This window comes from Gallinula chloropus (assembly GCF_964237585.1).
Source record: "Gallinula chloropus genome assembly, chromosome: 17".
NCBI lineage: Eukaryota > Metazoa > Chordata > Aves > Gruiformes > Rallidae > Gallinula > Gallinula chloropus.
Genome location: NC_140102.1, coordinates 3,184,256 through 3,472,613, shown reverse-complemented (window position 1 = coordinate 3,472,613; position 288,358 = coordinate 3,184,256). Strand labels below are relative to the sequence as shown.

Genomic DNA, 288,358 nt, shown 5'->3' with positions numbered 1-288,358 from the left:
TCTGCATGAAGTAAGGTGATGGTTTTCTATCATATAAAAATACCATGCACTGCAGTTAAGAAAGCAGAAGTATTCAATATATAATAGAATGAGAAGTTCTTTATTAACAGATTACTACTCGTATCTCAGGCATATTGGCACCTCTTGGGAAAATGGTATTTCTGGTGGTTTAAATCGTCATGGGAGATTTAATTGCCCTGAGATTGAAACATCTCATCCAAAAAACTAGGAACTCCAGCACTAATAAGCTCTTAAAATGTATGGAGATACTCTTTAAAAAATGATTTAGAGCATTACTCAATAAAAAGAAATTAAATTATACAGTGCCATTAAATGTAGAACATTGGTGTAAATGTCTTGATTCCAGCCACTTGCTCCTATGATGAGAACAACAGAAGATAATTAATTTTCCTTTGTAGTGATGATTCCAAATGAGTTTCTTCTATGAAATTAAAAAATGAAATCCAAGCAGGCACAAAGAAACATGCTATCAATCATGTGAACCATCACAGGTGCCTGGAATTGTCTTTCAGACAAAGTTGTTGAGGCAAAAACATCGGGGTCATTAAAAATCATGATAGCATCTTGTGGCTAATGGAGTACTACAGAAAAAGGAAATGAGCCTTGAGAAGCTGAATGCCCTTTACTCAATCCCCAAACATTATTTCTTCTTGTCCTTATGTTCTAAATTAATATCTTGTTTTCCAACCAGTGTAGCATTTCCATTACAATCACATGCCACTTTGGTTTAGCAGAATCATTAACCAAGCTATTTACATCAATTACCAGGCAACCCATTGTCCCAGTACCGTTACTAATTCCCTTGTTTGAAAGGTCTTGCTATAAGGAAACAGCATGTCAGCAATACCCAGAATGTGTTATTTATACTATTGATGCCTAACCACTAATCAGGGTACCCCAAGAGTTGCAAATGATAATGATCTGTGGTTATAGACTTGTATCAACTCTGTGATGTTCAACTAACCACATACAAGTACTTGGAGCAATAGAGCACAGAGATACGCTCTATAAAGAACAGAAATGAAAGTCAGCTCTGAGATGGAATGAGACAAGAAGTTGGCAGGGTCTCTACAGTCCTACAGATACCTGCATATATCAGCACGTGCTGAAATAGTATATTCCTCAGCCAAATAGTAGCTGACATTTAGGCGGTGACGGCAGAGTGGTTATAGCAGAACTCAGCTGAAACACAGATTTTTCCCAAGTGTCTTTCCCAGAAGTCACAGGTTTTTTTCCCCCAAATAAACGAGAAGACAGTCATTGAAATTACACTGAAGCTAAAGACTCAGACTCCAACACACATAGCAATACAGTGGTTTTCAGAACAGAAAATCACACAGGGTATAACCTGGTTCTATGGCAATTTCAGAAGAATTTGACAGGAGATACAAGCACCATTAGAAAACATTCATCAGCTTCTAGCACTGTGTACACTGCTAGTAGCAATCATAGATTGTTCTGAAAAGTATTTAGTCTCCAAGTTTCCAAGGGCTCCTTGTTCTTCGTAGAAGGCTGGAGTGGCGTGGGAAGAGAAGTAGTAGACAAAATGTATTGTATTTGAGCTACAAAACTGGGGTATGACCTTTGTTAAGTTCTGTTTTCAGATGTTACAAACTAAAACAATGTAAGATTTATTTATACAGCCAATTTTTAAATAGAACCAATGTTTCAGCTACATATTAAATATTATTCAGACAAAATTATAAAAATGGGGACAGAATTAACTTGTAATTCTTCCCAGAATTCTGATTCCTCAATCTGGTTGCCTATCTCCATCTAAACACTCAAAATTAAACTTCTCAAAATATAAATACATTTTATAAATACATTTTTATCATTTGGAATTCGGTGTTTTATCTTTGTCAGGGATTGATCTATCTCACTGCATAAAGGCCAGAATGTCTGGCAAATGTATTGTGCAAGAACTCAAAGTCATCTGTTTCCAAAGAAAAGAAGAAGAGACTGAATTGTTTTTTACCAAATGAAAAATGGATGCTGCCTATCCCTGAGAAAAAGGGCTGGTCAGAAGTTGTGAGACTGCTCTGATAATGTGCCAGGAATGCAGAGCAGAGACCACACGAACAGTCAAGTCAGTCTGCTGACTTCCTCTCAGGCTGAACTCCCTTGGATCTCTAGGTGATGGGTTTCCCATCTCCAAAACTACCAGGGAGTCTTGGCATCTGCACCCAGTTACATATGCTGACAGCAGAAATAGAAATTTCTCTTTCAAACTGATGGCAGTGGAATTATTCAAAATGTTTCAATACAGTTAAATATCAAAACAAAAAATAAAAATATTATCCATGTAAATAGGAGCTGGGCTGCTTTGGTTTTAAAAAAAGAGACTGCTCCTCTGTAAGTAAATACCATTTTTAGTACTACATATACTATATATTATCTATGGTTTTTATATTACATAGTTATAGTATTGTTACTCACACCATGTGTGTGTCAAGCTATAATGTCAAGTGATAATGAATTATCACATCAGGGTGACTTCCTAGTTCACTATCCTGCTTTTAGCATAAATTAACATCCAAAGCTCAGTGTTCCAGCCCTTCTAGATTTTGACTGACTTCTCTTCTGGCCTGTCTCTAGACCACATTTGTTGCCTATGAAACTGCACAAAAAATAAATAATTTAATAGTTAATGCTTCCTTCCACCAATTATCTGTATTTCATACAAACCAGTACAGGTTTACACAATAGAAGGGCAGAGAGTAAAAGACTGTCTGCAGACTTTTGAGAGTCCACCCCAGACTTAAACCTTGCCATATCTAGACTCTGATAATCTGATCTGGTCAAAGGGGGTGGTTGTAGCTGAAGAGAGAAAAGAATAGCCTGAAGCTATGGCAGAACAGAAAACACTGCCCAGAGCTATGCAGGGTGTGTTGATATCCAATCACAAAACCCAGCTTTGATCCTCATTGAAGAGCATGAATGTTACAGATAGGTAAGGAGTAACCAAAAAAGCTACCTTTTTCAGGAGCTCACAAAGTATGTAACAAATGGTGACAATTACCAACATAGCCAAGAAGTTGATGACTTAAGAGTCATGTGAATTTACACTTCTTTGCTGCACAGGGACTATTGGAATTGTATGAACTTCCCAGTGTGCAGCCTGAAGTTCAGGAGTACGTTGTTTGAAGAAGGAAAAGAAGACTACAGGGCCTCAGAAGGGCTGCTATTTTTATTCACACAGACAGAATTTTAACATATTTTCACAGATAAGAAAGCTTGAAGAAACCAGTGTGACTATTTATTTAGTTAAAAATAGAATGCAGTCTGCAGGGCTTCCCTTAGGGTGTTTTGTTTGATTTCAGGTTGTTTGTTTGTGTGGCTTTTGTACTATATCAGGTCTTCTACCAAAAAAAACCCCTCCCTCCCCCCCAAATCTGAAACCAGCTTCATTTGACTCGTGGAGAATGAACCACAATCCTTGGTGAATTCTTTTAATGACTTTCAGGGGGAAAGGGGATAGCTAGCTTCATCATTCAAACATGTAAAACACTGTAAAAAAAGTACTGAATTAATTTAGTGAGATCTACTTTCAGCAAACCTTTGTTCAGTGACATTAATTACACTCATTTAACTTATTAGTCATACTAATAATATTAATAAAATATTATACAGGTTCCATTATTTTTCTCTCAGTATCAGAAAGAGAAACAGAACCTCATTCTGCTGTCACCCTTAACTTATTAAATACTGACGTGGTTTTAGTTTGCTTTCATTTCTCTAAACATTTCCTGGTATTTTAAGGGTTTCTGAAAATCAATAGTAATGCCCCAGAGTTTCTTTACCAGCCTCTTAGAAGTCCAGGATGCAGTCTAACCTGATTTGCCAATTTAAGTATGACAATTTAGTGCTTTCTGTTTAGCATCTGCCATAATTATCACAATTATAGGAAAATATTTTATCATTATATGAGAATTCCTCATCTGTGGCAAGATTTCTGCAGAGCATCTAGTAAAACATTCTTACACAGGCTCCAATTATTCAAATATTTCAGTCTTAATTCTTTCCCTAAATCAATGTGACTCATAATTATTTTAAGATTTATGAAATTAGCTCTTTCAGAAGCACTGCTACACATCCATGACAGATTTGGACTGTGTTCTGTTTGCATATTACAAACATAATCCAGCTATAACCATCTACTCCTAAAATACAATAATTTTTCAGTCCTTTAATATATCAGTCCTTTTTCCCCAACATCCTAATTTTGTTCAAAATGAGCACTTGCTTTTCACCATTTTCACTTTCTTTGTTATCAAGTGTGCTATCCTAGTATCAAGCTAGTGTTGCCCACTAGCCAGCCAAATGTCTAGCACACCTTATCCCTTGGCTACAAGGATTCAGCACACTCCCTACTGCAGTTTGGGGTTTATTTTAATTTCTAAGTGTACAGTTCATAACAAGAATCATGTCCTTTCTCTGTTTATGTTTTCCCATATTTCTGGTTAAGGTTCACACTGAGGATCACCCATGTTTGTTGGATAGGGTGGAAAACTCAATTGAAATGTATTTGATTTTCTTAGCAGTTAAGTCACATTGCTTGGCCATGTCTAATTTCTTTAGATCTCAGAGGCAAATACTGAATCTTTCATATGAGACACATGGATCCTACAGACTGACGTGGAGCTCCCTTAGTAGTATTTAAGAGAAAGAAGAGTTCTCTAAGAGGATACCTTGAATTTTGTATTTCACCTTCACATCTGACAAGCGTAGTACAAATTATGTGGCTTTTGTGCACATAAAGGTAAGTAGAATTTGAAGCAGAAGAGTAAAATGCATACCTAGGAAATATCCCAGGTTAAACCAGTGATGAATGTGCTTTGCCATTTTGGGAGAACCTATAAGCACCATGCATTAAGAACAGAAATGTGTTGATTTTAATCTGAACAATGCTGCACAAAGTAGATATGATAGTCCTCAAAAAGTGACAATTTCTTCTGCTCCAATTGGGTGAGCACAGCAAACAATGGTTCAATGTTCCCTGAGAGAAAATGTAGTTTCTCTCAAGCCAAAAGAGATCCATCAAAAGAGTGTATTACATCAACACTAATGTGTTCTCAAGAAGAGGGAAATATAATTATATAGCATACTTTTTAGCATATTTTTTGAAGTACATGGCTTGTTAGCACATTTAAGTATTTGTGGATTCAAATTTATGCCAAAATTTGTTTGGAGGTATATGCCAACAAACAAAAAGGAAGAGAGATTAAGCTAGAAGCCTGCAAGAGAGGAAGGAAGCTGGCCACAATTTAGTACCTGTTATGAACTGACAGATTTGTCAGACAAATATAAAGATAATGGGAAAGAAACCCAACTTGATAATTTTGTGCAATACAAAATTTGCATGCAGACCTCACTTAACACTGCTCCTTCAATCACAAGGGCATGTAACCAACAGTGTGGACAAGAAGCTATTAAAACCACAAGTAAATAAAAATCTGCATCCCTTGACATTTTGAAAAAACCCACAGATGTCATGTCTATGTAATTATTGTGCTTCAAAATGGACCATGCTGCAAATGGAAATGAGAAATGGCATTTACTTACTCATCGTTTTAATAACATATGCAGATACTGTATAATGTGTGTCAAATGCCATTTGGCTCAGCAGAATCTAATTAATCTTAGTTCTTTCCACCATATCTTCTGTTTTGCATATTCAGTAATACGCGTATGCTGGGGAAAATGTTTTGTAGCTGTCATAGGTGACTTGCAGAATCTTTAATTTCCACTGCTTTGACAACCCTAGTTATTATAAGGCCTCATTCAAGGTGACCATCAACAGGCATCTCTAAGCATTTATCAAAACTTCAGTTACCAATGTGAAAGGAGGATAGGCCAGAACTACCATTGCCTTCAGACACCAGGTGAAGTGCTCAGAATCTCATGCAACCAGGCTCTAATGGAAGAAATTTGATATTCTTTTCCATGGCTGTTCTACAAATAAAGAGCTCAGCTACCTCAAACGAAGTTACAGATACACATGACATGATTTCATTCACCAGCACAGAGGTGAACGCTAGAATCTTGCTGGAATCTTGGGGCAAGTCAAGACAGCAGGGATGCATTTGTCTTGTGTAACCTTCTGTGAGTTACTTTACTAGTTCTTTGTCATCTACATAAATAAAAAAGCTATAACCTTCAAAAGCTTATGTTGACTTAGTCCACACCTTAACTGAAAGTCAATGCTACTGGGGGCTCATACCTCATCATACCACATTTCTAAGATGTATCCCAATGTAACTTACCATTCTTTCTAAGGATCTTTGACTGCTATGGACCATGGGTACTATGGAAGAGTTAAATATATATCAAACTCTACAGTAAGTTGCTAGAAATGTGACAGTTTTAAATAATCAGTAAAAAGGAACTTCTGAATTTGTCACTCCATCTTTATTAACTCATCCTATTGTATGAAACTATTGAAAAAGATCTTAGAGCAGAGCACAATCCAATGCACTGTAATGTATTGTGAAATGAATGCTTACAATGAGGTGAAGAAGTAGCAGGGGCCAGTCTTTGAATCTCCCTCCTTTTGTCAGTTCAAGTCAAATCGTGAGAGTTGTTTTATTTTTTAATGTATCTTTTCAATTCTTTTCCACCAGGGGATTTTTTTTGAACTGAGATGCAAAATGAAAAACCTATTACCATCATTCTGTATTCAAAACCTGCATACACAATGCTGTAACTATCCAACTGACATATAAGGAGCTTAACAGCTGTTTCATATTTTCTCATCATTACTTTCCTTCATTTTAAGGACTTTAAATCAGGTCTAAATATATAGATATATGTATATGTAATGAAACCAGCAAAGCAGGTCAACAACAATAACTTCTCTTGCTATCTTCATGGGCTGTCATGAATTTTGTTTTATAATCTAACAGGAACCCCAAAATATTTTCACCTATAAATTCTACTGTGTGACAGAGAGATCAAAGATGTGGCAAAGCAAAGCATATTCAGGTTGGGAGGTGTGATAGAAGTGCTCAATGTTGACTTGTATTTTTGAGACAGGAGTTATGTTAAGCTGGTATTCTACTTCAGGACATAGAAGGTCTTTGGGAATTTCTCATTTGTCTTCCAGTGATGCATGAGAACCTTGAAACCATAACACCTTAGCAAGAAAGACTGGGTCTGTAAAAGTAAAAAAGATCTGGAAGAGAAGTGGTTTTCCAGGCACTTCTACTCGGCACCAAAAAAGTTCAGATACGAATCAACTTTGATAAATTTTAGAGCAATAAATCACGCTATGGTTAATTTACTTGGGATTTTCTCCAGGTAATTTTTGTATTATACTTAAGGTAAACTGAAGCATTTATTTGCAAGGCTTAAGAATGTCATATCATACAATTTTTGCTGCGACCTTCTTCTAAAAGAAATAGCAGTGTTTCACTTGTATTAAATTGCATTGAAGGAAAAAAGATAAGGTGCAATAGTTATTTTTGTGAAAAAACATGCTAGTGATAGACATAAGCATGGTATTTTGTCTTGATATTTGGAGCTGTCACCACACCCAAACTGCTCTGAGGTCTGCATCCTCCACAGCAATTAGCTGATACTAATTTGCCCATCCAACAAATTGAAATCAAGAGTGGAGCACAGTCATATCCAGCCACACAGGTAACACTATAGAGGTTTTGTACACCACAACAGCTCTTTAGAGACAAAGCAGCCCAGGTAAATTTTTTTATGAATGTCTAAACTTCTGAATGTTACTCAAAACCCAGTACAAACTATCAAAGGCATCCATTCACTCCTAAGCATTGCAGATGACAGACATATCCAGCTCCTATGAAAAAATGTCACAGAAACATTCGGAGCTGTGACTAGTCAGGGATTTCAACTTTAACTCACATGAATGTCTAACAGCAGTCATCAAAACACAACTCAGTATTATTTCTAGGATGCAAAGGAAAAAAAATAAAATTAAAATTGTCTTTAGAAGTGAAAACCATCTGCTTCAGTCATGGCCTGCCAGAATCTATTCGACCAAGCTCAATGGCTGGGAAGTCTCTTTCATTTATGCTCCCTTTGCCATACCAATTGATGTCAAGTGTGAACCATGAGAAAGTTTAGAAAGCCAGCAAACAAGCTGTAAACAAGTGACTGAGGTAGAGGTAAATGTTTTATTGCTGGCATCTTGCATCAAGTTCCAAGTCTGGTGTTTTAAACTGCATTGCACAGTTACACTGTGCATTGATTTATAGTGTTTATGGCAACCAGTATTAGATGAGTGTACAGTGTAAAAGAATGTCAGCCCTGCATTACAATCACTGTGTCTTACTCCATCTGTGTGATTTACAGGAAAACACATTCTGTCATCAAGCTTTCTTATTTTTTTTCTTTTTAGGAAATCTGACATCACTTCTGTGTTAAATGATGATCGCTCACAAACTGGAAAGGGTGAACAATTGTGAGTGCAACAGAAGCTGAAGCCCTCAGGGCCTTTTAATTTTATTTTTAGTATGAAACAATTCCACTTTTAGATGGATGTGCACAACTGCTGGGAGGAGAAGGAAACAAGGAACATGAAGGATGGAATAGCTCAGATACCATAGGATCCAATATTCTGTGCTTTACAGTTGATCAAAACATAAAGATGAATAATCTGGAATCAGGAGGGAATGTTAATTTGCAGCAGACAATGTTATTAATGTAGCTATACATGTTGCTGAAGAGGAGACACTCCTGATGATAAACTGCAGGTAAATCACAAAGACAGAACTGTTTTGATTATGAATTGGATGCAATTTTTTTTGGTCTTTCCATCCCAGTGGTCTTATGCTCATTTTAATAATGCTTATCCAAGATCCTCTTTGAAGTATTATGAAGGGTATTGTCTGAATTTTAGAGTGACCCTAAATTCAAGTACATCCTTGTTTATTAACAGGGAAAGTAAGGTCTCTCTAGTCTTTTCATATTTTTCTAGCAAGAACAAAAGAGCTCCACTTAAAAATGGAACCAGAAAAACAACTTGGAACCACTCCTTAGTCGACAGGCAAATTGCCTGTGAGCAGGGAGAGCTGAATTCTTCACCAATTACCTCTCTTTGGCTGTTTCAGAGACATTCAGGAAGAGGAGAGAATATCATGCAATTTGCATCTGTGAGCCAACCTGCAAATAGTTACAATCTGACCTATGTAAAAATCACAGACAAGGTTTCTTACACCTTTCTATTTTTTTTTATGCAAGCACACATGGCCTGGGATGATCTGACCCTCCAAATCCTCCCAGGGAATACACAGTCCATTTTCACATGGGCAGCCCTGCAGCTTCCACACAGAGCTGGGTTTCTTGGGAAACAGAAATAAAATAGAGGATAACCTGTCACTGCAAATCCTAAAATAACACTGCATTTGCACAATAAACAGCAGTTGGGAGCTGCTTCCCAAGTAAATATTCAAAATTATTTAATTGACAAATACCTCTCTTAGAGGAGAGAGAGAAGCATCACTCCTGCTACAAGGTGAAACCAATTAAAGTTTCTACTGTTAGTATCAGAAAAGAAACAAAATGCAGCAACAAGACTAAGTAGCAATTATAGGCATTTTATGACAAAGGAAACACTTGATGAAAAGCAAAAATAGTCTAAATTTTTTTATGAAAAAGTACTTCAGTTTCCTTAGCAGGGAGAGTTTGAATTATGACTGGAACTTACAGGTCTTGTTAGTGAAATTGTTCTTTTGTAACTGTGTTTTTATAGAAGACAGTAGTAAGAAAGAGCAAATAGGCATTTATGGATATTAACAAAGGGAACATATGGTAAGAACACACATGGTCACTACAAATAACGAATTATATGGGAAATGGTTTTGTCTCTTTAGAAGTGTCTGTCTGGATAATGGGTTAGATGGACCACTGTCTGATTCTATGTTCCTATACAGTTCCATTTGCTTTTAAGCATCTCAAAATACTAAAAAAAAATGTATTAGAGTGGCTTTTTTGTTTGTTTGTTTTAGTTTTATAACATTTCAATTTGAAGAAAAGTCTTGTGGTTTTGTTTTCTTGGTTGGTTTTACCTTAGATACTTATTTGTAAAAGGAAGGTTCTCTTCGTGGATTCAGCAGTGTTCAGCTAGTTATAAGTACAAACTTGAGCAGGCTGTTGAGCCTACAGGTGGTACAGCTCATCAGGACGACAGGAATCAAAGAGTAAGTCTACTAAGTTAAGGTGGAGTAGTGAAGAGCAGTGCCCCATTTCATTGCTCGCACCCACATTCATTTCCATCACCGAGTATCCCTGCTTATCAAACTGCATTTCCAAGGCAAGATCCTACTGTTTGGGATGCTCTGCTGCTCTTAAAAAGCAAAAAGTAGACAGAAAATAAGGTCAGGATACAACATGTAAAAATGTATATTCTTCCAGTTACTACTTTTGGTTTTTTTTCATTTTACATTGGTGGGAAGTGTGACAGTATCAGCCTTGAGAGCTGATCTCCTGTGTTTGTCCTCCCTGCATGCAAAGTTTCCTGCCCTGATCATCAGCACACCCCTCAGGAGCAGAGGTTGGCTTTCTTGCCCTTTCCTTGTTCTGGCACTGACAAGAACACCACAGTTTTGGTAAGTTTGAACACTTGTATGAGAGTTGGTTATTTCCAGCTGAGATCAGGGAGGATGAAAACTTACATTAACTACAAACAGGAACAGGATTCAACACAGTTGAAAGTACCTGTTTCCCAGTACCAGACTGTGCTGGTAACTGTTTTACAGGTTATTCCTTTCAATGTACAGACCTATTTTTATTTTTTTTTAAAACAAATGCTTCATGGTGTTTCAGTTTCTACTTATATTTTTCAGTGAGACCCGAAGACATTTTTGATCAATATCCACTCATTTTTAGCATTACCTCCCTGCAGCTTTCAGGCTACATTAGCGTAAATGAAAACTGAATTTGCACCTAAATAACTTCTGTAAGGAAAAATAACTTGCTGTAGGAAAGCAAAGCAGTACTGCAGTAAGATAGAGTCCCAGCAACGTGAGATCTCTTCTCACCCATACTGGAACTGGTCCTTCAGTGGTACAAAGCCTGCTGATGTCTAAAGACTATGCCCATAGACTATCTAGTCTTGACTTAGCTGACCCATGCTCCACACACCAAACTAATTATATCACCAGCCTAGCTCTAATTTCACATAGCATTTGGGACATTTTCTTGTTTCTACAATTTGATTTCTGTAGATTAACACAGAATCTTCAGGTATTTCATATTATGGATGACTGGCATAGAGTGCAACACCTTCATTTTTATGAAGTAGAGTGTTGTGTTGGCTTAACTGTTTATTTATTTCACATTTCATTGGATTTGAAAAAAAAATCACACACTCCTATCAATCCAGCTGAATTAGTTGTATTTTAGGAACACAGTGGACAAGAACTATCACAAAGAGATGAAATTATAAAAGCAAACAAGCTGCTTTAGCCTGAAAACTCAAAAATCCATTCAGCATCTTTTGTGGATCTGTTATTATTGAAGATGACAAATAAGCCATACACTGCATTTGTAAAGGATGAATGACTGCATCACTGATTTTACTCAGACAATTACTGTGTTTCCTGAGGAGCCATGGGCCCCTTCTGTTAAAGGGGACAGCAAAAGTACACATACTCCAGTACCTTTATAAATGAAGAAGCTGCAAAAGCCAATGTACTCAAAGACAGCTCATTACTAGTCAGAGGGGTACCACTGACCCTGAATTCAATAATGACTTCATGCTTTGGATAACTCTAATACCTCTAATTATCTGCCATACTGTGGGCAAAAGCAGTTTAAGGTAATATTTCAGTGAAGGCATGAAAAAAAAATAGTTATTCCTTTGTCCTTCAGGTCTCCTTTATAAAAGTACTACCCTTATTTTCCACAAAGATCTAGTGTTTTGCACAAAAGAAGGGAAAGATTGCTGGAGTTATGGTTCCAATTTGAACCTGCAAGTATAATAAAAATAATATTTAGAAATCTATGTTTCTTCCTATACTATATGCTATTTGCTCCTGTTTCTCATGTGTAATTGGTAACAGACATGACATGATTACCTAGAAATAGATAAAGAAAGTAGCCACAATTTAAATTCATGTCACTTTAACTTTCCCCATTTTCCCACAGTCTGTTTCTTTAAATAGTTTCCCTCGGAGATTTTTCTAAACTTGAGAAAAAGGGCACCTGTCTCTTAGCTTACACTGAAAAACCCCTCCCTGAAAAAACGAGGAACAAAAATAAACAGAGAAATATCTCCTGCTCTACCAGTGCAACATGAGAAAGAAAATCATCTGCATCACTTATTGGTTAGTAACTCCTTCCTCTTCTTAAATCATTTGCCACAAATCTTGGCGACAGGTGGAAAAATGAAGTATTTTCAATTATTGTTGCTAAAAGCAAAGGAAAAAAAGGGACCAACTTGTACGAGCTGTAAAACCCACTAGAAATAGAAAGTGTAGCTGGTGCATTTTATAAATGCTTATGAAGCTGCTCTTTAAAAATCTTCCAAACAAATAAGCAGTACCTTGAAGTCAGCAAACCCTCACCTTTGAAAGACATCTCTGTCTCCCTAGTAGAGCTTGACATTAACAATGAATTATTTCTTCAAGCAGGAGAACAAAGAGTTTCTCAAAGACGAGTTCCTCATTAGAAAACTATTTTTCCCCGTCTTTTGAGAAAATACTTTCATTGCATTTATATCCATGCTGCAAACATTAGATATGGCTAAAGATTTGATTCCTAGAAGGCTGTTCTATAAACCTATCAAGATAAATTTGCAAGTAATGTTTTCCTGGATAGACACTGAACAACTGCTATTTATATTGTGGCAGAATTAAGAGTCTCTCCGTTGGAGATTCATCATACTTGATGTATTAAGTAAACAATAAGATCTCCAGTGGATTTTGTGGTTTACATTGGGAAAAAAAAAAAGAATCTTAAGCAGCTGATGCACAACAGGACAATGTGAGGAGAGGGGAAGGTATTTGGCAGGAGACTGCCTAAATCTCCAGCCCATCAGATAAAATTGCAGAAATGAAAGAAAAATAGCCAAGATTTGATTAATTCTGACAATGGTTACCTTAGCATGTTTGGATTTTTTTAGCAGATTCCCTGTTACTGAAGGTAGAGCAGGTGATTTGACAGCAACCTGGAGGGGACAACTCGAAAAGCTTCAGTAAGCTCTTCATTAGGCTCAGGACTTTCCTGAGTAACAAGCAAGGAGACAGGCAAACACTTAGAACATTAAAGCCTTTAAAGGGCAGGAAAAGCTTAATGACCTTTTTATAAGTCTAGTGTGCTTATTCTGTTGGGTGGGTATGTTGGTTAGATTATTTTTTTAACAAATAGAAGCTAAACAGCAAATGGTGCATGTTGAGGCTGAGTTTCCAAGTCAATCTCCAAAACTGCCTTAGAAGCAGTGGTATATCAACATCTCCTGAAGTTAATTGAATGAGCCTCTGAGCAGGCTGGAAGTATGAACAAACCCTGCTTTCCTGGCTTGGTTTGTTAGGAAAGGACGGGCTTGAAACACGAAAGGGCAATGTAATGGAATTTGTCTGCTGCTGGTAAGATCAAAGGAAGCTTGTACTATCCTGCCCTGCAATAGAGCTACGTGTTGTTACCAGGAGGCGGTTTTTGCTTTACTTTGGCAGTGTGTGAGACTGATTTATAGAGGCTAGGCAGCATCAACTTTGTCCACTGGGTTGGTTTAGTAATTTTGCAATCTATTTTAGTCATCTATGTCTACAATGGACAGTGGCAAGGTAACTGATACAAGTTGGTCCTATAATTCAGGGAAGAATACACAGATAGATCCAATTCCCATTATGCTAACAGCTGGACTGATATTAGCCAACCCTTAAGTGACCATACACAAGTACCTACAGTATTAAGGCAGCTTGTAGTTCACACCCTGCACCACCCTTGCATTCACATATTAGACATGTTCAGCATTTCAGCTAGCAGCTATTTTCTAGCAGTGCACCTAGGAAGGACCTTGAAGTAGAAAGCAGAAATCTCCAGTTCAGGTCTCCAGTAATAATCCAGACAGAAGTGTATACAGTCAAATTAATTGTCCATATACTGCTTCTTAAATTAAATGTTTGAAGAAAAAAGCTGACAGGTAGACATGTGATTTCTTTTTTAATGCTTTGAGTAATTCAGCCAGAGATCAAGGTCAGAGAATGCTAAGACAGGGGATCAGTGTTTTCTCGGTGCACTGTCTAATTAGTTTCCAACTCCCTGAGATACTTGAAAATATTGTAGACACAAAGTTTTTCAAGGTAATAATTCCATATTACCTGGAAACTTTCCAACTCCTTTCAAAGTTGGATTATGCCAATCTGTTCTGTGCATTTCCTTCTGATATGAATTTTATAGACTGCAATCATTATTAGACACATAGCTGTTAAGAGACAGTGACTGACTTGCACACTTACTGGTTGTCCTTGCTTTAAGGGAGGGAAAGAGACGATGACAAAGTGTAAGGCTGATTGCTTAGACAATCTAACAGGATCCAATCAGTTGCTGCTTTTAAATCAAAATTATTTTAAATAGCACATAGATGAAGTAGGAATTTTAATTCACTTCAGCTAGAATCTTTTGCTAAAGGAAACATGGATATTCAGCATCGTTTGGAAGAACAAGAAAGCAGACTGATCTTGCCATGGCTAATTCTCAGAAGTATTCCTTACAGAGGGAAAGGAATTCATTGATTTTGGTGACTCCCTCTGCTAGACCAGGTTACCAAAAGCTATATCTAACCTTGCCTTGAACACCACTATGGAATGGGTTTCCACATCTTTTCTGGGCAGCAAAACAGAGTTTCACATGTACTGAAAACAGAGGACATAATTTTGTACATTACAGTAAACTGATCAGAAATACCCTACATTTCCCCAAATATGCTAAGCAGCCAGGATGAGTTCCAGAGCTCCTTTCATTCCTTCGACTCATGAAATGATCAGTAGACTTTACACCTGCTTATCTCAATTCAACAGGTATGTAAGCCCCAACCACCTGTTCAGAAAATATCCTATTTCAGCTTTTTTTGTAGATAAAGCAACATTATATAGTTGGTTAGTGTCACCATGTACAGATATGACTGGACTATTTTAGAAACAGGTGTCTATTTTTTTTCTACATGGTATCTTCCACCCCCCTCTTTAAAATCCATAACACTTGTTACACTCCACTGTACTGAGTCATCACAACCCTGCCAACAGAAATAGAAGCCTTAGCTATTGTCAAGTAATCCCACTGAGTGTGACTGCTCCCAGTTGCTAGCACTCAGCCTGCCAACCTAATGTCACCTTTGTTTTCACTTAGCAATTGTAGTTTCTGTTGGTCTAACCTGTACTTACAGAATCAGAGGAATACTCTCATGCAGTTTTCCTTCAGGCAGGGCACCTTCCTGTATTTTACTGCAATTTAGTTACATATTGGTACTGCAACCACAGCCACTACCAGTTTTAATTCTTTGCAATGGTTCAGAGAGAATGTGGGTTTTTCATCCAGAAACCAGTGGGACTACTCACTTTGGGAGTGCTGGCAATGTATAAAATTAAGCAGGTCACTAAATCTTTGCAGGGATGATAGTTATAGGAGCTTTTCTCTAAAGAAACCCACATCATTATTCAGGCATTATAAATTACACCACTTTAAGGGTAAAAGGAAAGTAACCATTTGACATGGCACTCTATATGACAAGGAATGAATATTTGACTGAGGGCTCTAAAGCAAACCTCCACCTTGATGGAAAGTGTTATGGAATCTGTAATATCTACACAAAACCAGCAGGACCTTAGTTTAATAAGGTCTCATCCAAATGACTTGCACACTAAAACGCATGGAATTCAATTTCTCTACCTCTGAAAGATGAAGGGCGAGTTGATCCTGCCAGGGGTTTAAATTTATGACTTCATGGCCTCAAAACGTGAAATGTGTACCATAAAATAAGCCTGCTCAGTGGCTAGATGATATCACATGGTTTTCTAAGCTGTTATTAAAAAAAAAAAAGAAAAAAAAAAAAGGAGGTGGGAATATAATCAAAAAAGGATGTAAAGGCTAGATAATTAGTGCTGCCTGTTGCATACACAGGCATGGAAATGCACAGATGAGAAAAATTTTGACAGAATATACTTTTTCAAAATAAAAAAGGTGATAAAATCAGCATAGTGATAGAAGACAAGTGAAAGTGATAGAAGATGACTTCTTTCTATACTCAGTTGTCCTGTGTGCCTCACTTCTGTAAATAATGGAGTTTCTCTTCAGTAATCTCTGGCCAAAGCTGGGAGCGATGGAAAGCTGTAAGTGACTCCATTTAGAGATACTGTGCCAATTCACAGCAGGTCAGGACACAGCTCCATCAGCTTTTTTCTTGTCAGAAACACAATGAAGTTCTTCATCTTCCACAGGCAAAATTCACCAGGGCAGCAGTCTTAAAAGAGAGCCAGATACACTGGTTGCATTTATCCAGAAATTTTACTTCTCCACTGCAGACCTTGGATTAGACCCTATCCACATGCAAGGAAACCAGCTAACTTCCCCTAGTTTTCACCCACCGTGTAAGCGAAGCAGAAAACAATTCTGTTCACATAGTGTGGTAGTTTTGTCTTCCAGGCTAATTAAGTGGAGAGCATTTGCTGGGATTTGCAGCCTCAGTTCAAAATGGGAGGCTGAAATGAGTAGGTATCTCTGCAATTTCCACGGCAGACCATTTTTCTGCATGTAATCCATTACTGCAAATCCGAACAATAATTTAGAACAGTGATAATCCTCCATAGCATTGACCCTAAAGATCTTTACAGCAGCACAAATGAGATCAAAGGACAAATGAAAGTCTCTTAATCCCTCTAAGTGTGAGTTCAACCTAATCTTACATTTCTGTCTTTTAATTCTCTCTAAATCTGTTTTTAACTTTGCTTAACATTCATTATCCTTTTCATGCCCTAATTCTGCAGAAAAAACCCCCACATGTCTAGGAGTACATTCAACCATTTCTCCACAGGGATGGTATTTTTAATGTGAAACACTTGTTTCTTTGCCAGCTATTAGAGTGGGAAGTAGGTGGAGGGAAGTGGATGTAGGGTATGCAATGAAATATTAAGATTGATTAATGTGATGCAAAAACACTCCTTAGTGATAACTATGTCACCTGTAGGAGCACAAAATCTAAACATTAACTTTTCAAAATAAGATTGTCAGAGATGGTAATTTTGTTTTCCAGAATAACTTAGCTTGAATTGAAAAAAATATATGTATCAACTGCATTGTTAAATGTGCAAGAAGAAAGAAGAAAAATAGCCCAGATATATATTCTGTGACCTTAATTTTTGAAATACCTTCTTTTAATCAGTGCAAAATACTATTTTTGCTTCTGCCAAAGTATTAGCTCTAAGCACTTGTCAGGTGCATTATTTAAACAGCTTTATAGCACTGTTTAATATGGACTTTTAATACAGACCAAAGCTTGGTGAGTCAGCAGCAAAACTCCTGTTGACTTCAGTGACCTATGGACATGACCTATCTGTACCACACCAAACACCGCAGGGATCAGTGAATGAAATTGAACCCAAATGTAGTATTTATAGAACAAAAAGGCTTCAGGGGCAGCCACAAAGGCACCACAGTTGGAAGGCATATGTAGAATTTGCAGAGTGTGGTGCTGCACAATTGCTGAGTATCCATTGCACTGTGACACTAATTGTACTCTCTTCTTCAGAAGGGTGAAGAATCTAATTGCATTTTTCTAATTAAGCACAGAATAAAGCACTTCTATGCAGAAGGATGACATCTTTTGTAAAATGTGCCTTTTACTCCAACATTTTCAAACTGGGAAATAAAGAAGTCATGAGAGCCAGGCATGAAAACACCAAACTATACCAGTGAACAATTCAGAAGGGTAGGATATCTGAATCATTCACTTCTTTCACATTCTTTTTGTAAGTGCTAATTTGTTCCAGGAATAGGAGAGGTAGGTATAAAGGTAGAAATGTGGTGTTTTTTCAGATAACTACCTTATTTTTATTTTTTTTTAATACTAACATGCTGATTTCAGCTACTTATTACAAATAGCTTATAGGGAACAGATTAGAGAAAGCCCAGAAGCAAAAACCTCAAGCAGCAAGCCTGTTTGTGAGGAAACACCATAAAGATATGCTTATTGGAAAAAATATAAGATATGCTTAAGCTGATTCATTCCCTTGTTTGAGATCTATGGATGGTGAGTTTCCATTCTATCAAAAATATCAGTCTGGGGCTCCCCAGTTCCTGTTATATACTGCTCAGATGAACCAAGAATATAAAATTGATTATATATCACTACAGGACAATAGCAAATTACCATTTTCTTAGTATAAGAGGTATTACTGTGTATCCAAGAGCTAAATCAGTAATTAGGCAGCACATCCACCTCCCCAAGCTCCATTCTTTGCAGAAGGCTGAGCAGCTAATCGGCTTTTCATGAATAGAAAAATAGATCCTGATTAATGCAAGTGCCCAAATTTGGCCTGTTCAGCATTACCTGAGTTTTCCACTTGTCAACTCTTTTGAGCAGTGGTCCCTTCCAACCTCAAATATTATGTATGGTTCTGTAACTTATAAGCGACCATGCTTGCTAAAATGAGATCTGTGTGTAATACAGCATGTGCATACATATGGACACATGTGCACACAATTAGACATCTAGTTGCTAATTTTTCCTGAAGAAAAAGTTAATATTCCCCTAAGACTATCACACTGAATCTAATTGTTCCAGAAGTATAAAGTATCAATCTTTATTTGAACCAACACATGTAATGATGGAGGAATGTATGAAATTCTCTTTTCCCCAAATATTACATCTCACAAACCTCACCAGGTGCATATGGAAAATTTTGAAGTAGTTAAAATAAAACAGAGAATAAATATAATAAGTACTACTGTATTCCTGTTTTAAGTGGATGATGGGTGAGGCCTTACATGGCAATGAAGAATCATTGCTTCACATAAAGTTCAACTTTTACCATCTCTAAAAAATGACTTCTGGAAAACTGAATTGAGAAGACGACTGTTCCTAGTGTCTTCTTCCCCTGGAGTCATCTCCTGTTTGCTGTTGGGTATAGTATAAGTTAGGCTTAGATACTCTTTCCAAAACAAGTGGTTCATTTCAAACAGAGAACTGCAAACAAACCTTCTCCCTCAGCAGTAAGCAGAGCGGTCTGTTAATGGAGATGTACATGTCAGGGTGTATTAAAAAAAATCCCCATGAATTTTAGAAAAAGTAAGAATAGAAATCAACATTACTGAAGTTATCTGGCATTATTTGATCACAATCAGCTATTCCTTCCACCTTGCCAACCTGATGTCATAAAAGATCTCATAGGTTCTGTTTCATTAATGAGGTCCTGTATAAATTTTGTAATGCAGCTATCACTCAGTGATATTTTGAAACCATGCCAACATTTTTATGCTACGCAGATTTGTGTATTTTGGGATACTGAAGGCTTTTTTCATTAAGCATTATTCTTTGCTAATGTGCAGTTAATAACCTAATGGAAAAGCTTTTAAACTGCTCTGAGGATTAAACCACTCATACTTGTTTAACTGCTTGATTTCCTAATGGATATAGTGTAGGATTTAATATTCTGCTCATTTACATTACTTACCAGAAGAAAAGAGAGAGACCTTTAACTGCTTGTTCTAAAAACAACAGTAAATCATGTTTAAGTTGATTGATTTCTGCATGTGTATTAACAGAGACTAATGAAAGGCACAATGTCTTCATAATACATGCCATCATGTTCAGCTACAGCTGAATATTTAGATTTTTACATTATTTTATTATTTTTTGCTTAGACAGAAAGAGCAGCATCCCTATTGCTTGATTGAATTTGACTTATTACAGCTGGATTCAGTCCCTTGTACAAAATGTGGTGCTAAGTTAAAATAAAATTCCATTGCATGAATAATTAACAGAAATACACTGATTTACATAAACTACTACTCTATCCCTATATATCCAATATCATAATTGGAAGTCTGTGTTTAAGTACATCAGGCATAGAAAAACCTTCAAGGATTAGAGTATGTCCATTTGATTCACTCTCAGAAACACTTTAGTCCCTAACATATTAACTGAAGAAGACATCACAACAATGTTTAGGAACTGCATGCACCACACAAGCAATTCTTGAGCATGTTCTCTTCCATTTCAATCCTGACTTCTCTGTCCCACAGATATTCCAGTAGCTGCATCATAGTGGTGATGCTATGACACAGGTTAAGAACTTAGTACCCCAGTTTGACACATCTCCAGTCACTCTCAATTAAGATGTAAAAGTTAATTGAAGCCCAAGTGTCCATATATATCATCTCAGGAACACCACCCCAGAGACATTCATCCATGCAAGTCCTGCCATCAAACCAACAAATACAAGGCATCCATCTGCCAGGCACAGGCATTTTGCGTTAAAAAAAATACCAAAACAGAAATGTCTAAGAAAGAGAACTAAGGCAGTTCTCTAGGTAATTTGTAATGCTGATTGATTAATTGCCTGCAAGCCTGACTGCTCTGCAGCCACAGTGTAAATAATGTCTTACTCCTCAAGAAGTCCCACTGATATTCTTTGGAAGTATCCAGAGATGATAGCACTGCACAGCATCAGCAGGCAATGAAGGTATTAGGGTCACACTCATAGCTGGACACAAAGAACAAAGATCTCTACAACTATTCTCAACATAACCCTCTGTAAATCCAGGGGATGTCCAAAATCCTGAGTATCACAAAGGTAGAACAGATATTCCAAGAACTGTCCTGCCTGTTATAGAAATGGCCACATTAGAACAGTAACCCAGGCATGTTTTCCTGAGGATGTTGTGAAAAATTAATGTCATGTTTGCTAAAATAATCATATTCAAAGTGATTAAAAATTACTGTCACGAATGCTAGAATAATCAAATCCATAAAGTGCATCACAAAACCTATTAGCTACTTCAGGCCACATATCCAGTTTTGAAAATGATGTTCCTGTTGTCTGAATGGCAGCTGTGGTTCAACAAGACAATCACAAACTGAGCACTTTCATTAGCTGAATGGCTAATACAAATGGCATTAACAGTAAGAACTGGCATTTCACACAAGTCTGTTGGGTAAACAAAATCAGAAAAGGTCAGAAAAACATCAAGGAGAATTAAATAGGATATGGGTAGTCCTCTTTGGTTGTTAATAAATCTTCATCTTTTTTTCTGATGAAGCTATATCTTTTAACAGGACTGCTCAGGAATTTAAAAAAAATTCTGAGAACAATTTCAGTGTAAAACTCTCAAACACTAAATCAGTTATTTGTCAGATTATACAGAACCCTGAAATCCAGATGCACGTTACTTTCCTCCTTGCCCTGGACTTCTTTGAACAGGGAGCCATGCATACAGACAGAAGGCTGTGGTGTACTCCATTAAGGTTGCAACAACTCTGGAACCAGGATGCAAGAGACATCCAGAGCACCTTGCCTTGCAGTAAGTATACAGGCAGGATGCATACATGTGGACCACGACTCTTAAGTATGCCACACAGTAATCAGACCACAGCAATGAAGATTAAATTCAGAGAATTAATGAATTAATGCTCCCCATTAAACTGAATGGACAGGTGTTAATGTTGGATATCAATGTGGTAGATTTGTATTCCAATGATTAACATTACCCTGATCTCCTGGATATGCAGTATAACAGGGGGAAGAACATCCAACACTTCAGAATTTCCTGTGAGTTTGGGACAGTGCTGTACCATCTTTGGCACCCACCAGCAGCTTCCAGTTTGGTTTGATTGAAACTGTTAATTCTACACTTTGGCATCTGAAAGTCAAGTTTATGTGAATAAGTTGCTGTCCTCAGGAACATCTGTCTAGCTCTACTGCCACCAAATAATCTGAATCTTCTTCCAGCCCTTAGAGTTCTCAGTGGCTGAACACTGCTTTCGGCAGCCACTACATTTGGTTAACAAATCTGTTAACAAAACTGAATCCAGCTTGTTCTGCCAAAGGGCAGGAAAACTAACCAAGACATCCTGAAGAAAATATTTTGTTAAAAAAGAAAAAATAATCAAGAAATTAAGTATATATGTGAGTTAACAGAACCTAGCCTTTAAGCTGATACACATATGGCTCTGTAAAACATTATACCAACAAAATAAAACTTCTAAGTGCAAGTTCCCCCTAAAGTCACAGAAGGGAAGGATGGTCTTAAATCATGTGAATAAGCTATTGAAAGAGAATAAACAAATCCATCTGAGCCTGAAGTTAATTATGACACTGTAGCTGTCAAAAGATTCATCTGAAGTACTTGCTGCTTAAATTGAAGGCTGGACATCCAAATTGAAATGTCCTTTTTATTAGTCTCTGACACTTAGAGAAATAGCCTCTTCTCTTCCAGTAGGCTATACCCATTAACTCCCATTAGTGCTAATGGAGTTATGCACATACATCACATGCACATACATCACTGAGCACCTTTGTAACACTCATAATGTCACGGTAGATAACAGTGGGTTTATTGCAGTACGGTAGGGAAGATTCCAGCACAGCATGCTTCACAGCATCCTCTGAAGTTAACCACTGGTCACTTCAACATTTTGAACTGATGTATAACCCAAGATACCAAGCTGGATCATCACACAGATCTAGAACAGCTCAAATGATTTGATTACATATGATGTGAGTTGATTCATTTAATAGAGTTACACTGTATATAAATCACAGCAGATGTGGTGCAGAGCAGGGCTTTTATAGGATCCATGAAAGATTGCAACACAAGCAGCATTCTCACCCTCTACCATGCAGTCCCACAAGACCTGGACAGGGCACACAGAATCAGGAGTGGGTAACACAGCCCCTCAACAGCTCCACATGTAGAAAGAGTCTATCCAGGGTGTCCAACAAGAAGCAGCAGGAGGCTGGGCCAGAGAAAAGACTAAAGACAGAACTACAACAAAGCTCTAAATCCCAGATAAGAAAGAAAAGCAGACAGGATTGTAGACAGGTACAACACAGGTCACAGAAAGATTGAAGACTTGCACCTGAGCTTAAATGGAGCTTCTGGCCCATAGGCAGTGGGTGTGGGTGGAAGGACATGGGCAGTCTGGTCAGGACAATTAACACCTATGTTAGTGCAGTCAGCACACCAAAATCTGGAGCAAAATTCAATTATTAAACAGATACTTCAAAGAGACTTAAATTGAGAGATGCAAAGCCAAAAGGGATCATATCTTAAATTTTTCCTGTTACATATATTATTTCAGAATTTTTGCCACCTTTCCTACAGATGTTCTGTTGACTTGTTCTCTCTGCATACCTGTCACTGGGATTCTGTTTGTACCAATTCTTTTTGGGATGGACTGTATAACCTCCAAGCCACCTCAGCTGTGGTAGACAATTACAGTTATTTGCCTAGGCATACTTGCATTTCCAATTTTAAGGTAATTGTCCTCGTGACCGTCTGTTGAAGTGCAGAAATACAATCATTCTGATTTTACTGATGGGCAGTTCATGCTTAGAGAATTAGCTGAATTACCCACACTAATTTAGGAAATCTGCAGCAGAGCCAAGCCCAGAATTAGGATTATATATATGACCCCTAACATGGAACCAGCCTTCCTCTTGGAAAAAAATAAGAATTTGGCCTTTCTTAAGAGTAACTCTTGGACATGAAAAGTGCCTGTTTCAGTGCATTAACATGTAAGGCAGAAAAGGTGGCATTTTTAACTGTTGGGCAACTGCTAACAGTGGCTCATGAAATGCTTTTTGGATATGCTTGTTAGAAAAACTAGAAATATTTTTTGTTTTCTCTGTTATTTGGATTTCAGAATCACTACCCTCACACCTACCATGCTTTTTTAGAAACTTGAAATGTAGGTTATAAAAATAAACCATTCCAGAGACTGAAGTGCTGCAAATAATTATTAACAAGGAAAACCTGATCCAAAAAACCTTCTGGCCTCATCAGGTTTTGGTGTTTCTGTCAATGGTGTGGAACTTTCTCTGAAGGGACAATACTGGACATCAGCCAGCAAATTAACTCTTTGGAGTATATATAATAATACACATTGGACTTCAGGACATCATTGCACCCAGCATTGTGTTGCATGTTAGACACAGACCTGTTAATTAAATGGTATTGCTTCTGACAATCTTTAGTTGAATGCCAGCAGTATAAACCCCAGTGCTCTCTTTGGGCCAGGGTGATTCTGTCTTCCCTTTTGTTTGGATGCCTGAATACTATCATGCTAGAAATAAGTAATGAGAATGCTACTATTTGCTTCATGCCCGGTTGAAATGCCTTGTTTTGTATAGCTTTTAAACTAACTGAGGTACACAGGAAACTTGAGGTTTTTTCTGGGTGATCTGAATGAATTCTTTTCTCTCTAGCTGTGCTATCTGGAGGAGCAAGTGTCTATGCTGTCAGTCAGCACAAGCTATTCTGCCTTTGGCTGCGTACAAACAGGATGTCACATCTCAGAAGACCAAGTCCCCAGAGGGGGATTACACCAAACCCCACAGTGCCGCTTGCGTTCATTAAGCGCCGTGCCTCTTCTTATAATCCCATAATGCTTTCCATTATTGATTTGGCATTCCTGGCAGCGATCTATCAATAGGAAATTGAGTTGAATCTTTTCAGCTGAAAAGAAGGGTGACTAATTGCCTGACATCTTCAAATAGCTCTTGCACTGAATTAATTCTTGCACTTAGATACCATGTTTTATTAATGTTGCGATCCAATCTACCATAAAGGCAGCGTGTAAGGAGAGTGAAAACATTTACCAATAGCAGCTCCTGACAGCTCTGTGGTACTTCTCAAATACCAGCTAAGGTATCCTGGTAAGCAGTGCACAGTTCCAAGCAGTAGCAGCTCTATGCATATTGTAGCATCCACCTTAGTCATCTCAGTTCCTCTTGTTGGGAGAACAGATGGCTATGAGAACTGATTTTAAGTAGTTATGTATAATCCCTGCTAAGTGGTTGTCAGAATTTACTGCAGTTACTATGTACTGTAGATACACCAAATGGTAATTTTCAAAAGACTTCTATAAATGCCACTTTAGAATGCTTTCACCTCTGGAGCAGTTTGAAATGTGGAACACTCATGGTCAGATAGGTTCCTACAAAATAAGAGGAAGAAAAGCACTCACTGAGCTTTGAGGATTCATCAGTTTTAGGACCTAAGTGGGAGGTGGAAAGGATCTCTTATGTATGACAAAACAACCTGCCTTTAAGAGTTCACTGGGTGAGAGTTGCTTATCCCTATTTCCAGCTGGTTTGAAGACTGGTCTCGTGTACTTGGATTGCAAATATATTTTGTATTTTTTGGTGCTATAACATGCAATATTGCTGCCCCTAAACCTGCAGAATGTAAGGAAGGTAAGAAAACCACTTTAAAGCTAAACAATAGAAGATCAACAGTAATCATTCTCATCCTTAGCCCAGCCTCAATATGCTGTATAGACTCCTTTAAAGCACATACTCTGCCCTGTAAATGGGAATCACATTAACTTGCCTGTGTTATCTGCTCTCCTGGAGAGTACATGCTTATATCACTATCCTCTGGGGCCTGGAAAATAAATATCCAGCAGTGTGTGCCCTTACATCACTGCCAGCAGAAATTCAGATGAACCTCAAGTGCTTTCCCTCTCCAGCCAGATGTGAAGCCTGTTCTGATGGGACGCTCTGAAGGTCTACAGTGCACAGGACAGGTTAGTGGATGAGGAGAGTGCTACAAAACATTCTAGTTTTGTGGTAGTACTGCAGTTCTCTTATTAATGCTCCTACCTGCTAAATGTTCTATGTTTAACTGACCTGCCTTTCACCCAGGCTTTTACAACATGTGTTAATTGCTAGAGCCGACTGACTGAGAAAGAATCAGCAGCTTGCCATACAAACATGTTAGTAAATCATTTTAGAGTTGAAAGAAGCTTTTATATTAATGAAATGGCTTTGTATTACAAACCTAATCTGGATAACCTACTTAATCCCTTGTCAATTTAATTCATGAATTTATATTAGGAATTCTCAAAGGTCTGGTACACTTGCCTGAAATTTACAATTCCTTTCTAAGTGTAGCAAAATCACACATCTGTATTTTGTCAGAAATGAGAATACAATGTACCAAATATTTCTTAAACAAATGGAACTTGAAAGTAAATATATCTGTAAAAATATGATGATTGTAAATGTTCAATATATCATGGAAGTCTACAAGTTGGTTAAAGTGAATTATATTTTATAGCAATTCACATGTAGATCTTTCTCAAAGGGAATATGAAAACAGATAATCCTCACAACATGTTAATGAATGTTATTTAAGTGTCATAATGTTCTTAAAAGGCAGTTCAGAATGCTTTTCTCTTTCAATGGAAATACCTTGCTGGTGGCAAGCAAATCTGGGAATCAACAGAAGACATACAATAAGGCCTATTATCTACAGACTGCACTGCCTACAGCTCCAAATTCCCCCAGTCTTTCCACTTGTGTACCTGTAATACAGTAATAGCCTACTCAAAACTGGTTTTGCTGTTCCAGAATCGATACTGCAGCTGTAAGGTTCAACCTACCTTCAACCTTAGTCACAGTGAATTCAAAACCATCTAGAGATAGTTTCTCTTCCCTTGCAGTGAAAAGGTTTTCAAAGGAACAATATTGACCCTTTCAATTCCCCCAGAAAAAATATACTTTGGCATAATGAAAAGGATGCTCCCTTATTTTGAATGGTAATCATTCTAAGGTTATAGTGTTTCACTGTGTTCTCTGTTTCTTTGCCATAAGGGGATGTTGTCATGCACCACTAAAGTTATCACAGCTTGCAAATGCAATTTTAATTTTTTTCTATTCTTGCTATAGTGCTTCTACAGACAATACTTCAAGAGTTTCCTCAGCCAGCACCAACACAGAACTGGCTCACTTAAACTGGCTTTGAACTGTATCAATTTTGGCTGCAAGGCTGGATTCTTCATAGCATAACACAGGACATGTTTACCATGGAGTTCTATTTCTTTCCAGTTCTATCTTGCATCTGTACATCAACTTGCCATTTGGATTACTACCAAATACATCACATGCCAGTTTCAGCCCCATATCTTCTGGGATCCTGCTGTATTTTCAGGTGCAAACTACCTAATGTTTTACTGATGGCAGTAACATCCACAAGGTCTATGACAGACTTGGCAATGTGAAGACCAGGGTAACCAGCCTAGTTGCACAGTGTGAGACATCATAAAGACTACTCTTTAAAGTGTAAGAACCAAGAGTAACCAACAGACTGGTGTGACAGAGCAGAAATCTAAGAGCTAATGCAGCACAGAGTAAAATGAATGGAAATGCTTAGACTGGACACCCTCTGACAGTAACAGTCCAAAGGAAATTGACTCCTCCTTCTCAAGCAGAGCTGCTAACCAATTTATTATCTGGCCAAACATTGGCAGCAGCTCCAATAAGATACCACAATATTTTTCAATCCCCCTTTTATCATCTCTAATGGCAAATTCCAGCAGTGTGTAAACACTTGCTATATCACACTTTGTTCTGTCTGAAGATGAAAGGAGTGTATCAAAGCTGGAGGTGAGGGTAATGGCTGGTTTGTTTTGGGTTTTTTTTTATAACACCAGTCAATAAATCACCAACATTACCAACACAGAACTCCCAAGAGGTATTTGCAATTATTATGCTTTGTCACACATGTTTATACAATCACTTTGTGGCTTCAGGTAAGACAGGGGATGCAAGGCAAGTCAGATCCTTTGCTGATAATCAGCTTGCATAACCTCTGGTTCATTTTCAAGCAAATGAAGATCTGGACCACAATTTTCACAGTGCTTTTGAGAAGAGCCAGGCTAAACTCCAAATTATCCTGACAGGACTATTGTTCTACCATTCTCTAGTTGCTTAAGTATCCTCTCTGTTTTCATTTCTCTCCTACATGAAAATTATGATCCATGTATCAAACCCAAGACAGTGGTGCTTGACAAAACCCAGGTGTAATTTTCACATCAATATCATATGGGATTTACCAGATATAAATTCTTTATTCCATCAATGGCAAAACTAAAGCAGTTGACCTGCCACATGATTTATTACAGGATATTTCATTCCTTATCTGCTCTGCAGCATCTCAGACTTCTCCAGTATTCCCCACATTCCTATGCTTCATCCTGACTTTTCTTCAGGATTAGTGAGTCACATTCACAGTGACTTTGCACCCTGGGCAGCCAAGTGAGTTAAAGACACACAGATTCGCTCTCTTGCCTGTTGAATACCTGCTTATTGCTCCTCTGGATTTTCTAAAAGGTCCTTCCCAGTTGGAGATACAGGGGTCTACTGACTCCCTGTCCTTTTTATTATCCTTGTTTGGGCACATACAAAAATAGCAATAAGACAAATCATTTTGTCTTGGGTTTGAAGCAGTTTTGGAAAAGGGCCTGTCACACCTAAATTTACATCTTATAATCTCTTATGATTCTACCTTGCCAGATATTGCTACAGATGTCAGTTCTGCATTTCTTCTCAGGGTAAGAAAAGTGAATTTGAACTCAAGGCAGGTATAAATTTCCCATTTCTCAAATTGGGTTGTCAGATTTATCCACACAACTAACCCTCCTCTCCTCTGGGACCCGGAAATGGGTACAGCACTAAGAAATAATCAAGAACAGTTGAAGCAAGTTGAAGGAAATGCTTCCATGAAATTAAATGGCACTTTGATATTCAGTTCTGCTGGGACCTCTGACCAGCTAAAAACCTGACAACAATCTCTTTCACTCCATTTAAATGTTATTTTAATGTTGTCTCAAGCTTCCTTCACAATCATAAAACATTTTTCACATTGTTTTCCCACAGTATCAGGAGAGGCAAGTTTGCAAATTGCTGCAATGTATGAAATTTGAACTATAGGGAATAAGCAGTTCATGATGCTAAATGTTATGACTTTAATTGAACTTCTAGGAGGCAGATTATTCCGCTTTTCAAAATTGTTCTCCCAAGATGTTTTGGTCTAAAAATATTTCTGATATTATAGTCACTGTGCTTGTCAGAGTTTTAAATTCATCATTTAGTTTCATTCCAAAAATATCCTTATGCATACAACCCATTTGACTTCAATAACCTGTCCTCCAGATACTTCTGATACATTCCTTTGAAGTTAATGAGTGAACTTCCCACTCCTTGTTACTCTTGAGGATGATAGGAGGACCAGTTGCCATCTCTCTTACACTCACTGCACTCTCTTTTTCCATGACAAGGTAGTCTACAAGTTTCACTACTAACTGTCACAGAGGAGACCTGGCTTTTCTTTTGGTGAGATAAGATCCATTCATGAATTCTCAGAATGGATAAACTCATATTCATGGAGCCACAGATTCCACAGGCCAATGATACCCTATAGTATTGATATTAAAGAAAGACATGATGTTTTAAAACACAGAGAATGCACTAAATCTGCACCTATCACTAGGCCCATCACAATTTTTACTTTCTCAGATGAAATTTCTAGCTAAAACAGAGACAGACATGAGTCCAACATGACTAAAAGCTCAAGGAAGGACATAAGTCTAACATAGGGGAGATGAATGTATTAGCTTGATTTATGTGACATTAATCACATCACAATATTATCTCTCATCTCACCCCCCGAGTCTGTTCAGTAGCTACACTGTTATTCTGGGATGTGTCTCTCATGTTACAGAAGCAGCCTAAATATGAAGATAAAAAAGCCAACTGTCCACTTCAAATTGTGATGACAACTTTAAGTTCTTATGACAAAGGCAAATATCTTGAGAATGGTGAGTGGCTCATAATACCCTCTTATTCCCTGCATAGATAACAAGATTTCCGTTTGTATAAGAGAAGGGGCACAAGAACTGATAGAGCCAGTCCAACCTGTTATTTGAAAAACATCTCTAATGCTATCAAATGCTATCAAGAATAAAGCTCAGTCCCTTGGCAAACAGACATATGCTAGAGAAGGGAGTGACATTTAAGGCAAGTGGAATTATTTATTTTACCATAATTTATATTTCTGTACCAGAGCAGTAAAAATGTCAAAGATTTCCAGACTGAAATAAGTCAAATACTGAAAGGTATGCACAAGATCCCTTCTGTACAAAAAGGAGGCTGTTCAGAGAATACTTGAAACCTCTGAAGAGCTTCTCCTCTGTGTAAGAATGCCAGGGGAATTTATCAATGATATTGTAATAAGATGCTATTGATGTTAAGAAGGGACATTTTTTAATACCTCAGTGTCTGGAGTCCCTGATCCAGGAATGAAACAAGCTGCTTTCTGAGCCAGACTTTCATACCTCCAGTGAAACCTAGGAATATTCAGTATCTCCCAAGGAAAGCTGACAGTCATGCAGAGCTAGGCATTAACTAGACTGAGGAAGAGAAAATGACAGTGTTGATCACCAATTACTTTTGTCTTCCCCATTCCTCTCTACTTTTTCTTCCTCTCCTTCCTCCACTAATTCACTTTATAAAGAAAGCCTGGAACTCTGACAAACAGAATTGCTGTCCTGAATTTCTCTTGAAGGCTGTGATGCATGCAGCTCCACAGAATCAGCTATTAGTAAGTGCATTTAAAAACCTGCCATCTGCCATTGTCACCCTGTCTTCCAGGACCTGCACTGCCACACTCAGCTCAGGTGGCAGATCCCCCTCCATCCCATGCAAGCAATCCCTGCTGGTCCAGAGGAGCTGGCACTTCACCATCCTAGAACTGCTTGACTTCAGCTTAGCAGCAGATTTTGGCTCTTAGAGCATCCTCTCTGCTCAGCTATTGAGGAAACTGTTCAATGTTCCTTCTAAGTCCCACTGGATGATGAAGAGTGGTATGAAACTCAGCTAAGGCAATAGCTGGGAGAGAAAACATCAAATCACAGATGAAATATTGTCCCATCATCCATATATTTCAATTTCTTTTCTTGTTTCTTTTATAAGTGTCACTGTGTCAGGTGACAGCTTTTCTCAAACGTAAACTGATTAGGTTTAGCAGATTTTATGAGAAACATGCATGAGAACAGCTTTTGTCTCCAAACCTCTAACATAATGACACCAATCTTGCACAAAAATCTTCTAATATAAATTCAAGCCATCAAGATATCAGTCATGTAATATAATACAAATACTGTAATGCAGATGTGTGTAAAATAATCACTTAATTACAAAGCTGTAGCTCTAGCAGTATTTTGCTACACTATAAAATGACACAGCATGTAAAGGAGAAAAGCAGTTCAATATATAGATTACTTATTTTGTGGTGCCTGCCTTTGCAGCAAACCATGCTACCTTCTCATTCAAGTAGCATGGCACTCATTTAAAATGCAAGACACTTGCTTTTCCCAGAGCACAAAGTGGGCTGTTTAAATCTGACAAGGCTTTTGCTTTCCTTTTCTCCTGCCACCCTCCACATATAACCATATAACAGAGTTTAGATTATTTTTTTCAAAGTAGCCTTCTAATTTCTTTCCTTTTCTTTTTTTTAGGGTGGGGAGGGGGTGTGGGGGTGTGTGTAGTTTATGAAGGGACCAAGATCTGCCACAGACCACAACCTAAGCTAAACATGGTACTTATGCACATCCTTTGTCAGCCTCATCTCTGGGAGATTTCCTGCTCCTAAGCCATTGTGCAAATAGCCTTTGCTTCCTAGCAGTAGAAATCACCTTTGTCAACATTAACATTTTGTGTTTGGATTTATTACATATCCTTAAAATAATTATCATGTTTCCCTTCTATAAAGACACCTACACATTATGTATTTTTTTCACTGACACTCACTTCACCAAGGGGATTACTAACATTTCCCATTTTTCATGTGGGGAAACTGAGGCAAGGTGGCATTATCACAGTCACCATCGTCTCAGGTGTGAACAGAACCCCTGTTTTCCTAATGATGGTCTTCTGCTCCAACAAGTGATCATGCTGTACCAAGTTCAGTTCCCTCAATACAAGCAGCACCTTTTAAAGAGCAGTTTAACAGTTAGATATTGTTAATTTGTCCTGTTGAGAATTAATATTAATTGATCACACTTCCTCTCCTTAATCTTCTTACACACATCAGATAGTAACTTACTCCATAAAAAGTCCTTCTGATCACACAGTGCTGTGGAAAGCAGGGTAAAGTAAACAGAAAATGGTCTCTATACTTCAGCCTTTGACCATAATAAACAAACCTTCTTGCCTCATTGGTGTTTACCCTTTCAAATTTCAGATTATTTCCTCTGGGAATGAATGCTAACAGGCCATGGCCAATATCTACTTACAGTTTTTTCTCCATTTTCCAATATATACCATAAAAATTGTGGTCCACTTTACCACTCATGGTGTAATTTTCTTTCCTTCCATTTGCTGTTTTGTAACTTCAGCCTACTGTAAATCACATTAAAAGGACTTACTTTCTAATAGTTTTTTTATTGACTAATACATTTTATTTGGCACCTATTACCTTGGTAGAGATTTCTTCTTCAATAATTTACTGTATGTGACATAGTCCTCTAAGCACTAGTCAAAAGGAACCAACACAGTTGGTAACTCTACACTCCTTGGACTCTAGGTTAAAAAGAAAAGGAATATGTTCCTGTTATGAAAATCTATTAGTGTCCTCTGTTGTGCAAAGAGAGGACTTGCCACCCTGCTTACTTACCACAGAAGTGGTTGACATGATGTATTGTCTTATAAAAGTCACTTAGGCATGCTGTGCCCATTTATCTATTTAAAATATGAAATAACTCTTATCTAATACAGAAGTGTTTAGTGAGACTTAATGAGCTGCTAATGTTTATTACAGAGATTTCTAAGAAGGATATGGCATAATATTACTTTATAAATTAAAAATTATTAAAACAACTTATGAACTATCCATTTGTAAGTAAAAAAGGTTCCAGCTATGAAACCACATTTGCTATTACACTCTGGAGGACGTGCTATAATGCTTATATTTCTTAAGAATATTTCTTTAATTTTAGTACAATGTTTCTCTATCACCACAGTTTACCAGCAATAAGGAATCCAGCACCCCAGTTCCCTATGAGAATCAGTTAGTTTTCACATGTTCTGTCTGTTGAGCAGCATTTGCTCACTATGTGAATCAAGGGCAGTCAACTGTATTAACATCTTTGCTTTGTTGAGAGCTGGTCCCTTTTGTGTGTTAGCCTTTGATGAATATGTGCCAGACATATGTATCAAAACTGCCCTCCACCTCCCGACACCTGAAGCAAGAGTTTAGAAAATTACTCCGTTACGCTCTGAAACTTCTAAAGACTTCCAAATAGTCCCATGGGTCTTGGTGCTGTAAAGGGAGGTTGTGAGAAGAAAGAAATGTAGACCAGAAACAAAGTAAAGAAGTCAACCAATAAAGGAAAGTCTGTGATGATGAGAGGGAAGTTTCCTAACTTTGTGGCTGGCTGCTATACTCTATTATGCATCCCAACACTCTCTCGGCAATGTAAACGGCAGCCTGCCCGTATGGCACATGGATCAGCAGGTGGCACACATACAGCTGGACAAGTCTGGCAGACAGAGTGTTGGAGTTTCTCCTTGCCAGCTAACCAGATTTTTGGAGCCAATCTCAGAATTATTTCACAAAGAGAAAGGATCACTGATCTCCCTTCTCTCTCTTCGCTTTCTTCCCCAAAAGACTTAACTAGGGGAATGTATCCTGTACTTGAATAGGGGCAATATATCCTTCACACCCCTCTGAGCTGCCAGGGAGCCTTAGGGTCCTTGGAGGGGACCCAGAACATGTAATGAGCACAGACTAGTTGAAGAACAATGCTTCATTTTCTGCAGCTTTTTAAAGGTCACATGCCAGACATTATGAAGATATGATGGTTAAAAAAAATCAGAAATGCTCTGACATGCCTTTGACCTGCAACCCATTGTGGACAGCAAGCCTTTCACACAGAAAAACAGTCCATATCAGGAGCAGGGTACTCACATAAACTATGTGATCCAGCAGCCACACTACACCTAGAAGTACTGACATTGTGTCTTCTTCCTCAGGGAAAAGTGCCAGTTTAGCTGGAATTGGGTTTTTAAACACATTTAGTTACGCCAGTCCAAAAGGTCAGGCCCTTCAGCTTAGCTCATATCAATTTAGAATTGCACTAAAAGAAACTAGGTTAAAATCACTGCAATTGCAGGGGTTAGGCAGAGCCTAAGCATTTTATGTCCTCTCTTTGAAAACATGAGCACAAATAGTACTGAAGCATGTGAAATTGCAGGGGGCAGTGAGTAAATGTCTACCTATGGAGAGTAAGACTAAAACAACAAACCCACTTTGACACCTTCTAATTTTACCAACAAGGTTTTTCCCCCATGGGACAAGTAGACAAAATCTCTAGATCTCCCTATAAACTGACCATAAAGTCAATTAATTCATGCTTCTTTATGTTTCTTATATATGAAAAGCTTTTCATAATGACAATCTATTATATTACAATACAAGAAAGTTTATAAAAAGGGGAGAAAGAAAATTTTGTGTCTAATTAGCTTCTCTACTGTGTAAAGGAACATTTCATATGTCGTCTTTGAATGTTTCCTTAAATCTACCTCTGTATGTCTCTGTCACAAACCAGGTATCAAAGAAAAGTCTTCATTTTCTCCATGAGCAGTGAGAACTAAGCGCATTTGAAATAAAGGTAAAATGTTGTGAACTAACAAACATGTATATGTATACATAAGGAGAACTTCCCTAAGAAGTCACTGTCAATGTGGAGGATATAAGCTATTGCCTTGTGTAAGGAATGCAATTTCCATGCCCAGAATCCCAAATCCTGATCTGTGGCTTGATTGTTAAAACCAGCAGCTGATTCTTGTGTTCTTTGTTTTTCAAATATTGGTAAAGTATAGAGACTTCAACATTTTATCAGAGAAATTTCTCTTAATTGAAAATCAGTTACCTTCACAAATCATTGGAGAGCATAATTATTCCTGTCTCTAATTCCTGTTCTGAACCAGTAAGCACTCCTGCTCACAGTTCAGGCAGTCCACATTGCTGTGACACTTTGAAAATGATAACTGCCATCTACAAAAGGTGTAGGAACTTCCCTGAAAATGAGTAGGAAACTTTCTTTCCGGTACTTTGCTCCAGCTGGCAGCTGGATACTTTTCTAACTCTAAGATGAAACAGTTTAAAATAAAGTAATTAGTAAGATTCTTCATGACTTTGAGTTGTGTGGATTCCAGTGGCACAATCCAAAGCTGCCTAGCAAGCAGAATAAGTACCACAATAAAACATATTCTGCAGGAGATTTTAATGCCAATATTTACCCTTTGGTATTTCATTGGCAGGAGAGAGACCGCTCCATGGCTTGGCAAAGCCTGTAAATTTAGCATGGTAATGAAAAGCGTTTGAAAAGATAGACTACTCCAGATGTTTCTCCAAAGCTGCCTACCTAGCTGAACTTCTCCATCTATAAAATCAGACCAGACATCTTATGAGACACATTATTATGAATACAATGGCGATGGGAAACTTTGTGGCTAAGACAGAAATACCACCTCCTCCAGCATACTCTGAGATTTTTATTAGTTGTCCTGATCATGATCTCTGAAGTCAAGAATGGCAAGTAGAAATAAAGGGAGAAAAATGAGCTCACCAAAAAAGAGACTTTTATTACATCCATGCAGGAATGTTATTAAAGTGAAAGAAACCTGAGGGAACAAGAGCTTTGAGCTATGATATTCTTTTCTGTATGGCTGATGAAAAGAGACTATGAAAGGTCAAACAATTCTAATTCTCCTCCCTGAAGTTACTCATTCTTCCTGTTGTCAATGTTACTCTGTAGTCTACTTAGCAAAGGCAAGATTGCATCAGTTCATGGCTATAGCAAGCAAGAATGAATTAAAAGGAGGAATGGATGCATTTGTGCATTTCCACTTCCATTTTCCATTTCCCTGAAATGCTGACAGTCTGAAAACCAAAGCTCACGCCCAGGTCAGATATCCCTTGACGAACCAAATCCTGAATGTGGGAGTCAAGTTTCATAGCTTGTACATCCAAAACTTCACTGTGGAGTGGGTGACTGCTCTCAACTATTGATTCTTCTATGTTACCTCAGCTGTCATCCCCCCCTTCCTTTGTATCTACTCTCACATACTTCATACAACACTCAAGAAGATTCAGGAAAAGACACAGGGCAGACGACTAAGACACCTCTGCTCAGTGAGAAACCCTGGGGAGTTAGCACCTTCACTCCAGGAAGCTAAGGATGCCACTCAAAGCATCAACCCTGCACATATAGGAATGAATAGGAATTTTAGGTATAATTTCTAGGACTTTGTGATGACCTAAACCAGCTAGGTACCAAGGGTTACAAACAAGTATTTAGGCAGGGGAGAAATGTATTTTAATATTTTTAATGAGGTCCATGTCTCCTGAAGATAAAATTGATTTCAGACATTTCAATGTCATGGACATGCTGCTGAGTTTCCTTTTTATGGAACATGAAATTGTGGCTAGACAGTTGGAGAAGGAAACACAATCTTGGTTCCTTTCCATATTCATGATAATATTTGTCATAATAATTTCATTTTGTTTCAGTAACAGGAATGTTGGTGTTTTTCCATTTCCCCAATGCATTTCCATTTTCACACTTCCCCATCTAGCATCAAATATATTGAAAATGGTGCCAAAATATTCAACAACATCGAAAGAGCAGAGGAGAAATAAAATTATAGTCACAGATTTCATTTCACTCCTTTTTCTAAATTAATCAATATTTCATTTTCTAGTTCTTATCTAGAGAATTAGCAATATGCCCCAATGAACATCCACTCTCAAATATGAAAATCTTACAAGATGAACTTGAAAATTTGGTTTAGCAAATAGACTCTCTTGAAAATGAAACCATGATTAATACAAGCAGCAATCACCCACACAAGAACAAAAGAAAGAAAAACACATTTTGTCACTTGATCTGACCATTAAAACGTGTCCAGAGTGAAAGATTTAACAAATCATTTCAGGCCACTGAAATGCTATTGAGAACACAGGGTTACTGGCTCCAGGTAGAGGTGTGGCAAAACCAGAGGCATAATCATGATTCGGGCTTGTTTTATTTTCCTTTCCCTGCTCCAGAATTCACATTCTCATCTCTGCTGCTGCATAGCAAAGGCCATAGTGACACTTGCTGGTGCAGCAAGGAGTCTGAAACAAAATGCAAAAGGAAGCAGAGCCAATTACTGTTGGGGTTTTTATTCATATCTTCCCTTGGGGATAAATGCTCTGAGGATTCTGTTTCCTGCCTGGCAGATCAAGACTTACAACATGTAGAGGTAATTATTCTTCTCCTGATCTACCCTTCTAAGTGTTGAAGTAGCAACCTTGGCTATCACAGGAGCAGTGTGCCACTTTGCTAAACTTAGTTGAGTCAATCTCATCTTTTTTCCCCTTTTTTAGAGATATCTGAAGCAAAAAGGTTCTCCAAGATATACTCTCTCTCTTTGCTCTCCACCTTTGTTATCTGCCTCTTTAAATACCCCTGTACTCAATTAACACCCCTGTATCATAATAATCTCTCCTTTTCTCCTTTCAGTGAAAAAGGATTGGAATTGCAAAGTGTTCTCTTCTCCTGTGGCTGGCATGTATGGGGCACCTCAGTACTGCTCATGGCTCTGTCCAGCTTTCAGAAGAGCAGTAATTCTACAATGAGAGCCTGAACCTCAGGATGCATTTCCAGTCATGAGAGCTTGAGCAAATGCCCTGTATTCCTTCTCTCAGCAGGTTCTCCACTGCAAAGAGCTGGAAGACACAGATGTGATTTTATACAGCAATATTAAAACCCTGCATTGGCTAGAGATGCCACATGAGGTTAAAACCCTTTACAACCGCTCCAATCCACATCTAAAATAGGAATTACCCTGAAACCTCTCTTAAATGGAAGTTGGAATGAATGCTCGCTTAGATGAGAAGAGTTATGGGACCCTCAGGTCTCTGATTTGATACTTGCAAAATGAAAGATGATTTCCCTTGCAGGCTGTAACTGCAGCAACACCCAAACAAACCAAACAAAAAAAACCTCAAACAACAAAAAAAAAGCCAGCAAAGGAAAATATTTGCTATTTGTGGATTATGATGACACATAATTATTCTACACAAGCAATTGCATATTCTAGATGATATTTCATTCAATTTTTGTCCTGAGTGAGGCAACATGGTTGCTTTCACCTGAGGTTGAATTCATTGGTACAGCAGAGGCACTGGGAAGTACATAACCTACCAAGTTGTCAATATTTAAGTCTAAAGGGCTTAAGTGTATAAAATAAGTGTAGGAGGTACAGTAAAGATGTGGTAGGTAAGCTTGGATTTACACCTTGCTCCCATTATAAAACAACATGAAAGAAAATTCCAGGTTGTTCAACATCTTTCAAAGGAGAAAAGTATTTTACTTTATTTTCCACATATTTTCTTATGACCTTTCCACATTTTTACCTGTTCTAAGGAGCCAGGACTGCCACTCCCAACCATACAGTTTTTCATAGGTGACAGAGAGGGGAAATAAAGGGCTGCACCTCCTCCCCCGCAATGCATTTCAGCAATATCTATAGTGTGTTATGTGATTCAACTAAATGAGCTTTTCTGTTTGCTCCTTGCCCTTTTCTGACATTCCTCTCCTGTTGTCCATAAATCACATCTTCTCAGTGTCTCCATTTCAGCATTTACCTTGTCCATTTAGACTGCAAGTATCTCAAAACAGGGACTTTCCCTTCGACATACTAAGTTATGTACAGTAGTATTTGGGAATTCCATGAAAGATTTTAGACAGATTTTTGAAACCCTCAGCTCCTGCTAAGTGTAGAGTAAGCTCCACATGCATGTCTTTACAACTCAGTCAGACAAGTTTTGTGAATAACTTGGTTTAGTTTGGTTCTTGTTCCCCTGCCTGAATAGATACACTCCAAAAATCCATCACCGTCCCCATTAAAATAATCTCCTGGTGCAGCATTATCCAGTTTTAAAAAGCATTCAGATGCATCCAGAAGAAAAGAAAAATGTTGATTAAAAATGTGGGGAAACATATAAATCTGTTTTGTTTCAAAACTTTCTAAATGAAAGTGATTTGACTTGATTCTTTTAGCTGAGACATTTTGACAAACTCAGCATAAATCATGTCAATCAAATTAAATGTGAATTTACACTGAAAAATGACGTTATTGATCAATTCTAGCTCTAACACTAGTATTATGGATCAGTCCTCATTTTTGAACAGGTAATCAGTTAACATTTTGGTCTTTGATCACTCAGTGCTTACCTGAGCACAAATAACTGGTAAATACTTAGCACAGGGTGGACCAATCTCTCTGGTAACTTCTCTTTGTCTTTCTATAGCTAACCCACTACTCAAAACTTCCATCCCTGGGGTAACTGAGAATCTGCTGCTCATCTATATGAGCTCATCCCTCTCCTTCAAAGCTTATATTGTATTAGATCATTTTTGGAGAGAGGATGGATAATTTCTTTGGCAGTAAAATATGCAATTTTGAAGCTTATTGAAGCCAGCACATGTATAACATAAACCAGAAATTCCAGTCACTACTGACTGATTTGCACTGATTGAGAAGGCTGTCAGGTATGATCTCTCTGCCAGCTCTATGGTCACTCAACTCAGAGTTTGTTGTGCTCCAAAGGAGTCTAGTATGCTAAACAACTTTCATCTAGAACAAATGGAAGAGTGAAGTGGACCCAGGCCATTGCAGCTGCAGCACAAACAAAGCCAAGAGCCCCTGTCATGAGCAGTGTTCCCATTTGCATGAGTAAAAGATTTTAAAGTACAAGGAGACACCATATCAAAAGATTAGATACTGTAAACAAATTAGCTGTTTGGAAGTAGACTACAATCAGAATTGTTGAAAACAAATGGAGAATCCCTAGTGGTATCCTTTCAGTGTTACTCTGAGGAAAAAAGTGCAATGGCTAGATCTACCAATGAGCTAGAATCAAGAAGTTAATTATAGGGGATAATAAGGGTCAAAAATACAAACTTCAAGGCTACTAGAACTAGGACAGAAAAAAAAATTACTCCTGAACAGTAAGAGGTTTTGGTATTATTCAGTTTTTAAATCACTTGGTCTGCAAGTGAATATACTATTAATAATCCCCACTTTTGCAACTTAATTAAAATATTTCACCTGGGAAAACTCATATTTGCCTGAAAGTAGGAGCAAGTGTTATTCCTAAAGTCCTCTGTGAGAGAAACATAGGATGGGAGACTTAAGTAGCAGCAAGCAATGAAAGAGTGAGAGAAAATGATACTTCATGAAAAAAACTTTCTCCAGATATTGTCATTTTTCTTCTGGGAAAAGCGTAAAAAAGAAAACCTGAGCTTCTTCAGGATTTTTAGGAGATACTTCAGAAACTCAATGGAGTCCCGATAGAATTTATCAAATTGCTGTCAAGTTATTGAGAAGAAAAAGAAAAATGACTTAAGCAAAAGTCATCACTATAACAACCTTCCATTTAACCACTCCAGTGTTTTGGTCTCAGTACTTTGAACAAAATCTTAAGGAGAATCCCCATTTGCCTTGGTTCAGGAGAGCTGATTTTGATTATTTTTTAAACAATCAAGCCTGTTAGACATGAAAGAATGATTCCCTAAATCTTAATGCACAGGTGCCCTGGAATACAGCACTCAAGCCAGACCACCACATACTGGAAACTGTTGCTCCCATCAGTTAAGTTCTAGACCCTGCATGTCCATTTAACCAAGCATTTCACAGAAAACTGATCAAAACCCATTTAAATATAATGACAAAATCAACATTGTTAGTGTTTTGATGCTTAGCTGACCAACTCTAGTATCCTGAACACAGCACTGACATTTAGAAAGTCCTACCTACCTGATTATGGATGACCCAGTTTCAGAAAGCTTAATGTAAAATTCACTGGGGCCATTTGAAAACGTTGTCAAGTATTTTCTCTCACAGCACTGTGTTCATACTAATCTCTCTGAGAGCACATTTCAAGATCTTCATGGCCAGGACCTGTACATAATCAAACTGTTTGTATGGAGGCATGCTGCTCTGCTGTGCCAGATGTCTTGCAGGTGGCATAGCCACTGGCAGACACCAACCAGTTAGCAGGCTAAGTCTCCAGACCATTTCCCATAATGCTTGCCCTCAATTTCATGGCCCAGCCTATTGAACGTGATTGTCTTACTGAACCCAGCAGCTTCACCAGTATGACATGACAGTTCACACACACTCTGTTTAGCAGAAAGCAATAGCTTTTTCTTACAGACACCACAGCTCTTTTACATATGCACTTTCAGTAAGAGATAATCAATATGGACTTTGAACCACATTTCAGTTTCAGTTATCCTCCAGCCTAGACCTCTCTGGACTGGGTACATGGGGACCCTGGTTTGGCCCACTTTTAGATTACTACTCATCGCTATGTAGGCTGCTGCTCCATACTCCAGTGTGCTTCTCTGCACTGTTTGTATTCCCCTCTTGTGGCAGGCCATAATCTCTGGAGAGACGCTAGTGCACTTACACTAACATACCATTGTAACCACAGTTTCCAGTTAGATCTCCTCTTTTTAGTTTGAAATTAAACTCAATAATTACATTTCTGTCTGTCACTTGTTTCTCCCCTGTGCACTAGCACATTGCACTCCCTGAGTGTTTGAAGTTACTTATGGGTGCAAGCTGGTTAACAGTTCCCTTCACCTTTCAGTAACCCTTTGAGCCCTGGCCTATCCATGAGTATCCATTCATAAAACAAAAATGTCTTCCTTGCACCTTTTATTTCCATAGTCAATTAAAGCCCAAAGCACTGACATTCTAGATTTGGAGGCACATGGAATTGTGCTTGAAACACACAATTTGTCTTTATTAAAGGATCATATGGTCTTGTAGGGGCAAGTGTCCTATATCCACTGTTCTTGGTCTGTAAGTTTCTCACAACTGGCACCAGCACCAGAGGCTTAAAGATAGCAGCCTGAAAACATGGACATTTCAGTTAACCCTGAAGTTGCTGTCACATCATTTGCTTATTTCCATACATTATGCAGTAGGAATCTTGAACTGTGACATTCTGATAGAGCAACAGGACTTGTAACAGGATATGAAAAGTGTCTCTCAAATACAGGGGAACATTCTTCACCTTTAGAATTCAATGGTTAAAGAAAAAGAAGAGAAAGCAACCTTATAACTCACCAGAAGGAGACTGCTCCTCCCCTGCTCCTCCTCGCTCTGTCGGAGATGAACTCTGTCACCATTGCCTTTGTCCAAAGGAATGATTCAGGATGGTGGTTGATGCCTGGGAAATGAAGAAATCTTTGAGAGCAAGAAATTTGAGGAAAAGCATAATGTCTATGTCAAGGCAGCAGGTCTTTTTCTGGATATAATTATGTCTATAATTACGTCTTTATTTCCATCCATGATCCCCCTGGAAATACTGAATACCAACATCTAGGATGAGCTTAGTCTGTAGTACATTCCTACTGGTAATACCTGAAATATAGACTTCTAGAAAAACAGAAAAGGGATCCTGGCCTGCAAAATATTTATGAAGACAACACTGATCTTGGGATTACATGTTAGGGAATTACGATTAAATTATATTCTTTATCTAATGACATTGAAGCTGTATAGAGTAGGAATAGAGATGAATTTGACGAGAGTTTAAACAATTTGCTCAAGATCACATTGCAGTTGTGTGTCAGCTCTGAGATTAGAAGCCAGGAACTATTGAATTCTCTTTCTTCTTCTCAAACTCCTAGACTAGGGGATAAAAATCCTTGTAGGGATGAATATCTAAAATAAATAAATTAAAAGACTTACTCAATGCAGGCCCTAAAGTAAGACTCTGACACATGTAGTATCACCAATGCTTCTCTATCCCTCATGTATCCTCCTTGACCTCCTCTGACTGACAGAAATACTGACAACTTCTCAAGAGCAATCTGATCAAAACTGATGATTATAGCTTCTGGGGGTTGGGAGAAGGGGAATTAAGTGTGGCTCCACAACTCTCGGTGTAAGAAATAACTCCACCCCCTGCACAGAAGATGTTCTTAGTGAGCTGCCCCTGTTAGCAGCTGGTGTTAGATACACTGACAGCTTGAAAAAGGCAATAGCAGAAAAGGGGTTCTTTCCAATCATTAGATGAAATGTAGAATATAGGCTACCAAATCCTAAAGTGCTCCAACCTCCCACTTAGCAGCAATGAGAGGCGGAAGGCTGTGACGTGTTTCAGTCTAGTCCTTTACTATTGCATTTAGCTGTCAACACTTCAGAGCAAATACTGCTAAGATTTTCCCCAGCCTTTGACTGCATCATGATTTACTATTATAATGCTCTCCTTCATGAACAGAACATGCTAGTATATGATGTCCTCCCTCACTTTCTAAGACCTTTCCATGAATTCCATGGAGACTCAATGTCACTAGAAGCTTCAGGACCCTTGTCCTGCCTTCTCCGTGCCTTCCCACTACCTCCAGTACTCATTACTCCATACAGCCCAGTAGCACCAAGAATACCACAAAAGAAGCTATGACTGTCACAGAGGATTCAGGAATTAAGAGACCAACATCTGTTATCCTTATCAGTCTGAAACTACATGAAGCCTTGTAGAATAAGGATGTTTCTTGGACTATGCTTGAGCAGTTCTTGCCCAACCACGTTACAGATTTGTCCATTTACTGAGAGCCCGGTATTACAGCACAAGACTAAAAGTATTAATCATTCTGTTTTCTCAGCATTATATTCCATAAGCATTATATGCTTAAGTGCTGTAAATGTAAATGAGTGATATATTAAAGTATTAAAATCTAAAAAAAATCAAATCTGAGGTTAAATAAGATAAAATAAGATGGCAACAGAAACCTACTTATTCCAGGACTAAGCTGACCAATCCCTGTGGATGGGAAGAAGATTTAATCAGGCTAAAATACTAAATATCCTTACATACCTTTCAACATCTGACATTAATTACCACAGCACCTCTTACTACAGCATCTGATGACTGTGGTGCTCTTCTTGGTCATATTTATGTAGAACTACAGCCAGATGTTGGACTAGATTCTCTGCTACTGAAATGAGCATAACTACACCCCCTGATAACAGTATTCAGTGATGCTTATAGTTTGTCTGTTTTCAAACAATAGGTTTGGATCTGTCCTGGTGTAAATGAATTGAGCAATTTCCCTTACTCATATCAGCACTTTGGCTGGCTATGGGAAATCAGACTAGACAGGCTCACAATTTGTCTGGAATGTTAATGCTCAGGGTCCTACACAATGCACAGAATTTTTCCCTTCAAATGAGCTTTCTCAGAAATCATTAGGTTCAAGTGTATTCATTAAATAAGCCAATTATTAAGTTAATATTACTATTAGCTTTTAAGCAGGCAAAAAGTCTAAATATATATGGTATTTACAACAGTATGATCACATTGTCTCTCACCAGGTCATTTATTCTGCCATAAAATGTCAATAAAAAACACTGACCATGCTTAGAGAATGTCTAACCTTCCTAATATAAAGCTGGTCTCAGTTCTTTGGATTTATGGGGGTTTTTTCTGACAAATGAGGAACAGCTGAGCAACAAATGTATTGTTCTTTTTATAGCAGAACTTCTTTTTTTCTCATACCGTAATGACAGAAAAACCCAACCAAAATCTAAAAAAATAAAATTATTTTGGAAACAAGCCCCGAAAGTTAAAATGAAGTTGTCACTGAAAAGTAATTAATATAAAGCAGCAATTAGTAGGAGGAATAAATACTTTTTAGACCTAAAATTACCAGTGCAATAGCATACTGAGAGGCTATTTTTAGTCCTACTTTTAACAAGTATGCCTTACTAAGTTTAATAATAGCAAATTAGATCTCCAGGGCAAGATATTGAGAAAAAATGTTTATGGCATGCACTTCCAGATCTGAAAAACCTAACAGATTTTTAAGCTGTTATTAAGCTTTTTCTGGCTTTTTTAAGAAATGGCTTTAAAATATTTTTCCATTATATGCATTCATTATTTGTTATAGCAAGTGAGTTTGCTTTGTAATCCAAAATCATTACAGCATAGGCAATTTCAGTGTCTGAGTCTCCATGAAAGCCAGTTTTCTTGAATGTAAGTGTGAAACAAGCAAACACAGAAAAATGTTTCTCATGTAAGGAAAAAAGTGCATTTTAAAATTAATTCAGGGTTCAATTAAAAATCTCTCATCTCTCTTTTGTAATAAATAGCTCTTTATGACCAAATAGATTTCAAGTATTAAATCTTCTGAGCTTATTTTAAAAATCAATATCCAATTCTTAAAAATCTATATCCAATTCTAAATACATTAGAGCACTGAAGCTTTGTCCTGACTTAACCAGAAAGAGGAAAAAGTCTCATCTGCTGAGCTGTAAGAGCTTTTAGCTTTTTCTCTTTGGCAATTAGATGAAGCTGGATATACTTTTAAGGGCCTTAAAATATTCCTTTGCAGTTGTTAATAAAAACCAAAACTCTACACAGTGAAATTCACCCCACTGTGAGTACTACATATTTATGTCCTATGGTAACTTCCAAAATGGAGTAAAAAAACCCATCTCGTGCATCTGTAGAGACACACAGGAATTCTTCTACCTGTATCCCAAACTGACATGAAATCAGGCAAAGCATGTTCCTCCAATCCAATGTGACTTGGGGGACTAAACCCAAGCCCTTTTCATTTTGTTACACAGCCCTGTGATGGTTACACTACCAGAAGACCTTTGGTGCTGAAGTATGGACATGAGGAGGTACACACTACCCTTTAACTGCATGGCACCCAGCCTCTTTTGGCCTTTTCACTTCTTCAGCAAGCCTAAAGATGAAAAGAAGCCATGACTTTGCCTACAAAAACACAGAATCTATAGAATGGATAATTTGGGGGAGAAATGCACAGATAGTAGTGTCAGATCTGCAGACTGTATGCTGGATGGATTACCATTCTGCCTAAACTCATACATCCAGCCTCTCAACATTGCTCATCAGCCAGGAACAGCACTGCACAAACATCATTCTACAGCTTCCAGACGAGAGCTGACACTCCTATCTGCACCTCTTGAGGATCAAAGGGATGATTTCAGTACCATAATCTCATCTGAATTCACTTGGAAGATGTCATATTCCATTCAGGAAAGTGCTGAATTCTGTTGCTCCCAGAAAGAGCACATTCTTTTACAAAGCTCCATGCAGTTTAAATATATGACTGCTTAAGCATGCGTCCATGTACTGCAACAAAAATGGATTTATACTGGCCGTAGTTACAAACACTCATTCAAATAAAACATCCTTGTTTATTGACTGAAGACCAATAAAGGGAAGTGGACACATAAGATAATTGAATAATCTTCTGGAAAGAAATTTTTGACCTAGTCAACTACATAGTGTTTACCAAAGGCTAAAATTACCTCTTAACTTGAAGGACACATGTCAGAAAACTCATTAGTATTCAGAAAGATACATGCATGCTGGAGGCACTGTTTTCTAAGAAATGCTGAACATATTAGGCATCTTAGAATAAAAAATAAGATATAAATTCTCTGTGAAGGACAGTGGAATGCTAGCAAACAAGAGATTGAATATGGATATTGCCCAAGACCAGTAGCAGTAATGGAGTATAGCACCCAAAATACTTGTTCAAAGTTATTTAACAAGCCTAAATATGTGCTAAGCCTATTTCCCTAGGAGGAATATTGATATTAGTCACCCAATTTAGTAAGAAATGTATGTAATTATAAGATGCCTAGCATGCCTTCTAAAAACTTAAATCAAACCTTATAGCTGTCCATTTACAAGGAAACATTAAATATTCTGTCCTTTTTACTGATGGGAAAACTATGGCACAGAGAAATGAAATGAGCTGTTCCGTATGATATGCAAGAAATTTCCTTCGGTCAAACTATTTCTTCTGCAGTTTGCTTTACAGTATCTTCTACTCTAGTAAAAACTCAAATTGGAATGATGATAGAGAAAAATTAAATACATTTCTATGATTAAAACATATTTTTAATAATACATTTGTAATGGAGAGAAAATCTAAGAAGATAATAAGGAAACTAAATGGAAGCTTCACCCAACCTGGCCTTGAACACTGCCAGGGATGGGGCACAACCCCTCTGGGCAAGCTGTTCCAGTGTTTCTCTGTCTTTGATTGATTAGTTAAAATTTCTGGTTTGTCTGCAGAAAAGGGAAAAACATTAAAAAAAAGAAGAATTTTGGGCACAAATTCCTCAGTAATGAATCACTATTGCCAAAAGTTCTGAAACTGAGGCTTTCAAAGACAATGAAGAAACGCATTAAATAAACTAATATTTGCAATACGTAGTTACACACCATTTAAATCTGACTGATATCCTATGAATTCTGGGGTTATTTTGGTTGCTCAATTTTAGTATCATATTAGGAGTAGACTCCCATGAAAAATTATTTTCTTCTCAGCTCTCACCCTCATGCTTCACAGTAGTGATGTAGTTGAACTGGCCAGTACTTTGGATTTGAGGTCAAATCCAGCTTTTACTTTTGTGACTGTGGACATTTTCTGAAAAAGGATTCATTGACTGTGTGTAAGAGGGCAAGTAAGTAAAAGAGAGTGGAGCAGGGCTGGATGAAGGCAGAGGCAGAGATCCATTGATTGTGAGATTGCTGCTGGCTAGTTCAAGTACTGCACAGTAACCACAGAAAGGCTGGCTCTACAGTCTTTCCCCCAGTGCTGCATCCAAACTGCAACACCAGCGTGAAGCACCAGGTCATTTCTGAACTGATTTTTAGTTCCAACAGCTGTCACTGTGTCAAGTTGTTATATGGGAATAAGTTCTGTGTCCTTTCTGCTGGAGAAGTGGTGCCTTCTTGGAAAAAGGATCTCTGTAAAAGATGGGAAGATACAGAGAGGAAATTGTATACTTAATAAAAGTTTTGGATGTGTCATTTTTGCTTACCAAAGAAAATTGCACAGAAAAAAACTGGTTGCTTAATGGATTGTTCAAATGCTCATTAGCTTCAAGCAGATTTATTTGAACAGATAATTATGCCCATATTGTGCTTTCATCATTGGAATTGTTTATGTTAAACTGTCAAGCAGCCGTTTTCAAATTTTATTCCTTGATGTGTTGAAGTTCCTTTTATGGTTAGAAAAACAAAAAAAGGATTTAATTTTTTCCCCCCTCGGCTTCATTTTAACCCTATTTAAACTCCTTCCTGAGACTTTTAAGTTTACAGGAAGATTTTGTCATTTTCATTTCAGATGTTATGAAGAAATGAACGCATAGGTCCTCCCATGAGAAGCACAGTGCTATTGTTCCACTTTCAGTCATTCCATTAGCTGGAAGGCACATGTGTCTGTGTGCACAAGAGAGAAGGGGCAACTTACAAGTGGCAACTTCTCTCCTTCCAGGAGCTGATTTTGAAGCTGACAATCCCTCAACATTCACTTTGGCTGTTGCCATCGCTATGTTTAGCAAATCAGTCTATTTGCAGTTACAAGTGATTAGAGCCCTATGTGAGATAGATAGCAAATTGCTATGCTTAATCAAGACAAGCCAGCCCATGCCTTTAGGCTACTCTTAACGCACTTATCTGTTGCTAAAGAAAGAGGTTTGACAATATGTGTCCTTTTAATTTTCTCTGTCTGTCAGTCACCTTTATATTCTACATACTGCTCTTCCACAGTAGAAGTCAATTTTGATAGCCAGTATCAACAGGAGTTTTCTTCAATGGCAAATGACTTTAAAGGCATCTCCCAGGAAGATGTGCAAGTATTCCTATAGAGAACTGCTTCCAAAAAAGGCCCCATTTAGTATTGACTCACAAGCTAAATAATACTAAATAAAGCAAATACGTCCTAACTGGCCATTTCTTTAACTCTGGCTATGTTCATTCCTACATAACAATGGCAAAGTTATAATTTTGATCTATAACTCACAGTTAATAAGTAGTAAAGAACCATCTGCGCTTTCATGCAAGTCAGCCTGAGTATTTAATAACCAACAGGGAAATAGGTGTTGACCAAATTTTGCTCTGCAAGCGAGGAAGAAGGAGGAAGAGCTCCTGTGTGCTCCCTTTTATCCTCATAAATCCCCTATTAGGCATTTTCCAGTAAATCTTCAGTCTTGGATTTGAACTCCCTTGAGTTTTGGACACTTATCCCTGTGAATTTTAGCGTCTATGCAGCTGTCCAGCATCCAGGTTTTAACATCTGTTGCTTGCTGTGAAAATAGTACCTTATGTTAATGATAAAGGCTTTTTATTTTAGAGCAGAAATCAAAACCTGTTGAGGAAATATGCAATGTTACTCTCATGTTTTGTGAAGGAGCACATGGACATTGGCATTTTATCATTTTGTATCCTGAACAAGAAATCTTTACAGCTCTGAGAGATGACAGTAGCTGTTGGCCCAAGCACAATTAATACTGGCACCAGCCATCAGACGGGGATGTAGCCACACACAAAGGCTGGCCTGTTGCGTGGGGATGTAACTTCAGCTCTGCTCAAAGGTCAATCACAGGAAGCTGCTATCCCCAGGGGAAATAAATCAGGTAGTTTAACTCTATGGAGGAGAATAACTCGCTTTATTAACTGTTGTTTTTGAGACTGCACAGGCAACACTTGAAAAATGAAGTGAGGATGCCGTCTGTGTTTTGCATTATAATTCAATTTAGCAATACCACACACACACAAAGCTTTATTGCTAATGGATGCACCAAGCAGACCTGACTGCTCTACATCAACAACAAAACAAAGAACTACACATCAACAGTAGGCTATCATTAGCCGTAATGTTATTCCAAAGCGTGGCATATCTGTCAGGCAAATGTAACTGCATCTGACATCTACCACAGTTCTATATGCGTGGCTGAGATGGTACATTTCAAATTGAAGAACATCTGTTTCAGGCAAGTGATGAATCATCAACTATATGTCCTATTTCCTGCTATCCTTTGAGATCAGAGAGCGGAAAGAAGTTACATAACACTATGATTGTGTTGTTTTTCAGTACTTCGGAAATTTTAAATTTTTTCTAACTAGTGTCTTATTTCAGGGTTTAGAAACAAAAAAAGTTCCCAGAGAGAGGATATTTCCATTGCTAGAATAGGAAGAAATTGAAATAAAACCATATGCTATGGAGATTCTTCCTTTCCCATTAATAGTAAATTAGCTGAAATGGGTCATGTCTAAAGGTATCAGTTGTAAAGAGGTACAAAGTGATACTTTCACCAGTGTCCTCTTCACCTGATAATTATCTCACTGAATGTACTAGAATTCTATCTGAGACAGTAAGGAAGAAACAAGGAGTTTACTGGATCCATCAAAAACTGGAAGAATCCACACCATGTCACAAGCAGAAGAGAATACTGTGAGGCCTTTGGTCATAGAGGAGTTTGCAATCAAAAATAAGACCCTCTGATTGAAACGTAAAATTTCACACATCAAAAGAGGGATTAATATTCAGGCAATGGGACCTGACAGCATAGCAGCACAGCACACGTAGAAAATTTAATGTAGAAAATTTAATGTAGAACTAGTGTTCATGTCTTCTGCATTTAAAACTAAAATTGAGAGCTATTGAGAAGAATAAGGCTGAGTGGTGATATGAGCACTTTCATGCCTGACAAAGCACAATTTGCCATCACTCAGAAGAGCATCACTATGTATTTAACTTGTACACTAGTTGATAGAAAAACATTTATTTCTCAGTGGGTAGCACTTATTGTATTCCAGTGATGTGCAGCCTGACAGCAGCACACAGATCATACCTGCAGTCACAAACAGCTCAAATGCTTTGCATGTTGACTTTAAAATGATGTTTTGTGTAATGTCTTCACAATCCTAAACAATAAAAGCACTTAAACTACTTGCTTAACTAGTAGAAGGAAACCACTGTTTCAGCTTTTGGAATTCATTTTGGTTTCTGGACATACTACATTATCCAGAATCATACCAGGTGGTATATTTCTGGCTAGGCAGAAGAGTCTCTTTCAGGAAGCTTCAGATCCAAACATGGTTCTCAGCTTCCCTTGAATTCAGTGGAATCTGAAGTCAGCAATTTCATTTGGAATCCTGGGCCATTGCTACAGTTAAGAACTGTTTTGTCACAGATTGTCACAACTATTGTTGGTAGTATATTCAGCTTCCAAAATGAATTCATCACAGCTGACCATAAGCATCTCTCCAAAAGCAAACTGCCATATCAGCAGGTCATCAAACATAGCAAGAGCATTTACAATAGCACCATCTGGTGTCGCTCAGTGATTTTATAGTTATGGTAAATGTAGCAGATTAAAGAAGTTAGCACACAGAAATTAACACGGTATGAAACGGTCATGTCCTGTCATTTCTGCTACTCTGTCCCAACTTTTCACAATGAGCAAATGATGCCATTTGCTTCTTTCCCTGTGATCTCATAGTTGTCCACATCTGATGAATTTAGTTTGCTTTGTTTTAAAAAGGAGGCTGATTTATATCTTTTTTGCCTGCAATCAATACTGGGCTGCATGAGAAAAATCAGGAAACTACCTGTGCAAATCACTCTTAATGTTAAGCAGGTTTTTGATCAGCCTGTACCAAGTACATCTGGAATAGTTTCCTGTCACCCACTCTCATGCTTGGCTCTTTCCCAGAGGTACACCTGCAGTCCTTGCACTCTCAGAATATAAAGAAGTATTTTCCTTGAAGGATGCACATCTGAAATGCAGCAGATCTTAGTGAACCAGACATCAGACAACGCTAAGGAAATAATTCTTCAGTTCCCAAGGAGATCAATGACCTTGGAAAAGTGAGTTCAGGACTTTGTTTCCACTTGCTATACTATTCTGCTTTACGAACTGTGTGTAGTATCCCATCTAATGGGGACCAGACTTTATAAATATGAACAACTTCTTCTAAATAAGCGTCTCCTGTGACTGAACTCTTAGGGAACACTATTCTTGAAATTAATCTTGAATGCTCTAATTAGAATAGTAGCAGTTGCAGAATTCTCTAATGGCTACTTTGAAGAAACAATTACTATCTTTATTATGATAACCCTCCAGATAAGATACAATGGTTGACAAAAGGCTTTTAAACAAGTTATTATTCAGTCACTGACTCACTCAGCCAGTAGCCTGCACATGTAGTGATGCAGGCTTACGTGACAGCTATTTGAAGTGATGTAATGCAGTGGCCAACTTTTTAGTATTTTTTGGACATTATGATATTGAATAGATTGTTAGGGCTATTTTTAGTAAATCAATGGTAATTTTACCATAACTAGGTCTTCTTAAAATTGTATATGGTGTGATTAGCATAGAGTTATCAATGTTTACTTTCATTTATGGTAGAAATTAGCATAGAATGTTAGAACCTGAGACTTTAATTCCCAGAGCAAAGAATTGATTTAATACAGTTTGTATACTTGTTGGTCAATCAGAAATGTGACTTTAGGATAACCAATGTTAAGTCTGTGCTGAAGTCTGAGAAAAAAAATTCATTCTTGTAAAACACAATGCATAAGTGAACACCAGAGTATTCTATATAGCCTGGGCCAAGCAGCTGCACATTAAAATTTCCCCCCCTGTAAAAGTGAGACATTTGTCTCCCTCACACCATCTCTTGAAGTCTAACTTACAGGTCCCCATTGCTTTGCTCCTGATTCGCATGGTTTCTCTACAAGAACATCCCTGAGGTTAGAGGGGGTCAGGCTAGTAGAGCTGTTGCAAGACCTTCAAGTTGTGGGTACTGTGCTACAATAAAGTCTTCTAGATGAGACAGAGAACAAAACCCTTATCATTTATGGTCAAGAAATACTTCATAGCATTTTCTTAAGAAAGATGTTGAAACCCTACTGCTTTGTCCAATTTCCCTACCTTCTCTGTTTAACACCCACCTCAAGTTCACAAAATAAAGATGATCTTTTCTCCCTGTCCTTTTTTAGTGTTGCTTGTTGCTCTGAATGTAGTGGTTTTTGGGCTAAAATATTTTTTTATTTCAACAACCCTTGGGTTTTACCTCTTTTAAAATATCTTAGCAAGAAAAGCATTTCAGGAATATAAAGATATTATCATAAGACTACCTATAACCAGTTTGCTCAATTTGTCTCTCTAGAGATAGCTATTTGAGTAAGTGAGTAGTCATTGAAATTTGGATTTAGTTTTGTGTATTATAACTTCACTAGATAGTTCATTTTCCTCTGCTATGGATAACACAAAGATACTTTCTAAAAAGACAGTGCACCAAGTTTTCTAATCAGATTCTTATACCCTGGTGACTCTACAGACCATTTTCTAATAGACTTGAGGCATCAGCTATGGAGCTGAAATAGAATCAGCTATTAAAAATGTTATCTTTATGGAAGCTTATAATAACAATACTAAAAAAATTCCATGATAAAGAAGAACCCACTTAGGAAAAAGACAATTTAAGTCAGTCACTGTCACTCATGAAAAGCTTCCTGTTAGAGAGAGGCATCTAGAGAAGGAAAGTCTTGTACCCAGGAAAACAGATGCTTCTATAATGGTGTAATTCAGTAGATTCAACAGCAACTTTAAAAAAATCATGTGATAATGACTAAATTGCTGATGTTTGTTTTATCTGATCTCAGATTGGCTGTATAATTGTAATAGTCATACTTGGGAATTTTCTAAGTAGGTTACTTATGAGCAAAGTCTAAAAGCACACAAGTAATAACATAACAAGCCTAAAAAGTAATTTTCTGCATTTTGATGTCCTTCAATGCTCATTTGTTTCACTTGAGCCAAGTGCTGTGTTGGCAAGTCTCCATCCAAGTGCTGGTTTGTATCAACAGACTAGTGGATTCTCAAAAAGTGAACATAGAGAGAGCAGCTGCATATTTCATCTGGCCTTGTCATGGCATTATTGCATTTCCGCATACTAAGAATGTAGTTCAGTATGTGTTGCTGTCAATTCTAAACTGGAAAGAACATTTTTGATTCTCTATATGGTATGATGGTAGCACAAAGTGAGGGATTCTGTTTACCACATGGAGTTCTTCAAAGTGCCCCAGTGCTTCTCTGTAGCCTGATGAAATAAACAGTTCTCTAGAGAGTTTCCTTCTCTTCAAATAACACCATTTACCTCTTTCTAGTTGTAAATATTTGTGAAATTAATTTGACAATGCTTTGCCAAAATAGCCCATTAAATATTCACCTCATCCTTCCATGGTCATCATCTAGAGTTTGGAGAGAAGCTCACGATAATCTTTTATCTTCACCTATGTCTTAGTTACTTTAAAAGACACAGTGAATGCAAGACAAAAATCCCCATGAAAAATGCTAGTATCTTGAATGAATTAAATGCATGTGCCTCTCACAATACATACCTGCACATCAATGTTGGGTCATCACCAGCCCTTCCTATAGAACTGTTGCTCATTCATAGAACACCTGCTTAGAAATTCATAGCACATTTCAGTCCACTGCTGTTACAACGCCTCATGGTTATTGAATGTTGTCCCTTTTCAAGGTTATGTCCTTACACTAGTGTCAGGCACAGGGTACTTAGTTTCCTAAGCAGAAATTTGGCAGGATGCCCTTTTGTGGCTGGGTAACAGTTCCTGGATAACCATCAGGATTACTTCAATATGTTCAAGTGGGGGTTTAGTTACTGAAGGAGTTTTACTAGAGCAGCTAATTAGATAGACTTATTTAATAGCAAAATATTATTTGGTCACTAAGTCACAGAAACAAAGATTGTAGGTCCTGGTTTTAATACAAAAAAATAATGGTTTTCTTTATGTGCATCTTTCCAGTCCAAACTTCCACTCTCTATAATTTACATAAATCCAGATTAGTTTCCCCACTCAGGAGGAACAGCCTACATTGCTTGCAGCACATTCTTTCTGTCTGTGAGTCTTCCCAGCCTGTCAGCTCCGTAATTGACACATTCTGGGAAACCTCACTTGGCTCACCCAAAGCTCCCTCCCTTTTCTAGTTCTTTGAGGTTTTAGGCTTCTTTGATCCCCCACTTAGCCTTGGGAAGAGTAGCCATTCTAGCCTGGATGGAGCCAGTTCATTAGCTTTTCTACAAGTGATGACCCAGCCATCATTATCTTCACTACTTTGAAGCCATGTATCTGAAGCTATTCTTATCTGTGTCATTGTTTTACATTTCCTCTTTGGTCCTTTAACAACCACTTTATAGTCTGCTTTGATTTAACTCTCTCCTTGCAGGCAGGAAGCAATATTGCATTGAATAGGGCCAGTTTAGCCCACAAAATGTATTCCTGATGAGGAAAATATTTTCTTTTATTCCAACACCTGTTTCACCTATGAAATCAGATAGGTAAATGGGAATGCTTAATAACCTCCATTGGACAAGGTCTGAGAATAGACAGATGCATGTATATGAGCTAGAACATCAGAGTAAGACCTTTCTGTTTCCTTTTCTCTGCATACCCATATGTATGGTCAAACTCTGTGGTCCTTCTTAAAACATTGTAAGGTTCTCATAAAGCCATAATCATATATAAATCAATTAGTAGATTTCCTCACAAAATTCCAACATTTCTGTTCAACCGGGATCAGGAATTCTACTGGGTCCTTTTCTTGGATTCAGCTGTTAAGATTGTACATAAAATAGTCCTTTCTCAAGCAATCTTGTACTGATAAACCACCAGAAGGAACACCTATTTGACTCAGAAGGGACAAGGATAATATCTGAGGCTTAAAAGATCTGAGCATCACCTGCCTTCACTCCACTTCGCTTAAAAACAACTATAAAACTCCTAGCAAGTCCATGGAAGAATATGCTGAAAACATCATCCAAAATCACTAAGCAACTACAGAATTTGCAGTGTTATCTTCAGATGTGAAGAAGGCATTAGTATGTCTGTAACAAGATCTGATACTTTGTCACTGTTGTTCTTCTAGATGATTTAATTACAAGAGATGAGTTATTTTAACAGATTCAGTCTAATTAAAATTAAATATGAGCCAGATGGTTTGTAAACATTTTGAAAGGATAGGTTATTGACTTTAAAAAGTGCAAAAGTCATGGGTGGGCAGTGCTCCATATCTAATGAAGTTTGAGACAGGATACTGTGAAAGCTTTGTAATGAAGAGTTCTTTGTACAAAAGTTTAAATGAACAATGCTTTATGATGAAGACTAGCAGTGCAGTTTATCTGCTGGGCTCCTACATGTGTCAAACTGGTGTTCAGTACAGTGCTTTGATCAACAGATCATTCAAGAAAAAGTAGCATGTCTAAAGCTCATAAAAGAGACTGAAAAGATACTTTACTGATATTTGGGGAGATAAGAAAGATAAAGTGTAATAAAATAGGAAGGTAAGTAAAATAATATCATTTTTGGACACTGGTCTTGAGCAAGTTATTTCAACTATCAGACTAAAACTTCACTTGGTAAACAATTTAAGGATGTAGGGATGGAAAAGGGAAAATATATATGTTAACTCTAAAGATGCAATACCAATTTGTATGCAAAATCACCAGAGAAACTTTCCTCTGTGTGCTTTTAATATTACATATTAAACTGCATATTAATCCACATAAAGGTGAGGGACCAAGAGAAACAAGTGAGAGGAGGCAAAAGAAAATAGATCTAAACAAAGTATTCCTAAGCAAACCACACAGGCTTACAAGATTGTAGCAGAACTTATTCTGAAGTCTAAGTTGTACATTGCTGAGACTAGTTTATTTCTTTGGTCATACTGAGGAAAAATTCCTGGAGTTAACAGGAACTGAGGGATTCCAACTGAATTCAATTCTTCCCTTCTGTCTTTTGCACTGACAAACAGCTGTAGAGAAGCTATTTCAGCAGCTAAAACTAACAGAGGAAAGCAATGAAATGTCTGAAGAACCTAGGTCAGTGCACTATAATAAATTTCAACAAAATATTTATGAACATGGACTGTTGACTGATTTTTTTTTTCTCATGTGGTTAATTCCTGCAGTTAAACAGAGACTTTGATTTTTGAAAGGCAACCCTAACAAACACAAAAGCAGGATAAGGGAAATTCTTCAATCTTTTTATCTAATATATATCCTGAATTCTCACAAGAAAATCTGCAAATTCACAATGAGCAGAGATGCCTAAATACTTTTTTTCATTTATATTTTTTGTTTGAATAGTAACAGTCTTATAATGCAAGGAGATTTAGCCCTTTTGTACTCTTCCCCACACCTCAAGAGTATTTTACCTGTGGGAAAATGAGGCATTGAGTCTTTGTGAATATTTGCAATCATAAAAGACAAATGATTTCTTAGCCAAGAGAATAGACACAGAGAGACATAATGCCAAAAGAAAAACGGAGAAATTAAAATTTGTGTTAAACCCATATAGATAAATATTTCCCACTGTATTATGCATTGCACTAAATGTGAAATACTTACAGGGTTATTGTTGCAGAAGTGAAGCAGGATGCAATGTGTGTGGCAATAATTGCAGAAACATTTGCATTAAGTTAGAAGCAATTTTTGGTTTTAATATTTGAATTGCATCAAGACAAGTTTTAACATGTTCGTGTAGGAAGTGTTTTTAAAAGGTTTCCTATGTTATTCTGTCAGCAGGCACCAGCTTCAAAGGAATTAGCAATTTACTTGTAAAACTACTGCCTTTATGTTTTTCCTAAAGTCGTTGAAACAAAGAGGATTTGTGAGCTGTTTACTTGGCAGTAAAAATCCAGTCACCCAACAACCTGTTGCAGACTTCAGGTTCTCCCTTTCCCTATTTCTCATTCCAGTGATTAACTCAGGAGTGAAAACCTTGATAGGCTGCTGCTTTTTTTTTTTTTTTTTTGATGCAGCTGATATACTGCTGTGACACAGTAGCTAAAAGGTCTACATAATATAATGAAATACCTGTGTCATCACTACATAGAAGGTAGTCTTCTATTGTCTCCAAATCAAGCAGTTCTGTTTGTACTTCACAGTTTTAGCAACAGACATGGCTTCGTTCCTGCAGAAAAAGAGATGGAATTGTATCACTGCTTGTGCAAGGGATTTCCCATCTAGAAAATAAGACCAATTTTTAGCAGTTTTTCTCATGCATTGTAGGGTCATATGCATTGATGCTAGGAATAGGCATAAATGTTTTCTCCTTTACAATCAAATATTAAATACTGTTTAACTTTCATGCAAGGTAATTTTGCCAGTAGCTTCAACAAACTCAGGATCAGACCCAGACCCCTTTTCTGGGAAACATTTTATGTCCTTTTTTTACCGCCACTTTTATTGCACATTGAGGTCCATTGACTTTTTCTGGCTACCACTGTGTAAAAGGAATTATTCATTAATTGTTATATGGGTGAGTGTGACTAGGTTGCACTCTAATGTTAAAACATTAGACCAAGTAAAGAGTGGAACATAGCATGAATTGATTAAACATGCTCCTCCTTTGATGAATGTGTCCTTCCTTGTACATCAAGCTCGGCCAGAGGGCTGAGTGAATGGCAAATTACTGTCATCATCATGGTGGCTAGTCATGAAGAAAATGGCTTTCTGATTTCACTAATTTACTTTTCACTCTGTCCCCAAATGACAGTTTTAGTTTATCACACCACCTTAGTTCTGACATGTTTTCTTCCCTCTATGGATTAAACACATTAGTTATGCAACAACTGTCTGAAACTTCTACAGTGGTTGAGTTCAAGATTCGAGATGCTCTCTGGGGCTAGGTAAGGAAGACAGAATATCAACTACTCTTATAGAGAAAGTTTCAGAAAAATAATTTTTTTTAAAAAGTAATGTATTTTACTGTCTAAGAAATAGGAAATCACCAGGATTTTAACCAGTCAACTCTCACAATTGTATAGAGCATTCTTAATTCATCCTGGGCCTCATGCCGCTCCACAAAAGGATAAATAATTGCAAACTTTCTTCTTTCTTCTCTAAAATAGCTGGTCACTTCTGTTCCACCTACACCTAACTGAAATGTCTTCTCGGCAGTACTTCCACCTAATGTAACGTTTTTGTTCTGAGACTCTATCAGAAACCCATGAGGAATGAGCAAATCACAGGACCAAACTTCCTTACAGTATGTAGATAAAATGTCTCAACTCATTGATTTCACTAGGCACCTAAATAACTTTTGCTATTCTCTCCTCCTGTTTTGGGGGAAATGTGAATTTTGTTTACATAACAGATTTCCAATTACAGGTTATATCTACAGATAGCTTTACATTCATGGTATGTTTATACATTCCTGGGTCCAGAAATGGACCCTGGCTTATATCAGCTGATATAACCCAACACTTTTTTCATAGATCTGCATGGTCCATGACTAGAAGGTAAAAGGACTGGACTAGTTTACATGTGACATTCAGTTATTTCACTTGATCCTCTGTAAGGATATACCTAACTATTGTAATTGTGGTATTTATATAAGGCCCTACAAAAAAAGAAAAATAGACCACAAGCCATCCAACCATTTCCAAAGTGCAAACATTTCAACAGTACTTTCTGTTCAGTTTGTTGTGTTTGCCTCCTTGTTTCAGTTAACAGTTCTCCCACATTTAATTAGCTGCTCCAACTGAATATGGTATCATGTAGTATGTGATGTATGATCTGTATAGAATGTTAGCTCTACCTCCAGCAAATATATGGTTGTTTTATTTATGGAAAATACTGTTGCATTAATAGAAGAATGTACAGTCCCTAGGAAATAGTCTTTTTCATAATTCAGGATGGAATTTTAAACACAAAGACAGAAATACCCAGTATCCAACCCCCTAGTTTTAAATGACTAAAAGGTTCCTGTGAAATGCCTATGGGAACGAAGTAATATTTGCAACTCACTTAAAACTATTTTCTCCAATGTTTCCTCCAATGTGTTAATGGTTCAGGCAACTTAATTTACATGCAAAAGTACAAAGTGGAAAGCAGTTTCCTTTGAACACATGTAGAGCTTTTTATGGATATATGAGGGTAAATTGCAAGTGCTTCAAATGAAGATATATGAGGAACACACTAGTAAGAGTTCATTATATTCTTTTGCTAAACACCAAACAATCGTGTTTAACTTGAAGTTTTTCATGTTCAAAGAGATCCTACTTTCATCTTCTAAGCCTCTAAGTCTCTAAAGAAGGCTGCGGGAGAAAAGGCTCAAGTAATGTACCTTTCCTTTTCTTTAACTTGAAGGACAGTAAAAATCCTTCTAGACAGAGCTTCTTTCCCTTCTTTCTTCTACAGAAAGAATATATGTATTTCATCACATTTTCTTCTTAAACTCTTTCACATCTACCAAGAGATGTCTGTGCTCCATTAATGTGTGATCTACTAACTGACAAATGCTCACTATATCCAATTTCCACAGTAAAGAAAATAAATACTGATTTGGGACCATTGATGTCCAAGCATTTCATGTTTGCAATTGTATTTCCATTGTTCTGCACATTAAGTTGTTTTGCAGAAGACACAGCTATTTACTTCCATCACCTATATAGGAAATTTGACCATTTTATTTGAGGAAAGAAATAGAATTTCTGAGAGACTACTTGATGTACCACACAGGCTCCTACGTGTCAGTGGACAACACTGATCGGCTAAGACAATGCAACTGAAATGATACTGATCACTTCTGATACCTGAATTCTGATCTAAGGATGAATAATTTCAGGCTGAGGATTTTAGCACCACAGGAGGTACACCTATTGCTACTGAATTAATAAGAGCAGGAAGTCTCATTCCTCTGGACAGATCTGGGTATCTCAGTGCTCTTACCCAGAGGATGTAAATAAAATAGCCATGACATTAATATTTTCTTTTACTCTTTGCAGTTGCTATCACAGAAGGTTTTATATCTTCTTATGATAGACTCAGTCTCCATAGTTCATTCACTGAGATTACTGTAAGAGTAGTACAAGATAATGCTGTTGGATTTAAATAAGAGTCCAGAGAAACTGACAGACAGGTGAACATTTTGAAAATGGCCTATTCACCTCTTCATCAGCCTTTTCTTATTTAGAATGACATAAAGACACAGTAAATAAAAAACCCCAACACACAGTGATTCTCTGAAGTGGTTAAACTAGTTACACTAGTAGTTGTATTGTTGACATGACAGCTCACTTTAGTTTAAGAAATAGTAATAGTAAAAATTCTAGGAGCAGAGTGTGAGTTCTTCAACTCACCTGTTGCTCACACTCCCATTAAAAGAAGTTTTGAAACAATATGAGCACCTACTTTTTCTTTGATATTTTAATATATTAATATTTACAAATAGAATACTCAAACTGATTGAGAAAAAGCTTTAAATCTCATATCAACGTCTGAATGTTTTAGGAGCTGGTGCTAGAAAACAGTATCGATCTATTAATAAATATCAAGGACATTTTTTCACAGCTCTGCTAGATGCTAAATGCTAAATGCTCCCATTAGCTGAAAGCGTATTATTTTGCAGTCAGAAGGGTGTTAACCTTTTAGTCCTATGGGAATAACAATAGATCCATCCTCTTCTAGCATGTTTTATCAGATAATGAACATACTTTAATAAATAACAATGAGCTCTTTATTCAACAGTACATGGAACATAACTAGAATTTTGTTTAATGACTCATAACAGTAATTTCTTATTTTGCTCCTTTTTTTTTTGTTTTAAATTCCATGCCCTCTTGTCCCTGGTATCCATAAGATACTTATGTGTAATCCTTAAAAAGTGAGATTTATCATCATGTCTTTGAAGTACAAAGGCTCACAAGCCGCTTTCCTGATAGCTAAGATATATTTTTCAAGTCAGTGCACAAATTTTAAGTGTTTCTTTTCTTGTTCACATGCCACCAATGTCATTGTACTCTGCACACAATAATTTACCAGTGCTCACCATCTGTGGACAGCTGTAGGATAGGATCAGAAGGCAAGAGAGGTCTTTAAGCTTGTACTTTCAGTGATTTCCCTGAGCTGCTAGCTTGTGAGCTCTCAGTATGCTACGAACTAAATAACACTGTGCACCGATGACAGTGCTGTCTCAGGCATTATCCATGTCTCGGGCAATTACTGACTTTTTTAAAAAGTAATTTGTGTTTTACAGAATTAGATGTCTTTTCTGAAGCGACTAGAAGCTTCAGGTAATACCAGTTTTGCGTACCTGCAAAGCATTTCTTGGTGTGAAACCACTTGCAGAAAGGTGTCCAGAGATAATGCACAGATAATACAGAGGTCAGAAACATTTTCTGTCTGTCTGGAGGTATCTGGGAGTATCAGTTTTCCAGGAAACTGATCCAAGTTCCATGTACATAATGGAAGAAACCAAATTTTTTTTACTGTGATATGTTTTGGGCAAATATTGTTGACCTATAAAGTGTCCACCTCAGAAAAATCACATTTAGGAACTGATAATAAAAGTCACAGGCTTAAAAAGAAAGAACTGCAGGAAGAATGGATTTGCTTGTTCCGTCCTGTTTCTAGAAAAGCTGACATATTGATAAAAGCACAGAGGATTAGTTCTGCCAACTATGCTGCTGTACCAATGTGAAGTGGACCAACTTCCCACACCCAGTATTGAAACTTTGAAAGAAGAGGACTAGCAGTGGCTGCAGGCAAGTGAAGGGGTATTTCTACATATTTGTTCTCAAAAAAAATCTTGCAAAATGTGAAAAGTTGTTCATAATTTTTTTGCTAGTCCCACTTTCTCTGGAAATGGGGAGATGAATCCAATCCAAGCTTACTGCTGCTCTTCCTGGTGGAAGATACAAGGGAAGAAAATTAGTAAAATGGGCATCCACAGTGATGTTTTAGAAATCACTGTTCTTATGTTATCTGATTGCTGAATTCTTCTGGCCTCTCTGCAGCTGTAGTTCTGTATAAAAACATCTAAACTGCAGTCTTATGAGCAAAGGTTTAACAAATAATAGCTTAGAATCTATTTATTTCCATCTGCAAATTTATACATCTTGCTATTCAGATTTGCATAATGAAAAGTGTATTAGAATCCAGATGCACATCAATTTAGATATGCATTCACTCTATTGAAGGGACAAATTTTGATGCCTCAGTTACAGATCTGATCTACTGGTTCTGAAAGTCAATGAAATGTCTTCCATCCATTAAATGAACTCTGTCCCAACCTTTTAGGGTTTTTCAGTCCTTATCAAACTAAATTCCACAATTTGAAGCCTTTTTTCTTCAACAGCCACTTCTTTTCCAAACAAACAGCAGTGAAGAGAGCAGCATACAAAAAGCCATTTTGAGTCCAAAACTAGTGAGTAATCATAATCTCACATTCCCCAAGAACAATGCTATGTATTTCCAGACTTCCACTCATCTTAGCTCCAAGGATGCAAGACAGGCTTTTGGCTGCACCCTTGCAGATACAGGATCAGGTTTCTCACCAGTTCTATCTGACATACTGTGTGATCTCTTAGGAGGTATTTTACTTCTCTGTTTCTCCTTTGCTTTTTACATTTTTAATTTGGTTGTAAACCAAATTTGCCAACTGCCAGCTAAAGAGGGACCTCAGTCTTGATCAGGACCAATAATCATAGTACAAAAAACCCAGAGATGTTAGTAAAATTTAATAGCACTTCTACCATACCCGCTCACACAGTATAGATCCCAACCTATTAGTAAACTCATTTTCTTAGACCCTCAAACCAACACCTTTAAAAGCGGAAATGTATCAGTACTAAGATTTAAAATAATTTGTTAATGCAATGATTAAATTATTTTTGTCCTTTTCCCACTATCTGAAGACTGTAAGGATTCACTTCATTTTTTATGAAGTCTAACATACCATATCAAATATATATATTAAATTTTGTGATGGAAAATTGATTTTTCCCAAAGTAGAAGAATATCAACACCAGTTTTTTCAGATCATCTGGCACACTCGCATTGCCAGAGCTCATTCAACACAATGTTAACTATTTGTTCTTGTTGACCTCCAGTTACATTTCTTTTTCCTAATGCACCTTTACAAACTTTATCAGGTTGCAAGATGATGTCAGTATTTACTAAGGTCACACAGCTTTTTCTGTTGCCAGATGCATATGGAAGTTTTCTGTGCTGCTTTAATACAAATTCACAGAGATGACAGAATGATGACACTAAAGGCATTAGAGCTAAGCCTGTGGATGAAATTACACACAGTGAATCAGACAGAGGGGTGTTGAGTGCATCAAAATAAAGCATCACAGTTAGGAGATAAACTGCAAACATGCTAACATAAACAGGAAATCTGGAATGTGGCAGCTATCTATAGAAGGAAAGGAAGATCTGGAAGAGAAATCCAAATGAAAAATTTCTGGGTTTGCAACAAAAAGGAAGAAAAAGAGAGAATCACATATTAATGATGCTCATTTATTCAGGAGCAATCAGCTCTTAGAACTCTACACACTACCTTGGAATTCAGTTGCATGTACCAAGGGGTAACTGGGACAGTATGAGGTCATATCCCAGGTGTTCAGGCTAAAAATACACCCAGAACCTCTAAAGTCTGGATCAGAGCAAGTCTAAACAGTTATCCTGGGTAAGTAGGAGAAGCATTAACTCTTCAGCTAGCTCCTTTCCTCACATCTCCTTTTTTCCTTTCCCTTCTCCATAAAAACAGTACACATCAACCCCAAGTTCATTTTCTTGGCCAAATCTTGAAGAAGTATGAACAATGTCTGTGATGGTCTGAAGAGGAATTTCACTGGCCTGCAGTGCACTCTCATAATCCAGGTTATGGTTCAGACATTTTACACATCTACTTACTACTTCCTTCTGCCCTTTTTTGAGTCCTTTACTTTTTAATTTGCAAAACCTACAGATAAAGATTTGCTAAAATACAACAGCTCTTTGTGATTAAACAAAAATGGCCTTTGAACATGATTTAGTTGTAGCGTGAGCATCATAGAATGGAAATTTTGGGAACAAATGTTCCAAAATAACCCTTGAGCCATCAGATCTGGACCCCTTTAGTGGCTTTGTATTTTTCCAGTTAATACTTGAAAGCTTTATAAAACTGCAGTCTTGGAACAGAAGTCAGAAGTTGTTTCAGAGACAACATTTGATAAATTAGTCCATATGTTTGCACAGCTCTTTTTATAACTAATTTGCGAGCTGCTCCAGCCCACTTTTGATTTGCCACTGTCATCCAAACCCCTTATCCTTCTTGTATCTTTATACCGCGGGGTAGGGTGGAATATCAGCACTGTTCCGATTTCGTAACACACTATGTATATTCTGCAGGGATGCTAAAAAAATCACATGAATTATTAGAGAAGTCATTCCTAGTTCGGATTCCCTCAGCCAGAAAATATTATTTGTTCAAGAGAGTAATGAATTTTAATATAATAAAACTGCACTTGCTCATCATTTTACTAATGGCTGGTGTTTCCAACATGACAGAAAACAACTGCATATGGACAAATACAAGCAAGGCTCCAGTTGCCTAAAACAACTATCTCAGCATCAGAAAAATGAATTGAGCTTTATAAAATAACACTCTTTATCTGCAGCTATACTACAGGGCCCTCTGCCGTGCGATCCCTGGTAATAATGGAATAAACATAGCAGGTCAGGAAAATTATCCTCCTATTAATTCTAGCAGTGTAAGCTGTATAATTGACACGTTAGGTCTTTTCTATTGTTTAAAAAGCTTTTTAGGAGCAAGTGGCAAGTGGGCATTATTTACCACTCACTCTGGGTTCCTAACAAGGTCAGACAGATCGCCTAACCTTGTCAGGTGGCAAAGCCATCTGGCTGGATCTGAGTCTGATCTGATTTCTGTTTCATAAACTAAACTCTCCAGTCCCTTGAAAGAGAGACAATAGCCTTTTCAATGGCCTGAGCCCTTTCACCCTTTGTTTCTCTGTTTAAATAATATATGTCTCTTTGGTCTTTTGGCAAGAATGCTTGACCTTGTAAATGTGACCATTCACAGTGCTCTGTAGTGCTGGAATGTGCTTTCATAATACTCGAAGGCTTCTTTATATTATCTAAGGCAAATGTTTGTTTATGAAAGCTGAAGTAAAACATTCTCTTGATCAAAAGAGAAATGATCAGGCACCTGGAATGCACAGTAAAAAGATCCCTCCTAAGAGGAAAATTCTTTCAGCTACTGTTCTGAATCCAATTAGGATAGATGAAAACATTTCTCTCCCCTAACTCTGAAATTAGAAAAAGAACCAGAACTAAGAAAAAAATTGACAATTAATATTCTAACTAATTTACTCTCCTTCTGTATTTGTGAACTGCTGATACACTACTGCCAAGGGTTATATTAGTTCATTAGAAGAGCTGTAGAAAGGACTCTTCTGACCTTTCCTTGTGCCCTGGGGTACAGTTCCGTGGTACTGCTGAGGCAGCCTTAACAACTCTCTGTACCTGAAAGGGACAGACCTGTTTCTTCTTCCTTTCTTCACTGCTCCTGCCTTCTCATCTGCCTGATCACAGCTGTGTCTCCCTTGCACTGGGTATGGTGCTTTTTTGGAATCTTCACTGAACAGATTTAATTTCTCAGCCAAGCATAAAAGTATTTGCTTTTTTCTTTTATCAGCTTTTTCTTTTTTTTTTTCCTTCCTGCCCACATGAGCAGAATTATTTTAGTCAAGGGCCACTGAACACCAACCTGTGTGGAAGGGAACCAGCAGGGACATGCAGCGAGGAGGTAAAGAGGAGAAGTCAAGTTGGTACAGAAATACAGTGGGAATGAAAGCCACGGAGTCTAAGACTTGCTGTTCTGCACAATGTGAGGAGACAGCGACTGTTGCAGCTGCAAGGAGGGGCCAGCCTTTCTGCCTGCTTTCCTGGGACTAGCTCCCAGCACTCACCCAGCCTGAGCTCTCTCCTTGCTGCAGCAACAGCTATATGGCATAACCCAAGCAGGTGGTGGTGCCGAGGCCTTTTGCTGTACCTCCAGCAATCTGTTACTAGAGGTAGTTGCTTGGTCTATGGCTCTAGGCAGTTGCTTAGAGCCAGCTGTGTTCAGCATCTTCAGAGTGTCTCAAGGGTTTCAAAGAGGAAAGGTTTAGTACTGTACACATTAACAGCATCAAATGCAACTAAAGACAATCTTTGGCTGAGCATCCTTTGCCTTAGATAATGCAGTAATTCTATAGGTCTGAAATTCAGGACACTGTCATCATCTTCCTGCTATGACAGGAAGGCTTCTTGCTGCGGCCTTAATTAGTCTTCCCTTTGTTCACACAGCTTGTATACAGCTGAGATACTTGTTGCCCTAGAGATACCTCACCACCTACTATAATCTCCAGTGTAAACCCATGTTTTTTCTTTTCCACTTTAAAAAATTGCTCTGTCTGGTTGATGAACCAAAATTCTTCCTCTCTCTTTATACTCTTCTTCCTTTTTTTTTCCACAGCTAGAGCCAATTAGAAGTCTGACCTAGAAGAAAGTACTTAACTACCATTGAGTCTGAATAGCTTCTCACTTTGAATTGCCATTAAGCTTCTTAATAAGGCACTGTAGGTAATATTAACCCCAGTCAGAATGCCTTAAAAGGTATAGGTGCTTGTCACTATCATAAATTAAACTAAATAAAATTTCCTTTCTCTCATCTGGCTACTTTATGGGATTAGTGTTATTTACACTAAGCAAATATCTAAAAACTCAACCTATATACTGATAGCTTAGACAGTGGACATATTTTGTCTTCTGTTAATATCAAATACATTCAATTTGTTCACTGAAATACAGTTCTGATATTCCTAGCACTTCAGATTCAATTAACATTAAATAAAATTCTTAGCAATGACTAAATTGTAGTCTTGGAACAACACATGCAAAATTTTGCAATTACTCTCTTTGGTGTTGACAATTACTAAGGCTGAGAAAGAAAACTGGAAGAAGATGGAAGGTAATTGTGCTCTCTTCCCACTGTTTCTTCATCTGAAATGTATAACTAGCCCTAAATGGTACAGTACCTGCAAGCTTCACAACAGAATCTCTACAGCACCTGATAGGATAAGGAAAAGCTATTACTTCCTATAATGTACAGGACTGATTCACAGAGAAACTGAAGTCCAGATTCTTATAATTTGGCATCTGAATGGAACTGAGATGCTGAAATATCTTTTGAAGCTTTCTTTTTATCAAGCCTTTCCAACTGACAGAAGTAGGGACGCTAAGAATGGTGGACAACGCAATAAACCAAGATCAATGTCTGGTTTGGTTTGCTCATCCAAGCAGTGAGCATAGGGAATTCAGCAGAACATGATGTTTAAATGATTGTCACCCACCAGAAGGAAAGAACACTGTAACCTTTTGTGAATTAAATGATAAATTTCTGCTATATGATATTCTAGAGGACAGTAAACACTTCAGACCTGCTACTGTCCTTGTAAGTCACAGGGTGGATTTTATAGACTCTTTGGAGAACAAGGTTGAGACTACTACCCTCTAGGAAAAAAGAAAGGAACATTAAAATTTCTACTGCCTCTTCTAGCAAGCAAAAATATCCCACAGAAGAGAGAGAAACGTCCTGCATGAAAGATACGGGCATGTTATTCATAGACAGGTTACAAGTATATAGATGATTTTTCTTCCTCTGGATGAGAGTTACTCGTTTTTGGAAAATAAAATGCAACTAACGTTTGAAATAAGAACACTGCTTGAGTGTTTTGAAAGTACAAAGTGTACTTTCATAGCAGATTAGACAAGTCCAAGCCCAATGCTGCTGATTGCAAACTTCTTTGTCCAAGACTTAACAAATACAGTGTTGTACCCCATCTAGGACAAACAGGGCATGAAAACCTGTAGGTGACAATACAATACAGCGATTTCATAATAAACCACTACTAAATATTATGTAATAACATATAATATATACTATAAATAAAATTGATTAAAAATACACATTTAATAATTAAAATGCTTGTTATTTGCCAAAAAATACAGCTCCTTATTCTTTTTGTTAAAAGGTGCAGGGCAACTTTTCATCTGGGCAACTTTAAAACTGCTCTCTTGCAATTGTACTGAATATCTCTTTGGATATTTTTACCTTTACGTTACTGGTCATCATTTATTGCATTTTATCATCTTTACTACAAAACATAATTAACTGTTAACAGCTCTTACCCTGTAGCTGCTTCTGACTCTAGTGTAGTCAAAGTGTAAGGTTCTCTCCTTGCAGAATTTGAATTTACACTAATGCATGTTGTTTGAATGTAGTTCTAGAAATTTGGACAACGCCTACTTCGTGAAGTGGGGGTCAGGGGTGGGAAGGCAAAGGGAACCACGCTCGGTAAATCATTATGTCAGCCTTAAGTCTCGATTGTTGACCGGACAGTATAATCAAAGAAGCTTAAAAAGCTCATCCATTAGTCTTTATAAAGTTGATTTTTGGTTAGCAGACAAAAAATATTTCATGTATAACCTATTCCTGGCATTAAATGTGTGTGCCATAGTTTATTGAAAAGACAATTCTTAGCCTAAAATGACAAAATTCCACCTTAGTACTACAGATAAAATTACTGTTCAGATATTGTGATTTATCTCTGACATTCAAAGTTTAAACAAGTGTGTCTGCTTTGCACATGGGCTCTATTAAACTATCAGTTAGAAGTCTTACAATTTGCTGAATGGATGCAGCCTAGAACATCAAAGATTAGCCATAGAGATAGAGTCTACTTCTCTTCAAGCATCTTGAAGTTTCCTTTCTTCTAACTCCTGTTGGCAAAGATGCACAAAAAAGCAGTAGGCACTGACAGAAAAGTTATGTCAAGAGCTTTCTGCTTTGATCTGCCCAATCTAAATAAAACACATCACTTCAGGAAATTGAGCTGCTTTTCCTAACCACAAAGTGATGTATCTGCTGCTAAAGAGGGAAGTGCAGGCAGACTTACACACTCCCCCCAGAGTTCCTATTGATCTCAGGGGATGTTATGAAGTGTACATCCTAACTCCGTGGATGTCAGAGGCTGCTGAACTGTGGTCTTCAGACCACAAATATCTAATGAGAACATAATAAATAGTCTGTGGCTCATCTGTAGAGTTATATTGCCTATTGGTTTTAATTAAAAGTCTCATCACAATAACAATGATTGTGGTTTCTGCAAGAAATGTAGAGGGCTGATTGCAGTCCATTGATTGAGCAACCTGCTTCTCTACAGCTTCTTGGGCTAAGATCTCCCCTCACCTGAATCTCCTACCCTCAGTGCCAGGGATATCTATGGGATTGGTGATATAAATAAAAATACCACCAGGTTCCTTCTGTTTCTGCCCTGAAGTTCACGTAAATGAGACTGAAGACACATTTATTGAGAGCTCAGCATTGACAGTTATAGCTCTTTTGCTTATCATTAAAGTAAACAAGGTGATTTTCAAGTTCACATAAATAATGAGATAGAATCATAGAGTAGTTTATATTGAAGAAGACTTCTGGAGGCTATCTAACACAGGTTCCTGAGGTGTAAGAGCCATACCAGAGGTGATTTTAGTGTTTCTGTGCAGAACTAGAACACTCTGGCAGAAGAACTTTGTAGCCTGTTTCATTCATACTACTTAATTAATGTATAATAAAAACACTGAACAATAAAAATTGTCTAGTGAAATGAATTTTTAAAAGTTTTCATTTTCTAGAGACAGTCATACTGTATGGCTTAGTTCTACAAATGTTTCATTTTATTATACAATTGGGGCACTGGGAGAAAGTTTTTGAAAGTAAATATGCAAACCAAAATATATGCAAAACAAAATTCCTTTGTTCTGGGGTTTTTTGGGGGTTTTTTTTGTTAGGTTGTTTGGGGCTTTTTAATATGTCCTAGTATAGGCAAGAGTCAGCGCTCTTATTATTTAAAAGACGTCAATATGTAAAATGTCATTAAAAATCTATTTTGTGTCAGTTCTGTTGTTTTGATCAGGGAAAAAAAGAGAGAGGCAGAAGTAACATCTGAAAGTTCCTGCTCCTCTCTAGATTATTATTAATTTTTAACTAGGACTATTTAATTGCATCTTCCCCAATTTACAACAGTTATTGGCCACAGTAATCAAACAGTTCCTAAAGCAATTTGAAGTATTATGCTCCCGTAATTCTGTATTTGTTTTGCAATGTTTTCTTTATAAATAATATGCATTAGGTTGAAACATTATCCTCATTAGCCTAGGGGACTGTTGAAAAGCAGTAGTTATATGAAAGACTGAATTTCAGCATTTCAGGTCCTATTATGCTAAGTAATTAAATGAGAACCTCTGCTAATTGTACTGCATCAAAGACTGACAATGGCTAGGAAGAAATGGCATGTTCCATTCATTAAGCAAGGATAATACGCTTGTTATGACCAAATAATCTATCGTGATCAGAGAATGATCCGAATAGTGTTTATCTGCACGCCACATTAATGAGACTTGGCGCTTTCATATTGCTCTGGAGTAGCAGATGCGCTGGAAAAACGAGCAAGCCTACCTTCTGCTCCTGCTGCTGCCCCGGCGCGACGCGATGCAGGCAGCCCCGGCTGATGCACCAGGGGGCACTGCTCGCACTGCAAAGACAACCGAGTGCCAAGCTGGGAAGCTCCAAAACCTCACAACTAAACTGCCTTAAATATACCTTAAAAGATGATTGTCTTCACTGCTGGTCAGATGCTGTCACCTCAATTATGACTGTCCGAGAACATGGTGTTAATACTCCCATGTACAGTCACAACAGAGCCGGTCTGTTAAATACAGCTTCAGAGCCCAGTAATTGTTACCATGTGTTTAAAGTAATGGTTGAACTCAAGCTAAGTGCCAAAGGCTTCACCTGGATTAGCAATTTATCTTGGGCACAGCACTTTGAAGGAGCTATCCTTTTCCAGAATGCAACCTACAGCAGATGTGTCTTGAGTATTTCAAAGCCTGAATGTCAAGCAAATCAAAATATGCTCCAGTAAAGTGACAGGCATCTTTGAAATATACCTAACAGAACATTTGTTTCTTAAATTAGTAGGTACATATTAAGACACCTATTTTACTTTGCAGAAAACATACTAGAGTGATTCATGGTTAAAGCTCATCAAGATATCTTGATATTTTACTGTATGCATACAAGCATAAGAGAAGGAATAAGAGGGTTCAGAAACCCTCGTGGATTAATTGTTCTAAAGATTATTCATATAAATGCTACAATACATGTATGCGTGAAAAATGCTATATAACACCTAAGCATTACTAGTTTATAAACTTCTTTAGCAATACTGTCTAGAGATCATGATTAGCCCATCATGGTGCTCCCTAAGAGTATGTAGTCTCAGGTTATAATACTTGAACAAATCACAGAAACAAAGAGAAGAAACATTAAAGATGAAAAAAAGAAATGCTGCCAGGGATTTCATTAAGTGTTTAAGTCTTGTCTCTGAATTCTGCTCACATTTGCTTTCCACAACTGATGAAGTTCTATTTACATTTTATGTCTCTGGAAGCTAGTAGTCCCAAATGTTACTGGTAATCTGAATATTTACTACAAATATAGACATCTTGAAAATCTGACCCTAATAATATAATGATCACAGGTCTGGAATAAAAAAAAAACAACCAACCAAACAAAAAACAATTAGGGAACATGACATAACTATTTACATATAACCCCTCTCCCCCCGCTTTTGGCCTTATATTAGATATAACATTTGTGGACACTCAAAAATGTAGATAGGTTCAAAAACAATTCAAAAAAATCAGGGGAGAGAAATCCATCAAAGACAAAGACAGAATTGTTGGCTCAGGAATCCTCTGAGCTTCAAAGCTTTAGAGCCTGGGAAAGGGCTGTCACTGCACACTTGCTCTCTTGTGCTCTTCCCAATGCACCTGGTTTTGGCCACTGTCAGAAAGAAGCTAGGTGAACCTTTGCTCTGTCTCAGTGCAGTGAGTATTATTCTAGAGATTCTTAGCACACTGGGGAAAAAAAGATCAGATTCTTCAAAAGCTTTGGCTACTGAAAATTTTGGAAAAGCTTTTGCACCAATGTATTTTTTTATATCAGTGCACAGACTTAAATTTGCATCTAGCTAATGGCATGATTTTTCTAAAGCTGGTTTGTCAGATGAAGCTGAAGAGATTCACAGATCCCTATACGCTTTCTGTCAAATGCCCCATTTTAAATGATGCACCCTTCTACCTTGTGAGGGGTGCTCCTGAGCTGTTTCCATGAAGCTTCTCTGTGATAAATTTGACAAAGGGAGGAGTGATGCAAAAGTCTCAGTGAATAGTACTATACAATAAATACCTAAAACAACTGTTAGCCAGGCGGCATTTTATCTCCATTGTTACCAAAATTTACCTCATTTTGGTAGCAGTGGTGAATGGTAGGAGGGAAGGCTAGATATTATCCCCTTCGATATCAGTGATTTGAATATCTACTGGGGTTTTATATATTCAGTTTTATTTGGACTGGTCTTCTGGTGACAAAAGCCATATCTTCAGACCTAAAACTGAAGGGTACACACCCATAGCATCCCAAATTTTTGATCCAGGCAATAGGTACAAATTGTGTGTGTTGTTTACAGTCACAACTAGTAAAGATCACAGTGACTAGGTGAGCTGGTTCCTTTTGCAAATAATGGTATCTTGTGATCCTTAATCCTTGTTAAAAACATTTGTCTACAAAAAAAAAGATGACAATGCCAGGCATTATGGTAGGAAAATGCGTTTCAGATGTACTGACTATAAACCCCATGCTATGCTGTCTGCATGTAGCACAAATGAATAGCTGTGAGAGACACAAATTATATCTCTATTTCAAGGATAAATGCTGACACCGAAGTATAATAAAATAACTTTAAATGGCAATAATACTAACTGCAAAACAAAGCACTGAAGACAGAACAGGGATGATAGTGCACCCAGTACAAGGATGGAATAAAACTCAATGCTGAACACTTTTTTTACTCTATTCTTTCATGTGACTTCAGCTCTTTGGCACAAATTTGGGGTGCAGCACACTCTTTCTGTTGGAACTTTATATACATGGAACAATACAGAATGCAGTTTCCATGTGGATGCTTGCAGTGAACTGGGCAAGGTCTCACTCCAATGATATAAAATTCTATATATAAAGAAAACAAGAAAAGTATAATTCTGAATAGCTACAAGTAAGTGAGCAGAAAAGCATACATTAAATGAGAATTATATTTCCTCACCTAATCCTGCTAATTTCAAAGAATGATAGAATCACAGAGTATTATGTGTATATAGAATATATATGTAGCTTCTTTCCTCTATGTTCCCATGCACTTGATGAAACTCTTTGGTGTCATTATTCCATTATATATATATAAGAACACAGAGGGACAGAGTTGGTGACTTGTTTCAGGTCATTCTGAAAGACAGAGTCGTTTGTATGATATAGTGCCAAGGATAACAATACATGGCAAGCTAAAACAGAGAACAAGTTAAATGGGCCTTCGACCAGTAGACTGTTCACATTCAAAACCACTCACGTGTATCAAGGACAACCTATGATTTTGGCTAAATCATCCAGCAATGGTCAAAGACCAGTTTTCACTACAGAATTATTAAAATCAAGATTAAATCTGGCAGTATCTATTATGTTTACTTATGTAATGGTTGCTAAACTGCTGGCAACATAACAACCCAAACATCTGTTTTCTAAAGTTCCTTCAAATTCTTCCATCTGAAATACTTTTGCTTTTGGTTGGTTGACAGGTTTCTGATTTTCCTTTGTTATTTAAAGTCTACATAGCAGAAGGTTTGGCATTTTTTTCCTTAAAAAAACCCACATTTTTGCATTAAGAAAAATGTAAAATCTTGTCGGTCAACTCTTTTCCATTTTATGATGAATGTTATACATCCCCATGCTCAGTGCAGGAAAATTTAATAGCCTTCTCATTCTCTAACAAAAAATAGCACTTTGGATAGCTGTAAGTACTTATGTAGCACTCAATCACAATGCTACTCCTCAAAGCATATGATTATATTTTCACCTGAGAAAGGTTGGTGAGATAATTGCTGTACAGAATTTCTTCATGGATGCAAGAGATGCATTAAGAAAATACAAGTTGTACAAAATACCTCAGTGCCTGCATACAGGCTGGAAAGTTCTGCTACCGCACATGGCAGTAGGTGCTTTGATTCAATGGATTTTTTTCTGCTTTCACTTTTTAACATTGGATCAGTGAATTGGCATGTGAATTCAACAGTACAGCTGGTGAAATATAAGAAGGGGGTTGTGAGAGACCTCAGTGCAACCTGCATTTTCAACCTAAACTACACTGCATAGTACTCTTGAAGATTTCAGGATGACTGACCCAATGTCACTTTGGCCCACTGTCACTCTATTTGTTTGAGCATGTTCCTTATTTCCTTAAACTTATTGCAGGGAATAAGCTACACGTAAGAATGAAAGTGTCAGGTTTGCCTATTGGAAGTCACAAGAGCTTATAAAGAAATTCAGAACTTATATGGCTATGATTCCTTCAGAGAAACAAAGTCATGGAACTACAAAAAAAGTATCTGTTGATGAAATATTTACTGCAAGCAGAAAGCAACAAAAAAAAAAAGAGTTACAAAATCTATGCAAAGTTAAGTTACATACTATTCAAAATGAAGTCGATAGTATTAATTCCCTATATTCAAGACAAACGCCTTGATACTTATAGTAATGAAGTATAGGACTAAGCTAGTGATAAAAACCACCAGAAACAAAAGTACCCAATTCTCCTTATTCACTTGATTAATCCTTTGACAAGTTAAGACCTAGACTTGGCAATAAAATGTCCACAAACAGAACAGAATTGGACTGCTAGGATTAAACTCATGTCATATAGTTTCTGCAAACCGACCTGCTTGACTTCAACAGGATAATCTGAAGGAGCAGCATATTAATCAAGACAAATAAAATGTCAGAATCTTAAACATACAGAAACACTCTAGAGCAATGAAACCAACAGAAAAAACCCAAAAAGCAGAATAGATTCATGATTCTAATTTAACATACAGAGACTGCCTTTGCTTACATGCCCAGAGACATGATTTGGATGGTATCAAAGGTGTGTAATGACATTTTCTATATTTTTTAATCTCAATGTTATGGTTTCCTTTTTCAGGACTTCATATACACATACTCTCCCTTGCTTGTGAACACACCATTGCCTGTTTTTGTGCTCAGTATTAATTGCACTGTTGTTATAAATTGTTCACAGCAACCCATATTTTCATTATAAATCCATCAAGAAAGAAATTAAACCAGATTTTTTGAATTGTAGTGTGTGATCTGCCTATTTAACTACTTTGGTTTCCTTAGAAAATGCTAGTCTAAACAAATCATCTTAGGCAGAGCTTCAGCTGAAAATTCTGGTACTGAAATCTTATATCTATAATGACAAGAAATCAAATTTAAAAGGAATAAGAATGGTTACAGTAAAACCTATTCCATCCAGACTTCTTTACCATATTTATCACCTTGTTATCTGGCTTCTACCTGTACTCATGGAAGTCTCTGCCAATGGGGTCTATGTGTAACTTCCAAAACTTACTTAAGAGCAGATTATGCAACATATTTACTCCAGTTTAGCTTCAATGAGTAGAACATATCCTATTTGTCAGTATTTCCAAACAATATCAGGTCCCATCTAATTTACCTCATATTAAATTGTCTTCAAAATTCAAAGAAGATGAGCGTTGGTAGTTTATGAATGATTACAGGATTTGGATTTGGTTCCTTAGTAAAAGTTGTCTTGGAAAGAAGAAACATTTGTTTTCACTGTATCTGTTTCTCTTGTTGATCAGAAAGACTGTATGCACACATTATCTACAAATTCAAGTGCAGGACATAAATGCTTGCTAGCTGCTGTGTTTTACTGTTGACTGATAAGTTCTTTTATTTAAACTCATTTAACAAGTATTTCTAACATCTAGCAAAATTTACATTCAAGCAGATGATGCTAAAGACGTCAGAGATTTTGTAGTGAATTTTGCACTAGGAAACACTTCTTCACATTCTTGCTAGAAAAGAAAATACGATAAAATTGCATCCACATGATATCACCTTCCTGCTTTTTCCCCATTTGAATTAGCTGCTACCGACAGTCAAAACACATAAACCACAACAGAACAAAGCACAAACCTGAGAAAGTTCTCTGCAGCTCCCCCCCAGAAACCTCTGTGCTCAGGTAATCTTTCTTGACCTGGTTTATCAAATTGAGGATAATGCCCTGCATAAATAGTAAGCGTTTTAGAATCAACCAAAATACGTGTGACTCATTTTACTTAGGGTAGTATCTCCAGATGAACTTTGACACCTGTTTCAGTAATTGACCACCGGTGGCGAGAGCCTCACTGTTTAGGCAGCCACAGAGGACCAGCTGACAGTATTTACCTGAAGGATCAGAAGAATTTGCCTAATTTCTCAGGATAAAAGCAGCAGGTTGGAAAAGAAGCCACTATTTTAAGATGTGTTTTCTTCCTTAGGTGGTGTCCACCCTCAGTACTTCTTATATTACTTCAAATTCTTAATTATTCTTACCAAACTGCACTTTGCTTTCTGTATGCTGCAGCTGTAGCATGTTATTCAGCTGCAGCTGAAGATTATTAAAAGTACCTTTGTTGTTGGGCCACACTTTTTTTTTTCTAGAAGAGACACAAGCTGAAGATATCCAGGATGCATAAGTAAAAGCATCAAACTAAACAAAGAGGAATAAAAATATGTTCTGTGAATTATTTAGAAGGGGAAACTAAAGTATGCAGAAGGAAAATGAAGAGGATGAGGAGGCAGTAACAGGGCTGGAGCTGGGTGAGATCCAGGTGGGTCAAGCTGTTCCCTTGGATTTAGGGCTTGTTCTGGGCTTCCCTCTCTTTGTAGGGTGTTGTAAGATTATAATGAAGTCCCGTGCTTTGAGAGACTCTGGGGTTTTGGTTTTCTATTTTGAATAGATGTTGATCTACTGTAGGAATTGAGAAAGCAGGAGTCTGGAGCGTGGCAGTGAGGTAAGTAATGGTGCCTCCTGTGGGAGAGGCGTTTCTCCCCTCCTCAGGGACTCGTTCCCGACCTCCCACCCGCGGCCTTCAACCTGTCTGACTCGCACCTCAGGGCAGGACTCCCTTCTCCTGCCGTGTCGGTTTGGCAAAAGTCCATCCTCCCTTCACGGCCCGGGCGCTCGGAGTGGGCGTTTCACCTCGTCAGCCTCCTCCCGTGGGGGCGGCTTAGCACCAGGGGACGGGGTCCTGCTCTCCCGCGCTGCCGGACACCCCCCTCCCCTCAGTCACCGGCCGAGGGTCTCTCATTCCCTCAGCGCTTCCCGCCCTGCGCGCGGCTGTAGCTCGCGCTCCCCCCTTCCCGCCGTGAGCGCCAACGGCCGCCGGCTCGAGCTGAGCGGCCCCCCTCCCTTTCTCCTCCCTCCTCTGAGGGGAAAGTGTGTGTGTGTGCGCGCCCGCGTCTGCCGCCGGCCCCGAGATAAAGGCACGGGAAGCGGAGCCGTCTGGAGCCGCAGCGGAGGGCGCTGGGGTGTAACGGGGTGCGAGTCAGCCGGGGCACAGCCCAGCCCTGCCGGTTCTCGGACCTTCCCCGCCTTTTGCTTCCCCCTCGTCTTGAAAAGTTTTGCCCGGGGAGCGCGGCGGTGCCGGAGCGCCCGTCAGCCGAAGCCCGCCATGGGTGCTGCCCTGCCGGCCCGCCCCCGTTAGGGCAGGGCGTGGAGAGGAGAGGGAAGGCGCGGGCGTGCGGGGCCGAGGGAGGGAGCGGAACCGGCATGGGCAGGAGCCCGCCGCGGGGCTGAGCGGCGCTCCCGAGCGAGGTGTGCGTGTGAGGCTCGGCGATGGCGCGCCCGCAGAGGGCGGCGGGCAAGCGGAGCTAGCGGCGGCGGCGGAGCCCCCCGGAGCCGCGCCCGGGACGTGTCCCCCGTCTCCTCGGCATGGCGGGGGCCGCCCGCGGCGGCGGGCCCCACTGCCCGGCTGTCAGCCTGCTCCTCGGAGCCCTGCTCTGCGGAGGTAAGCGGGGAGGCACTTGTCGCCGGGCGCTGGCGGAGCTGCGGGGGGGAGCGGGCTGGTGCTGCGCTGGGGCGAGGAGCGGAGTCACCAGTTGATCGCGTACAGGCTGCGCTGGGCTGTTTTGCAGCCACTCAGACTTGAACTCCTTGCTAAGCGAGCGTCTTGTTTTCCACGGTAGCGGCGTGTGAACGACTCTTTCCTCCTCCTCCTCCTTTCCCCTTGCTTTTTCCTTTAAGCCCTGCCTCGGTCCCTCTCCGCTGCGTTACAGTTTCGCTTCCTTCTCGCCCTTTTTCCTCCTTGTTTATCTGAACGGTAGGAAGCCTCGCCGCTTTGCCTTTGACTGAAATGAGAGACAGGGAAAGTTTTCTTTCTTCCTGCCTCGGCGATGATGATATTTAGAAACGCGTCTTAATCGCTGCGCTATGTTAGAGGGAACCTCTCCGTGGGAGAGTGTCCGCGTCCCGGCTTGGAACGGAACAGGGGGACTGGTGGGAGCTGCAAAGGGGCACCAGCAGCACGCTGACGGTGTTTAGGAACAGTTCTCTCCAAATTATCTTGGAGTTGTGTGGTGGTAGCTCTAGGGACTGACTAGAAGAAGCCCTGTCACCTGGACTGGGCAAGGTGCTTGTTCTCCTGATTAAAGGGATAGCTGAGAAACAGGTTTGCCTTAGAGGGGTCATGTGAATGATCTGTTGGATGGGGTTCCCCCCCCCCCCCCCCCCGCTCTGAACTCCTGTGATCACAGAGTCCCTTTGACAAAGGCAAATCTTCAGGGATGCAAATCGTGCTTGATCCAGTCGGGTTTCTGTGCAGGATAGTAGGTGACTGCCGTGTCTCAACACTTACTGTTTCCTTGATCAGACCATGGGAGTTGTTGATTTTGTCCTAAAAACACACCCTTAGGAGGGAATGGGAACTTGTTAAGCTCTGTGCGATTCCTGCTGCTGTTGCCAACCCTAGGAATTTTTAGAAAAAACCCTTGCCTCTTACCCGGTTGGTGTTAGTGGTGCTGCTTGACTGACATAAGAAGATTACTAATAAAAGACTCTTCATTGTTTAGTTTGGTTCAGTCCTGCCAACCTCTCTCCCCGGGTAGTTGATTGTAGAGGCAGCCATGAGATATACAGAAGTATCTCGAGAGCAAAGCAAGAGCAGAATTGGTAGTAATTCATAAAGGGTCTTTTCCCACCCTGATTAGTAGGGGAAAAAAAAGTATTTGGCAGAAAAATGCATGGCCTCTTAATGCTGGTCATTTTGATATAGGACATTAAAATTAATGGACATCCCAGTGACTCGACATGCTCTGGAAGTGCTGATGTGAATAATCTAAATACAGGTTTCTGTTTTGATTGCTGCAGCGTGGAGGTGAGAATTATATTAGCCTCGTGCTCACCTTCAGAGACTTGTAAAGAGGGTCTGGCATTTTTCTGGGGCAGTGTGTCTCTTCTGCCATGTACCTTTGGCAGTCAAATGCATCTTCCCCAATAAGCGTTTGCATTAGACTCAACATACTGAGCTAGGCACCAATATATGGGCATTTTCTGTCTGAGAACGTTTTTATAAGAGAAATATATAGGTTATTCATTTTCTTAAGGGCGGGAGAAAGTGCTACAGTGAGAGGTTATAAACAACCCAACCTTGCTAAGCCATTTCTCTCTGCTGGAGCCTGGGTCAGCGTTGACTCAGCCATGCTGTTAAAAAGTCAGTAGTGGTGCCACTGCTAGCGGCAGCTGCTGGGGGCTTCTGGGCTGTGCTCCTTGAGAATAAAAGAGAAAATATTACTCTCCTTCAGGGAAGAAAAGCGGAACTTCTGAGCAGGAAATTTGCCTCTCAGCATTGCTGGGCACAGTATGATTTAGAAAGGAACCGGTTAATTAAACTTATTAAATAAGGTGTTTGCATGGATTCCTTGTGAGGCCTTAACAAGCATTTCATTTGCCCTCCCCTTGTGTATTTGCACTCTTTTTGTTGGCGTGTTAGGATAGTGATTGTTCTTGAGAGCTAAAGTCCAACTAAATGAAAGTCACTTTATAGCTCGCAAGCGAAAACATTTGTAAATGTGCTGAGAAACTTACTATTATAGACAAGTTGTCATTTGCTATTTAAAGAGCTATATTTACTTCTCTGAACTCATTAGCATCTCCTATCAGGCCTGAATTTCTAAGAAAATTCTCCTGAAATGTTGCCTTAGGCTTCAGAGTGCCATTATGCTGTGGTTATTATCTGGCTAATAATGTTAATTCATTCAATCTCAAGAAAGAAGCTTGGCATTTAATTTAAGCCATGCCTCTAGTCAGGCCAGGACGTATAAAAAGTCAGCGTGCAAAAGTGCTCTTGCATTTAGGTACAAGCACACGTTTTACATACCAATTATTGGATGCCTGTTCCCTGGGTGGAGAGTATGTGTGTGAAATCATATTTACATAAGTAAATCCCGAGTGGATATATATTCCTTTCAGGAAATGACCTCTTTTCAGCGAAGTGCTAATGCATGTGCTTAAGCCTCTTTATAGCCAATAGGAGGTATTCATGAGCTTGAAAGTAAGACTTGCTTAATTTTTATTTCTAAATTGTTTTCTTGAGTCTGAGCATAAATGTGGGCACGAGTACACAGATTTACTGTAGGCATGGTTAACTGGGAATCCTCTGTTCCTTGCAATAAGCAAGAATCATAGCAACTGGAAATAATCTATTGGATCCTCAAAAAGACGTTTAGGATGCACAGTTAGAGGATTGTTTTGTTTGCACAAGAAGCACATATGTGTAAAAATCTGGACCTGAGCAGATGCTAAGGTGCGTGGAGTTAGGTACTTAAGTACTGTTTGAGCACAAATGCCATCACACTTGTGTACCCATGAGTTGGTATAGCACCTGCTTTGGTTTATCCTGCAGTCACATGTAAGGTCCTTGTCTTACAGTGATGTAGAAACTGATAGAGGCTCTCTGTCTTTAATGTTACTTCATTCTGATTTTAAATTGTTCAAGCAATAAGGCTTTTTATATCTTATTTTGAAAGTTCCATAGCACAGCATACCCTAATGCTATGGAAAACTTTGTAAATTTTCTTAATTTCATCATGTTAGTGCTAGCTAAGAACCCAGCAGGGATTTACATTACGTTAAATTATAACTGCATAGAGTTTAAGTGGGTAATCTCTCTTTTGGATGTAACACTTTCAAAATGAAGATAGTGTTGTTAATATTCTAATTTGCTTTGTTTTCATATTTCATATCATGTAGTAGATGTTAAAGTTTATTAGACACTTTACTTACCTAGTAAAATACCCAGCAGTTGTATTACAAATGTCTGTTGAAGTATGCTTCTAAATGCATGACTGCATGATATAAAACATCATACCTGTAATCACTTTCCTAATGCATAAATATGTGTCTGGCTCTTGAATTGGGGAGCTAAGTGCTTGCATGACATAGCACACCTTTATGTTTTCTTAAATGGCTAAACATGAGTAAGTATTGGTATACTTGTGTGTTGACATCAAAGGATAGGGATTTTAATTCAGATTTAGTTCAGTGTTTTTCTTCTTAAGCTCCACTGACAAAGCAGTATTTTATCACCACTGGAAAGGTGGCTGGTGAGGAAACTCTATAAAAGAATGCCAAATTTGTTAGAAGTGTTGGTCTACAAATGTTCCTGGGTAGAGTTTTCAAGTTGGTGCCCTTCTGCAGTGCATCTCTGAGCTGCTGTACCTAACTGTGATTAGGGCTGTGCTTATGCAAGTTAGGCAGCATTGAAGAGGTGTCAGAGGGGTCTTTTTTTGTCCTGAATTCCGATTTTCAAGGCTTTGGTGAAGTCTTTGATTTCCTCATGTGCTGCATGCCAGTTTGTGCCGCTACACTGAGATTTTTGGCAGTAGTTCACATCTGGCAGGCTCTGCTAGATGTGTCCTAGCTATTCTGAGAGAGACAAAAAGCATATCGTGATAAAAGATGCAAAAGGAAAATGGCAACAAGTTGCAAGAACTTAAGTGTGTCAACACAGGAACGGAAAATCCGCTAATAGTTAAAAAAAACTAAACTGGGGATGTGAGAGAGAGCAAATGCATGTTATGGGTCACTTCAAACTGATGGACAAGTAACATTTTAAGGTAGATCTGATACCAAAGAGGAAGGTGGATTTGGAAAGGAAAGCTGTGTAGACAGACCTTGCTTTGCTGTCAGAATTACCACTGTCCTGCTGTCTTCAGCACTCGTATTCTTCTTTCTCTCTCTGTCTCGTCCACTGTGATTGTCATTTTGTTGATGAATGGCTTGATCCTGGTTTGGGCACTTTGTCCAGTGGTACCTTTTCAGTTAGCTTAGTATGTAAACACTTTAGTGATACAGGTAATATTTTGTGATGCTCTAAGGTGTTAACTGAATTGTTTGGCTGAAATTTGAGTGCTTTGTCCTTCATAGTGATATGCAATTGCTTTCGAGACAGAAAACTTGCTTTTGTCTAGTTCAAGCTCTTATCCTGACTTGCTCTTACAGGCCTGAGTCCTTTATATTTTATTCACTCTTCCTTACAGACTCAGTACCCTAGCAAAACAGTTTCACAGTGTTCAGCTCTTCAAGCAGTTGTACTGTTTTGTGTTCTGTGGACTGGCTCAGGCTCTAGTGACAGATGTGACCCCTTTGAAACAGGGACGGACAAATGGTGCATTGAAAGTTCATAGCTTCTGCAGTCTCCTCACTTAGAGGTATCTGGTAAAAGCCTGCGGATGCATCTAGCTTTGGAAATAATTTCAGGCCAGTAGTGCCTATGTCTGTTTTAGTTAGCAAATGGAAATACTCTCTCTCTATCTATTTGTTCACATTTTTTGGGGTCAATACACAGCCTCAGGTCACCATTTTTCTTTTCAACTGTATCTAGTGAAATGACCCGGTGAGTCTACTTTTCTATTTTCTTTGCTATTCTAAAGCATATTAATCTGTTGAGCCTGAATTCCATAAACAAAGTGTCATCCCCATCACTAAAATTACAGGCATCTTTGCAGCACTGGTCAATTAGGCGGACTTTTCTTTAGGGAAGTACATTTTGACTAAGTGGTTCTTTGCCACTACACTTAAGAAATGTGCTAATGTCTTACTATTGCATCACTGACATCTTGGGTCAGTAACTTTTGTGCTTGGAGACAACCTTTTCTGGCACTGCTCTTGCCTGAGTAACACAGATCATACTAATCATAGTTCCCCTGTCATTATCTAAAGCGTTCTCTTACAAGTGTGCATTTCTAGCAGCTTGACAGATGTAAACAGCCAGAAAAGTCTCCTTAAGTGGACACTTCTTTTATTATATACTGCAGTAAGAATTTAATCTGATTTTGCCATCCTCTAGTGTTACAAATGTCATGTGTAAGGTCAAACACTTTTTGTTAACAGCTTATTCTCACATATTTTTCCATTTTCTTCTGAAGTATTATAAAGCTTCTACCATTTCTTGGAAGGACGGTGTGAAATTTAAAATATTTTTATAATAAATGCAATAATGTCTGTTGGTACTGGAATTTCATCATTTGGTGCTGTTAATTGTATGTTCCCCTTTAAGATGAGGAAACACAAACCTGCTGCAAGGGGAGACGATAAGTGAATTGCCCTTTTCAGGGCTATGAAGCAAACACTAAGCCCCAAAACAGTGGTGTAGGAATTTGACATTTACATGAAAACTTTGAAGATAAATAAGACTGTAAAAGGGGGGGGGGGGGGAGGGAGCTTGCTTAATTATCAAAAAAGGCTTTGAAAAAAGTTTATACTTTTGGATGGGAAAAAAAAAAGACTTAATTGTCTCCTAAGTATGTCTAAAAGTCAGTTTCTGTTTGGAGAGGAAATATTAAGTAAATAAAAGGTAAACTGATACTGCACCAGATTCCGTTCATTAACTGCAACATGCAATCACAGAGTATAGATGGTGAAATAGATCCACCTATACATCTAATATATATTTACTGTATTTTTCTGCCTGGTAAATTTCTTCAACTGAGCAGTTCTTCATTCAAAAATATTTTTGAAACTGATACAACCTATAAAATTTACTTCTAAAACTGTGCTTGCTCCTAAAACTAGGGTAATTTAATATTTTTTGTGAAGTAAACTATTTTACATAAAATTATCATTTCGGCTTCTTCAGATACAAACTAGTAATAGCATAGTTACTCTATTAAACACTTCATTAGTATTTTTCCTATAATTTGCTATTACAAATATGAACCAGCACTTTATAGGCTATGAAGAGATTTCTTATTCTAAATTACTTTAGAAAAGCATTTTAACTTAATTTTTTTCTTCTGATCAAGGAGGAAAGTAAACTTCAAAATGTTAGTTTCTGTCCTTGTGAAATTCTGTTTTCCAGCCAGTTGTATTGCCTGAGGGTGCAGTTCCTCACCAGCCTGAGCCAATGTAAATTGATACTGCCAGGTTTCTGCCCTCTCCCTAACTGAGCAACCCTCTTTCTGTGCCAAGGCTGGCATGCCTCTAATTCCTCTGTAAGCTGCTTCAGAGAGATAAAGCACATAAAATACCTTTTTTCTTTTTTTTTTTTTTTTTAATAAAGGGTTAGTCTGTATCACCTTGGGATCAATTTACTACTTGTATAAGCAAAAAGAGGACTGATCCAAGTGAGAGGAGGATAGTTTAAAGGGTAGAGTACTGCAGCCTAGCACTTGCAGTGGTATGGCTTTAATTTGGTCATGGGACACTATAGTAAAATGAGATTGTTACAAGGAGTTGCTTACATTATATATCTGATGCAGGATATTAAACACTGAGAGGTTAGAGAACATGAGGCACTTTGTAAACTGCACAGCTTTGATTTCTCTGTTGTGTGTCTTCTCGTTTTGCTGATTCTGTATAATTGTGAACAAATCAGTCATGCTGATACATACTAATGTATCATAATTTCCTCATGCAGGTATAATACACTTTTTGATGCTTAAGATAAAACTCTTTTCCTTATCTCAAAGGAAACCATCACCCCATCTCCAACAAAGAAGCACTCCAAACTCCAACTTCCTTTCACTATCATTACAAACAGGACTGGTAGCACTGCTTATTAGACTTGCTATTAAAAGAGTTTAGGTTTAGTTTTTATTAATTCCTCAATGATTAACTGTCAGCTAAAATACTCCATGCCAAGCATATGCCTCAGATTAATTTTTTTTTTTCCTTCTTTTTCAAAACTTCAGCACAGAGTTCAGGGGTTTATAAGGACAGAGCTAACGGAGGGAGGGAAACTGGGTTTTCTGTTCCTTAGAAATAGTGGCTGACCTCTTCTTTGAGAAGCATCGATACCCCAATGAAACTTGCCAGGAGGAGACTTGTGAGATTGCTGGGAAAACAGTCCCTGGTTGATTTGATGGGCTGTCAAGTTAGCAACATTTGAATGAATGAATTTGCTTATGACATGGAAAGACTTGATGTGTCCTTACAGCTAAATATCATGAAAACTGCTGTGGCATGTACCATTTCAGGGTGAGCTCTACATTCACTCTAATTACAGGTTGTCTTTGCAGAAGTCTGACCTGGACAAAGCATAAGAGCTATGGACAGTGGTAGGGACAGTGTCCACCCTCATGTTCCATCCCTTCCCTAGCTGCAGGGGAGGCTTCTGGAAGAGGAAAATGTCTAATTTGGAATAAAGAAAGGATAAAGCTGGAGCTTAAAGTGGAGAGTGAAATGGGGAAAAGGAGAATGGGGTGGGAAAGTGTTGTTTGAGCATTGGTAAGGACAAGAATCAGTTTGGGGGCAGGTGAGGGGCATAGTTGGGCTTTCTGGGTGAAGATGAGGAAGACTAGTGGGGGAAGAGCTTGGCTGTGGAAGGTGGTGTGAAGGAAAAGTGAGAACGAGGACTTGTAGAAAGACAAGGACCTTGGGAGGTAAGCACTGAGGGAGGATCAAGGTTATGTAAGGGAAATGTCTTGGGAAGCTGGAGCTAGAACTGCTGTAATGAAACGAGCAGAAGCATATTGAGCATGTAAAGGTTTGGTTCATGTGCTGGTGGACAAAAGGACTTGGGTCTGAACAAAACAGGTATACTGCTTGTCACAGTTTTGTGTAGCTGGATACTGGTAGAGATTTATAGGATGATCTCTGTCTGTCCTTATGTCTGCTCCTAAGCCTCTCAATGCATATTTTCTCCCCTGTCCAACTGAAAATGGGAGTGATAGACCAACTTTGGTGGGCATCTGGCCTCCAGCCAGGCTTAAACCATCACGTAGCTGCTAGAGGATGTTTTTGGTGTGTTCTGTTTTGGGTTTTTTGCTATAGTCTGGGATGCAGAATGTATTCCTGAGGTGTAGTGATGTGTTGTAGATGAAGGAGAAAGAGTTGGACAGATGAGGTCCAGGCCCACAGCGGTGCCTTCTGCTCCAGTACCCATTGCAAACAGGTAGAACCTTCCTGTTATCATCAATGGGCATGGAATCAGGCCAACTGTTTCTGTTTAAATTGATGATTTTAATTCTTGTCTGCAGCTGAATTGCTCTGTCAATCATTGTACAATGACACTGGATGTGTGTGGAGACAGTGAAACCTAGCTGAGCAGTGGCCTGCGTTTACTGGGCTGTTACAGTATGTTTGTTACATAGACTCGCCCAGCATTCACTTGGTTGGTGGTGTGCATGTGGTGGTGGAGAGAGTAATTACCCAGAATCTGGTTTTATTCCTTTAAAACCGAAACATTTCTGCAAGAGTTGATGTGGTAGGGGTTTTCTTTTTAATTTCATATCTCTCCAGAGAGAGCCAGAATGTTTGTTTCTGCTCTGTAAAATCAAATGACTTGTCACTCTACTGGCATGAAATAAATAGTAGGAAATATAATAAATAACTACTGTGGAGAAGGTAATACAGTATTGACTTCTCAGTACCTGTTAATTTTTACTGATCAGCATGTCAGGGAAGAAGGAGATTGAATTTGGCTGCCCCTTAGTGGGGTGGATACCTCTTTGTCAACAGTATTAGTCTGAAAACTCATGAGGTATTCAGTTTTGCAATAGATTTATGTAAAAATTTGTAGAGGATCAATTTGTATTACACTTCTGTCATGCTGCCTAGTAACTTCAGGTTGTCATTCTTCACACTTCCACATTTTTAATAATGAGTTTAATTTAGTGTTTCTCTGTTGCTGCTTTGCTCTTCTGGTGGATACTCTGGAACTTGATGGTGTGTTTCACAGCTCCAGGTGTGCAGTATTGAACTGTTGAGATGGAAAAGATGCTTCTCCATGTGTGTAGCTGTAATTTGGAATTTGGATTTGATTTATACAGAGTATGGGTAGCTGTTCAGTGAATTTCTGTGACGTGCTTTGGCACTAGTAGCCAAAGGGAGCTATATGTGCCTAACGTGAGTGTGAAGCCTGTGCCTCTTGCAAAAGTAGATGTGAAGTGTAGTTGTCTTTAATGTGTATTATTTAATGAATATTTTTATATTATTATTTATATTCATTATTTAATGAATCTTAGTCTTGACAAAGCCTACTATTAAAAAAAGAAAGAGGTTTATTTGGCAGAGTGACTACTCATTATATTTTCTTTTATGTTCCAAAAGACATCTTTTAAGAGATACTATTGAGCTAAACTGTTTTAAATGCCTTTTTGTTGTCCATAATCATTTCGTTAACAATTTCAAAAGGAAATCTATTAAAAGAATTCAGAACAAGGAACTATCTTCCCATATATTTGTTTAGCATGCCCTCTTGTTCCATCTCAGGGAGAAAAGGGTTTGTGGGATTTTTTAAATGGGAAAAAGCAAGAAATTGTAAGTAGAGTTACCTGTTTTCTTTAACTCTCCTTCCAGCTGTACATGTAAACATCAATGCTTAGGTAACCTCTAAGATTTAACTTTTTCATCTACAAAATGGGAGTGACTATTACACTTAATTCTTTTATCACAGCGCAGATAGAAAAATATTTTCTTTGTTATAAAATTGCAAGTTCTTTTTACAATAATATCTGTAACTGGTTAGAGAGTGATGTGAATTATTGCTGTTTCTTTTTTACCCAGGGGAAAAAAGCAGTCTGATACAAGATCATTATCACCTGATGGTACTCAGTGATTCACTGGATATGCTTTTTAGCTTATGGAATCAATACGGAAATATAACTAATGTGTTGTGCTTTGGAATTTCAGCAAACTAGTAGAAGGAATTTTTCCAATTGTGTGTGGGACAATGGAATTAGTGGATTTTCTTTTTCCTTTGGAGTGCCACAAGCAGTCTGGAGATGAAAAGAGTGTGATGACTGGTCTTGAAAGACAAATGCTGGTCTGGAAACACCTACAGTGCAATGTCTATCTGGAAGGTCTTTATTGCATTACACAGCTATTCAAAGAACCATAGCTTCATGGTGTTGCCGTGGCTATTTCACGGATTAAAGTTGCATATCACTGTATTTCAGGCTCAAAGCTTCACAAGTCCTCAAAGCTTCAGGCTTCCATTGAACTTTAGTCTTGGTTTTGAAAATTCATTTAGAATTAAATTAGCTGTAGTGACGAAACTGTGGCACTTAAATGTCATCTGATGATTCCTATTAAACCATGATCCTGTAGTGCAGTAATGTCAGAACTGGTTTGAAGTGAAAATCATGCCTTTAGGCAATATTGTTAAGGGAAGTCGTGAAATGCAAACAATTTATTTGAATATTGTATTGATTTGTTTTTTTTGGAGAGAGGAAAAGGATCCACTTTATCAGTGGCACAGATGTATAAAGTGGGATCTACCATTCTGAGTGCCTGTAAAATACCGGATCGTGACATAGACCCTGCAACCCATCTTACCTTTGTATGTTGAACCAAATTAACAGTGGTCCAAGCCCACTTAAACTTTAGGAATTTTCTGACCTTTTTTGGACTTCTGTGGTTCTTGGCCGTTCTCTCATCACTTATCTTTTAGAAGTAGGCCAAATTGAAGCCTTGGGTCTCCAGTGCTTATGAGTTTCTTTTGACTCTTTGTATTTCATTGTTTGGTAATAGTGGACTCTTCTGAAATTAAAAACTGGATTTAGTGTTAGAAAGCATACATGAATAACTTCCAAGGAATTGGCAGAAGCTGTTTGTTGATTGAGGTCTGGTTCTTCTGTAACAAAGCAAATTCTGCTCTGTGGGCACTCTGTTATGCTTTGTGTATGGCAAGTAGAATCCTGTCCTCCTTATTTTAGCAGGAGTCTTGCTGTTCATCAAGACTTCAACCCGTATGTATGCTGCTCTGTGTCTAACACTCATAATGCTATTCACAAACAAAGAATAGTGTTGTATGAATTCTGGTTTTACAGCACTTTACATATTGCTTTACTGGAAGAGGAGAGCTAGTTCAGAATGCCAGGTAGAATTTGACACTGTTGTCAGACCCTGTCAGAGTTCATGTTATTTTGGAAGTCTCTTTCTGCTACTTAGCCTGTGTTATAGGTGGTGTTGAAATACCTGTATACAAACAATTGTATGGGAGGATGTTTAAAAGTCTAAATCCACATGTTGAAATTATTTGAAGTACATTCACTTCAGATGATTTGGCTATTACAAGTAGAGGCATTTTAAGTTTCAATTTTCAATTATTCTGCCCCATGTCTTGCAGTAGTCCCACACAGCTACTGGAAGCAGAGAAGCTCAGATGTTTCTGTGGAAGGATTTTCAACATAGCAGTTGTTCATTTCATTTATGGCTTTATTGAGTAAGTTTGCACCATGCTTTCTGTCTTTACCTAATGCTGAGTGCTCCTGAATGTTGGTATTCCTTCCACTTGATGTAGCTGAGCAATATGGAAGAGAGGGGTGGAGGTGGAAAGAAAGGACAGTATTTTCATTAGTACACTATAGAGCTTGGATGTTTTAGTTCTTAATGGTGGTTGAAGCTCTGGAGTGTCAATATCATTGCTGCAGTTACCATTACTGACATGTACTTAGTCATCTTTGGTGTTCAGGAGGGTGATTAAGCTGACCAAATGTCTGCTCTAGAGTTGAGGTGATTTGCTCTCTGGGTTCCAGCTGAAAGTCTTGTCTGTATCTTTGACTGTGGTGGAAGTAGTATTTATGTGTAGATTTTAATACTCTAGTGTTGTAAGTACAGATGAGATGAATTCAACTTAAATAGACTGACAAAGACTCTATGGGCTTGTAGATTCTGTGAAGTGGTCAGCTTTTTTTGGAAATCTACCCCCTTCACCCAGATTCAAACAAGCTTAGGTATTTAAGTTGAGATAAAAAAAAAGCCTGTGTTCCTATGATCACAGAAGAGTAAGAAAGGCTTTCAGAGTGTCGTTCACATTGATTTGATATTTTGAATCCAAAAGGGCCTTTATTCTTCCATCAACAAAGTCTTGGGCAAGTAAGGTCCACTGTTAGATGCCTCAGTTATGTAGGATGAATCTGGATGTGTGTGACTGGAGGTGGGCACACACAAGAGAAAATGCCTAATATTTAAAAAGTTATGAATTGTACCCGTTAGTATTTCTGTGCATTAAATGGTGAAGGACAAAACTGGAAAGCTTCCTTTTCTGGTACCTATGCTGTCTTTTGGGGATTTGGTTATCCAAAGCTATTACTCTAATTTACCTCTACCAACCTTCTACCCTCTTAGAAAGTGAGTTGTGGGTTGCCAGCCTGTGATTTTGTTAATTTCTAAGCTGCTTTAAAGAAGTATTCTTGGGTTTATATAGAGATTTAAATTCTGTACTAACATGGCACAAAAGCAAATAGCACTCTGCATAACACAGGGTGAATATGAACCCCTCACCCTCCAACTTGTAATTTTGAATTTGTCTCTCACATTTCAGACTTTAGGTCCTCTTAACTGAAAATGAAATGAAACAGTTTGAGCTTTAGAGAAACTGTTTTGAAGAAAGAAAATGCAAACCACATGGTGTACTCACAATGTGAAGACTTAGAGCAGAAATCTTTCTTCATTGGAAAAATGAACTCTAGTGGGTTTACTAAGCAACATTTCAAAGCAATTTGAGATGAAAGGGCTGTGGTCTAATTCATTGCATATGTGATATTTCCTACTGGATCAATGTTATGCAGTGGTTTGGGATTTTTTGTTTGTATGAATTGATAGTTTAAAAATGAGTTTAATCATAATTTTCCATCTAAAAAGTGGCAGAAATTTGTGTGTCATAACAATTGCATTCAGACTAGCTGTTTAACACTTCTCACTGTAATACCCTTTGAAAATGTGACTTTCCCAAGTCTAACAGTTGGAGCTGAAGTTTTCCATGCTGCATATTTTCTGACTCATTTGGGAAAGTTTCTGTGAAGTGGTTCAGTTGTTTCTGAGAACAAAGCCAGCCAGGAATCCTGAGTTCCAGCCAGCTAGAATCATTTCCATGAGCAGCACTAGGTGGGTTAAATCCTGTGATTTTTCGCTGTTAGAGGCAGAGATAGATGGTGTTTGCTGTAATCTACCTTTCTGAAGAGATGATGATGATAGTGTTCATATTTACTGAGTAAGATTTGTGACTGCAGATAACTTCTGCAAGCATGTCCCTGCATAAAAAAAAGACCAGATAAAAAGGGGATTAAAAAATATATCTGAAGCTGTCTAGTTTTTGGTCTAATTCCATGAAAAATCTATTCAAAGTTGCCAGATTTCTAAGTCTGAAAATTGGGTTTAGTCCATTCTGAATGTGGAATTGAGAGGGTGGTAGCAGTGTTATTCTAAGCATCTTGTCTTTGTGGATCACCCTGCATCTCAGATACCTGAGCTGTGTATGGGTTTTCTTGGTGGTGGTCCTCTTTAACTGCCATGAGCCATCATGGGCACAGTTTCCAGAGTAAAAACTGCAGAGCCCCAGAGGCTCTCAGAATGCTTCCTTCTGCTATTCAGTTTGCTTCTTCCTCCTTTCCTGTATCAATCTTAGGGCATGGCAAGAGTTAAGGAACAGGTGGTTATCTACAGGACTGCTGGCTCGTCTGGGGTAGCTTCCTGGGAGAGAAAAATCCCAGTTTTTGTGCTGAAGGAAGTTACTGTCTGTGGAGTTCTGCTGTGTTTGTTACAGAGGCAGGAAGGTGTGTAGATGTGTCAGGGTCAGTGTGTGTTTAATTTCTGAATCTATACCGTGAGGAACTTGGGGATTTCTGAGTATAAACAGTCCCTGTGGCTGTCACTCTTCATACTTGGTGTTGGGGACAGCATCCCAGAACATATTTTTAATAACCTTTCAAAGACCACAAGTGTCATAATGAGCCAAATGCAACCTACAGAAGGAAGATAGGTAGAGCATACCTGCTCCTGTGCCTCTTACATTGCCTCTCACAATCTTCTGTTGGAGCTTGACTCCCTTTTCTGAATAATTCCTTCACTGGTACTAGCTGTAGCCAGGCATGTTGGATAAATGTGCAGGTTAACTTCTATCTCATGGAAGGAGTGAAGATTGTAGAAAGATAAAAAGGACCACAGTAACACTGGGGGGGTTACATTCTGTTCTTGTTGTTGCCACTGTGTTAACACTGTGCTTGGGGGGGAGCAGATTTTTTGTTACACAGGTTTTCTAAATTAGACATTTGTATTAGCAGATACTTCTGAGAGTGGTTACTAATTTTGCTGTGGTTCACCCTTTTAAAATATTAGAAAAATAAGAAAAAAGTGTTATGTAAATGTATTAATATTTCTCTGTCCTGTAATCTATCATGAGAAATGTGTAAGAAGTGCATCAGATTTTAATAATTCAATGCAGAACTTAAATATTGTCTTGCATTAATTCATAGGATTATACATAATGATAAAGAAATAGTGAGCAGCTGTCCATTCTCTCAGCCTTGGGCAGAAGTTCTCTGGAAGAAATAATATGTCATTAAAGGCTGTATCTTAATGCATATGTATGCAGGGATGAATTAAGTTTAAGTCTGGATTTCCTTATTACTTTTTTTTAGTGCTTTCCTTGGCAAACTTCACATTCTTTTTTTGTGAAGGAACCTTCTGGCTCATTGTAGGCTATTCCTGCTGCTTTTAATATCCTTTGAGATTGATTCATGAAGTGCCAACATCTTGAGCTGTGGAAAAAGAGTAAAAATCCTAAAGAAAGACCCTGGATACATGGGAATGATTTGAACTCGGACGCTTTCTGTGCCACTTCGATCTGAAAGAGGCATCTTGTGATTCGAAGAACCTCTAGTATTAATGAAGGCCATTAATTCAATCAGTTCCATTTTGATTAAAACCTGATAGCATTAGGAAAGCATATAAAGATCTGAATCAGGTTTACTGGAATGATATTTTAGGAAACAAGAGGTGTCTCAGGTAACTTTTGAACATGTCAGTGATAACGACTTAGAGGGAAAAAAATCTCTGTGGGTAGACAAACTCCATAACATTTTTATATTAGTGACTAATGTCTTGGAGCAGGATAGGTCAATGTGTGCTTCCATTTCACTAGCTGATAGTTCATCACAGGAGAATGAAGTTATGAGGAAACAAAAGAAAATGGATATGAAGAGTTCAGTGCAAGGGTGTTAGAATACCAGGCACATCTGTAGGGGATGGTGGTGGCCCCACAATGTTTCCACAGTGCATATTTTGAAAATTTACTGCAGAGATCATGGAATGAACCTATGACTCTCTTGCTTCTTTTCAGGAGATCTTTGAACAGAGAAAAAAAAGAAAATGGAAGTGATGTTTCTTTCCTTTGCAAACTAGTCAAGGGGCCACATTTGAGTTGCTGCATTTGAGTTGTTTGAGAAGTATCTCTCTTTTAGGAACGCTTTTATGAGATGGATCTCAGTAGATTTCAGCTGAAATAGAGCAGCAGAAATTGTACACAAATAATGTTTTCCTTGTCTCCTACCTGTGCAAGAATAATGCTAATGGTTTCTCATGAGCATAGCCTGAGAAGACAGGATTGACTGGAAACGGACTCTGTGGCAACCCAGGTGTCAAAGCCAGAGGTCAGGGCTTGATCTTGCTACGGTCAGTGATCTTGATATTGGTCTTACAGCAAATGCAGTGTAATGGTTGGGATTTGCTAACTTTTAAGTTCGATTAATATTACTTTTCTGTAATAACTCTTGTTAATTTTTGAGCAGGCCAATTAGTGAATTCTTTCCAGTTGATTGTAGTTACTGAAGTGTGTTATTTAGGAGTCACTTTCTTTTAGGAGAAGAGGACAAAGTTCTATGCCAGAAAGACAATGCTTGGATAGTGATTGAGGCCATTTGAGATCCAATTCCTGATTTTTCTGGGAAACATCCTTGTTTGTTCTTTGATTATACAAAGTGATGAAGGAGAACCTAAACTAAAAGCACATATTTAGTGGAATTAACCTGTGCAGGTGATCATCTTTTCCTGCTTCTATTGCATTCCATTGTCTCACACAGCATGCAGAAGAAATACTTTTTTCCCCACTGGATTTCAGATGCTATAGAACACCTTAAAAGTTCTTTGCAGCTCTCAGGAAATGAGGATTCAACACATTGCAGAGAAGGCTGAGCATGTTCAAGGTCAAGAATGGTACTGACCTGCGTGATTGAGAAGAATACTAAAAAAACCTCTCCCAGTTAACTCTGATACATAGAGGTTTTTAGATCTTTGCTTAAACTTTTATCCAGGCTCCTACATAAAGCAGTCAGACTTCCTTTAAAACCTTTGTAAATAAACCTGTAATAGTAAATGCTTTGAGAATTACATTCAAAGACCAAAGTTTTAATTTGTAAGTTATGACTGTCAGGAACTTTTTCATACAAGAGAAAGACAAATCCAGCAGTTAGCAGAAATAGAGTAATAAATCTGTCTACTAATTTAGGTTTTGTTAGGATTTTTCCCCCAAAATAGAGGGAAACAGTAAGTGTTTAGAGAGAGAAACAGAAGTGTCTCTTTTTTGTTTGTTTTTTTTTTTAACTTGGAAGTCTGTTCAGTGGTTATGTCAGTGCTTTACATGATTATGTCTTCAACTGTATACTTATGTATCAGCAGCAAACTCCAGTGCAGTAGAATCTTCAGCTGATAAATCAGGCTTTTGTTGTTATAGTCTTTCTTGAGGATTTACTTGAAAGAAAAATAAATAATTTGTAGGCTCTTTCATTTTCACTGTGTAAACATAAACCAGTTATTTGTAGTTCTGATGGCTTGTTTCTGGAACCTGTTTGAGTTTTCTTGAGGAAACTTACCTTACGCTCACTCTTTTTGCCTTAAATGTCATGTGTTAAAAACCAAAACACACCTAAGGAGATGGTGGTGTTCAAATAATTGTAACTGAGAACAGAAATCTTTGATTTAAGCAGCACAGCAGTACAGCCTGTGTTTCAGGAGCACAAGCTTTCCTTTAATAAGCAAAAGTGACCTGGAGGGTTTCTTGTAAGTTCAGTGAGTGGTGTGATAGCACAGAGATTGGATGCATCATGGTATATTATAAAACCCAGATGGAAATTTAGAGTTTTAATGCAGACACTGAACCCAGAAGCTTTGCTTCGTTCAAGTCTGGAGGGTGATCTGTGGAGTACATGGCACTCTGGCTGGTGTGTTTGTAGAACAACTCAAAATATAAACAAAGCAACATCAGAGAACCAAATTTGCTGCAATTCTTATTCAGATGGGCTGCTCACACTGAGATTATAAGCAGATACATCTGCAAACATTCTGTGCTGCTCACCAGTCGCTAGAGGTGTTCTCAGGTGCTGTGTAGATACAGCCAGAGAGAACTCTGTTAGGTATGAAGGTAAGTCCACCAATGCCATCCTGTGGGTACCAGCTGCAGATTTGGGTTCTGTCCAGGTTGTCCTTCACAGGACAGAGTTTATTGGTTCTGGTTTAATACTTTGCTTGTGTTCTAAACGTGGCCATTATGTTGGCCAAGTTCCTATAGTAAATGATTTTTATGTACCTAATTCATTCTCAATGAAACAGACCAATCCATTAAGGATTCTGCACTAAAAACTGTAGCTCATTATGTGTTCTTGTGGTGTATGACATCAGTAGAATGCCACAAGTTAATTACATTCTTAATTACAGCTTTGTATTGAATTAGGGATCTATTATACATAGAATAATTGAAAACCTGCTGAGATCACGTCTGGTAATATCTAATTGTATCCCATGACTTTTTTTTTCCTTAAGCTTTAAATAAAAACTGGTATTTCATTTAGCATGGTTTTAATTAATTGACATGAGAAATGTAATTAGAGCTGAGGCAACGGACCAACTGTCTAAAAACAATCACTCAGAAATTAATCACATTTTGGGGAGCAATTAGCAGTTTCCAGAGCATTTCTGGAAAAAACTTTGAGCAGGCACAGTTGAAGCAAGGACTGGCTGCTCTTAGAGAAGAACAGTCCCAATGTTTGGAGACAGTCAGAGTGCTCTTTCAACCTAAGGAAACCTGATGATATTGTGGCGTCAGGCATCAGAACCCGAAGAATAGCACAGGAAGAGGACAGAGATCTAAGGATTTTCCCAGGATTGGGGAAGGATGGGATGTGGCTTTATTGTACCAGGAGTGGAAGAGGTTGCTGGTGGCCTGAATGGCTGAGAAGTGCTTTCCTTGACTACAGTGGAATTGCCTGCTACCTGCCAAAAGCAGAAGAGTTTCACCTCTGTCAGTGAAAGCCAGTTGGGCAACTTGAATGTTCTGCCTCTGCTTTCCAAGTCCCACCTGTCTATATGGATGTGGCAGAATTTTTTGGAAGCTGTTTTGCTATCCACCATCTGAGGAACACTACTGAGGTAAAAGGAAAAAAAATCTTTCCTCTTTTCTTTCTTCCTGAACATGTTTGGTAACTCTTGCCCTTAATATCCGTTAATATCAAGAATGAGTAGTTAGCCAAATTAGGCAGGATGTGATAGTGATAATGGTGATGAGTTAGTAGACCAACACATTTGGCATATATCTCCTTTTGTTTGACAAATATCTTGTCTGTGATCTTAGACAGAACTCACTGGGCTTTAAAGATGTTATCTTAGAAGGAAATACTACTGAACAGTATTTTCAGTGACAGAATTTGAGGCTGACATCAAGCAGAAGATTTGGGTCTGTCCCTTTTTTTTTGTCATGTTTGTTTTTGTAGGAGATTTTAATTTTGGTGGGGTTTTTTAAATGGAAATTGTTATTAGATTTTTCTGTTGCTATATTTCCATAGGGACAAAGTCTTTCAATTAAACTAACCCGCAATGAAGCTTTAATTCCAAGGTGAAGAATAATGTCCATTTGCTGTTTGCAGAAAGATTTGTTTCAGAGTATATGTTTGTTGTATTTCCTGTGTATATTCAGAGGATTGGCTGTTTTCCAGTTTGATATCTCTAAAATGATATGTGCACGTATCTAGACATGCCTATACATGCATAAATACGCATATGCTTTGTTTATAAATTGAGAGCATATGCAAGGATAGAAGTGCTGTGTGAGAGCAGGTTTAAGAGATCTCGCTGTGCTTGGACACAAGCAGAGAAACCCTGGGTACATCATCTGAAAACTGGCTGGCAGCCATAGCACAGAGAATGGAGGGAATGTTTGCCTAAAAGACTAGATTGTGTCAGGCGTGACTAAGCAGGAATTTTAGCTAAAATGCGTTAGCAAATTGAATGCTTAGAGGAAAAGGAGAACTTTCATAGTCTTATCTTTGTTCACTTGAGACTAGGTTTTATTTTTAATATGAAAATCAATGGATTGGTGGGGGAAGTAAATTCTGCAGTGTTTCCTGAGGTTTAGGAATGCTGATATAGGTGGCTGCTGGATATTTTTTCCTATGGTTCTTTGCATCCCTTCTGGAATATGCATTGCTTTAACAGCCTTGTAGCTCATGGAGTGCTGGGCTGTCAGTCAGGTGGTAAAATACTTTAATTGCTCCCATGCACTTGGCAGATCCAGTGAGAGAAAGGGTAGGACTGGGTAAAAGGAGTGCACTGCAAGCTTGCTTTCTGTCTGTCAAAAGAATGATAAAGCATAAGTCCTGGCTGTTATCCTTCCTTTTTCCATGAAAAGCATTCCTGATGGAAAGAGGTGTTGGGGTATACATACTTTGCAGGTCCTGCTCTCTTTTGAATCTCTGAGGACATGGGAATGGCCACTGCAAAGTGATAGCTTCATGGAATAAGTTATCCAGCAGGTCAGATAATTTAGAGCTGAGAGTGGAAGAGATTTCCTCCCCTTGCATTTTCCTCCCCATGTATTTATGACAGACTAAGATGATATTTTTCTTAATCTCTTTTCCTCTATTTAAACTTTTTATTTCTTCAGAAGTGTGTGATTTTTACTTTTCATGTTTGTCCTGACATCAAAAATAATTTTTCCCAGGTAGATGTTTTCAGCAGTTAAACTGTGCTCATGTTGATTAAATGACACCCCTTGTTGCTATAAGGTTTCTGAAAAGCTGTCTCTCTGCATTAATAAACAAGTGGGAAACTGCTGAAACACACGACCCTGCACACTGAATCTTTCAGTCACTTATTTTATAGCATTCTGTGTTCTTATTCATTGCTCTTCTCGTATTATCCTTATTGGATGTCTGTGCAAATTGATGAAGAAATCACTGTATTCATGTTTCTGTTGTCTAGCTAAGCTTAGCATGTGAAACACTGATGGTCTGGCAGGGTTCTGGGAACTTCTAGGATGTGGAAAACAGGGCTGTTGGAGCATCACAAGCTACTTAAATGAATATTTTACTATTTCTTATTTTCTGCATCTCTGGAAACATAGAGGGAAAAGATTTAACGATTGAGGAGATATCACAGAATCGTAGGGGTTGGAAGGGACCTCAAGAGGTCATCAGGTCCAACCCCCCTGCCAAAGCAGCTCCCCAGCTCATATTGCACAGGTCGGTGTCCAGATGGGTCTGGAATCTCTCCAGAGAAGGAGACTCCACATCCCCTGGGCAGCCTGTCCCAGGGCTCCCTCACCCTCACTGGGGAAAAGTTCTTCCACATGTTGGTGTGGAACTTCCTGTGCTCCAATTTGAGGCCATTGCCCCTTGTCCTGTCCCCACAGACACTGAAAAGGGGCTGACCATGTCCCCCTGCATCCCATACTTAAGATATTGATGAACGTTAATTAGGTCTTCTTTTCTCCAGGCTGAACAACCCCAGCTCACTCAGCCTTTCCTCATAGGGGAGATGCTCCAGGCCTTTAATCATCTTCATAGCCCTTCTTTGGACTCTCGAGGAGGTCCCTATCTTTTTTATACCAGGTAGCCCAGAACTGGACACAATACTCCAGGTGGACCCTGACCAGGGCAGAGTAGAGGGGGTTAAGAAAGTGCTGTGATTAGGCAAGCTTCTATCTCTAATAGCTTCTTTTTATTACCTGTACTGAGCTAGTGCAGTTAGCCTAGCCTAGAGTGAACAGTTAGCATCGTATCACTGGATGGAGCTGGAACAGAGCCCAGTAACTTCTTTCTGTGCTAGGAACAGCATTGAAGTGGTATTGCAGGAGCCAGTTGGTGGGAAGCAATGTTAGGAACCTTATGCAAAGCCTACACATGGGACTCTCATTTCCTGAAAATGCTCATCTTGTTTTCTGAAATGAGGAAATACGTTGTAGTGATGTTAGTTATGCACTAAGCATTTATTACAGACCCATAAAATTTAGTATTGACATGAAATTAGTATCCAGGATACTTGTACAGAATTGATGCAATAAACTGTTGGGGACCAAAAAAAGAGGGATCAGTAGCTTGAACTGGTGAATTTAGCAAACTTAATTTTTCTTGACAAGTGATTTCTGGAGGTTTAGGCTTGATAAGCTTAACGGTCTTTTCCGACCAAAACAATTCTATGACTTCTGTCTCCTGGAGGCTGCAGGAGTGGGCACGTAGAATGAACTGACAGTAATGGGCAGTCATCTGTCTTCTCATCTCCCTCCAGTTTTGCTCAGGCTTTCCGTTTTTCACTGATAATACTAAATGAAGTACGAGTCTGGACAGCAGCCAGGTGTCAGCACATGGCAGAAGGTTTTAATTCTGCTTTTAGAAACCAGATAAGTGGTGTCCTAATATAAGCTAATACAAGCACAACCTCCCTCCTCAGTTGGACAGCTTGAGTGTGAAGATGATCATGACACTGCCATGTCGCAGTGTTTTGTATTAGAGCTTGTTAAAGCTCTAATTATTACAGCTGTCTCTGTAACATGCTGTCTCAGTATTATAACATCTATTTGATTATATGCAATGACAGAGCAACTAGGTAGCGTTAATTCCCTGGGAAGTTTTTTGTCTCTTGATTATGTATGGGTTTCTCCCTGCTGTGTTCATACTCTGTCACTTCTCAGGATTCATAACTGCTGTTGTCCTTTTCCATCCCCCTTACCAGTTTCAATACTGAAAGCTGTGTTTGAGGTATCAAGAGGTTATTCCTTTAGCTGCTTCCTCTCTGAGATTCTCTAATTTTTTCAGATGAATTGTAGCCAAGGCATATGCTGTAGTTTGTGCCTAACACAAGCTGATTTACACAGTCATGTAGGCATTCTGATGTGAAGACATCTCTTGGTTTCAGTTAAGAAATTCAAATGAGAATGCTTCTGAATGCACAAGTGGACTGAAATCTCTGTTTTTAACATCAATTGCAGTAGGGCTTTTTATCCTCCTTTCTCACTCTACACATTTTTAACCCCTTCAACTCTTCAACAAATCTGTACTTGAATTTGTGTAATCTTTTGTAGGATAGGGAAAAGGCTGCTTTGTTTTATGGCTTCTACATTTTTTTAGTGTGAGATTACTGTAGTTTTTCTAGAGAGATCAGTGTAAAGAAAATGCCCATCTTTCCTTCTGTGAGACACCTTCTGTTCTGGAACATGGGGATTTCTCCACTATGATGGAGAAATCTGCAGTCTGAATTCGCACAGGATAGAGTTGTTTTGAATGGATCCAGAAATTTGGCTTCAAAGGTCTGCCTATTGCAGTTCTGGATGAATGCATATCAAAACTGTGCTTCTCACAGTTAATAATTGAGCTAATAATACAGGACAAAGCAGTGACAGTATACTCAGAAGCAGTCTTGATGAGTCCTTTGCCAGGTTGCTGTTTGCCAGCAAATTTAGTACTTTTGTTGCCCTGATCAATTAATAGATTTTCCTCAGATCCTCTTTTCATTTCTTAGTTTTCTCCTCCAGCTTTTTTTTCTATGGAAGATGAAATTTGTCACAGGGGCTTAGATTTATTAACTGCTGCCTGAGTTGTTGTGTGTGATGCCAGGGCAGAAGAGAAACCAATTGTATCCTTAGAACTAGCTTAACAGAAAGGCTTTGGATAACTCCATAGATTTTTAGGTTGTTGGGTTGGCTTAAATGATTAGTGTGAAAGCTTCAAAGACTAAATGTTTAAGGCTCTATTCTGCCCTTACACGTCCCATGCATATGTCTGGATTTTCACATTTGAATAAGTAATTTGGCATGCCTTGCTCCCTCCCTCTTTCTCCTCTCCCCCAGTTGGATTGCACAGAGTTTGTATTCTCTTTTTCAGCAGTTGGTGAGCATCTAGGGAATACTGCCAGGTACGTGGGGAGGGGGGAGGAGTGATTCCAAGCAGAGTGTAGCACGTAATTCTCTGTTCATCACCAGTGTTTTTATGGATACCCTTGAAGTATCAGATCCCTTCACTCAGCTCAGAATTAAAGCTTCGCTACTCCCCTTGATCTTGCTGTTAGACCTCCCCACTAGTGGAAATAAGCCCTCTCTACAGCTCTGTTCCTCTCCTGGCAGAATCTGTAATCTCCTCTTCTATCTCCCTGTATGAGCTGCCATTTGAAACTCTATTTTTTGTTGAGGGTGCCTGTAGTAACCTCATGTGCTGAGAGAGCACTTTGTCATGGGCAGTGAACCTTCCTGTAGCTGAGCATGGGGCAGCTTTGCATGGAGCAAGGAGATGAAGACTGGAGAAACAAACAGGGGAGCCTGATCCCAGGCTGACAAGGTGAACCTGCTAGTAGCTGAAAATTGACATCTCCATAAATTATAGAAATATCCATGTAGGTGACGAGCTTTTCTGCTTGCATGTGACACAATAACAACTGTATGGGAAATGGATGTTTTTGTCTTTGTCTACCTACTGGTGATTCTCAAACCTGGCTTCTAACCAGTCATGCAAGCACTTGACCATCTGCCAGTTCCTCCTAATTCTACGCTAGGTGCATGATGTATGGAACAAACTGGAAGAGGAGAGTTAGTGTGCTGTTTGTAAGGCCTCAAAGTGTAGCATTGATACTTTCTGGCAATTGTTTCCATTTGGTTGGGCTATATTGTGTGTGCCTCTTACAAAGGTATCACACTTCCTGGTTCAAGCCTGTTTCCATGCTGTGTCTTTAAAAATGCCTGCTGAATACTATTCTTACTGTGATCCTGTTTGCCATCTGTGACAGTGGTGTAACTAGGAACTACTCAGTCAAAGTGAGAAGCTTGCTCAGCCTGGAGTTTACTTTTTACAGTCAGTTCCAGGTGTAATGCATTGGTTAGTGAAGTCTGAATTCAGTGTGGGAATGACTGGCTTGACCTACTCTTCCTTTAGAGTATTTCATTAGTAAGTGCTTTGCAGTTACATGTATAGCTAAACTGTGGACTTCATCTATGCTAAGTGGATTCCAGTTATTCCCCTGACCTTCAACTCTTCTTTCAGAAGTTTATGCATCAAGGAATGTGCTTTGATGCACTTCTAAGGAAGGTCTATATTCCTTGGTTTCCAATACCCTGACTAATATCTTCATTCATTAAAGGTGTCTCGGCAGCTCACCCGTGTGACTGGACTGGGTAACACCACTGGCAAATCCCCTGTGTATGCTCCAGATGAGTTATCAGTCATTGTCAGTGGAGGTTAATTCATCACTAGATGCATTTTTTCTTCTCTGTCTTTCCATGTGGTGACTCAGGGAGGTGAGGAGGATGGGTGAATTGCTTCAGGCTAATTGCAGTAGCAACAGCAAAACACTACAGCTTTTGCCTCTTGGCCAGGCCTTCCTGACAGGTGTGCTCATGCTGTGTGAGCCAGGGTTTTGTAAACTGCTGCTAGGTTTGAAGGTGTCTTCTAGAGGAAGACCAAGCATCCCCTTCTCTCCAAATTGCTGAGTACAGAAAGCCCTTCAAGCTGCACTCTCAATTGTTTAGAAAGGCTAAACTCCTAGTTAGTGTAGAGATGCTTTCATCGAGAACTGGCTGTTCAGATACATTCAGCTGTGGAACTGATGTGTTGTGTAATGTGGCCAGATACATGATGCTGGATGTTGTCCAGGAAGATTCTCAAGTGTCACTTGCAAGAAGATTTATCTAATAGCTGTATTTCTGAGACAGGATATAAGCTAACCATCTAGTTTGCAACGTATTTTGTTATGACCTATGTCCAGCCACATCAGGCAAACAAGGACATTAGTGTGCAGTGGATAATGGAATATGTTGATTGTTGTGGGAGGGAAGCGGAGGGATTTCTACCTCCAAAAAGCTTAGAGGACTTGCTGTAGCAGCTTTGAAGGGCACAGCATTTGCTGTGATGATTCACTGCTTTTTCCAGTTTGTAGTTGAAAGGTGGGCTCTCTTCCTTCAAATGGATTGATGGTTCTGAAGAAAGCAAATTTAAGGGGGGTTTTAATCCTTTTTCCTTAAGTAAGAGCATTGCATTTCTCCCAGCTGTGCAGAAAGTGAATCTGATTGCTTTCAATTGTTCCTTTGTGGAATTCATTTATGTTCCCTCACAGTAACTGAGGAAGTGGCTGACTTTTTCATTATACTTTTGTTAGTACAGATTGACATATAAGGTCCCTCTTGATCTTTTATGAAATTGAATCATGTTATTCAGGAGGAGGAGGGAAGAGGGAAAATCTTTTAAGACTTCTCCCTCCCCCTGCCAGACTTTAAATCTTTTTTTCAGTCATACTTGTGCAATTAAATATTTGCTACAGATTAACAAAATAACTTGGAATATATCACCAAGCTGACAAATGGTAGAGCTTGTGAAACTGATAATGAGTCTGTAGAGCTTTTGACTTGATACTGAAAGGTAGTGAGCTCTGAGGTGGTGGTCTGACCTCGGGAATCTGGGATCCAGAGATGGTCAGAATGGCACTTGGGCCTATGGAATATATCCAACTGACCCTTTGGAGTAAGATTTATGACAAGCTGGCTGTTTCCCCGTCTGGTACTTGAAAACAAAGTAAATTCCAAACAGCTAATTGAGTAAGCATCCTTTTAAGTATTGCATTGGAGTAGGTAAATTTGCTATAGAAGTCATTATTCTCTCCCTTTTGTGAAAGGATTAGGTCAGAGAAACCAGTACATTAACTGTTTACTTTGGCATTTTTATGCTAACAGTACATATGTACTGTGTTCCTGACCCTTCCCTCTGCTCCTTCCCTTTCTGCAAGAAAATTCTTTGTATGTATTAAACTTATATGTGTGTAAATATAAATGTAAAAACGTTTTGGTGAACTGCTTTTATGTCTAACGTTTGCTCTGCACAAGTTTGGATGTTGAAGGGTGACGGGGCTGTTACTTCAGGTTTATTTGCTTAATGATGCACTGGCTTATAACCAGTAGGGATGAGGAATCGGTAGGTTGCTTTTAAACTCCATGACAGATTGCCAGGGGAACGGGGGCTATAAAGCCATTCATTTGGCTATCCTCTGGGGAGAGTCAGCCATGCATCCAGCTGAGTCAGCTATAGCAGGAAGGCAGGAGAAACCTTCCAGCTAGCCAGCCATTTAGAAAATGTGCTAGCAGCTTCTGGGGATTAATTTAGTTAATCAGATTAGTTTAGCAAGTGTCAAAAAGAGAACTGACCAAGTGGCTTCTACATAAAGTCGCCCATGTAAAAGAGAAACAACCACAAGAAGTATAACTACTAGTATTTTTCTATGATTTGTAATTTCAAATTATTTCTTTATTTCAGTGTGGTTACACCTTCATGTTATTACCTATATGTGGATAAATTTGGAAGGTTTAAGATGTGTATTGGCCTTGAGTTCAGCCCTTCCCAGCTCTTTCTTTCATATTGTTCTCTGTACTGTCAACCATCGTTCATCAATTAACCCCTTCTCAACTTCTTTAAAGGTTCATCAGCTGATACTGTCGCATGTGAATCATGGAAACACCTGCATTTGTATCCCTTAGCAATGGTTTTGATTTTTTTAATACTGCTTTTGTCAGTGAGGATTGAGGCCAGCTCACATTACAGTCAACAGGGAGCGGGAGGTGGGTGAGAATTTGCAGATGAAGGACAGTGGAATTCAAAAATGGGTTCATGAGCTCCCCAGAAACTAAATTGCAAAACCTGGGTTCCTAGTGGTATCAGACCCATGATTTCTTTCTTTTTTTTCAGAAGGAAATGGAAAACAAGATATATAAAGTACTTAAACAGGACCTAATTTATCTGTATCTTCTGTAAAACCCTGTGGGTAATGAAAAGGCCACGGAAATGTAGCGGGTGGAAAAAAATGATATTTCAGTTAATACTGAAAGAGCCTTTTGATCCATGCCAATTGAGAATCTGATGTTGCATAAAGGACTACGGAAGATGCTTAAAAGCTGTGTATTTTTAATGTATGCTTTTAGAGGAAGAAGTCTTTTTTTCGTTGCTAGTACTTAAATATTGTAATCAGCTATAAATAGGGCTTAAGAAAATGGTGATATTCATGGAGTTATGTTTTCTGCTCTGGGTGACTGAAACCTATTTTAAGTAAAAGCTCTTCAAATGCCTCCTAATTTGTTAAATGAAGTTGCAGTGTTCTTCATTATACTGAACAGCATATTCTATCATGAGGGTTTCAGTAGGAATCAATACAGAATACTGTACTTGTTAGAAGAATCTTGAAAGTGTTCTATCAATACTAAGGAAGCTCTGCTTTTCCCCCAGGGTTGCTTTACTTTCAAACATTCACTTCTTTTACAACATCTTTGTTACTTTCTTTCTATAGGAGACTAATTGCACAAGCTCATATATTTTGCCTATTGAGGAATTAGCCAGTAAATAGCAACAACTTAAACCCTTCCTTGATTGATTACATGTAACTGTCTGAATTGCAACAGTAATTCAATGCAACAGTCCTAGCTAAGAGGTGAAAAAGTAGTTTATCCTTCTAATAAAACATCATTGTACACTTGCAAAGAGGAAAATACTGAATTCATTCTTGTTACTCTGTGTTTTTATATCTTAATTCTGACCAAATTTCTGTTGTTATATTTAAAATCAAATCACACCATCTCATGAAGATGACTTTGAAATCCTTTGCAGTGGAAAAAAAAAATCAAGACAAAGAACTACCAAACAGAAGTCGTATTCTGTGAATGTAAATAGGTTCTGCACCCTAATTAGTGATTTTTCTAGGGCTGGACTGGAGGCCCTGTATTTTCATGGGAAAATCCATTTGTGTACCATCCCTAATTTCTGCAGTACTGAATAACCAGGCTCTAATTCTGTTGTAATGAACCATGTGTTAATGCTACAGCCTTCTGTCCAGCCAGAAGCCAAAACACCATGTCTGACTTTGTAATGAATCTTGCAGCCGTCTTGTTGACTCCATGGGTAGGCTTTTGTTCCAAATCTGTCCTCAAATATTGCTAGTTTTCATTGAGATGTACAATGCATTCTATGTTTGTGCTTTAGCTCAATTTGCTAACTTTCCTGGAAAGCGTGAATGCTTCATACCCTTTAGGGAATCCTTTTTGTTTGTTTCCTTGTTCGTTTTGGAACAGTGGGATTCAGAACAGTGGAACTGACTGGAGCTGTTTATATTTTACATTTTAGTGGTGTTCTTTTCATTATTTTCTTAAGCTGTGAGTCACATGAAACTAGCACAGAGGTGAGGGTTTGCTGTTTATCTCTAGGTGGAAAGGTTTATTTCTGCAGCCACTGGTTTCTTGGTAGATCACTTAATAATGACCATGAGTACTTGTTTCTGTGTTCTGATCAGTAACTTTTGCATATGAGGTGTTTTCCTCCTCAGATTTATTTTCTGCATCCAAGGGGTTTGACTTTTTGTCTTTATTTTAGCTTTGGTTTAAAACTTCCAAACAGAACAGAGTTTTACATGGGTACAGTTAGACCAGAAAGACACATGTTTCAGAGACTGTTTGAGATCAAGTGACTTTTATTCAAATCCTAATCAAATGTCCCGAGCTGAAGTAAATGGAATCCTCCTCCCCTGCATTAAAAGCAGATGTGAGACCAAATTTGCTGCTCTTATGCTGCAGTGAGTCCTGCAATGGCAATGGCAAGCACGCTGCTTCAATCAGCAGGTCTGCACACTGTATTTTGATGGAGTGGTGCCTGTGTTGTAGTCCCACTGACATGAGCATCCTTAAGCCTGGGAGAGACCTTGTATGTGCCCACATCTGGAGCTTTGGGAATGTACTTTATAGGTTACAAACTGATGCCATGATAGTTATCAGTTGCGCAGGAGTGTTATTGGTGGCTCCCATAGGATGTAGATAAAGAATATGTGGGTATAAACTACTGTCCGTTGTAAATATGGGTCTGTGAGGTAGGTTTCTTCGGAGTTTTGTTGATTTTCAGGCATGTGTTGGTTTACATATAGAGAATCTAACCCAATTCAAGTGAGCACTTGTATTCTTTGTCTGCACAGCTTCTCCCCATTAGCATAGTTGTTACTCCTGAGAGTATGTGTTCATTCATTGCATCTCAGTGTGGCAGTCAAAGAATTAATTACTCTGAGAAGGGACAGGCCTCTTCTAAAGAGTTTCACAACTTCAGCTTTTAATGGATCTCTGTCCCCTGCTGAGGCTGCACCGCAGCTTGTCAAAGCATTCGCAGCGGCTCCACGGGTCAGTGGCTCCCAATGGAGAGGCAGTGTTAGAGGGACGGTGACACTGGTTCCTGAGGCTGATTTACTCCGAGTTGGGGAGGAGAGGGGGGGGGAGCGAGGGAAATAGGGAGAAGGGAAATTGTAAGCCCTTGAGTCATTGTTCACAGGAAACAGACTTTGAAATTCTCATTAAAAAAAGAAAAAAGAGGGGGGAAAAAAGGAAAAGTAGTACTTTATTTCAGCATGTTAGTGCATGCTCAAGCACTATCCTCACTGGCTGCTCCTGAAACTGCCTAAATGCTCTGCCTGCAATGCCGCTGGATGTTTGTTTCATTATCTAATGTCACTTATTGATTTTCATTAAAAACATGTCAGCATTGATTTTTCTAAAGCACCCTCGGAAATGCATTCTGACCCTTTTTTATGTTGAATCCACTGCAGAGTCTCCCACTGAATCGGTCTAAAGCAGGATTATTTTCTGACTAAGAAATGTTGATTAAATATTTTGATGTATGAGTGGTTAAGACTGCTTTAAGAACAAAGCATGCCACGGGGAAATGAACTGAGACAAGGGGAGAGCTGACAGGGAGGATGCTATAAAACAGGCACTTTGTCCATTCATGTATTGTTGTTTCAAGTTAGCAATGTAAATCAGTTGAGGATCTGGTCCTGTGTGTTAGCATCAGTTTGCACATCAGATTGTATTGACACGATGCTGATATGAGAAGGGAGAGATTATTTTTAAAAAGAGTTAATTCTGTATGACAAGCATTGTTTCTTCTCTTCCCTCATTGCCATGAGTTTTCAGGGAACCTGACCTGTTTGTTCCTTAAGTTAAAAGATGTTGACAGTCACAGAACTGGAACTAATCAGCTGTTTTTGTCATATGTGGCTCATGCTTATTTCTCATATGTATCAAGTCAGTCGTTAGCCATGTACAGTGATGTGCAGTGCCATGCAAATGATGTTCTGCAGACCTTTAGAGTAACTAGTGTATATCAAGTAATTCATCTCTTACAATTTGCACTGCAAATAAATTGTAGAAGAATGTATTACTTGAATACTAGTGATGTGGCCAAACCTGGTAAGGTAGGGGAGAGTGCAATCCCAGCTGGTGGAAACAACTCTTGTGTTCCTAGAATATAACCCAGGCTTTTGCTTAGTCAGCAAGGTGCTTCAAGATAACTGATGATTTTTGTTCCCACAAGTGTATGATTGACAGAAAGTAACATTCAAGAAGTCAGTATGGATGGACAACTCGATCCTTGGAAGTTTCTGACTCCAAGAGATCCTTCCCCTGTACTTATACTCTACCTTTTTAAGAAGACAGTGTGGGGGAAAAGTTGCAATTGGAGTCTCTTGGTGGAGGGTATTTGCTTTTTGAAAAGTAATGCTGATCACATGTGGCTTGTGCTATACATCTTGGTGATGACATAAAGCTCATGACTCTCCTTCTGGGGGTGAGGCAGTTGTACCATAGTGTCTGTTGTGGCAGTCCTTGACCTTTTGATCACAGATATATGTACCCTGAGGGGAAAAATCTTTGAGAGCTTCTCCACATGCACCTCAATGGATGGCTCTAAAACCTCCCTGCACTGAGATCACTTGTGCCTCATCTTTTCTCCCTGTTCTCTGTGCACTGTATTTTTTCTTCTCCTGTTGCATCCTCTTTCCTTAATGCATGTTCTTATGCTGTCTGCCTCTTCTTTCTTCTTTTAATCTGCATTCATTACATTCATTGTACTCTTACTGCTATTAAAGCTTACTGTTCTGCAGCACAGTAGATTTTTATGATAGACATTCTTTCAAATACGTGCTGGATTCCCCAAGGGTTTAAGAAAGCATCTCTTTAAGTAGGACCAGCTGATACATATAGTGCTGTTCAAACCCCACTTACATCCTCCACCTCTGGCAGGTACATAGGTTTCTAAAGGCAGCTAGGCTGCTGCAGCACTCCCTTGCATAATATAATAGCCAGCTTCTACAATAGCACCAACTTTTGCATCTTCGTGGTACTGCCTTGATGTAAACTTGTCTATTGTTCTGCAAAGCTGGGCTGGAGGGATAGACAAGTGGTGCATCAAATACGGTGTCTGAGCTCTAGAGGTGGCCTTTTTCAAATGCCTCAGAGGAATGTAGAAGAAACCCCCTAACGTGCCTAACCAATTGTGCAACTCTATATGATCAGGCTGGAGGGAGGGGACTGGATTTCTTCCTGACCCCCACCTGTCAGTCAGCTTAGCCCTGAAGGATAAGCTGATCTTTTGAAGTCAAGGCTTAAAATTGTTGAGACTGGAGGGCATTTCTAATAGGTTACTGGGTTAGCAAGGGAAAGCAATGGTGCTCTGTGTGGTATCAGCTTTGCATTGATCAGATACTGTAGTGTTGTGTGCACACAGGCACGTGAATTCAATAGCTGCTACTTAACACTCACCTTCTCTGTCCATGTTACGGAGTCAGAAAGAGATGTGTCTGATGCAGCCCTTGTGCACACAGATCTGGGAGGTTTTCTGGAGGTGGTGACTGATGACACAGTTCTTGTTGCTTATAAAACAGTGAAGGGGAGTAATGCACGAGCTCTGACTTTCACTCTGTGTGTGTAGGGTGCTATGAGGCTGTCCTGATTTGGAGGTTACAGTACTATTGAAATACACGTAACAAAAGCAGAAACTGGCCCAAACCTACTCAGAGCAATGCACTGAAAAGTCTGGTTCCTGAAAGGGGAAACACCTTCTTCACCCCTCAAATGACCATACCATAAATTTTCTCCCTCTTTTGGTTTTAGTGCTGTTGTAAAAAGCCCAGGCCTGCTTTAAAAACCTGAAACTTGCTCTTACAATGGCCAGGGCTGAGCTTTGAGACACTGCCACAACTCATTGTCTGGGGAAGAACCCTTGCTGGGAAGGCTGTGATTTATATCAGCCTGCCTGTCATAGGGTGAAAGGAATGCCCGGTTTTTCATTTTGATCAAATGTTAGGTTTGAAAACCACCCACTGCTGTAAACTCAGTTGGAGTGGAGAGATGAGATGGAGCACATTGCATGCTTTGTTGCTGAGATAGTGTTTTAAGGCTGGCTGAATCTGTTTCCCATTGCTGAGTGCAGGGAGGAGAGACGTGGGTTTTAAAAAGGGGAAAATAAACTGAGTAGTTGAGGGGTGGGGTTTTTCCTCCTTTCAGTAAAATAGAAAATGGGGTGAGGGTAGTTCAAACAGATATACTGTCTTAACTGAAGACACTAAAGATGACAAAAATCTTTGTTGCAATTCATTTGGAGCCTGAGTTGATGAACCTGTAGGGTGGGGGGTGGAATTCTCCAAGGGGACTAACAGAGATAATCACCAAGCTCCCACTAAAAACCCATGGACCTGCCCTTATGCCTAAAACTGGGGGGTGGGGGGATATGTGTATGTGATCTGGCACTACAACAATTTTGTTCTGTAATTGGATTTATTGTCTTTTATCAGATTTCTTCAGCTCCCCCATCTGCTCTATTTTTGTCTTGTTTGCAGCTTTCACATGGGCTTTTCTTTCCAAAAGGATGGATGCTGAGACAGTTCTAGGTCCATGATATTCTTTATATTTAAAACGCACACTAGTTTCTGTGGCTTTTTCTTCCCTTGGCTGTGTTGGCAGCAGCACATAGGACTTGCTCTGGTTTCACACTTCATCACAAATTTCCAACTTGGACTGCCCTTAAGGTATGAAGGCATCTGATCTGAGTTTGTGGCTTTCAATTTACATGACATTACATTTCTGATCTTTCTTAGGCTAGTTCTCATTTTGGCTGAGTTTCATGATGTAGAAGAATATTTTTTCCTTCATTAATACTGCTTTTTCCTAAAAGGAGCAAATAAAAATTGGAATCTGAGATTCTAATTGCAGAGTTGGGAGCAGTCCTTCCTAAAATTATATTAAACAAAAACTATAATAAATACCTATGGACTCACATGTGCTGTTGAGCCTGGCTGTGGACTCATGATCACAATCTTCAGATAGTCTGTATTAGGCTAGTGAGCTCATTACTATGAGTAAGCAAAACTTCATGTGTTACCTACCTCTCCTGGTGCTACATTTGTAAATGTAAAATTAGATGATGTAGATAATTCCCCCAACCTGCCACCACAAGCTGTGTAACCTTGGGCAAACCATGTCTGTGTTCACCTGATACAAGGAGGGAAAATACAGTCTCACGAGGGTGCTTTGAAATGAAGCACTTTCGAGATTAAAATGTTCTGGTGACAGTGGCAAAAAAATATCCAGTGTACTTCAGCCAGTATATTTGATCAGTCCTTCAGGTCAGAGCAGATTTAGAGGCCATCTGTGGTATGAGTCCATTGACTTATATAAACCAAGATCAAACGTGATTCATGTATTTGTGTGGTCTGACCCCTTTAAATTCTCTGGTCAAGTTCTGTTAGGAAGGGAGAGAAGCACAGAGGTTTTTGCTATGATTTTTATGTGTCTGTCTTTAAATAAAACAAAACCCTGTCAACAGCTGAGCGAAAGACTTTTGTTTTGCAGGTTTTTTTATCACAGTTTCAGGGACTTGAGCAGCAAGCTGAATTGTGCCTTTCAGCTTCAAAATATTCAGAGGTGTTGTATATTTTAAGACAGTTAATGTGAGTGTTAGAAAAGATTTTTTTTGCCCCTTTTTTATAACAGAGTTGCCAAATTCTATATTACAAATACACTTTTAAAAAACTTGTTTTCCCCTATTTTTCTCTTCATCCATATATTATATCTTCATTGTTTTTTATGTGTTTCCAGGCATAAGGAGGGAGTTATCCTATGGCCATTTCACTCTGATCCCAGCTGGGAATGACCAAAAGGACTAACTGATTACAGGACCTAACAGTGCTCTGTAAAGGTGGCTTGCAAATGTAGAAGAAACTCATGGTTTGTTTTTACCAGGACATCAAAGGCTGAGTTTGAGTATCACTATTACTAATCCCTAGCTGGAATGTGTTAACTGCAGATGATATTGTTAGAGATGGTAAACATCAGGTAATGTGGAGAGAAGCATCAGTAAACTGCGGAGAGAACAATTATCCCTGGACTTCTCTTGCAAGTCTGTCTTAATCTCTATCCTGTATTTTTTCTCTTAAGGTTCATATCTGAATCTCCTGTGTGATTTAGTCTGGGTGATCCTGCTCTGGCAGGGGGGTTGGACTAGATCTTTTGAGGTCCCTTCCAACTCCAAGTGTTCTGTGATTCTGTGATTGAGATCTTCTGTTTTCCACATTAACTTATTCTGCTTAACATATGACTTAGTAGTGGACAGGGTACTAAACGCCAATGCTTTGGGTTTCTTTTCTTGAGTGGTGTTGTCAGAGATGTGTTTTTAACATAACATTTGGTTCTTCTCTTTAATTCCACAGTGTGCCTGTATCTCTGCTATCAAAGCAGGGCTGAGCCCTGATAGGTATGCACATTATCTCTCTGAAACTCTTAATTTTAAAAGCTCTTCAGAAAACACTGCAAGGCTTCAGTCAGTGACAATTCTCTTGTTAGTAAGAGCAAAGGCTAAATAAGTATGAGCTGAAGCAGGTCTCTGAGTCACCATGCTTTCAGAACTGTCTCCCCAGCTCCTGCAACAAAAGTTTGTGCAGTGCATCTTGGTGTGTCATCTGTAAGATCATTCCTATTTGATAAAAAGAGATTAAAGGCTGAACAATGCAATGCAAGTCACAGTACTGCCTTTGAAGGGAAATTGCAAACACCATTTCTGCATTTTATCATGGATTCATGTTAATTGGTGCATCTTTCAGAACAATAATCTTCATATATAATTTTTGTTTCATTTGTGGGCTTTGAGAGACATTAAACTATTCACTGAAAAGGTGAAAATAAACTTTGAATTTATATGATCCTAGAATATTTATTACAGACTTAAAACTGGGTTATTGCTTCTTGTTAATATACCTGCAGTCCAACATACATCTGATACCTTGATACTAGGTGAAAACGTTACTGATAACTACCACTTACTCCACTGTAGTTATGACTCATAAAAGAGGAAGAACATCTGAACTTACTACTCTTATTTTTGCCTAAATAACTGGTGTGAGCTGGATTCAGACCATCTGGGCCCTGGAAGTTTGGGGACCTCAGTATTTCATAGAGATGCTTAGGACACAGTCCTGGTGGAGAGGAATCTGAAAATAGCTGGAGGGTTCAGCTCTGATCTCTTGTGAGACTGGAATTTGTTTAGGAAAATTATCTGTGACTTCCCTCCTACACTTACTTTTTGTTGTGTTTGTTGCATACATTCTACAGAGCAGGAATGCTTCTGGAAGCTGGCCTAAAAATGCTGACTCTGAAGAGATTTGGGGGGAAAAGTACAATTTTTTTAAATTCCTGTTTGTACCAATGATTCTGAGATTAAGGATTTTGGACCAGAAAGAGGGGCTGAAGTCTGAAATGTATGGCCCCCGTGTGGGATTCATATAGAGCAGCTGCACAAAAGGCTTCACTTCAGAAAGCCACTGCATGGCTTCTTTCTGTGTTCTCAGGGAGATGATGAAGAAAAAAAGATGATGACTTCACAGCTGATTAATCGCTGGGAAACAGTAATCACTACTGGTGTGTTTTGGATCATTATTCAGGAACTTTCAGACAGAAATAAACTGGAGAACTACAACAGTAGCTTTCTCTAATTATTTTTCTGTGCTCAGCCCTACTGCATGTATTGAGCAAACCATTTCTCTTCTTCCAATTTATAGTCAGTGATCTCTGGGGCACAAATTCAAAACATCCTGCAGAGTTTACTCTAGAAGCTGACTTGATGAGAGCATATTTGCATCTTTAAAAGAGACCATTTATTATGGAATTAATTGAGACTCTAAAATCATCACTAAGGTTTTACAGCACACATAAACCTATATATCTGTTTGAAAAACATCCTGAGATACATCTTACCATGTGTAAATTGGCACAGCCTGGCCAGAGAGAAACTGAACTGATGTACACACACTGAAGTTTGGACCCCTTTGATTTCTTTTCTTTTCTCTTCCATGTGTATAATGCACTGAAAAAGAAGACAACCCTCTTTAATCTGTGGAGAATTTAGACACTAATCAAGCACTAAAGAGGCACCATGCCGAGGCGAGAGCTAAAATCCTAAGGATGAAATCAAGTAATTGCTTTATCTCTTTCTTTTCAGACATCTAGAGAGATGCTTAAAGGCAAAACTAAAAGTAAATGAATGAATCTAGCCAAGTGGATTTAGGAGTGGATGAATGTATTAAACTTCCACTGAAAGTAGCAGTAAATAGGTGACACTCAATACAGCTTGCAAAGGCTAACGGCAGGCAGCACCAGCACCAGGCAACAGAGGGGTTCTCTCTGACTTGATATATCCTGTAAATACCCAAATCAAGGGAAAAGGTGCTTAACTTAATAAAAAAAACACCCCAAAACAAATAAATCCACCCCAAAACCCCCCACCAAATCATTTTTCTAAAAGTAGATCATAACCAAAAAATTACCCTAAATACTGAGCTTGTCCAGCAGTTAACTGGTTTTATGTCTTTTTTTCTGAAATTGCTGTATTTGCCCAGGCCATGCACAATTTCAACAGTGATTTAATAGCTTTTCTCATGGATATAGTTTGAGACACTCATACTCTCAGAAAGGAGCAAGACAAAAATAAAAATCATCTAAGGAAAGAACTGGGCATGTTTTTTAAAATGAGCTATTGAGTCTGCATAACATCCTGACCATTTTACAGTTGTTCTGTGGCAGCTGGTTCTTCATACTTTGCTACTGATTGAGATTTGATTATTGATACTGGAGGGATTTCTTTTTTTCTTAGCTCTTTCTCAATTAGGTGACTTGATGCTTCTCACTGTGATTAGGAACAAAAAGAAATGCAAATTTTTATCAGAGATTTAAGCAATCAACCTGTTTCCAAGAAAAAAGTTTCAGGCTTGGATCTTGGGTCTAGACAAATAATTTACTTTGTCTAAACATGTAAATTAATAGTGCTGCTGCAAAATTAAGGTTAGAAATAGAAGGGTTTAAAAAAAAATCCTATCCAGTCCTTCATATTCTTTATTTATAGTGAGGAGGCTTCTTGCCTGTCAGTTGCTAGTTCAGTGTGTGGAAAAATCATTGACATCCTATTTTGCAGTTGGAAGTTTGAGTTTACACTACAGACAGGGTTTTGCTTAACACCTAGAGGCCAGATTTTTGAAAGAGCTTTAGCCCTCAAGTAAATATGGAAGGAAATAAATAACCACACTTGTGGAGCGCAGTAGGTTGAGTTTCAGAGTTGTTGCCTCTGGATGCTGGCTGCTGTTAAACTCCAAGTGTACCAGTGTGAATTAATGCCTGCAAGACTGCACCCTGAATGTGTTGTAACTTTAATTTTGGTCCCTGAGAAGGGCAATTAGTTCTTACAGACCTAATGACAGCTCATCTGCACTTTAATTAGCCAGGGATGTGATCATATTTAATACAGGAGCCATACTAAAATGCCACTCACATTTCACTTTAAGTGTTCTGTGTCAAAGACACCATCACCCAGGGATGAACTGCTGCTATTAAATTTCATAAACAATCATTTGAAATAAAGAGTTGTCACAGAAGTAACTTCAGCAGCATTTTAATGTAGGATCAAAGACACCTTTGCACAGTGGACAGAATTACAAAACTCCCCTCTGGGCAGAAAGAAAAGGTCATTTGCTCTTGGTCATACTCACCTGAGTAGCCAGGTATTACTTGTGCATGATTTAGCTCTTCCTCCTGGAAGTTAGAGAGATGTCACTTGTGAGATCATAAAGCAGCCAGACCTTTCCTGGCATCTGCCCTCGGAACATGCACAGAGTGTGTGTATCAGTCCTGACTCCTGTGAGCTGTTTGTGCTACTGAATTGATTCCCAACAACAAAGAAATGTGGCAGCAGAACAGTAATAAATTCAAACCAACTACTGGGGTGGCCAAACTGAAAGGATATTTACATTTTCTTTTCCATGTCCACTTTTTAAATTGTATGACTTAAGGGCACCATCATGCTCTATACTTACCTGACTTGACTAGGAGATCTGAGAGCTATAAACACTCACTAAGTCACTTCTAATACTGAACCTGCATTCAGCTCTTCCCTTCATGAATGCAACTCCCTCCTGGAACTCTTGCTGTTCAGAGAACAGCAGTTGTAGCAGTCAGCTGGCTGATGGGGAGTGTCTACAGATGCTGCCAGTTTTAGAAGTGAGGATGAGAAACCTTTGAGTGATGGTGAGAACTTCAGGTTGTTTTGTAAGGAAATCCAATCATATCTGGTCAGTGCAGAGAAATGGCCAGAATACAATGCACAGAAGCAGTGGTCATTGTATGGCAAATGCTTCACTCCCTTTGCCTTAGTGGCCCTTTGCTGGTCATGTTGTAGTGTCGGTCTTCCACTGGAGAACCCAGTGTGGTCCTACTGGTGCTGAGTGGAGAAGAAGGATTGCCTCTCTCAACCTTCTGGCAGGATCAAGAAGAAAAATCACTTTGACCTCTGTGCCCCAACCTCTCATCACTGGAGCTGCAATTCATGCTGCTGATGTTCCAGGTCTCCATCAGCAGTGGGTGCCTGTGTGAAAGATGAGCACAGGGTAATAGTCTGAGGGGCAAACAAGCATTGGCAGCTTTGCCATGGCATGTTTTGCAAGCAGCAAATTTCTGTAGACAGCTTTGCTGGACAGATTTCCCAGCCCCTCTGTTGCTGCCAGAGCACTGACCTATTCTCTAGTTGCAGATCAGCAGTTGAAGAGACACCTTCTTCCTGGTGGCAGAGACCACAAGCACCCAGCCTCTACCTCCTGGAAGTCTCAATTTCCCAAGCTGATAATCATGTGCCCTGCCTGCTTCTCCTTCAGCATGTGACTCAGAAGTTAAGAGTTACAACCCTTACAAAGATGAGATACATACATATACCTGATGAAAGGTACCAGCTTGCTGGAAGTACAGCTGAGAAGTGATTTAGGATTAGCAGGTATATCAGTGAGGTACACAGGGGATTGTGGGATTCTGGGATTCCTGCTTGGGGGAATCAACTCAGTCACAGAATGAAAAAATGCAAATGGTCTTTTTGAGGAATTTGCAGGTCACTCCTTTTAACATGTCAAATCGTGTAATCAGGGAAGGGAAATCATATTGTTGGGCCTGTGCCTACATACTTTTAAAGTATTCACTCACTTTTACCATTATTAAACATAAAATTCTCTAATTTCTCCAATAAGTTCAGTAAAAATGCTTCTTTCTCTTTGACTGTAGTAAGACCATATCAGTCCAAATATCAGAGAGATTGATAACTCAGAGCAAGCTAATGAATTCTAAGAGGAGCTGGCAACGCCATCTAGAGTTGAGGCTGCCTTGTATTTCTTATTATTGAGCCTTGTTTTCTGTTGGCTTAGGAGTGCATCATCATTGGAAATTAAATTTTCTGTACCAGTTTTCTGTCTCTGGCAGTGTTTGGTATTTGGAAAAGTGAATGCCACTCAGTTTGAGCAAGAAATTAAAGGGAAAATGTTTTGTCTGATAAACTATCATTCCATTGAGGCTCTTCATGATTCAAAGAGAAAAGACTTTATAAAAGTGGTGGGAAGGTTTATTTTTGGCCATTTTATTAGATGAGCATGGGTACAGTAAAGGTGCTGGATAGTCATAAATCTAGAATTAAATATGCATAACAGAAGGAAATTAAGATCACGTGTAGATCAAACTCTTGCACTTCCTAATTTATCAACATGTTACTTTCTTCCTTAATGCTTTTCTTTTAATTTTTATGTCATTTGAATGTGTATTCACTATTATGTCCTGTAGCGTGTGTACAACCAGATCAAAAGCTGCAGTTTAGTTTTTACATGGGTAGTACCTGTTTTATTATGTTTACTCAGGTGTTACAAAGTTCTCAGTGGATTCTAATATTGTCTTCTGGTTTTCTAGACCAGATCTAGAGGTTCCTAAACCACACTGTTTATTAAAATAAGGCAAAACCTCATTGTGAACGCTCTGAATTTAAGTACACTCTTGTCTGCCTGGGGATTAGAAAAACTAATGCCTCAACCATTTTTTATTTGAATCTGGTGCAATAAATATACCAAATATAAGCAGTATAATGACTGAAGTGTTATGCTCTTCTCCTTCTAAACATTATATCATCCTTGAGATCAAAGGTATTTCCTTCTACCCTCGGGATGTCTCTTTTCTCCAGATCTCCTGAGTATCTCTTCCTGAAGCAAGGGGCCACTTAAAAATGTTTTCTGGGATCACTTACAAATGTCAAGGCAAACACTTTGCTATTAAAAAAAAGAGGAATTCCTTAATGATGGGAGGGAACTATCAGCACAGACAGCGAATGCACTAGGACAGTCTGCACCTCCTGCTGCACTTCAGAGACTTTGGTTCATTTCCAGTAACACTGAAGTCTTAACCACTGCAATTACCACTGAACCTTCAGATTCCTAGCAACTAGCAAATGAACAGAGAAAGCAGTTATCAGGGGAGCTAGGGAATTTAACACCAGAACAGCCTTCTGTTTCATTGGCACATTAATGTGCAATGATTACATACCCAGAAGACAGAATTTAGCTAAGTTTCTGGTGGGGGCAAGAACTAGAGCAGCAATAATCAGAGATGTTGTTTGAAGGAAGAAATGTGGAAATTCTGTAAGTAGTTGGGGTAGGATCTCGATGTTTCAATCTGGCTCTTAACTTCCCAGTGGTTTAGGGCTGTCTAGAGGTTTTCTTGTGACACATGGAAAACAAATGAAGGTGTTGATATGAATATGTATGAATATAACTGTCCTTTGCATAACAAGAACTGCTCAAGCTGCTATTTTTTTTCCTGATGTCTGAAGTCAGTTCTTTCATCCAACGCTTCTGGTGGATTTTAGTTCTGCTGCTGCCATGAGGTGGGCAGGTTTTCATCAGTTCCTCAGTTTCACCATCTGCAAAACTATGGAAGTGATACAGGTGTTTGCATCATAAGTAGATTTGATGTATCTAATAGTAAAATGTGAATAACTGAAATTTAACCAGCATGATTAACTGTACGTGTAAATAAATGACTTAGAGTTTTTGTTCTTGTGGAGATGCCTACATCCCAAGGCATTTACTCCAGCAGTGCCTGTATTTAGGGCTTGGACAGAAAAACCCATAAAAAGAAAAGTCTCTGCATTATCTTTCCTGTTCTAGAACAGATTGCAGTTTTGCAGTATATATTAAATCAGGAATTGATTCTGGAAAGCAGTTGATATCTCCATCTAGAAAAAGTTCAAAAGACATTGATTCACTTTTAACTTGTTGGAGTACTATGTAGGATTTAACTTTGGTGGCAGTCTAGCAGTTAAATCTTCAATAATGGTTTAGCATATAGAGGCAAGGTTCTACCATTTACATTTTGGATGCCTGAGTAAGGAAACAATGCATATTTCTCAGAATTTCATTGACAGACATACTGCAACATATAAGTATTATCTGTTAAGAGTGCCTTATTCAGCCTCATAGGCACTGGAAAAGAGACATCTCAAGTCCATTCTCTTTGTTCCTGGGGCTGGCTTTCATTTTTCCTGAAGCAATTGTCTTTTTGCTTTTTCAAGGCTTCTGTTAGTGAGTGATGCATCTGGCACACCCAATAATCCCTCTCATATCTGTAGTTACAAAAACCTAGAGAGATCTAAACCTGCCACAGAAACATGCTGGTTTAATCATGATTTTGATCAACTGTTTTACTTTGTTCCCCCAGGTATTTCAGGGTGCTTTCATGGTAGATGTGAGGGAATTCTGGGAGATGGGATAAGGATTTGTATGTAAAATGTGGGATTTGAGGGGGTTTAGAAACAAAGATTAACTGGGTGAAATGTTTATATCTGATTTCCTGCTGATAAAGCATTTTTTTCAATTTGGAAGGCTGTTCTGAAGGCCTGAAGTGGTAGTGCTTTGTGTGTCTCTCCTCTTTCCTGCAGCATGCTGAAGGCATGAATGGAGCAATGGCTAGGAGGGGTATTATCTCATGTTAGTAGGAAACTCATTATTTGCTGCACATCACTCTTGGTAAGCATTTCAGCCTGCACTGTATGAAGAATATGATGCTGAATAGTTACTACTTAAATGAGATTGAAAACAACCACTGTCTAGTATTTTAGTGAATAATCTAGAGGTTGGGAATAAAATCTAGGTGTGATAGTTCACAGTTTATTGCTCTGACCATTAGACTGTGCTCATCTTTACGGGTTTGTTTCAATCAGCAGAGTTTCTAATAAGAACTAGAGAAGTTTAAAAACCCAAAAGAATACTTATCATCTTTAGTTGCTGAGGCTTTTTTTGTTGGGAGGTTTGTTATGCTTCAGTAGAAACTCTTTGATTTGGTGATAGTGTTGAGGCTGGAAGAAAATGAATGGAAAACGTAGCAGGAGATGTAACATGTATGGAGGTGGACCAACTCATTTTGCCATGTGGCCTGCTGGAGGTGGAACCTTGGGCTTCTCTGCTGGCTGATAGCCAGGGCAGGACAGATTCTTGGCTTCTAAACCAGCTGTCTGTTTGCCATTTCAGTGTCAGAATTGAATACACAATGGGAAGGTTTAAGATAGACTGAGGAGATAACAGCACCAGGACAGCCAGGACTCAGCACCTCACTTGCTGCCTTTGGTTTTGGTGTTACTGCAGATAGTTTTAATAAGGATATTTGGTAGCTTATTCAGCAAAAAGCAGTGTTTATCACTTTCAAAATGAAAGCAGGGTAGACACTAATGAAAAGTAGTATCAGAGCCTCTAAAACCTTTAAACGTGAGATATGGCTGGTGTGGGGCTTTGCAGTGCTGAGCAGTAAACAATTTAAGTTTGCTTTAACTTAAAATTGAATCTCAGCAGCTTTACATGCAAATTCCATCAAGTACCAATCTTTGTTCAGCTATTGCTATGTGGATTTTTTTTTTCTCATTAATTTGAAAGCATTTAGGAAAGGAGGACCCAGTATTTTTCTAATTGGGTAACCTAAAGTAGAATTGCTAAATCTATATGTAGGCATGAGACTGTAATTTGTTTCTTAACAGAGCTAATTTTGCTGAGGCTTTAGGGATCTTAGCATCTCTGAAATCAGGTTCCCTATTTAGCTGTTTACAGGCAAACTAAAGAAGCTGGTCCTCTTCTTAAGTGTGGATACTCACCATGGGGTATGTGAGCTGTGTTTGCATGGTGGTTTTGGGAAGCAGGTTAAAATGCTGCTGGAGTTCAAGATATTTTTTTAATCAGAGAAAGGTGTAGCTTCATATATTGAGAAATTCTTAATTTATCTTGCCTCAGTTTTTCACAGGTCAGCCCCAAGTAGCAGGAAAGTCTAAAGGAGAAAGTTTGTTGGCTTAACTGGATTAATATCATACCCTTGTTCTTAATAGGAGTCAGACTTTCTTTACCTACTATAAAATGTTATTCAGGGTGAAATTTCTCTACTCCTTGTAATAAGACTGCTATCAAATACCTAGAAAATTTTAGTGTCTTCTCTTCTACCTTTTGTAATAATGTTGTCATAATTTATCATGTAGAACATTATGAATTAAATTTTTATGAAAATATATTTAAATATACATTTTATCTTTAGGTTGATCATAATGTATGGATGCAGCTTAGTATCTTTAGGGTTTATAACTTTAATAATACCATTTTCTACTGTGTAATCACCCTGTCAAAGGTCCCAAAGCTTTTTATTTTTTCAGCAGTAGTTAAAGCCCTAGTCATTTCTTTCTATGAAAGAACTATTAGTTATTTAACTTGGGGCCTTTACCTACACAGAAGTGAGTGGCCTAAGGTAATTCAGCAGCTCTAGGAGACTTGCAGATGGAGTACCTCTATTGTGGGATTACCTTTAAATTGTTGTGGATAACAAAAAGCCTTCATCTGCATTCAGAATTGACCATCTTAGTGAAATTATAGTGAAGAGCTGTATGGTTTATTCCTGGCCAGCTGATCTGAAGGAGTCTGGTTTTCTGATCACCAGTGCTTACACAAGGAATCACTTACCTTTTGATCACTATGGGTTTCTGAACTATAGTTTTGGAAAAGATGGTTTAAGTAGTTAAAATCTATTTCTAATGCTTTTGCATCTGCAAGTTCTCAGTCCTAGAAGAATATTTTGTGTTAGTTCTCTAGTTATCAGCATTAAAACTTTCAGAAGAACAGAGCTGACAAAACCCTCTTGGAACAGCAGGTCATTTGGCAGCTACTAACTTCATGGTGCCTACTGCTGTGCTATGGGAGGCTGAAGCAGCAAGACAAGAGCCTGGGTGGAATATATTTACTCTTTACCTGTTCTGCTGTGGATTAAATGAGAACAGATTTTTGGCTTTGACTTTCTGTGCATAAATTCAGTCTGAATAGGAAGCAGGTTATGAAATGAGATCAGCTCTGAAAAATAATACTAACTGCAGCTAATTTACAAAAAAGGAATATAAATTGCTACCTTTTGGTCTGCCAAAAAAAAAAAAAAGAGTAGGCACTTCTGAAGGCCAGTTTTCTTGAGAACTTGCTTCAAAGCAGGTGTGAGCCCTATACATTGAGAGGATTTGTACCTTAGCCTAAGATGACTACAGGTACAGAATGCTGTGTAACCACATTAGGTTAATCCGTGTTACTAATACCTTCCTTTCTCTGACCTGAAGAGACTTTTTGGATCCTTCTTTCTCCCTGTGCATATTCCTTTACATTGATTGTGCACTGGAGTCTGGGCTCAGATGATATGGAAACAGTTACCAGGTCGGTGCAACTTGCAGTTACTTCCTGGCTGGACCAGATTTGAACCAGGCATCTTGAGGAGAGATGTTTTACTTTTGCCAAATCTTCTGAGCATAAGGATGACTGGTAAGGAGAAGGGATCAAGAGAATGAAGTTAAAAAATACTAATTGTGCAAGGGACAGGGGGGAAAAGTAGGAAAACTCCTAACAAGTGGTAGCATGTCATTGAGAATACTGCTTACTGTGCAAGAGAATTGTCTTCCATGCTTGATGAGACAACTCTTATCATGAGAGTTTCCCTGTGATGCTTTCCCAAAGTGTGGTGTGTACATTGCTGGTGGCTTGCAGGCCACTTCAAAGTGAAACTCTGAACCTTGGTCTCTGAATCCACGCAGGCGTGTATAGATGTAAAATACACACCATTCTCATTTGAAATTGGCTGCAAAGAGTTCCCCCAGCTCTCTTTACTGCAGGGGGGAGGCCATGCAGAGGAGCTGATTTCAAGCAACCCAGCTTCTTTTGCTGTAAACTTTGTGTGACATTAGAAAACCTTTTTGTTCTGTCTCCCTAATGATTCCTTTACTGCAAACTGAGGACAGCCCATCTCTACCTTGCATAAGGTCTTGGTGATAACTAAGATACTGTGGCAGAGGGAAGGGATGCCTGATTATTAAAGCCAGACATGAACTGACAGCATTTCCCAGTGTTTATCCAGAGTCAGGGCTAAGGTGTGCAGGCAGAGAACATGCAGGCATATCTACCCAGTGCCTCTGCTATAGCTGGTTCTAATTAGTCATTTTTATGAGCTCCAGTCTCAGACAAAAATGAGGAGCCCTCCCCTTGTGTGGTTTCCTGTTTGCTGGGTGCATGTAAAAGAGATCTGGCCCTGATGTATGTTAATAATGAGCTGATAATGTAAGCCAGCTGAGAGATGTGGAGTTAGTCTGGTATGCTGCCAAGTGGGAGGTGAAAGTTCAGGAACTGACTCATGTTGCCAAGACCTGGTCCTGTGGAGAAGGTCTGCCCATTAATAGATTGAGTTTCTCATTAGGGCTACACAGCATATGCTTACAGCTTTTAGGTTTCAAGCTGAAACCCAATACCAATAAAAGCCCACTGAACAGAGCGGCAGATTTACTGGTAAATAAAGGATTAAAGGAACACTTGGCAGGGTTGTTGGACTGGAAACCTGACTGGCCTTTGAAGATTTTTCCATATTGTAGGTCCTCCCTTTAAATTTATACCAAGAAGAGACTTATTCTGGTTTTTACCATGCAGCCCACAAGGCAGGAGTTTCATGTAGTCTGCTCTGTATCCATCAAGGGTCTGAGATGCCTGTATCTGTCTTTTAAATCCCATGCATGATATTGCCTCTGAAATGAAACATCACAAAGGGGGTTGATGGAACCAGCCTTCCCACCTACCCCCCTTTCAGGCCTTGTGGTTCTGGGGAGATCAAGTACCAGACATTAGTTTTCACAGTGAGCAGCTCAGCATTTACAAAATCTCTAAACCTCTTCTTGTTCTCTTCCTTTTTTTGAATGAGGATCTCCAGGAAGCTAGCACAACTGCCTGCTTGGGTTACAGCACGTTACAGCTGGCCAGAATGGAGTTCATACATTGCTAAACAGCTTCAGAAACTGAAATGCAGGCAGGTTTAAATACACTTATAAAAGAAAAAAAGCAGCCTAAAAGACCTACAGCTGACAAGGGTGTTAATACAGTACTCTGGGACTTCAGGGTGGCATTGGCTTTTATATTCCTTTATTGAAAGTAAAAAAATTATTCCCATTAAAACTTTGATTCTTAAATTTGCATGACATAACGGCTCTTGTAGCACTCAGCTTTAGCTGGCTGGCTTTACCTGTGGAAACACGGAGTCAAAAGGAACTGCAGGATAGGCATTGTAAACTGCTCAGTATAGTAATAGTTTCCTTTTTCTTTCAAAGATTCTTTCTGTGACTATTGTCTCCTTTGTTATTTAACAAAACAAAACTGCAAACGTGGAGGCAGAAGTGAATTTAATCTAACCTCTCTTCCAACAGAAGGGTTTCCTTTGTTCCTGCTTGCCCAGAAGCCACAGGCATCTTTAATCATCACTGAAATCCTATTGTCTTGATCCAATAGCCATGCTAGACCACAGTCTTTTCTGATGTAAGACATCTGGCTTCAGTAAAGTTACAAGAGGGAGAAGGTTTCTGGCTCTTTCCTTGCTCAGACATGACATGACTTAAGAGTTGGATTTATAGCTTATCATATAGAAATTAACTGTATTTATGTGTGTGCACAAATGTGTGGCATGTGTGCTTGTACCTGCACAGTTCAGTGTGATGGTACATACTGTTGTAGTTTTATGAAGAACTATATCTTTTATGTAAATCAGAACTAGCAAAAGGATTTCTCTACCTCCAGGGAAGCCTGAAACAGGCACTGTAGTTTAAGATGTGGTTGTGGAGTCCATTAGGAATTTGAATTTGCCAGGTTTAATTTTAACTGTGAACCACTTACCTCTTTCAGTGCTGAAATTCCAATGGTAGAGAGGCTCTTCTGAGAAACTCTGCTGGGAACAAGCAGTTGGGGTCCAGTATAGATCAGTGTGAGAAAATACATGTGGGTAGGCGAAAGTATGCAACAGGCTTGTTTGTGTATTACTGTAGGAGTGCACCAGGCCACCTTCCCTCCTGTGCATTAGCACAGAGGGTCACCGCTGCTGACAGTGGGGACAGCCAAGTGTTGGTGGCTCAAGGACCAGCTGTAGGGGCTGTGCTCAAAGCCAGGGTCTTACAGCCTCTTGGACTTTGAGTGTGCCTTGGGCTTGCTGCATCTCCCTGACAGGGGGTCCTGAACAGTAGTAGCCTTTATTCAGCCATTGCCCCATCCACTGCTGCTCATCACCAGAGCCTGCGTGGCTGCCTGCTGCAAAGCCAATAGCCTGTTAGTGCAGCCAGTGCTGCCAGCTGTAAGTGGACAGCATTCATTGTATTGAGACATCTTTAGCCAGCCACATCGGCTTTTCTGTCCCTTAGAGAACAGATTAAAGCCCTCCTAATGTTTAATAGCATAAATCCTAAGGAGATCTTATGTAAACATATTCAGTGAGCACTCATTGATTTCCCTCAGGAGCCAGGCTGAATGAGGATGATTTTCAAAGAAAGAAAAAATAATATATATCTTTAAGGACTGCACCTGTTGGAAAAAATTGTAGGAGGCATTCTGTGTGTTTTTAGCTGTGTGAATTAAGGATCTGTGGCAGCAACGTGGGGGAGGAGGAAGGTTTGGGAGTTATATTAGGAAAGGACAAAAATAGTACTTGCAAAATGTATATCGAGGCTCTATTTCATTGATTTGCAGGGAGGTCTTGCTGATTCTTGAGTTCTCTAGGAGCATGACACACTCAAGCCCTTAAAAAGAGAACAAGTAGTTTTCTCTGTACAGTTTTGTGGCACTCAGCATAACAAACTTGCATCCATCACTGTCATTTGTCTTTGCCAATGACTTTAACACACTTGAGAAGCAACATTAAGGTGGGATTCTTGGTAAAGGATTCTGTGTTCTGCCAGCCCCAGAAACTACAGACTTCCTCTGTCGTGCCTTCAGATGTGTGCAGACCAACTTTGCCACTTTCATTAATGTACTCCATCAGTCCTCTTGAAGGCTCACCAGATTGTTGCTCTGCTTGTACACTGGATCCAGGTTCTTGTATCTTCATCTTAGGCATGCCTTGTTGTTTTGACTTGTGAATTTATTCATTTGGTACAAACTTTGTCTTGGAAAGAAGAACTTAGTCTCATTGGCTTCTGCATCCTAATTCCAAAATTGGAATGATTTAGTTCAGCTGATGCAGGGACTGGGGCTTAAGGAGCCTCTTCCCTCCTGTGACTATTGGTACTTAAGGCAGAAACAGAACAGACTACCCAGTGGCTGCTGTGGAGGGCTAGGATGCTGCCACAAAGCTTCTGAGTCAGGACACAATGAGACTGGGGTTTGGAGAGCAGCTGCTCACTCCAGTATTCACTGGCCTCTGCTCTGTCAGTGGTAGCAGTTTAGGTCAGTTTTTAGGAGATACCACCTCAAAAACAGCCCTTAGAGGTGTTATGACCACAATAACACCAGTGCTCTAACCATCCCTTTAATTAATCCCTGGGAAAGGAGGTGTTTAACCAGATAGATTTCAGCTTGGCTTCTCTCCTGCTGCTGTTCTGGTATGATGAGTTGCTTTGTGCTCTGTGACAAAGAATTACTTGGAGGTTAAAGGTGACTCTGAGTTCATTTCCCGAACGGGCAAGGCTATCCCCCACCCTCTCAGCCTCATTTCTCAATTAATCTCCTCATAAATCCTCATTGCATTTTTGAAATGGAGATGATTAGCAAGGTTGTAGCCAGGATATTGGAATATTCTGGCATCCTTTAAGTCACAGCATGCATACGTGCAAGTATTTGATTCATGCAAGTATTAAAAATATGGATGCATTATGTCTGTTACTGTTTAAATTCCTGCATGGAGGAGGAGAGTGAAGAAGGGTAAGTGGTTGTCTTCACCCTTAAATTAACTTTACTATAGAAAAACTTTATTTCAGGAAGCAATTAGAAAAAGATCTTTGGGGCTGGGAAATTTGCTAGTGTAGCAAATAGAAAAGTTTCACAGCTAGTATAATTTACTATAACTATATATAGTTCCATAGAAGTCAGAAAAATTACTAACAGTGAAGTTTTGTAATGGTTAAAGCTAATCTAAATCAGTACTTCCATGGTCTTTTCCTCCAGAAATTAGATACTTTACATCAAATTTGCATACATTCCTGGAGTGGGTAGCTACTGCTTGAAAAAGTTGATGGACCAGAATCTCATCTTGGAAGTGTTTGTTACCTTGTCTTGCCAAATTATATACATTAACAGTAACACTCTTGCATCACATTACCATCTTAGCCTGTTAGGCTTTGATGCCTTCATCTGATGCACTTAGTGTGGTGCCACTGTGCAGCTAGTTGGATGTATCTGTGTTCTATCTCCCCAGAATGCAGAACTGCACCGTTGCTGTGTGGTGTAGTACTTTAAGCAGTTGTCAAAATCTTTTGTGTGACCCTGTGTGCAGATCTTGAACATGGAAAGATACCTTGAGAAGTTTGCTGCCAAGCTTTGCAGGTTCTGCACCCAAACTAAGGCAAATAAAACAAGAGGTTGTACAAAGAGTACTGGCTAAGATGATGCAAATATTTTTTGCTAATAACCTCTGTATTCCTTTGAATAGTAAAACTACCTCAAGACTGTAAGATAGGAAGCTGAAAGGGTTATTGAAGGCAGTTATTTAAAACTGCCACTAATCCAAGTCAACCCCCCCTTCAGTCAGTTATCAGTGCTCTTATGTAAACGTTCTTATGCTGATGACAGGTCTAAGGAAAGTGCAATGGAACAAATGAAGCTGCTGCCCAGGAGGGAGTTTGCTCTGTTGCACGTGTCTTGAGGTTGCCAATTCATAGTCTGTTGGACCACAAAAACCCTCAACCATGTGAACAAAACCCCAGAGAATCCAAGTGGCAGTTGGTGCATTATTGGACCTAAAGATAACTCGTATCGCCTGTAAAACACAGGGCACTTGTTAAGGAGCAGACCATGTAATGCTAAAAGCTTATTTCAGCATTTCCAGTGTCATGGGGCTTCATGGTGCATTTTAAATACAGAATCTTGAATTTATTTTTTTTTTCCAAGAAGTGATGCCCAAATCTGCAACTCACAACTCTTTCCCTTTTGCAGCAGTGTTCCCATTGGCTTGCATGTGACTATTGCCTCTTTGCAGTAGCAAGATTAAATTGCCCATCCCCTAGAAAAAATCACACAACTTCTGACATGTTTGTTATTGCCCTATGTGTAAGGGAGACTTCGAAATGGGAGGATTGGATTTATGGTTAACTACATTAAATGAGTCTAAAGATGTCTGATCTCTGTTTAGCTTTGAGAGAAACTTCTCAAAAACTCAATTCAGGTACACTGCCTCAGTCCCCTGTCTAGGTGGTGGGAAAAAATCTTCCATCTGTTGTGTATTTAACTGCTGAGATAGGATGGGATGTCTGGAAGTGGTTTGTTTCATGGGCAGAGTCAAGGACCCTGAGAATACAGGCCCTGAAATGGGATGCCTGTTATGAACATGTCAAGTTGTATGCTAAAAGTATATTATTAAGCTGCTGGAAAGCCTAGTTCAGATTTGATGGTAAGAGCTCCTTTTTTTTTCATTTTCTGCCTTAGAATTATTCCCTATCAGGTTATATCTAGGAATGTCCCTTATGCAGAGTATAATGGGCACTGTAGCTCAGTGTGGGCCTTTTGGCACTAATGTATTTTCAAGTCCTGTAGTTCATGTTGCTGGTTGGCTTTATTTTTGATTAGTTTATCAAAATGTACCTATTTACACGAAAAAATATCCCTTTTTCTTCCTGAGTTTTGCAGTTCATGTAATGAAACCTCTGTGCCCCCTTTCTACACCTGTGAAGCTGAAAGCTCCATCCTGCTCGGATCTGAGAACTACTCACACTGAGCTTTGTACTCTTGGTTCTTGTTGATTTTTGTTGCGGTGGAGAGTGCTGAGCAAATTGCTCCATTCAGGCTCTAGGACCTTAATCTCTTTTTAAACAAGGAGCCTGTGTCAAGCAATTTAATGTCTAAACAGAGGAGTGAGTGCCTATCAGCAAGTAACAAAGACTTAAACAGCAGAGGAAAGCACAGTGCTATTAAACCAGAGCAAGAGACAGAGGACAGGGAATTGGTACATTGCCAAGAACTATTTGTTTCCAGTTTAACTTACATCCTACATGTTCTAAGTTTTATGACACTTTAGAAATTAAACAAACAAAAAAAAAAATCTAGCTGGCACTTCAGTAATTAAATGAACAAAAAAATCTGTGATTCATATAACTGGTCACTGTGACATTCTGGCCAAGGCTTCAAATTTTATGGGGGTTCCTGTGAGCGATCCAGTAGGGCTAAATTGGAGGCATCCTCTGTAGAAGCCTGTCTTTCATATAACTCTACTCCAGTGAAAATGAGTGCCTTCACAGCAGATATAAACTCCAGATTTCCAAAAAGTTAACTAGTTATTAGAAAAATCTGATAATATTGTCTATTTATTCCCCACTTTGGGACTTCCACTGGGTTATTTTTGTCTGCTTTAAAGAAAAAGTGGTAAAAGACAGTGTTTTACCTAGTCTTGTCTGATGAACTCAATGTGATTTCTAATCACAGGACAGAGTTAGTGGTAACTTCTCTCATTTCATCACTAGAGAAACTGGGTTGCAGAGGTTTCCTATGGCTGCCGCGTGTTTTTGATGGAGCTGGGAATAAACTGCTGTCCTAAATCCTCCTTCTCTTCTCTACAGCTATCAGACAAAAATCAGCTTAAGTGTTATTTGCTTTAGGACTTTTAGTGCTGACACAATGAGTGAATGCAGAATCCATGGAGTTTACCACAAAGAGGCAATGGGTGTTGGAAGGAAAGGCCATCATATGACATTTTACCTACTGTATGTTGCTCACAGGACACTGACATTTCCAGCTTCTGCTAGGGGAAGAAAGCTGAGTATTTGAATGGTGCCTCTATAGATGTTTTCCAAACCTTATCTCTTAACAAAAGCTTTCATTAGTGGAAATTCAAGTTCCAGATATTTATCTCTGATTCTAAACAGTAAACTGGCTTAAATATGTCAGGTGGCCTCAGCAGTACAGACAATTGGTAATGTCAGCGCTGGGAGTGGGAGTGAGTTCTGAAACCATCACTGACCTTTGCATATACACTCTTGTTTTACAGGCTTTTAAGGTCATCAACCAGTCTGAGAAAACAGTTTATAGATTTTGGTTCTGAATGTCAGCCAGCCTTTGACTAGCACGTCTCAGTTACAGGAATTGAGGGCGATCGAGAAGATAGGTTTGCAATAAAGGGATATTTTGGAACTTCTGCAAAGGGTGAGAGGTATTAGAGCATAATTATCAAAACCAGGAGCTTGTAGGCTGTCAGGAAAAGATGGGAAGTACATTTCTAACGTGGAGATTTCTGAAAGTTTTCCTCGTGTTTTCAAATTAGACTTTAAAAGATTCTCTTTTCTGTTTGCAAAAGAGCTACTTGCCATTTGTACACATGTGCCTGTCCTGCCAGTAATCCTGAGGAAAATGGAACAACCTGACAGATGTTGGATAATGCTTTATAATACAGAGGTCTAATCCTGATTTCTAATAGATAAATACTCAAACAAGGAGTTTAACATGTAGTTAATGACACTACTCTAGATGGCCTGCATATCTTTCCAAACATTCAAATTGACAGTTTAAACCTAGATAAGTTCTTGGCCTCAGCCTTCTTCCCTGGCAATGAATTCTGTCATCTAGTATCACACATGGCATGAAAATCTTTTTTATCCACTTTGAGTTGCCATCATTTAGTTTCAGTGACTGTCCCTTTGTTTTTGTGTTCTAAAGAAGTGCAGAAGTTCCTGGTGTACCTTTGGTCAGTCGTTGTTTTAGGGACTTCTGTCATTTTCCTGACAGTTCTGAAATGCTGATGTTCTACCTCTGCTGGAGATGCGTGGGGGAAGTGTTCACTTCTGTGCTAAATCTGCAAATGTCTGTGGAGATTTAGTGAAGGCTTTGGCTGCTCTAAGGTACAAAGTATACTTAATAGAATTTTATTGCAGTTTTTCACTTAACAATATACTGAATGACATAAATTAATCTGTCCCACTGAAAATAGGGGATTTATAACAAATAACTGATTATCATGTCTCCTGACAACCTTTGTGTGAATGTGGTTTAATTGAACTCTGATCTAAACTAATTAAGGTTCCATCTACATCTGGGCTTAAAATATGCCTGGTTGATTTCCAAGGGTATGTACTTCCTATATATGTGAATAGGAATATACAATCCCAGGTCAATCAGTAAAACACTGCAGTTCTAAACTTATCCTTTGACTTCAGGTATCAGCTTAATCAAAACTGGAAAAGAACTGAGGAAATCATGTTATTAACAGTCATTTATTTGGCAAAATTGTCCTCATGTGGTGTTCACAGAGTATTTGAGAAGAGGCTGCAATTTCTCCCAAATTATTGCTATATAGGTTTGTTTCCACAGTTTACTTCTAAGTGCAAAAGTTGGTCTTAAGCAGTTGCCATCAACATTGGATACTTGACTCTGCCTATGTTCAATTAGTCTCTCTGTTCTCTTGCTGGAAGAGAATGTATATCTGGTGTTTTTGTTTTTTTTTTTCTTTTGAAGGGTCATAGCAGTACAACCTGTAAGCCAGAAAGGAGTATGAGATCTGTTATCCCTGTACTTAAACAGTAACTTCTGTTGAGGAAAAAGTACCTTTCAGAAAGGAGTCTGGTTTTGCTGTGTAGACATGGACAACCCATAGCTCCCTTCCCTTGTTTGTTGCAATGGTTAATTAACCTCCCAGATAAAAATGTGTTCTGAATTTGAGCTTGTTGTTCTAATTTCCACTCAGCCTTTCTAACAGCAACATTCCCTTTCTAGATGTTAAAAAAAGCTAACTTAATGGGGATGAGAGTGCACCTAAGTTTTCCTGAGGTCTCAATGAATATTCAGATGCTTATTTCTTGCAGCGTTTGCTGAGCTTTAGTTCTAAGCAAAATACTTGCTACAAAGATTTTGTACACTCTGAAGTCACTAGATCTGGTGATGGTATAGAAAATGAAGGGAAAATGAACTAGAAAACGTAGCTGTTGACATTTTGTGGTGAAGGAAACATCTGTGCTGATTTAAGTGCATCTTTTCTACTTTTATTCTTTCCCCACACTGTATTTCCTGAGCTGGATTATGTGACTTGCTGTGCAAGAGCATGAAGAAGTTTGCAGTGAAAGATGAAGTCACAGAAGAGAATTCAAGGGTGGGACTTGTGTGATAGAATGGTTAGTATAATATGCTTATAGTACAGTTAACCTCCCTGGGTAGAGGGCTGCATGACAATGGGAGTCTGTGTAAGGGAGGGCTGATATTATTTACAGTGTTTGTGGGATTTTAGGAGGTGGTGGTGGTGCTGTAAATAATATTAGGGTTTTTTTTCCTTAGAACTCTAGCACATGGAATTTGGGGGGGAAATCACTGTGGTGCAGCATTCAATTATAGCTGCGTTTAAGGTTGGAGGAAGGAGACAGTGGATAAAGCTGTTATGAAAGGGAAGGAGAAGATCCTATTTTAAGAGTTGGAAAATTCTCAGTGGAAGCTTCAACTGAGAGGGATAGAGGTTTGTCTGCCACTTTTCATATGGTTTATTTCCTAGAAAGAGTAATTATGAATGTGCCTTTGTGAGGGCCATAGAAGGTACAGAGAAAGCTGCTCACACTACTCTTTGCATAGGCAGATGTCTTCTGCTCCTCGCTGGCTTTCGCTGGCTAGGAGCATTCTGGCTGAGGGGACAGGCAGATGGTTTCCTTGAAGGCTCAGTGGCTCATCAGACATCAGTCAGCGAAGATACATGGCCATTGGCCAGTAATCTCTCACCCACAATCTAAACCCTTAGTTCACAGTCCAAAAGAAAGTTGTTTCAAACCAACCTCATAAGAATGGCTTAAAAATGTTAAGCTCTATGACCATTCCAGTGAATTCAGCACCCAGAGCTCCAGCTCCATATCAAATCCTCCCCCCAAGAACATTCCTTTTACATTGGAATCCAAGAAATAATAATACAGATCAGAATTCACTGGTTTGTATCCAATGCCAGAAATGAACTTGCTAGGTTATAGGAATTTGAGTTGGTCTGTCATAGTGGAGCTGGTGATGTGCTTAACAGATGCCTGTTTAGGTTCAGATGAAGTGCTGCAGGAGCATATGATGCCAGAAGAAGGATTAAAAAGTCACCAGGCTGTTACAAAGGAGAAGTAATTACTTGTAAGCCTTAACTTTTGTTCTTGGCTAATGCTAGCTTTATTTGATGGTTCTTAATCTCTTCCTTGCTGGACTTCATCTCTGGACAAGTTGTAACTCTTTTGATAATGTAGAAGGGTAAAGCCCTTACTGCCTTCTTCTAAGTCAGCCTGCTGTAATCAGTTAGCCTTCAGTACAGAAAGGGTGGTCCTGCATTTCCTTGCTCACCCTTGCCTGGGTTTTTAATTTCCATTTTGGTTTGTGAAAGCCCTCAGGAAATGGGAGTTTCACTTATTCAAACCCAATTGGAAGGTCAACAAGCATCTTACTTTATCTAATCCTGATCCTTAAAGAATCTTGAGTTTTCTCAGGATATTTACACCTTATAGCTGAACTGTTGGAGGAAGTTTAACTTCCATGATATATTTGTATAAATGTGCTTATAGCACTCCTAGTCACAGAGACTCAGTTCCATTCTACTGCTACAATTGTGCCCACGTTAGGGACTGAACTGGGAGCAAAATGTTGCTCCCACAACTGATAGGGATAAACCCCTTGAATTTACACCTTGCTTTAACAGGAACCTCTGGAAATGTTTCAGTGGTTGAGCAGAAAAATGTTTAAAATCTGTTCCAAAGCACCTGAAAGCACTGATATCCATGACAGCTTCTTTTCATTTCCCTTAACAGGTAGTCTGATTTTCAGGTAGACAAAGTAACCCTATGCTTAATAATTATTGAAAATAATAACTTGTGATATGAAACTCAGCAAAGTCTTGGCATCTTATTTAAATAGATTCTGTGATAAACAAATGAACTTTGTAGATGGGCTGATCAAGCATTCAAAAATGTTCTCTTGAAACTTAGGTAATTAATTATAGTAGGACAGGAAGGTTATTGGGTAGCGATGAAGACTATACAACAAATCCCTTAAATGATGGCCTGTGGTTACTGATGCACGTGCTTGGGACTCTAAAATAAAATGGACAATTTTAACTGCCAGTTTTATCAGTTAAAGGCTTAAAGTGCTTAAATAAATTGTCTAAAGTGTAGCCATCACTATAGAAATATAACACTCCATTTTGTACAGCACAAAAATGGGTAGAAATAACCTACAACAAAAAAAGCTGAGATTGTACTTCTTTCTGCTGTCAGTTTGACCATGTAGGTTTTGCTGGTTGCCTTCAGATTATTAAAGCAGATGTTTCATGGCTCTTTTTCTTTAATATTGAGGTAATTCCTAAATACCTCATCCGTGTGATTGATCCAGGATAAACAGAATGCCTGCAAAAATGAGACCACTGTCTGCTTGAGTATAATGTGCTACAGCAAAAGTCCTGGGAATGGCAGAAAAACAGCTGTTAAGGTTCAAGCATAGACCAGACCCTGATCAACAGCCCTTTGAAATCAGAGGAGTTCACTTGTGTCTACAGCCTGTTGAGTTTATTTCTGTGTTCAGCAGATTTGTTGAAGCCAAAGGTATTCCCTCAGTAGCAATGGTGCCAAACCTAGAGTATCTCTAATCATTGAAACACGTCAGCAAAGTATACCTGTGTGCTTAGGTCAGTGCTTACAGTGATGGAAGTGATATCCCCAACTAGAGCATGATGCCCTCTGAAGTTACAAGGCTCTTGGCCTGAGACAAGAGGACATCTAATGAAGAAATCCTAGTGATTTGTCAAGTCCAATTCAGTGTCCAGACTGACCAGTAAGGTCCTGACTTCTTGTGTAGCAAACCTGGTGTTTCTAAAGGAACGGTGGTATCTGCCATGTGTATGCCAGTGATTGCTCTTCACAAAGCTCTGCAGGAAGCTGACCCAATCTCAGCAGGCTCACTCAGTGCAGGTGAAGGGATTTGGAGAGGAGAGTGAGAGCAAAGTGCTGTTGTTTGAGTAAACCAAGTCCCCATTCTGCTCCTGGACAGAAGAAATATGTAGGATTTGCTGCTTTCTTGAAAAGTTTGTGGTCCAAAGCGGATCTTCTCTGCGTTCCTTATTTCCCTGTTACAGCACTTTGAGATGTAACCCTAACAGACTAGTATTTTGATTCAGCTAAAGGGAAATCAATCAACTCAGCAGGTGGCATTTGTGGATTTCTTTCCAGCAGAATTAAAATCTATGCCAAGGATTGGAGACTTTAAGGATTCTAAGTGTGCTTATGTTTTATGGTGTGATGTATTTTAAACATTCATCTCCTCAATGGAGTGGTAATTCACTGCATTCTGGTGGTTCCATTGACAGCCCTCTTACCTTTTCCTTTATCTCTTTTTTGCCTTCTCTTTTATAATTATTTTTACATTTTTGTCCCATCATGGTAGTTTGGTAATTTGAGAGCCAATTCTACCATCCAGTGATAGTGCATTAATTAAAAATGAGTGAACACATCTTAATTACTTATTTCAAAATGATGGCTCTGATTTCCTCCCCCCCTCCAAGTTTGTTTCTTTCCTTTTTTTCCTTAATTTCCTCACATCTGCCTTCTAAAGCTGTTCACTTTGCCAGCACCAAGGAGTGCCAGCACACTAGTGATGTGCACGTTCATGAGGGTTGTAGTGAAGCTGTCTGTCAGCAGTAGCTGTTTGGTGTAAAGAAAGATATTGATTATTTATTAGTTGTAAACATTTAATTAAATTAGAGCACATAGCTAGCATACTAGCAGCCAGCCCAGCTACAAGGGCAGGAAATATATTACTTGCAAAAATCCTCAAGCTGCAGACCTTTGTGGCAAAGCTGACAAAAGAGTCTGTCTCTGTAGGGCTTTTTAGAGATCTTGAGCTGTTGCTGAGCTTCAGACAAATCTGTGTATTATGCATTGCCTTTCTTCTATGAAAAGCTAAACTTACACAGTACCTTAAATCCCGACTCTGGGGGGTTCCCCAAGGACATGGGAACTGATGCATATCTGAGGGCAAGGTTTCTCTCTTCTTTTTTTAATACTGAAGGCCATGCAGCACTAGATGCATCACCATTCATTTACCTTCTGTACCTATAAACTGTTCAGTATGAGTTAGGAAGATGTGCTGTGAGTAATATTATATAATCTACTTGTATTTTGACTGTCCTCTATTGTTATCTGACCTAATGAGGTAATAATTTTGGGGTTTTTGCCAATATATATTGTTAATCTTTATAATAAGAATGCAGCACTTAAGTCAAAAGGAATCTGATATCCAGCTGAACCTTAAAATTGGCCAGTGGGTACAAATTTTTCTGTGTGCATCTAATACATTAGCACTTGTTGAAATCCTTCTAGCCTGTGATGTGCACCTGGGTTTAAGTAACTTAGAAAACAGAGGTACTGCTGATATTAAATTAGAGGTGTAGACCATAGTGCTAGAAACAGTAATATGAGAGGAAGGGAGTGCAGTGGGGTGTGTGTCAGTTCTTAGAAAAGCAGTTTCTGCCTTTGGCTGCAGAGCAGGAAGGATCTTTGATCTCCTGGCCAGTGTGCCTGCAGGGATAGCGATTAGTGGTCCTTTGGGAGCTGTGGGGCAGTGACCATACCAGTGTGCTGAATACCTTCTGCATGCTGTAACTGAAGGGAACGGTTGGAAAGGCAGGAGGGGAGTGTCAAAGCAGATGGAAAGTTTAGAAGGGGATGATGTGACTTAGGAAAAGAGTGGGGAAGGTGAGCACGTGGGTGGTTTGAAAGACATCCTGTTTACCTACAGATTTGGGTTGGGAAGGTTTTGGCTGTGATTTGTCCTTAAGAGAACTGGTGTGTGCAAACTTAAGCAGGTTTGATTGAAGTTTTTTTAGGGAGGTGAGACGTTGCATGAAAGTGACAAATAACCTATTTATTTATTTATCACCCATGTGATAGTTAAAGTATTCACTGAGTTCTTTCTTCCTTTGCTGTGCTGAACTTCAGCCACGTAAAATGGCTTTTGGAACAAGAATTTCTTCTGCTGTGTGAACCTTCCTCTTCTTAGTCCTTTCAGGAGTATGAATAACTGATCGTGCTGCAGACAACACTTCATACATCACCTGTGTATGTGTGTGTGTGCATGTGTGACAGTGTTTATCATGGATAAATTCAAGGTAGCACTAAAGCCTGCTTTTCTTTAAATGTAATGCAAAAATCCCCTTAGCTCCATCTAAACATACAGCTACACTGCAAATGTTTCTTTGAACTAAATGATACTGTCCCTAGCTTACCAGGTAGCTCCACTAAAGTTGCATATGTTCCTCTGAACCTCTCAACATATTTGATCTAACATCACCTTTTCTTTTGTTAGTGACAGAGTGTCGAGGGGTCTTGGACAATAATCAGAGATTTTCTTCGTTACCAACGTACCTACCTGTGAGCTATCGGATCTTCAGTGCTGAGTCATCTTTCTTTCTCAGAGAAGCCAACCAAGATTTTATGAGAAACTCCAGTCTGCAGTCCAGGGTGGAATCATTCTTCCCCTATAAAGCCAAGAGACCACCTATATTGAATGCCAGCTATGGACCTTTTTCTGTTGAACAAGTCGTGCCCCAGGACCTACTGTTAACTTCCAACTTTTTTGGATCTGCCAACAAGTTTACTTATAACTGGAAACTTCAGGCCTACATAATGAGTGACAAAATCTACCTGAGCAAGCCCAAAGTCCAGGTCCTGTTCTACATCGTGGGCAGGGACTGGGATGACTACAGCACCACGGAGCGGCTGCCCTGCCTGCGGGTGTTCGCCTTCCGAGAGACGCGGGAGGTCAGAGGCAGCTGCAGGCTGAAAGGGGATCTGGGGCTGTGTGTGGCAGAGCTGGAGCTTCTGCCAAGCTGGTTTAACCCCCCCACGGTTATCACGGGCCGTAAGAAGTCGCCGGATCAGTTTGAAGGGAGCCCTGTGGAGCTTTATTACACTATTCAACCAGGAGATGAGAAGGGAGAGTGTACTGCTGAGGATATAAGGAAGGGAAATGCCATCCGGCCTGGCAAAGAAGGCATGGATGAGCCCATGTCCCACTTACAGAGGATTGGATCTGTCAGCCTCTACCGAGGCCAGGAGACTTCTCAGCTAACGGAGCTACGGCTGGATAGTAATATTGTTGTGTGGTTGCCCTCAAAGCCCGTGAAACAAGGAGAGGTGGTGAATGTTTATGTGACAATCGCCAACAATTCGACAGTGGATCAGTTCATACTCAGGTACGGTAGGTTGGTTTTGCATGTTTCTAATGTGGTAGCAAACAAAGGTGCTGGGGACAGGGAATGAAACTCAATTTGAAGTTAATCCTCTCTGAAGATTGCTCCCAGTCACTGAAACATGTTATTTTCCTCCTTGAATGCTGTGAAGAGGATTGAAAGCCTCCATCACTAGGGGGCTTTTAACACTACATGCCATTTATCACAGGGCCACATTATGCAACAATGTAGGAAATATCACAATTTGCTGCTTTAGTGGGGCCATTTCTGTGCAATGACAGACACCAAGGCACCAGGAAAGTTCCCTGCTTTACAGGGCTTTTAAAATCAGGTTTTTATTGGCAGGCACGGAGTTTAAAGGTAGCAAAACTTCAATTACCTGCTTTTCTCTAAGTGCTCTGACAGTGCTTTGCCTCTCCCACACAGAGTGGTTTTGTTATGAGAGCTCTTTAGGGGAGGGATTTAACTATCTACTTGGAGTTAAGTAGTGTTTGCCTTTGCCAGCACACATACCCTTTAAAATAAGGCCTAATGTGTTTGATATTGCTGTTGATTGTAAGGTAATGTTAGAAGCAAGTGCAACTATTTTGGACAGGAGTGGTGAATACAGGACCTGGCAACCAGAGAAGTGCCTTGCTGGGTCAGATCACTTTCATCTCCCTCTTTAGCAGTTTCCCTACTGATCAAATGAAAATCTTCTGAGGGTGACAAAGACTGGGAAACTTGTTAATCACTGAAATGTTTGGTTTATTTTTTTCTTTACCTCCTCCTGGTTACCAGGCTTTAAATTGAAGGGAAATTTCCACGCTGATAAACAACAATTGCTCTTGAAAGCCTCAGGAATCAGAGTTTCCCCAAAGATTCTGCACGCGAAAGTATTTATTTCTAAGGCTTATATGAATTAGATTAATACATAGCTGACAACTACTGAGGGGAACAGCCTTTAGAAGAGGAAGTGTCGCTTGGCAGATGAAAGGCTTTTATTTTAAAAAAGAGGGATTTTAGTCATCTCAGAACCATTCTGATGTTGGCAGCTTTGGTTAAGTTGGTGAGATAATCTCCCAGACACCTGTTTACTGAGTGAAACCTCCGTTACAGAAGTCTTTTCTGATGCTGCTGCTTATCTTTTACTGAAAATCCTTTTACACAAAGTAGTAGAAACAGAGTACTTTTCCACATAACAAGCATAGCTGTGGTGAAAGAAGAAATCCAAAGGCAATGAACTGGATGTTTGCTGGGGAGGATGGGAGAGGGGATCACCCTTTGAAGGTCTGTGTCACAGTCTTTATTTCTCTGAAAAGTGAATTGAAGATAAACAAGCTTGTTGAAATCTGGTGATATATTTCTTTGCTCAGCCCTGAATCTGACTGTCTAGGCAAGGATATCATTTGCATGCTGAGAGGTGCAATAGATAGAAATGGTAATGTGGAATGTCAGTAGTTGCCTGTGTGACTTACTGTTACAGACAAAATGGATTGGCTTTGGTTTTGAGAGCAGGTGACTGATGTATTTGAAGTGAATAGTCTGACGTTTGTTGGTGTATTGGCTGTTCTGTGTTATCACAAATGCAGAGCTTGGGTCACGTTCTCCTGCTGAAACACCCTTTTGGTGAAAAAAAGGATTTGCATTTTCTCTTAACATTACTTTGAAGCAGAGACAAAAACACAAGAGGCTGAAAAGACCAGTTTTTTAAAATGCCTTTTGCTGGTTTCCACTGGGGATAGGCAGGTGGTCATTGTCTTGGTGTAGCATAGGACTGACTTATATTAAAAATCAGCACTTTTCAGTGTGCTTCTTCCTCTCCACTACCACAAACAAGAAAAGCAATGGGAAATAGTCGAAAACAGTCCTGGCTTTGAAAACTTTGTCTTGCAGGCATGTTATTCTCTTGTCTCTACCAAAGATGCTGATCTGTGCAGTTCTGAAGGCATCAGCTGAGAGCTTTATTTCAGGTGTAGAGCAGCCTAATTCCTAGTAAAAGCAAATAAAACTGTTTTAACTATTTTCTTGATACTGCAGTAAGAAGGGGCAGCTGACACCCACTGGTGAGAGTTGTGTGGGACTGTCCCCTCAGTTATGAACTGTGTAGCCTCTTCTGTCAACTTCAGAAGTTTCCTGTGTTGTTTTAGTGGCAGAATGCAGGCTGAAGGCTGGCAAAGCCAAGTGCAGCTTCCTGATTCTGTGGTGAAAACCTGTTGTCCCCAGTGAAACTTCCTAAGTGTGACAGAATATAGGATTCAACCCAGGGATCTATGAAGTCCCTGTATTTTACAGGAGAAAAACCCAAATGAGTCCAACAGCCAGAGAACAGCCAGTGCATATGCTGGGTCTGCCTAGGGGCTCCTTTAACCTTCTCCATGGCCATTTGCCTGCTTAGATAGAGGGCTGTACGCTCTAATACTCTGGGGTTCCCAGCAGAGCAATCCCTACATCCTGTGACATGCATTCACATTTAATCATCCTAAAGAAAAACACACCACACGTTATCCTCGGGCATAGTGGGTTTGTTTATTTTCTGCTGCTTGTATATTATTCATTGAGGTATTGCAGCAGCCAGTGCTGAAGCAAACAGCATGTGATTATTGCTTTGGGGGAGGTGGGAATAATAGCTACAAATCTGCTCTGGCAAAAGGAAAGTAGGCTGGTCTGAATGACCTCATAGCCACAAATCATGGCAATTGAAACCATGTTCTTAAATTGTGTCTTAATTCAGAATCCTATTACTGTATCTATAAATTTATCAGCCCAAGAACACCAGTAAAGTCAAAGCCAATGACTAATATGACAGGGAGCAAAGTGAATTACGCGTGGTAGTACATTAACACAGCAGAAACTCTGTCTGAATAAACAGATATTCCTCCTTGCATCTAGGCAGCAGAGGGCTGTTGTGAAAGGAGTTCAATCAATATTGATAGGTTATAGGATATGGATTGTGTTTGCAGGGCTGTTCCTGTCCTGTTGCATCACCTCTGGTAAAGCTTTACAGGCATTTTCTATACGTAGTGTAGAAAATCCAAAGAGCTGTTCAGAGTCACTCAGGAGTGGGAAGCTTCTTTCAGTCCTGTTCCTAAAAGACTTGGACCTCCTCAGATGGAAGGGGTTTCAGGTTTGCCATATATGACCAGTGGTAACATAAATGAGAAAATCTTGATAAAAGAGCTGAAGAAATAGAGAAGGGGGAAGAAAATATTCCAGTGCGTTCCTATCACTGGGAAGGATTTCTGGGTCTGCAGAAGAGAGGTGAATTATACTTACAGCTGACTGCTCAGTGAATTACTGTTACTTCTAGCTGTTGGGTAAACTGTGAACAGAAGGAAAGTAGCACCAGTATAGGACAGAAAAAGAAAACACTAGCAATACTTCTAATAAGGATCATTTATTTAGGTCTTCTGTGTGCTTCTCAGAGCTGTTATAAATGGACAGCCCTGGCTTTAGCAGAGCTACCGTGATTGCTCGTTGCTTTGCCAATTGCTGCATACATAAGCTTTACTAATCTGAGTCATCACTTTTGGTGTACTGTCTGTAAGGATTAGAAAGCAAAATCCTTAGGGCAAGAGCTTGTTCTTGAATGCTTTTATGAACTGCCCTCACACCCATCAGGCTACGAATAAGGGAAGAAATCAACATCATACCAAAAGCAAGCTGTTCATGGGAAGTTAACATCCAGAAAGCAACACTGCTGCATGTATGTGCTGAGATATTTGAGGGTGAGGAGGAAGCTGGGAGCCTGATTTCTGTCTGTAGTACTGGGGAATTATGCAGCTTGGGAAGGCTGGCCTGTGTACAGTGCTGTTTGTTCTGTGGCTCTATACTTTTCCAACCACTACACTGCTAAAGGACCCTTCCATCTGTTTTTCATAGCGTGACATGCCATGTTCCATCACAGGGCCCAGCAGAAGGTGTGGGAGTGCTAAGTGTTTTATGCTACTCTGCTGGGCAGCAGCTAATCTCCAACTCACTCTAGAAGGTGCTGAACCACCAGATAACCCGATTTACAGGAGGTATTGAGCAGGATAAGTAAAGAGAAAGGGGATGAAGTTGTTATCTGTCCTGATTAGAAAAAAGAGGTGAAAAACAGTGGTACTTTTTTTTCCCCTTAGGCTTCTTATTACAGATTTTTGCAGTGCAGCTCATTGCACCTGAAGGGATGTTGGTTGTAAACAGTGTTACTGAATTACCTTTCTCCAGCAAACAAATCAACCCAAGACAATGGATAATTAGTAGTAATAATAAATCTACAGATTGGAAGAAGGATAAAGGATAAATGCAGTGAGAAAAGCTATTAAACCCATCAGCTGAGGCAGCTTTATATGTCAGTTCCTAATAAGTATTGACAGCAGTGCTGTGTTAAGTAGTATTGAGAACAGCTAAAAACCTAGGGGAAGATGTGCACATGGAGCAGCACTATGGCACTAGGCAGCTGTAGCTAGGAGAAGCAGTTAAGGTCATAACATCTTTGTATTGCCTGCTTGTAAATATCAATATTTGAAAGACTAGATCCTCTGATCTGGCCGTAAATAGCCATTTTGAAGGAAATGGTCATAAAAAAGGGGTATTTCCTGCCCCAAACTCTGCCTGTGTTGCATGGCAGAGCTATTTGAGCCTTCTTGGGAGTAAAGCACTTGGAGGAGCTGCCTGTGCCTGGCACTGCCCTTCAGCTGTTCTAGCTGCTGTATATAAAGAAACAGAATAAGAACATTTTCAAGCAGTTACTGTTTAATTTTAGATACTAATATTTTAATCTTAACTTATGATGAAAGAACCTTTAGTACTCTGAATTTTACCTGTGTTTAACGGTTGCTCTATCAGCTTTTGATGCTGCAGTGTGGTACCATCACTGCAGCCACAAGTGACCTTGTAATGAATAACTGAAGCTGAAGCTAACCCGAATGAGATCAACATCAGAGCTGAGTTCAGTCTACATTTTGCATTAACCCATAATTCAGGGTATATTATCCCAAGTACCTATTTTCCACAGTAAACGGAATGCTGATTTCCAACTGTGAAATGAAGAGTGTGCTCTTTTATACTGCTTCATATTTTAAAGCTAATGCAGCTCAGAGTGAAATGAAGAGAGACAGGATGATTTGGTGGGATGCTCTTCTGGGCGTACATGTGTGTCTCCAGATGTGAATTGCAACAAAACATTTTTCATTTCCTATGCAGCTTTGGATTACTTAAATATTTAAAAGTGACTTCACTGCACAAAAGCATTTCAGTCGACAGCTGAAGGGAGAGGAGTTTGAAGCTCTTAGGCTTGCTTCTGTTGTCTCATTTCATGGAACATTTTCAATTGAAAAGATGATCTCATCCTCCAAAATTCAGACCCACAATTTTACCTATTGCAAGAATGTCAAAAAGCCCCACAGATTCTGAATGCCAGATTTCCTTCTACAGTGCCTTAAACCTTCTCTTTAGACATGTATCTTGTATTCTGAAGCATGGATAAAGCTGAGTAGCTAATTCTTACACTGTATAAAAAGTGTGTATCAGGCACTCTGGGTAGCAGACTGCTGTTTGCTCTCACAAGAGATGCAGTTTCTTCCTTCACATTTCCATCTTGAGTAACCAAAATGCAAACTTGCTGACTAAGACCTCAGAGTATTCTGTACATATTTCATTGTATCTCTTTTTCAGTAAAGTTAATTATTAAGTCAAGACTGGAGGAGCTCTTCCCTAGCCTTCCAACCCATCAAAAGGGTTTCCCAGTTATTTTATGGTGTTGGTATGACCCATGCAGTCAGATGCTTGGCCAGAGGTGGTTTGCAGAAGGGTTCAGAACTGTGAATTATGGCTTGAAGGACTTTTATGTATTTCATTGATTAAGTGTTTATATATTTTGTTGTCTAGAGTTTAGCCTTGTGAAACATTAATTCTTAATTGATTTTTTGTTGGTTATTCCCTTCTATGGAATAATTAGTAACAATTCAGCTACAAATCTACAGTAGAGCAGGTTAATGAAAGGAAGGTGGTGGTCTAGTCCTAATTTTGTACTCACTAGGAAGTCAAGAGACCTAAATTGTCTTCCTGCTTCTGCTTAGAACTTACTGTGTTATCCAAGGCACATAATTTTATCCCTTCTTACAACTTCACCTTCTCCAATTGGTTGTACTGTACAAAACTCAGGGAAGAGACTGGGCCATGCTCTGTGTGCATCACTCAGTCTAGTGAGCCTCTGATCCCCACAGGGCATCTGTGCATTGCATCACAGGAGTGGTACTACATAATACAGAAGTTGTTATGCTGTGGGGTTTATGGTTTTTGCAAGTAACAAAGTGTTAATAGCACCTTGCAAGGGCTTTGTTAAGATTTCTCCAAAGTAAATGCTGGTTAAAAAATCACAGCAATTGTGCTGGAGTTGTTCTGTTCTGCTTTGGTAAGCAAGTCTGTTGGAGTTCTCCTAATTGTCATTTACTAGAGAATCTGACAGACTAAAAGGGTAAATATTTCACAGTGTAACTTTAAAAAGCATTTGTGATGTAAACAATCTTTTTTCTAAGAGGAGAATGTGTTAATGCTATTTTGAGAGAACAGTATCACACTCCAGTTAGTTTAATTTCATTAGCCCTTAGCAGGCACTTTTCATGGACATCGGTGTCACACCAGAGGCACCTGGGTCCTCCAAACAAATGACTCATCCTCACCAGCTTTGCATTTTTGAGAACGTCCTTTAAAGGGAGATTAAGGGAAAAGTGCTTCTCACCAGACCAAGTGAAGAGGTGCAGAACTCACTTGAGTCAGGTTTGGTAAGGTTTACAAAGGAACTGATTGAAATTGAAGCTACCAAGGAAAATCAGGCACCCTTCCCTGACCCACTTAAAAAAAAAAGCAGTGCTCAAGCAACCTTCTGAGCAATTCTGTTGACATCTCAAATGCACAGTGTGCTCTGCAGTACTGAAAATAAACTATGGATTTGTTGTTAGAAGGCTGAGTCTGTGTTCCTTGCTTTGGAAGTCATTTGCTGATTGCCCATGACTTGAGTCGCTGGAGCACAGCTCTGCAGCCAGTGAATCAGGGTGAGACCTTAGATCCTGGTACGTTCAGGAGCTGAGCAGTGAAGTTCAATGCTGCTGAAGCCCATAGAGTGCTCAGCACTGAGTATCAAAAGCCCCTTTTCAAAACCTTAACACTCTGGTGCTGTCTGCAAAGTAGAATCATGCAGAATTATAGGAATTTACTGAATCAGTGGTGTAATACCTGTAGGAAAGTCCTTTTGTATCGTGGGAGCAGCATTTCTAAAGTGCATGTTTCATCTCATCCTTTGAGCTAGGGCACTCTTGATTGTCAGCCTTCCTGGTTATGGCAGAGGTAACACCCACGTTTTTCTAGTTGCAGACTAAGACATGAAATCTAATCAGCTGGGTGTAGACAAACCTGAACTATATATATATAGTTTATATAATAACTTTATATAACCCAACTATAAAACACGTTTTGACTTCTGTGCTTCAGGCTTCTCTGCTTGAAAACTTTCCCTGGTGTATTCATTGGAAAAGTAAAAAGAATGGACATGGGCTGTTGTAGGGCTGACCATAAATGGAAGAGTAGAAAATTACTGCATCAGGAGTCAGCCAGAGGAGTCAGCACTATTGATGCTGCTTCAAGGGCTGGAGCTGAAGGTTTTGGTTAACGTATTGGCAAGTGAACATACATACCTGAGTTTCAGGAACTTCATATTGAGGTATCTTGTTAAAATCCTCTCTTGTATGTCATTTCCCTTCCCTTCCCATCCCCTTTAGCCTTGGCAAACTAGTGAAGTAATTCCTGGCTTCTCTTCCAAATCCGCTGCAGCATGTGCTGCTAAATGCACGCCGGTGCCTCTGGCTCTTGTCCTGGTCTGAGATGCTGCTCTGAGGTGCAGTGTGTCTCCTGGTAGCTTCTGTTCTGCCTGCCCTTTGCAAAAGCCTGTGCATGTGCAAGGCTGCTTAAAGATGAGATAAGGCACCTCTACTTAATTTCTGTTTAGACTATTAGCCACTCGTGTGACTCCAGTTACAACAGTTAATTAAATCCTTGGTTACTTGCCTAATTAGAAACAATGGTGGCTCGTTAAAAGATCATACTGTATAAACCCCAGTCCTCCCAGACCAGCAGTAGGGAGGGAAACTTCATACTACTGGGAGTGGAGTTTAGTTGAACCAAGATAATGTTTTCTGGCTGTCTGAAAAAGGCTGTGATCTGATGCATTAGAGAATCTCCTGGGAATCCTTAGTGTGATTATCTGACAAGCTGCTGGGTTCCAAGGCCACTGTGAGCAAGAAAGTGTGTGAGCCTGTAGGTCTGAATGGAAACGAGCAGCCCTGAGAAAAATGGCATGGTGAGGCTTTAAAACCTGGTGCATCTCTTCAAGCTATAAAAGCAGTAGGGACTTGCTGGAGTGATACTGGGAGGGGACATCAGCAAGTCATAGCTCTGGGCTTGTGACAGAAGGATTTGGGATGGAGTGGAAGTATGTAGAGTAACTCAAGAGTAGGCACCCAGCCTAGAAGAACTGTGAAATCTGGTGGGTTTAGTTTTATTATCTTGTTGGTTCTTACAGGGCTCATTATTTAAGACAGAAACCACCGGACTGATTGAAGTGACTTATGAAAGCACCTGGACAAAGAACCGTCGTTGTATATTTAAGTTCTTATGGTACTTTACAATTAAAACTTCCACAGAAGGTATGGAGATGGTGGGAAGTGCTGCTCTGCACTTCACAGTTAATTTCTACAGAATGCCACTCTTTCCTATAAGGCACAGAGCATTTGACTCCAGTTCTTGTCCCTATTTCCTTTGGGATCCCTTTGAGGTTCTCTGTATTACCTTGAAACCCCACCCTGCCCTGTATGTGCTGCCTCTTCAGAGGCATGTGCTGTTTTGTGTAGTATTCTCTTGAAAAGAAAGTTGCATTTCTATAGACTTTCAGTGCACAGAAAAGCTGATTAATTCATAGTTTAGATGAGACTGGGCTAAAAAGAAATTCAGCATCTTTCTGTTGTTGTTGTTCGTTTGTGTGGTTCCTGGGGTGTTGCAAAATGTCTCTATTAGCAAAGCTGCCAGGGGGTTAATTTGCACTAACAGCCTAATCATCTTCAACAACATCATTTTAGGTTTTCATATTGCTGCTTAGATCAGCAAGACTAGAGAAAAGAAGACTTGAGAAATAGTGCATATCTTAGGAAAAAAAGAAAAATGGGTGGAGACACAACTCTCTGTGTTATCAGCTGTCAGGCTGCTTGAAAAGGTTTTGCTTTTTCCACAAGCTCTGGCTCTAAGATATGAGCCTTGACTTCCAAAGTGAGATTGAGCTCTTTGTACAAGAGGGAGAGGCTCATTAAGGGAGTGTGTGGTACTTGTACACCAAGGTCTGGAGCTCGAGTCCTCAACCTCCTCAATTAGTCATTTAACTGGACTAGTTGTGGATCATGAACCACAGCTGGGTTTTGCAGATAAGAATGTCTGATGTACTAGACCATAAAGTCATGCTTGATCCTTCCCTTGCCCCAGGAGCGCTGGGGTAGGTAGTTCAACCCAGCACGTGGTCACTGAGGCACCAATATTGTTGCTGTCCAGCCCAAGGGGTTCCTTATTTGATATATAGAACAACTGTGGATCCAATTTTGAGGAAACTGTGTGTTGTCCTATGGATTGTGTGGCTCCTTACTCAGGACTCTGAGCTTTGCTATAGTTTTACAGAAATTAGGTGCTGTGATGATAATTGGTGGAGTCACCGAGTGTGACTTGATGTGCCTGGTCTCTACAAGTAGTAGAAATACCACCAGTAGCAACAAACATGTTTTTCTGCTTGAGGTTATGTCTAGCTTATGAAAAGCCCTGATTGCACAGCTCTCCTATGGAAAGGAAACACCATCCTGCAGCAGGAGCCTGTCACTTAGGAATGTAGCCAAATTTAGTCCTGTCAAATGTAATGAGAACATTCACAGGCTGCTTTTTATGCCTCTGGATGTGAGACATTAATGAGAGGCCACGTTAGCACCAGCTTCTGCTTTTCTCCTCTGTACCAGCCTGGTTACAGTTTTCCTGTAGAAGGCAATGACCAAACCTGTCTCTTTGTGTGCACTTAGTTGCTGTTGGCTGTATGAAGATGGCAGTGGACAATGTACACTCACATGTATTGTAATACCTTTTTCTGGGACAGAGGATGATAAAAGGATGGTGTTAGTTTTAATTTGTCTATTCAGTACACTGTGAAGAGAACAGAGCTGGTCTTAACAGAGATGCTCAGGGCAAATACAAGAATAGAGAGCAGGCGGTGTCAGCTGTAGCATCAGGAGGGTTACACAACCTTGCAGGTAACACTGTGGCAGCATTCAAGATGACTTGGGTCCTTGACATCGGACTTGGATTTACTGGTGGGTACTGCTGTGTTCATGATGACTCTTGAAAGTGGTGATTCCAGCCCTAACGAGCTCAACGTCGCAACAGCAACCTTGTACCTGAGGCCTGTAAGGGTTGGAGCTGGGTGATGCTGAGCTTCAAAGCAATTCTCCAGTGATTTCTTGAAGTATCTTAAAATCAAGCTGTTCAAAGCCCTAGAAAGACTATTGCAAGCAGCAATCTAGCCTAGCCAGAAATGTGTGAAGATAACGTGTAATCTCTGTTTTCTAAGACTCTAGGGTGCTGCTTAAGAATTTGTCTCTTATTTGAGACAATTCTACTGTAATTAGCACTGGGCACATATTGACATAGTCAAGCAAAGATTTTATCAGCTGGCTAAAGACAGTGACAGCTGGTTAATTGTGGTATTTTCTGAAAGATCTTTACAGAATTCTTTAGTTGTTCAGAAATTAATATGCCTCATCCTTCTTTGTGTTACTAAAGTATGGCTGTGCTGTCACCTGTAGTTTACATTCTTGAATTTTCATAGCATCTCAGGTGATGGATACTTGGTCCATTACTATGGTAACAGCTGTTTTTCTTTCTCACTCAAAGTAAACATTGACATAAACCTCACTGTAATGTGTTCTTTTTATTCAGCGTGCACAGCTAATGGGTGCCATAGCTGTGCAAATATGTCATGATCGTAGTGGATAGAGAGCAATAAACTGGAACTCTAGTGCCCTGGTGTAGAACTGGTTTCGCCTTTCAACACACACAGAATTTTATGTCAGCTACTTCAACTCTGTTTTTACTCCTACCCATGTTTAATTAGATTTCAAATACTTGAGGGTGGAAACAGTCCCTCACTGTGCCTTGGTGAGTGCTTAAGGGAAATGGGATCTAATAGCAGATGAGGCATGCTAACTTTGGTTTTGCTCTTAAACAGCTCCATTTTGAAGTTGAATTGATCCTATGAATTTTGGCAGCTGTTCAAAATCCCTCCTATCCATTTTTCTGAAGGTTAATGATGGGAGTTCTTTTCCTGTATTAGAACTTCTGGTTTGTTGTGTTAAAAAACCCAACTGTTTCATGAAAAACTATGAAACTGGGATAGCCTCAGTCCCTACCACAAAGCTCTGCTGCAGTTCCCTTCAGACTGTGGCTCCTCAAAACCTGTGTGGAGTAATGCAAATGCAGAACAAAGCTTTAACAGTTCCTCCCTCACGGGAGGGGAGGTGATTTGCTTTGAGTCCTGACACCCAGCAGCCCCTGTGCCACCCCACTGGGGAGAGCTGTTGGGGCTGACTCTTCCTGAAGGGAAAATGCTGTTGGAAAAAGTCTACAAGTGTTTTGTAGGGTTCTCTCTGTTCCACATCACAATTATCTGATAAATGTAGCAATTATCTTTTCAGTTTAGAGTTTAAAAAAAAAAAAGAAAGCCTAATTTTTATCTACTAGAAGAGGCTTGCATGTTCTATATTATATTCTGTATGCTTTTAGAGTGATTCATGATGGAACCTCATTAAACATCATTACAGCCCTCTTAGGTTCCTCTCTAGTAACTATTATATGGATTTCCCATGAGGTAATGACTGTGTACCACCTTGCACTGATTTAGTCTGACAGACTGTTCTGTTTGGAGTGATGACACTAAAAATGCTGTGCATGGGTAGAACTGTTTGCAAGATAGAAGCTGTAAAACCCAGTTCTCCACTTCATGCCCTTCACCTGGGCGGCAGTGTGTGCAGCTAAATGTGTGCAGTAGCTTCCCATAATCTTGAGATGTTTTATGAAATGCTGTTTAATCTTGCAGGTGGGAATGTGCTGTGTGTTGCAATGAATATTGTTGAAAGGGGTCCAATTGCTTACCCACTTGATGTGAATTAGATGAGACTTTCCTCCTGGGGAGTTAGTTTTAATGTAAAGGCAGAAGCTGTGTTTTAAATATCGTTGATTATTCTGGTTTGGGGATGATAGTCCTTTCTCCCATGTTAGTAAAGCTGATGCCAGAAGGTGTTGTTTTTGGGGATGCCTTGCCTGATGTTCTGCAGTAGGCATATTAGGTAAGAAAGCTCCATAGAAAGAGCCACAACAAGTCTCTTGTTCTCATAGTGCTAAATGAGAGTGAGTCACGGCTAGATCTCGGCTGGATGTAAGAGCGGTTCCTGGGAATGGGAAATGGTCAAGAACTACTTGTTCTAGGAAGCTCTGATTGTTCAGAAAGGCAGTGATTGTCCTGTTGTGTTGCATAATTATATCCGCCTCCACATATCCCACTGCTGCTCATTTCTATTATGTCTTTTTATTTAAGTCCTAGCTATTCGAGGAGGAAATTTAACAGATTCATGGCAAGAGCCAGTGAACATCCTTGTGTCCTCCTCTGCTCAAAGAAAGTCTCAATGGATAAGGAATGTTATTTTGACAATTGCTTAAATGGTGCTTAAGGGCCCCCCAGGGCTTGTTACATTTGCTTTACGATTTGCCTTTTCACTAAATACTCAACTGATTTATGGTCAGAAACTTGAAAGAGGAAGGGAAAAAATGCAAGAGGATTATAGTAAGTAAGTCTTTACAAACATGAGATATTTAGGCAGTCATATTAAAAATCACAGTCACTGCTCTGAAATGTACAGACTTAAATGGATGCTCAATGGAATGGTTTTAATAGTTTTTTCTTCTTCTGTAAATATATAAAGGAAAGAAAAATAGGAAACACGAATTGAGTTTATCTCAGAGCATGTTCTTATCTAAAAAAATAAATGGCAAACTATTCTCTGCTCCATTTTAGAGCGTCATCATTCAGAGCAGAAGACAGTTGTGTGTGGCAATTTATTCCAGATAAGTATTTGTAGAAAATTAGGATCTCAATTGAATTTTGGTAAGGATTTCTTAAATATGACCATTTATGCTTCTTCCATCTTTCTAATATGTTATCTAAGTCTTGAGATACCCTTAGAGAAGTGTTTCTTCTCAGATTCCAAATGAGATTTCCAAACCTGGTAGGTAAAGCTGATTGGAATTAACAATCAGCCTTACCATCTTCTCCATCTTTTTCTTTCTTTCTGAACTAAACATCTGAGTTGTCACGGGTCATCAAATATGTCTTGGAAATGTTTGGGTCCAGAAATTCTTATATCAAGGCAGATTAATGTGGACATTGGTAACAATTTTTGAGCAGGTTCTGTGTGTACAGCTTGCTCATCTGAGTGAAGAGGCTTGGGTGATCATACTTATCAGATGGGAAGGAATTTTGGAGTTCTGTGTCTTCATACTGTTTTCAGATCTTTTAGAAAGAGAAGGTCCAGAACAAAGATGCCCTTGTAGTATAGGGTAGAGATGCAAAACTCAAGTGAGTGGATATATGATTAAAGTTGTGGGCTGAATCAAGCTCCAGGCACACCTTTCCATCACCATATAACTTTCTATTCTTGGTCCAGGTTACCATATTATACTTTCTGCCCCAGTATCCTGTGTTTCATCCTTGTTATGGCAAACCAACAATACTCTGGCTGGGCAAGAGATAGCTTATCCTCTTCCTCCATCGAGTCTGTGGGTACATGTGTGCAGAAGGTTGTTTCTACACTGCTGACTCAGCAAAGAGCATGTGCTGTTTCCTTCTAATCGCTATCAAACCTGTTAAACAGCTTCAGTCATCACCTGTGGTGTGTGCTTGAGAGAGACTTATCCTAAGTCCCCAACACTTGCTGGGATTCCTACCTTGCTGTGAAATATATTGGAACAGATTGTTTTATGGGCACAAGTATGATGTCATTGCAGAAGTGCAAGTATCAGACATGGATATGTGGAATGGAGATTGGGAAACAGCAGCTGTAATACCTATAGAACTTTCCAGCTTTTCCCAAGTTGAACCCTAATTCTTATGTTTAGTGTGCTGCTCGTGCTTTGTGATATGAGTAAATTTATGTAAGTCAGTAAGCATTGGTTGTGCTAGAACTTGAGATTTATACTGCATGAACACCCAACTCCTTGGCCAAGACTTTCTTTTTCCTTCCCTTTAAGCAGCCTGTTCAGCTTGCTGCTTCATCTGCACCTTCCGCCCGGTGTGTTCTCCTTGGAGAGAGAAATATGGAGATTGGAGCTGTAATTTCTCTTGTCTGATTAAGCATGGTGTGAGGCTTGCATTTGATATGATACTGCTTGGGCTGTCTTATGTAGGAATGATAACATCTTTCCAGCATGTGATGAGAAGGGACAGAATGTTATCACAGCTCCAGTGTTTGTGTATTCAATTTCCGTGTGGTCAGACGGGAATACTGATGGTGACAATGACTGACTTCTTTAAAATAATCTCCAAGACAATTTCTCTCTTATCCTTTATTCTAACAAAGTGAGTGTGCTACAAGTTAGTACGTAAATATATATAAAACATGCTCCCTTGGTGCAAGGGGGGTACTATGTAATGGTTGAAGTAGTGGGTCATGGAGTATGGTGCCATCCCCAGAGCCACTAGATGGATGGGGCTGTTCTTTTCTCACTCCGTTGATCCTCATGTCCATCAGCATTCTGGGACTATAACACTGAACCTGCTCACAACAGAACTGGTGATCCTTCTGAGAGAGGCTGTGACTCTTCCATGCCACTACACAAAGATCTAGGAGGAATAAAAGTGTGTTAGGCATATTTTTTTTTCTTCTATTGTTACACAAGGTTTAGTTGCAAATCCAGTCCTTGACCTACCTAAATGCAAGGACTTGTTGAGGCCACCACAGACAGCTGTTAGATTGTCTCCAATAATGCACGATTTATAACCCTGTCCCCCCTGCACTGGGGAGAGGAGTTGGGGGTCTGCTGGCAGCACCTTTCAGACCCCTCTGCGGCACAGCCGGAGGCCATGCACCTGTTCTAGTCACAGGGCCTCCAGAAGCTGCTGGTTTAGGTCCTCTCTGCCACCACAAGCAGCAGCTGTGAACCAGCAGCTCCTCAACCTTTGCACTCCTGTGATGTAAATATAGGACACATTAGATATGACACAGTGGACTTTGGATCAGTTAATAACTGCTGCCTGGCATCGTTATTTTTGCATGTGAAGAGGTTGCTTTTGGTGTCAGGGGAATTTCTTTCCCTTTGGAGTGCAGGCCCAGCAAAGTTGGAGTTCAGCATACAAACCCCAACGCAGCCTTTTGGAGAGCCAAGTGGACTGTTGTTTTCTTGTTTGATTTGGCTCTTCTTGCTTAAACTGGAGCCCTGCCAAAACCATGAATATTCATGACACTGTTAAACAAGATTTTTATTGAAAACAAAAAATGAATCTGAAGTCTTTCATTTGTCATTCTGAGCTCAGCTAGTGAAAGCCCTGTGAACAGGCACATTTATCAGTGAGGTTTTCTTGGTGTTTTCTGGTTTTGTTTACCTATTGAATGAAAAAAAGTTAGGGCTACGGAGTATATGACTGGCCAGTAAGATATTAATGTTATTCATATTGTATACAGAAATGCCTTGTAATATGTATCACATATGAAAGCTAAAATATACTTTTAATATATTACATTAATTATAGCTGAAGTATAAAGTAAATGCTGAGCCACAAGTTAGAATGGCCAAGCAGATGACAGATCTAGCAGGGTTAGATCTAGCCCTTTTTCAAGGGCCAGTGTTCATATTGAAACCCCTCCAGGCACCTCATCTGTCCTGCATGCAGAGGCCATCACCATTCCTAAGGAATACCCTTTCTTGAGCTGATTGTGTGTATAGATGGGAAGACAAGTGTTCAGCTAGTCAGTCAGGATCTTGATGGTACCAGAAGTTTCTACTGCTTGAGTGACCCTACTAGGGTAGCAGAGAGGGTAGCGAGGAGGACTAATCATAGTTTTTACCTTGCTGTGCTCTACTGGATGCTGTTTATGCATTCACCAATCTTGGAGCTGATTGCTGAGTCCTTCAGCAACAGTCGAAAGAGGGGGAAATCCATGTGTATGTATGTGAACGAAGAGGGGAAAGTGAGGAAAAGCTAGAAGAGCTGTATAAGCTCAAGGTAGATTTTTCCTGCAGCCTCTGGCCTGTACAAGAAGTTAAATAAGCTTAGCTTTTAAATGACATTTGTAACTAATTTTAGATACCCATGCTCATTTATTTTGCAAAGTATCTGTTTCATCCTGCAAAGCAGCTACCTAGTGTCTTTTCCTTCCATTCACATTATCTAGAACGGTGTCAGGAGAAAAATGTCTGGGGATGTATTTGCATGGTGTCAGGTCTGATGGGACTTGGATCCTGACTGGGACCTTTTTTTCCCCTGTTACAATTTTATTTTCATTTTTTTTTATTAATACAAACAATCTTGTGTGCATAATGCATTTGTACTTTGTGGTATTCTAGTTCCCATCATTGGAACATGCTTCCTTCTTGAACTTTGTTGAAATGCCTGTTATAACAAGGGATTGAATCCAGAAATATTTTTCACATGATATGCTCCTTTTAGAAACTATGCAATTCCCAGGTGTGAGCTTTCCACACTCACAAAACTCTCAACAGCTAAAGTGTTAGAGATGAAGAGGAAAAAATTGTGCTTTTCATTAAATGTAATCATCTTGGTTCTTTGTAAAAATAATTTTCACCACATGCTCTGTGTTAGTCCTGTTGCAATCAGTGGAAAACTCTTAGTGTAGATATTAGTAGGAATTATTTCAGGCTAATGATTCCACCTATTTTTCACCCAGGACTTTTTGGAGGTGTTTTGATAGTACTGTAAATTCAGCTACTGATGCATGTAAATGCTATATAAAGGTTACAGTTAGTGACACAGATCTCAATTGATCCAAAATCTGATCCAGTGACAATTTAAATCCATGTGAAAGCTTCCGCTGGCTTCAGGAAGGACATGGAGGTCAAAAATCAAGGGCTTGTGTTAAGGACTTGTAGCACCACATGTGCCAACTCTTGATTTTCACAGTTTCCTCTTTCAGCAATTAGTCATACTGTTAAAAACAGAATTAAAAAAGGACAAGTCCAGAAAGTGAAGTAACTTCTGAAGGGCCAGACTCCCTATGGAGCTGCTCATACAGGAATGCTGCTGAGGGCAGAAGGACAAAGAATGAGGCTGAACAGAAACAGGAGAGATCTGATACAGAAGAAAGTTGAGGTAAACATCACTGCAACATTTTGTTAATTGTACATTCATGGAAGTCTGTAAATACATGAGCAGAAAATCCAGGCCTGAGTGGTTTTTCTTCTGGAGTGCATCAGAGAGAACCTTTATCTTCCTCTGGTGGGTGGGCATTATGGTGAAGTCACTGTTGGTCACAGATAAAGAGGTTAAATCCTTTTACTTCTAAATGTAATTTCCTGCTGCTGGATTGGGAAACCTTGTGTTCTACACTGAGTTATATGCCACTCAGATATCTTTAAGTTATTTTTCCTCAAACAAGCCCTTCTGCTGTGGTGGGAGTGCAACAGCTAAAGTCTCCATGCAGAACTCCAGAAAGGGCTTAGGGTGTCTGGCCTGGAGAAGCTGTTTGCAAGGGGTGAAGATGACTTTCAAGCTCTGGCTTCAGAAACCAGGGAGGCCCTCCTGGTAGAATTGTGGGAAAGTATCACTCTAACAACAAAGTATTTGCTCTTAGAGGGGGGAAAAGTATGTAGCACCATCAAAGAAGGACAAGGATTCAAAGGGAAACATATGTCTTAAACATGCGGGTCAAGTTTATTTGAAAGGAAAATTTGTTTGCTTTTGATTCTTTATAACATTTCCCAGGGAGACTAGCAAATATAGCTGCCACATTTTTGGCAAAGGAGATCTTATCCTAAACCTAAAACACTTAAATACACATACTTTAAATAAATATGATCCCTATTCGTTCTAGCCATGTGGCTTCTAACTCCTGCCTTTAGTAGTTAATTTCTTTATTCTCTCCTATTGGCTGTATTTAAAGTTTAAAATGGGATTTTTAATTAAAAAAAGAGTTGTCACTCCTTTTTTAGAAAGCGGAAGGAGGATGAGGTGATTAAAAGACCTTTTCTTTAGTGGTTATGCCATCTGTGCAAAGGTTTGTAGGAGCAGCAGAACTGGTGATGTGCTCCAGTATAAAACCTTTCTGGAGGGTACAGTGGGACTGAACCCACCTCAGGTTTGTAGTTTTGAAAGGCAGTATTAAAACTGGTTGGCCATTACAGAAAACACTTGGGTAGTAGCTCAGGAATCCTCTCTGACTTTTCAGATTTTCCAAAAAATCCATTTTAAAGTTGAAATTTGAAGATGAGACAGGATAAAGTCAAATCAGGCCCTATTCAGTGAACCCTTCTGGCTGGAATAAATCTTGGGGCTTTTTCTACCTCCTGATGCTGAACACCCATCACACACTTTGATTCAGATCACTTTATTTTTAAATAACCATGGCACGCTCCTTTCTCATGCCAGCAGAGAGCTCTCCTTGATGTCAGTGGGAGCTTCCCCACCTTCAGGATGGGAATTGAGATCAATAAAAGAATACCTGAGCACTGGCCATATGATAGTTGTTGGAAAAGCAAATAGCCCACTGAGACCTAATCAAGTTAAGTGCATTTAAAAGACTGATTGTGACTGTCATCAAGGGATTACAGCCAACGGAATGGATACAAACCTTTCAAAGCCTTGGTGCAAAACCATGGGCAAGCTCATAGCTTGAATAATAGAATGGCTTCAGTCTCCTAGCCTGTAATTTTCGTACCTTGTTGCTTCCTGAAATAAATACATGTGTATAAACTTGTACACAAATACATACATCTATATATTTCAATTTTTATTTTAGAAGCACCAAAAGCAGACTCAATGTAATTATATAGAAGGCTGATACTTGGTCCTCAGACATCCCTTTTGGATCCTTATCAACATTCTGTCTAGTGCCTGAGACTAGATTTAGGCAAAGATTAGGGCTTATGAATCAAAGCATTTGCCTTTCCCTCCATGCAGATGCTGCTCCTGCCTTTGTATGTATGTTGCAATAATTTTAATGGCTGAAACAAGAGATAGCAGTGACCAACACAGGGAGAGTTGCCAAGGTGGTCTTGGCATTGTGTCCTTTTTCTGCCCCCCCTCCCCAAAAAAAGGGAGGGAGAGAAAGAGGAAAGACTTTGGCTATTTGCCAGTTTGTTTAGTGATTTGCAGACAGATCTGCCTGTGAAGATGGATGGTTGCAAGCACTGGTTAGTATGTAGTGCTAGTGACAGACCTAAGGATGGCTGTCTGTCTGTCTTGTGAGAGCATTGGTTGCCCACCTTTGATAATGAAGTGACTGAATCGTGCTGCTCTGGCTTTTGACAGTGCCTTGTTGTAAGTGGATATTAAATGACTCCTAATCAAATTAAAGGAGCTATGCATCCACAGTCGGGCTCCTGAGAAATTATATGTCCCCAAATCTAATTTTGTCTTTGTTATTTTTTACAGTTCTATGTCCATGATATTGGGTGACTGATGAGGGAGTAGATGTGCACAGATTGTTTTACACACACAGAGATAAAAACCCTGACCAGTGTTGGGCAGCTTTACTCAGATGGAATCATACATATTCTTTAAATATTCCCTCACAGCTGGTGCTGAACTTGAGCTGAAAGATTTGGTAGTTTGCCATGGGGACAATATTTGTGTGCAGCTCTCATGACAGTTTGGTCAAAGAGAGTTTGGTTTTTGTATTAAACTTGGTGAGTGCTGGACTTTAGTTTTACAGATCTTGATGTCTCCTGAGCTCTCAGAGTCCAAAATAGCACAACTATCAGCTGTCTTTGAGATTTTTATTGCCTTGAGTGATGAAAATCAGTTTTCCTCCTAAGAGTGAGTTTGCTTATAGTGTTTCTTTAGGTCTGGGCTTCATCTTCATTCACTTCAGCTCAGATACATACATCTTGATGTCATACCAATCATAACAATTTCAATTTGTTAGGAGTCAATACTGGTTTTTCAGCCTTTCAGCTAAGGACAGATTTAAGGAAACTTATTCCTGCTAACATAAAGATATGAAGAGATTCTGAGCTACCTCTAGGAGCAATAATAAAAAGGATGAAGTATTTTAATGAGCCTTTTCTAGTGCAGCTTCTCTCCAGATACCTAGGCTTTGCTTAGGAAATATGATTTCCATAATAATTTAAAATCTGTCAGACTCCTTTCTCAGTTGTGTTCTGTGTTAGGCAGTAAACCTGAAGGATGGTCTTTTTTTCAAGAGCGGCCCAGGGTAAAAATAGTATCTTTCTCTCAGAAATGGGTGAAAGAGTTTTCACAGCCCCTGCCAACAGCGTTCCTGGCTCAGAGCGTTTCTATTTATCCTTCTGTTCGAAAAGCCCTGAATTCACTTTCAAGTTTGAAAGCATAAAAAAAACGCACCCCAAAAAACACTGGAGATCTAAATTTGAGGATGCACTTGAAAGATCCAGTAGGCATTCCAGATACATCTTGTAGTTCAGTTGTTCTGAATATTAGGCACCGGGATGGCAAATTATTAGATCCTGGCGGTGTTCCAGTTTGCCTAGCAAAGCAATCCTATAATAATTAATGTGGCAAGGCTTCTCTGTGTAGGAAAATATTTATGGGATCTGCAGAGACCACAAAATGAACCGTAATAAAAGAATTCTGCCAAGTTTGGCTATGCAAATCAGGGACATATGGTTGGTGTGGCTGATGCCGGCAAAATCCTTTGAAGCCTCATTTATGTCGCCTTACTGCCATCCATCACACTTCCACATAGTGGCAGAAGATGTCAGCAGAAGCTGTTGCTGAACCTTAAAATAAACTTGGTGTGTGTTGTGTTTTCAGGTGGAAGGTTAGCTTAAAGCAAAAGGAATCAGAGGAGAAAGAAACAGTAACGTTGAGCTTTGTTAGTATCTATGTAATGTCTCTGTATACTGGATAAACCCTTGTGCAGAGAGTTTTGAATTTCCCTCTCCAGTAACTTTTGGGAGTTGTAGTGCCACAGTGATTTGTAAATATCTGCTCTAAGTGTGGAATAATCCCAGAAAAATTGCCATGAAAGAGAACAGAATTGGGACTAGTATGGTTAGATTTACTGGGAAGGCAAGTAAAACTTGTGTTGGTTACATTGATGCTTTACTTAAAAAATGGATCTTTAGGGAAATTGTACTGTAGATTATGTCAAAGTTTTTAGTATGCAAAATAGCTAGTGAAAAGCTAGGTTAAAGGCTGCATCAAATTACACATGCCCATAAATGTTTATTTTAAAAAAACAGTGTCTACCTCACTAGAAAGACATTGGTATTTGGAATGGGAAATGAAGAGAGATGTAAACAGAAACATCTTTCATTGTCAGAGGAGCTCTACTACAGAAGCATGTTCAATCAGTGCTGGTTCCTTCTCATTAAGTGGTGTCACTTAATTACAGCTCCAGGTGAAACAAAATGATTTGCAATAACCATGTCAATTTAATTAGCATGATACAGATATAAGCTGGGTTTTTTTGCTCATTGCATAATGCATGGACATGACCTCTTTAGAAACGTATTTACTTTTATTGATGTTTTAATTGGCCGCCCACGCACTGCTTCTCCATGCAGTGATTTCCATAGTAACAAAAGACAAATGATCATGTCACTCAGACTAGGAACCACACAAAATTACATTGCTGCCCCCTTCCTATTTCTCTTCCCATGGGCTAAAAACATCCTGCAAAAATCTGTAGTGCAAACAGCGGAATAAGAGAGCAGGGCATGTGTTACTACTCTGTGCTTGGGTTTATCATTTTAACATGACCTTAATAAGCTTCAGAGTCAGAGGTAGCAACATCCCTGACAGAGCTTCCTGATCATCACAGTGGAGAAATGGCAAAGTAGAGATACTGCTGCTCTCAGAGTATAGTCTGGCACTGTTTTTTAATAGCACATGCTTACAGGTGATCCATCATTGCAGCAGCTCTTCGCTCACCTCTTTTGGCCATGTTGCAGTTTTTACTTTTGCAAAGACTTTGGAGTTATGGACAATTTCACCTCTTATAGTCATTCCCCTGTCCTATATGGAGTAGACAAAGAAGTCTAAAATATAATTTTCCATTATTTGACCCTTCCATTTTGTTCTTACAACTGGATAATGCACATCAGTTCTGTTTTCATTCTGAGGAAGGGTTGCTAGACTCTAATGCTCTATGAGGAAACCCTAGGCACCACTTTCTAACCCATTTTTATTGAACCATGATGAAAACTCATCTATTCCCCAAGAAACTGAATACAGTATTAAGAAACTAATTTTATTTTATTTTTCTGTTAGTTGACTTTGAATTGTTTATTCAGAAGGTTATCTTTGAGATGGCTGAAGAGAAGTATAACATATCCAACATGAAATGAGTGCCCATCTCTTCTTAAACTGAATCTTCTGTTACATCCTTTTCTAGACTTTTAGATGGTTTAATACCTTTTAAAATCTAGGTAGGTTTTACTACGATTTTTGGAAGCCTTTCTTTTTATAACCAATGTAAGACACTCTAACAGGAGGAGTTGTACATCATATCTGAAAAACTATAAAGGGTTGTCCCAGGTGAATAGTCACTACAGACAAACTGGTCTTTTCTTAAATTATTACAAAGTAGCTGCCAAGTCTGTCTTGCAAAATTGTTACTAAAATGTGTGAACTCAGAACTGAAACCTGCTTCTGTATCTTTACCAGGATGATGGGGATATGGGTCTGTCTTTTTCTCACTCATTGTAAACATTACTCTCCTGCTGTGAGCAATGGAATTTTGCATCATACATGGAATGGTTAGTGATGCTCCTCTGACTAGAACTAATTTTCACATTGCTCAGTTGGAAGTCCTTTGAAAAGCTCCCATTTAACTTCAAGAAAGAAAATGCTCTGAAACTGTCACAGAAAAACCAGCAATTTGGAAGCAGGTAGAGATTCACAGAAGAAATGTCAGGCAGGTAAGAGACCAACCTGTACGTTACCACCAGTCCTTCTAATTGTAGTCCAGCAAAAGAAATGTTGAGATGAATTTTACCAGCGTTCACTTGTAACAAACAGTCTATGATCAGTCGTGTCATCAAGGTATGGACAAAAATAACTCTGTTATCAAAGCAGTAATCCCATCTGTGTAGGGCATAAAGCCTAAGAATCAAGTAGTTGCCTATTGGAAGGACTGAGCAGGACCAAGTGTGTCTCTTGAATCCAGGATGATTTTTAACATAGTTGAAATTATAATCAGAACTCCAATTTGTGACAGTGTAGCATCAACCAAAGTGCTTGCTCTGTGAATCTGATGTTCTCAGGTTGGAAAAATCTTGGCTGGAAACTACTGTGTCTAAAGACTAGTTTTGTTTCATATAGCAGAGATAAGATGAAAATGTGGTTAGTTCAAATACAATCAACAGAAAATATATGAAGTAGGAATATTCTATTAACAGCTTTGAACTGGAAAAAATGCTCATGGCTGCTAGAATGTATTTCACCAGCACAGAAAACTATTCTGTTGGTAGCACAGAGTGATACAAAATGAGAAAGTCAAGTATTTATCATTTTATGACACCATTCCTAGGACAGGTCACGTTCTACCAAGAAGCAAAAAAATGGAGCCTGGCATTGTAAATGAGGACAGAAAATGTATGAGTCTGAACTCTCCTTGCCTTGGGATTCTCATGAATATAATGGGATGTGGTTGGTCCATTTGAATAGATAAATGGGGGTTCTACCATATATGATGAAAGTTCAGAGTCATCAGGAGAGTGAGCTTTTTCCTCTAAGCATTTTAAAACGTCCAACTCTTATGACAGAGGCTGATTTTTCTGGTGAGATACAATCTGAAGTCTCACAAGCTATGGTCATTTAAAACCTCTTCCTTGCTACTTCATAGATGTGGTGTTTAAATGTCATATTGTCTTTCCTACCTCACATCTTTTATCTTCTCAAAATCCTTTCTGTAGCTGCAGCTCTATAACGAGTTCTGCTCTTGCCTCTACTACTATTTCTATGAAATGCTATATAGCTCCCTCTTTCCAATAATGGAAAAAACTTCATTGTTGTGGTGTTTATAGCTCAGGATTATTAGGAGCTGAGTTTGGCTGAAATTCTTGGCAAAATGATGTGTTCAGTGAAGAGTACAACATTGAGGCAGCCAAAGAAATTAATATGTCAAATTCTACTTTGAGAGAGCTGAACAACCTGAAAATGAAGCAGAGCCTTTTGCTTTATGGGAAGGGAAAAAAATTAAATAATTCATCCAGTAGCCTTTTTTCCCCTGAATTCAGGTGACAAAAACCTTCTAAACCATTCTATGTTGACAGCAATAATTTTACCTATGTTAGTGGTGTAGTCTGACCAGCAAACCCCAACTCAATTACTCATGAAGTTCTATTTCTGAGCTTTTACATTTTAATATCCTTTAAAAACGCCCTACGTTCCTTTTGCAATTTAAAGTATCCTCCTGGGGCAGCCTCTGTCTTTGCAGTTGTGTTCCTGCTGTGCCCAGAGTGTTGTGCACTTAAGGGTTTTTTTCCAGGTCACTTTTTGTTGCCAGTAAGCATTTAGTTTCCAAGCCTGGTGGAAACCAATTGTCCTTGAATAAGAAAGACAGGATTACAAAGATCTTGAAGACAGTCAACAGAGTCTGCTCCATTTCATGTTTACTGTGGAACTAGACTGCAGCCAGTGACACCTTTCCAGGAGTGATCTCTGGACATAACTTGGGCCAGAAATCACTGGCTGTGCTAGATCCCCACTGGTTATGTCTGCAAATGATTACTCTATTTCTTTATTATTACTGAGCATGCTTTTTCTCAATTTTCCCATCTTCTCCCTTAGAAATCCCAGTAACTTTTAAGAATTACCTTCATGTGGTTGTCCATCTTCTTAACTATAGATGGAGTAATAAATGAAGTAAGCAGTTATTAGATTGTTACCTGCCCAGTTTGGATATCTGAATCTTGCATGCAGCAGCAGTTTAAATGGCTAATGACCATTTACACCTGCACAGACAGTTTAACTATATGTTGGCAAGTGCCCTGTTAGACAGACTCCATCATCTGGTCTATGGTTTTGTATGTGATGATACAGATGTATAAGATTTGTCAATCTTATATACACAGACTGTGTTTTATCCTTGCATGTCAGATATGCCTGTTGTCTGCTGAAGGGTTATCCCCTAAGACCAACTTGATAAAAACATCTTCAGATAATAAGTATGAAGTCAAAATAGATACTCTTTGGGAGAACAGCTTCACTCTTGATCTCATAGTAATTTGCTTGCTCTGAAACTGGCACTGTCATAATTTCACCCTTCTCCAAAATAATTCTGTCCTTTACTTAAATGAGTAGAAGGACCAGATGATTTCCTAAGGTCTCATGGGGCATCCATAGAAGCAGAGGGGCTAAGAATCCCCTGGTGAAATGTTTTTTCCTGTGTCTCCAAACCTGTCTTCAAAACTTTCTTGAGTCCTCTAGAAAGCACTGTGTAGGTCAAGTAGTGACATAGGGAAGTTTCTTTTAAAGATGGGTTGATTCCTGGGTTTATTTTTGTTCTGGATTTGGCAGTGTCTCTTCCAGGCTGGCTTAACCCAGTGCAGTGTTTAATGCACAGACTGTCAGATGCTCTGTATTCTGCTGAAGGTGTAATAATGGGCAGTAGGCATTAGGCTGTTTCTTTTAGCTTTCCCAACAAAATTATTACTTTTTTTTTTGAGAAAAAGATTCAGCCATCTCTTGCATTCCCTTCTATACTTCCTTGCAAGAAAGGAAAACAACCTGCATGCAATAGATGTACTGCAGTGTGGTGTTTCTCTTCATTTTGAAGAGATGCATAATTTTGGTGGGTTGTAGAAATGATTGTAGGTTATTCTTGCCCTGATACCTCTTTGTGGGTATAGCCATCATGTAGTCATTCACTGGCTTTTCTTCATCTGACTGATGCATCCTTTGCTCTGTGGGGAACTGGCTGCCTCTGCACTGTTCCTTCCTCCTGTATCCTCTATTAATCAGAATGCCTGGTGGCACTGGGGGCTGGAAGTTGCTTTTGGGTGCAGTTCCTTTTCAGAGCTTGCCATTCAGTTCATGGCCTTTCCAAAAATAATATGAGTCACTGTAGACTATGCTGTTAATGTTTAAATTATTTCAGTGATGGAGCTAGGGATAAAGTTCTCAACAGGGGTGCACACCAAAGTAGAGAGAATTCTGACATCCCAGGAGGAGAAATTGCAGCACAGCCTCCTGGTTTATTATTATTTTTGTTATTAATTTGAATACCTGAGTAATGTCCTATGGAGTGCTGGTAGGTGGTAATTTATATATATTGAGGAAGAATGGTAAGTCTTTGCTAGGCTCCTCTCATGTCAAGAGGTCTGTTCAAAATGCAGGGGAGTCAATCACATGGTCAGGTTTCCTTGGTTTAAGTGGGCTTTGAAGTGTTATTTACTGTTTATGGGATCAGTACCACTCTCAGGTCAGAGAGAAAAGTCATGCATGGCTCAGGGTCAGCACCACAGTAAGCAGAAGTGTTTCTATTTCATGGTCTTCCAACCTAACCGCTGTGCAGCTGGGTCCCAATTTCCTTCTCCAGCCTCACAGCACAGAGGACAGATTCTGCTTGCGTTGTTCATGTGGTGATATTACAGATTTTAGAGAGCTTTGGGTGAGGCTTTTGTGAAAGGGACATATTAGCAATGGATACAGATAAGCATAGCAGGTTTGGATTAAGTTGGGGGATTTCTCTGAACAGTTGAATGATAACTGGGACCCAGAGTTTACTGAAGCTCCAGATCTTAGACCAGATGTTCATACATACAAAAAAAAATCCCAAAGAAAGAAAACTCCAAAACATTATGGCCAAATTTCAAAGTCTGTAGTGAGACTGGGAGAGATGGAGGAAGTAAGAGAGCTGGAGAGAAAACTGAGGTGGAAAAAACCCAGCATCTCAGTGCTGGATGGAGACAGATATGGAGAGCAGTGGCTTCCTTCATCGCAGATGTGAATGTTTTGGTAGAGAAATAAATAGCATTTCTTTTGAAATCTCCTTTGATTTCAAAGTTCTTTGCAATCAAGTGGGTTTATATTATCATCAGCATTTTGGAGAAGAAGGATGAAGAACAGAGAGGTTAAGAGACCTCATCCAATGTCACACAAGAAGTTGGTATCGTATCCAGGAATAGCTCCCCATCCATTGCACCATGCTGTGACACAATGCTGCTATATAGAGAGGAGCTTACTGTGCATCTGTGATACATTATGCAGCTGCAGAGAGCATTCAGCATTTGGGATTGTAAAAGCACAGATAATCTAAACATAGAAGAGATGGAAAAAGTCAAGTGATAAAACCTGTGTCTTTGTAACCTCTCCCAGCAAACCAGCAAATTAAAATTTGTATCCTAGATAGTGGCACAAAACCTCCTAAAACCTGGAGTCAAGCAATATCTGCAAGAACTAAAAATGTTAAGTAGAAACCTCAGTAGAGGCAGCATGTATATTTAGGTTGAAACTTTGTTCTTCTAGCAAGCCAGAGAATCCCTGGAATTAATGTCTGCTAGCTCAGAGAAACACTAAGTGAGGTATTGCCTCAAAACCTTCTGCAGGCATTAGAGATTAAGATGTTCAACAGACAAATGCATAAACCTGTTGATGAAATCTTGCTTCCAGCAAAGCCTGGCTTCTTCACACTCAATGACAAATTGCAGTCATGTGGGCATGATTTGCTCTGCCACTGTTGGGTATTGATGGAATTACTATGTTCAGAAAATCATAGAATCATAGAATATGCTGTGTTGGAAGGGACCCATAAGGATCATTGAGTCCAACTCCTGGCTCCACACAGGACCAGCCAAGTCAGGCTGCTGTTCTTGCAGACCAGATGTTGCAGAGCACCTGGTGTGCATGTTGCATGATGTATTGTGGTCTTATCAAGAGAATAGTTTTAGTTTTCTGTTTATCTTTCTGATGAGTGGTCATTATGTTTAATTAAAGATTAAATAAACCATCTCTGCTACATTTGTTGAACTTACCCAAATAGTTCTCATAATTTGCTGACTTTTTTCCCTACAAAAATAATTTCTCTGTAAAGGCCTTTGGTGGGAAGTGAAATGGGGTTACAACTCTAGCATGGCAGGAGATAGGTTGTTCCACAGCAAATTACATTCTCCTCAAAGCAGGCGGTTTTACCTGGAAGTCTAAACCCTCCTCTGTTCCCTTCCCACTTCTAATTAAATGGAAGATCCAGTTATTGAAGACATTAATACTTGGTTTTGTAACATGTGAGTGTACAAAATAAAACCTATCCTGAAAGAAACTGCTTTTGCATGTGAATCATGTAAAAGATGACACCATACAATTAGTCTGTAGGAGAATTGTCTTGATACTTATGCATGAAAGAAATCCAAATGCTGTTGCTTCAGCACTGCTATGTTGGCACATACTGATGTGAAATCATTACAGGATTTTCCTTTGAATCTTCAGACCAATGCCATTTTAATTATAATATATCTTTAAAATAGATTTTCTTCTTTTAGAAGGCAGGGCAAGTTTCTGCTCTTTTGTGTAGTGGCCGTGCTGGAGCCAGTAGTACCATCCCCTAATCACATTACCAAACTGGCACAAATGAGAGAGGAAAACGTAATGCAGGCTTTTGGACCAGAGTCATGAGATGAAGATAAAGCACTTCCTGGCTCCCTAATGGCTTTATTTCTTTTTAAGGGAAAAAATATGCTTTTATCAGCTTTGAAGGTCAGGTAGTAAAATACAGAGGTTAAGCAGTTTTACTTTAATTTTGGATTCAGTATCAGAAATTCCCGGTCAAGGGCTGGATGGGGCAGCATGAACAGGCGGTTCTGTCTGTTTATGGGTCTCTGCACTGGAACACAAGTCAAGAGATCAAATTGTGTGGATGGTTTGGACCAGTATGGGATTCTGCTGTTCTGTCTCCCTTGATGGTGCTGTTATCTGGTTGTATAGATTTTTATGTGGACAGGGGAAAAACTACCTTATACTTAATTATGAGGTTTGTGTGATTGATTTTGTTCTCTGTCTGTAATAAGCCCCCTCTTTTTTTCAATTAAAACTTTTGTAGTCCTGGTTGAGCTCAATCAGCCTACGTTATTTCTTCATCTGTTAACTCTTCTCAGTTGGGACATCTCCTTTTATAGTTAGAAGTTCAGGCCAAACCCCAGAAGCACTCACAAGCAAGCAACTGACCTGGTAATACAGCAGGTTTGTTGGTTTCCACATTGGATTCCTGTCCTCTGAGAAATGACCAGAAGCTACAAATGGATGTATTTAGAGTAAACCAGCAAAATTTGAACTCCAGTTCCTTAATACTGAAGTTTCTTCCACTGGGCAATGTGTAGCAGTGCTGATCATTCCCGCTCCATGCCCCCGGGAGGGTGAGCAGTCCCTCTGTCACCTCTTCTGGTACCTGCCTGAAATCAGAGACGTTATCTTACTTTCCTGTCTTGCTACTGGCTTCCATGTTATGATGAACAAATCTCACACCTTTCTCTGTTAAGATGACAGTGCTGAACTCTTCAGTGAGCCTGGAGTGGGACTGAATCTACTGATTGTGGTGATAAGGCTCATATCAAATCACTGTTATGGCTAATTTCTTGTTACTACTTGGGAATTTGGCCAAGGATTAGAGAATGTAGTTGCTCTTCGATTTGACACCAGCAAGAACTATGGCAGTAAAACTTCCTTAAATTCCTATTGGCTTTCCTGCTGCCTCGGACGCTTTGACACACTGGCTGTTGTATTTGTGAACCCATTTTCCACTAAGCCTTCTATTTGTCCCTCAACTCTTAAATGTATAGTGCAAAATCCATAGCTTGTAAGGAAAACCTGTAGTAAAGGAGCAGTATATTTTAGGAGGGATTTTTCTGATGCTGTTTTAAGCAGCTTGTGATTTCCAACAGGCTTTGCAAACGTGTGCAAGTTGTGTTCTAGCAAACCATGTTGTAGTAGATGGTTTATCTTGCTCTGGGTATGACCCAGAGGTTCCTTTGATTATCTTCTCATTTTTCATGTGTGTCTGAGCACTGACACTTGGCTCTGTCTGGAAGGTTCAAGACTTTATCATATGTTTAACCAATCCATGGTCAGTAAAACAATTCTCATTCTTTTGCTGCAGGGAAGACCTCAGCCTTTTTATGCCCAACACCTAACTGTGCTTATGGACCAGTATAAAAAGGAGGGGTGGGGGAGGAAAGATAATTGAGAAGCAAAGTTGAATAAAGAGGACAGAAGTAAACCAGTTGTGTAGCCTATCCTATTTAGCTGCAATAAGAAGAAATATCAAAATTTATTTAACTGTAGACATAGCAGTTTATTTGACGGTTGAGAATTATCCTGGTTTTGCATAATAAGGAGTCTGTCATAGTTCTGGTATGCCAGGGAATAGTGAAATCACTATTTATATAATATAGATATGCATTTTTGTATTTTTAATAGATATATTGAAAAAAATATGTAAGAGTTATAGGATTTGAGAGCCAGGTGTGGTGGGAGATGAGCAAGAGCAGAGCAGAAATCACAGTCTGGGCCACAGTACTGGAAGAATGTTCTATGAACAACATCTGGACCAGCACTGAGATTGTAGTCTGTCCTTAGTGCTTCAAACAGCCATAACAGCTTACACATAAAGCAGGGCTAAACAGTGTGAGAAGCTCTCCTTTGGCTGGTGTTGCATGTTTTCAGTTTTAAATAAGATTATTTACATTCCTCTTAAAAAAACAAATGAACGAGTGGCTAACAGTTCCTTAATGTCTTCTATTACATAAAAAATATTCATAGATGTATCGTACCTTAGTAGAGCCTTAGGGGTCCCAGACAGGTCTTGCATCCTGAAAGTCAGGGTCCGTCCTGAAGAACTTGCTGTAATTTATGCCCCATCTTGACATTACAGAATGATTTATAGACAGATTTGGGGGCAGGGGTGAGCAGTGTAAGAAGCTTAGAAACCTGAGGAGTTCTGAAAATAAGGGGGGTTGTGTTCCTGCTTTTGGGGTAGGGTCGGGGACAGTTCCTCCTCTTGCCCTGGTTCATCTACTTTTTTTTTCTGTCCTTTGTAGAGAGAATCTTTAGTTAGAAGCAGAATTGGGTGGGGTTTTTTCTGAAATTCCATAAATTTCTGTATCAGCCTCTACTGTGTCCACTGAGGTAATTCTATATTAATGAGGTTAATTGAAAGTGCAGTTGTGCAAATTCTGATTGTCTGTGGTGTTCCCCCAGGACTCTTCAAGCTGGGCTTTGAATCTCTCTTGCTATCCAAAAGCAAACACTTTCAAATAAAAACATATTTTAAAAACTCAGGACAGGTTTCTATGTTGGCTTCCTTTATTTGCTTCCAGCATTCAGCTGCTCATGATAAAGTGAGCAGGAAAGACAGAGGCAGCCTTCTGTAATTGAACAGCAGAATATATGGATTATATTAGGAAAATGCAGGAGCATTTGAATCTCATTAAGACAGTGCAGTTCTGAAACTTTGGGTTTCCTCAGTAGGAGGGAACCGTGGCAATTCTTTAGACATCTGAAACCAGCAAATTCTCCTGCCATGACAGTAGGTAGTATTTCACTCCTACAGTTCTACTTATCTTCATCTGATTCCCATTCAGAGCATGATACATTAATGCCTACTTCAGGCATTTCAGAACAAAGTCCCAGACCACCCCCACCCCACCCCAACCCCCCCAAACTCCTGTAATAGGCTTGAGGATCATTTTTTTTTAACATTATGTATTTGGATTTCAGCTTGTCGTTGGAAGGTATGCATTTTACATGCTCAAGCCCTGTCAGCCCACCTATGAAGTTTAGAAATGTATTTAAAACTTGTGGCTGGTGTTCTGGTGTATTGATATAGCATTTCTAGTGTGTTGAGGGCACACCAGATACTGCAAACTACTGATGGCTGTGACTCAGCAATGCTATCTGTAATCTTAAGCCTACTACAGAAAATGACAACATCTCCTAAATGATCATCAAAGCTACAGTCATGACCCAGAGCAGCAGCTGCAACAACTGCAAATAAAGCACTGTTGTGAATAACTCATGATCTTTTGTAGAAAATTGGGGTTTTTTTAAGAAGGTTGCCTTGTGCTCCTGAGGGGATGAGGGGTTTACTCTCTTCCCCCTCTTTATTCCCTCTACAGTGCTCAGTGTTCTGTTTAGATAGGAGAATGCCTCTTCACCCATTGCTGTGGGAATAACATGTACCTTGGTTGGACTTCCCATCCGTTGCTCTGAATTGCCAAATATGGCTTTTTAGTAGCTGAGGATCAGTCATTCTTCACTCAGATATGCCCGTTTTTCTTCCCTTGTTCTCTCAATTCAACTGAGGTGTTACCTGAAAGTAATTTAATGTCTGTCTTATAGTTTGGTGGTGGCTTCAATTTCAGATGAGCAGTAATACTAATGCTAGCACTAGGAGCACCTGGTGATTTTGGTTTCCTCAGGGTCCCGCAGAAGAGCACCCACTGTCCAGTACTGGGGTAGTAACAAATACCTGGCGCTGATGATACCTAAAGTAGCAACTGTTTTGCAGTGGACATCTTGTAGTCTCTCAGGGGCTTGTGACAAGGAGGCTGGAATCAAGATCAGAAATGGCCTAAGTAGCAGCACATCTCCTCTGTCATAGAGTCATAGAATGGTTTTGGTTGGAAAAGACCTTCGTGTTGCTTTGAGTCTTTTCTTCTCAAAGTATATCACAGAAGTGAATATTAATATGTTTACTAACAGCTTACTATGAGGAAACGGTGAATCACACAGAAATACATAAGCAAAGGATATCTGGAATCTGACATTGTGTTGACCTGGATTTGATCAGTTAAATTGTTAGAAAGTGTCTGTATTGAGTGATGGGTCATAGCCATGATTCCTTTTGAAGAAGTTTTTTAAAGCCATAGAAAGCCAACACCCTACATTCCCAGATGTGTAGCCATCTCTGTTAACATCTGCCTGAAAGGCTTGAAATGTCAAAAGTGCAAGAAGCCCAGCACCATTAGCTGATCTCTGATTTCATACATACCTTGTGAAGTCACTGAGCTCTGAGTGAGGGAAGAAAGGCTCCATATAGAAGCTTCACAGATGTCTTACAGTTCAGAGAGGTGACCTGCTAAGAAAAGATGTCTGCACCAGGTTTATCGATTATGCTACAATGCCCTCCTCATACAAACTGTGAAATGATCACAAACTGATGAATTACTGCTCATCTGGGATGTACCCAGAGGATCTTGTGCCTTGCAAAATACCTCTGTTGCGCCAAAGGCTACAGCAACCAACTGGATGGGCACTGATTGCAGGAAGTTTTTGCTTACACCTTTGCATTTGGGCAAAGGGGATGTGAAATGTACTGTGGGAGATTAGCATTATGTATCAACTTGGGCAACTTCAAATAGGTACAGATAACTACTTCTGTAGTGCAAGATTGTTTGAGGGGATTTTATTTTTCAAAATCAAAATGATATAGTAGTAAGGTGGGGAAAAAATCCTCCTCCCACTGCTTCTCACTTTGAATTTCAGACACTTCCCCTGCTTTTATAGCAGTAGTATATCACATTTACAACATGTAACATTTCAAGGTTAGATGGCCAAGTGTTGAGTCAAGAAAAAATTGCCTTCCCAGGGATACTCAAATATTTCAGTTCATGTTTGGAAGACAGCATTGATGTGCTACTGGTTGATTTCATTTCAGAGATGGACAACACGATGATTCATCTAGACAGAGTCAAAAAGCTGATCTCAACCTTAGTGCTCACTTTTCAAACACAGTCTATGATCAGATGTCTCGTGTGCAGGCAAGGCATTTATTCCTATATGGTGCTGCTTCTAGAGTTTCTTTAAGCTTTTCAAAGCAGTATGACACAGGGCTTCAGATGCGTGTCAGCAGGCTAAGGGTTCTCATCAGGGTTTCCTGTATATAGTGTTTTTCTGATTCAGCTGCATTGCTGTGTCTCCATACTCCCTGTGGCAACTGAATTAAAATACCAGCAAAGGCAAGGAAGTGTGGTTAGTGCTGGAGAGCACTGAAAATCAGTTTCCTGTGCTGATAGCCTCTGAGAGGAGAGCATGACACCCCTGGGCTTGTGTGGCCTGGATAAGAGGAAAGATTGAAAAGGGGGCCCAGAGAGGTTGTAGAATTTCTCTCCTTGGAGAATTTAAAAACCCAATAGCACTGAGAACCCTGGTCTGAATTCGGTGTTGACCCTGCTTTGAGGAGGGGGACTGGACTAGATATCTCCCAAGGTCCCTTAGCCCGTGTTCTGATGTGATACTGAGGGAAGAATTCTAATGAGAAAGGGGATCTGGAGAAGGTGGAAGGGGAACGTTGAGCATAGATGTACAAAATCAATAAAAGAGCATAAAGCTAACTGCAATAAAATATGGATCTCTAAAGTACCACCTTAATACATCATCTTTTCTTTTCCCAATTAGTATAAAAAGTAGAACAGCAAATTAAACCAGACCAGGTAATACCAGTAACTTCTGCAAATAATTCTGACCCTTTTGTGCTTTTCAGCTGTGATGCAATGCCTGTTGGCTACCACATTCCCATCCTTTTTTTTTAACCTCTATTACTTCTTGTCAATAGAATTTTAAAGTGCCTATAAAGATTTAATGATCTCAGTATCTTTTCTCTAGCTTTCTGTGTTTCTAATTTTAAGCAGTTCAGTCAAAAACTCGACAGCACATAAAAGCCTCACTCTGTGGCAGAAAATGACAGGCTTTTGTCTCCCTGCAAAGCCCTTTGGGATATTGGTCCTGAGTTATCCAGGACTTAGTTATGTGTCACACAGGAGTTCTGGTGAAAAGGGGGTGCTGCATCTGGGCAGCACACCCTGCTGAAGAGGGAACTGTGTCACTACGACCGTGTCAGCTTGTGCTGATGGAGAGACAAAGGCTCCCTCAGCTTCCCTGCCTATTCCCAAAGCTGGCAACAGTGTCCACACACAACACCCTGTACATCATCCTCAGGCCTTGCTCACTAGGCAGGAACAGGCTCCCTGAAATACCTGCACACCTTGACACCTAATCTGCAGCACGCTGACTGTTCTGCAGAGAGCGCCTGTCTGGCTTCCCCATCGCTTGGTGCTTGGCCAGCGAATGTGCCTGTGGTTTGTGCTGCTCTTTGTGGCCTGAACTTGAATTAAGCTGTTAAAATTTGCAGGTTTGCTGTGTTTCTTTGAATCATTGCTGACAAGGCTTGGTGATTGTAATTACCTTTTTGGCTTTAGTATTTTCCAGCAGTAATTTCACACAATTCAAAGGAGGCATAAACAAGTAAACATGACAACTATGTTATTGCAAATAAACATGCTGTAAAAGACCCATTGTATGTTTTATGCCTTCAGTATTGATGTTCCTTCCTAGTGATGAATATTTTATCCCACAATATTTACTACCTTTTTTTTTTCTTTTTAATATAAATAGCTGTTGTGCTGGTTTCTGGTAATATTTATATATTCATGTATTGAAGCAAGACATTTATTAGATAAAGGCATAGACACCTGGCCCAATTCTGTTATGATTAAAACAAAAATGAGCCTAAGTGATGCATTGTTAATAACAGAGAAAAGTTCTGAAATAATTGAATAGACTAAGAAATTATTCAGGGAGAAATTGCTACTTTCAAGGGGAAAATATCTTAAATTTAAATCTGAAGCTAGGAATTATGTTATATATAACCTATAAAATAGACCTGTAAAACTGCTTTCCAGGTGATAATATGGTTTCCAAGAATACAGCAGAAGTCAGAATGGGCTGGAGCTTTTGCAAACAATGATCACTTTCAAATTTTGGTTAGGCAGCATTGTAATGACTTTCAATTAAAAATTAAATGTATTCTTTTAAGCCTTAGTAGCTTACCTCTTTGATATTTAAAGCTATGTTCATTCTTATTCTACCTAAAGGGGAGACCAATGTATAAAAAGGTTAAACAACTTGGTTGGAGGATGAGTAAATAGTAGAGAAAAGGACAAGACTACATCATTCATAGTCCCCAGCTCTGACTACCAAACGTATAGCTTCCCTGACTGGTTTGATCACAGATAAGCAGTCTGAACTATAAACATGCCAAGCAGTGCTCAGACCAGTATGGATGTCATACCTTTCTTGCATAAAGGTCTGGAAGTGTCATAGATCAAGACAGTAGAAGTCTACTTGCACCCAGCCCAACAAAGCTGTCAGTTTAGAACATGCAAATTTAATTTTTAGCCTTTAACTTCTGAATGTAAAGGGATTGAAGTGATTTTCTGTTAAAAAATGCTTTGTGCAAAAATAAATAAAGTATCTCACTAGAAAGAACACTTTCTCTTTAAATTTATATTCGCAGGTCAGCAAGCAACACAACCATCAGCAGCCTATTTTTCTGTAAAGCTGTGCTGAATAGTGCTTTAAATTATCCTATCTTAAAAATGGTGTGCCTTTTTTATCATCTGAAAAACCTTTACAAGCCTCGTAAGAGTCCTTGAAGCAGTTACCTTTGAACAATTACACTTGATTGTTATAAATTTTCCATATTGTTTTTATTGCCTCTCTGAAGTGATCCGGGATTTTATATCTCTACTTTTTCATAGGGTCTGGTTCTCCTGACAGATGCTTGCTTACATCTCCCAGGAACTCTAATGAGAGGCAGGCATATGTCTGGTTTGGAGGCTTGGCTTCCTTATGCTCAGATTGCATTTATTCTTTCTTCTCAACCATTCCTTGAAGGTAAAGCAGAGTACTAGGATAGCCTAGATGTCCCTTTCCTTCAGTAGTCCTTTTTCGGCTTCTTCAATGAATTGCAAATTTGTGAGACTAGTTTGTACTTCTGTTTTGGCTCCTGAAAGATTATTCCCTATAAAAATTGATATAATGACAATAAAATGATGCTGAATTTAAGGGATTAGAGGTACAATTCCCCTCTACTAGTCAGGAGTCTTTACAGGTTGCCACATACCTACTGCTTTGCTATTCTACCTCTATCGAAGCATTGAGGAACCACCTAGGAGATTTAATTGTATGGATGGCAAGAGGTGGTTCTTAGTTTTTTATGCTTCCTAGATAAACATTGCCTTGTGTGTGCAGGTTTTACACGTGCATGCACAAGAGACATGCCTGTACCAGGCTTAGGGTGTACGTGTGGCAAATCCAAGGCATTCTGGACTTTCTGCTGTTGGCAGGTAGGGACAGGGGAAACAGGAGTTCAGTTTGCAGCTCTCCTGCAGACTCAAGCAAGTTAGACACAGCAGTTCAATCTCTCTTGGCACGGTGCAGCACTCCATGCTTTTTGGACTTGTCACTTTAATGCGCAGGTAGAAAGCTCTCCTTCTACCACTTTGTCTGGTGTTTTGATTGTGACTGGTGCCTCTGGGCATATAATACTACAGAAAAAAAAACCTACCTACAAGAGCTGGAAAAAATGCTGTGATGGAGCAGACATGCAGGAAAAAGTCCAGCAGTTGCATGGGCAGCCTGTGGTAGAGCTCCATTTGATGTACAGGTCTCACAGGACCTGGCTCTGTGGTTTAACCTTACCTTTATCTGACTTCTAAGTGTTTCTGATATTATAGTAGTGGCAAGAAATCTAATTAGCTAATGCTTATACGCTCGGTTCAGCTCTTTAGAAAACAGTCTGTCTACGTGCATGCAGAAAGTGCCAGGAAGTATAGTTTGCAAGCTTCTGTGTAATCTGAGATTAACGTGGTTTGTGATGATGGAATGACTTCCAGGTTTCATTTTTATGCGTTTGCTTATTAAAAGGAGTAAATAGCTGCTAATTAATGTGGGCTGTTTGGTTTTATCTCTTAAATACCTTTGTTTATGTGATCTGAGTTGCTGAGACTGTCAAGAACTACTTCTAAGTTAGATCTGTTTAGATTGGACATGATAAGCTATTCGAGACCAGCTTTTGAGTACCAAGTCACAAATAGCAAGCTAGACCATCCCTTATAATCAAAGGCAGGTAAAATTAACTGAGTTTCAATCATCTGAGTATTTGTGTTCAAATTCTGTCTCACCACAAAAGCAAACAGCGTTTTGCTGCTCAACTTTGGGGAGGTCACACAGTCTCGGTGGTTGGAACTGGCTGCCCAGCAGCCCTGTTGAGAAGCCTGTATGCTTGGCTATCATGTTTGCACCCGTTAATGCAATAATTCATTAAGAAACTAAATGGAAAATGCAAAGGTTCTGTGCTACTTCAGTCTTGAAAATACAATTTGGGGGTCTAAATGATGCATAGGCTTCAGGTTGGTGGTGTATTAGGGAGGGAATTTTACTCTACATGATTTAGAGGCTCATCAACAAGCTGGGCATATTCTGTGTCATTCGTTAAGCATATCCCACCCTGACATGGGGACGGGAAATGATTTCTAAAGCTTTTTTGGAAATGCCATGTCATCCAATGACATTCACAAAATATTTGACTTTGATACACAAAAAAATGGATTTCCATCATATAAAAATTGCTGCAGGTGTCCTGAAGGACTGACAGTTTCATAAATTGAGTGACTTGCAGAATAAGAGAGAAAATTACCATGTCAGTATCAGTTGTAACCCCCCAAAAATAGGTAAATACTCTGGACTGATGGAGCTATCAGAAAGCTCAGCTTTCACTATTTGTTTGTGTCTGGGATTGCACAGTTGGTTTGGGAAATGACTCTGACCTGAAATCTTTATCTGTTTGCCTGGCTGTGGAGGATGATGAAGGAAAGGTTTAAGTTTTATCAATAGCATCTCACCCAGGCATTTCATAGCTGAAGTAGAGTGGTCTTGCTTTAACTCTGTCATTTATTTGCTCTTTGACCTTTGCTCGGTGAGTCCAATAAGTAGGAGATATTTCCTGCTGAAAGTGGACAGACTCCCAACACAAATATACAAACCAGTCACTTGATAACATTAGATTTCGTGGTGTTCAAGGCAGCATGTGAAAGGAAATCAGGTCTTACATGTCCTATTCCTTTATTTTCAATTTGGTGGGTGTGTGACCTTGGGTGAGTTGTTGAACCTTTTTGAGCTGCCTGCCCCTACAAAACAGTGCTAGCGGGGCTTGGATCATAAACAAAAATGCTCTTCCTGCCTGCAAGTGCTGTACCTTTGATAATAATCTATAAATAATATTAATAGCAACCATATTGGAATTAGAACGTTAGCAATGAAATGCCAGCATCAGCACCAAGGATTCCCCGTGCTCTATTCTCTCTCCTTTTTATTTATATGCATTGGATTTATCAAGCACCATCAGGTAGGACAGAAATGCTGCAATGTGCACGTGCCTCTTAATATACCCTCCAGTTCTCTGCCTGCATTGCTGCTTCCCTCTGAATGGAAACATATCAGCTGTCTACGGATATTTTATATGTGCTTAAATGCTCTTGATTTTTCCTTTTTTGATGCTATTTATACAATCACAAACCATTTTATGAGGCTATGTCAATCTTACACCAGGGTAATGGACATGCCATTATTTTATCTCTGAGCTGTTGAAAACACAAAGTGTAAAATCAGATTCATTACCTAAATTCTCGGAAGAGAACAAGACATTAATCACAACTTGGATTATTAAATGCTGTTGATCATTGTCTTCTCCATTTAATTAATATTATTTCTGCTTCAGATTCAGAAGAACTCCACATGTCCTTTCACATAGTGATATGCACCAGTGCAGTCTGGTGTTTATGCAAAACATATTTTGCTGCCAAAATATTTACAGAATAGATTTTTTTCTATACTTTTCAGTTCACAAGATATGTTCGCTGTTGCTACACAAGGTACCACATGTACCATGCACACATGGTATAAACTCAAGTTCCTGATGCTTAGTAGTATATGGGAATCATCACATGGGTTCCATGCTAGATATTTCTTGAGGAATCTGTTGTTAACCGTGGAAAGAAGGGGGGGAATATTTTTCTGTATTTTATTAGAACCAGGAATTTTGAAACCTTGGTGAGTGAAACCTCTATCCCAACTTTTTTGCTCGTTAATTAAGTTGTTCTCTTACAGGTTATCAGGTTATGCATCAGCACAGACAAGTATTCTTTCTTGGTGTTAGATAATGCATGGACTTTACTGATGCTAAGTGGAATTTTCTTAACTTGTAAATATGACAGTGTGGTGTATCTGGTGTTTCTTCATGAAACCTTTCATCATTTCCTAGGGGCTGAACAGTTCCAAACCCCTGTCTTTTCTGCTTGCTTTGGAGTAGAGGATTTTTGCCACTCTAACCCTTGCTATTTCTGCTCAGTGAGGTTTTACGCAGGTTTTCAGACCTTGAAAACTAAACTCTTCTAACAAAACACTGTACCTAAGAATATCTCACTGTCCTGAGTGGTAGGGCAAATCTGCACGGATATACTGCAATTCTGATGTTACTCCAGCACTGCTGTGGCCTTTGATGCCATTCTGTGGCATATCTGTGTGTCCAGCGCTGCCTGGCACAGCTTGGTTCTAAATTAGGAACACACCACGAGACATGTGGCTCTGTTCAACACATGCAAAAGATGTGGTAGGTAAGTATTCAGATCTTTGGTAGGTACTCAGATTACGATTCTTAGCACCCATCTTATAGAAAGAAAACATATTTTTTACTCATTGGCTTTGAAGAAATAATTCTATTTAAGTTTGTTTCGTATGATAGCTGATTCCCAGTGAAAACTGAAGCTGGAAAGTTATCCATTTGGTTTCCTTTTAATTTTTTTGTGGGGAAAAATACAGAGGCAGTATCTGTAGGGTTTGTGGATCACTGTGTGAAATTGAAGAGCTAGAATGGTGATGTGTACTGCAGTTCTAAGTGGCTTGATGTTCTATCAGACTGCTTGTTGTAAAACACTCCTGGTCTGCAGCATTTCAGAGACTCCTAGTTCTCTCTGTACCTAGATTTTCAATCAGCCACTCTGAAAGTGTGAAACAAGAAACCAGAAAGCACTTTCCTTCGCAGCTGTTCATACTGTGAGTTTGAAATCAAAAGAGACTCAGTGGGAGTGAAACTGTTTGCTTGGGCAGAGCCATTGCGCCGCCATTTTTAAGATGGCTGTCCTGGATGGCATGATCTTTACACTGGATTTTCCAGGGTGTTCAGTTTCAGACCTTGCAAGGTACTGGGATAAGAATAGGAGATGATAGATTTTTACTGAGGCAGCTGTGTTGCTTGTTCAGGATTTTGCATCAAAGATATTCAGAAGTAAAGGTAATCTCAGTCCCTGAGGCTCTTTGTAGTCCGTGTACTTACAGTGCTTATCATTCATCTGCCCTAAAGCTCTTTACTAATACTGACTGAAAGACTGCAAGGAAGCTCTGAGGTCAGGTAGTGAAATTCTACCTACAAGGAACATGGGGAAATTAAGGCAGAGAAGTGCCTACAGCAGAAGAGATACTGATAGCTCTGTATCTTTGAATCTTAGAGCAGAGGTTCAGAGGCCTAAGATGTACTAATGGGAAGGTTTAAATCAATACAGGCTCTCTAAGACATGTGATAATAACCAAGAAACTATTGTGACACCCCCTCACAGTTATTTAATTCGCCTGAAGACAAGATCCATTGCTTTTTAGTATGTTGCTAACTGTCACAATTTCCTGCAGAATTTCAATCCTGGTGATTATTTTTATAGGAGCATCCCCTACTGCAACTGTGGGGTGACAGAACAAGTGCAATTTCCCATTATAAGATGAAGTTTTGAGCCCTTCTATTTACAGAGGAAAGTCAGAGAAATTTCCCAAGAATTTGACTTGAAAGGACAGACTCAAAAATTGAGAACTTGGAAGGAAATTAAAAAACCCTCTCTACATGTCATGAATTTTGGGATCCTAGATCATTGTATTTAAACAGTTCAGGTTAGCAATATTATAAAACACATCTGTGATTTTTTTGGGTGCCTGTATTTTAGGTCACCCCTTGTGAAACACTTTACAGGAACATGTGCACTCATGCCATGATTTCAATTTTAGTAGAAAAACAGCAATACCAGAAGAAAATCCCTTGCCCAAGGCAAATTCCATATGTTACTTTTCGGTGCTTTATTTTTCAGGCCTGCAAGAGACAAACGCACTTATTCCATTAATAAAGCCTGCGACTTAAAGTGCAGTCCTAGCCTGGAAAAAATAGAAATGTGAGGTTCTAAGTTCATTTTCAATCAATAGCTTCTACATTAAATTTGTTTAGATTACAGATGAAAAGGTGGTGTTATTTTTCAGGCTGTGTGCCCGTAGGCCTCGGCCTTGTCTGTGAAGGCAGCCTTTTCATTCTCATATGGAAATCACAATAAAGGCACAGACCAGCTCACAGGCTTTGTTCTGCCTTTATAAGATGACTTCATAGTTTTGTAAGGTTCACGTTATTTATGGCTGCTGTGAATCCTCATTTAACATGTATACAGAGGGCAAATCCTAATAATTAAAATACACTATGAATATTCAGCCAGGAGAATAAAAATACTATTTCCCTGCTTTTCTTCCCTCATTCATTTATGAAAGTTTTAATACAAATGTTATAAATTCAGCAATTTTGTTCTTTTAAACCCCTCTCCCATCCAGTACTGATTTCATAACCTCCCAGTTCTCCACTCTCTACCTTATCACTAAAAAGTAAATCTCCCCACTACCATTTGCTTGATGGATTTATTGCCTTTGTGAACCTCGCATTACCCTTGGTATTACTGCAGCTCAGCTCACAAGCCTTGTTTTTACCAGAAGCTTTAGACAAATGTCATTAGCCAATAGAGGATCCAGCATGCACTGGGAAGACACATTCATCCTGAGGCCTTAAGCTTGGAGAATAGCAGAGGTATAAATAAAAAATAAAAAATAGGTCATTGGTCTTCCAAACGCCACCCTTACAGAGGCTGGGAAATTCCAGCTAGAAGGGCTGCAGAAAGAGGCAAAAATAAGAACCTCTTTCCAAAGAAACTCTTTCCAAACTGCTGAGGAGTTTTCAGGGGTCGATGTGGAAAGTCATCGCTTTGTGGGGGGAAGGAGGAGAGGAAGCAAGTGGCAGGGGTAGTGTTTGTTTGCTGAATCCGTTCCAGCAGAATCTTTTTTAAAATCATCAATATAATAGGATTAGGAGGGCAAAGGTTCATAAAAATTAGTAAAATTGGATTGAGGGAGGAGGTTGGTAGTGAAAGACAAAATTAGATGACAACTAAAAGCATGCTGTATTTCAGCTGGCTGATGAAGAAGCCAATCCTGTCGTCCACTCTTCTATCTCAGATACGCCTACATGGTGCTAGGGAGGGCATCTTAAGCTGCCATACCTGACTTCAATATGGAATTCAGCATTAATTTTGAGAGATTTTCCAGGTACTTTATTACTTTTCTCTAACAATATTAAATGTTTGAAGTAGCAAAAGAAGATGAGAGAGACTGTTTCTGTGCTGAAAGGGTGGCCTTAAAATGCCATTAAAAGGTGGAAGGTAGCCTCCCAGCATAAAGTAAAGCCACAAATGATCTTGTGGACCAGCATTCTACTGTGGATGCTTTGGTATTACAACATAGCAATACTGGTTTATTGCAAGGCTGGCACATTTTCTGTGTACTATCTGCACAGTAGCTTTGCTCCTGTAATGCAACTGTACTGTTAATATTTATTCAGCCTGGTGTTCTCTGGGCTGAAAATTAGCACCCACTTTGCCTGCCAGTGACCGAAACAACAGGTCTGTGGGGTTGTGATAAATTTTCAGCTCCATGTGCAACTAGGTAAAACAAAATCAGGGCTATTCCAGCAGTTTATGGTGTGAAAGTTTCCTTTCCTTTTCCCTTTATCAAAGCTTTTTGGGGTATGAACAAACTAATAATGCATAGTACAACAGCAGGGATTCTAACATTCCTCTTGAGTCTGTGATTTCTGCTTATAATAATGATATGGTCCAATCTCTAGTCTTGTTTTTGGTGCCTTATCACCTCTGTGTTTGCTGGGAGGGTGTTTATGCTGACATGGTTACATTTACATTCAAATCAGCACTGTGAGCATTAAAGCAGGGCATATTGTGGGTGCATATGAGCTAGCTTTGATGTAGAAGTATTACAATTGCTTCTGTATGATGTTTTCTGATGTGGTAGATGTTGCTGGGAGCTAATAAGTATCCCCAGCTGCAAGTTCTCAGGGACACATGGAGTGGAGTAGGGAAGTAGAAGACCTAGTGATAGATAGAAAGAAGGTACTGGATTTTTAAGGGAGTTTAGGTACTGAAGACCTGACTCTGTTATCATCCACAGTGAGGTAGAATCAGCGCTGGTCTTGAACTATGTCTGCATGAAACGTTGGGCACTGAGAGAAGACTTAATACCTCATGACCAATCTTGTCCCCTGTAAAGTCAGTAACACGAGCTGTGTCGGACCTTAAGGACAGGAGATCAAGAGCATTCATGTCTTACTTGACTGAAATATGTGTAGAACTTGGTAGAAAGATCTTTGTGGCTTAGTAATTTGTCTCTCCCCTGGGATACTCCAAGTGTGAAAGTGTCTGCTACTCACAAAAAAATAAATGTATAATTGCATGATAGGCTGATGAAATCAAAGTGAAATTGCTGGCAGCCTTCTTCCTGCCCTCCCTGTGTTTTTCTAGCATTAACATTCTAGCTTTGTCACCTCTGATCAGGGGAAGATAAATCCTTCCTTTTGTAAGGAGCAGAAACACTTTCCCTCAGTACATAGAATAATGGTCTCTTCTGTATATTATTCATATTCCTCTCTTTGTACTTGTCATTTCTCTATATCCTTGGTTGTTGTATATCCCATAACTCTTAGTGATTTTATCTAAGGCCTTTCAAATAAGGAAACGAATGGCTTAGGAGATGGGTAGAGGTTTGCTAAGGCATTAAATAGACTGGCATATGTACTGTCCAAGCCCAGTAGCACTACCTTCTGCAGCTGCTGAGCAATCTCATCAGCTTTCTGGTAGATAGGGGCCAGTACTAAAGCATCCCTCACAATGACAGCCTGGTGGTTACCATGACAAGAAGCAGCCTGTACATCAAGTTTTTCTCACCTATTTCTAGAAGTTCTCTGTGGAATAGCATGGAAATGCAGCAGAGGATCACCACAAGCCCGCACTGCTCCAAAAAAGAATGTGAAATCACTTTACCAGTTCTGAGCATCTGAAATTTGGGAACCAGATGCCCACAAATTAGAAGGGAGTGGGAGGGATATATAATGCTGTATATTAGAATTATTTGAACTATTATAATATCCTCATAGCATTTCCAGCCTTATCTCTGCAGCCTAAGACTCTTCTGTAGAGATGGCTTTAGCTATAAACAGAAATCAGATTGGATATTGGAGATCCGAAGAGGGCACGATCAAGGTTCTTTAGTATCACTTCAAATCAGTTTGCAGGGGATGCCCTTGTGTCTTCACCAATCCACCCATGTGCTTGTTTACCCAACATCTCATTCTGAATGTTGTTAGTCTGATACAGGCAGTGTTAGGAGTAGCTGCTTCAGCATTTTCAGAAGGCGAATCCTTTGTTGCTGCTGAAGCCAGTGCAACCCTAAATCAGGTGCCTGTGTTCTTCCCTGTCATGTGCTATTTAGGTCTAGTGCTTTTCTGCTGCATCAAGCTGAAACAAAATGATTTTCAACCCTGCAGTTAGTAGCTGGCTGCAGTTGGATGAATTGAAATGACTTTTGGGGAGAGTCATCAAGGGGAAAAAAAAGATTTCTCAGGAGATGATAAAGGGAACATGACTTATGCTGATCTGTAATCCTCACAAAGAGAAGGAATAAGCACAATGAGAGTTACAAATGTATTGACCTGTTTTATCTTGTGGGTATTTTCTTGGTTTAAGTCTATCATGACCTTAATATCTGCATCCAGGAACAAGCTGTTGCCCCTGGCTTTCACCTACAGCTGGTTTTCTTTTGATGCATCCCAGAATCTTCCCATTGATTCCTGCAGTATGTGTAAGGACCTCAGTACTTTGTTGACCTCTCAAGACTTCACTCTGTTCATTGTGGCTTCAAGAGTCTCCAATTGTCCTTGAGTGCAGGTTAAGCCTCCAAAAAAATAATCCCAAACCAACGAACCCTTAAAAGATCATGCTGAAATGGCTCATGACAATAGCCCAAAGGAACTGTTGGCCTTGGGCATGTCCAACAATAGTTGTTGGATGTATTTATGACCTAAATGGGCTGTAACTCAGTGGTGACTTGGCTGGTTTAGTGAAATTTAGAAATGAAAGAAGGTGGCGAAAATACATGTGAGAGAAGCAAAAAAAGAGTGTTACAAGAGGAGATGCAGGTGTTTACAAGGATGAGAGGAAGTAAATGTGGAGGGACAGATAGGGGAAAATGAAGTGGAGAGAAACAAGAAAAAATTGTGTATGAAATACTCTATGTGTGCATCTGTGGACAAGCGTATCCATGTACACACAAGGTAAAACCCACTGGATTTTGATGTATTTCTTAATGATTAGAAAATTATTAGCTGTCTCTCTACACAGTCACTTCTGGAAAAAAAAAGAGAAATATTGGTTTAAATTACAGAGAAAGCTGCAGGAGGATGAGAGCAGTTTTCTACATCACTTGAACTCCCTGAGCCACATCCCATCCGTAATTTATTAGTGTTGCTTTCTCGCTCCTGAGCCACATGAGCTTCCATCACATGCTCTGCCTGCTGACAGTGCCCAGTGGCTCTGGCAGGCCAGGTGGTGACCCCGTGGAAACCCATGTGTGCTTTTTGCATCTGATCCAAGGCCCTTGAGGTCAGCAGGAGTATTTTTGCTGACTTACTGCAGTCTCAGGGGCTTCAGATCTGTACCTAAATACACAAAGTACTGCCATCTGCCTCAGGGCACAAGGATTTGTGCTATTGCTGGGTAAACTTAAAGCATGAAAGAACCCAATTTGGAAGCTGTGGTACAGATTGCTGCCAGCATTTACTAGATTAGGACTCAATTCAAACACAAAAGCTAGCAGTTCTGTCTGCTGTATCCCCCAAGACCATTTTTGTAGCATTTCTATCACACTCCTACACACACACTGCAACACAAGGTGTGCTTGTTCTGAAACAACATCTAGAACAGCAGCAGTGGTGATGTCCCTTAAATGCAACTGTGAGGAGCAAAACAAGAACCGTTACCAAATCTTGGTGTCATGGTATGAGAGATGTAAGGAACCAAGTTGCCATAATTCTTGTTTTATTCTACAATTATCTTGCTTAGCCATCTTTCTACTTTATTGATTGCAGTTTTGGCACTCACTGTTGCCCCTGGTCAGTGCTGTTCAGTGCTTCAGAGGGAGAGGGTAAGGAGGCAGGACTGAATGGATAGAAGTGCCTATTGTCATAGCACCCGCAGAGTCAGCAACCTCCCTGCTCTCTGGCAGGAGTTCTCTCCAGGGTGATGGTAAAATGCTCCATCTTTGAGTCAACTTAAGTTAGACTAATTCAAATACAAAGGAGACAGTGCTGCACCTTGAGGATGAACTGCCTGATAATCAGTCTTTTCTTTCATCATTTGTACAAATAGTTACCAGAGTACATAATATTTGAAACAATTATTTGACTGTCTCTTCTTTAAGGACACCTGCCCCTTTCTCTGCAACCTTCCAGTCCCTGAAGGGAGCAGAGAAATAGGTGGGGAATCAACTTTTTAAAAGGGTAGATAATGGCAGGACAAGGGGGATGGATTGAAGCTGAAGGAGGGAAGGGTGAGAGGAGAGATTGGGGGGAAGTTCTTTCCAGAGAGAGTGGTGAGGGGCTGGAACAGGCTGCCCAGAGAGGGGGTGGGTGCCCCATCCCTGGGGGTGTTCAAGGCCAGGTTGGATGGGGCCCTGGGCAACCTTGTGTAGATCCAGGCCTGGAGGTTGGTGGCCCTGCCTGTGGCAGGGGGGTTGGAGCTCTGTGATCCTTGGGTTCCGTTCTAACCCAGATCAGTCTGTGATTCTGTGATTCTTTCTAGCAGCTTATATTGTATTTCTCCAAGGGAAAAGGAAGTGCAACCCCTGTAGCTGCATGGTTGATGGCAAAGTTGTATTCATGACAGCTGCTGAAGGGGGAGTGCGGGTGGGATTAAGAACAGAAAGGGAGTGCACGGGAAGATTACTTGAGAAAGTCACTTGGGGTCTAAGTAATAATCCTAATAACCACTGCAAATAGTAAGTATTTTCCTCAGCACTGGTGCTGCTCTGCCAGCTGGAGGAATGGCACAAATACACAGCTTAGAGATTTTTCTTTTAATAATGGAAACTGCATGTAGTAGGTAATGTGACCTCAAAGCATTTGCTTATCTAAAAAACATCTCTGGTCATATAAAATGGATCCGTGGAGGCAATGAGCTTGGATGTAGCATGTACAGCTGAGTCTGCACTCTGGATTCACCCTGGTACGTTTTTTGTTTACTCCAGACCCGTCTCTGTCTCTCTCTTCTTCCTCTCTGCAAGTATGTGTTGGTGTGAGACAGACCCTTACGCCAACTCACTTGTCAGACAGCAGAGCAGGCAGCTTGGTGTCCAGTGTTTCCTCACATGAGGGATTTATAAATGAGCGTTCACTCGGATACTGATCCCGTAACAAAGACTTTTCAGGGACTTTACTTAGATGTGATTATGCATCAACTTCGTTCAGTTCCTTGCAGAGGCCATGAGATGGATCTTGGACTTGGACCCATTGGTTGTTTTGAGTTTCAAATGATAAAAGAGCCTTTCTACTCATTTGCTCTTTAAGAAAATGGAAGGGGTAAGTCACAGGAAAGCTGCAAACTCAGACTGTTCCCATGTCACTTAAGGTTATCTGGGCTGAAATGTGATTGTTTCTCTGAAAGCAAGATGAGCTGGAGTTAAATACAGTAGCAACTCCACGACAGCTTCTGTGAACATCAGGAGTTTACAGTGTTTATCTTTGCTGGAGGCAGAATGTTAGCAGGTTGTAAATTCAGATTGGGTTTCCTCTCAGCTTAGAAGACAAACCTAGATTCTCCGGGCTGTGTAGTTCTCTGCTGCTTTTATGTACTGTTTCCATTCCTTTATTTATTTATTTTCCTCCTGCCTTTCCTGTAATCCCTTAACTACTGCTGTTAGCATTCAGTGCTGGAGAAAGCAGTTTTGCCATGAGATATATTAGGAGGTTAAATGACTTCCTCAGTGGATGAAGTAGTGGTATTCCAGCTTCACAGAAAACATCTCTTTTTCCTGTTAAAATGAGTAGTGGGATAGCTGGCACCTCGAGAGAACTGGAGATGCTAACAAAGAGTTAACTACAGAAATCAGCTGAAAGCAAAGAATTCCATCCCTGGAACATCCTAAAGCACATTGGATTTCTTTAGGGGGTAAAAAATATCCTAAATACAGCTGACAGCATCCACCTCGTGCCTTGCAGCTGAGCTCTTCAAAGCTTCCTAAGGGATATGAAGCACCTATTCCCATTGAAATAAGAGACAGCTGATTTTCCTAGGGTTATGTAAGAAACACTACAAAAGAGCAGGCCCTGAGCAATTTTGAATCTCAGGATTCCTCAGTGGCAATGGAAGGAATTTATATAATTTTGATGGACAGTGAAGTTACTAAAATATGCAGTTTTGGGAAAGGTGACAGAGGAGGTTTCAGAAATACTGAAATCTGCCTCAGCTGCTCTCAGAATCACACCTATAGTCAAGCAGCTTAAGCATTCTGGTTTTGAGATGCTTAAGGATTTGATTACTGAGTTTTCAAAGTACAATATTTCAATCTTTTGTGTTTAACTTGTTTCAAATAGACAGCATTCTAAGAAATGAAAGGAGAAGGGAAAGGAGTGGGGAGCAAGGACTAAATACTTAGAGATTATCTGTTTTGACACTTTACAGGGTTTTTACCCTTTTTTACAAAAGCTGTATCCTGAAGCCCTTTTTCTTGATACTGCATGAGAAAGGAAATGTCTGAAGGAGAAAGGATGCTCTGAGGAGCAGGATCTTCACTTTTACTAATTATCAGCCTGTGTTGTAAATCTAGAGATCAAAGACAACAAAATTCTTGCACTGATGGCCCTTTGGACTAGCCTTCTTGATGGGAACCAAAGCTGAAATACTATTAGTAGTAATTTATAACCTAATAAATCTAGGACCCAAATTCCACAGTTGGGATGGGGCTCTCTTCTGCTGCTTACTGGTGTGTGTAGCTTGTAAATGAAAACCTCTGTAGCAAAGAGGTGGACATGTAAAGCAGTGGTGGAAACCTGCTTTCTAGAGCAGGGTAGAGGCAAACAGGGCTCCTGCAACTTGTGTGGAGTCATCCAGGAAGCCTGGAGCTGATACCCAACCTCCTTATTCCCAAAACAGAGCTGTAGCTGCTTAATCACGCTCAGCCTGTCTGTGTATTTTGCAAATTAAAGGAGGGTATTTGAAAGGTCGGCACAGCTAACCAGGTCATATTCTTGTGTTCTTCTTTTGGCTTCCCAAGTAAGGCCAGCAAGGAGGCTTTTAATGAAGGTTGTTTTGCCAGGCAGATGTTTGTCCTGTCCATTCAGAGCTCCGGTGAGATCTAGCAACTCATTTTACAAAGGAAGATGAAAGGGAAAAAGATTTACTTAATAAAACAAATCTTGCTTAATTGCTGTGGTTAGTCTCCTGCCTGGGTTTCATGAGTTCCTGCAGCTGGCTTTAATCTCCTGATTTACTCTGGGAACAAAGAAGGAAAGGAGTGAACTTAAATCATGGCAGGAAGAAGCTGAACATTTTTTGGCAGAACTCAGGCAGGTTAGACTTACTGTAAAGTGCAGCCCAGAAACAGGCCACCAGGAGAAGCTCCCCGGGTTTAGGGAGATACAGTAAAATAATTCCTTACAACGAGATCTCCTTACAATCTGATCTTTACAGTCAGCAATGTCCAGGGCTTGTACTAGTCTGGGCAACTGAGGGAGGGTTGGCAGAGTTGCAAGGAACATTGAGGCTCCCGAGAAGACTGGCCAAAAGGGGTCACTATTTGTTAAGTTGAAACACCAACTTGACAAATAAAAACAGATGGGATTTATGTTTGGAAATGCAGAGGATTTAGCACCGGCATCCTCTTCCTTGCCCAGCAAGTGAGGTACCACATGCTGACACTCGGCTCCTCTGACCCAGGCACCACCTTACAGAGGAGCTGATCCTCCCAGTTAAACTGAGCCTGCATCTCTCTCTCTCTAATATTTATGTTTCAAATACTTCCTAAAGTAAAGTCTTCCAGCATAGCAGCTTGGACAACAGATGTGAGCTGAAGAGACAGGCTGTACAAAGCAGTGGTCACTGATCTAAAACCAGACTGTGCTCAGATCAAAGTGCCTAGAATAGCATGGCATTTCTGAGGAGCACAGAAGATGCAGAGCTAAGTATAACCCTCCGAAAACAAACAGCCTAACAGGAACCAGAAGGCTTAGTATCTGGAAAACTACTCCAGATATTACGGAGCTCAATGATTTTAGGAATTTAGTATTGATGTAGTGGCTTATTCTTCAGTGCAGCCTTGTCTACCCAAGCTGCAGTGAAACTTTCTATTGGAGTACTGCTAACCCCACATAAGAAGCGCCTGCAGCTGCTGAGGGTATTGCCCTGGTCCCCTTATACCCCTTGTTTCATGCTTCTGCACTTCTCTGGCTCTGACATTGCTGCTTTCTGATCTTGCACTGAGCCATCCAGGAAGTTCAATCATTCACTGATTAATGCTACCAACTTAGCTTGCCAGTGAGTTAGTACCAGCCACCAGGGAATCAGGGACCTGTACAGCCAGGGGATCCTAAGCAGCTTCATGTGGTGGTAGCCTGCCTGTAGCTTCAGATTCTTTTTTTTGCTGGTGGATTACTTATCTGTATCACAGCACACCCAGGCAGTGCAGCCCTCCCTTGGATCTGTGCTTTGAGAATGACTTTCTCTGCAATGAGAGAGGTGATGCTCTCTAGGATTAGTATATGTCAACAAAATCATACAGCTTGTGAAGAACACTGGGCAGTACTCAGCAGTCTGCCCTCTCCACAGCACTGCTGCAGGTGGCAGAACCCTTCCATGGCCATAACAGTTAAGCAAGACTAAAATTGAAATTTAAATAGGAAAATACAATTTGAGCTCTTGAAGTCCTAAATCTCATCTTCAGCTCTGGCTGCTGCTGGTTCAATTGTCTTTCAGTTACTGTCTCTATCAGCTGTTTAGTATTATGTCTAAATACTACTGAGATTTCCTGCAGTTTGACGACACTGAAATGGAACAGTGAGATTTTCATCCATAGTTGATCCGAATGTATTAATTAGAATCATAATTTCCAAGTTTGACATGTTAGGAAGATAAGGCACTAAATGGAAACCTTTGCAGACAGCTAAAAGCTTCAATTTGGAAATGAAATATTTGCTTGGAAATCGCACATGTACACAAATGCACTCGCTGTGAGATTGTGGGAGTAAATATTTTTACTTGGTCTTGACAAAAATTAAGCAATGATGGCTAGGTGAGCTGCTGGAGGCTTTTTCTGCACTGTCTTTGAGATATTGCTTTTTCTGCATGCCAGCAAAATAGTTTCTTTCTCTATTTGAGAGATTTCAAGAGAGACAGTTAGTTTGAGACAAAGCGAAGGCAGAGATTTCCTGTGCTGTGAATTAATAACCTTAGAAGTTCAAGTAAAAAAAAAAAAAGTCTTTCACTGTTCTGGCTACCATGTGTTCATAAAGCTTCAAAACCCCATTCAGATGGAGTCTTCAAGCCAGTGTGGGATTGAAGCTGACCTCTAGTATTCTGCACTGCTCTTAATGATGGTCTGTCTTTAATCTTTCCATGGCAAGGTCTGCTTTTGTCAGAAGATCAAAAACTGGGCTTAACTTTTGGTGCGTAGACAACCAAACTCAACTAAATGAGCTGCTGCCCCTAGGTTTCCTGCATATGTAGGTGGCTTGCTTAGCAGGGCCTGTGTTTAGATCACAGAAAAGGGTGATTTGGGGGGTTTGGGGCCTTGCTTTAGTTACTACTACTGTGCAGAGCATGTAGCTGAAGTGACAGAGGAAATTTAGTGACGCCCACAGTAATTGTGTAGAATAACATTGGAGAGGAAGATTTTGACTCTATTTTGTGTGGAAGTCCAAGGTGACAAGTTATGGCTAGTGGATACTGCAGGTTGTAGAGCTGTGAAGAAAAGCTTCTGTGTGAGGACAGTCAGCTACTCAGGAATAAGATTCACAGATTCACAGAATCGTAGAGGTTGGAAGGGACCTCCAGAGATCTTTGAGTCCAACCCCCCTGCCAAAGGAGGTTCCCTAGGACAGGTTGCAATAAGCAGACATGGCAAAGGGTAGAGATTTCCCATTGGATGGGGAACCATGCACCAAGGAAACTGGAGTTCTTCAGCCATTTGTCATCTCCATTTATTGTCAGGGAACCTGACTCCCTTAAGTAAACAAGGTGAATGTATATATACAGCATAGATTAGGTGGGTAAATACAGAAGACTGTCAAGCAATTTGGTCTCCAGGTCCTTGATCTCAGGGTTTATTGAGGTAGTATAACTAACAAATTTTCATGTACAAAGTTGGCACTATTGATTTAAAAAATTAATATTTAATCACAAGCATACAAGGTCAACGAATCTTTGGTAAGGAATTAAATAGACTTTTCCTTGCTTGTCCTCAAAAACTAAGTAAATAAAGATTTAAGTGAAAACATTTGTAGCATATGCTCCGGACTGCATTTAAAAAATGTATGGGGCTCAGTACTGTCTGATTTAATTCTGATTCATCCATTGACCTTGTTATATAAAACTCAATGCCCTTTTTAGAGGGAGAGTTGCAAATTGTGCTTCTGCATATTTATTTAGGAAGTTCAATCTTCTGGGTGTTCGTACCCTAATTCCAGTGCTAAGTGCAATCACAACATTGATTTTTCTTACTAAACATAACCTACTTTACCCTGGGATGGAATTTTTTTGTAATGGGCTTTATATAATGGCATATGTGAAAACCACTCAACTTAATGCCCCATAATGTAGTTAATTAACAAAATGGCATTGTAGCCATGGTCCTTCGTCCTCTGGCAGTGTATTTTACCACTAACCTTGGCCGTACAAAACGTCTGTCCTAATTAACAGGAGCCCAGGTATTGACTATGTCATGCTACATGGTAGAAAGAGCAATTTGCAGCTGCTGACAAAATTGTAGTTCTCTTGAAAATCCAAACATGAGGAACCTCATTTTGGCTGAGGTTATGCCATTTCAGAGCCCATCTCAAGGGACAGCTGAGCGATCAGATTCTGTTTCTCTCCAGTTGCTAAATACGAGTGTCCTAAAATACACCCAAACATCTCCTAAAATACATTCTACCAAAACCCTACTGATGGATTTATATAGATTTCAGGATTGATGGTGGTGTATTCTTATTAACGAAATGTTTATTTATTGTTCATTTATTTGAACTCCAATACGCTGGAAAACTTAATGAGACTTAAAGCTTTAATGAACCTTCAGAAACAGATTTGATTCTCCCTTTACTTTCTCTGTTTTCATTTCTGAGTAATTCAATGGAAAGCATTAGGGATGCATCAGGTTTGTGCTAGTTTTACTAGACCAAGACAGTCATCTGTGAAGCTCCATGGTGTTCCATGATACAAATGAATTCAATACTTATGCCTTTATACTGAGAGAAAAACCTGTTTTCTTTTTCAATAGCTTAAATTAATTGTGATTTCTCTCACTGTTGAAAAACAGCAACAAGATGGCAAGTTCTCTCAGTCGCTCATGACTACTTTTATCAAGTGTTAAAAGATGCAAAAAGACCAGTTTTTCCAAGGAACTTTGGTGCCAAGTCCTCATATATGTCAAGAAGATATCACCATCTTGTTAGACAATGATTTCTGCTCAATGATTAACATTTTGGGTTTCATAGGTATTTTAGGAAAACAGTTTTTCACCATGCTTTGGTGAAAGCCAGTTCCTGCAGAGGGGAGGTCATGATGAACATAGGCTGATGGTATCAAGTTAAGCAGCCCTTTGCCATCATCAAATGCTGAGGCCAAGGTACTCAGAGGCATGTCCTTCTAGCTGGCATTCTGCTCCCCATATACTCATGGTCTTGTGGGAGCTCAGTGGCCTCAGGAAGTTTGTCCCTCAGTGTTTTTTGAAGACCAAGGCTGTCTAAGTGTTTCTGATTCTCACTGCAGATGCTTTGTAATAGAACTGAAGATCAACAGTTAAACGTTCCGCACCCAAATAGCATCTTTACATGGAGTTCTTTATACAAATGCTTCATAATTAAGCAACTGCTCTCTTTAATTAACCCTCCATACAGTTATTGCTGATGTTATTAACATGATTAGATAAATACAGTCAACTTTTCCACAAGGACATAACATCTAATAATGGCAGAAATTTGTATTCTGTAGGAACATCTCTGAGTTACAAATTCTCATCTTAACCAACAGCTGTGTTCTCTCCAGGCTAGAGGTTCCAAACAGAAATTCCCTTGGATATCTGTCACAAAGAGGGAATTGTCAGGCAGAAGAGCAACAAACTCTCCGCTGATATCTAGAAGAATATCATATGGAATAAAAATGGGTTATTTAAAAAAAACTCCAATGACTTATTCCTCTGTGCAACGATGGAGCACAAGTGTGTCCTGATAGATGAACAGAACCTTCTTGAGTCTTCAGTGCTGGGAAAAATTTCTCTTTGATAGAAACTGTTGCCAGACTAGAGAAAAGAACCTTGAGTGCAGGTTTTCCTACAGGTTCACTCTTAATCATAACTCCATCCTGCTGTTAGCAGAGCAGATAAAAGCACACAGTTAGCTGGTTCTGTCCAAAAAAACAATGATAGGTTGTCTTAGATCTGCATTTATGATCTATCAGTAAATGATTGGATCTCATTTACTGATCGATCAGAAGCATCTAACACTTAGCTTCACGCTGATAGAGAGATTTCCATGCCTGAGCTACATTTGGAAGATCACAGTCCTGAATGACCCTCTTGTAAACTTTTTACAATTGCTGTTTCCAACAGGGCAAAGGTGAAGAAAGGTGTAAACATTCTCAGTGCAAAGACAAGTGACCCCCGGCAGTGGGATGTGAAACAAGAGGTGGGGAATGGTGGAAAGCATTCGACCACAACGGTTGTTTGTCAGAAGATAGCACCAAGTTCAAGGAACAGGTATGAAACCTCTTATTCTCAGCACATTAAACTCATTTATATCCATGATACGATTCATCGGTTGAAAGACTTAGGGCTTCTATTGCCACTACTCACACCTATTAAACCTGTAGCCCGGAAATCTTGAGACACTTATGTTAACTATGGTATCATCTGCTGATCTACAACAGGGCATCTCAATTTCAAGGTAATAAAATTCATCAGTTTAAATTAAAAAAATTAAAGTATAGCCCTACACAGGAAGGTGGGGGGAGGGGAGGGAGTGTTATTTTGGCATCTGTATGACAATATCCTTAATTTTAAAGGTTTTTCTGAACATGATTTTTTTGGCTTGGTAGTTTTGTCCTTAACATATCCCAGTCTGTGTGATTGGTTCATGGAGCAAGCAATGAATTCTTCCACAGCAAATCACTGTACCGTTAAAGCACTGGTATGGCATCATACAAACCTTTCAATATTTAGTGTCTTGTATGTAATAGAGAAAAATCCCCTTTTCAGACAGTTCTTACAGACCTGGAGGTCCCTGTGCTAAGCTGGACACTGGTAACTGTCAACAGCAGAGCAGTGCTCTCCAGGGAGCACTGGTATGACCTGGCCTGCCAGTGCCTGCTTTCCTGTTTAATACGTTCCACAGACATAAAAGCAGTGCTTTTACAGTATGATTGTCTTCTGCAACACATAGCAAAGTCTTGTATTGCTGCTTTCAGGGGAAATTAGTTTGCTCTTGCTGGGTCTTAACGAATTCTCACCACCCTGCTGTACATTAGCCCACGTGGAACATTTTCATTGTACAGATCTGAGCAATGCTTCCCTAGCCCTGTGCTTATTATTTGCCTCAAACCTGAGCTCATTGAAAAGTATCATAAAATCTTCACTGGATGCTGGGTTGGTTATTGCTTTCCCATGCAGTTGATTTGTACTATCTTCAGGCACAGAAAACCTGAGCAGATTCTAACATTTGTATTCTGGGCCCTGTCAGAGTGCCTGGGAAATATTAGACGTCTGTGAAGTGTGGAAATTTCTCTTGTCATGAGCAGCTCACGGATTCAATGTATTTACACTTGATATCATTGCAGTTAGTGAGGTTTTCAACAGAGAGTTTGCAGGGGATGGTAAAGGGAAAGGAAAAATATGTATCATTTGAGCCTGCCAGGAGTTAAAACAAAACCGTTTGAAAGGGAAGACATGACTTTAGAACAGCATGTAACTGGGAGTGTATTTCCAGCTGTGGAACTATAACAGTCACGTTATCAAACCCCAAACTAAATCTTTTCAATCCCATTTGCATAAAGTCTAATTAACCCGTAACAATATTTTTAGCACTAATTATACAAATAAAAACCAATGTTTTAATTAATGCCTCGTTCATTTTCCTGTGTAAATAGTCACTGTCTTCTGCAAGCATGACGACCCTGGGTTGGAATGAAATGTTCCTGTACAAGGAAGACCTGTATAGAGAAACCCGGGCGTGCGTGTACCGAGATCCCAGTGGGATCTACAGCCATGTAGTGGGCATTCCAGTTACTGAGCTTCTGAGTGTCAGTTGGAGCCCTCTGCACACAGCACAAATACTCTATTAAGCTAATTTAATTTGGTTGGGAGTTGAAAGTCCCTAATGGGATCTTTCCATGCTGTCACCAGCTTTTTCAGACAGGTTTAGCAGTGCGGTTCATTTGGGTGACGTGTAGTTCTGCAGCTAGGTCAGCGTAGATGGGAGGTACTGTCCTGGAATTCCAGCTTCAACCCAGGCTAATCTTCTCTTGCAGCAAATTCATCCAACTCATGTTGGTTGATTTAAGCAGAGAGAGATGTTTTCCACTCTCTTTTCCAAAGAGCTTCTGAAAAGCAAGTAAATAAGCTTGTAGTTCTGGAATGCTTTATGAAAGTTCACACAGCTTGTCAAGAAGATGATAGTGTTATGTTTCTTTGCATGACCTAGTATTTCTAGCATAGCTGAGAGACTCAGCTATCAGGAGAAAAGAATGAAGGGATAAAGGGTCTTCTACAGTTGTTCTTTATTCTTCTGTATTGCAACCAGCGGAATAATTTGGCTGTCCCCTTGTATTGTCACATGTCCTCAGCTGGTTGTAAAGTAAATTACATTACTTAAGTTCATAACAGATTCTCAATGCATTGGAGTGCTGCCTACCACAGAGTATTTTTTGGTAGCCAGGATTCATTCTGGTTGTGGCAGGAAGAGTGATATGTTGGGTTGTGACACACATGAACAGGAAATTTCTCCATGGCCTTTCTCCATGTGCTGTCATTTACTCAGGAGTCTCCCAGGTGCCCCATTGCACCCTTTCCTCTTCAGAGCCCTGGAAACAAATTCCCACACTCAATAAAACTGCTCATTTTCATTGCCATGTTGCTTTTATTTTCTCACTTATTTCTCCTATGGTTATTGTACGGATATAATTACACTGTAAGCACTTTGAAACGAGCACTTTATATCTGAATGCAGCACCACTTGGCAGCTAATATACCTTTCACATTCTATAAATAATGAAAAGGGACATATTTTAGATGTGTCACATCAGTAATTGTTTACCATTACATTTTGAGAACCTAAGTGGGTCACGCATTTTTACTGTTTTTCATAGTTTTTCCTCTTTGATTTTGTGCTGCTAAAGCCAAGAGCCAGAGCTTCTTCACTTGGATTTATTCGGAAACACTTTGCCACTATAGCAAGTAACTGAAAACAGCTTGAAATCAGCAATGTTTGTGTGCCTCATAATGCAATTTGTGTTGAGATTCAAGTAGCTATTGATGAGGATAACAACAGTGTTGATTAGTGAAAAGAAGTCTTAGACGACAGCTTGGTCACTTGTTTTCCCTTGTTGTTTCCATTTCTGGAGGGAAGCTGGCAAGTTTGAAGTGTGTCCTCAGGGTAGATGAAGAGATATATTTGGTTACTATTATAACCATTTCCGTATCTTAGTCTTGCCTCTAGTTCCAGCCTAAGGCTTCTGTAGTTCATTTATGATGTACCACATCTACCCTGAGAACAGCTTTAGTGAAAGGGCTTGTATTTGCTGTGAGGTTTATTGTGGATTGCCACCACGGGGTATAAGATCTGTTCCAACACAGGGTGAGGGTTATTTTTAACCAAAGTAATTGCTATTGTCTTTTTTTTAATTATTATTATTTTTTAAATAGCATAACTACCAGCTGTTACGCTCTCAGCTGTGAGGATGAGAAAGACTGAGATTAGGAACAAGGAGAGTTAGGGGGGTTTCTAAAGCTGGCTTCTCTTCCAAAGCCAGAGCATCCTATAACTTTGGTGTCAGGAACTGAGCGGCGGTGACTGGAGCTAATCTAGGCCTCCTCTTCCTCCTTCAAGCCTGGAAGTGGGTTGGAAGAAGCTGCCTTCGGTCTGTTCTTGGGCTGATGTTTCTGCTGGTGGCTGTTGTACTTGGTTTGCAGAGGAACGGAGTCACCCGGTGCTTTTGATTTCTGTCAGCCGTGCAGAGAAACTGAGTGTGGGGGAACGTGGAGACATTTAGAAAAACTGACATAATGGAAAACTGCTGTGATGTAGCACTTTATCCTCTTGGCCTTGAACCTTTTGAGAGGCCCGTGGGCTTACAGCTCTCCAGCCATCTGTCAGATAAAGAGGCAGACTCGGGAAGAGTGCTTCCAGATGTTATGTTTATGTTTCAGACTGTGTCACAATCACTTATTTCCCCTCACCACATGCACACACTTTTCTATTTTTTTTTTTCTTTTTTAACACTTGGTATCATTGCATTCACATGGAAACAGCTAATGATGTTACCAGGTTGTGTTTCACATCATCGGGGCACGGGGGAAAGAAACAAAGCCGTTACAATTCTGTGCAGGTCCCTCCTATGTCTGGCAGCACCATATGCTGCCAAGGGATGTCAGTGAAGTGAATTCTCTTGTGATTCAAAAATAAAAGTAGAATGTGTGTGTACAACATGTCTCAGACTTGAAAAACTGTGAGCCTTATGGTGTGTGTGTCTGGCTATAGCTGAAGACAGTCATTCTGTGCCCAATGTGTGGACACAGAGAAGAGTCACACATTATGAGCTGTTATTAACTCTTTTAGAATCTGGGTCATCTTTCCCTGGCACAGTTTTGGGTCAGAGTGGTTTGCAGAGCTCAGCAGAGTGACAGAGGTGCCTGTAAACCTTGCAGTCCAAGCAGAGGACACGCTTTTCGCAAGGACTCCAACGTTTGGTGTTTGTGGGTCAGGATTTTTTCATTGCAGTTGTTTATCCTTCTGACTGGTAATTGAGGCAGGGTCAAAGCTGAGGTGGCACATGCCAATGCTGGAGTAAGAGATGCTTGGGAAGTTGTATCTGTCTTCAGGAGGTCACATCTGTGTCTGCAGGAACTGATTTGAACAAACTGTAGATACTCTGGGATACAGACATCAGCAGTGGATTTATTTAACCGTTAAACCCCGAAACAGTAAAACTTCCCTTTCATTTCTGAGAATGACACATATGAACAAGCATGATGTCCTCCTGAGTATTTTGCTTTGAGCATCGTGCATGTTTTGGTGCAAATTAGGTGCAGTCTTTCAGACTGCTGGCAAATTACCAGTGCAACCCTCAGAGCTTCCATGGTGAGTCATTCTTGTGATGTGCATCTGTCTGCTTAAAATGACACATGGGAATGTACACATGTAGCTGTCAATAACTGAATCAGGGATGATATAGCTAAGCCTTTACCTGCTGCTTTAAAGATCCTTTTCTTCTACTCTTTCTCACTTGATTTCCCAAATAATTTATCTCTGCCTCCTGTCTTTGCATTTTAAGATCTCTTTTTATGTTAGGATGCTTGCTTCAGGTCAGATCAGGGCACAGATGTCTCCAATGTACAGTGTAGGTGCCAAAGACACACTGGACATCTGCACATATGGTGGAGGATCAGCCAGCTGTGCCTCATAACAATATCTTTTCTAGGGCACAGAAGACCAGGGTTAGAAGGTTGCTTCCCAAAGGAGCTTTTCATATGGCTCCTCTTTTGCTGCTTTGAATGTCAGGAGTGTTTATCAAAGCCCCGAGCTGGGGAGGGAGGAAGGATGAAGAATGTCTCTCATGTCTCTTTCAGGAGCAGGCTGCCTGCAGAAAGGAGGCGGATGCTCTGTTTCTCTCTGTCTCTCTCTGCTGCAGTGTCTTAGCAAGTGTCTGCACAAACTGTCTTGAGAGGCAAGATTTGCTTCTTACACCCTCCTGTCTTAGCGGGTACTTGTGGGAGCAGGGAGACTTGTTGAACCTTCTGAGTCCTGAGTGGTTTCGACTTAATGGGCAGCCCTCACTTGCATTAAGGAAAAGCGAATTCCGTGGGGGCCCTCATGGACAAGGACTCTCACTGAGCCTGAAGGACCCTTTCTTTTCAATACTTGCTGTAATGCAGGTTCAGAAGGATCAAATCTGAGATAACTATAGCGATTGTCATGACAACACCATACGTCTGCCTGGTTTTCATCTAGCACCTACCACTGTGAGACCGTGATCTGTAACTAGTGTTGGCTCTACCACAATCCAAATAAATAACAACACTGTTATCAGTCAATTGTTTCAATAGAAATTTGTGTTTAACTTGTGATCAGCCTAAATACCTGCTTGCTGACAGATAAAAGGCTGAGTCAGAAAACCAACAGGGTCTGCACACGTGTTGTGGAAGATACTAAATAGAAAGTATTTTCTTTCTTATCAGGTACGTTGCAACATTCTTCTGTTTGAAATTCAGAGCAAGATATTATAATGTAAGATAAGGTTTTTGAAAGCCTGTTGTTAGACACTCTCAAAATTAATTTTTATGTTGGATTTCAACAGAACCAGTGTTAGATTTGGTCCTGACCATTCAACAAATACGTTAGTCTTTACAGATAACATAGTATTAGCCAAGGAATATGGCATTCCCATGAGTTTTTCCTCCAAGAAAAGAAATTAATTAATAGAGATAACAAAATTCATTAAATGAGATCTATCTGTGATCTCTACAGAAGTTCCAGTCCAGTTCCAATAAATTAATGTTTTATATTTTGTGTCTACTTCGGAGTTCCTGGGTCTGTTGGGAAGCTGAACGGCTGAAGCACCAAGAGAAAGGTCATTCTTCACATATTTCTTGCCCAAATAGAGCATCAGATTTGTTTGCTCAGCAAATCTGTATAGTTTGGAAAAGCTTTTTACATGCTTATCAAAACCAAATGCTGGAGGCTTAGCCAGAGCATGCAATAATGCAGCCTTGCTGAAAAAGCTGTCTTGTGTGCCATCAGTGCCTGCCCTGCTTCCCAGTCAGGTTGGGTATATTGTTTTATTTCATTTTCATGTAAATAGACCAGAACACCCTTCCCCCCATATTACATTGAATAGGATGTGCAATCATGGAATAATGGGACAACAGCTTTATATCCCTGCTAAATTGATAGACGGGCTCAATAATAACTGTAATTCCTGATGTCCAGGGTGAGATTATTTTTTGCTATCTGTCAAAGTAATAATTTCCCAGAGAGTGACTAGAAAATGTGTGATCTACTTTGCAGCCCTTTACTTATGTCTGAGCACATGTTTTGCAGAGCCCCCAGAATATGCAGTAGGAAAGGCTGGCTGTCCCTCTTGCATCCTCTGTGGAAAGCTGCTCTGCTCTTGCCTCTTGCTCACAGCATCCCTTTTGCTTTCCGATTCAATAAGCTCTAATTCATAGCAAACTTATCCATGAAAATCTCCTTCTGATGCAGCACATTCATAGACTGATGCTTCTGTTAATTTTTTCTCTTTGCACTTGACATCACGAGTTGTAATTTGGGGTGAGGTCAGCTCTCATTTATTTGTGACAGTTGGCGTGGCATGGATGTTTTAGCAGCTATTGTAGTGCAGCCTTCCTTGTGATTTGGAGGCAGTGGAAGATAAGAGACAAAAGATGCAGAATTGGGGGAGGAATTTGTGCACATGTATTTTTTCTCACACTGTCTTTGAAGCAGAAACATCTGCTGAAAGCCATAAACAGCTGAGTTCAGCAATACCACATCATGCTGCCAAGCAACTCTGCTTTCCTCTGGAACTTTCACAGCAGAGGAAATAAATCAGTCAGGCAATAAAGAATGAAGAAAATTTAGGAAAAAAGCAACAAAAGCCAAACCTTTCTAGAATAAAGTGAGTAAGATCTTTGTTAGTATTTGGCAGAGCAAATTGGAGTATGGATGGTTCTTAAACACATAAGCCCTCTGTACCATTGCTACTTGGGGAACTTTGTAGTAACAAAAATCCTCTCTATTCAAGATGCTTAAAACTGGCCAGAAGACACCTCTGGAAAACAAGCTGCAATCTCAAAAAAGAGAATGACATGATTTTAAATATTTTTCCAGTCTCATGCCTCTGTCAGATCAGTAGCAGCTACCCAGCTGACAGAGGTAAAGGATCATCATTTATCTGAGAACTTTACACTTCCTTAGACAAAACACAATATATTAGGTCAACTGTTTGTGCACTGGCTTACTGAGATTGACTTTTCCTCTCAAAGTTACTTTAATTTGATGACTTATTGGCTATTTTAAGCACAGATAAAAAACTCTTCTCTCTTTCTTTCTTTCATTCTGTAATAATGGTGGCTGCTCTGTGAGACAGGTGGAAATTCATTATATGGTCTCTGTTGTAAGACTCACAAGTTAAGCAAGGTTGGTAAGAAAGCCAGAAGCTCATGGTAAATGTTGACTCAGAGGATTTTATAGTGTGTTCCTTGTGCTGTTGGCTCCTACTCCCTGCTTGTAGCAGAGCTCTCCCTCCCATTGCTCCCCCTCACATCACCACTCCTGGCTGTCGCTTTGGTTCTGATCGTTAAGTTCTATTCCCAGTTGACCTGCATATGTAATTGAATCAGTGATGTTATTTGTATACCTGCAGTGAGGGATGGTTAAACACCACTCCTGCTGCCTTCTTCATCCAGAGATCACATCATCTGCCTTTTGTTGTTGTACCTCTCACTAGGCCTAGACAATAGAAAGCCAGAACCTGGGTGGTTTTTACACACTGCTGTTTTTTCCCTCTCTTTTTAAAATTCAAGATTAGTTGAACTGCGTTTCATTAGCCTCTGCCATTACATCCCCTGCACATCCTCCTGTTGGAGATGGTTGTAATGAGAAAATAATTTTACAAGCACATTAAAATTATCACTTCAAATCACTTATATGATTGATACAAGGTTTATAGAGGATGTAGAGTCTTTCATAAACACTTGGCAGACCTAACTGTTGTCTCATTAGCACCAGTTTTACATCGGTTTAGCTCCACTGAGTTGAATGAAATTAATCTACTGATTCTCACTTTTGTAATTTAAACCAGGATCAAGCCTTAACACGATCATGAGATGTTTGTTTGAACTCATTTTCAGTATCCAGTTCTGTGATTATAAATATATTGGTTTGACTGCCAAACCAGCATGAGGTTGAACCATTTGCAAACCTGATCTGACAGGTGTTTGTGCATCAGTCTGGGTGTCTCAGGTTTAGAAAAACTTCCTCTTCTTCAGTTACCTTCTTAGAGAATGTTTGCAGTGGCTGGGCTGCTAGCAAATACAGCTCCCATCCTGCAGCTCTCACATTTTTTATCACTATTTCCACGGACTCGTCTGCCTCTACCCATCTGCTGTCTCTCTTCTCCTGGCTTGTATCGAAAATAGTGTGGCCAGTAGGTCTGGGGAGGTGATTGTGCCCCTGCACTCAGCATTGGTGAGGCTGCATCTCGAGTGCTGGGTCCAGTTCTGGGCTCCTCACCATAAGAAGGACATCAAGGTGCTGGAGAGAGTCCAGAGAAGTGCAATGCTGTGTCTTTGCCTGAAAATAGTTGGACAGATCCATTTCCTGGTGTGAAACGTGTTTGAAACTTTTGTGGGCTGATAGACTGGCTGGTTGTGTGAGTGCTGATAGCCACGTTAGCAGGGCTTGCACTGAACGAAGCAGCATGGTTATTGTACTGCAAACACTTCACAGCATATGTGAGCTGTTAGCAAACACAACAGTTCATGTATTTCCAGCTGGACATAAAACAACCCAGGGAAACCAGGGACTTCTCACAGCCAGCTCTGAGGCATTCCATTCCATTCCCCCTGTACATTTTATGTAGGATGTAGAGATAAGAGATGCTTTTACAAGCTTGGAAAGGAAAAATCTTTGTCTGTTATAGACAAAGCAAGTCCTATAGGCTAAAAAGCTAATTTGCATCAGAGATCACTGCAGATCTCCAAACATTAGTGTCTCACACAACAAAGAATAGTTCCTCTATTGCCTTCTATAAGTCATCGTTTGCAAGTCATAATTTATCTACAGTTCAGGCTGCAGGGAGACCTCTGGTATTTCACATTCTGGGAATAAGGAAGATCTTGTTTTTCTTCACCATAACCTCATGGTGAATATCAGCAAATACTGACATTTTCAAAGGCAACCTTTTCTTTTTTTGGAGCTCTGCAGCCACAGTCCCTTAAGTGTAAATCAGTGTAGAATTTGTCTTGCTGTGTCAAGTGCTTGTGGGAATCACCTGGTTTGAGTTGGCTTTTGTTACATCAATTGGTGGGTCGGCAGGGACATAGGAAGTGTTTGGAGGATGCTGTATGTTTCCTGGCAATTGAACAAGGTAGAGGTAGGCTGTTCTTTTCATCTGCAGTAGCTGTCTGTGAGTTCTCAAAAAAAATAGGTTATGGTCCATCACATCCCAGCTAAATAAGACCCTTGGGATTCTGTTTCTTTCAGAAGATGATATTGGATAATTAAGATTTATAAGCACATTTTTTTGGTAAGACTTTCAAAATTAAGAATGAAATATTAAACCAGATTACCAGTATTATCCAAAAGTTGGCAATGTTTTTGGAATGCATTTTTTTCCTTAAGCAAGGAAATTCAGTATTTTTTCCTGGAAAAAGCTGTGATGTGTCCTTGTTACTTTGAAGGGTCAAAATGAGGAGTGTCAACTACCAGTATAAATCAGCGCAGATCAGCTAAAACGTCCCTGTGTCATTGAGGAAGAGCTTATTACTTTACCAACGTGCTAGTAATTTCATGGGGACATAAGTTTATTGAAGAAAACTGATATGCTTATTGCAGGGAGGGTTTTTTGATAGATTGATGCTGAATTCCTGATTGCTTGCCAGGAATTCCAGTTCCATTTACATTTCCAGGGAAAAACCCTTCCCTTCACTGAAGCAAATGGCAAAATTTCCTTTGCAGTTTGAACTTCACCCCAAGTTTAGACTAAAATATTTTACTCTTTTCTCCTTCCTTCTCTCTGACCACAGCTCAGAAAATTAGAATAGAATAGGAGAGAGTAATGCCAGTTGGAGTGCCAATCATCTAGTCCAACTGCCAGATAATCTCTTTCTGGTTCAAGGCTGTGAACAGCAGTTTACACGCTCCTCTTCCATGTGTATACCCTCATACATGATGGTAATTATCAGGAAAGGAGTTTTAAGTAGCACCCCATTGATTTTTTGTTTCCATGCTGCAAATTAATGGACTGAGCATGCACTCTTTGTAATCACACTAGTAGAAATTCAATAATGACTCTGGCAGAGCACTTAAATGACCTCAACCATTGAATTCATTCCTATTCTGACTATTTTTGAGACTGGCTTATTTACCAGTGCTATGGGATGGCTTGAAAGCAAGGTGCCCTGTCAACCAAAGCATTACTGATAGACCCACTAAGGAGAATTTCCATGTTTATATCTGTTCTTTTAGCCAAAATAATTTACAGCTTCTATGTGGCAATGTTCATTGGAATATACTAAGTAAAAGAAATGTCTGATGTATAGGATCTTCATGAAATACTCCTTTATAACTACCAGATTTCAACCAAATTGGAGCTCAGCAAGTACTGACAATCACTACAGGAATGTAGTATCTCTGGTCAGGTTAGCAATTGTGCAGCTAGGTTTAGAGGTTTTAATTGTATTTGATTATAATTTCTTATGGCATTTTTGTCATCTCTGAAAAAGTGTAATAGGAGGATGAGGCTCTCCACTTGGAGATGGTATTTGTCAATTTTTATATTGAGAAATGTTTATAAACTTAATAAGAATGTCTGGAAAGGAATATTTAAACATAGATCTCATTCCTTCACAGATCACAGAATCACAAGGTTGGAAAAGACCTTTAAGATCATCAAGACCAACCATTCCCACCCTGTGCTGAACCATATCCCTAAGTACCTCATCTATCCTTTTTTATAAACACATCCAGGGAAGGATAAGCACCTTGCTGCTTATCTGTTTGGCCACCTACACTTTCATAGTTCCACAGCTTGGTTATAACTGCTGTGATTTCCTCACAAGGAGCTAGTAAACTCCTATGCATTACAGATGAACACTATTTAAATGCATAGTAAATACAAGCCATTCCCAACACTACTCTTACTTAGAAAACTTAACCTAGAAATGTCATGGTAAGTGTAGGGGCTTGATAACCAAGAATTGGCTAGAAACTCAGCTTTTGCTAACATTAGTCCCAGAACCATCAGAGAAGGGGATTCTTGCCATGTTCTGTTAATCAGATCTGTATGAATTATTTTGACAGGCAGCCTATCCTGCTCTTTTCAGTATTCTTGGGGCTGGTAGAGTTGCTGAGGTGAGATGAGACACGTAGTCATCATACATCTTATAATTGCCACATCCTTCAGTGATGCAAATCAGTAGAGATTTGTTGTGGTTCACTCTGGATCACATATAAATTCACCATGTGGGTTGATTGAAAAAAAAAAAATCTCAGCAGACAGCCAGAGTCACAGAGCAGACTTCCTTTTAGAGCAGAACCCAGGACATTCAAGGACAGTGTTTTATACAGACATTGCTGACCATGTTGTGCATAAATAGCCTCTGACTTTATAAGTGTTTGAAAAGTGTGAACTCTTTGCCAGTATCCACTCCAGAGGAATACTGATGTCACTGTCTTTGCTCTGGGTGCTACACCTCCACCACTGGCTTTGGAAATGTGTCTGTAACTGGCAGTAGAAGAACTCAGGCTTTTTTAGTAGCAGGTAATACCTAACTAAAAGGTAGAAAGAAATAGCTAGGTTTTTAATTTGGAGCCTGATTCCCCATTCAGTGAAGTTTGGAGAAGGCTGCCCATTAGCATTGAGTCCTGTTCTTAATGAAGAACAGCTTGTGCATCCTGAATATGTTTAAGTGTAAAACTACTAACTATACATGCCACTGAGACAAGTTGATTGCTGCATAAAGGACAGGAGATGAAAAAAAGTATCCTGTCAGCAACTCTCTTGTTTTCTTCAGGTTTTCCCATCCAAATCCTTTTAGAGACCCCTTCTTAGACCTGCTGAATGTCTCTTTGTTCTGTTTTCTTTTTTAAAGAACCTTTACCACTTCATCATACACTGTTTTTACCCTCCTTAATAATTGTTTGGTAAGAAGTTTGTTATTGATTCCTGGTATATTAACAGCATCTACTACAGAATCTGCTTTATGATTTCCAGTTCTTCATTTGGATCTCAGTGTCTCCTTGTATCCTGTCAGAAAAACCCAGCAGAGATTTCTCTCTGTCTTTTATGGGACTTGTATTCTTTTCTGTGCAGTGGTTCCCCCTTTCCCAGCCACTGGGATTTGTATTAACTGTTGGCTTCTTTCACAGTATTAATCAAGGTTTGGAAGTATGGATCCTGGAAGGGGGAAGAGTTCATGGTGGTTTCCCTTCCTGTGGGTAATATAGCAACATGCTTTTCATATTAGGATTTATAACATGTGTTGGTGTGGATATATATATTTTTATTTGTATTTGCAAGGCTTATAATGTCACCTTGTCATCATACCAGTGATGTATTTGTTCCTTTGCCAAGTTCTCAAGTTATTTCCTAGGTTGTTAGAAAGGGTATTCCTCTGTTCTACAGTTAGGCAAACTTAGGTGTGGGTCAAGGTAAAATAGGGCATCTGTTTCTACCCTCAGTGTGCACCAAGCAGGCCCTGACAGCAGCTGCTATGGGGAGATCATTCCCCAGCTGGGGAGCTCTAGTAGTTTATTCCTTTCTTCTTGAGATCATCTGAACCCAGGCAGTCCTTCTTCTAAGAGAGCACATACAGCTCTTGCCATTTGTATTCATCAATATATATCATTGCCTGTGGTTCCAGTTTTGAGTTCCCCATGTACCTTCGATGGAGAGAGAGGACTTGGTTTCAGTGACACTCTCGAGAGAAAAGCCATAGCTTGTTTGGAGTAAACTGCTGGCTGAAGTATTTGTCAGGCTGTATTAGAGCTGTTCCTGTGTTCTGTAAAATCATTCACAGATACACAAGGATGAGTGATTTTTACCAGAAAGCAAGACCATTAATCCATGAATCCATGTCTTTGTGGAAATGTGGTGGATGACTTACTGTCCAGATTACTTAGGTTGGTGGAGACTTCATCCCTCTGTAACATTAATGACTGCTGAGTAGCTCAGCCCTGCATGAGATGTATTTAACAATACTTTTTCATCTTTTTGTTTCTCATATTTTCTGTTATTTTCCTATGTTTATATTAAATGCAATGTATTTTTTATTTTAACATATATATAATATTTTCTTATAATAAATCCTCTCATGGGGGGGATTTAGTTTCTGAAGAGTTAATTGCTGCATGCCATTTTCCTCACGAGCAGATTGAATCTGATCATTTGCTGTTTCCTGAGTAATGTCAGAGTGTACACAGAGACCTTTTGTTCCAAGATGTTGTAGAGCTTTTGAGGATTCCTTTCTATGCAAATTCTTGACATGAAAGTCTCACTCCATGTACCGTACCAGATTCAGAAATGCTGCTGTTTGCACATACAATGCATATAATTGTTCAGTAATTGTTAATACTATTACCCTCTTTAGTATGCTCATTAGAACTGTGCCAGATACCCCTGAAGTCAGGTTCAGAAAAGCATGTAAACCATTTGCTTTTAGAGTTGCTGCCAGTTTTTCATCTTAAGCAGGGAGAGAAATGGGATTTTTCTGGGCATGGATGTGCTGAGGTTCTTGCCCCTGAAGTTCAAGACCTACCAGCTAATGATAGTTTCTGTCATTAGGGGCCACCTCCCTCTTCCCAACAACGTAGCTCCCTTATTTCACACCTACAAAGCAGAACTGTGCTCCTTGCAGACACCTTTGTGCTGCCACCTTCTCATTGGGTATGTGTATCAGAGTGTAGCAGCCAAAATTCTCATGTGTGGAAACACCTAGGTGAGAGGGGATGGGTACGAATGACTGTGAGGGATCAAGAGCAAGGAGCAGAAAGCTCTGGAACATTCACTGTGGAGCTCACAGGTGAAGTGCTTGCAGTTTGGCTGCATTACTTGCTGTGCTGATCGTGCACTGAACACCAAGAGCTCAGAGCTCGGGTCGTTGTATCCCGAGGCTTTTCCGTGGTTCGTTATAGCAGCTCCACAGATTAGCTCTGAACTGTGCACTGAGTCACCAGACCCTGTGTACCTTGTCTCAGCAGTGGGGGGTTGAAGATAAAAAGATTCAGAGGGGTTAATTAGCTGGGTCACAAAGTGGTCGGGCTTGTGCTGTGGTTTTACCCCAGTCAGCAGTGGAGCACCACACACCCACCCACTCACTCCTGCCCCCCAAGGGAGTGGTGCAGAGGATGAAAAACAATAACCAACCTGTGGGCTGAGATGAAGACAGGTATTTAGGATAACAAAGGAAGAGAGTAACAGCAATAATAAAAAATTACATTAAAACTCCTACCTCCAAGCCCAAAAAATTTCAATGGAAGAAAAAAGCCCAACAAGCCAATGCCCAGTGTGTTTCCCAGCAGTGCTCCCACCTCCAGCTGGCTGCCCCAGTTGTATCTGGAGCATGAGGCTCATGGCTGGGAATATCCCTCTGGCCAGACTGGGTCAGCCATCCTGGCTGTGCTCTCCCAGCTTCTTCTGCACCTGGCAGAAGATTATATCAAGATCATTCTCACACAAAACCCAAAGCACAGCACTGTGCCAGCTACCAGCATGACAAAATAACTGTCACAGCTGGAACCAGGACGGCTTGGCAGGACTGAAGGGAGGAGAAGTAGTACTCTGTGAATAGGTTAGAGGCTGAGGTGCTTCTCCAGACCAAATCTCTCCTGAGCTTTTAAAAGTTTTCTATCTCTAATTAAAATCAAATGTAAATTATATGAACATTTCAACTTTTGTCTTCCATGTCTCATATCTATAACTCTTACTTAAATCTTAATGCTTCTGACTCCTATAGCCAAAACCTCTCAATTATTGGCACACCGAGTAGCTTAATGACAATAATCTTCTGTAGGTAAAAAGAGAGTTTAAGTGAACGGAAGGGATTATTAGATGCAGGAAAAAAATATGCCCAAATCATTCTTTCTTTCCTAACTAGATGTAATTTAAATTTTAAAAGAAAGTGTTGAAATTACTACTCTTGGATGGGAATCCAAAGCTATAAAGTTTCTTTTTCTAAGGGAAGTCACATTTCTCCTTGGGGCTAACACCGTAAGGTCCTCTGCTTGCACTGACAACAGCACAGTTCTAAGTAAAGAGTAGAGATGTGAGTTATTAGAGATACATACTTTAAATATATAACTTTGTACTTTAGTGTGTGCTGTTTAAGGTGTTGGCTTCCTTCTGTGCACTCCTACCCACAAGGCTGTGAAAACAGAGTTCCCATATTGCCATCAGTGACAGTACTTTAACATTGGCACAAGGAGATATCCAAACCCAAATCTGTTTCCATTGAAAATGAAATGAACTGTGAACCTGAGAACCTGCAACTTCCAAGCTTTTCCAGAGTTTCTTAAAAGTGTGTCCAGTTGACCTCCAAAGTCTTTGTAGGACTGGCATCCCTCTAGTCTTTTCTGGAAACCAGTTTCCACATTCATCTGTCTTTTCTACTCTTAGGCTTACTGGTGTGGGTAGAAATAACCTCCCCAGCTTCTCCCTTTTCTAAGATATATGCTGGAGGTAACAGCCATTATTCCTCTGCTTGACATTCCAGGTTAAAAATACCAAGTGCACTCAACTCAGTCCGCCCTCTAGATTCAGTCAATTTCTGGGGAGGACATTGATTTGATTAATTACCTGTTTGCAGCAGAAATGTACTGGAAGTTGCTCAGGTGACCTCTAGATCATCTAACGGCTGATACATGGGGACTCTCCATCACAAGCAGAGCTTTGGCCTGTGCCAGTCTCAGGTCTGCAGTGCCACAAGGGGGAAATGGTTAATATCTTGTATCTAGAACATTTACTTTAAACCCAGCACACTCTCTCCTGGGTCCTGCATTGGGGGATAGCATCCAAACATTTATTCATTCCACAGCCTCTTCTGAGTCATGTATAATGATGACCAGGAAGCTCTCTCTGCTCCAGGAGTGCTGTGCTGTAGACAAGCTGGGTTATACATCAGAGGTGATCCAGAAGGAGCCTCAGCAGTGCTCATCTCTTAATGACTCAGTGTCATTAAGACCATCCAGGCTTGTCTAACACAGCCCTCCTTCAATCAGTTTAAATTTCTCTCAAATGTTGCTTAAGATTAGAATTTTGCTCTTATGTGGGGTGGTTGCAGTCTCTGCACTTTAGTACTAAAGCTAGGCAAGCAAGGGAAGGCCATGCTGCTAATTCAAAGTAGATACATTCTTCAGCTCTCCCCCCTCACCAAGCCTTAAGCTTTTTTGCCTAAAAAATGCCTTTTACAAGAAAAAAAATCTGTAGTTCTACAGAGCTGGCTAATTTGCTGGTGACCTGCTTGTAAGGACCACATCACTCAAGTATTCACCTGCCCTTTGAACACGGAAAGGCAGACAGGTGGAGCCTGGGGTATTGCTTGGTACAAAGCAAACATTTAAAAAGCACAGAGTTTCAGCTCCTTCTTGGTAATGGAATGTACTATTTTCAAAAGTGCCATTTGACATTTAGAAGATTAACTGGTATTGACTTCCTCTGTGAGTTGGGCTCCTGAGTATCTGAGTCACTTTTGGAAACCTGAGTTGGCCATCTGTTTCACTTAGGCTTTGTGGTGCCAAGTGAAGCAGTGCATAAATAGTTTGATGACTATAGTTTGTAGTACCTAAACTAAAAAAAAAAAAAAAGAAGAAGTTATTTCAACAGTTTGACACCTATTGGAATTTTCAGAAGCTCTGGGGCCTTGAGTTCCCACTGCCTGGGAGAAAGCAGATGTGTTGAAAGCAACTGGAGTTTGAAAGGAACTTGTGCTTTTGAAAACCCCAGAGATACCTTATCACTTTTGGAAGTGGAACTACGGTACTTCCAAAAATTTCACCTGCCATCCCAACCGGACACTTGACAACAGCACCTGAAAACAAAAACTATTTCTTAAAATTGTGTAGAAAAGTAGAGATGTAAAATGGTGGCTTATATAATAGGAGCATCCTACTGCAAATAGGTCTGTAAATTCTGAGACGGTACATGGAGGGGACAGATGAGACTGAAACCACGGGTATTTGGTGCACTGGGAAAGCTATTTCTGTTACTGGTTCAAACTGAATGTGCACAGGAAGGGCAGCAATGGCTACAGTCCAGCATAGAGAGAGTATGGCAGCTTTTGAGCACTGCTCTGCAATGGGGCAGATGACAAGAATTATTTGGGAAGAACTCTTAAAAAAGAGCACTATTTTGAGCTTGACAACAGGAAAGACAGAAGACTTGAGGATGAGGAAATGAGGAAATAAAAGAGCAGGTGGTTTAGAAGTCTAGCTTGGGAGAAGTAGAAGCAACATCCATGAGATGTAGGAGAGTCAGGGAGCCATATGGGTCAAAGCAGGGGAAATGCAAGGAAATAACTGTGCCATTCAGATGGAGAATGAGAGGAGATGCAGTGACCTGCTCCAGAGCTGCCACACAGCTGCAGGGGAGAGCAGGGCTGTGCTGAACACACACTGGGAGCAGTGGATCACTCCCGTGCTGATTGCCCAGAGAGCCCTGGCTGGTGTCCACACTGTCTGAGGCAGGAGGAACTGCAAGCAGGCAGACAGCTGAAAATAGCAACGTTAACGTGAAATCAATAGTCATGTTTGTTCTTGTTTCTTTCTGGTATAAGCAGGTGACAGTCCTCATTCTCATCTTTCATTCTCTGCTGTGTGACTGAGCAATAATAAACTCTTTCTTTAAGCTCAGCACCGATGTTCATAGAAACTTTTTATTGCTCCTCCTTTGTTTTAACTGGAGTTCAACACTTCCTCACTGCCACATTATAAACTGGGCCAAATAAACAGCAGAGTACTCCATCCATCACTGCTTTAATTTTGTGCCTTGAAGGGAATGACTAGTCTAGGGAAACAGCACACAGTGCAGCTTGAACAGCCATCTCCAGGACACTTAACAGCAGGGAAGGCTCATAGCTAGAGCTCTCAGTGCCCTAGCCCATCTTCATAATGTTTCAACACCTAATTTTATATGGTACAGTCTCCATAACTTCCCAGGATTATGTCCCCTTCCTTCCTTTTCAATTCAACAATGAATTTGATGCTGCTGAAAAGTGCCTGTTTGGAGAGTTTGGAGACTGCAAAGAGTTTGATCAAAGACCTAATGGATAGCAGCAGCTTCTTACTGGTCCTCCCCTGTGGTATTCCTTGGCCAGAAGGACAATAAAATTTGCAAGCCCATGTAATTTTGAGCACTATATTTTATTTTTCATACCTGTAATGCTTGATGGAAACGGTTCTGTTTGATGCCATTCAATTGGCAAATTGCAGCCAAGCACTCTCGTGCTCCTGGGTGGGGATGACGTGGATACAAATTGCCAAGGTTTATTAGAGCAACCTGCCAGTGGAAGCCAGGCAGAATGATAGCCTGAGCCTACCTCTTGTGCATTGTACTGCATACAGACTGTAGCAGTTTTTCCTGTTAACATTTCCCACCCCAGCCAGCCTGACCATATGTATGCACAAGCCCTTTGATGGGTTTGATTTGTAGCAAATGTAAATTTCATATAGATCTGACTGTGGATGGAACTCATTTGTAGGAGGCTGTAAGGCCTTGGTTAGGTGTGTCACCATTTCTCTTCCTCAAGGGATGTTTCCACTTTAAGAGCTCTTTAGCTACTCATTTTTGTCTAAAATAGTACTTCTTTTTTTTCCCCCATCCATTATAACTAACTGTATATTGACTGTTATTAAGAAAGTTAGAACAATTGAAAGTGTTCAGCTTTGTTCCTGCAGCTGGATCAGGAGTACATAAAAGCCTTCATTTTGTGATTTCTAAGCTTTATCATGAATTAAACATTCATTGTACTTTCTGGGTAAGGTGGAACTGAACTGGTTAACCTGCGAATAGATGCATATAATTTTTAAAGGATTTGATTCCTGCTGTATAACCTTACCGATTTCCTTTCTATCAGAGTACTCAAATCCTCAGTAACACAGTAGGCAGAGCTCTTGGGTACTCAATTTAGCCATGTACTTACTGTCCACGTTCCTATTCCTACACTGGACTCCTGTATCACCTTGGGCAAGTCACTTCATTTTTTTCTACTCCCCAGGTTGCAGATCATAAATTAGGCTAACAGTACTTTACTCCCAAGAGCTGGGCATAAAAAATCCTGTCCAAAAGCAGTAAGAGAATGGTATTGCTATTGTTGTTGATATTATGTATTTACTTAAGTAATGTGTTGTTATGGTCTTATGCATCATATGAGTAGACCCACTGGTCTGTTTACACATTGAAAGTGGTTTGCTGGACAGTGGCCAGAAAATAGGAATGAACCTATAACTGGTAGATATTCCCCAGGGCATTTAGCAGCAGGAATTATGGTTCAGAACTGTGTTAGGAGAGTGGATAGATATATAAATAATTGTCATCAGGATTTAAAGTCATTCAGGAGGCATAGTCTACTTTGCATGTAAACAAAATGTAGGTCTTGAGGGAGTCTGTCTCGGGTAAGTCTACTCATGTATAAATCCTCTTTTTTAGGCTTTATATTTTGTAATCATTGTAATTTAAATTCAACTACAGTCCACAGGATTTGCACATTTTACCACCATTAAGGAAGTCAATAGGAGCTGTACATCCCACTCACTGTAGCTGCCCTTCAATAATTAACTCCTTCCCATCTCCTAAAGCCAGAGTCAGGCAGAACAACAGCACTCCAGACAGCCTGTGAGAGCGTGCAGCCTGGGAAAATGCATGAGAGAGACAATTAATTCAGCCAGTTTTTGTTTGTCTTCTTAATTCTCTCTTCCTCTCGTTCCTGAGATACTAAGCTGCTGACTTTGTTGTTGCTGGGTAAGCAACCCCTTCTGCAATTACCAGAAGGTTGGCCCATTCCCTGCTGACTTCTGTGCCAGGGAATCATACTGCCAGGCCACACGTTCCCTGAACCCTTCGTTTTCCTTCTGATGTTTGTTTGGCATCCTTCCTGTTGTGCACATTACGTAGTATAAACCAACTGCATGTGTTCTCCAGCTAAACAAATTCTTTGAACCAAATTCATCACTGAGACAAACTGATGCTGGGAGATGCATCTCCAGATGATAAAGCTTTTCCACCAGAAAACTGTTCTGTTCTGCTATTATCCCTTTTTGTAGTTCTTTCAATTGTTTTCATTTGATGTGGAGAAAGTTGTGAATCTTTTGTGGTAAACAACTTTCCAGGAGTGGCAAATGTTGCTTTGCCCATTGAAAGGCAGAGACAGATGTTCCATAGAGTAGGAGAGAGAAGAAAATACCCAGCCTTTCACCAATCAGCCATGTTTGAATGTTTTTTCTGTAGTTAAAAGTGTGGAATTGAAACCTGCAGGAGAAGGAGTGTTGAACATTACTCCACCTCAATCATCCCTGCTAAGTATTATGATTGCAAGAAAGGGATCCTCAATATCCCTGCTACCCATGGAACATTTTATTAACTCAGGCACTTGGGTTTGGCTTTTTTTTTTCCTGGAGGAAACAGTAAAATTTGACAGGTAATTTTCTAAATGAAGATAGTAAACAGCTGTTGAAGATGATAATGTCTGAGTGGTTTTGTTGTTTTTATGAAAACTTAGTTACACTCATTTTAGATTAATTTTTCATTGTCTTCTGTTAAATGAGAATTGCTTACAAGGCTGCTTCAAACAGAACCTTGATTGCTTTCCATCTACTGCCAAAACCATAAAAAGACCAAAAAAAATCAAAAGCATAAAAACATTATGAGCAATGATACAATAAATTCGTGCTACAGTACATTTTAATTTGATAAATTCAAGTTTTGCTATGCAGCAGTTAGTGTTCATGTGTGAGAGAGGTATATACATTAGCCATTTAAATTCAATACTGCATTAAACAGCAGTAAAAGCAATTCTGGCTGCTATTGGGAGCTTTTGGTGTTGTATTATGAAATTCCCCAGAAGTCTGAGATGCAATGTGGGAAGAGGGAAATGAAATGTTCTCCTGGAAAAGGAATTGCAAGGATAGGCCTGGGGCAACACCACCAAAGAGTCATTTAGAAGATAGAGCTTCAGTTCACGTATCACCCACTGATTTTCTGTGCTACCTCTCTGATTGCTGCTCAGGAGTATGGAAGGAAAGGGTGGCCCTTCTAGGACAGTCACTGAAATGGGGGCTAGGTCCAGTTTCTAGCTGCTGCAGATATTTGGTGTCATCTGAAACAATTCTCTACGCCTCATTTTTCCATTTATAATGAAACCAATAAACATCCTTTCACTATTTTTTTGGATCACTTGGTCTGTGTGGGCCACAGTGTCTCCTGGTATGTGAAACCATCTTCTACTATGGAATATACCTCTTAGCACAATGGTGTGCCAGCATTTGGTGAAGTACTGGAAAAAGAAAGAATGGAAGGAGAACAGTTGCAAAGACCTTGAGCCATAATTCAGTCCTGCTTTGAAGTATATTAGAGGTGTTTAAAACTTCTGCTGACTCTCTGCATATGGATGATTTCACCCAAGATGGATATTTCTTTGAGTCTGAGAAAGTGGTCAGGATGGTCAGGATCTATTGTGAGTTCATGGAACAATCAGGCACATGTGAATAAAGGTCGTTTGTTTTGTTTGTTAGATCATACACTTAATAACACCTGAGTGCTGTTATGACCTTTTACAGAATTTTGTTTTGGTATAAATGTCAGGAAATGCAGCTAGGAGTGAAAATATTGATAAATACATTGCTAGGATTTAAATTGTAACTTAGGCTTGCTGGAAAATTGATATTTAGGCAGCCTTAATCATTTTTGAAACATTTCTCATCACCCAGTCCTTCATATAAATACTTCTGGAAATGTTTCTGAATACACCCAATTTTCTTTTAGCAAGGTTTCACACGATGAAAAGCATTGTTCAGGAAGGGAAATCACTGCCTCTTTAACAGATTGGTATTTCAAAGTTCACTGCAGAGTCATTTTTTACAGCTTCTTCATCCAAAAAAGTTCAACTCAGATGTGCCGATACATTTTTAAGGAGCTCCTGTTTTTCTTCTATTGAGCCAATTCTCTTGACAGGCTTAATGGAAAGACAGGCAAGACAAATGACTGGTGTGAGATCATACAGTTAGTCCATGACCCCAGAAAGGGCTTTGTTTGACACAGACTCTTAACACTAGACCACGTGGTACTTCCGTAAGCCAAGAGCACACAGCTAACGGAGCTGCCTGCTGCTTAACCCAGGGCCAGCTACCAGGGCTTTGAAGTAGGGAGAGAGAAAGGGGCAGCAAGAGAGCAAGGAGAATTTATCTGTAAATAGAAGATCTGATCTGAATCCCCTTTGGCAATGTTCCCCTGTGTGGAAAGGGCTCGGGTTGTGTGGTTAATATCATAGGAGGCTGACAGTAGATCTTGGCTAGCTAAGGATAACGTACATGTAATGTGTAGTTTGAGAACTGAGGAGAGGGAAGGGAGGTAGGTGTAATTTAAGCTTGACAAATTCAGCCTGGCCAGCGTGTTTTCCTGTGCCTCTATTACTTCCCTCTGTGTATAGCTATGTATGTGTACACACATACATACAGCATTTTATTCCTGAGTTTGATGTTCTCAGATCTTTAGCTCGTCACGGATGTTTGTGTGCTTGCCAGGACATTACATCAATAATTCCAGAAGCCTTTTCTTCAATGTGCTGGCATAGGTAGAACATGGAAGTAGTGTGCAATAATTTAATACAGCCAGCTAAGATAGTGTCTGTTTTTTCTCTTCCCTTTTTCTGTCCTTTTTCACAAAGATCTTTTCATTCTGTGAACCAGGTCATCAGCAAGAGGAATCAAAGCAAAATCCACCCATGTCAGGAACTAATGTCAGTTTACACTACATGATATCTGCTAAGGATGAAGAGACAAACTGATAGCCTAGAGCACCTCTCACTTCCCAGTATGGCCTTAGACACAATTGTGCCTTTGTACTTGAATATTTGGAGCTCCTTATTCCTGTAAATCCCTTTTTCTATATTCAAAACACTCCATCTGCTTTGGGAAACCCTTTAAATTAGTCATAAAGGCCAATTCTCTTTATAGAAAGAACTGGATAGCAGAGACATCCTCTCTGCAAAAATAAAAGCTAACTTCCTATGAAATGTGAGTACTGGGAGAGTTGGCAATGCTGATGAAAATTAGTAAGAAAATATTTTTTCCATTTTCAAATCTTCTTTTAGGCTGAATGTCATGTAGATAGGAGCATGTTGAGAGTGTATAACAGACTCTGAAGACCATCCCATCCAGAATACTCTTCCTGGTACAAACTATACATTCTGCAGTCAGCAACAGTGGGATATTTGGAGTGATTTATAACCCATGGTTGACTGTTCTGTATGTACCATGTTGGCTTAGTGCTGCTTCCACACTGGAGTGGCAGAGTTGAACTAGCTGGAAATTCAGCTCTCAATGTCAGGTTGATTTTCTCTCTGCAATACTCAGAATTTAAAATCTCTGGAAATGAAAGGTTTTGGTCAGGGGTTTCCATATGAAACCCATTGAACAATCAGTGCCTGTGTTTCTGTTGGGATATTTGAGACACCACATTGATCCAGGTATTTCAGGTCACTTCAGCAATAACTATGTTCTTATGTTGTGACCCAAAATATACTTGCAAATATACTTGCCATGACCAGGCATGGACAATCACCCAGCCACATGCATTGCTGAACTCTGTCTGTTGAAATAATCCCCAGGTAAAGAAAGGGTTACTGCTTGTTGTCCAATCTTTTGCAGCCTGTTGTTGAATCTGCTGCAAAGTGATGCTAAAGCACAGGTCTTGTCCCAGGTGGAGATAGTAGCAAAGGTGCAGAACAGAAGAGAATCAGACTGTGACTCTGATTCATACTGATCTATGAGGAGGAGAGGGACAAAAAAATCAGGAAAACCCATCTCATACTCAGTGCAGCCAGGTCATGTCTGGGAGCAGAGCATTACAGTTGGTGGAATATTCAATAGCAGCCCATAAGCAGCTCTCTGCTGGTGGAAAAGGTCATCCCTTGGTTTGCCTTGGGCATCAGAAAATACTTTGAAATTGCCCTGGCTTCCCTAAGCTGACAGTGCTGCTGGAGAGAGGCCTGAGGGACAGAAGAGGTGACAATGGAACAGTGGCCCCACTCCCATCAAAATCAAAAGCAGAACAACGATTTACTTGATTGAAAGTAAGGTCAGGTCCAAAGTGTTGCATGTAACATATTTCACTGTTGTCATCACAGTGATTTTTTCAGACACAGGAGGATGGTTAGCAGTATTCACTGTGCAGCTTCAAGAGTTTGGAGGGATGTTGACACAAATTTTAAAAGATGGATCATTTCCTGCACACTACAGTTTCTGTATTTAAAGAGAAAGTGCCTCATGCTGAGGGGGATAATAATGTATCCATGATTCACTCCTTTTATAATCTTGTTCTGAAGGGGATGCATCTGACAGATTGCTACCCCAGGAAAAACAAACTGGATTAAGGATCTGTAGCTGGGAAGAGACAGAAAGGGGCAAACTCCTTTATATTTGTAGTGTTAATTTCCAGGACCACCCAGTCAAATTGGCTGTCATCCTTCCCCCTTTTTAACCCTTTTTTCTTTCGTTTTCATATTGCTCCCACAAACTTGTTTCATTAACTAAGAATCCAGGACAGTCTGCATAAGGCTATGAGTGCATTTTCCCCCTGACAGGTCAGATGGGCTGATGGACCCCTAACAGTTCTCCTTAAGAGTTGGGTCTCATCTGTGGGGTCAGTTCTGCTGGTGTTCTCACACAATTAACAAGTGTGAGGAGATTTCTCTAAGTACAGACAAAGGCATAAATGCAGAGTTACCCCAGAAGAACTGAGTGTGGAGATATCTACAGGGGCTGAACTGAGCAAGGGTACTTCAGCAATCCACCTGCCATGGCTGTTTGCACCCCCAAGGACAGGGCCTCTGACCTGGGTTTAAGGGAGGAATTTTGAGTGACAGCTGTAATTTTTAAAGTCTCTGCAGGCATCAAGCTTTTGCTTTCTGCAAAAGAACTTGAGGCAGCAATATAGGGGGGACAAGTTGGGCTAAGAGGTGGCTGATAGACAAATAGGCAGGATTTGAGATCCAGAGATCTAGTAGAAAGATCATTAGGAAGGGGTTACTACTGATCCAAATTAAACCTGCTTTATAAAATAAGGGAAACATTCTGTGTGAAGCTCCACCATTTCTGACTGTGGTGTGAATTGCTGAGTGGGACCTGGGCAGTTCTTTGAAGAGAAGCTTCACCCTTAGAAACCATCAACAAAACTGAGCATGTGGCACTCAGCCCTGCAAATCTCATCAAACCTCATCGCCTCCTGCAAGCTTCTTCAGGAGGAGAGCACTGTGAATCTGCTCATGTACACTTTTACAAGGATTTCCCTGTAGGACTGATTTTCTACTCTTTTCCTGTTCCATTTTTGCTGAGAGAAGATAACCTTTAATTTTACTTTTTAAAGTAAACTAATTGGACTTAGTTATCAACTGGTCAGATTGAAGCAGCAGAAGGAAGCCTGTTAGTGATTCAGGAGTGAGTCAGCAGCCCTTCTCCTCATCTGCAGTCTGGCTGTTCCATGGATTGGTGTAGGACAAATTCAGACAGTGGTGAATTACACCTCACCTGACTCCAAATCATTAATTCCCACTACTTCTTCCCTTGCATTCCAAATGGCTCTTTCAGACCTGTGTTCCCATCAGCCTGCTGATGACAGATTATGATAAGAAATAGTGTTGCCACAGTGTGACACACTTAAACTTGTGTGTTCCTCGTGAGCATTGCTCCTGCTTCTTCGTGTTCTTACTCATCTCACTGAGCATTGCACTGCTGCAATGTTGCATGTGCATGCTACGTGTGCAGACAAGCCTTTGCTATTGGCTTTGCATTTCCTCAGAGACTTGGAAAGCTGGACTTTCATCAGTCTGATTCCAACTGTCTGATCCAGCAAAGCGTGGAAAGTCAGCAAAGAGCAGGACTGGTAACTAATACTGTTGAGGATTTCAATAACAAAGGGAAGGCTTGTTCTTTAGTAATACTTTTCCCCTTCTTTTTGACAGTGTCCCTTAAATGTTATTTGTATAATTGCACAGAAACCTATTTTCATTCACCTAGTGCAGAAAGGCATAGAAAGAAGGATATAAAAAGGCAGTAATGATTGCTTGGGAAAAGAAAATCACAGCATATTTTGAAATCTTTGCTTTGGGCTGTGAGACAAATGTGTAACTCTATGGTGCATAGAGAGATTCTGTGCTAGACTCTTGTTTATTGCTTTCTGCAATAAAACTTCACAGCTCTTTGAAGAGTATTCTGATATCATGCAGCCTGTGGTTGCCCTTAGCATTCCTACACTCTTCCTGGAGGTCAAGTTAAGATGGAAATTTTTTCTAGCGATGCAAAGTCACCTCTATAAAGCATGCCATCTCTCAAAAGCCTCATCCAAATCCATTGTGTTTTCTTGCTTTGAATCAGCACCTGATCTTGTGAATTTGAAAATGAGACTTAACAAATCAGACATTTCTGTTTTCTAATTGAGCTGTAGGGAAAAAAAATACCAGGTTTGGACAGAACCAGAGATGTTCGAATCATCAGTTCAAAGTTGCTCTTGGAGTTTATCTCCAAGTGTTTTGTCAGTCGAGTAGGCACTTGCTTTTCTCACAGGCCATTTAACATTAGGATCGTGTCTCCTTCATTTGTCTTCTTGAAATATTGAGGACACATTGCTCTTCATGTGCCTGACAGTCAGACAGGAACGTCTGCACTCTGCCTGAAAACTGATGTCTGCTATCAGCTCTTAGAAGAAACATTTTAGTTGCAAATACAAACATTCAGTTGTCATCCAAAGAAATCTTTAAAAAGTAGCTGGCGTCTCCTGGAAACTTTGATGAACCTTTTGCTTACAGATAGTTTTGCTACTATATCAAATACCTTCTGGATTTTCCTGCTTCTTCATTCTATTAAGTGGAGTTGCCAGATGGGACTGCCAAGAAACAAAGCTCCAGCACTTCTCTCCACACAAACATGCTGAGTCTAGACCTGAAGTCTCCATCCTCCTGCTCATGTCTTCATTAGTAATAGAGAATTATTTGTTTTAACTCCACCCTAACACCAAACTACCTTTGTCCCACAACTTTTTTCCTTCAAACCAAGATATTTCTTGGGGTGTGAAAGTTGAAGTTTCTTTGAGAAAAGCAGAACATTTAAAAATTGAAACCTTTTTTTGATAGAAACTCAAGTGATTGCAGTTCTGATGTTGCAGTGGGGGAGTAGTCAGTGATAAATACATGAGTACCATCAATACATTGGGAATAAGGAGAAGGAAAAATACAAATATTCAGGAATGAAAGGGTGAACTTGCTAGGGAGATGCTGAATTATGCCAAAATAGTTGGTGTAATTTCAAATCTATCAGCCTTGACAGTATACTTTTAAATGACTCCTTAAAAAATGTTAATTGCACATCATAGGCACTTCAGCAGTGACATTTCTGCCATTGAATGTCATGGGGACATTTTTCTTTTTATTATCCTTGAGCAGAAGTGAACTGCTGGAGTTAGCCACCAAAGAACTGTATCATGAAATGTAATGGATCTACCTCCAATATTTATGTTGGTCCCACTTTTAATAAGCTTCTTTATAAATATAAATTGAGCAAGAGCTGTGGATGGTGTTAGGAAAGCAGTGTGGTAAAGTTTTGCTTTATGAACTGTAGAATAAAGGTTTGTCCATCAGATTTCCAGAACTAAAGATGCTGAAAGCCCTGGGGTCCATGATTATTGTAAATTTGAATAAGAACTGGTTTATAACAGCAGACTGAAGAAGCTGGTCACATTTTTGTTTAATTTCCCCAGGATATTCACTAGTATTAGCTGTCTCCATCATATGTTTGTGGTTTAAACTTGCAGAAGGAAGGAGGAGGGGTGTTTGGCTGTTACTCAGTGTCAGATGTACTGCCTGACTCTTTTCCTCACCTCACTGGGGTTCACTGGTGAGCGTCAGCATGCACCTCATCCTGCACTGCTCTGGCTCTGGGTTGGGTTTTCTTTCTTTCACATCTTTTGAGGACAGATTCAATAAAGTGCATAATGTCCATTGAGGGGCATTAAATATGTGTTCTTCCTGGATATCTAAACTGCTCTTTTTTTTACTAGTCACCATGTAAATGCCAGCCTGATGATGCCAAAAATAGGCAGCTGAGGGATGGAAGGCTTAATGTGAGCGATGATTTCAAAACTTGCGCCACCCTCTTGTCCTTCACACTTCTCCATGCACAGCCTTGGCTTTACAGTGCTTATCACAGTTTTATACTCTAAACTCTAAATGCACTGCAGCAAAGCTATGCCAGGAGATGGTAATATGTTCCTTTGCAAGTCTGACCTTGCCAGATCATACTGAATAGTTACAGTTTGCTGAGATTGGGAAACAACAAAGTATTTTTACTCAGCATTGTGATGATAATTTTTCGACAGAAGTATTCAGAGTGGACCAGTCTTACAGTGTAAGTATACCAGAAAATAATCATAGAATCACAGGCTGGTCTGGATTGGAAGGCACCCCAAGGATCATAGACTTCCAACCAAAGACCCCATCCAACCTTTGAACACCCCCAGGGATGGGGCACCCACCACCTCTCTGGGCAGTCCTTTCCAGCCCCTCACCACTCTCACTGCAAAGAACTTCCCCTTAATAACTAATTTAAACCTTCCCTCCTTCAGCTTTAATCCATCCCCCTTGTCCTGCCAGTCTCTGCCCTTTAACAAGCTGATTCCCCTCCTGTTTCTCTGCTCCTTTCAGGGCCTGGAAGGCTGCAATGAGGTCCCCCCGCAGCCCTCTCTTCTTTGGGGTGAACAAGCCCAGCTCCCTCAGCCTCTCTTCATAGGGGAGGTGCTCCAGCCCTCTAATCATCTTTGTGCCCTCAATATAATAATGAGTAGATCTTAACTAGACCACTGTATGTGACGCTGATCTCTTCTCAGTTTTCACCTGTGTCATTCCTGTTTGCACAGAGTTTCAGCTGATCTCAGTACTTATCCTACTCTTACACTTAAGACTATCATCTCCTTAGGCTAGTTTGGGCTTCTGCTGTCCCCTAGTTGTATTCTACTTTAACATTGTAAAGAGCAGCATACAATATTACAAAATAAAAGTAGCATTAAAAGAGCATATCATATATTCTACGAATACTAATAAGGGGAATGATATGATCTGAGACAGGAGATATGACCTGAGATAGCAAAAAGAGAATATATTCCTGCTACAGACTGCTCTTTAGTGAAGTTTGCAAAAATATATTGACTTTCTAGAAATAAAACTACTTCTCCACCTTCCCCAGGCTGATATTCTCTGGCTCTAGATTGTACACAGTATTATTCAATTCCCTGCAGCTTCCAGTGCGATGGACTCCACACAAACTGGGTTTGCTCTGTGATGAAATTGCAGCTACTGAGCTTATTTCTCAAAGGACACAGCTCATTTCAAGATCTTTTTACTCTCTGTTCAGGCAGCTTCACAGACACCTAGAAAAGCTCTTCACCTAAATTGGAGGCCTCTTCAGATAGCTGCCACCAACCAGTTACTGATCATTGCTTCTGACCTGAAAAAGTCCCTTTACCTTCTTTGTGCACTTGAACTTGAAAAGCTGCCACTGCACCCAAATGGAAGACAGGCTGGGGGCTGTTACCCACAAGTCAAGACTTTTCATCTCCCCAGGAACTTTGCTCATGGCCAGCAAATTTGAAAATCTACTTTAGTTCACCTTTGGGTTATTTTCTTCATTGTTTCACCATAATATTCAACATTTAATTATGCATTTCATCTATAATATGCAGATGTTTTATCAACTTTATGTGCCTGGGGAATGGTTAGCTTTCTATATGTTTTTCCAGTAGGCAAGCACAGGTATCCTGTTGGAAAGGAGTGGACATCTTTATACACAAATATTTCTGGAGATTCAAACATAGCCCAAGAGCAGATACACTAGCAGAGCAATTAAAAAAAAAAAAACAAACCAAAGGCCCCAACAACAAAAAACAGAACAAACCAAAGCAAAGCAACCAAAAAACCACCACAGTGAGAACTATAGGAACTTGAATCTGAAGACACCCGACTTGTAAATGAGATGTGCTTATCCCACATCTGATTTACATATGCAGCTACATCTAAATGTAATTTGTCTTGCCTCCTGATTCATAATGCAGTTTCATCTTCAGTTTGTTTTAAAACAGGTGCAAATGCTCAATACACCTACATCTCCATGAGCAATACCTGGAGGGATGTTATGCACAGCAATCAGCAGTTGGGCTGCATTCCTTCCTTTGATCAGTGTGTCATTTAAGGGTGTAACAGGACCAGAAGTGTCTAGTGCAGTCCAGTATTAGTAACCAGTTATTATTGAAATCAGCTGGTCTTCTGTGCCATTTTATTCCTATTTTCCAAATCTCATTGCTAATTGTGGGTACCTTGATTTATTTATGTCTTGTTTCTGCAAGTAGGGATTGCTATGAATGACAGACACAAGTGGGGACTGAAAGAGGAGGTTGAATCCATCCAACTCATATATGGATTTAGTAAATTGAGTACCTTGTTCTATATCAGTTCCAGGGGTACTGCTGATTTATAAATGGAATAAAATACACATGGAAGATATTTGTAATCAGAAAATCTGTTACATAGGTTGCTTTTTAGTGACTCTGAAAATTTTTCACTTGCTGCTCCCAAGCCATTAAAGTCAGCAATTAACAGTGAATGATTAAACATGCTTTTGTGTCTTTGATCTCATCTTGCTGCTTCCAGAAGGCTGAAAGAGCCACACAATCTAATGCTGATGATCAGAATGGTTCTGACTTCTTTTCTTCATTTGAAAGCACTGGGTTTGGAGCAAATCTCTCTGCTCAGGGTCTCCTTTCCAGTGATGGCCCTTGGAAGATTTTCAGTGCTTAAACATTTGCTGTCTCCAAAAGAGGAAAATACTGCTTGCTTACAGTGATTCTGGAGAGATTCCAACACTGAATGAATACTAAGTAGAAAATGTCCTTCTCAGAGGCAGGAAGAGATGATGAATCACTGTGAAAGCTTATTTCTTGACCAATCTGCCTATGTGTTTTGTTATCTGAAATTATAATGAAGACATTAGCAGAGTAATATCTTGCACAAACTGAATGAAAAATGAAATAAAGGTGGGAGATGATGATAGCTCAGTATTGGGATTTGCACAGAGCCTTTAGGGGATGGCACCAGTGTGAGGTGTAGGGTCACATGCCTGCTTCCTTTGGGAAAAGGGAAAAGTCAATCTGCCTTGTGCCTGGATGTGATGTAGTATCAGAGAAGACTAATGAGCCTGCTAGCTCGACTGCAGCATTTATTGGTGATTAGTGACTCTAAAAAAAAATGCTCAGTATAGAAGGAAGAAATTGGTGAGTTACTGTGATCCCCAGTCAGGTCTCCCTCCTTTAATGTCCATCTCATTCAGCTTTCTGCCTGTCCAAGAGGGAAGCAGTTCTGGTTTGCTGTGCTCTAATTAGCAACATGACTTTTGCTGTTTGTTCTAGCATAGCACTTTACATCACTGACTGAGATTAGCATCTGTGGGCAAGGACTGTACAGAGAAGTCAGATAGGCATTGCATGCTTTTTGCTTTTATCTTCTTTTTTGGAGAATAGTAGGGAAAAAAATGTTATTCCCATTGTTCAGCTGGGAAATAAAGGCACAGAAAGATCACACCCCAGGCTCCCTCTACTTTACGCCACCCAGACAGCACATAGTTCATCAGCTAAGAATTTCCCTCACAAGTGGGTGCTTTCAGAATCACGAGTGGTCTCTTTCCTATGTGGAGTGTGGTTGAACCCAGCTGAGATCCTGGTGCTCATGACCGACATGATAAAGGTACCATATTCAGGTGCTGGAGGTAGCAGACAGACACCAGAGGTTTTTTTAAGCTCCATGATGTCTAATTCCTATTGATTTTATTTTAGCTGTAAGGAGCTGTATCTTCATGTCTTGCCTGAGGTCATTAAAGGATGCTGTGGAAGAGCTGGGAAGTGAAATGAGATTTCCTGTCTCAGTCCAATACCTTAATCAAAAAAAGCTATGTTTTATATCACAGTTTATGACAAGAAAGCTAAGAAACCTTATTAACTAATCTAACTCTCATCTGGACTGTATGAAGAAAGAGAGTACAGCATTTTATCATCCTTTTGAAGATATACATGTATATTATGCAATGTTGCTCAAGAGTTTGCTAGGTTATACTTCAGATATTTTCCTTCAAAGACCTTCATAGTACTTTTAATGTGGTAGCTTTCCATGAAATGATTTCCTCCCTATCTGTTAATTGCCAAACTAGATCATCCTTTTCTTTCTCCTCTGCTGGTTTTTACACTTTAAAGATGAAAGCTAGGCTAATATTGCAAAATAAGAAATTTAAACTGCATTTTGTCTCTAGTAGTTGGCATTCTGCTTTAGTAACCACATCCTTTCCATGTTTTCCAAAGGGATTACCTTTGTAACAGCTCTTATTAAGGACCTGCTGAAAGAAACTTAGACTAAGCATTTGTACTTCATTTGATCAAGTCTTTCAGAAGGGAAATGGATGGGTTGAGATCCCAGTGGTGGTTGTTATAGTGTTTAGCTCATAGGTGTCTGATTCAAAGCAACCTGGGCTGCTAATGACCCATCCTTTGTTAGCAATGAGTAATCGAATTGATGTGTGAAGAGCTGCCCACATAACTTCATCATCTTTAAAGCTGTCCTCAATGACACTTCCAGATCACGTTCTAATCTCTGTGGTTTATTCATTTTTCTTAAATTGCTGTTTGTAGAGAGAATCCACTGAAGGTGGCCCAGATATCAGACATACTAAGGGAAGGGTGCAGAAGGAGCAAGAAATTGAAAATATCGGGAATAGAGGAACATACGTCCTGCACCCCATCCTTTCCAAGATGGGAAGAAGCATTGCTGTATATCTGGCTGAAGTACAGATTGTGCTGGGGTCCACTTTGATCATTGGCTTTTGATGAGAGTTTGTCTCTGTACATGGTAGTAACATACTTTGACACATTAATTTTAGTAAAGACTTAAGATGTGCAGTGTAACTGAGGGATAATGGGGTTTGTACTCTTTTCCATTTTTTATGTCATTTAGTAAGTGCTGATCTTGCATTAAGATGTCACTGTCAAACTGGATAGCATTAGAGAGGGAAAGAGTTGCTAAATTTTCAGCAGGTCGAAGTATTCTGGGATCCCTAGGCACTTTCAGTAAAAATCTGTTGGAATAAAGGATGGCTAAAAAATGGTTTTAATCTAGGCTTTTTAAAATTTCTCTTTTGAGAACAACTGTAATAAATCAAAATTATTGATTTAGCCTGTAGCAGTCCTAAGATTCGCTCATTCAAGAGTTGAAACTGCTCTATTACTCAGAGCAATAACCCAACACTTTGAAATCTCTCATCAGAGACTCCTGGTCCACACATGTAGACAAGCATTCAACAAAGATTTCCCTTTTTTTTATGGTTCTACATCAGCTGAGGTCTCTGCACTACTTTTCTTGGTAATTATCTGCCTTCCTTCCCCCACTGCATCCTGTGAAATCCTTTGCAGCCCTGGGCCTGTGGTTCTGAGCTGCTCTGAGCCCTGGCCACGTATGGCCAGTGCAAGGCATTTCAGCATTGGCATGTTTAACATCACTCCACCTCTTTCTGCAGAGAAACAGAAATTGTTTTGCATTTTAGTATCTGTGGTCTTACCCACATTGTGAGTCTATCCATGGGCTTACCTGTGGGGATACATGATACCATGTTTTAAATCCCCTGTGTTGAAGAGAGGGTTAAGCACAGCTTTTGATGGAGCCAGTCCTGGGTATCTGTATAAGAAAAATCTCCTTCCAAGGGTAAATGTTTCTCAGGGCACTGAAGCTTTGAAAGATCAATAAACAGTTCCAAAAGAACACTTAATATCATATTCAAAACTGTTCTAAAATCAAGAACCCTGGCTAAACAAACACTAACTGATATCAGAAGTGTGTGTTCTGTTCATGTAGCTGGCTGGAGCTGCTGAAACCCACGGTGACTTCTCCCTGTGTCGCTTCTGTTTTGCCTTTTATGCATTTTTTATTATCTTTCCATTAACAGAATATTCCTGTTCCACCTTCTTTTTCTGAAACTGTTCTTCTCAGAAGCATTCACACAGCTCTGAAGCACAGTTCCTCCTCATTCTCCTGGGGTAGGAAATTTACTGCTAGCCTATGGCAGTAGTAAATTACTAACCCCATCACTAACTTGCTAGCTCAGCTGCTGGAACCAATAAGTAGCACCTAATCATTGCCCATCTGCTCCGGCAAAGGAGTAACTCTGGGTTCAGTGCTCTTCACTTACATCCCTGTGCTCAGAGTGGCTATTTAGCAGATCAAAGGGAGTTCTTACTCCCTTGTGCAAGTGCATGGTCCAGTCTAGCCCTGAATAATTAGCATCTTTATAAATTAAAATAAATCTAAGGAGTGAACTGGCCATGGGGAACTCTCAATCCAATCAAATTACACTCATATATCCACCCCAGAGAAATTCCACAGAATCCTTGCCTTCCAGAAGCTTCATTTGTAATCACTACGTGCTGTGTACTTTAGAAAAGTTTTATAATTACTTGCTGTTCCGGCTGCTGAGCAGTTCTAAATGTTAGATATTAAGGAATTGCTGTTTCAGTCAGTGAACAAGGTCTGAACATTAAATGTGCTTCATGAGAAGTTTTTTTCTCAGCCATTACACATCTCTGAAGGCATATTTCTTTTCAAGTGGATGCTTTCCCAGCTGTTGATCATCTCTCTGTTTTTCCTGTATGAAAAGAGAAGGAGGAAACTGGTGATAGTGTGACATTGTAGAAAGGCTTTATCACTATGGAGGGAGATGAGCTCATTGCTCACAAATGCAAATTATTGAAATAATTCTGCAGGTCATCCCAAGGAAGTGTCAATAAAACCTTTATTCTATACCATGCATATTTTTGGACATTTTTTTGCTCACATATTTTAGAGGAAAAGTATTTTAGCAATTTTTTACAGAATTCCAGAGAATTTGGGTACCATTTTTATATCTCTCCACCACTAGAGCTTGATACCCAGGGAAGAAGCAGCCTTTCTTTGTCATGGAACAAGAAAAAATATCATAGGTCAAGAAGATGAAGGTTAAATATCTGTGAGTGGTACCAAGCGCTCAGAGAGAGCTGGAAATACAAATTAAGCAGGTGTTTTTGAGGCAGTGTTGTAAGTGGTGATAGCAGTGATTTCTTTCATGGGATAGCTCATCAATTACCAAAAATATGCCTTTTGTACAGAATGATGTTGAAATTTAAGATGCACACAGTGGAGATCATGTAAGACTATGGTAATCAAGTGCTGTTTCACATTTCCATTGGTACCAGAGTGATGGCCCAGTGGTTAACAAGACTTGGAAGAGCAAGGCTCTGTTCTTTACCATATGACCTTGTGTGTGTCACCTAGACTTTCTTTCAGTCCTCATGCAAAATCAAGACAGTTATGTCTACAGTGGAACAGAGAAGAAATTTAGGCATGTATAACCCTCAAGCCCCACTGCAACACTGGTATATAAATAGTGCAGGACCAGTAAGTCCCTCATTTTAGTCTTAGAAGATCACACAGTGGCAGGTGGTGGAAGAGTGTTTCTGATAATTCCATGTTGAGGAAGACAGTAGGTTTATATCAAGATTTGTTACTGGTGGAGTTTAGTGCTTCTTAGCTGTTGCCCAAGGCTGCAGTGAAGACAATGTGGTGTACTTGTCTGCATAATGGATGAAAAAACATTGATATTTTCTTTGATTGTGATAATCAAAGTGATTGAGCATCATGGACTTTAAATAAAACATCCAAAAGATGTACAAGAGCCCTCTATATATTAGGGTGGAATAAAAGAAGAATCCCTTCACATGTAAACAAGAGGATCTATATACATGTATGAAATATGGAATAGGAATAATGAGACAGTAACTTAAGAAGACTATACACACAGTGAGACCTGCCTAGTGATCCCTGCAACATGATCCCTGGAGAACTTCCCAAATGTGTGCATGCTAATGTAGCCAGCCTAAACTAAGGCTCATGCTGCAGGTGATCCCAGGAATCATGTAGAAAAGATGTGGTCACCTCATACTGCCCATTTTCAATCACAGGACATCATCAGAAGGGTGTTGATACCTAGATGTGGCCAGCTAATGCAGGTACACAGCAGTTACATGTGCCATGAAATGCACATAGAAACAGGATGCCCAAAGATTTTGTTCTGGGTATTTCCCTGGGTGGGTCAAAGCCAGGCTTGAGCACGTGCTGCAGGTAAACAACTCATGAGCAGAACTTTAGGCAGCTCTTAGAAATTGTCTGAAGGACCAGGGAAAAGTAGAAGTTGTTGATCAAGACCTAAGAGCCAGAAGGAGGTGATCAGCTCTCAGGAATCAGTGGGCTGGCTGGAAATGAGCTCTGTCCCACCTTGAGCTCTTTAATCCTGCCAGTATAATTGTGGGGCTTTTGTTTTAAAGCTACACATTTCACATCTGCTCAGAGGCTGTTTAGAGAAATGTAGCCTTATTGATCAGGAAAACTTTCCTGACACAAATTATCTCCTAGAGCAGCTTTGATGTGTGCAAGAATTTATTCTCTATTTAACATCAGTGGAAGCACTGGGATAGTCAATCACATGTAAAAACTTTTCTCTGTCAGTTACTAAGCATCAGATCTAGAAATGGTGAAACTAATGGCATCTCAAGTGTCATTAATCTGAGGCATAATGGTGCCTTTAACAGCTAAATGAGCGCTGTAGCTCAGGTGATTCAGGTATCTTTGCATACACTCATGCTTTCAAAGAAATTATAAAGTTCAATCCAGTATGTATTCATTTTGGGATGTCCCAGAACTGTGTAAACTCCAGTTATTGCAGTTGCCTTGTATTTACAAGCTGTAAGATTTATTTAGTAGGAAATTTTCAAATGGGAATAGGCTGGTCTAGAGTTATGAATTCCTAAACCCATCCATCTCTCATATTACTACACCAAAATCACTCTGTAAATGCACGGAGGAAGTACACCACTATTGCAAAAGTGTTCCAATATCTCTCTTTTGACACAGCAAGAAACCAGCAAGGAAATAAATTCAAAGCATTAGGCAGTATTAAGACTTTTCAGAGTAAGCCATCCAAATGAAAACCCGTAATCAAAATAATAATTATCAGGGGAATGCATTTGCTTTCAAAGTAATCATGCAAAGTAAAGAATATGCCTAAAGTAAGAAAAAAATGGTGATTTCTATTGAAGAGGTAAAAAGAAAGTCTAGCACTTGAGAATATAAGTGCTTTGTACCTGATCAGGTCTTGATGGATTTTCTCAGACACGGACCTTGTACACACACACACAAAAAAAAGAGAGGATAAATTGAAGCTGTTGTGTGATGAATGCATCCAAAGGTGTGATGAAGCAGGGACTGGGTTACTGAAGCTAGGAAGATGCCTGTCTTTCTCTTCATTTTGAAATGATTACAGTCTGGGGCTGGGTTGAGGTAATATTCTGTGAAATATCAGATTTTCTACGCTTTGGAAAGATGTTTAGAAAGTTCCAGAAAGTTAATGTATATTTTCTGATGTAAATAACTGGTACACACACCCCCCTTTTTGTTTTATTAAACTAGCAGATAGCCTGGCAAATTTCTTTCATATGTTATTTTTATTTCTGATGTAGTTTAAGAAATCTAATGTGAGAGAAAGAATTTCAACATGTCTTTTCATATTTGTTATTTGAATTATCTCAGGCTTCCTGACTTGTCTGCCATAGGTTTGTTCCTTCTATTTGGACTTGGATCTATGGAATTTAATTTCCAGAGAGTACCTCTAAACACAGACTAATCTTGTAATTTTGCCATTTAATCATGTTAAATTTTTAAATAGTTTTTATATATGAATTTCAGTTTCATTGCTCAGGATTTATGTGGGTTTGATGGTGGGCATATACAGGGAATCTGGGCTTTTCAGCCTTCATGAGCTGCACTGGACTTGACTTTGGTTGATCAGGATCAGGTCCATCCTGCAGTAGTGTTGAATCATACTTGCAAAATCATAAAAAACCATGTAATGGAGTAACTATATTTTGCTTTCAGCAGGTACAGCATGCTGGATTTTATCCCTCTTCACAGTGTTTGTTGTAAGGGCAGCTGACCCATTTAGAATAATTCCAGTTTGCATGCTCTGAAAAAGTTGCAGATTGGAAAAGGCCTCGTGTTATATCTGCATATAAATAGCTGCATTTTCCAGCAGCTAATATGATTCACTTCATTTGCCTTCTTCATCAAAAGTAATAGCTCTTCCCTTTCCCTCTTTTCCTCTTTTCAGAAGTAACAGTTTATTCAATGAGGTCGTGCAGATGAACTTTGAAATAGCCAGTTTCAGCAGCCTGTCTGGAACGCAGCCCATCACCTGGCAGGTGGAATACCCTCGGAAGGGGACAACAGACATCACCTTGTCTGAAATCTTCATCTGCCAGAAGGATCTTGTTGGAATTGTTCCACTGGCAATGGTAAGAAACTCTTTCAGCATGTTACTGCAGCCAGTCTGTATGTGGTCTGAGAAACGCTGATTTCTGTGGCTGGTTCTCCAGTAGTGTAAGAACCTGTGGTTTCAAGGAAGAAACAGAAAATAAAACCAGCCTCAATAATATATACTTTAAGAAACAAAATACAGACTTTCATTTGGAAAATGTCTTGGATTACTATCTGCTTGCTCTGCTCAGGGTTGTAGAATCAGTTGCAGGCTACCTACCTCCCCATGAAGTCATACCTGTTGTCTGTCTTTACAAGGCTCACAAATGGGATTAGTGGAAATGGTGTTTCAACCCCTCTGGCCCAGGGAATGTGCAGTTATTTCTACAAAGCAAGGCTGGGACAGTGGGAGCCCTGAGACTTAGCAGTTACAGCCCCCTTCTGTGAGTGAACAACCCAGGATCAAATTCCTGCTCCAAGTCAAGCAAAGAAGACATTTCACTAGAGTTTCCAGAGTCCCAACTGCACTGTTTTTAGGCAGCCATGTCATTTAATGTGGGGTTTGTATACATATTGAGGACATTTTCCACGCTCACAGGTGAAGCAGAAACCTGCCAGCAGCTATCTAGAACAGGATCAAGTGGCAAATAGATAGAAGAACTGCACATGCTACTGTTAGTCAGTTAGAGCTCAGGACTTGGAAGAAGAGTTAGACATATCAGTCAGACTTGGGAATTTTGTCTCTCCTGTGTGTAGGATGGGAACAGTTGGACTTGATGATCTTAAAGATCTTTTCCAACCTTGTGATTTTGTGATTCTGTAATCTAGGTGGTGAAAATCTGGCAGTCTTTTCTTTGAACAGCATTCAGTGGTTTGCAGCAGGTAATTAGATGAGCATTATTTCCTTTAAGTCCTAGTCTTAGAGATCTTCTTGTCCTTTGAAGACTAAAACTGCTGCTCATATCAAATGAGGTTGTACCCAGCAATTTCCTAATCCAAAGCCTGTTAAGTCAGCAGAAAGCCCGTGTTACATTCCAGATCTGAGAGGGCAGTAATTGTTGTCATTACCTGTGGAGTTGAATGGGGAATACACATTGAGTTTCTGTCCTCTGAAGTGCTTAAGGAAGGCTATTTTGGTCAGGTTTTATCTTGAGATAGATGCCTTCCGAAGCTTCTAGTACCAAATGACAGGCATCTACCTACTGGCAGACTCAACATCTTGGAGTTCATTTTTTGGAAAGAATTCATTAGTTTCTTCTCTATATTCCATATCTGAGGAAATCACCGGATTTTTAACATCTCATATCAAGGTCTAATGCCCTTGCACTGGCATAGAAAGTTCAAGGTCTGTTTGCAGACTAGTATCTATTCTACATCAAAGTTCATCCACTTCCAAGGGCTCCTTTCAGAACTGGAGATGTAAATGAATGAATTTAGCAGTGTATAAATCATGGAAGGTGAGATCCTTTACTCCCAACAGATGAGACATTAGGCACTCTGGGCTGTGCAAAGGGTTCAAACAATGAAATCATTAAACCTCTCTCTTTGCAAAGCTTTCTTGTGTTTGTTTATCTCCTTTCTGTACCTTGTGATAACACTTGGCTGGAGCCAAAGTATATTATGTTAGCAGAATCCAGTCAGATGGGATACCAGTGCAAAATTGGTTCTGCTAGCAGGATGTGAGGAGATAAAGGGAATTTTCAGAGTTTTCTGTTAGCTAACACTGCATATCCAGCCAGGGCGCTTTCTTCATTTAGGCATTAATCTCTAGCTGAGCTGATTACCTGGCAGTTCTCCTGGTCAGAAACAAGAGTCACACTGAAAAGAGAGGGGATGATACTGTTTCTACTGAGAAGTCAGGCCACACTTTTTATCTCAACACTGTAAAGCAACTGTGTGTTATTGTGTGCAGAAATTAAATCTCAGCATGTATCAGATAGTGTGTTTCATCATCCTCCAGAGGGTAAAATAGATTTTGGTGATTTAAGCATGGAGTGTTCCTACAGAAAACTGCTAACATCAAATGTCAAATTGTCATTCATAATTTTTAATGGTGGCCCAAAAAGGGAAAGAAAGAGCCACCCAAAGATACTGGACCAGATAAGGGTGTAGGAGCAGATTGACTCTCTGCCATTGGTCTGATGGGCATCCTAGTCAGTCTTTTGAGGATGAAAGCCAGCAACCTTTCCCATGGTTTAGTACAACAGAAAAGTTGTTTCTGACTCAGAGTAAAGCATGCCTCATGTGAGCCATTCCAAACTGATGAAGCAAGAAAGACCATGTATCTTCTATTGCCCTACGCATGATTACATTGCACGGAAGTAGGAGGATGAAAAACAAGTGGGTCTTCAAAAGGTTAGTGTGATTGTTGCTACACTCTCTTGGAATGAAAGAGATTAAAGAATTGGCATTGTCAGGAAGAACTGAACCTGGAATTTTAGAAGAGCTTTATAGGATGTGGATCAGTGGAGCAAGTGGTAGGATACAGCTGCTGAAAACTGAATGGAAATTCATCATACAGGCAAAAGAGAGGGCGTTAGTAGAATCCATATTCAGTGTGCCCAGGTACTGCACTAAATAGTGTGTACAAGTAAGAAACAACAGCACGGTGATGCTGCTACAGTGAGCACTACAGTGAAATAAAAGGAGCAAGAGATACCAAAACTACTGGGCTGAGAAGAAGTGTAATAACTTTTTCCCAGAAAAGAATGAGATGTAAATGTGAAGTTGTTGTGGTTTAACCTGCTGGCAGCTAAAACAAGCACACAGCCATTCACTCACTGCCCTCCTCTCCACAGTGGGATGGGGAGAGATTTGGGGAAAAAAATGTCAAACTCATGGGTTGAGATGAAGATTGTTTAATAGGACAGGAAAGGAAGATAACAACAGCAACTGCAATAATAATAATGATAAAAGAATACACAAAAGCACAGCACAATTATTCACCCCCAGCTAGTTCCTAAGTCATAGTCATACACCCAGCCAACTTCCCCCAAGTTAACTGCTGAGCATGACATCATATGGTATGGAATATCCCTTAGGTAATTTGGGATCAGCTGTCTTGGCCATGTCCCCTCCCAGCTCCTTGTGCATCCCCAGCTCCTTGGCAGGGTGGTGTGAGAAGCTGCAAAGTCTTTGACCTGCTGCAAACATTGCCTAGCAACAACCAAAATACCAGTGTGTTATCAACAGCCTTCTCATCCTAAATCCAAAACACAGCGCTGTGCCTGCTGCTAGGAACATCCTTAACTCTCTTTCAGCCAAAAGGAGGACAGAGCTAAGTATCTTTTTTTCCTGAGCTCAGAAGTTAATCAATCTGAGTAATTTTGGAGGACATTTCACCCTTCAAGATATTTAGAGAGAAAAATGAGAGACAAAAGTTAGAAAAATTTAATTCTAATTCCAGTTGGTTCTGTTCCTTTCTAACTCTCCCATACCAGAATTTTAGTTAAGTACTATGGGAATGACACATCAAAAATGGATCCTAGTCAATATGTATTCTGACTATCCAACTCTTGAGTATGGCACTTGGTGCAACTGTCCACACATTAGATCTTTCATGAAGGCTGTATGAGATTCTATATGTCTTACACAAAGTATAAGGTTTAATTTATGTATTTTCATCACTGGATAGCAATAATTAACTGAGGTGAGATTTGTAAAGAGGAAATGTCATTTATTAGACCATCTGATATAGATGGAGAAAGATAGATGCTCTTTCAGGCACACAATCCCTCCTTCATATCTCTTGACTCACTTAAATCACAACAGCTGCAATATGCTGCATCTACAGAAACTGGGGATTGTAAAATTCATCAAGTGGAAGAGTTAAATAAGAAAATAAAAATATTTCCTAAGGCAAAACAGAAAATATATCCCACTGTCTGCAGGCAGGAAAGTTCTACTCCAAACATTTAATCTTCCAGAAAACCTACTGTCTGAGTTGTGTCCTGGTCTGGCATTTTTTATTTCATGTTACTTGTTGCAGGATCAATTAGAAAAGTGCTTTCATAGGAGCTTAATTAATTATCTGCTAAGCTGCTTTTGAAAATCTCCTCAATTAATCACAAGTAACCTCAGAACTTGCCAATTAAGGTGTACAAGGTTGCTTAACTTAACTTTCCACATTTTCCTCCCATTTCTATCCTGTCAGGAGCAACCACAGCCAACTTCATGGGCTTTGCCACTTGACTGGATTAAAACCCAAACCCAGAGCTGTTCACGTTTGTAACATGTGCACCCGAATCCCACTGAAGAGCTCGGTGTGCTTGTGCTCTACCTGAGACCCTGTTTGAAGAAATTGAACCAGAGATTTCTTTTCAGGCTTTAAATGGATAATATATATTCTTAATGTTAATCAGTTTGCTTTGGGATAGAACAAGATAGACAAGTGTATTGTTTGATGCCAATATGGTTTGTTAATATTAAAGAAGAGCTCCTTCATTGTAACAAGATGGGGAACTGATGGTTTCATATTGATGTAAGACCATCTGGGTCCCTGTATATGAGCTGAAGTAGACATCCTTCAAGGGCAGGATAAACCCCCTCTGAATTAGTTTATCTGTAACTGTTAGTTACAGTTCTGAAGCACTAACCCAGTGTCAGGAGCTTGTTCTGAGAATTTTAGTCTGAATTTACTCCAAAAGACATAGGTCAGCATGGGGAAGCCATGCACCTTGCTCATCCATGCATATTTCCTCTTTAAAATCACACTAATACTGAACTTTCAGTGGGTCTTTCAGGCTTCATCCCTCTGTTTCTATAATCCTTTACTAACTGCTTACAAGAAAATCAAAGTTGAAACAGCTTAGCCATTTTGTAAAGGTGGTTGCTCTTTCACATCTCACGTGCCCAGAACTTTTCCCCAGCTGCATCTACTGGTCCAGTAAAAGATACAATCTGTCTCTACATGCCCTGCCTTTCTGCTGACCTAAACTGCATCTTCTTGTGTCAGAGCATCCTGTGAATGGCTGGTTAATCCAAGTTCAGGGTTTTTTCTGTGGAGTACCCTGGCAAACCCAGCAATAACACATAGCTGAGACTCTCCTTGGCTTCTCATTAGGCAGTACAGTTCCACCCAAACTTTTTGCTCAGTAGTAAGTTGTTTCATTTGGAAATGCTTGGTTTGTGTGTACCTTCCTTTGTGTTCCAAACTCAGTGTATTGATGGGTCTGCTGCTGAACAATGAAGATCTAAGATGCAGAGCTGTGACTCAGCCAAAACCATTTCCTGGCATTTTTATGTAAGCTTGTTAACCCATTTCCATTAAAACACAGGTGATGAAAAATTTAGCTCCCAAAGCAATGTTGGGTTTCCTACACATTTATGTATGCTGTTCCCTAAGGTAAACAATTTTTAAGGTAGTTCATTGTAATGAAGTCCCTGTAATACCAGTTTAAAATATAGACCTCAGTAACTGGACTTTCTGTCCCTGCACAGTCTGTGATTTCTCACTGTAACGTTCAAGCTCTTTCCAGTTCACAGAGGGGCAGAATTCTCACTCCTGCTGTTCTTTGAGTCTTGAATGAGGTGGGGGGGAAACAGGCACCACGGAGCTTTCTGGAAGATAAAATCTGAGGCTATATCAACACATCCATTTCCTGATTTAATTATCAGAAACAAATGAATCTACAGATCTACATATCAAACTTTTCAGCTGACAGGTATTGTCTCAGATAATTTAATTATGAATCACATCAAATTAACACTGTGAGTTGAAGGAAATTTATTTGAGGTTAAACTATCCTATTACTGACTGGGACAACTTAAATGAACTGTGAAGCCCTAAATAATATGATGAAGTCAAAGGTTTTAGAGTTTAGTTACAGGATTGAGCGCTCTGCATAGGATACCAGAGTTACAATCTTGTGATCTTAAGGGAGAAGCACTAACTGAGGTCACTTCTATGCCTACAATTTCGATTGTGGCAGGTAGCAATTGTTGAAATGAGGATAACGTTCCTTCCTTTAGATTTATTGGATATAATTTCACTAAAGTTGGTGTCATTGCTCTGTATTTATACCAGATGAACTCAGAAACCTGCATAAGCATAAATTGTCCTTGTCACGTAGTGCACTAGCAATGCCTATCAATTAATCTTATCTGTTAAGAATTGGCTTTTTTGTTGTCTGACCATCAGGAAACAAAGGGGAAAAAAAGGATGAACTGTTGTTCATTGATCTTAAATCGGTCAGAAGATGAAGGCAACATAAAGAATTCAAACTGGCTCAATTTAACAGCGTCTTTTTAAGTCCCACTCATTATTTCTCCAACCCCTGCACTTTTGCCTCTAGCTTCTGTTTTCCTTTTCTTTACCACAATCACATTCAGTCCTACCTTTTGCAGGAAATGAGAGTGAATCAATAAGGCTATCTCTGCTGGCTGGAATTAATTTTTCCATTGGATCGAGTAGTATGTCATTCTCTATGCAGCACAACAGTATGTATAATTTCCTCTTCCAGCATCCCTCATATCTGACAATGCTATTGAATGGATTACTTTGAGATTTTTAAATGCTGAGGAGAGATGAGGTCAGGTGGCTTCCAGATTTTTAAAGATGTCTGCCATACAGAGCACTTCTGGTTTTCTTTGCTAATTTTCCTCCCTATAGTAGAGAGATATTAATATGAGGCGTCTCAGCTGTGACAGGAGAGAAATCCTGAGAACCAAGCAAAAAATTGCAGAACAAGAAGAATGTGTGGTGAGACAGCCAGGGACTCAATTGTCGGATGCTTGGTATTACACAAATGCTCCCCTTGGAGAGGTGTTTCTCCCAGCAGTAAATACTGCACAGAGAAATGGCAGGCAAGTCAGAATGCTTAGAAAAATCTCAGTCTACAATCCAAGCTACTGAAAATATAGGTGTGACAGCGTGGCTGACATCAGGGCTTTGGTCCTACCATAGTGGGCAGAGGGATTCGAGATCCCCCAGCCAGTCTGTGCTCAGTGCTGATCACTGGTGCATGTTCATAAGTGCTGTGGTGGGCTGTTTCTTCTGACTGCATGGCACAGTGCAGGGCTGCGTGGAGGTACCCGAGGGCTTCTGTGGTTGATCCTCGGTATGGTGAGTTAGCCTGAGTCATAGAATCATAGACTGGTCTGGGTTGGAAGGAACCCCAAGGATCATAGAGTTCCAGCCCCCTGAAACAGGCAGGGCCACCAACCTCCAAGCCTGGATCTACACAAGGTTGCCCAGGGCCCCATCCAACCTGGTCTTGAACACTTCCAGTGACAGCATGCAGAGGGCATCCACCCCCTCTCTGGGCAGCCTGTTCCAGCCCCTCACCACTCTCTCTGTAAAGAGCTTCCCCCTAATATCTAATTCAAACCTTCTTTCCTTTAGCTTTAATCCATTCCCCCTTGTCCTGCCATTGTCATACCCACGTTGTGCTGCAGCTAACGGTACCGGTTCATGGCACTGTGCAACATATGAAGTCTGGAGTTCCTTTTGTTCTTGTCATTTACTGGCTAGGAGTTTGGGACTGCTTTAAGGATTGGCTCGGATTTGTGATAGCCCTCCATCAAAAGAAGACATCTTAAATAACAGTTTATATTTGAAATGACAGCTGATTAAAATTCTGATTGTTTAACATAACCACAAAGGCAATTTCACAGCTGCCACACACATATGAGCAGACAGCATGCAGAGACATCATAATGAGCCAGCAGAAAGTGAGCTCTGGATCCGGATGATCGTGCTGGAGAAGGACATTCCAGGGCTGTGTACTTGGACGCTGTAGCTGCTGAAGACTTTATTCACCCTCTGTGCCCTCCGCCGCTGCCTTCACTGCCAGATCAGATGGAGGAGGGCAGAGCAGCACTTCTCAGTAGGAGCAGGAGACCAATTTCAGAGCCTGATATTCTGTAGGAGTTTGCAGCTGAAACAGAACTTGAATTTAAAGGCAGAGAAGTTGCTATTTTGTAAGACTTAGCATGCATTAAGCACTTCAGACTTCAACCACAGTTCAACTGTGGCCCACGATAGGAGGCAAATATTTTGCCTGATCTTGAATCTCCTGCAGCACTGCACTGCTGAGGCTGAGGGTGTGAAAGACATGGAAAGGGAGAGACACAAACATTGCATGAGTTTGTTCATGAGGTGCTGGCAGGAAAATTCAACTCAGCAGTCTCGACTGCAATATTATGTCCTCTCCTGGGGGAGTTAACATACCAGTTTTCATCTGAACTGGTGTCCTGTCATTAGCTTTAGCTAGCAATCTGTTGTCTTGACTTAACTGATAAAAACAAGTCCAGGCACTGCCCCATCTTATTCAGACAACAAACCCTGGAGAGTAAACGGTCTCCACCTTCTCATGCTGTCACTTAAAAGAGCTGCCAGGCTGAACAGTGTCAGCCAGAGCAGGCCAAGTATGTTTGCAAACACAGCAGTTGCTCAGCCAGCTTGAGCATTAAGAGTTAGCTGTGACCCACTCTGAAAAATGAACCGTTTCTCTTAATTGCCAACTTCTGATGATGATTCTGTTCTGTAAAGAGATTTTTGGTATTTCTGGGGAATACCTCATTCTTTGCAATCAGGTGAAATACTCACCTAGCTGAATTACGAATTGTTTAGGCTGGACTCTAATTAATGAGGTCCTGAGGTGCTCCAGCTTGGACTGTGAGAACATCTAGACAACAAGGACATGCTGTACTATAATGGAAGATAATGAGGAAGCATGAGGAAAAAAAAAATCACCCGGACTTTTATAAGCCTCAGTGTTATAATGAGCTACCCCAAGCATTAAAAAGCCCAGCAACCTTTCACCTTCGGTTTGCTATTAGATGCGTGTTTGCCTTACCCTGCCTGCAGTTTGCAGTTCATTATTCAGTCAGACTCTCAGCACTGAGGATGTTTGTCATGGAATTCATTAGGAACCTGTACTTCAAACTCAGTATTTCTGCTTGAGGAGATAAAACACTAAAACCTAAGGCAGGGCTCAGAACAGTCCTGGGGAGAAAGCAAATGTCCAAGCTTCTGGCTCTTTCTCTTTGTCTATCTGAGCAGCAGCTGCTATGAAGACATGGGGAGCAGCAGTGATGGGATTTGATCTATTCATAATCACAGTATCAAATGGGTACCAAGCCTGCACCAAAGCTTGGGCTACTTAACAAAGCCTACTTTGCTGAGCTCAAGGGGCTGTATGCAACACCCAAGCTCTCCAGACTGATGCACTAGATGAATTAATGGCCCAAAAGCTCAGCGCTGGGGCAGTGGCCCCGTTGCAGTGGTGTGTGCTTCAGACCACAGTTAAACTGCAAGGCCTGGCACTGGGAATCAGCATAGGCAGACAGTGGGCATAGCAAGATCATTTTTCCCCTCAGAAACAAATCATGCCTAATATTTAAAGCACTAACACCGTAGCGTGAGCATCAGCCCACTGGTGGGAGAGGGAATTTCAGCAAGCAAATGAAAACAAAAGTAACCCTGGCATTAATTTTAATCAGGCCCCAGTCATCGCATTTGTCCTCTGGATTTTTTTTCTCTAGCAAAGCTGATTGTCTTTCTGCAAGATTTGTTACCTCACAGAACAGTAATACAGGCTGTAATGATGTAATTTATTGGTGCAATTTGCTTTTGGAAATCCTCTATTAGTGAAAAATAGCACCAGCACCGTTTTATTAATTACAGGAGTTGATTATTGAATGCTGACTGTCACGATGAGGATTAGTGACTGCGTCGTACTCTCCTCTACAAGGCCCCGTGGGACCAGAGCTCTGTGTCTTGCAGAGGTTGTGAAATGAGCATTTGGATTCAACTAAATAAGTGTAAAAAATAAAAAAAGTGAAAAATTCAAGTTGATGGGGGAGTTTGAGCAAATGACAGAGGGAAAATATTAGCCTGTAAATTCAGGATTGAGAAACACACCGGTGTGTTACTGCACCACCTAATGTGCTTATGCATAGAATGGTTCTGCAGCATCACCCATTTATCTATACCTTCTACCCCCAAACTACTGACACTTCAAACCTTCAGGTTCATTATTGAGTTTTACTCAGTATATCATTCCAGGGAGAACTACTTCATCTCTTTTTTTTTTTGTCTTTTCTTCTTTAGTGTGGAATTTGATACCTTGGCATAACACTTTTATTTTCATTGGCATGAACCTGATTTTACCAGGATGTAGGTGGGGAAAGGAGCATGTGGACAAAATCACCTTGTGTGATGTAAAGGTGAATTCACTTCCTATCGTGTTCTGAAACAGTGCATAACTGAGTGAAATCCAGAAGGCTTGCTATAACCTCTTTGTGATCTTGAACACTCATTTTGGAGAGCTAACAGAAGGTAGAAGGCCTCCTGCTGCATATATTATGTCAGCAGCAGAAACCAAAGCGATCAGTCTAAGACCTGGGTGTACTTTGGAATCATTTTGTATGGGGTACTACGTGCCTGTGTGCCAATACCAAGAAGCTTTTATATGGCTTGAAACTTCGATTGAGCCAGCAGAGAAGACTATGTTTTAGATTCTGGATCTGGGACAAGATGTCAATTGGAAGCATTGAAAAGCAGTCACTGACAGTGGAGCTGCCAGCTGGCACGGGCTATCCTGCGGCATATGTTTTAAGAATGCCTGGAAGCTTCAGGAGCGAGCTTGGGGTGGTAATAAATAAGTCATTCGAGACTCAGTAATTCCTCCTCACTGCTCTTACCTCATTCAGATTATGGGCTACTCATTAAGCACTGGAGACTGATAGACAAAAATAGGAATTGTCTGATGGACTGGGAGTCGTATGTGAGGAGTTAGTTCTGCCTCTTCCAGCTCTTTGGCAGCACTGGGGTCTGCAGCCATTTACTCACCTTTAAAAAGGCCACAGCAGTCAATATTCTGATGTTATGATGTAAGAACTTGCCTTGCAGGATCATTCTGTACTGTTGATTCTTTATAAAGGAAAATCCCCAGCTTAAACATGAATTCCAGTCTCCACTACTCAGTACTGGCAATGTTGTTCTAGTCCTGAGAGTAAAACTGTAAGTGGAGCGAGGTCTGTGGCTAGAGGTAATGTCTTTTATTAGGCCATCCAACAGTTAGGAAAAACAGACAAGCTTTCAAGCACACAAATCTTTTTTCAAGCCTCTTTCAGTGCTGTAAGTTGCTGCAAGATGCTCAAATAAAGATAATAGTCACTGTGGTTGCTCCAGGTTATGCTAACAAATAAAATACTGCTTTAAACAAATGGATTTAATCCCTTTGTCCTTCATATCACTGGCATATACAATGGCCATAGCAACCTATTTCAAGGATGCTTCTCTTGCAGCAACCCCTGAGGGTAAACCACGTTTTTGCTTGAGTAAGGAGGAAGTAATTGAATCTGTGATTATACATTATGTATTCACTTTGCCTCCTTCTACATATATGCTGGTTTTAGTTCCTATATATTATAAGATCGACCAGTTTGTTAGACATGTGTCTGGTCAATAATTTGATTTTCCTGTGTCACTTGCCCTCATCTTTTAAACTGTACTAAGTTTCTGATGTCTGTACAGTATCTGCTCTCATTAATGCAATCATCTTGTTCCTGCCCTTTGTGTGCTTCACTTATGTGGACCTGCTATGAAGTCAGTGAAATCAATAAACTATTTGAAAAGGGAAAATAATCTAGGGGCAAGGATAGGAAATAGCGAGTATTTTCTGCATTTTTATTGCTACTTTTTCAAAGCAGTTTCATGAGAAGCTTTGTCATTTCTTTGTTATGTATTTTGCTTATTGAAAGAGTACTGACATCCACAAACTTGAGCCAAGTGTTGATGTGCTCTCCACATCCAAAAATTGAGGACCTTAAGAAACTTGTAGAAGATGGATACTGCCTATTAGACCGAGAAAGTAACTCATTAATAATCAATGACATACTAATTTCCACAAATAAAACAAGTTCACAACCCTCTACAGTGGCTATAAAAATCATCTATGTATCATGCAGTACCCCACTTAGTTAAAACAAGAAATTGTCCTTGGGACTTGATCCTTAAAGTCCATAAAATATTTAAGTTGCTTCACCTCAGCTATAGAGTGCACACCACCTCACACTCTGATCAATACCATGTCACTCCCTTGAAACAATCAGGCTAGATAAGATTTTACCTCAGTTATCCAAACTGAACAGTTTATTCATCATCAGCGATGCTTGTAACACTGCGTAGGACTTGATTTGTATCAGCAGAATCTGGGGGCTCCAGCTGGAATTCCAGGAGTGGGTTATAGTAGGTACCATTAACTCTAAAAGGGTTTTTACTTCCACTTTCAAGAAATGGAGTAAGGAGAGTAGCTGCTCTGTAAATGGGGAGCTGAAGGACAGAGAAGGCAGGTTGGAAACTTCCACAAGTTACTTCAAGGAGAAGAAAGGAGGGCATCCAGGTACCTACACATAGGTGTCTAATACCATTAAAGATGCCACAGAGTCTGAGCCCAGATTTGCCACAGGACCTACAGGAGACCCATACTCTTCTGGAAGAGCATCTGGAGGCCAGGCATGATACCTAAGTGCATGTAAATGCCACCCTGTTCTTAGGCACTTCAGTGCTTTCCCAGAGCTGCAAATGGTGAATCGGATCTGTTATGAAGCATGTCCCCAGAACTGCCATCTGGGGTTTTTTTGGCTGTAACTACATGAATATCTTCAGTCTGTAGTTTAATTTATCAAACTATGGTACCTTGACAGCTTTCCCTGCTATTGCTGAACAGTACAGCACCACAAACTGAAGCAAACAGAAAGTGAACAAAAGTATGTGTAAGCAGCAGACCCCCACTGGAAGTTTTTTGAAGCTGTTCTTGACCCCCATCATTCAGAACCCACATTAAGATTTCCATCTGTGCTGCCCAGCGTGACTCAGTGCTGCTGTTATAGATGTGGGCTCCACCCGCCTCAGTGATGCTGCTGGTTTCAGATCAACCACAGCAAACATCTGCAGCGTGTTGAGGGATATAACTGTGATCCAGGTCGTCACTCAGTGGTGGGAAACCACTTGTACCTGTCATATCTTATTAGCACAACAGCCAAGGATAGCAATCAATCAGTTTTGTCTGAGGAGTAGGACCCCAGTCTGTCAGGTGGAAGTCAGTGGGGAATTATGGAAGTGCTTGGCTCCAGCTAAAGGAAAGCACATTAGGGAGGACTCTCTAGGGTTTATTCCGTAAGACTTGATAGAATGGAGCTTGGCTTTACTACAGCCACTGGCAAAATGTTGATTACAGTGGGGTCAGGTTTTAAAAATTATGTTTGCAAAATATTTACAGTACAAAATATCTGAGATAGAAATGTGTTACACAGAAAAGTAAAAGTCCTGCCTCTATCTGCCTATAATCAAGTTAATAATACAGTCTGTTAATGCAGAATGCCTCAGAATCTTGTTTCCATTACAGTTGTGCATGTGTCTGTGTGCACATAGATTACACAGATACATGTGGTGTGTAATTGCGTGTGCATCCATGCGTGTGTCCTAATATGCCTGTATACTTCCAATCTGCAACTGTCTATTGGTTACAGCTACCACAGCAGTATTATTCTAGATATATAGCCAACTGTAGAACAGGGCCGCAGGTTTAATTGAAATGAACATGGGAAGAATTTCAAATTGCTAATGAAAATTGCCTTTTTACTACCAGCTATATTCCCACGGTCGTCACAGGCCGGAGACATCAGCAGAGCTGTTCTGGTTCTGCTTAATGGTGGAGTAAACTCCATTTAACTGGGGGTCCATTTCCAAATAACTTCCTCAGGCTCGTAAAAAAAGGAAAGGAAATGACTGACAGATCTTGAGCCTAGAAAATGCCCTTAAATTGACAAATTTCACATATTAGGCTTTTTGCAACAAAAGAGAACTGTAAGCCATGAAATTATTTCTGCAAGAAGATATTATATAGCTCCATCCACGGCTGCTTAAGCGTCCATGAACTGTTCCATTATAAGATCACCAGGTGGCTATTGCCTTTCTCTCCCATTCAGGCTTTACCAATATTCCCAGTCCCATCTGTGATAAACTTAATAGGACCATTCAGCAATGGAGAAAACACGAGAGGTGTTCATCATAGCTGAGGGCTTTCTCAGACAATTATTCCTTAGATGTTTGAGTAAATGAAAAGCTATTTTTGTGATTAGAAAGGATAGGATGTGTTTCAGTTTCTGAGGCCATTTTATTGGCATAACTTCTGGAATCCGTAACAAATATTTATCCTTTCCTGGGAATGTTGTAAGTAGCTACAGACACTGAACTAATGCTTAGAATACATTTCTCTCCACTCTGTTTTCCAAGCACGGGGCTAGTCTTCTAAGAGGCCTTGTTAGATAAAAAATGATATGTATGAGTACGTATTGTAGATGTTTTCAAATGTCTACTCTAGATGAAATATGTATAATTTATGCACTGCATAAACACATAAAAACATAAGTTTTCAAGAGAACAGAGGACAGTTTATTGCTTGTATTCATCAGGTATAAGTGTATTCATAAGTATCTGTAAGTATACTTATATCTGTAAGTAGCAATGCTCTGAAACAACAGCGAAGCTTCTCAAGTATGTCAGTCTCAGAATAAGGGCTTTTAACCCATCACTTCACAGCTTTTCATCTGTTTGCGTTTTTTATGCTGAAAATAACCTGTAATGATGCTGGAGTTGGAATATCTCAGGTAATCACTCACATTTCAAGCCCTAACTACAATTTTTTCTCTCTAGATAATGTGTTTCCTATGTAAGTGCTTTCACTTTCTAAGTCAATTTAGCAAAATACAGAAGGTAAAGAATGAAATTTCACAAGGAGGAGCGGGTAGTTTCCCATCTTACACATCCACATCTTTTTAAAAATCAGGGTTTTTTGTTTCTCTTCTCTCTATGCACAGAGAAATAAAGTGTGGGCTTCTGCTTCCCATCTCCTGCAGTCACCTTTATGTCCTTATTCTATATTTTAAGTGGCTGTAGAAAGATGAAATGTGGGCTTTTGCTTCCCATCTCATGCAGTTGTCCTTAAAACTTGCTCTACATTTTCAGTGGTTCCAGAATTGTCTCCTTTGCATTCATTTTCAGTTACAGGCTCTTCCTTCATGTTACAGGAAACACCATCTTTCTTTGAAAATCTCTATTGACCACTGGATCCTGACATACCTTTCCTAGTCAACAGGAAATACAGACAGCTTTAACATAAGATTTGTCTTTTTAGTGAGCTCCATCTAATTGAATTTAGTGTCACAACTGCTAAAAAAAGAGAGAGGCCCCCAGCCAGAGGCTCAGTCACTGTTGATACACATTGATTATGATAGACACTTTAGAAAGACAAACTATGCACATTTACAGCTTTGAAGATGGTAAAGGAAGACACCGTCAAGCATGAAAATGTTCAGCTGATTTTATTTCATGTCCTTATTAATTTGCATTTTTCTTCACCTAGGGGCCTTGATTATCTAATGAGATCATCTTGTCAGAGTAATTTAGGGTGGGAGGGAAGGTTTGAAGTTATTCCTTGAGAACATCATTCATTAAAAAAAAAACTGTTGAATGCAAGTGTAATACATTGTCACTTGTGAGCTAAGCATCTCACTCTGCCTGGTTCAGGCACCCTCACAGCTCTTGTGATGGGTGGGAGGAAGGAGTTTTGGAGACTGTACTTGGTTGTCTGATGTCCTGGGGGAATCTGCTCAACACCTCTTTCCTTGCAGAAGGGTTGCTGATCATTGCTGCTGGAGGGAACACCTCTCCAATACACTTGGTGATTTAGGCAACTTGGTCCCTCACAATTTAACTATCTGGATCTTCTAAGCTCCTCCAAGGATGCAGCTCCAAGGAGCCAAATAATCACTGCTTTAACTGAATCCATGCTTTCTGGGGATAAAGGGCCATACATTCCACATTCCACCTTGCTTCATGTTAAGGAAAGACAGGTTTTAAGATAAAACAATACAAAGATTTTTTTATAGAAAAATTGAAAGGGAACGTAAGTGATCAAATCAAGATCCATCTAGTGAAAGTAGTATTTGGGGGATCCAAAATTTATAAATAATTATGGGGTTTTGTTGTCATTTTGATACAGCATTGGGGCAGATATTTCCCAAAACATTATTGGAAAAGCAAATGGAAAGAAAACTAGGACACATTGGTATTTGTGAAGTATTTTATTCAGCAAGAAAACCAAACCCAAACTGTGTCAGATGGTGTGGGAATGATTTTTCTCATTCTTAGATCTGTTCAGAAAACAAGAATCAGTTATTCATCGAGATATGCTGAGAATCAGTTGATCTGGTTGCTCTTTTCTTTTCCTCTTGTTGTAGAAACAGGCTGTTATTATACTCACTGCTCAGCACATTGACGCCCAGCTATCATGTGGAGCCAGAGTGGGGTTACTTTTATACAAATAATAAATACATGTAGCCTCAATATTCAGGCAGTGGAACTTACCAGTAGAAATATTAATGGAAGCACTTGGATTCTGCTTCCATAAGGGAGAGGAAATAAGATTTCTTGGTTAGCCTTAGTGCCTGTGGCAAACTATTACAGCTCCAAAATCAAGTTTTGAATTGGCATTGTGAACTGTGTGTGATAAACAGTCTAAAAAATACAATAAAGTAAATATTTACTTCTAAAATGAATTTGTTAAAAAATCTGAATTTCATTCTCAGTTGTTCACAAGTGGGAGAAGTGACAGGACATTTGGAAGTGTTCTACCTTTCTGGACCTTCTGAATAATTAGTTTCTTCATTCCATCTAGTTTCAAACACATTGGCAATGAAGAGATAAAGACTGGCTGTGCCTCTAACAGATCACAGGAAGCTACCTTGTCTCTAGGATAATTGCTGTTTCCATAAGCTCTGAAGAAAGGGCATTCATTAGCCACAGCTTGAAGCAAATGTTTCTCCCTGTCCGTTTTGGAGGGTTCATCCTTATCATAAAACAGGCTGTGTTTATTGCATGTTTTTCTGCTTGCCAGAATACTGTTTATGGACATTGCTCATGGGAACAGTTTATGTTGATAAGATTTTACTTTCTTATTCAAAATTACAAGCAGTAAGAAGTGAGATCTGGTTGTCATAATCTGGGTAGAATCCAGACACCTGTACCTGATCTTAAGTCAGGTACAGTTAGTTCCATCACTAACTGTGTCCAGAACAAAGCAATTAAAGGCATGGTTAGTTTTGTTCATTTGCTCCAGTCTCTTTTTACTTTTTCAAAGAGATGCTTGCTTTGGAGTGATGATAGAATTCCATTTAGCAACACAGCCTGCATCTGCTAAAGCAAAGTAATCACTGGCTACGTTCCCTTCTGCACGTTCAAATGCTGACAGGGTGGATTCACTGCAAGGAAAGTGGGGATTAGTCATCCAAGAATCCAAAGACATTTTTCTGCATCCCTATCGGTTAATATATTCTATAGTCTCCTTTTCTGCCTGCAGACTGTCATTTATCAGGGTTCAGAAATTCCTGTAGCAGGGTATTTGCAAACTGTACAAGCAGGGAAGACAACAGAACGGTCTGTTGCTGATGTAGGGGGCCAGTAATTAAGATTTATCTCAATGTGGAGACTGTAAACAGCAACAAGATCATTGATTGAACCAGCATTGCATTTGCCGAACGCTGAGTTCCTGGTTTGAAAAGACATTTAGATCTTTGTCATAAATTACATGGTTCACAAAAACTGCTGGGAAGATTGTACTGGGGCCCAAGACTTTCCCATCCCAGCTGAGTGCCGTATGCTTTCTCTCCTGGCCCCAGGAATCTGCCACTCTTTTCCTTAAAGTGGTCCAGCCCCAGGATATATGTGTGAGGGGTCCCAGCCTAGCCTGTGCACTGGTGGGCTTTACCTCTGTACTGATGATAATCAAACCTGCTCTTCTGGGAGGCAGGAAGTATGGGTCTGAATCCCTTCCTACATTCCTGTTTCAATATTTCCTCCATTTACCTTTAAGACTCCTGGAGACCCACAGACATCATGTTGGTCAAGCTCTTCAAAGAAACGTTGTGCATGCTAGGGACAGAACAATGCCAGTGTCCACCTTTGGGTCTTTCCAAGGGTGATGCTTTATCTGTGTTTGACTTCTGCATTATTTGTTCTTCAGGGCAGGTATTGTCCTTAATTTTTGTGCCCTGTACATTGTTGGCCATTTAACAAAGATTTAATAAAGAGAAGATACCTCACAGTGTTGTCATGTGTCAAAAAGAATTAGCATCCAAAAGAAACTTTGAGATCCTTTGTTCTACTATCCTCAGACTGCAGATATGGCAACTTCTACTGAATAAATCCCTTTCTTATGTCGATTTTGAATGGCCTAATTTTTCACCACTGTTAGTTTGTTCATTAGTTTATATTTTCCTTGGCACGATGGACCTTAGAGTCATGGAATAACCTGGATTCCATCTGCATCCATCTTTGAATGTTGAAGCTGCTATCAAGTAGGCAGGTTGCCCCCTTTTGATTCTACTGCTTAACTGCATTACCTCATTCCTTTTGCTAGGTGATATCACTCACAAAGTAAAAGTTCAAAGTAAAAGTGAAGCAGAGCAGAATTTACATGTGATGGGCCAACAGCATTAGAATCAAGTGAAAGAAGAGAGCAAATTAAAGTCCAACCACCAAAATTTGCCCTTCCCAACTGCCTGCCATGGAGTGAATTTGCCTCAGAGAGCTTCTTAATCATGAGGCAAACTCCTTGGTCTGTGGAAACACTTCTGTTCTTCTGAAGAATGTGCTAAGAATTTAAAAACAGAATGTCAGCTGCCTTCCCTTCTTGTATATGCTGTCTGTGAACATGGAGTGTCAGAGGATCCAGTTGGCAGAAAGAACGATGTATAATTTACTTTTAATCATGGGATTATGCAGATAAACAGAGTCTGCTGCCTAACAATGTTATTTTGTTAATCAGCTGTAATCTTAGTAGTATTAATAACTCAAATCTACAACCATCATGTTACCAGACTCACAAATCAGCCTAACAACTGTCTGCAGTGCAGGACAGCTCTGTGCATCACTTTAACTAGGATGCCCTGGAAACTTGTGATGCATAACTTAGTGCTCATCAGGAGACTATTTATGGTGTTTGCAACTGGCGTATGAGGAGTTTACTTTCATTCTCCCACATCTCCATCCTCTTCTCCTGTAAATGCGTTGCCAAGGTGTCACTGTTCATCAAGGGTGATGGGCTGAACAATTGTTGGAAGCACAGTACAGCTCCTGAAGCTGTCCTGTGTAGGCATTGTCTCCACCAAGTTAAGTGCTGTCACCAGTGTGCAAGGGCTTGCTGCTTCTGCCCTTTTTCCACAAGACAAATGCTGGTTTGATTTTGATGTAGACAGTGCCCATCTGCCTCTTTTCCACACACTTTTTGGAGAACCTTTCCTTATAAATGAAAATATTACTGGCTTTTCTGTGTCACTCCTTCAGGTCTACAGCGTAGGTTTGTCACTCATGAGGTAGTGTGTGTGTGTGAGGGAGAAACCTTAATGCTAAGCTATGATTAACATCATTCTATGAGGTTCTACTTACAGAATTTTCAGCCTGTAAACAGGACCATTCTCATGACCTCAGGCTCCCATGGATTTCTCTTGATAACACCATCTAATCGGATTTAGAGTTTAATTAAACAGCTGTCACTTTGCTTCCTCATTCTGCTGCAATTTAATGTTGAATTAGTTCCTAAATTAGTCACAGCTGAATGCTTGCCTTCTTACAATTGAGAGGTTGGATGAACATAAGGTTTGCTCTTCAGCTAAATTCAAGCAACTAAGGCTCGTACTCTGTATTCTTGCTCTTTGCACTGAGCTCCCACTGACATCAGGGGAAGTTCCCTGACTGAAACCAGGAGGGAATAAAATGTGAGAATCCTGCAGAGTCAACCACAGTGTTACCTAACTTCAGATGACCACATGTGAGCTCACACTTCTCATCTCTGGCTGGCATACATTAGCCATGAACGAAAGTTTACTCCGAGTTGTAACATCAGCTCCAAGCAGGAAAGCTCAGAGACTTCCTGTAGAGTGGTGATACTTGCATCAAATTCTATAGAATGGTCTTACTGAATGCAGATATAATGTAGTGTCTGACTCCCTGCCTGACTCGGATCTCACCAGGTCTCTTTGAAATGCCAATTAATTCTTTTCCTGATCTACTCGAATCTACTATCAAGATTTGTAACTGTGGTAACTCAATAAAGGCACACGCAGAGGAGTTCCAAAGCTCCAGGCTGACATAACTCACCAGCTCTTAACTAAATCTTCTTTTTTCCTTTCTTTTTTAAATCAAGAATGCAGGGAAATTAATGGGAATACCCCTTGGTCCTCCCTTGCCCTAACTACTTGCACTCATGTCACAACTTATCAAGTGCTTAGCTATAAATAAGTGTGAAAGCCACCCAGCCCTCTTACTTTCTTCATCTGGGGAAGGAGGATGAGGAGTAGAAGTTGTTTGTGCGATGAAGAATTCATGCCAGAGTTGCTGCATGCATATGCCAGCAGAGAAGCTTTTCTTTGTTGTAAGTATCAGGTTATGATCTTAGGGCTTCAGTTCTGAAAGATGCTGAAGGTTTGTGTAGAGGTGGTAGAATTCTGTGTCCTTGATGTGGAGTGTGATGGTTCAGGCCCTTTGGAAAAGGTTGGGGTTTTGAGCATGCAAATGTAGTGACCTGTACACAAGATACTGCCTGGGCTGGGGAAGAGTAGATGTATTGTTGGTGGATAATGAAAATGCTGTGTTGAGTAAAGGCATTTACTCTCTTCCATTTATGAGAGCCAGACTCACAAATGGAAGCTGGAACTTTTCTTATGCACACAATTCAGTGGTTTACTTTTGAAAATCTCCTTTGATTAGATAGGGCCTTATGTCTAGCTGCTGGGGTCTTCCTCTAGCTGTTAGAGGAATGAGAAAAAAAGAAAAGAACCATCCTAACCAGGAAACCAACTCTCCCTGCAGTACCAGTCAGCTGTTGGGATTTGATCACTGTGCTGCACAGATGGTTTGAGGAGTCCAAAGAAGTTCAGAGCTCAAATCTCCCTTCTGTGTCAATGGGAATTATGGTTCTCAGTCCTCATGAACCTACAAAATCTGCCTAGTTTCTCAGCAGTGCTATGCACAGTAATTTTGGGGGGATCATGTAAGAAAGGAGTGGTTCCTCTTTTGGGGAGGGAGGATTTGGCTCTTGAAACACTACCCCACTTCTGGAGCCTGTTGGTAAAATGCATTGTTTGGGTACCAGACTGTTTGTTCTATGAACACTCTGGTGTTTCTCCACCAGTGATGGCTTCAGACTCAGATCAAATTTATAGGTTTGGGCAGGGGTGGGGAAAATTCCACCATGATGATGACAGTGCTATCTGTGTTTTCCACTTTGACTATGGAAATGACAACCTTGCTTTTTTAGTTTGTAATACACTTACAGAAGCTTCTTTCCAACATAGATATTGATGTTTATTTATAACTCCTCTTTCTGTTTTTTCAATTTACTTTCCCTTCATTTCCCCACTTTTGAATTTAATAGGAACAAGTCCAAACATTGGTAGCAGATACTTTCACAAAATAAATTTTCTTTTAAAACTTCAGTTGATGCCTTCACAGAAAGTAGATTAGTTCTTTGGGGGATTTAAAAAATTTAAGAATGTGGATATGGCCAAGATACTGTGATTTTTTTTTTTGAAAAGCACCTACTTTTAAAATGAGTTCTTAGTGTCTGTAAAGGTTTCCTAGTAATCTTATTTGCATACTCCCAAATTAGCTTGCAAACAGAATAGTACATTGAAAAATAAAGCATAAAAATCACCACCTATACCAGGGATTGTATTTCTGTTCTGATGTAAGAACAATTTTTTTCCTAATGTTTGATATAGCCTAAAAGACTCAACTACTATTCCTGCTGATCAGTGGATCGTCAAGGAAATTACAGGAGGTGGCAGAATGCAAGGGGAGCAGGTTTGGGTGCTGAGGTAGAGCCCCCTTATCTGTGGTGCACGCTCAGAGTGCTCAGCAATGCAGGGCAGACAGAGTTGTATTAAAGCTCCTTTTAATTTTATGAGTTTCAGTTCAGCTTTTGATGAGTCTTGGACTATGGATTCTTTCATACATTATTTAGAGTTTTCTGCCTAACAGCTTGCGTATGGGTGCAGACAATGGGTCAATTCTCTGTTACATTAAAGCCTTTGGCTTTATTGCAGCAATATAAAGGGAATGCAGAGGAGGCAGAAGTTGTGCCATAAGGCTATTCAATGCATGGGGACATGGGACACACATTTTTCTCTTTTAGTTTGAAACAGAAATACTATAGAACCAAGACTTGGTTCTTTGGGGTTTTGGTTTGGGTTTTTTTTTTTAAATACCACAGTTGAATAGCATAAAGCACTTACAGACTAAGAGAAGTGACAGCTTTTAACATAGCTTGCAATATATTAATTGCTTATACTTCATTATTATTTAATCTGTATGGTACCAATGAATTATGACTGCTTTCAGTGGAGACGAAATACGAAGGCTTCCATCTCTGCTCAAAGCCATAGCTAGGTAGCCACCAATTGTTTCCTAATCCTGAGGATGGCTACTGATTGTAGCAGTACTAGCTACAAAGCCATTAGATAACATCTATAATATGTTTTCATCTCCTTTGTACACATATGAATTTGAAATTCCTGAAGTTCATATTGGGACACAGAGAAGGGATGTAAAATTTCAGTAGCCCTTTATCATGACAAGCGATGACTTTTACAATATTTGGGGCAGATGCATCTCTGAAGTAATTAACAAAATAAATTCTTTCAGATGCACACTACTTCCTTTAATGAAGCCATTAGAAAAGGGCAGAAGATTGAGGTTTCTAATGGCTAATAATGTGCCAGTAGCCAAATTTTCTCTTCTCTCTAGAAAGGTCTTGGGAAATTTGAAAAGGTTTTTTAACCTTTATAATAATGGCTTTATATCAAAGCCACTTAGAATTCAGTTACATGGATGATGACCTATTGGAAGGAGAGAAGCAGGAGTGACAGATTATTACTTAGCAATTGGTACATCAGTTCTGCACTATGTGGTGTAGAAAGCAGGAATATCAGCCACATTTGCCTGTTTTTACAGTGAGGAAGGATCTTATTTTTTGGGATGGATGAAACAGAATAGGGTTATTTTAAATGCAAGATAAATAGATGATGGTGTTATCATTTGGGTTTGAAAAAACAGAGACCACTAAGACACACAGCAGGGCAGGGAAACCACAAGAGCTCATCTGCTCCCTTTCCTTTTCTACCTGACTCAAAGGAGCTGTGTTCTTTCTGAATACTCTATAACTTGTTCTTCAAAGGTCTCTCAGGCTAGACTGTGCATTTTCTTCTGCCCCTGAAGAATTCTTTATCATTAATTTTATAATAAAGATGGCCTTTATGTCAGACAAATCTTCCTTGTTGCAGCTTGAACCCATTACTTTGGGCTCTGTCCATGAACATGGAAATAGTTTATTCTTACTCATTTTTTGAAGACTTTCATGTATATGGAAACAGTAATAATCTTTCACCATAATCTCCTCTAGGCTAAACAATCCCAATTCTTTCAGTTCTCATTTGCTAGTCTTTTATTTCTTCTCCTTGTTTTTTTTTTTTCATTTCTTTTCACTTCAAGCCTTTCTTTGCAGTGTAGCTCTGGAGACCAGACATAGCCCTTCAGCTGAGGCCTTGCTATTGCTGGGTGAGGTGGGAATACCTCACATCTTACAGGTGATACTCCTATTGATACACCTTACTGTGAGAGAGTCCTTTGGGCTGGCTGGTTCTGTTTTTTCACCACAGCTCATACAGTTAGTTACTGACTTACATTCAGGTTGTGATCTACTGTAGTCCCCAAATGCTTTTCTGGGACAGCTTTTCTGTCCTGTGTTTATAGGATTAGTTGTTCCTACAGAAAAGAAACAACTTCCATTTAACTTTATTGAATCCCATTTTTGTCAACCCTGGCTCCATTACTGGGTTTAATCCTGTCCTGTAGTCTTCTCCTGGTGCTGTGGTGCTCAGAGCTTAGCTGCAGCAGTGGCTGGCGGTGCAGCAAACATGATTTATCATGATGCTACTGGCAGTCTTGCCATCACCCTGGGTAATGCCAGGGCAGACTAAGCAGCTGGTTTTGTCCTGATGATATGTGAGGGATCAGGAGCACAGGATCCTCATGCAGGTCAGAGTGCTTGTGGTCTTGTCTGCTGGGCTTCCCTCTTCCTTTTTTCTTAATATTTGAGGTTCAAGAGTTAAAAGAGTTAGTTTAGTCCATTGTGCATTGAAAGGCTTTCATATGCCATGACCCAAGTTCAAACTTCAGATTTCCTTGTTATTTTCCCTGCAGTTAACAGCATCACTAACTCCTTCTGGATTCCTTACATTGCTCCATTGGCCATATCAAAGGAAATTAAATAATCTTGAAACAGTTCCAGATACAAAGTTCACAGAGAGGTCCTGTCTTTGCAATGGGCTTAGACTCAGACAGCAATATTTTTACTTTAAAGGCTTTTGCATCCTGTCCCAAACATTGCCAATCAAATCCAGGTTAGTAAAAACTGGACTCATGTTTTGGAAGGTAAATATTGGGAAAAGCCTCCTACTTAAAAAAACAGAAGCTACCTGGGATGTGTGTGTGCCTGCCTGGACTGAATTTAGCTGCAGTGGCTCTGCTCACTATTCAGCAGTGTGAGATGCAGCTGACTGGTTATTTAGCAGGTAAAAGATAACTGGGGTTTCACTACATTTTACCAAGTTGCACATATAAAATGAGATTAGCTCATTAGCCACTGAGAACCAGTGCATCCTCCTTGAGTGTAGTGCAGTTGAAGAGCTGATGCTTCCCGTTAGCTCTCTCTGAACAGCCCTGTGCTTTGTTTTGTGTACAGGACACGGAGATTCTGAACACTGCAATTCTCACAGGAAAAACGGTCGCAGTGCCCATCAAAGTGGTCTCCATTGAGGAGAACAGTGCTGTGACAGACATCTCTGAATCAGTGGAGTGCAAATCCTCGGATGAAAACGTCATTAAAGTAAGTTCACCCCATGTGTTGGCTTCTGAAATGTCATGTCTTTTTTTTTATACACAAAAGGATAATAGTCTGGGAACAACCACTAAACCAGCTCCTGCAAAGTAGTTATGCTGCTGTTTCAAAATCACAAGGGGAGGGATTTTTAAGAAAAGAGAGAGTTGAGTGCTACACTGCAGCTACCACACAGTTTCAGTAGAATTTCACTGTTTAATTTTTATTTGTGTCCTAATTCTAAAATGTCTCAGTGATGTTGCCTCATGTCCTCTGTACACCGAGTTCATTCACTGCAAAACCAGCTCTGCTCTTAGCACTGCCTCTACAGGTGTTCTTATTACCTTTCCAGCTGTGATTATCACCTCCACAGCTGCATCAGTGGAGCGCATTGGATGAGTGTTCCCCAGCAACTGCAGTGCAAAGGCATCCTGGTTGTCTTCATATTCTGCTGAGACCTGTTTTGAATTGACAACTTGGTTCTGCACAGAAGTGACTAGAAAGCATTTCCATGACCTGCCCATCAATTTACCACCAGCAGCTTAATATTGCATAGTAACAAACACCAGAGGAGTAGTATTGTCTTAAGGACAGGCAGCTATTTCCACTATGAGTATGTAGTGAAAGGAAATTGAGTTGTGCAGGGGGTCAGAACAAAGCCTGTGCTCTGCATGGATCCTGTTGCACTTTCCACACAGGACGTTCATGGTGCACGATCTTTAAGGAAGGGTGAATTTGCCCTTGGTTTACAAGCTCTTTTGATAAGAGATTTTACTAAATCACGTGGTTTTTACATCACACAGCACAGTAAGCTTTACATCACATGCCACAGTAAGCTTTTTTGCATCATATAGAACAGAAACTCTTCACAAATGATATGTTATCAGCTCTCTTGGATCTATAGTATGATTATAGTAATGCCACAGCTTTAGGTATTACAGTCAGTTCAGCCTGCAGGTTCATAGAAAGCAATAAATGTCCTGTGAACTTGCAAGATCCACCAGTTTGCTGCACTATTGTAGAATTTATGTAGAAGCATTTATTATACCAGTAACAAGCAGGTAGGAAAAATAGTCACACTTTGAACTAATGAAGCCATTATAAAAGACTTTTACAGGAAGCTTTTTGCTTTCAGTGGATCCTTCAGAGCCAAACCAATCTCCAAGTTTGCTGGAGCCTGAAGTGCTCCCATATTTCAGATGTTTTACAGAGTTTTTAATCTCAAAGTATTCCTGCTAACCTTTTTCCTAAGGTATTCACCTAACTACAAATCAAAGTAATTGCTAGAATTTAATTCAGGGATCATCCTGATTGTAACCTTATTGGAAAATACATACCTGAGTAAGAAAAAATACAAGATAGTTTTGAAAATTTTTAAAATAAATTCAGAAAAGGACTACTATGATTATCCAGATTAGCCATCTTGTTTAAGCAGTTTATAAAATGTCACCAAATAATTTCACCCCATGGAGATTTCATCATTCCAGCAGTGAAGATGACCAGCGTTTCCAGTTCTTCCACTCAGAGGAAGACCAAGGGAAAGGGAAAAAAAAAAAGAATGAGTGATGGGCATTTGTTATACAGCACCAGATGATGCCCAGAAAATAACAGTACAATGATTTCCCAAATAAAAATCCCCCTGCACATTTTTTTTATACTTTTGGAAGCATATGACTCAAAAAGAAATGAAATTCCCAAATCTTACCCAAAAAACCCCCAGTGTTCTTGCAGTAATTGCAGTACAGCCTGAACTACTGCAGCTCTCCAATAATTTGTTTGGAAAGAATGCTTTCCTGAAGCACTATGGCCTTTGATTAGCACTTGGGACCCTGCTGTGCTCTTCTCTTATTTTCTACAGAAATAATTTATCTCCACTAAAAGGGTTCCTTAAAATGGAGCCTGTTTGCACTATCAGAATGTTTTTAAGTGGCTTCTAGAAGCCTCCCTATCTAACCACTGTGAAGTTGAAGTGAAACAAATGACTGGAGGCTAACACACAGTGTTTATTGGAATCGACTAGAGGAATTCTTCAGGTGTAATTCCTTTCTCTTCAGAAATGTTTTGAAATTGCTCAGATGAATAGAGGAACTATCTTCTGTGTATTTAGAAATATATATGCAGAGTCTCAAGAGGAATGCATCTGTGACATGAGTGCTAACTGCTCTGCAACATACAGCTAGTTAAAAAAGAGTTCAGTGAAATACTTTGAACAAAAAGGGTTGATCATCTAATCATAAAGGGAAAAGGGTTTCTCTCTTTATTTCTGGTGGGGTTTTTTTTTCATCTAGAATGTTGCAATTTCCAGGATGTTTCTTTCCATGGGGAAATCAACTTTGGGTTCAAGTCAAACTGACGTGTTCATATCGGTTTTGATTTGGAAAAGCACTCAGAAAGCTTCACATGGAGCACAAAGACCTTTCATCCTTCATTCATTTTGAAATTACCCATCAAGCTTTTATGTTAAATTCTCTGAATATATTGTTTTCCTCTGTAAAATACTGGTTTGGGTACCTTGCCTGGACTAACTTTGCTGTTTAAAAAGAAAGGTTCAGTCATCATAAATTCTATCTGTTGGGAAGAGCTCATGGTATGTTGAAGAAGAACATGGGCATGTCTGACAGACATGACAGACCAGTTCATGTTCCCAAGCATCCCTGTCACAGCAGAATCAAAATATATTTACAGATGTGAAAGCCCATAGAAGAATTTCAACCACAAAATAAGAAAAAAGAGGATCTCTTGATGAGAGCTATTTAATAGACATAATATCATTTAGAGGTTCACACAGATTATTTTTGTTCAATTTTGATTCTGTGGAATTTCTGCTAACTATAGAATCAAGCAAACATATAGAGTTGGTCCAGAATTTGAAGGTGATTGGTTCCTATTAGCACTTGGCTTGTATTATTTAGTCATCAAATAAGTAAGTGTCCAATCTTATGGTTCATGTAAAGAGCCTAAAGGTAATGTTTCTAAATTTGAATGGCCAGCAGATAGAAGATTTTATATGTTAATTTTTACAGTGCCCCCAGTTTGGCTGCAATTACCTTATTCTCAGTCACAGAGCCCAGGGAAATCTAAACCTCAGACATATCTGCAGGTAACAGGTAAAAAGCTTCCCCAGTGAGAAGTGTGGTCTCTGGGCAGCTCAGTGCACAGTGCGTGTCCTGTCTTAATCTGCTGACTACTCCTTTTGCTTTTTTATTGTCTCATAGTTTGGACTCTTTACTTCCAAATTTACAGTTGATTTCATGAACTTTAAAAGTCTTCAAATGCTCTAGACCTTCACACAATGGTCCAACCTTTTAAAAGTGGACAGAAAATTTATTATGGCTCTAAAATTCAAGCAATGGGCAAATTTTCCTTTTGCTAAGCTGGAATTTACCAATAGGATACATATATCTGGATCTATTAATAGGAATTGCAGAGGCATGTGTAGGCTCCTTTTCGTCTCCTGGAAATTCAAGCAGAACGTGGCTGCTTTTGCTGGTGCTTTTTGCTCAAGAGCAAATACTGCTCCTGATTCCTGGGTCACTTGGTTGCTAGAACAGATGTAGTTTTGTGCTGTGAAGATCAGCAGAGTTTCAGGAGACTTACAATACCTCGTGACATCTCCAGATTGATACCTCTTTACAGTGCTTACAAACTTTGTATGTTTTTGCCATGAAAATAACCTGAGTTCAGCAATGCTTCAGTGCTACATGTGTTTCAGAAGCTGCTGTAAACACTGAGGGTTTGTATTTCATCCTTGGACTAATTTTTATCCCAGTTACACAAGGGGATGCTGTATACATGGTATTATATTCTTATCCTATTGTTGTTATTTATAATTGGTAAATTAAAAGCTGAATACTAGTATCAGTGTATTAGCCTTGAGCAACAGCCATAAGCTAAAGACCTTATTTACTAGTTTCTTTTCATTTTTAAATGGCATTATCAGCTTTGAGATGGATTCAGATCAAAACATGGATTCAGATAATAATAATCAACAAATGCAGTGTCAGTGGGCATCCCTGGACACAGAAACACAGATCTTAGTGTGTAGGGATGTCCTGTGAGATGTCCCTTGGTAGCTGTTAATGAACAGAGGGCTCTTGGTTTCACTGGGACTGATGGCCCGAGGGAGCCATTAACTGCAGGTAAAGGGCACTGCAAGAATGTTAGGAATTTCTGTTAGAAGCTAAAATCCAGGACAGAGTCACAGCTGTCCCTCTCTTATGACAGGAACTTGAAACAAAATCCCAGATCAAAGCAACACTGAACTGCTGGGGGCTGAAAATCTGCCTGGGGGGCAGAGGGGGCCTGTGGTTGAACTCTAGCTTAATGGCTGGAAGACTGGTACTACTGCTGGTATCTACACTTTCAAAGCAATAGTGATAGGACTTACAGACACCTGTCGAGGTTACAGATCTTGTTTAAAGGCCCAGGAATCATTCCCATACATGAGTAGCTTTGCTGTGAATACTGCTTACATCAGGGAACATACTCATATAAAATAAGTCACTTAGGATTCCTAAATGATTCAGGCATTTTCCCATTCGTGGTGGAAACAGTTCATGAAATGGAATTAATTCTTACTAAATAGATGCACACTCATGATGAAATGTCTGCTGATCATTTGTGAATCTATTCAGATTAAAGGTCAGTCTGGATGCTGTGTGACACATGATGTAGGAAAGTCTCAGTTTACTTATACAAAGGCTGACAGATGGACTTTTTCTTATGAGATAAATAAGTATTTGTGTACTAATTATAGTAATTTATTTTTAAAATTGAGTATCTAGAACTGTATCACAAGTCCCTATTTACTAAGGAAACATTATCAGCACTTCATTACTTAGGTGATACTTTGCTATTGTCTTAACATACCCAATCTTACACAAATAGCTATCCCTCATCCTCTTCAGTTATTTAACAACAAGGAAATGTCTCTGTTCTTCCTTACTTTCCAGTCTTCACAAAACTTAAGATGTGTTTTAAAACTAGATACAGAAGCTCTGTTGTCCCTTTGATGGGCAGAGCAACAACTCATTAGCTGCATCCATAGGCATTTTCATTGGAAGTTGAGTTGTGCATTGTCCTGCCAGTAGATTGAAGGCAGTTCCAAGCTGTGTGGCTGAGCTACAGGCAGCTATTAAGGATTGAACTCTTAAGCCTCAGTTCTGCACTCATTAAAGTCATCAGGAAAGCTCAACCCTGAAATTTAATTGTATGGGGACAGTCCCTCAGGCTGTAATGTTTTGTCATCGTACCATGGCTATTTCCATGTAAGATTCTGTATCTGTGGATGCCTTTTCATCATATTATTTAGGTACTAAATAGGCAGATACTTTGTCTTGTATCAGTGGCCATGTATTGGCACAACATGATCACTTGCTGAGTATGAAGGCTGGATGCCTGACTTTGTAATTCAAAAGCAGGCTTCTGCCAGCAAAGGAAATAATCTTTCCCTTTATTTGCATTAGTACTCCCTAGAAAAGTGTGATTATCCATGGTAAGTGAGGCTGATGTGCCATTAGTGAGAGCAGAGGCCCCTGCACTGTACATATATTGACCTGAACAGGGGTCAGCTTCTCCCCACAGCTGATGGGCTGACTGGGGATAATGTCCTGCAGGAACACTGGCTTCTGCTACCTTGTCCACTTAATGCAAGGGCTCAGCATTGGAGCTCCATTGGAGCTTTTCAGACATGCAACCAGGAGAGAGTAAAACAGGCACCCAGGGAGCGGTCAGATGGGGACAGGTAATGACAGAAACATTGGTGTGATGGAAGGGTGTGAAGTGTTAAATTAAGGAAAGTGTGAGAATACATTGGTCTGTCAAAACCTGTATGAAGATGAATGGGAATCAGGGAGTGACTGTCCTTACCTGGTGCAAGGATATGGAAATGCTTGACATTGTTAAGGAAGGACCTAAAATATCTAGTGTGTGGCTCTCCACAGGGGTAATTAAAGATCTGGTCCTTTTCCTATTGAAACAGAAGTTTTACATGATGAGCATTGCAGAACCAGAATCAGTGCTTCTGGCCCTAAACACAGCTTGGAGATAATTGTCCTTGGTTCAGTGAAACATTATTACAGGTACTGCCAAAATGCAAAAATGAGGAATCTCTTAAGTATCTGTCAGCAGAAAGCTAAGTCTGCCTTAAACAAAGCTTCCCATAGCATCTAAGGTTTTCTTCCACATGCTTTCTTACCAGCAGCATCTGGAGGCGGATAATCATAAAATCACAGACTGGTCTGGGTTGGAAGGGACCCCAAGGATCACAGAGCTCCAACCTCCCTGCCACAGGCAGGGCCACCAACCTTCAGGCCTGGAGCTACACAAGGGTGCCCAGGGCCCCATCCAACCTGGCCTTGAACAGCCCCAGGGATGGGGCATCCACCCCCTCTCCAGCACCTCGCCACTCTCTCTGTAAGGAACTTCCCCCTAACATCCAGTTTAAACTTTCCTCCCCTCAGCTTCATTCCATCCCCCTTATCCTGCCATTATCTACTCTTTTAAAAAGTTGATTCTCCTCCTGTTTCTCTGCTCCCTTCAGGGACTGGAAGGCTGCAATGAGGTCCCCCACAGCCTTCTCTTCTGCAGGCTGAACAAGCCCAGCTCCCTCAGCCTCTCTTTGTAGGGGAGGTGGTGGGTTGTGATGAAGTGCAATGCAGATGCTGTTTTCAATGGGAGGCAGGGTTTTAGAAGATTTTGTCCCATTAGAAACCCTGGCACGTCACAGGCATGTTACATTTTCCCTTATACCTTTCAACTCCTGCAGGGCAAGCATCCAGGCTTGCATTGCATTTCTGCACCTCAGCATACACATACATTCTTCATATGGGGCTTTATCCCAGAGCCTTCACCACTCAGAGGATTTAGGGCTTCACATTATGTTTTTAGTGTAGGTTATAGGAGAAAATCAAAACAAGGGTCTGACTAGCAAGAGCTGCTTGTTTTCTACCAGCTATTTTGAGCCAAGAACACTAACTTCCAATAAAAAGCTCCTACAGTGAATATAATGCAATTGATTTATCGCTCATTTTTTACTTAGGTCAAATAAAGCTCTATTTGGTGTCTGTTAGCTAGGTGAAGCTGTTGTGGAGCTGAGCATGCTGTATAGTGAGTAGGTGGATAAACTTCTGATTAAAACAAGTCTCATTCCTAACTCAACCCTATAAAAAGAAAGGGAGAAATGAAAAGTCATGCTGGACGGGGTTTCCAGGAGTCCAGTGTGGTCTAATAATAGACAGGGCATATTCTGTGCAGTCACTTCAGTGTCATGCTCTCTTTTGTGGTTTTCTGGCAGTCCTGTGAGATTCAGCGAAAGCATGGAGGGGTCAATCTCAACAACAGCAGCTACTGCCTGTCCTCCTCCACTCCAATATGCAGGCAGCTACTCATGGAGGGTTGTTGCCTCCTTCAGGTACACAGGCAAAATCATGGCAGTACTCTCATTCTAAAAAATAAAGTAGTTGTATAAATTTCTGGAAAGAATCTAGAAAAGTCGGATTCTCAGGCTTGCAAGTCTGCCCTTGGTTACATGCAGAATTTGGAGCTGAAGGCTCGGTCTGTGTGACACCGTGCTAAGAGCCTACACAGCTCTGCTGGGTTTGGGTGCTGAGCTGGTGTCTCTGCACAGGGCTGTAGGGACCACCAGCAGGCCCAGATCCAGGGTGGGATAACTCCCACGCCTGCTGCACACTGCAGATCCCCCCAAGGGCCACACAAATGCCATTTCTCAAGTTTATGCTCAGCAGTTGATGAACTGCAAATAGAGTTCCTGCTCACCATGGCCTAGTGCGGCCTCGAAAGCCCTCAAAAGCAGAAGCTGTGTCTCTTCCTGTGGCCAAATCCAGCAGCCTGTTTCTCTCATGTCTCATCTGATACTATGTGTTCCTGTGATTCCTGTGAAACTGAAATGCTTTAAAAACAGGAAAGAAAGTCACACCATGGAAATTCCATTGTTTTGCTGTTCTGAAGCCCTATGACTTTGTAGGCTTTTCTTCTGGTAAATCTTACCTGTCCTGTTATATTCTGAACAGAATTGCAAACAGAAAGTCCACCTCCTTGCCCTCCTGCCCTCCTCTGTACTTTTCATGTGATTAACTGGGTTCAATATACATCACTGGAGTGGAAAAACAGCAGAGAAGCTTTAGAAACAGGAGCTTTACCACATACTTCTGTCAGATGCATATATGACATATAGGCCAGCAACACATGGAGCCTTCAACAAAGATGTTATATCCTTAATGTATACCACCACTCCCCGAGCAGCCAGCCTCTGGAAATTGAAACCAAAATTGATACAGTCTGAGATACTTAAATTCAGCAATAAAAGTTGTAAATACCTTGCAATTGCATAACATGAGGGCAGCTCATGCCTTGTCATCTCATGCTTTCACCCAGCTCGCTGCTCACGTTAGTGATGTCGGTGTGGAGAACCTGTGCATCCCAAATGAAAAACCAAAGCAGAGTGGCAATAACAGTGCCTCCAGTTCCACAGAAAGTGTTTCAAAATCAACTTCAAAGCTGCAAGATCAAGACCAGGAAAGTAAATGACAGGAATAACATTAGGCTAGTGACAGCTGTAGATAGGATGGGAAGATAAGCAGTTTTCTCCTGAAAACTCCTCAGACCTTTTTGAGTAATATAGTCAGAAGAAATGAAGGTTTGCTTCTCCTTTCCTTTTGTGACAATGGGTGGAATTTACACATCGTGTAATGTGTAGATACACATTAAGTTAGAACATGACAACATTGTGATTTTCTCAAATGTGCAGCTCTAGTAGGTGGAATTAAAAGCCCCGTGTTCACCCTGTGATCCTGCTTTGCCATGCAAGGTATTTGGGGCCATGCTGCATATACAGTCTGGCATATCCCTGCTGAGTGGGAGCCAAACTCTCTGTTCAGTCCCATTTTCAGAAATTAGTTGACTTGAGAGTGCACAAAACAAGACAGATTTTGTTTTACGTGATAGTGCTAGCTGCAGAGAGCTCCTGTGGCTCAGCACAGCTACAGTTCAGCTTCAAAAGCTGGTCATTTGGGAGCAAATAGATGCCCTCCAGTCTCAGCTGGCATTTTGTGCCCCTTTTACTCTCTCAGTTCTGTCGTAGTGAATGATATTCAGCTAGTTAAATGTACTGCTTCTGCTCTGCAAAGCTGCCAGCAAAATCTTTGTAATGAGATTAGATAATGTACAGCCCTTTCCCTAAGAAATGCTCTCTAGCTTTGGGGGGTTCTGCTTAGTTTTGCTAATCTGGCTGCTGATACTGAACATGCAGACCCTTCTCAGCAGAGAGAGTCCAAATTGCTGCTAAAATATGGCCCTGATTTTACAGACTTCTCCTCTTCTTCAGCGCTTGATCCTGATGATATTAATGCAGGTGGCTTTGCCTGAGAACTGGTCACAGGGATTGAAACCATCTTTGGGACGTGGCAGCTGTTTACAAGCACAGAGCAACACCGATGCGCCAGCCACGGTGTTCTAAGCCAGAGAGAATGAGGCTTAAATCAATTATTAAAGTGTATTACCTGCCCTGTGCCCTCATCACAACTGTAATTACTCCTGAATGGGATTAATTATTCCTCAACTGGTTAAAGAAACAATTCTGGGTTATTCTTGCGCATGGTCTGAGAAATCAAGCCTTTCATTTATTGAGATGACAGTCTTACCAGTGTTGAGTCTGCATGACTGTATTTACCTGTATGTTCCCTCTGTGAGGGGAGCTTTTGGCTTCACTTTCCATGTCACTGAGCACAGTTCCAGCTGCAGCCAGTGCAAACGAAGGGTGGCTCTGGCAAGTCAAGTCACTCTAGCAATTAGCAACTCCTGTAATGGATGCTTCCATTTTAAAGGCTGCTCTAACCATGTCACAAAGCTGTAAATATCATCTCAGGGATCAAGGAAGAGCTCAGGTCTCAAGCTTTAATTCTTACCAGACTTAAACAGTTTAACATTAAATGAATAGTGTGGGCTTTGAGACAGCTTCCATTTGCCAGCACTAGGTTATTGATTATTTGGGATCATGCAGCCTGGCATTGAAATCCTCCTTATGGAGCAGGTGCCATCACCTAATGTTCCTGTAGCATAGGATTTCCTTTGTGTATAAAACCATAGTGTTTAATTGGAATCTAGAATTTAATAGAGGACAATTCCCTTTCTACAGAGGATGTTTTTTTAAAATCTTATTTAAAAAATTATAGCAAGAGCATGAATTTGCAATAATCTGAAGGATTGTCCAAAAAGCTTGTGGGATAATTTTCACTAATATTTTCTATATATCATGTAAGTGTCAGTATACTCAGTAGATAAAATTGCACCAGGGGAGATTTAGGTTTGATATCAGGAAGAATTTCTGTACTGAAAGGGTTGTCAGGCATTGGAACAGGCTGCCCGGGGAGGTGCTGGAGTCACCATCCCTGGGGGTATTTAAAAGGCGTGTGGATGAAGTGCTTAAAAGGATATGATCTAGAGGTGAACTAGTCAGGGTTAGTCTGTGGTTGGACTTGATGATCTAAAGGGTCTTTCTTCCAACCCAGGTGATTCTATGATTCTGGAGCTCTGTATTCCTTAATGGAATGAATTACTCTGTTCACAAAGCTAAACCTCCATGAGCTTCAATTGCCCTTCTAGCATGTAAAAGCGACAACACTGAGAAGTGTCATATATTTGAGAAGTCTAAACATCACTATTCTTTACTAATTATCCTGTACACTTTATTCATTGTAATTGAGATTCTTGTAAGAGATACTGGAGACATCGTTTTGCTCATAGAAGTGCTTTCATAAATATTTAAACATTTATGTAACCTTTGAATATTTTAGCAACATTTTCATTAGTAGAACAGAAATGGGCAAATGGGTTTACACACCAAAATACAAGATTCTGAATCTGATGAATACTAGCAGGACATCTGCTATTTTCACATCTCTTCATTTCTGTTCAGTCTTAAAGTTCCGAGACTTTTTAAACCTCATGGTATTTAATTAAGGGCAAAGCACACAGGCTTCTACCTAAAAAATAGACTGATGACTGAAAAATATTCCGTGTTCATAAGCTTGGCAGGATTGCCATATTAAAACCTTCTCTTTCTGTCCTTTAGAAGTGTCTTTCAGAGCCTGGACTGGTATCTCCAGAGGTGAAAAACCACTAGGAGAATGAACAAGCTTGGACTAGGCTAGACTCACAGAGTCAGTATTGCTCGTTTATTTTTAGGTCTTATAACTGTCCCTCTTTCCACTCCTGTGTACAGCAGATAGGAGACAGAACAGACAGCATTTTGACTTCACCATCTTTGGAAAGACATTCTTAGCTTGTATTTGACATGAAATTTGTCTCTGGTAAACTATCTGCCTCACCCAGTAATTGAATGAAGATTTCTCTGGAGCCTGTAGCAGGGTTTAACCCAGCGAAACCGACGTTCCTACAGCCCCTTTATAGCTGTGGAGTCCCACATCTCCTTTGTGGTGACCTCAAGCACCTCATGCTCCCTCCTCATAATTTTGCAATACAGAGGCCATGGTGGGATTAAGACCTTAATATGAAAGGAGTAAGCAAAAGAAGACCCAGAGGTTCTGCATTTGCCTGCTAACAGTACTGAGAACGTCCTTCATATTCGCTGACACTAAATTCATTACAAGGCGGAGAGGTCCTTTCACTCCCCAGATCACAAAGTCACACAGTGCCATAGCCAGTGATTCAGGAGTGACTCCCTCTTGATTTCCAGAAGGTAGTTTTCTCTGTCAGCTCAATAAAATGTGATTTGTTGTAGAGGGAAGCTATCCAGGTCTTTGGGAAAGGCAGTGGCCATTGTTATGAAGGGGCACAAAAATATAAGGCCAGAAAAAAGAAGACGACAAAACCTCCAGGGAATTGTGCTTAGCCCTGTCTTTTGCTGTGAGGCTTCTTTGTTTTGGTTTTAATCTGGAAAGAGATGTTAGAAAAATAGGAAAACAAAGGGGGAAAGTAGCTGAACGCAGCTTAATAATGAAAGAAAGTGCTGAAATAGCATCAGAAAGCTCTTTAAAATGCAAAACTTCTTGCTGGTCTGCTACGCAGAACAGAAAAAAAACAATCACTTAAAGGTGGTGGCTAAGCAGGCTTTCCCTTCATCATCTCTCAGTTCTTGTGATGCCAAAGATAAAAAGCACTTTCAGAGGGAAGAGGTTTTCATAGTAAAAGCATAAATACTACAGGAGATGAGAGACAGACCACTGTTCACAGAGTCTCCAGCTTCTATCAGAAACGGCCTTAGACTTCTGTAGGTAGGACTCACAGATGAGAGCCGGTCATTGTACTGCTCAGAGACCTCCAGGAGCATTGCAAAACCTTGGAGGAAAACAGAGAGATACTTCTATCTGTGAAAAATGCCTAAACAAATATACCTTTTTATTTAAAAAGAATTTGAGTTCTAGTATGATCCAGTTTAATATATTACTCTTTTTAATCTCCCTGCTATCCTTCCTCCATCATTCCATGCAATGGCAGTTTAGGATGTCACTACCAATCCTGTGTTTCCATCTCTTTTAACCCCATATGAGAACAGATCAAAGGAGCTTTGTCAAGTCTGCGTTGAATAACTCCAAACCCAAGATGACTGTGATGTGATTTCCATCCTAGTTAATCTGAAATAAGGGGCTCTGTGGTTGCACCACAAACCCCCTGCCCTTTCTTTGCGAGGTGCATCTGCTCAGCGAATCAGACCTTAACGTGTGGCTTGCTGCTGATGTGAATTGTAGTAAAATCAGTACCTATGGATTTGTTCTCCAACACTGAGAAATCCTTTTTATTTCTGTTTTTAAGTGACAATGTATGAGATAAAGGCAAGGGAAGCCAACGCACTTGCTCTCATTCTGCTTGCCTGCTGTGTTGCTTACAGAAGTCGTAGCCTATGGAATAGCTTTAATTGATGGTTGGTGAAAAGCAGTGTCCTTAATCCTGTGCACGTGGAGAGCACACACACATTGTGAATTAGATGCTGATATGCTTTCTCCTTTTCTTCCCCTGGATTGCACTATTTGGGAAGACTGTTGTCTTTTGTCAGAAGCAATCAGTGTTGCTTCAAACGGATACCTGAAAACACAATAGTTAGAATGCATACAGTATTACAGTACAACCTAAGCTTTGCTCCTCCTGTACTCCCTGTGTGCTACCTCTTTTATCAGAAATTCAGGAACACAAGAAAGAGCATGTGTAAGGACATTAGCAAGGCTTGTACTTGGTGAAAAGAGTAATGCCTTTCTCAATGCGACTCATAAAGACCTGCCACTGTTGCTGATGCATGTCCAGTAATAAATACTACCCTGTAGCGATTCTAAAGGCTGTGCGGTGGCTACAGCAGCCACCTCCTTAGGATGCTTAGATATTTGTTTGGCCATTCGTTTCTCACATACACATGAAGGAATATAACAGCTTTACAAATACAGATGGAGATTGGATCTCAGCCCAGAACCATTTAGGAATTGCAGTTTTGCTACTATTGTTATTGTGGGTTTTTTCTCTGACAGTTGCATTTGTTCTGTTGCTGACAACATTAGGCTTTAGATAATGTTAAGTCATACATCTAGACCAGACCTGGTCAGGCTGAAACAGAGTAAGTTACCATAAATCTTTTGTCAGAATGTGGATGTAGATTGGTCTGTGCATAAATAAGCAACTTGTGCGACTGACTCAGAAAGTTCATTGGTTTGTCTTTGGGACGAACTCCATGGAAATGAATGGGATTGAACCAGTTTCAGGGTGGCAATGGCTACTGCTCCAAGCAGAATTAAGTTCAATCTTATTGACAAGCCTCCCAAAAGCTTCTGATCAAAGGAAGATAGGGCTAAAGAACTATAGGTGGCATCTGAAGCTGCTTTGTCAAGTGTTCCAGACATGGGGTCTTCTTCCCCAGGCACACTCACTGCTTCCCATTTGGCTCTAGCAGTTGTTCTGTGCTCGAGGTGCAGTGTGGTTCTCTGACTTTTCCTGACCAAGGCTCCCTGGGTTACACCAGTGTGGAAAAATGGATAGAAAGACTTTACTTGACTTTCCTGAGGTTATAGAGGAAGAAATTAAGGTCTGTACCAGTTAGGACTTCCTTGTACCCTGAACTTCACTGAGGATGTTGTGCTGTAGGTAGCATTCATACCTGGTCTGTTATTTAGATGTGAATTCCTTTTAACTTCAGCAAGCTAAGGATTAGGTATCTGGTCTAAGATACTTCTCAAGGTCTCAATCTCTGGTGGAGAGATATGGGCAGCTTCAGGGAGAGCAGCAGTAACACTGCCAAACATCGAGAGAGGAGAGTCACCCACTGGCCACTTCTGCTTTCACACAGCTGAAACAGCAGCAAGACAACAGGCTTGCATGAGACATCAGCAGCTCAAGCAAGGAGCTGAGTGCCCCCAGTACTGCTAGTGGCTGTGTACAGCTCCAGGCAGAAATGCCTCTGTGTCAAGACTGCAACACCTGACATGTAGCCCTTGCTTGCCTGTGCAGTAGTTGTTTCCATGAGAAACACTTTCATGATGTTTCCTCTCCCAGGGTGAAGTTGATGTGATGGCACCATAGAAAGAAGAGCAGCCCTTGTAGCAATGAGTTCACATTACTGCATGGGATTATAGTTTATATTGTGCATCACTTTTAGATTAGATCTGAAACAGCCTAGTGTGGACTAACCCCCCTTCTGTACTGCACTGGAGTTAATACAATAGGGATAGGGCATGCTATTCATAGGGGTAAAATGAGGAACTTTCTGTCACCTTCAGACTTTTAAACCTGTCTCAGGTGGTCTGAGGGAGAAGTCTAAACAGTGACAGCACTAGCCTCTTAAGGGATGAGTCCTAGAAATGTTTGTATTATGTTCTCTGAAGTTTCCTTTCCTAATCTTGCCATCAGCTATTGTACTAGAACAGGACTGAGGATTCAAATGGGATGTGTATGTTGAAATGGGAACAGTTGAGCTCCTGTATCTGTGGTCACAAGGGACCCCCATCTGTTTGATTAGCCTGGGGACATAAGCATTTCCAGCTGATAATCTTCAGTTGAATAAAATGATATTGGGAATGGGAGTGGGATAAAAGGGGGCAGATGATAATATCAATATATGTCCAGGTGGAGAGACGCATTGCCACCACTAATGACACTCATTATGGGAGATGAAATAGAATTCTGATGGGATGGGAGCAAAAGCAGGAGTTGAAGAGATCTGCTGGGTTTACTGTTAATTTCTGCAGACATACCAGCTCATTTAGTAATGTAACAGCTCCCATTGCTCACCACTTAATGTATGATTAATGTGCTGCAGGATTTCCCCAGACATTTATGACACCTTTAGGAATAGATATGACAATGACTTTATCACATGGAGTCACTTCATACTATCTGCATCCCTCTTAATGATTTATATATTCAGGAGTGATTTTATCACTACTACTCAGTAACGTAATAAATGAGAAAACTCAATGGTCTGTAAATTACAACATTGATTAAAGAAGCGATTACTGATATAACTCTTACATGACGATGATAATGCTTGCTTATATTTCAGGACAGCAGTTACATGTTAATGATAGATGTACTGCAGTGTTTAGAAATACTTTACAGCTTTAATCAAAATGTAAACATTTATAAACAGATAATGTTTATTGCAGAGGAAATGAGTAGACTGCTGTTACTCTTCAGTAGATGAAATCCACTCCAGAGCCAGCTTTGTCTTGATGACTGTAAGCAGTGTCACTCCCTGATGAAGGCACTCATCAGGGCTGACCTTTGATTTCCTGCTTGCCTCTGTTGAGACCTGGTTTTGTTTGTTGGGTTCCTCTTGACCAAGCTGTGAAGGACCCTTGCTCATTATAAATTCCACAGCGCTGCGATGGGCTAGTGGCTCACTGCATAACAAACAGAAAATCAACCACCAGCCTCATAAACAGTATCCAGTCTTTAGGCATCTCCAGCATAATTATGCCTCCTGAGCCAATGAGGAATGTTTGTGTTCAGCTGCTCCCATTGTAAAAGGCTGGCATTAACATGCATGAAGAGAAGGGAGCGTTTTGTTTGTTTGTGCCTTTGAGATGCCAGGGTTACACTTTGAGCTTGTTTTGTCACAGTGATCACCTTTTCTTCTTTCTCTTCCCCCACCCTTTTAGGTTTCTGACAGATGTGACTATGTTTTTGTCAATGGCAAAGAAATGAAAGGCAAGGTGAACGCGCTTGTGAACTTCACCTATCAGTATCTGAGTGCTCCTCTGCAAATCACAGTCTGGGTTCCACGCCTGCCTCTTCAGATCGACATTTCGGACACAGAACTCAGCCAAATAAAAGGCTGGCGAGTCCCAGTTGTTTCCAACAAAAGGTGGGTCTGACTTGTTACATTTCATGTGTGTTTGTGTAAAATGGATGGAGTCGATTTTAAGTCTCAGCAAGAACAGCTGCAGCACCTGCACCCAAACTGCAGCATCCTTCCCTGAGGAACACCAATACTGGAATCCCAGCTTCACACCAGATAGCTGCAGATATAATAAAGATTTTAAAATTTGTGGGTGTTTTGCTCCTGTGTGTGTGCCTGTCCTGTGCAACAGAGTGCAGTGCAGTGCTCTGGTGCACTTAGAGAGTTGTTATTTCAACGTAGCAGCTGAAATGAAGAAGTGGTATGGTCCATTTGTATGGTCCTTCATCATGCCAGGCAGCTGGAATCAGCAACGGTCCAAAGAAAGCAGAAGGGAGGGCTGTTATTTAAGGGGGTACTCTCCATTAACACTGCAATGTTAGTTTTCACTATTGGTCTTGAAAACATTTCTTATATGCTTCATTTTCTTATGAAAAAAGACCCACCAGAGACAGTGATGATGAGGATGAAGATGAGCGGAAAGGAAGAGGATGCACTCTGCAGTACCAGCATGCCATGGTGCGAGTCCTCACACAATTTGTAGCTGAGGATTCTAGCCCTTGGGGTCAGCTGAACTACCTGCTGGGCTCAGATTGGCAGTTTGACATTACAGACCTGGTGATGGACTTTATGAAGCTGGAGGATCCTCACATTGCCAAGCTCCAGGAAGGCAGGATTTTGATCGGACGGGAAGTAGGAATGACAACGATGCAGGTACTGTAGTCTGGCCACATTCTGGCATTCCCATAGAGAACCTGTGTGTGGGTGTAAATCCAGTACAGTGTGCTGCTGTCTCAAAAGAGCATAGTTAGCTGTTACTCTCCTGTGACCTTCCAGAGTCACACACAGCATTAACCCAACGACAGTGATCCAAGCTAGATGTGCCCCAAGGCATGCAGTATGGCCAGGAGCTGGAAGCCTTCAGAGATGTTTAGGAGAGGTAGCACTTTTAGACACACAACACGACAGGATACACAACAAACAAAACACAAAGTGCTTAATAACCCTGAAAGGCACAAGTGGCCACTATGTTCTACCCCAACTGAATCCTTACTAAAGCCAATGCACATAGAGTGAATTCTAGGCTGTAGATATGTGACGGGGAAGGTGGAGAAGACATTATATGCATGAACTAGCTATCCTTAGCTCCCTAAAGATAGCAGTGCAGCTCCTGATTTCATTAGAGGGAAGGATATCCTAATGCTTTGATGTCCCATCAGAAACAGAAAAGACAGAGAAATGAGAATTTCCAAGCAAAGAAGTAAAAGACAAATCCTAGAGTTTGCTAACCACCCTCTGAAAATGGTTGGGAGGTAAATTTGATGGGCTTATCCATGCTGGGACACAGAATAACAGGGAAAGAAAGTTTTAAATTAGCACTTCTAGTGAAATGATGCAAATAACACAACTGAGATAGTATATTGCTCAGTACTGGATGCAATGTTCTCAACCATGACCTCTGTACTGACTGCTTTTCTGACCCTGCTAATGAAATCAGACTGCCTTTTCAGCGTGCTCTGCCACTTCATTTCTATGCACAAAGCTTTGGAGGCAAGATGAGATGATGACCTTAAGAAAGGTTATTTAAGGCCTTTTCCTAAGTTGATTCTTTTGTGTTTCTCCACAGGTTTTGTCTCCTCTCTCTGATTCCATCCTGGCAGAGAAGACAGTGACTGTGCTTGATGACAAAGTGACCATAACAGACCTTGGAGTCCAGCTGGTGGCTGGGCTTTCACTCTTTCTTCAGCCAAGCGCAGCAAGTAGTCAGGCTATTGTGGCTACCACTGTTGCCCAAGAGCTGCTTCATACTCCTAAGCAGGTAGTGTACATCCCATATTTATTGTTGCTGAATTTGGGGATGGGGCAATGTTTCATCAACGTGAAGTACAGATAATTCACACCAAATTTAGACTTTAAAGTACAGGTGTAGTACACATCCATGTCAATTGCTTCCCTCTAGATGTACTCTGGAATTATCTTCTCATTTCTTCCCTTCAAATATGGATTTAATCTGTGGTAAAACTCCTGATGGCACTGAAGTTTAACCAATTTACATTTTTAATACCCTTTCTTTAAAAGATGCAACTGTTATTTTTGTCACACAGGCAGTCTTTGGACAGTGATCCTCATCTGCTATGTGAGCATGCCCTTGTTTGCCATGCCAGAACGCACAGACCTCTGTGTGTCACAACAGTTTCACATTTTGAAGAGCTAACAAATAGAGGCAGAAGATAGCCAAATACATTTCTTTTCCCTCTTGGAATCATGGCAGACTTCCAGGCTCCTCTTTCCTTTTAATTTTTGAGATGTATTTTGGGGGGTTCATTCAGTTCATGTGCTGATCCTACTTCATTTAAGCCCATAAATTCCCATCTCTGTAAAGGAAGTCTTTCAAGCACCATGTTTCAGATCACACCCCGTATGGAAAAGAAGATTGGAGAACATCACCAGATCAAGGCAAACAGTGGCTTTGGAACAGATTAAAAACAAGGGCCAGTCACAGTGGGACAAGCTGTATATTCATTGCTCTTTCAGTCAGTCGATTTGAAGAGTGGGACGAGGGACCATGCAATTAACTTTGTCCACAGCTACTCCTCTCACAGGAGTAGTATTTAATCTCACATAGACAGGGAGAGATCTCAAGTCAAGTTTTATGGCCCATTTTCATGATTATTGCTACCTAATTTTCTGGAACATAAAAATTATTTAGATTGTTTTATAACTTAGTGACAGGAAAATGTCTAAAGTAGAAGGACATGCTGCCCATCTGTTCCATTTACTGCATCCTGTAAACATACAAATCTTACATAATTTACCCATTTATACCCTTCTCCAGGGCTTAGAAACCATGTCTGACTATTGTCTTCAAAGACTGTAAAAGCAGAAGCTACAACATGCCAAACACAATTCAGTTAGGTAGGACAGAGCACCTTTTGTCCTGCGGCTTCATTGTAAGAATCATGGCTTTGCTGATCAAAGGGCTTGTGAATCTGGAAAGGTGGAACAGATATAGCCAACTTCTCAGCTTTGCATCTGCATCACCAAAAAAATAAGACAGGAGTAGGGTTCAGACTTCAAAATACACTGACTCCTGCAGAGTCACAGGCATCTTTTCATTTAGAGTTTGAAGGGAAGATAGTTAAGTTGCTTGCCCTCAGAAGAAGTAAATGCAAATGTAGGAAAGTTTGTGGCTAAATTTTTCAAGAAGTAACTCATAATTTGGAACATATCAGCTGAGACCCTTACTGAGGTGGAATTTCAGAAGGGAAGTGCTGAGTGTTTTCTGAAAGTCAAACCCTTTTGAAAGAGGGTTTTTTCCAAGGGGACATTCCAGAACTAAGCATATACTTGACTGTTGCAAGGACTTGATGACTTAAGTGTCTTATCCTCTGAAAAAAAAAGTTTAGAAAAAGGCCCAGGGAAACCTTACTGGTGCAACTGAAAAACAAAGTAACAGTTAAGATAGTTGAAGGTTTTCTTTTTCTCAGGAATGATTTTGTATGTCTCAGCATTGCTGTATGGAGAAAAAAAAAAGCCAATGTGTTCTTAGTCAAATGTTTTCCTTGGCTCTACTTTAGCACCTTCAATTGCCAAGTTTCAACCTAGATTAGCAAATGTCCTTGGGTAACTGGTACTCTGGCAGGCACAATATTGTCCCTAGCAGATTAAACAGTACATCTGTATAGCATAAAGTGTTATACACATTGTGCCATTACAGATCATTCAGTATTGTAGGAAAGAATTTAGTAGTTTTGCTGTTACTTTCCTTCAAGGAATATAATGACTAGATTAGTTCCTTAATTATAATGACTGCACCATGTCTGTGTAAGTAATGCAAAGCAGCCAAAACCACCAAGTCATGAAACACCAGCAATTTCTCTAAATACTGAGCAGTCTAAAGAGGAAACAGTATTTTTTTAAATTTATTTGTTAATCTTGGATGCCTTAAGTTGTATATCTTTATCTGTAGTTGGGCAACTTATTTCCTGAGGTGACCTTGAGGGATGCTGAGCTCTTGCTTCCCTTTTTATTTTTAAATCAACGGGGAGCTCATTGGCACTGAAAAGTAGATCGATAATTTAGATGCCTAAAACTAAATGCAAGCTGACCAACTTTTAAATATCTAAGTTGAAGTATCTTCTGAAAATTTGGAAACTGTAGCTGAGAGCGGTCTATTTTTAGTGGCCATCTGCTCAGGTAGGAAAGCTGTTCCATTTGGCTTGCTGGTGGTTGTTAAAATCAACACTGCTATCTTAAAAGCCTTTCCAAAATGTAAATAAAAGAAAACCTACAGTGTTTCTGATCTGAGTGAGCTTCAAGGGCTCTTAAATTTCATCTGGCTCTACGGGGAAACTCACAGTTATATCACAGCTTCTCATCACTGTAGGGTATTGCATGTGGTCTAATGAACTGAAATGGGAGAGTGGATAAAATAAAAGAAAAAAGAAAGCCTTGGATAAACAGCTGTGTGTGTTAATATCTCTCAGTGCAGACATTTTCTTAGGGGAAAAAAGGGCATTTTCTAAAGGCCAAGTTATTCTCTTTCACATGTGTAGCTCCTCTTGAGCCAGTGACAAGACCCAACACTATGAGATCATCCATAACCTCAGTGAGTGTCACTCTGACAGAAGGTGAGGATTCTCAGCTCCACCTAAATCAGAGCCACAAGCTAGAGTTGCCTGCATGTCCCTTCCCTTTGGATTCACACAATACTGTCCTGTTTTAACTCATGTGCCTCATGTACACTAGTTATGGGAATTCACTCACATCCTACAGTTAACTAACAGACATTGGGAGTATTTTTATGGTATGGATTAATTACCCCATTCTGGCAATATAAATTAGACTTAAACTGTATTTATATCTTCTTTACGCTGACAGAGCAACCTAGTGGCTCACAAGTATGACAAAGGAATTAAGCAGCATGGGAAAGGGAGAAAGGCAGCATTGTTAGATAAGAATCTGAATTCTTCCCATGCAAAATACAAGCAAATTCCCACTGGAAAGGAATGTCACATTAGCAGATTGGACAAAAGGAGAGAAAGAAATACACAGTAGGGAAATGCATGGTTTGAATTAAGATCTGAGTCTTGGTTGCCTTTCATTTACACATCATAACAATCAAGCCCAATTTTTACAACACAAGCTACAGGCTTAAAATAAATGCACATGTAATACTTTGATATTTCATGTGATAAAATTGCTAGGGAAACCCATTTCAGCATTCAAGTCCCCAGATAGAACAATCAGAGCTGGTCTAATAGGAGCTGCTGAGAACAGTATTCCCTTGCCTCTACTTGAGGGAGGGATGTATTTGTGTTCTGCGATGCCTTCCAGCCACATGTTCCTTTCCTTTGGTGTCCTGCTTCACTCCAGGGCTATTGCAGCTGACCCCAGACATGAAGGGTTTATCCACAAATATGTTTATTTGTGCTTTAGTGAATAGAGACCATTAAAAGGGCTCTTTATTCTGAGCATGAACTAAAATCAACTATACTGATCAGTCTTCACATTGGTGTTTCTAAGCAGCAAAATTCTCTAAAATACAAGCAGTCCTACACATTTTACTCCCCTGTTTTCTGCTTGAAAAACACAAGATAGCCTGCCCTGGTATCAAGCTGACCCCAGCTCTTTTGAAGAGGTACTGAAGGACACTTTGTAATCACGGGCTGTGATGCTACAGATGGGCTCAGTGGAATATCCTAAGATATGCAGCCTTTCAAACGCCGGGTGGTGCTTTAGAGGGCAAAATAATAATAACCACTGTGGCTCCCAGATTTTCACAGGCAACTCATGTGAGTCCCAGCACAGTGGGACTCATCAGATGTCTGCATGATGGGCTTTCTGCTGAGCTTCCAAACCAGCTCTGCTTCTTGCATTCAGGTTGCCTCTTGGAGCGTGAGCCTCCTTGTTTTATCTAGGTGGAACAGACATGGCCAGCAAACAATAGTGTTTGTGGTGAGTCATACAGCAGGATTTGAAGTATTCCAGGACAGGCAACACACAGTTCCTCAGGGACTGTTGGTTTCCATTAGTGTCATGTTACTTCTGTACCCTAGTAAATTCCCCTTTGTTTTACCCATTGAAACATAACAAAGGAGATAAAACTGCTAAAAAAAAAGCAAAAAATACAAGTTTATGCAGGAATATTTATCAGGGGGCACCTTAAGACTGATAAGCAGCAATGTGATTCAAGGCCAGAAAAGGTGGCAGAACTGCAGCAGATCAAGAACTGGCCAACTTGCTGATCTGGTGTAAAATTATACCTGGGATGGGGGAGAACAGCAAAGGCACAAGGGAAAAGGTAGACAAAATGTGTCTTGATAAAGAAAGTTTTTCATGTGCTTAGGGAAAGCATGGTATTTGATAATCAACAGGGGTTGTGGGAGGCAGCTTCTTCATCTCCTCTGGACTGGATTTTACTGTCATTAACATGATCTAATTTACATTATCTGACTCACTTCACATCATCACAGTCACAGAATGAATCATCCTGTTCTGTGGGAGAGACTGGCACTGATGTGTAGCTGTGGTTCATTTGTTCTGGGAGTGCAACTGAGTGTGTGTGTGTGTGTGTGTGTGTGCACACCTGCATATGTGCAAGAGAGATGGAAGGTGCAGGAAAGAAAGACTGGAGAGCCAGATAATCCCTCAAGCTATTTGTTTATGCTTGATAATTAATGAACACAAGCATTTGTCACCTCAGTGTTGAGGGCATCAAACTAGGGGCAGCAACTTTGCAGGTATGAAGGCTCCAATCCATCTTCATCTGCTGGTAGTAATTGGAGGACCTTGTCAGAGATTTGGAGGGGATTTATCGATGCAGTACATAGGATTTGCAGAAACAGCTCTTTGAAGGACATGGTACTAAATCACTTCTTTTTTCTTTTTAGCTTTTCAGAATTTATAATGATTTGGGAAATTCACTTCCTTCCCCTGCCTTCAGCTTTCCTTTAATGATGTGAATGAGAGGAGATGAACTCTTGCTGATTAGAATATTTGGGCTGATACTTTGGCAGGATTTGAGATTCTATCCCTTTTTTCTCATTTGTTTTCCTTCCCTTTTAATTAATACTGTCCATAGTATAAGCATGACAATATTGTATTGTGAAAAAAATTCCTTCTTCCTATAAAAAAAAAGGATCTCTTGGAAATAAAAAAAACATCAATGCTGGTTGAGAATAATGCCTAAGCTATTGCACACCTCTGTTACCTGTAGTAAATCAAATATGTGCCTGCAACTTTCATCTGCCTGCCATTTCATTTTTCTCTAGCTTTGCTTCATAAAACCAGGAATGCAGAATAGTGGAGAAATAGTGGAAAGAATAAAAGTTGTTTTGAAGTTGCTTACAACTTCGTCAAATTCTAGCCACTCGGGCTGAATTTTTCCATGCTGGCTACCTCTTAATCAGAAAGGTTTCTGAGGGCTGTTAAAGCAGAAAGGAGTCAAAATAGCTTTGAAGAAGACAGGAAAGAAGGATGTGTGTCTCCTCATAATTGTTCCTCTCCCAGTGTCTGGATGGAGACCCCAGGTCCCTCAAAGGTGCTGTCCTACCACCAATAAAATCTACTTTCATAGGAAGGGCATAATCAGATCTTTGGCTCTGTAACACCAGGTATGCTGTGTTTGGCTATTAAGGAATGCACGTAGGATTTAGTAATGTAAATCCTTTGTAGAGATGTGGAACTATGGAATTCCTCAGCAGAACTGGGAGGAGGCACAGGTCTCATAATTTCCAACCGTAGCTGTACAAAATTCTGCCCTTATTTCCTCATTCTGCTGTCCAAAAGACAACACCTCTGGCAGACAATGTCAAGCCTGTTGTGATAGCTGCTTGAAATGATGCTGGTGTTTCTGCCTTCCATAGGTTGATGAAAAGTAAAGGTATCTTCCACACCACCCCAGTGGTTTGTGATGCTGTCCTTGTGTCTTAGGGAGGCAAGAGGGTGTTGAATTGCCAGTGAGGATGCATCTTTTTCTCTCTACATATATCTACTGAAAAAAAATAATGAAAAGGATTCTTTATGTTCCCATGACTGTGTTTTCTCTGCCGTAGATATCTATGATATAAATTTAAGCTGTGCCCTGCAGGTTTATGTTCCTGTCTGTTCAGCCATTTCAGTGTAGTTTCTCTAATGAAAGATCAGCTGGTTTAATTTCCTTATACAGCTCACCCTTCCCAGCTTGTGAGCTACGCTGGCTCTGTTTCAGCTGTTTGAAGTGCATTTGAATCCCCCAAAACTTTGCCTCCTTTCCAGTTGAGCTACAACTTATTTTTCCTTTCAGTCCCTCAAGAACTTGCTGATAGCATTTTGGAAATCAAATATTCAGTGTAGTCCAACCTTCTGCACAGCTAAATGCCCCTTGCTGTTTTCATTGAAAAGTTTTAAATCCAACTAGAAGGGTACCAATTCCCTCTGTTTCTAACCAGAGCGTAACAAATTGTGGCCAATTGAAAACTGTATTAGGTTGTAAATTTGGGTTATGACTGGACGTTAACAGGGTGGCAATGGCTTTCCCCCAGTGGTGATTTTCAGCACAGTTGTTCTGATGTACCCAAGTGTAAAGTTGTTAGGGCCATCTGAGGTTTGAATCTGGGAAGAAAAGAACTGGAGTTTTGTGTGAAGTTGTACTCCTGCCTAAACAGGCAAGACACAGAGCAAATGAAAAAATAACGAAATCTCCTGCAAAGAAAGCTACTGAGACGTGGAGAAGTAAATATCTGTATCATCTGGATGGGATTTCAAATGGCAAAGAGCTGACCTCTAGCTTTGTGTTTGCTTCTAATGATGACTTTCCAACAGTGCTACCTGCAGAGAACAAAGACAGTCCAATTAAATCCAGGCCATTTGTATTTTTATCATAGAGATCATACCAGTATCCCCATGCTCCTCTCCTTGATACAGAAATACAGTGGACTTTTTAATTATCTCAAGGATTAAGTGTGTTTTGCTTCAAACAAACCTTTCTCCAGAAAAATGGCAATTGTTCCATGAGTCTTTTTCTTTCAGGTGAATCTTGTGCTCCAGCCATTTCCAAGATATTGTGGTAGCTCCTTATTCCTGCTAAGATATTTATGCCTTGCTTAATTTGACAGCTCCCTGTGACATCCTTGCATGGGGAACATGAGGAAAATAAGTGTTCTGTCAAGTGCCTCTAGTAATTTTTCTGGTTTGTCTCTTTCAGCCTTTGTATGACAGGAATGACTTTCTTTATAAATCATGTAAATTGTAGCTTGTTAATGGGTACTTTGGTATTAGGACATCTCACATCAATTATTTCATATGTTCTTTTGCAAAACATTTGCAGGAAGGATAACACTGGAACCTTTAGTGAAAAATGTGACCAATTTTCTGCCCCATCAGTTGAAGCTTGGTTTGCTTTAAATGCTGTGCAGAGCCATTGTCTTCCATTTCCTCCAGCTGCCGTTCAGAGCTGAGAGATTGATGAGCTGCAATGGGTTGTGCTGGTTTATTTAAGGCCCTGTCTTTAACCATCTCCCTCTCCTTTCAGGAAGCTGTAGTAAGCACCTGGATTCAGTTCAGTGACAGCTCTGTTACTCCGCTGGACATTTATGACTCTAAGGACTTCTCCCTGTCTGCTGTATCGTTAGACGAAGCTGTTGTGTCGATCCACCAGAACGCTGCCCTAAAATGGCCCGTTGTGGTAGCAGAAGGTGAAGGTCAGGGCACACTAATCAAGGTGGACATGATGATTTCTGAAGCCTGCCAGAAGTCCAAGAGGAAAAGTGTCCTGGCTGTGGGGAACGGTAACATCAAAGTGAAGTTTGGCCAGAATGATGCAGATTCTGATACAGGTGGAGATTATGATGCTGATGAGATTGAAAACCACGCTAGTGATCGGCGGCACAAAGTCTCAGATCAGGAACGGTATGGCCAGGATGGAAGGTACTATGGTAGCTCTTCGGCAGAGCGAGAGGAAGGTGCCATCAGGAAAGTCAGCACCACAGCAAAGTCCGTAATAAAGAACAAAGTTCTTAAAAACAACAGGCTGGATGGTGGCAAACTCTCGGATGACAGCCAGCTGCAGAACATCCCTATAGACTTCACCAACTTCCCTGCTCAAGTAGACCTCCCAAAAGGCAACGCGGGCATGGAGGAAAATGACCTGGTGCAGACACCTAGGGGCCTTAGCGATTTGGAGATCGGGATGTATGCTCTGCTAGGAGTCTTCTGCCTGGCAATTCTAGTCTTCCTAATAAACTGTGCAACATTTGCACTGAAGTACCGTCACAAGCAGGTTCTGGTGGAAGGACAGACCACCATGACCCATTCCCATGACTGGGTCTGGCTGGGAAATGAAGCAGAACTGCTGGAAAACACAGCAGATCCATCACCTCAGCAGGATGAGCACACAACAATTATCGACCGAGGCTCGGGTTGCGAGGAGAGCAACCAGCTCCTCAACGGCAGTGCTCAGAAGAACATTCAGAGCCAAGTTCACAGGTGTGCTGACTCAGGGGGCAAGCTCGGCAAGGAACAGAAATCTGACCCTTTACATTCACCAACATCCAAACGGAAGCGGGTAAAATTTACAACATTCACTACCATCCCACCCGACGACGGTTGTCCTACTGTCAACTCAATCCTAAGTAGCAATGACGATGACATTAAGTGGGTGTGCCAGGATATGGACCTGGGGGACTCCAAAGAGATACGAAACTACATGGAAAAGTTCAAAGATAAAGTGTAGCTCCTCGCTGGTATTTTTTGGGTTTAACCACACCTTGATGCCTTCAGTTCTACACTCTATATTGGGAGAGAGGAAGGGGAGGGGAAGGAATCACCAGGAGAAATGATGAGGCAGTTTTTATAATCAGGGAAAGAAATTTGCCAAACTGTCCATGGTTTGTTTTTGGGTTTCACTTTGGTTTGTTTTTCCAGTGGTTATTCTGCTACTCGTGGATTTAGGAAGTGGAATATAAATAGCAGAAGGGAACAAGGAAATAGTATGACCAGTATGATGAACTGGGCAAGATGAGGTTGTGAAAATTTGTTTTATGGGTCATACAAACAATAATAGTAATGTTTCAAAGTACCAAAAATATTTGTAAAGAGAAAAAAGAGAGAATATAGGAGCATGAAAACAATAAGCAAGAGACAAACAATAACTTGACTGCATTTCTACTAAAACATCACGGTTATGGACATATGACCCACAAGGAGACTTTTTAGATTGTTACTCAGGCTGTTTCTTTTTATTCCTTCATTTGAAGTGAAGATGTGTCTCTGGCATTACACGTGAAGGAGGAAGAAATTACCTGGTGGTTTTATTTTTACTTTTCTTTTTGTCTTGTAAGTTGAAACAGAGTCATTTTCCCTCTTGTATTTTTCATTTCAATATCTTGAAAACAGGAAAATCTTCAATTCACTGAGTTCATAGTGGACCAAGATTGTTTTGTTTCTAAGTTAGCTATAAATAATCTCCTGTTATTTAAAGAATTCAGGGGATAAGTATTGCTAATAATTTCCATGTGGTGTCTTCTGAAAGCCTAAGCCTCCGTTGTTTCACCCTAGCTAGAAAAATGTTCTGTATGGAAGAAGTATTCATTTTACTTTCAGGTTTAGATTGTTTAGTTGTTTATTTTAAACTTCCACAACCAAAGTTCCCATGTTTCACCAAGGGAAGAAGGTGCTGTTTTACGTTAGCTTTTAGAAGTCACAACCGAGGGGAGTGCCCCGCTGAGACCATCAACAGGCCAAATATGTACAGCCCGGATTTTGGATTTTTGCCAAGTCCATGAGTTCATAATTTTGTTCTGTAATTTTCTGTTTATTCTCATGTCACCAACTCTCATCAGGCTCTGAAAGCTAGAAGAAGAA

At 39.9% G+C, this 288,358-nt stretch overlaps 1 protein-coding gene across 2 annotated transcripts; it reads left to right on the top strand.

The window, feature by feature from the left end:
- Positions 1 to 78,710: 78,710 nt before the first annotated feature.
- TMEM132C (transmembrane protein 132C) lies at positions 78,711 to 287,228 on the top strand (the record flags this gene model as incomplete). Of its 2 annotated transcripts, none has more annotated exons than XM_084272086.1 (9): positions 78,711 to 78,786; positions 139,236 to 140,124; positions 196,214 to 196,360; positions 235,071 to 235,254; positions 260,026 to 260,169; positions 276,276 to 276,481; positions 276,955 to 277,228; positions 278,142 to 278,333; positions 286,029 to 287,228. In XM_084272086.1, the coding sequence occupies 9 exons, from the start codon at positions 78,711 to 78,713 to the stop codon at positions 287,226 to 287,228; spliced, it is 3,312 nt and encodes a 1,103-aa protein (XP_084128212.1). The 2 variants fall into 2 exon arrangements, with proteins under 2 accessions (XP_084128212.1, XP_084128213.1); XM_084272087.1 differs by lacking the exon at positions 78,711 to 78,786 and adding an exon at positions 93,737 to 93,770.
- Positions 287,229 to 288,358: the final 1,130 nt, after the last annotated feature.